We start from the raw sequence: 282,298 nt of genomic DNA, 5'->3' as shown, positions 1-282,298 counted from the left end.
ATTCTTCGTCTAGAACTTTCCCTTTAAATCTTAGCCATCTGAGGAAAGGAAAAAGGGTTGTGGAACAAGTGTGCAGCTTTCTTTCAGCCACCAAGGTTGAGACGATGAGTGGGCAGCACAGTGGTCACCCATAACCATCGTATTAGTCAGCTTGGGCTGCTGTCACAGAACACCACATCCTGGGCCTTAAACAGCACATTTATTTCTCATGGCTTTGGAGGCTGGAAGTCCAACATCAAGGGGCCCGCACGGTTCCTGCTGAAGCCTCTTCCTGGCTTGCAGACGGTCACCATCTTACCATGTCCTCAGATGGTGGTGAGAGACTGCTCTGGTCTCACTTCCTCTTCCCATAAGGGCACCAATCCCATCGTGGGGGCCCTACCTCCATGACTTCATCTAAATCTAATCACCTCCCAAAGGTCCCACCCCCAAATACCATCACACTGGAGCTTGGGGCTTCAACATATGAAATCGGAGGGGACGCATTCAGTCCATAACATCATCCTTGGCTCCCTGATGCTCCTGAATGGAAACAGTGGGGTGGCTCAGTGGGGTGACTATTTAAGAGGTGCAGATAGTCACTGCACATCTCTAGGGGGCACCAGTCACATCATGGTCTGTGGGTAGATCCCTGGAGTCGTGCAGTGCACAACCTGCACAACCATCCACAGTGAACCTGAGTCTGGCATATACTGGTCATTTGGGGCCCTGCATTTGGGGTTCTCCTCCTGCTAGCAGAGCCTCCCTTAACAAACGGGTGACGCATTAGAACATTAAACCAGTGGAGATGCTACTGCCCAGGTGTAGGAGCCCAGGGGCCCTGGAGAAGACAGACCTGCCCACCGACCATGGGCCTGGCACCACTTCACATACTCTTAGGTCCATCATCTGATTTCATTTTCCCTGCTAGCCCCTCAGGTAGGCATTGCTGTCCTCGGTTCACAGAGGGGGAAGACTGGGGCTCTGAGGCAAGACCACAGCGAGAACACTAGAATCCAGGTGTATCTGGCTCCGAGCCGAAGCCCTGCCCTGGGCCCTGCAGCCTCTGTCTGCTGAGAGCCAGGGCTGAAAGAGTACTAGCTCTTCATAAACAAGCGACGGGTGCGTGGGGACTGTACGGGCACTGAGGTCACTCAGCGGGGCCGTCCGACCTCCATGCCACCAGCCTCACACCGTACAGCCCCGGTAAGTCCTGGGGGCGGGCTCTCAGCAAGCTCTTGCCACAGACGGGGACTGAGCTGGGCCTTCTGTGCCCGGTGGCTCATTCAGCTCGTATCGGCCAGGTTCAACCAGAGAAACTGGAGCAGTGAGAGACACAGATTTATCACACGGAGTTGGCTCGTGGGGTCAGGGTGCTGGCTAGGGGAGTGGGAAATCCATCGGGCAGGCTGTCTGAGGGCTGCCTGGACACTCTGGGGTGGGATCTCTGCTTCTTCAGAGAAGCCTCTGCTCTGGTTGAGTGAGCCCCCCCCAGATTATCAGGGATCATCTCCCTCATTTAAAGCCAACTGATGGCGAATTTAATCACATCCACAAAGTACCTCCACAGCAGCACCTAGACTAGGGTGCAATGAACCCCTGAGTTCTAGGGCCTCGCCAAGCGGACCCAGGAAGCTAGGTCCTGATGTCACCTGCAGCTGATGGAGGGTGGAATGGAGACCCGGAGAGGACAAGCGGCTTGGCCAAGGTCAAATGGCTAGTGCGAGGCCACACCGGGGATATGGACCCAGGCCTCCCTGAGGCTAGACATCATCTCAGCTTGACCCCGCCTCCTCCGTGCTGAGCCAGCCATAGGGGCAGCCGTCAGGCGCCCTCATTGAGGCCCACTCCCCCAGGATGTCCCCATACTGTGCAGGGGACAGACAGCTCGCCCAGGTCCTCCACACGAAGGGTGCAACACACAAAGACGGGTGAGACAGATACGCGCTGATCCTCGGGCACTGCCATGTTCTGTGCCAGGCAGACTCTAGACAAACCATACATTCACAGTCAGGATGCATGATAAGGGGGACCCGACTGGCAAAGGGTGAGGGAAGGCTTCCTGGAAAGTGACATTTAAGTCGAGTCCAGGGTGATGAGCGAGAGTTAAACCTGCCGACGGTAGAGGAGAGAGCTGGGCGCTGGCTCTCGCCCTGAGAGAGGAACCTGCTCGTGTAACACTCGAGGCAGCGAGTCTCCAGGATTCCAGGACGTTCCAGGATGAGCACAGCCACCCGAGAGGGTGACGTGGCTGGAACAGGGGCAGTGGTGGGGTTCAGACTCATCTCCTTGGGCATGCACGGGGTTGGGGGGCAGCAGGCAGGGCCTCAATGAATCGATCCATGGGGCCTGTCCTTCCTGGGGTGCGGGGTGCGTTGGGTGAAGCAGGTGCCTCCTGGGGGGCAGGTTAGGGCCTCACAGGGAAGACAGAGGGATGATGGCTCCCAGGCTCATGCACAGAGCACCCGCTGAGATGGGCCTCGTCCGTGCTCCTCCCCTGCCCACCCCGTGTCCACAGCTGGTGTTCCTTGTGACTCCTTGGGGGCGGTGCTGGGTTACTGGAGGATTAAATCCAGGTCTGGAGATCCCCCGGCTTCCTCCATGCCCCACCATCCTTCCCACCCTTGCTGGGGACCCCTATGGTCCAGCAGATGAGGTCTCTGTGGCCACCGCTTGGCTGGACTGGACGGGTGACGCCTTCAGGCCTCCTGTGGAGGAGGAAATGTCACTCTGTGCCCAGTCCTGCGTGAGGAGGATCTTTCCTAAGCATTGCCCCGGGGGGGCACAGCCTCACAGTGCAGCTGCCCTGACCAGAGGGGCAGTTGCCCCTAACACTGGTGCACACACCTAACCAGGCTCCCAGCAGCAAAGGGTACCCTGAGTTGGGGGTCAGCCCCCAGGACAGGGAGAAGGTTCCTAATACTTAACACCCCCCCAGGAAATCATCCTAAAGTCAGCATTTGGCCTGGGAATGGCCTCAGAGACCACTACGCAGAGCAGACCTTGCTGTATGGGCCCATGTGGACCTTTACCCCCCACACACACTGGGCCTTCTGGGACAGACCCGGGGACACCTTGGGGGACTCTAGAAAGGCAGGGGTGGCGTGTTCCCGATCACAGCACGTATGTGCCTGGCACTTAGGAGATGCTTCTTGAATATGTGCTGAATGCAGGACTGAGTCCCCATGACGGCTACTTCAAGGCGCCTTCATTCATTCAGTCATTCTACACATATTTATGGAGCTCATTTTATACATTAAATTTTATGCTAAGCACTGGGGAAACCAACCTAAAAGGAAAGAGAGACAGAGAGCAAAAAGGACAGACAGACAGAGACAGAGAGGAAGAAAAGAAGAAGGAAGCACAAGAGGGAGGGGGGAGGGGGGAGGGAGGGGGAGGGGGGAGGGAGGGCGGGAGGGGGGACGGGGAGGGAGGGAGGGCAGGCCAGTCCCTGCACAGGATGCAGCTCCGTCTGCGTGTGGAGAAACGGTGGAGGCCTCGAGAGCGCGTGGAGACAGCAGGTTATCACAGTGCGTCTGGCTGTATTATTCACCGGACAGCAACTCGGGCCCCCTGTGCCCCAGACTTGGGTGGAGGGGGGTGCCTCAGCTCCGCAGTGGACGTGCAGACAGCAGCAGCGACCGCAGGGATCAGGCGGGTTAGCACAGAGAAAATGCCGGATTGCAGGGAGCAAATGGTGTGGGCACCCGCTGGTGGGGTATGGTGAGAAGGGGCCAGCCAGGCAGAGGGGGTGGGCACATCTCCAGGGGGCCTACGGAGGATGATGGTGGGGATGGGGCTTGACGTGAACGTGGATGTCCACCCACAGGCAGGCCTCTCCGGGCCCTGAGAACAGACGTAAAAGGAGCCATTTCTTTCAGGAGAACCCTGGGCCCCGGCGGAGGCGGCCGTGGGTGGACTTCAGACTGTCCAGGAGGGGCTTCCAGGACAGACGGGCCAGCTGGCTCAGTGCCACGCCCAGCACTGTCCACGTGGGCACCTGGCAGCCCCCACCCGAGGACCCTGAGTCCTGGGCTATGTTGCACAAGCACGGCCTGGGCCTGGGAACCCATGGGGGCCTCGAGGCCGGGCCGGGAGGGGGCAGCGGGGCCGGCGGGCGGAGGATGTTTGCACAGTGAGTCAGAGCAGATGTGGGGCCCGCATCGCACACTCGTCCACGGAGGCAGGAGATGAGGCTTGCCACGGCCGACGCCTCTGCTCCCTCCCACCAAGGGAGGCCTGGGAGGGGGCAGGGAGGGCGGCCACAGACAAGGGCCTGGATGCACTGCTCCTGGACCGGGGCCAGTCTGAATTAGTGAACATTGAAAATGAAGAAAGTTTTGTTTTGTTCTAAGAACCCAAATCTGTTTGAACACTTGGCCGCAGATTAGCGGCCGAGGATTACCGCCAGCCCGGCGTCTTGCTGGGCCTGCCTTGAGGAGCGGATATAAATAACTCGCCTTCAGAACATGGGTTGTTCAGCAGGCGAAGGGACACAATTAAAGGGAGCCGAGAGCCGCCGGCCCAGCCGGGCTCCCTGCAATCTCGGGGTCATCGAGCGGCTCTGCGGTTCGCTGCGAGCGCTGGGCTTGCTCAGCCAGCGGCCGGCAGGCCTGTCGCCCGGCACCCGGGCACACGGCGCGGGCTCCGCCGCAGGGTCCACGACAGTGGATCTGGCGCACCGGGAGCTTCACACACGCCCCGCCAACAGCTCGATCCCACATCTACTGCACTGTTTCAAGAACAGAAAAAAACGCCCAGGAATTCTCCTGTGGCTAATTCATTCCAGAACGCACCAGACTGAATATCGCTACTGTAAATAGATTTCTTCATTGTCCTGGGGCATTTTTTGGCCAAAAGACTAAGGACAAAACCAGGAAAGAGTCAGTAAGTGTCTGGGCTCCCGGCAGGCCCCCAGCAGGATGGAGGAGGGGAGGCGCAGGGAGGCGGGGAGAGTGGAGTGTTCTTGCCGTGGGCGTAATCTGGGTCTAGTTCATCGAAGTGCTCGCTTGGTCGCTCAGCTTGGGGTCCTGGTCTGTGCCTCGTGAGAACCAAGTCAGGGGAGGCACCACTTATATGCCCAGGAGGGGTGGACTGGGCGGGGTTTCATGACTGCAGGTGGGATTGATTTAGAGGTGACAGAGTGACAACACAGAGACATCGATGACATTGAAGAAGAGTTTTACTTAGAGTTTTCAAGAGGAGGGGCCCCGCCACACAGGGCCACATGGAGAACCACCAGGTCAGTCAGGAGCGCAGGAGGGAGGGGGAGCACCGCCCAGGACCTTTATTGTGGTTTCTGAGGGAAGGAAGGGGCGTGGCAGGGGACGAGTCACGGCCGGCTTAGCACTGGCAAGTCTGAATCACTCCAGCGGGCTCTGGGCTACCCGGGCGTCTCTAGCTGTCCGGTACCTGGCCCCGGGTGACTTAGGGAACGTTCCCTGTGTGTGACAGTCGAGAGGGAGGTGGCTGGGGCTGCAGGCTGTGATTTGTTGGTCTGTGTATGGAAGGCATGTTTGCAGGCAAGTTGTTTGCTGTCTCCAGGAACTGGCTCCCCTCCTGGGAGGGACAGTCTCTCCCCAGCCAGCAAATCCCCCAAGATGTCAAAGCATCGTAAGATACAGAAAACAGAAGATGTGATTAATACAGGCAGATGGACACTTCTCTGCTCTGGGGCTCACACAGCTGTCACTGCCTGGTCCTTGGAGTCACCTGCCCTTGGACTCGAGTGGTCCCTCTTCTCCTGGAGTCTCCTCCTTGGATGTTCCTCAGGGCCCGGTCTTGGGTGGCCTCCTGCTTTCACTGCCACCCGCTGAGTGATCTCCCAGGGTCATGCACAGGCTGATGGGTCCACATCTCTCCTGCTCCTACCCCCTCTCCTGAGCTCGCACCTGGAGATCCTCCTGCCCCACCTTTCGCTGACCATGTCAATGCCCCACATCTCTTCTTCCACATTTCTCTCCTGTAGTTTCTGTCTCTGTGAAGAATGAACTCTCCTCTCCATTGCCCAAGCCAGAGCCCAGGGTCATCCTCATCTCTGCTGTCCCCTTGCCCGCCCTCTTGTGTCCACGTCAGACTTGGACTCCAGCAGTGGCTTCTGACCCTGCCTGCCTCCCAGCCCCAGGCTTGACCCCCTCAGGAGTCAGCCTGCACCCAGAGCCATCTTTCTAGAGCCCCTGCCAAACACTCAGGCACTTGCACAACCCTGAGAGCGACCATCTCCTTAAATTTTGCACCCCAGTCACCTTGCTGGCCTCATCCTAGTCCCAGGCCCTGCAAAAACGTGCTGGAGGCTTCCATTGCTGTCAGGATGGGTGTGAGCACGTGTCATACTCTGGCTCGGCTGACCCACCCACCCCCATCCCTCAGCCCTCGCCTCCCCTTCCCTAGCTCAGCAGAACCATGCTTGTTTCCCACAGCTCGTCCTGCTGTCTCTGGCCTCTGGAGCGTTGCAGGGCGCCCCTCTGCTCCCCATGCCCAGCCCCTCCTCTTTTGCGTGGCCAGCTCTGAGCGCTGCTCAGGCCCCGGCCCCCCGACTCCTCCCTGGGCTGAGCCGTCCTCTGTGCAGCCCCGCACCTCCCTCACCACGCTCTCACCATGTTGTAGACGTGTCTGCTTGTCTGTCTCCCATCCGTTCACTCCAGAACCTTAGAGAGTACCTGGTACCCCAAACACCCTTCGTTGGAAGAGAGAGGGAGACTGAAGGCAAGTGCAAGGGCCCCGGGGGCTGGGCCCGTGTTGAGTCTCTTCCAGGAGGGAGACCCTGGTGAGCAGGTTCAGCTCCTCCTCTTGGGCCCCTTGGAACCACAGCGGTTAGAGAGAGCACTTTGTCGGGTCCTCATTTTACAGAGTGGAAAATGGAGGCCTAGAAAGAGGAGGCTGTTTGCGAAGAATTGGCTAATTGGAGGAGGGACCAGGCCTGGGACTCAACCTTAAGCATCCTGGTGTGGTGTGCTCTCCGCCCCACTGCTGGGCCCAGCAAGGTCCCTGGGCAGCAAGGCCGGTGTGGTCTGTGGATGGGGAAAGGATCGGGGTCGGGGCAGAGTCACACCAGGTCCAGCTGAGGACCACCTGCCGGGGGCTTCCTTGTCAGGGAAGGAAGAGAGTAAGAACAGGGCAGTGTATCGCGCACCTGCTGTGTGCATTTGTGCATTTGTTTGACCCACTGCAGCCTCACAGAAGTCCAACCTCGGTGCAGACAGGAAATGGGCTCAGAAGGTGCCATGCCCATCACGCAGCAGCCACACGGGGCCCTGGAGATGGCGCCCCCAGATGTCTTCACGGTGCTGTCTGTGCTGCAGTGGGGAGAGTGGCCTCCAGAGTGTGTGCCCGCCGGCCAGGCTTGGGGTGGCCACAGGTGGAAGCCCAGGAGGGACACACAGTGTTCCTCCAGGGGCCTGCGCCCCAGGCCCTCCCACCCCACCCGGGAGCGGGCTGCTGTCTTGGATCTCTGTGGGGGATGACACTTCCAGCTGCCCTGCCCCCTCGACGTGAGCCCTGCACGCTGAGCAGCTCCCCTCAGCAGGCCCCGCTGGCCAGGTGTCCAAGGCCTTCCGAGGAAGCATGCCCCCCCTTGCAGGACCAGCTACAGCATCTGCAGGGCCCAGCGCAGAATGCAAACACGAGCACTTCGTTCAACAATTATTAACAATTTCAAGACAGCAGCAGCAGAGCGTTAAACCAAGTGCAGGCCCCTCAGCGTGGGAGCCCGCGAGACCGCACAGGACACACCGAGAGCTGCCTGGGCTGCCGCCTCGGCGAAGCCTTGCTTTGTGACAGGCACAGGCAGTCAAGACCGCGACAATCATGCCGCCCGGCCCCGCCTCAGTTTGAATTCTCCCCTTTAACCGCCGTCCGCCCCACACGCGTGGGCGGGAAGGCTGAGAGCAGAGGCCTCGAGTAGAGCAGACTTGGTTCTGCCACTCAACTGGCCAGCGTCTCCCACTCAATCTGGGGCCCATCTGGAAATGGGGCGATAATTGCGTGGGTCCCAGGGTGCTCTGTGCGCTACCCTGGGCACCTTTCCTGGAGGGAAGGAAGAAAGGGCTCAGTTAACTCTGGCGCTTTTCACAGTTACAGTGACCTGAAGGGACGCGGAACTGGAAAAAGCCACGAAGCCTCCGTTCTGTCAGTCTTAGGAGAACAGACACGGGTGTCCCAACCTCTGCACCGCTGACCTTCCGGGCCCACAGTTCTTCGTGGCGGGGCTGTCCCGTACGCTGGAGGATGCCCAGCAGCATCTCTGGCCTCCACCTCTACATGCCAGCAGCACCGCCCCCATCGCGACAACCCAAGTGTCTCTAGACAGGCCGAGTGTGCCCAGGGGGGCAGGACCGCCCCAGCTGAGAGCCCCCATATGGGGCCTCCAGTCCCCTGCCACACGATGTGGCCTCAGCAAGTCCAGCGGCACCTGCTGCGTCAGTTTCTTTCTCGGTGAGACCAGAGGGCCCTGAAAAGCCCCCCGGCCTGGCTGTTTCATCTGTGGAAAGTCTCTTATTGCAAAAGCCCTCCCAGAGGGGCAGCCGGTCACCTCATCGAAGATATGGATTCACCAGCAAAGGGCACGCTGGTTCTTATCACCCAACCCCGGCCGCTCCAGCCCAAGAAGCCTGGCTCGGTAACAGAGAGCAGGGCCGAGAACGTCTCCAGACATCTGGGCTCCTCCTGGCTCTCGAGAGGCACACCCTGAACACCCATACTGGCAGAGGATGCAGACAAGGCCCGGACGTTGGTTCTGCAGCATCCCCACCAGTGTGCACCTGCACTGACCTGCTGCTGCACGCCCCGCGGGGGTCACCGGAGTCAGGTCACCTGCCAGGTGTCCCAAGTGGGACACCCCGTTTCACTTAGATAACGTTGGGGTCTTCTTGGAAGTAGGCTCCAGGACTCTCGTGGTGGAACATTCCAGTGGGACCTCCCTGGCTTCCCTGAGCCTCGGTTTCCTCATATGGAGCATGGGGAGCATGAGGCCAGGGATGTTGGGAATAAATGGGTTCAGTTTATGCATGGCCCCGAGCACACAGAACACAGGGTGTCACGATCACTGTCGCACGCCTGCTGTTACACACTTCCCCTTACACACTTGTTATTGCACACTCACAGTGTCACACTTCCCTTTGCACACTCATTGTCACACACTGGCTGATGCTGCAGTATGGGGCTTGTTGCTTTGTCAGATGTGGCTCATTTCGACCCTGCCGTCATTCATCCCGGCCAGGCTGACTCAGTTTACCTTCTTAGACCCTCAAGCAATCTCCCTGTGCCGCCTCCACTTTCGGCTGTTGGGAGCAGGAGCTTCCCAGGGCCTTCGGAAGGCCCTTTGACTCACGTCAGACAAGGACCCCGAAGCTCACTTCCTCTCCCACTCTTTTGATGATTCATTTAGCAGAGATTTCCTGAGCCCTCAGCAGGCCTGGGGGACCTGGAAGACAGGGTGCAGCCTCAGGGTGCTTACGGCCCACAGGGGAGACAAAGAGACAAAAATCACAAACAATGAGACCCAGTCACTTCTCCAGTGAGGTCTCGGGGGCCTGGGGAGCCACAGCGGGGGCCCTGGCAGTGTCTAGGGGGCAGGGATGAGGGCGCTGAGTCTCAGGGGAGGCCAGATGAGGAGGGGAGCAAGGGCGACCCGGGGAGGGGGATGCAGCCTGGGCAGGTCCTGGGGCCGGTGGGCTTGTGGGCTTTTGAGGAACAAGTGAAGTTTGGGGTTTGGACCGACTGCCCGGGGCCCCCCAGGAGAGGGCTGTGTGGAGCCCTCGAAGCACACCAGAGACTCCCCCTCATTATTCAACCTGCCTCCAAAGGTGATGCCCCCCATTTGATAATCTCGCCCTTCCCAGATGCAAAGAGCCCTGCTCCCAGGAGTGACCTCCAGGAAGAAGACAGATGGGAAGGTCACCAGCTCTCGAGAGCATTCCCACAGGCCGGGAGGAGGCTGGGGACCACAGAACGCTCAGAGGGAGGGAGGGGGCTTTTGCCAGGAGAGGCGGTCCAGGCCAAGGGGACAGCAGGAGGTGGGCCCTGGGCATGGCAGCAGCCTCTGCCCCGGACCCCAGGAGTGCAGAGGGGAGAGGCATGCAGAAAGAGCGATGGAGGTACAGCCTGGTGGGACGTGAACCCTCTTATTCCACAGGCACTGGGATCCCCAGGCAGCTTTTGAGCAGGGAATGGAAAACACTAGAGTCCTGTTTGGGGGAGAATCAGCCAACCGGGGGGGTGGGGCAGTGTCCTTGTCACCCCCCAGCCCCAGGGCTAAACCATCCACATGACCCGACTAAGCAGCGGAGGCTGGGGTGGCTGGCCTTGGCCCCACCAGGAACCAGCCGAGAAGATGAGACCTCTGCTGACACTTAGAGCCGCCAGCACAGGCCAGATGCCGGGCCTGGCTTGTTGGTGAAGAACACACCACCCAGGTCATCCGTCCATCCTTCCTTGGTCACACAGAGGCCCAGCTGCTTATGACCGGGCTCCCTCACCAACATTCCCCCCCCATCTAACTCATCCAGATCCGCCTGGCCAGCCCACAGTGGACCAGACACCCCAGGGAGCCCAGCCAAGACCCAAGTGCCCTGCAGAAGTGGGCCTGCCGAGACCTGGCTCCTGTAAACGCTCACACTTCCAGCCACTGAGGTAGGGGCGGTTTATCAGGGTGATAGACGACTGATCCCGCTTGTTAGTGGGGGGACGGCAGACAGAGAGGAAGCAGAGGGACCCAGCTGCTTCTCGGCATGTTGACTGGCACCATCTAACTCATCCCAGAGGTTGGCTGGAGTCTGGGAGCAGACCCCAGGGGCTGATGACTCGACCTTGGGCCACCGCCAGCAGGCGAGGCTGTGTCATTCCGCCTGTTCTCAGAAGTTGTTCTCAGGACCTGGGCAGCTAGCGGTAACCCACACCCGAACCCAACCCAGCTCCATGGGGGACGGGGGTGGCTCTTCCGCCATCACCACCCGGTCCCGGCCAGTCTGGCTCTCCCCGTGAAGGATCGAGGCTTTGACCCTCACGCCTCTGGGCCTGAGGCACGTGCTTTAGAAACGTTATTACAAGTAATTTTCAATGGGGAAAAAAGTCCACAGAATGAGACACCCTGACTTGCTCCCTGTACTGTGAGTCCCTGGAGGAAGCTGGAAGCCACTGTGAGATGGTGCTGGGGTGAGAGCTTCAGGCAGACGACGTGCTCCGAGTGGGGTGGGATCCGGACTCTAATCTAGACGCCTCGGCCCCAGCCCCTGTTGACCCCACCTCCTGCCACCCTCACTGGCTCCAGGGACCCTGTCCTGGATCGCGTTGGCTCAGCTGGGAGAGCCCGCCGCTCAGCAGGGTCATCTGTAAAACAGAGAGGGGGCTCCAGAACTGCTTTCTTGACCTGATGGTGGAAGTTTGGGACCATCCCCCAAGAAAAATGCCAAGTGCACAATCGCACACAGGCCCCCTGACGCCCAGGCCCTCTGGACCCAACCCTGCTCTCTGGGATCCTAAGTGCTGCTCCCGGCTGTACAGTCGGCTTTGGACCTCCAGGGAGGCACCGAGGGACCGACAGGGTGGTGTGCGGCCTGGTGTCCTGACCTCCTCAGCCCTCACTTCCCGGGGGAGCTCCACATCCCAGGGCAGCCCGTGCAGGAAGCAGGGCCACGGCCCCCGCGTGCGGACATCACAGTATGCGGCCTCTTGTGTTCTCAGGGGCGGCGATGTGCCTACATCTGAACTCTAGCCCAGGTCAGCATCTCCACGGCAGGCGCCTTAGAGCCCCTTCTCCCTCGGGGTGACCAGAGGGTGCCATCACTGGGCTCTTGGATGATGGCGCTCACCCTGCACCAGGCTGGGTGGTGCGCCTCTGCCTCCCCAGGGCTCTGCTCAGCGAGCGCACAGAGAAGGAGGGGACCGCCCATCTGCCCCAGCCCCACTACCTTTCTCCCAGAGATCTGGAAGACAGGCGGGAGACAGAAGGTGCCTCTGGGGCCAAGCCTGGCCACGGTCCAGAAACAGTTTTTGGAGTCCCCAGGGCAGCACTGGGCAATATTCCAGCTGGATGCAGATTCTGTCTACCTTCGCTGCCCCAGATGAGGCCAGCCCATACACAGACCTGCGAGGGAGGAGAGGTCCCAGAGTGGAAACAGGGGTCCGCACGCAGGAGACTCATGACCCTGAAGGAGGGGAGGGAACTGCTGAGCAGATCTTCCAACAGACGCCCAGGATGGAGACACCCACCCTGCCACTCCAGAGCCCAGGTCCCAGTGACTTCACTCTCCCAGTGCCCTTTCCTCTCCTCATCAGTAGGATGCCAAGGAGATCACCCCAGAGGGTAAATGTGGGTTAGAAGATAAAGCCTGGGAAGCATCCAACCAACAGAAGCCATTAGGGGGTATTTGCAAAAAGACCTACAACGTTCTACTCCTTCTGTGTCCCCCTCTGCTGTCTGCTTTAAAACAGCTACTGCAGGGGGCCGGCCCCGAGGCTTAGCAGTTAAGTGCGCGTGCTCCGCCACTGGCGGCCCGGGTTTGGATCACAGGCTCACACTGACGCACCACTTGTCCGGCCATGCTGAGGCGGTATCCCACATATGGCGACCAGAAGGATGTGCAACTGTGACATACAACTATCTACTGGGGCCTTGGGGAGAAAAAGGGAAAAAAAGGAGGAGGATTGGCAATAGATGTTAGCTCAGGGCTGACCTTCCTCACAAAAAAAAAAAACAGCTACTGCACATATTATAATAAGTTGTTTGCCCATCAGTCTCCCCACCAGACACTCAGCTTCTGGAGAATCGGGGCTGTGCATTCCCGTTAGTGTTTCCCCAGTGCCTGATAAGGTCTGACCATGTTCTAGCTACTTTGAGAATATTTCCTGAAGGAATGGATGAGCTGAATGGAAGGGAAGAGGTCCCCTCGAGACAGGGGTAGAGTGCTCGATTTCCATCTGGCTTCCACTCTCACTAACGGCTGGCCGGTGAGCGTTTCCGTGCTTCTGCTGGTCCTATTACATCCTATGTCATGAGTGTCTCAGAAGTCCTTCCTCTGCCCCCAAACTGCCCCCCTGCCTCCACCAAGGTAACCACTGTCATAACTTCAAACACCATGGGTTAAAATAGGCCAGTTTGGAACTCCATATAAATGGAACCACACAACACGTGTTTGTTTTTATCTCTGCCTAAGATTTTCCCTCTACGTTCCATTTGTGAGATCTAACCATGTGGGTCCATGAGCCGTAATTTGTGCATTCAGATTGCTGCAGAGTATTCTCTTGTGGAATACAGCAGTTTATTGACCCATTCTAATGTTGAGGGACATTGCGTCTTTCCGATTTTGAGCTACTACAAAAAGCCTATGATGAACATTCTTGCTCGTGCATTTGGTTGCACCTGTGTACACGTTTCTGTCGGGTATATACCAAGGAGTGAAATTGCTAAGTCACCGGGTTTGTGTATTTTCGACTTTAGTAGATAAGGTCAAAGTTACACCAATCTGCATTCCTGCAGGCAGCGCAAGAGCGTTCTAGTTGCTCCACATTCTCATCAACACGTTTCGTTGCTCATTTTTAATTCTAGCCATTTTGGCAGGTGGGGAGGAGTATGTCATTGTGGTTTTCTAAAAAACAATTGATTGAGTGAAATGCACATCCCATAAAATTAACCATTTTAAAGTGAACAATTCCGGGGCCGGCTCAGTGGCGCAAACGGTTAAGTGTGCGTGATCCGCTGCGGCGACCCGGGGTTGCCAGTTCGGATCCCGGGCGTGCACCGACGCACCACTTGTCAAGCCATGCTGTGGCGGCGTCCCATATAAAGTGGAGGAAGGTGGGCATGGATGTTAGCCCAGGGCCAGTCTTCCTCAGCAAAAAGAGGAGGATTGGCAGATGTTCGCTCAGGGCCAATCTTCCTCACAAAAAAAATAAAATAAAATAAATAAATAAAGCGAACAATTCCATCACATCTAGCACACCTGCAGTGTCGTGCAACCACCACCTCCACCTAGTTCCTAAGCGTCTCCATGGCTCCAAAGTAAAACTCCTTGTCTCTTGAGCAGTTTCTTCCCATCCTCCCTCCCCCCAGCCCCTGGCAACGACCAATCTGTCTTCTGTCTCTATAGACTATCTACTCTAGACCGTTCATATAAACACAATCACACAATGTGTGACCGCTTGTGACTGGCTTCTTTCACTTAACATCATGTTGTCCAGATTCATCCATGTTGTAGCCTGCGTCAGAACTTCATTCCTTTTTAGGGCTGAATAATATTCCATTGTCTGGATAGACCACAGTTCTTTTCATGGTGAGCTTATCTTGTATCTTCCTGATTACTAGCGAGAAGAAGCACCTTTCCAGATGTTTATCAGCCATCTGAATACCCTCTTTTCTGGAGGTCCTGCTCAAGTCTCTTGTCCATTTTTCTATTGACATTTGGGTCTTTCTCGTACAGGTTTGCCAGAGGTTTTATGTATTCTGAATTCGAGTCCCTTGTCAGTTATGTGTGTTGTAAATATCTTCTTCCACTTCATGGTTTGCGTTTAACTTACATACCTATTATTCATTCATTCTTTCTGCTTCAAATCCATTATTCTAGTGCTCAGACACAGAGCTGGCCCTGCGCTATCCGGTCAGCCCAAGACTCCGCCTGCCCCTGGGTTCTATGCAGGGTTTTGGAGAAGAAACTCACCCCCCAACTTCCCTGACCCCCCCGCCTGTTCGAGTGAGGGTCCCCAGGAGGCTTGCTATAGGGCTCATCTGTCTGACTTCCAGCAGCTGCCTGACCACAGACACCCCAAACCCCAAGCCCACCGCCAGGGGAGGGCCCAGAAGATGCCATCAATTCAACGCAGTTCGACAAATCTTTTACCTACGCCTGCTCTGTGCCAGGGCCAGAAGTCAGTCCCAAGCCATGCTTGCAAGTGGCTCAGGGTCTGGTGGTGAGGCGGGCTAGCTCTGGGATGGGGAGGGGGCGAGGGGTGCTGTTGAAGCATGGCAGAGGGGCACACGGACCCTCAGGGCACTCTGCACTCCCCCTGCCCCCGCCAGCATTAGCTGGGAGCATCCAAGGGGAAGGCATCCATGCAGGAGACAGCCAGCACACAGGGAAGGATGTGGGGGTCCCCAGGGCCGCCCCCAAGGGCCTCAGCTTCTACCACCAGCACATGCAGGGCTGTGGGAGGGACGGGGATGCCCTTCAACACCACTTATCCTGGGAACTTCCTGGAGAAGGCAAAAGCCATGAGTGGATGTAGTTGGCTGAATAATGGCCTCAAATATTTCACATCCTAAGTGCTAGAACTTGCAAATGTCGCCTTAGGAGCCCTACAGATAGGATTAAAGATCTTGAGATGAAAGATTAACCTGGATGATCCAGGTGGGCCCAATGTGATCACAAGAGTCCTTATAACAGGGAGGCAGGAGGTCAGAGTCAGAGGAGGGAATGTGATGCCAGAAGCAGAGATTGGAGTGATGTGTTTGAAGATGGAGGAAGGGGCCACAAGCCAAGGATTGTGGAGGCCACTAGAAGCTGGAAAACGCCAGGAAAGGGTTTTCCCCTGGAGCCTCCAGAAGGACCCAGCCCTTCTGGACCATCTTCATTTTGGCTCAGTGGACTGATTTTGGACTTCCTGCCTCCAGGAGTATACGAGAATAAATCTGTGTTGTTTTAAGCCACTCAGTTTGTGGCCATTTGTGATAGCAGACACAGGCGCTCATAGAGTGGAGAAGGGAGACAGGCCAGGAGCTGACGGGCTGCAGGGAAGGTGCTCAGGATGGCTGAGAGCGGAGTTAGACACCCAGGGCATCACCAGGGGCCGTGCCACAAGGTGAGGGCGCCCAGCTGGACGCTGTGAGCAAACAGCAAAAACAACAGTCTCCCTGGGACGTGCAAGGGTTCCCTGACCATGACCCCAAGTGGCGAGGTGTCTAAAATAATTCCCCCCGAGAGGAGACCCTGACCACGCGCACCTCCTCCCAAAGCCTGGGATCTAGACGAGCAGAGGCTGAGAACCAGCAACCAAAGGAATTGCCACCTGGCCGTGTGGGAAACAGTCACAGCAACACACCGGCAGTAACAGCCCCCACCGGGCACGGGGACGAGTTCCCAGCATCGCGCGGGCTCACAGCCACTTTACGCGCAGGTCCTGCTGCTCCATTCCACAGGTGAGTCCCCTGGTCACGTACAGGATGTATTTCTGATCCCAAAGCCATTGCTTTTCACCCCGATGCTTTACTGCCATTCGAACCCCAAGGGGCTCTATTCTTGCAAGTAAAACAAAACTCAGACCACCAACACTCACTAGTTTGGGCAACACGAATTCTGATTTTGCAAACACCTGGGGCCTTTTCTCAAGAAACTGTTTCTGGAGCCGGCCCGGTTGTGCAAGCGGTTAAGTGCACGCGCTCTGCTGCGGCGGCCTGGGGTTCGCCGTTTTGGATCCCGGGTGTGCACCAACGCACCGCTTGGCAGGACATGCTGTGGCGGCGTCCCATATAAAGTGGAGGAAGATGGGCACAGATGTTAGCCCAGGGCCAGTCTTCCTCAGCAAAAAGAGGAGGATTGGCAGATGTTCGCTCAGGGCCGATCTTCCTCACAAAAAAAAAAGGAAAAAAAGGAAAAAGAAACCATTTCCTCCTGGACAGGTCACTCACCAGCACCGGCGCCAAGCAAGGCTTTGGAAAGTCTGAGGGAGCCTCGACACACTCTCCAAACCTCTCCTAACTGTTTACACAGAAGTGAGAAACAAATCCACCCTCATTAATTTGCCTGGTCCTTTAAGGATGGCCAGGAGACGACTTCCAGTAACCGACCCACACCTTGCAAAGCGTCCAACATGCACTCCAAGTCATAAAACCAGCCAATTTATCCAGACTGCTCCAAAATCCAGATTGGCCAATCTCCTAATTAATTCAGGTTAGTGATGGCACATCCATCCACCTCCGTCCACCTCTCCAGCCAGCCTCTCCGTGTGCTCGTCCACGGCAGTGAGAGCAGGCAAGAGGAAACCGGGACCATGAGGAGGGCACTGCCTGGACTCCTCTCAAAGGGGCAGCCTGCACCTGCTGACTGTGTTGATTGCGCCAAGGGAAGAGATGTGGCCGCCTGAGGGCAGGCCCTGCTCGCTCCCAGGTCAGAATGAGGAGTCAGGGAGGAGCCAGGGCGGCACCAGGAGACACCTACCATCCTGGCTCTGCCCTCCGTGTCTGCCTGTCCTTGGCCGAGTCCCCACCCTGCCTCCCAGCCTCACCGTGCTCACCTCCACACCAGTTAGCGGACTGGATTTGCTCAGGGACGGCCAGGTTTGGGGATGTTATCAATCAATAAAATTTTTTTAACAAATCAGAAGGCAACCTAGGGGTTGCCAACTTTTAAAAACCATTTGATACCACCTCTATCTCAGTGCAAGAGGAATCTCAGAATAAAGGACGCTGCTGAACACAGAATAAATGGAGCTGCATGGAAACTGGCACGTGGTCCCTGTTTGGTCTATTTCACCACGGACCTGGGGCACTGTCACCCTGCATTTGGGACACACAGACTGGGTGGCTCTAAGGGCCTGTCAGTTCCGGACACCCTGAGTCACAGGATATCCACCAAAAGGCTGATTTCACTGACAGGTCTCTCCCATCTCCTCGACTCAGGTAAGCTCTTTGAGAACCAAACCATGGCATCCTGTAATAGCGAGTGTCTCTCCTCACTGCTAATGACAGTTTGTTGCACAAATACAAAAATGAGCAGACACCTGGACCGGGTGCTAAGGCCACGACCACACTGGCCGCCATCTTGACTGGAGGTCACCTTGGCTATGGGGAGGGTACAGTTTCTGTAGGCATTCCCTTGGGTTTCCTCTTTTAAGAATAGTCTACTTCTGTTCATTATTTTGCGCTTTTGGAAAATGCCATTTATCACTTTCAAGGAGATCTTTATTTATAGAGAATACGGACCCATGTATTTCACTTTCGTGAGCATTTTTCCACATTTGTCACTCACCTTTAATCTAGAAATGTGGATGTCTTGGCCACTTTTAATTTCTACTTAGTCTGTGACATTTCTGAGTGATATTTTGTTCCTCAGTCATCTTTGCCTTTCTTCATGTATTTTCTTTGAATTAATAATATCCTTCAGATTATTTTTTGTTGACTTTGTTTTGTCTTTTGCCAAAATACTTTATGAGTTTCCTACATACTGATATTTCAAAAGTAAATTTTTCTCTTTCAAAGCATACAATCTTTTGTTAAGCCTTCAAACACTTTATGACACGTGTGTGTGCAAGTCGCAGGCACGGACTCAACTGCGGCCTTAAAGTAAACTTAGGGTGGTGAGCGTGACAAACGTTGGCTGGCAGAGTTCTCCCAACAGGACTCAAGTTCCGGGCACAAGGCCCGAATTCAGGCATCTCCTAAATGACGCCCAACCCCAGCACAGGAACAGGGGCCTGGTTCCAGGCTCGTCTCTCTCGCACACACCCCATGTTCCTCTAGGGTAAACGTTTGAAATATCAACCTGAACTGAATAGAGTCACCTTTGGTTTCTAAATTTGATCTTTGTTTAGGGTACCACAAAAGAAAAATAGCAAAAGATCAAATAATTTTGCAATTGATTGTTACAAACAAGAATTTTGGAGTGTGTGTGTGCACGCATGTGTTTACGTGTATTTATTTACATTTCAAACAGGCTAAACCCACTTCTAGAAGATGCGCCAAATTTCCTTCTAGAAAGGTTAAGCCAGTTTACACGGTGGAGGACCAGACTGCGCAGGCGAGCACTGGGCTCCAGGTCGTGAGATTAGATCCGTCCTGACCCCACTCACGGGCTGGCGAAGGGAGAGGCGTCCTGCCTTGAGGTGGTAATAAAGCTGGATACCCGTGTTGGTCCCTCTGCCCTTCTCATGGACGGAGCTCCGAGGACAGTGGCCGGGACTGTGGCTCCTGCTCCAGCTTCCCTCACAGAGCTGGAGGAAGGTGCCACCTTACCCCGTGACTGTGGAGCTCGTCAAGCTCTTCATAGGGACGGGACGGAGGCTGTGCCTTCACGCCGCAGCCCCAGGCTGACAGCATCGCCCGTGCACAGAGCCCGTGCTCAGGAAACGCTTGATGAACTCATCAGGTTAGAACACGCTCAGCTGCAATGGGCATCTCTTAGGTTTCACACGTGGCAGAAACTTTCCTCCTCCTGTGAGCAAGACACGCCCTGATTTGGCCCTCACATACCTTCTCCAGGCTCCCAGAGCACCTGAGGGTGTCTGGCACCCCGTGAACTAGGGACCCACTTACCCTGTGACCTGGCTTTGCAGCCGCAGGGATGACCCGCATCCCAGGAAGCCCTCCAGCCTTGCCTCCCGCAAGAACTCAGAAGTTCTCGGACATCACTTCTGCTGTGTTTTACTGGTCAGTGTGCCCACAAGGCCAGCCCAGATTCTAGGGGTGGGGACATTAACCCTACCTCTTGACAGGGAGGTGGCACAGATGGACAGGAAGGCAGGAACTGAGGGTGGCCGTCTTCAGATCTAGCTACCCCAGACATTCGTCACAACATCAGCATCAACAATGATGGGCGCCATGTTAGCGTCCAGTCTGGTCCAGGCACTGGGCACATACAGTCCTTACAATTGCTGTTGCAGATACATACTTTTGCTCCCAATTTAAGGATTGGTAAACTGAGATTTCGGGAGATTCGGTGTCTGGCCCGAGGCCTTGTATCTAAGAAGCAGCAGCACCAGCCTTCAAACCCTCTTCCTTCTTGGGCCAAAGCTCTCACTCTTCCTACGGCACCAGGGTGCTCTAGGCAAAGAGGCACGACGGGCCTCCGGGTATTATTTCTGGGATAAGTTCTTCAGGGCATTCAAATTGCCTGAGCTCTCCCATATATCTTAATTTTTTAAATTTTTCTAATTCTGAAATACAACATGCAAAAGAGTACATCAATTGTTATCAAGCAAACATCCACACAGCCCTGCCGGGGTCAAGACACAGACTCCCACCAGCACGCCGCCGCCTGTCTCCCAACCTCGCCGCGCGGCCCTCTCCGCCTCCTGGAGGAACTCCCACCCGGGCTCTCCTGGTAATTGCTTCCTTCTCTTTCTCTTTGGTTTTACTATCTAATTATGCAGACCTAACAATACAGCTGAGTTTTGTCTGTGTTTTAGTGTTATATAAATGGAATCATACCGTAAGTATTCTTTTATGTCTGGGTTTTTTCCCCCTCAGAATTATGTTTGGGGTTTATCCGTGCTGTTTCATGGAGTTCGGTGTATTCCTGGCTGTGGGGGGGCTTGTTTTCTGTTGTCACGGCCTTTTTTTGCTGTATGTGATTTCACTGCACGCACATACCATCCTTTATTTAACCGTTTTTCCCTTGATGGGCGTCTGGGCTCCGGCACAGCTGCTCTGAACCTCTGGTACGTATCTCCCGGCGCACGTGAGCGCGGGCTTCTCGGGCCGCATTTCCAGAGTGGGAAGGCTGGCCCCGGGGGCGGGCGGTGCTTCAGCTCCACTAGATCGTACCGACTCTTTCTCCCATGTCCACTCCGGTCGGCAGAGGTAAGTGTTCTGAAGCTTTGCCTTCTTGCCAACGCCTGATATTGAGAGAGATCTTAATCTTCACACATCTGGTGGCTACGTCATAACATCTCATGCGGTTCTATGTTCTACAGCGTGTTAAAGCCGGTTTCCCAGGGCGCGATTCATGGTAAGTGATGCTCACTGATGACCCCCTCTTGCATCCGGAAGCACGCAGAGTTCCGGGTCTCCTTCTCCATCTTGTTCTGTTTTTATTCCTGTTACTGTTAATAGTCACTGCGATGCTGAGAGATAATAACACCTGTCTTTCTTTTGTGATGAAGTGGCAGAGGCAGGGGGGCAGCTGTGAGTCCACCCCAGGCACATCTAACCTCAACATCCGAGGTGTTGCCCTCTGCCCCTGCCTTCCACAGTCCCGTGAGCTGAGCCGGATGAACGGGGCCCCGCCGTCCACAAACGTGGGCAGGGACGAGAGCCCTGTTCACATACGCCTAGCTGGCACAGGCCCTGAGCCCTCCGCTCTACAGCCAGGTCCTTTGATACGTGGTTCTGATGAAGCAGGAATCAGATATTGCCATTCATTCATTCATTCCTTCGACACACCTTTATCAGGCGCCGACTGCAAATTAAGAATAGCTGACACCTCCTGGAACGCTTACTGCTGTGTACCAGGCGCTGTCGCCAGCATTTCTACGGCATTAACTCATTGAACCCTTATGCAACACCTTGAAGGAGGTACAGTAATATTCCTATTTGACAGGCACAGGCACACACCAGAGCACAGAGAGGTTAAGTAAATTACCCAAGGTCACACAGCCAACAAACAGTGGAGCTGGGATCATACCAGTCAATCTGTCCCTAGAGCCTGCATGCAGATGCTGTTCCTCTCCAAGCATTCAATCATCGTGTGCTCAGGGGGCCCAGAAACGACCCCAGTCCCCACCCTCCTGAAGGACTCACGCTGCCCAGCTCCAAACACACTCTGCCGGGGCCAGCCCGGTGATGCAAGCAGTTAAGTGCGCGCGCTCCGCTGCGGAGGCCCGGGGTTCGCCAGTCCGGATCCTGGGCCCGAACTGACACACCACTTGGCAAGCCATGCTGTGGCGGCGTCCCATATAAAGTGGAGGAAGATGGCACGGATGTTAGCCCAGGGCCAGTCTTCCTCAGCAAAAAGAGGAGGATTGGCATATGTTAGCTCAGGGCCAATCTTCCTCACAAAAAAAAAAAAAAAGGACACACTCTGCAAGCACAGACCACATTACCACGAAAGGATGGATTCAGGAGTCAGCGGAATGAGCTAGAGAGCGCAGAAGTTGAGCCACACAAATATACCCAACTGCTTTGTAAAATGCACTTTAAATTTCAGAATAGTTGTGAATTTACAAAAAGGCAACAAAGACAGTACAGAGAGTTCCCGTAGACCTGATGCCCACTTTGCTCCACTGGCGGGATCTCAGGTCACCACGGTAGGTTTGTCAAAACCAAGAGATGACATCGGGACACAATTAACTAAATTGGTGTTGGTACCCTTAACTAAACTCTCTACTTTGTTCCCAGTTCACCAGTCTTTCCCCAATGTCCTTTTCTGCCCCAGGATCCCATCCAGGCCACCACATTGCATGTGGTCATGTCTCCCTCACTTCCTCTGGGCTGTGACAGCTTCTCAGACTTTCCTTGTTTTTGACGAACTTGGCGATTTTGAGGAGGACTGGTCAGGGATTTTGTAGACTGTCCCTCCATTGAGATTTGTCTTCGGTTTTTCTCATGACTGGGGTGATGCGTTTGAGGGGGAAGACCACCTTCCCATCACATCGTCTCAAGGGTCCATGCTGTCACCGTGGCTCGTCACTGTTGATGTTGACCTTGATCACTGACTGAGGTCGTGTTTGCCTGGCGTCTCCACTGTGGAGTTACTTTCTCCTCTCCCCATGCCGTCCCCTCTGGAAGGAAGTCACCAAGTGCAGCCCACACCCAAGTTTAGACAGGGGAGTCTACGTAAGCTATTTGGAATTCTTCTGTGTGGGAGATTTGTCTCTTCTCTCCACTTATTTATTCAATCATTTATATCCGTATGGAATCATGGATATTTATTTTATAATTGAGATTATACCCCAATGCCACATTTGTTATTTTGTTGCTCAGCTTGTCTCAGCTTTGGCCATTGGGAGCTCTTACGGGTTGCCTCTGCTTCCGTTTGACATGCTTTGTGCTTTGAGCACATCCTTACTTTCTGCCTCTATGAGATGCTCCAGGCTCATCTGGTATATTTCCTGCCCCAGCGCTAGAATCAGCCGTTTCTCCAAGTGGCCCTGGTTCCTTTTGTTGGGGACTGGTGTTAGAGACCAAGATCTGGGCACTGAGTGTGCTCATTGCTGCTGGGGCATCATTGCTGCTCAACCTTCTCTGCTGACACAACTAGGAAATACCTGTTTGTGTACTAATCTGTGTATGCACACGCATCTATAATTGTTTCTGTATCTGTCCATCTCTATCTACACTAGCTGAGGTGAGTCCATGCTGATGTCTCCAGCTTTAACCCAGCACCGTATGGTTCACTCTGGCACCTCCTCCTTGCTTATCTGTACCCTCCCCTCCAACAGTGAGGAAGCTAGACCCCACTATCTGTGTATTTATTTGTTTGTTCACTCCCAGTGTGCATGTACGGCAGTTTCAGAACTGTTAACCCATGCCCCCACGAGAAACAACTTCACCACCTAGGACAGCATTTACATACAGTTCCTTTTCTCTTTAGTCTTACAGTTTCTGGTCAAAATACCATTTTCCACAGTGACTTAGGTCAGTGTCTTTTCCCTCATTCCCTTCAGATATGTTACATCCTACATGTGTAATACAGTTAGCATCTTTTGCCACAGTCTGCACTCCATCCTGGCATCCCTACACCTTTTGGGTGATTTTTTGACAGTCCCTGCAGTAAGGTTCACTCCTCTGCTATCTAGTTGTATGGGTTTAGACAAATGCACAGTGTTGTGTATCCACCACCCCAGGGCCGTGCAGATTAACTCCACCACCCCGAAAACACTGTGCCTCTCCTTTGTGGTCCAGCACGTCCTCTACTCCCAACCCCTGGCAACCACAGATCTATTTTCTATCTATTTCCAGGATGTCACATACATGGAATCCTACCATCTGTAGCCTTCCTGATCTGGCTTCCTTCACTTAGCAAAATGCATTTCAGACTCATCCATGACATTGCATGAGTTACCAGCACATTCCTTTTTATTGCTCAGTCATATCCCATTTTCTGGAGGCACCATATTTGTTTATTGCCCTATTGAAGGACATGTTGGTTGCTTCCAGGTTTTGGTGACCATGAATGAGGCTGCTATAAACATTCACACGCAGGCTTTGTTTTCACGTAGGTAACCCCATAGGAGTGTGATTCTGGATCATATGGTGGGTCCGTGTTTACTTTAGAAGAATCTGCCAAACTGTCTTCCAAAGTGACTATACCACTGTGCATGCCCGCCAGCAACACATGAGAGTTCCTGATGCTCCCCATCCTCACCAGCTTTTGGTGGTGGTGTTTGCTGATCACTCTAAGACGTGTGCAGTGATATCTCATTGCCATTTCAATTTGCATTTCTCCACTCACCAATGATGCAAAGCATCTTCATATGCATATTTACCGTATATCTTCTTTGGTGAAGTGTGTGTCAGATCTTTTGCCCTTTTTTTAAATTGAATTGCTTTCTTATTGTTGAGCTTTAAAGGTTCTTAATATATTCTAGATACAAGTCCTGAATGAGATATAAGATTTGCGAAAATTTTTCCCAGTCTGTGGCTGATCTTTTCTCTCCATGTAGTTAGAGCTTTTTGGGGGTCTTTCACTAATTTTTTTAATTTTCCACATATAGATCCTGCACATGTTTTGTTAGATTTATACTTAAGTAATTCATTGTTTTTGGTGCTATTCATTTGATTTTTGACAACAATGTAAAGACAATTCACTTGAGAAAGTATAGTCTTTTCAACAACTGGTGCTGTAACAACTGGTCATCCCTGTGGGAAAAAAATGAACACCAATGCGTATCTCTCACTAAACGAAACAAAAGGAAAAGTATCTAAAGTTGCACATGAACAAGATCGCCCCTCGGCCTCCCCAGCCAGGGCCCCAGCTGGCACAGTGCAGTGGGATAAAACATGGGAACCACACCCCCGGGTGTGAAGCCTGGCTCCCCCCCTACCAGATGTGCACCTGGGGTGAGTGGGGTTAACGCCTCCCTGCCTCAGTTTCTCCAACTGCAAAATGAGGATGAGACCACAGCCATCCAGCAAGTTGTCACAAGGAGTATGTGAGACGATACACAAAGTGCACTGAGCAGTGTCTGCCACCAGTTGATGCTGCATAAACCCTTACTATTATTATCGAGGTCGCAACAACATTAATACCCTCTGCTGGCTCCTGCACCCCACAGCACGGCCCCTCCAAGAGTCCTCACCTAGGACCTTGGGACTGTGATCTCCAAGGGTCCTTTCATGTTTCCAGGTGGGTTCTGTGCCTGGATCATGAGGTGCCCTGTGGGAGGGCCTGGGGCTTGACTCGCAGCTGCAGCCCGTTGCCTTGGCCCTGACTGAGGCCATATCGGGTTCCGGGCAGAGGTGGGACACGTCCTGTGAGCACGGACTCCAGCAAGCGAGCAGTTCCTGCCTGCAGGCAGCATGACCCCACCGTATCGACCGGGGGGTCAAAGTTCAGAGGGCCTGAGGTTGCCCAGGGTCACCAGGCTCCGAGTTGTGGAGCAAGGACTGGCCCTGAGGTGGTCTGACGCTGTTGCTGGCCCTTGCCCCCTGCACTGCATGCCTCCCAGCATGGGCTTTATTAACTTTCCAACTCTCAGGGCCAGCTCTGCGTGGCAGGACCACACCGGAAGCCACGCCGACGGGGCAGAGGATCCACGCTACGGGGGCTCTTGCAAAACCTGTCTGACCTATAACCTTTTCTTACATGTTCTTGCAAATCATGTGGAGGCCTTTGAAATCACTACCCTCACCCAGGAAAGTAGCACAGGGAAGAAACCAATCTCAGGTAGCGACCTGATTGCATATGGCGGCTGGAGCCTCGCAATGTGACAGCTTGGGAACCATTTGGCTTTGGGGATTAGAAAGAAGAGAAGAATCTACCCTTGACGTACTCCTTGCTTCCACACATAGGCCCCTGTACTGTCTTCTGCAGACATCTGCAAGCTGAGTGGCCTTTCCAGAAAGCTGATTGGCTGGGGTGGGACCTCTTAATCACGGTGCGTGAGGAGCACAGCCCAGCTCCAGCCCACTTCCTGCCTGTTGGAACATTTGCCCCCTGGGGGATTCCTGAGCCCCAGCGTTCTGGTGTAAATCTGTTTCCTTGCAGACACATAGCTCAGGAGACACATAATGTATAGAAACAGCCAGGCCATCTGGGCCGGAGTCTCCGCAGGCACAGGGTTGCCGTAGTTCGAATCTTGGACACCCCCAGATTCTTGGCCACACCCAGCCGTGCTGGCACGCTTTCCCTCCGTGTCACTGTCCAGCCACCGTCTGTGAGAGACCCCCACGCCCCAGTCCAGCCCCAAGGAACCCCGAATGTCTGGCGAGAGTCCACCTCCGCTGTGGGCACACAGCCCAGCAGTAAAGAGCAGGGGGTGGTGGCCCCAGGCAAGGCTGGGTTCAAACTGCTCCGCCCCTCACTTGCCGTGCGACTTGAGGAGGTGGCGATGACCCCCGTGGCTCTCAGTTTGCTCATCTATAAAATGGGGTTGGGAGGACCCAGGGAGGAGCAGTGACGGCAGCGGCTCTCCCCACTCCCACCCCCAGCCATCCTGGACACCCTGGAGCCTCCACCCCAGCCCCTGCCCCTGGCACCTGACGGTGTGAGGTCACCTCCCCTTTCAGGTTGGCGGGCACACCCCAGAGAGCTTGGATTCTGCCAGAATGGCTCCTGAATCCCCCGGCTCCTGCCACGGGCCTGGCCCACAGTAGGAGCCCCAGCAGTCCCCCGGTGGCCGCCATTCCGGTAGTGACTCGTGAGACGGAAGCTCCTTGAGGGAGGAGTGAGTCCAGAGTCAACAGTCAACGAGATGGCCGTCAGGCAAGGTGAAGACTCTGCTGCATTTCTTCGGAAGCAGAGACCCCAACTGAGCCCCTGCCCGCGCCAGACCTCACTCTCCCATCTGAAAAGAGGGGGTCAGATTTCCTCTGCAGTCCCAGCTGGCACTCCCACCTTCCCTCCAGCGCACCGTAAATAGTTTATCAAAAGAGTTCAAAATCTCCTCCCACCCTGACCAGTCTGTGGCTGAGAGAGAAAACTCCTGATCCTTCAACGATTGTCTTCGGTGCCTTCCAACGCATTTCTACACCAGTGTGCCACATTCCCTTGGCATCCCCCTCGTCTATGCATTTTTAACAACTGCTGGTCTAGAAAGCAATGTCCACGTGACGATGACCACCAAGGGACAGGGCAGTTAATAATGGGCAAACAAAGGCCCAGAGAGGGCAAGCAGCCTGCCCAAGGCCACACAGCATGGTCGTGGTGAGTGGGGTGAACGGGAGACCTCAGTCCCCCACTCCCCTCAACACACCTCAGGAACCTTCCTGAGGCCCCAGTTTTCTTGTACCCAGAGCATCCGAGAACCCAGGCCCTGTATGGAAGCCCCTGCAGCCACTGCACACTCTCACCAAGGTTGGACTCATCGCCTGGGGCCACTGACCCCAGGGCTCCTCAGGGAAGCTCGAACCTCACCCTGATCCCCACTCCCCGCCTGGGCCAGCTCCGTGGCCTCGCAGGAGCTGCTGGCCCAGCATGAGAATGAGCTCAAACTCCACGTCTGCTCTCCAGATGCCCCATCCCAGACGGCCCTGCCTTCTCAGGCGATCCTCTGATCCTGCCCCAGAGCACACATTCCTCGGCGTGTCCTCAGGAGACAAAGGTCGCACGTCACGTGTGCTGTCTCTCCGTGCCTCTCGTCCCAGCAGAGCCCGGGACTGCGGAGGACCCAGGGCCAGGATGGCCAGCGAGTGTGACCTTGTGTGCGGCCGGGGTGGCTCCACGGGGCTGATGGGAGGGCGGAGCGAGGTCGGCCTCTGATTTGGCCAGAATGACCTGAGGCTGGAATAGGAGTGAGGCTCACCTGTCACCTTCCGAGGTGGCCCTCCACTCTATAGGGCGTTTGTCCAACTCCAGCGTGTCTGCTGGGGCCGGACGGGACAGGAGGTTTGCTGTGCTCAGTCGGGTGCTCCGCCTGGGTGACACTCCTCACTCACAGACGGCTCCCCAAGGCAGACCGCCATGGTCCACAGCAGCCGGTGCTGCTTCAGCTCTGCACGGACCCGACACAGTAACAGCTGAACTGTTGTCACCCGAATCATCAACCATCACAGCAGGCTGAGGAGGGGCAGAGCAGGAGTCGGCCCTGCCGCAGATGAGAACTGAACCCCAGGGGCCAGGCCACGGTCGATGTAGGCTCAAACCAAGATCTCCACAGGCCCAAAGAGGAGGGAACCCGGCCGAGACCCCGCCCTCCGCCTGCCTCCACCTGCCCTCCCTCCTCTGGGCTGGGCCTGGGCCACCCCCTTCCGTTCTCACACCTCCTCTTGTGTCCTTGAACCCTAAACGTTCATCTCCCACCATCGTCCATCTCTGCATGCCTACCCCGCTCCCCTCCATCCCACAGCGCATCTGCTCACCTGGCCACTGGGAGCGCCCCCCACCGCCCTGCACCTGGCTCTCTGTGCCAGCCCCGCAGGACACAGCTGGCTCTCCGTCTCCCTCAGGATCCACTGCCCGCCCTTCTTCTCTGAGCCCCGCAGCAGGTTAATGCCTCTCCTTTCCACAGCACTCTGTACAGTCACGGGAAAATGAAATGCCCCTCCCTGACCTTCCTCTTCCTCTTCCACACTCCTCTGCCTGGAATGGCTTTCAGCAGGAGAGTATAAGGAGATAGAGACCTCCTCAGACGGGGGCTCATCGGAGTCAAGCTGGGAGAGGCGTCAGTAATAAAAACATCACCATTATCACCAGGAGAATTTGCCATATGCATGTTTATTTGTGAAGACCAAGGGACCTAGAACCTTCTAGAGTTGCATGGGAAATTCCCTGAAGGATCTGACGGTGCCCCTGGATGAGCTGGGATTCTCCGGGGAGTGCCGAGGGGTTGAGGAATCCCGAGTGTTAGGGGAGCAGGTCACACAGACTTTGCCTCTTTGTGTGTCTGTTGAGTCCCGCCAGGCTGGGAGTGGTCCTCTTCGTCATCACAGCCTGGCTCTGAGGGGGGACTCGCTAATATCTGAGACACGGGGGGCAGGGGTGTTCTGCCTCCGCAACCTGCCCCGGGCCCCCTGGGAAGCCGGAGTCCAGGAGGAATGGGACAGAAAGCGCAGAAGGAAACCACAGGCCCCGGCTCTCCTCTGCCCCTGCTCGCCCAGGCCCAGCACAGACGCCCGGTCCACGCTCTGCTGCGCCAGCCGGGCCGCACAGTGCCTGGCAGGCAGTAGACACTAGAGAAGTGTCTATGGCATGCAGGTCTGGTGACGAGAGTCATCGCTGGGCAATGCTCTGCCCACAGGCTCTTCAGGGTGGTTCTTGGGGCAAAGCCCACTGTTATTCCTGCCCCCAAATCAAACAGCAACTGGGGTGCTTCTGAGCAGCAGTTAAGCCGCTTAAGAACCAGGAGGAGGTGCTGTGGGGACCTGTGTCTACAATCCCCTCGCTGTCCAGTCTCCAGTCGCCTCTGAGGCCCAAGCAGGCTGTGTGCCCAGGGCTGAGCTGGGAGCCCAGGACGGCCGGTGGGGGCCGGGTCACTGACCTCAGTCAGTCTGTGTCCATTCTCTCTGCCACCGCAACCCATGGGGCTTGGTGGCATTGTTTGGTCACTCCCAGCCCCTAACCGGTCACTTCCACTGGCTTGAAAGTAAAACCCTGCAGGCTGGCCAGCCGAGGAGAGATGTGTTTGGTCAGGAGCCTCAGTGAAATCAGAACCTCAAATGAGGAGCTCTTAAGCTCAGAGCATCCTTCCGAGCGTTTACCAAGCTTCCGGGGCCAGTCAGCCCTGCCCAGCCCTGCCCTCGGGGAAACCACGCTCCAGGCAAGCTTGGCTCCAGGGACTCGGCGTGGCTGGGCTGGACCCCGAGTTTTCTCATCTGCTAACGGGGCAAACAGCCCCCCAGGGCCCCAAAGACCCCTGGGGGGAGATGGTGTTCGAAAGGCTCGGAGTGACCCCCAGCATGCCGCAGTGGCCAGCGTGGACTGTCTTGGGTCGTTGCAAGCAGATTACGTGGAAGAGTGCTGCTCACATTCGCCTTGACCTCCCCATCGGGCTCCTGACGGACCCTCCCTATCCCCTGTCTGTTCCTTCCCAGCCCAGCTGGTCCCAGGGAGGCAGAAGGAGACCCCGGCTCCTCCGTGCACCCCTCAGGCCCTGTCTGCCGGCCCCCAGTGTCAACAGAGCAGGGCACCGCACGGCCTGCGGAGGACCAGAGCCCGACCGAGGCGGGGCCCCAGCCCCTCCCCCACCCCCTCTATTTAACTTGGCCGTCCAGGTCTCTCCTCTGCTTGCCGTTTCAATCATCTCAGGGCAATTTCCTTTCTCGTCTGAACACTGATTCCTCCCCAGATGGCTTCCTCCCTCCGTCCCCTCTACCAGGGTCTCGGGCCAAACCCCACGGCCGAAGGCAGAGAAGGAACGGCAAAGGGCGGCTGGTGGACAGGAAGGCACTGGCGGCAGCGAGTGCTTAGAAAAGGCAGCCCTCTGCAGAAAAGCCCAGGCCGAGCGAGGCTTCGGGCTGCCGCACCGACCCAGGCTCGGCGGCCACAACTATGCCATGAGCACATTTTTAGACTGTGAGTCAACTGTTAATAGAGCGAGTTTTTAAGCATCCCAGAAGGAAGGCTGATTTATAGCTCTTCTCTGCTGCAGCAGAGTCAGGAGAGAGAGGGGGTCTGCAGAGGCTTGGGTGGGAGGGCAGGGGGCCCCCAGACCAGCCAGTGGGGGGTGGTGGAACCGGTCTGGGCTCCCCGGGCTGAAGAGCAAGCTGGACTGCACTGTCCCGTCAATCAGGACACTAAGTTAGACCCTCCATCAGCTCTGACACTGGCTTGAATCACTGTCACGTCAACTCCTGGTTCCGAGGGAAAATGAAGCAATCCCAGAAATTGCTTTTCAGTGTCCCTAGTCTGTGCCAAGCCTTGCAGACATCGAGGGATGAATAAGACAAACCTCTTGTGCAGAAAAGGCCACATGTGTGAAAGAGGAAGCTCCTGATCTAACCAACGGTGGTTGTGTCCCATCGGAGCCTGCAGAGCAGGGACCCGAGTGGAGAGTGACCCCATCAGCGCAGACTGTGGGGTCTCAGGGATTGCCAGGGCTGCACAGGCAGTTACTCCTGACGTGGTGCTCGCGGGCGCCCGCAGCTGCGGGCGGGGCCGGGAGGCTGATGCAACAGACCCTGGCGGCCGGCTGCTGCAGACGCTCCAGCCCTCGCCAGCCCCGTCCGGGCAGAAGTCAAGGTCCCTTGCCGAGTGGGATGCTGTCCCTCCCCGCAGTGTTCTGCAGGGCAGCTACCAGGACCTCAGGGGTCTCCACTTGGGCTGAAGGGGCGGGGGAGCCAACATCCGGCAGCTCCGCGACCCAGCCTTCTCATTTTCCAGGACGAGGGCGCCTCGGCGCCCTGATCGCTCAGCTTCACCTTCACACCCAGTCTGACAGCCGATTCTGCCACCGCAGTCTGTGTGCCCCAGGGCCGTAACTTCTCGGGGTCGCAGAGTCCTCAGCTCTAACACGAACGTCGTCATTGTCTTCCTCACAGAGGAAGTAAAATGGGGTGGACGTGGAAATGCCAACAGAGGTGGTGATGAAGCACTGTCTACTCCGGGGACAGCAAAAGACAGGCACCCGTCTCGCCCCTCTTCCTTCACGGTCCCACAACAGACATTGCTAATCAATCACAGCTCTCCTTCCTGTCGATTCAGAATCCTGCCTCAGAATCCTTCTCAACACAGCCCTCCGGGCCACCACTTGTAATTGATCAGGATGGTCACTGAAATGAGTTCTCTTTGCCATTGCTCTACGTTATAGACGAAATGGAAGCTCAAAGAGGGGCAGGGGTTTGCCTGAGCTCCCTCGGAGCTGGGAGCAGAGCAGACACAAAGCTACAGCAGTCCAGAGCACCAGGAAGGAGAGGAGGTGGAAGGTAGGGTTCCAGGGGAGGCAGAAGCAGCGAGGTTGGGGGCACCTGAAAGAAGCAGGACCAGACTGGGCAGAGGCGGCCCCCACAGACATGGACGGGGACGCTCCTGGGTGGGCTCTAGTCCATCACCAGACCATGGCCACTGCCCCTGCCCTTTCCCCTCACCACTCACGCCTGGCTCAGCACAGCCCGGAGATGCCCCTCCTGAGGGATCAGAGCTCAGGGCTCTGGGAGGAGGGATGGATGAGCACAGAGAGGGCTGGGCCTGGGGATGCTGAGGGCTTGAAACAGCTAGACCAGCAGCCGGCACTGCCACAGAGTGGAAGCCAGCTTTGATGCAAAGATGTGAATGCTGGTTATGTGGTGTGTCCCCGCCTCCCCCGAGGAGGAGGGGCCTGTGGCGTCAATTACACGGGAACTGCAGCCAGGGGTAGGGCAGACCCTGGGTTCTGTTGAGGATGCCGGCACGCTGGCACAGCCAGCAGGACATCAGCAGCTTGTGGGCCCTGGGTCCCATGCCAGGGGGTCCGAGGTCACGGATGAGTCCCCAGGGATGTGGGGGTGAAGCGTCCCAGAGGCAGCAGCTGCAGGCTGTTTCCCTCGGGTCTGTTTGCACGTCCCCCCCGGATCCTCACTGCTCCTCGACACCGCAGAGCGGGGGCCCTAGCTGACCCTTCTCTGTGAGCCCCACGCCCGTGCGGCGCTGACTCAGAGCGACTCGCTGAAGTTTGCTGAGTGAATGAAAGATACACGCGTGACGCTGAGGGCCAACGAGATGTGGGAAGGGGACGGGTATGGGAAGTTGAGAAGGAGCGAGGTGTCCATCCCAAGCCACCGGGGCGATATTCTGCCCCAAGAGCGGGGTCCCGAAACAAACCAGAGTGAAGAGTCAGTGGCTTACGGTGAAAGTTATTGTCATTAGACACAAAAGCTTTTTTAACGGTGGGAAAAGAATATAAACGTGGCCCAGGCCCTGTAAATGACTATTTCAAACGTCTCATAAGCAGCAGCTGAGGACGAGAATCCCTCGGCCGGAATTCCTGCAGAATCCTTCCTCAGAAGGCCGGTTCAGGGAGGTCCTCGTGAGGCCCCCCAGGGAGGGCCGGAGGGCTCCGACAGTCCAGGGGAAGCCCCCCACGGGCAGGGAAGGCCTTCGGAGGCCCCCAAAAGTGCCGAGGGCAGGTGCCTGCCCACCTCAGCCCCCCAGTATGTGGTTTAAAACAAAACGATTATTTCCACTAAAATAAGGAAAAAGAAAACCATTAAGATATTTATTTTCTCCCAAATGACTACCTCAATACTTTTCACGAGATGTCAAGAATCACGTTATATTTTAAGAATTAGTTTTGGCGTTCCTAGCTAGCTAAGTGCATGCACTATGTATTTCACCCGAACGCGGGGCTGAGGGGTCTGGCTTTCTCCCAAGAACCATGCCCCAAGGACTCTGGAGGCAGATGGTGCTGACGGGGCCCTCAGCTCCTCCAAGGGACCGGTGCCCCCGTTCCCTCCAGGCCGTCCCCACTCCAGCCCCGGGGTGGCCCAGCATGGCACCTGCTGGCCAAACAGAACTCCCCGACAGAAACACTCACCATGTTATAGGGCCCCTCCTACGAGGCTGGCCTGGGACACACGAGGAGGCCACGGATCCTGCCCAGTAACGTCCGAGGGAACCCAAGACATTCTGACGCTCAGCACTGCCCAGTACTCACCCTCTGAGAGGCCAAAACAGCTGTCCAGAGGAGGAGGGACTGATGAAAAGACAGATTCTATTGATCTCTGTGCTCAGAAATGGTTTCATGCCAGCAACAGAATGTGTTTCAGCCAGAAGGGAAACCAAACCGGACGCATCCGGGGGCAGGGAGGGTTTAAGCAGGTGGGTCTAGGGTCAGACCCACCTGGGTCCACACTGTGGCGCCAGCTCAGCCCGCATGTGCGACTCTGGGATTGTGACCTCTGTGCACCCGCGTTTCCATCAGTCAAGTGGAGACCACACCTGTATCATGGGGCGGGAGAGGGTGAAATGCAGTAACACAGGTGTGGGATGCACACACATCCATGCACGCGTCCACACACACAGGAGGCACAGTGCTGGGCACTGAAGTTGTGCACCAGTGAGCCCTTAATGACCAGCTCTCGGGGCGGTGCCACCCCAGCACAGCTTACGGCGTTTGCCAATTTCCACGGTGCCAATGCCCCTACCCTGTTGGATGTCAAGCCCCACCGTGGCATCTCTGACGCAGAGTTGGAAAGAGATGTGCACCATCAGCTCTTGCAGGCCGACACGCCCCAGCTCCAGCAAACCACTGGACACACTGGTCCTGCCACGGGCCACACCACCCAGAGGCCGTGGCCTGATGGAGCCATGGAGGGGCCTTCTGAAGATGCAGCTGAGGTGCTGGCTTGGAGATGACACCTGGAGGATGGGGCCCCCTCCTCCAGGACATGGTATATGCACAAGAGGCTCAATACCTGGATCTAAGAACCAAGGGTGGGAGGAAGGGTGGTCCCTCCCACCAGCACTCCCAGTGACTCCCTGGGGAGCCTGTCTTCCCATCCACGTACTTCAGGCTCTGGGGACTGGAGGTCTAGGCTCCCAGAGAGAAACGCTTTCACCAGAGACACAGTAAGAACCCTTAACGTTCCCCCGTGACAGCCTCCTGGTAACTTCAGGCTCCTCGTGCCCAGGGACCCACAGGTCAAGCAGGAAATGATCCACTAGCAGGGTCACTGGCCAGTTAACTGGGGTCACTGCCCTGCTCATGGGGCGGGGGCCAGGGAGGGACAGTTGCCCGCTCTGTGTACGCCCCTAACCGCGTGTGACAGCAAGCCGACAGACACCGCAGCTGCAGACAAGAAGGTATGACAACCGGGGGCTCTGAGTCCTCAGGGCTGGGGTCTGGATCCCCTCCAGTCAAGCCTGGACCAGTGGAGTTGATAGTCAGGATGAGAGAAATGGAGACCGGTAGTAGAGGAGAGAAATGATGAGCGCAGTTTCATCTTCGAGACGAGCCACAATGGGGCGAGGGTGGAGGTGGGCTGTGTGTCCCCCCAGCCTGTTCCAGGATGTGAAATAGATTGCAATGGGATGCTCCAGGCGATGCCTGGCGGGGGCGTGCCCCTGGGAAATGGGAAGTGGGCAGCTGAAATCCTGGAGGAGTTTTTTCCAGGTGGGCTGTGTACCTTGTGAAGCAAGTATGCCGACTCGAGGGGCGGACGGGAGCGGATGCCGCAGTGCGCCGGCCGCCGCTTCGAGACCAAGGCGCTGGTTCCGCACGAGCAGAACACACCCGGGGTGCTCACTGCCGATGCTCACATCCAACTCTCTCTCCAGAGCTGCTCTGGACCACAGGAGCTCCCTGTGCAAGGTCACCCCCCGACCCCCGGGCCAGATCACGTCTAATGACGGATCACTGGGGACGCGGAGGCTCAGCCCCTTCCCTCAAGGCAGGACGTCTACAAAGGGGGGACATCCCGGCTCCAGAGCTCCCCATGGGGGGCTGCACCACAGCTCAGCCTCTCCCTCTGCCCAAGCCTGGGCCCCTTGCTTTGTTTTAGGCATTGGTCCTGAAATCACTCCCCCAAAACCGTCTGTACTCATTCTCCAGTTCCCAGGCTTTCAGAGACTCCATCATGACAGACCTCAGTAGGTAGAGCCAAACCCAGCACTAAAGGTGCCGTGAGCGGGGGTAAGGGAGGGAGGAGACGCTGCCAAGGAGGCCGCCCCAGGAGGGAGAGGTGGGGGCCAGGAGAGGCCCTGAGCCCCCGCTTGTACCCCTCAGGCACTTGACAAGCCGGGTCTGAGAGCTTTCAGGAACCTTCCTCCAGCACACGGGCGGGGGAAAGCCAGGAGCGTGGTCCCCGGGCAGGGCTGCTGTCGCCTTGAATTCCGCAGAGCCATAACATCTCCTACGGGAGGAGGCTGGTCGACGTGGCATATTTTGATGTATGGCAAGCGTGCTTTTAATTAGTTTTACAAAAAAGTTGTGGGGATTGACTGTTCATTGACTCCCTTTCAAGGGAGTGTTGGAAGAATTAGCTGCACATAAGCCAGCCATGGAAAAAGGCAAGCTGCGTGTCCAAGAGCATATGGAATTCTTGACTGGGATTTTCAATACGACGCGGAGCCAAACTTTATTCCTCTAGGAAAACATCTGAGATTCGACTGAAAACCAGTGAGAAAATAGTTCCATGTACACACTTGAGGCAAGCTTCCTGCTGGAATGAGGCTCGTACGTAGCGAGCCTACCTGGATTTATACAGACTGGAGACGAATTTTCGAAAACACAGTTTAGAGAGAGTGAGAAAGATCTTCTGGGTAGATCTCGGTTGTTTCCAAACTGTGTTTTCTGGAGCCGTAAGGGGTCCCCTGAAGACTCTCGGGGGCTCCCCTGGGGAGGGAGACATGCAGGTCGAGTGGTGGGGGGGCATGCCCACCCCTAGGCCTCGCCTCGAGCATCCCATCTCCGTCTCTTTCACATCCTGGACTTCCACAAATGATTTCACGTGACAGAAGGGCCCTGTGGCTAGGAACGCAAAGGCAAGCTGTCACATAAATGACAGCCGCGCTCTTGCAAGGTCCTGGCTGGAAATAGAGAAGCAAGACCACGGTGCCTCCGCAGCCACACGCCAGTCGGGTGGTACCCAACTGCCCAGTTCCACGTAGGCAGCATGCTGGGACCGCATGGATGGGAAAGGGTTACCATAGCAACCTCCCCCAGTCACCGCCAAGTAATTCCTCCGCAGTGTACAATTGCTCTGTTTATAGGAAGAATGCTGACCATATATTCTGGTTTTCCATGCACAATACTTCACTAGGAAAGAATGCAGAACCCACCAGAAGGAGCACACGTTGCAGTTTTCCCTGTCAACCAACTCTCTTCCCAGTCCTCGGAGAATATGATGGATGGGGCTCTACTGCTCTCCCAGTAACCGGAGGAGGCATAGACTGTTGTGGATCCACTGCCCAGGGGAGGGTCCCCACAGGTCAAACCGTGGGGTCTTCCCACCTGAACATCTCCTTGAGACAGAGGGGCATTCGACGGGGTCAGTCGTGGGTCTGGAGTCTGTAATCAAGCCAAACCACCTCGGCACTCATTCGTCAGAATGAAATTTCAACCTGGACTGAAGTGGGGAGGGTGAGTTTTACTTTCCCTCTGGACGCGGCCACAGGCGTTTCTTTGTGACTTCAGCCGAGCTTCGGTTCTCTGGGGGAAGGCACACACGCTCTCATCTTCTTGCAACATAAAGTTCAAATTTAGGAGGGGAAAGATGAGTTTCAGATGCTAAAAATAACCTTTTGGGACTTTGCAAGGAAAAGAAATGGCCCTGTTGTTGGGCCAGCCTTCGGAGAAACGTTCTCCTCCTTGATTTCCGTCTTCGACGGACACAGCGGTCGTGTCGTTGGTATTCCAAACGTGGCCTGTAATTTCCTGAGAACTGGAAATCCAGATGTGCCCCAGTCTGGACTTTACAACTCAGAAAAGTGAATTTTAGTACAGTACACTTTGGGACTTTTTAAAAGCTTTTTTTTTAAATGGGATGCGTGTTACAGAAAACCGCACAAATCAGCGAACTGTCACCCAATGAATGATCACAAAGTATGTGCCCAGGTGACGACACCCAGGTCAAGAATTCAGATAGGACCGTCTCCCTGGAAGCCCCCTGGCCCCTCCCACCACTGTCCTTCACCCGTCCCCAAAGCGACTGCTACCCTGCCTTCTAAGCTGCCTTAAGAGGACAGAATCGCACAACATGTGAGCCCCGTGTCCAGTTTCTTTCACTCAACGTGCACCAGATTCATCCGCGTGCTGGGAACGGCTCTTGTTCATTCACTCCCCTTGCTGTATAACCACACTGAGGCCTTTTGGAAAAAAGAAAAGAAAATTAGCTTGCTGTTGTTTGAAGGAGAAACCTGCCCGGGGAGGGAGCTTCTGGGGCAGGAGGAGGCAGCCTCCAGGGCGGCCCCTGTGGGTGGGACAATGGTCTCCTTTGCTCTCCCAGCTCCATCCACCATGAATGGTGCCCATGTGTGATTCACACCACTGGTATTTTTAGGCTGCCTCTAGTGAGCCGGTGGAGGAATCTCAGTTATTAAAGGCTGTGCTAATTACACGCACCTCCCTGTGGCCCGTCAAAGGGGAACCCCAGCGTGGAACAATCTTCTCTTTTCACTTCATCCAGTGTCTACATTTCTTTTCATAATATGAGGGAGAGAGCTGTTCTAAGATTCGAAAGATAAGCAGTCGCCTCCTGCCCCACCCCTTCAAACATTCTCCTTTCACCTAGAGCATGGACAGCCCCCACCCGGCCACCATCCTCTGCAGAGAGGGTGAAGCCCCACAGCAGAGGGGCAGGGCCTGGAAGGGCTGGGCTCGTCTGCCCACCCGGGGGCCTAGCCACAAAACCAGTGACAATAATCAGCTGCTTTCCTATAAACAGACGAAGCCAGCAAGATCAGGTAAAGGAAGAACAGAACCCATTTATAAGACACTAAAAAATTCCAAAATAACTAAGCAAATTTAACAAGAAATGCATGGGATCCATATGAAGAAAAGATTACAACTAAGTTATATAAAATAAGACAAAATGGAAAAGAAAGAGGGAATTCCCCACGGATAAGAGGCACGTTAAATATAAAAATGTCATTTCCTCCTAAAATTATCTATTAATTCAACCAAATCCTACTTATTCAAATACCAATAGTGGGGCTGGCCCAGTGTCGTAGTCGTTAAGTTCTCGTGCTCCACTTCTGGCGGCCTGGGGTTCGCAGGTTCGGATCCCGGGCGCAGACCTACACACCACTCATCAAGCCATGCTGTGGCAGCGTCCCACATAAAGTAGAGGAAGATGGGCACGGGTGTTAGTCCAGGGCCAATCTTCCCCAGCAAAAAAAGGAGGATTGGCAACAGGTGTTAGCTCAGGGCTAATCTTCCCCACACACACAAAAAATACCAATAGTATTCTACATGGTGGTGCTGGAAAGAACTTAACAAATGATTTTTCAGTTCAACAAAACAATTAATTCATGAGGATAGACCAGAAAATTCTGCCTCAGTGATGAAGTCGCCTAAGTAGCCCTCTCTGGTAGTAAAGTAGCCACACAGAAAACAGCTCGGTGCTAGAGATTCAGGGCCGTCAGCAGAGCTGAGCAGATCCAGAAATAACCCAGGAAGACCTGTGGGATCTTAGACTATGATAGAGGGGAGGGAGAAGACGGCTCGTCCTATAAATTGTGGCAGGGAAAATGACTAGTCATTCAGAGGAAAACAGCTTAGGGAAGAACCGAATTCCTACCTCCCTCCTTACACCAAAACAAATTCCAGAAGGACTCTCGTCTTAAACATGAAAAATAACACCATAAAAAGGAAAAAAAACCAGGGCCGGGCCAGTGGCATGGTGGTTAAGTTCGCACTCCCTGCTTTGGCAGCCCTCATTCACGGGTTCGGATCCCAGGCGTGGACCTATGCTCTGCTCATCAAGCCATGCAGTGGAGGCGTCCCATGTACAAAATAGAGGAAGATGAGCACAGTTGTAGCTCAGGGCCAATCTTCCTCACTGAAAAAAAAAAAAGAAAAAACCATACATGGATTTATAATACAATCTTGGAGTAGGAAAGACCATTCTAGACAGCACCAGAAAGAGCCGTATCAGAGAATATTGATCCATTTGAATACATAAAATTTGAAGGTTCTGCATAGTACACACACACACACATGCATGTGTACGTGTATCCGTACGACACACTGATGCTGCATACACGCCCCGTGTGTTGTGTATATGTACACATACACTCATATATATGTAAATATCTCACGTATACATTCAAATACAAAGATAACCTGGCAAAAACAAACAAACTCACTACAGGATAGACCAAGGCTCAATTCCTTAATAAGCCAAGAGCTTTTACAAATCAATAAGAAAAATAGGACATGAACATAGAGAAGAAAAGAAAGACAGCCTACAATTACATAAAACGATGCACAACCTGACTCATCTTATTTTCCACCTGTTATATTGGCAGAAATTTAAAAGTTTTCAATACCTGGTGTTGGCGAGGGTTCCAGAGAAGAGGCAATCCAGATGCCATGCTGTGCGCCAACTGGGGTTCTCATTGGCAGGGCAACCTGGCCATATTGCTCAACATTTAAAATGCACCTTCAACCTCTCCATTAGGAATTCCACAGCTGCGAATTTGCTGCTTTTACAGAAGGAGGCCAAGACACACGCAGGGTAGTGTTTCTAGTCCCGTTGCTTGTAAAGACAAAAATGTTGTAATCATTGGAGATGTTGCCCAAACACTTAGGGCACTGACCGTGGGTGCTGTTCTGCGTGCTCCGGGAATGTGGGCAACCGCCCTGTGAAGTAGGCACCCTCATCATCCTCGTGATGCAGACAAGGAAACAGAGGCACAGAGGTTTGGCAATCGCCCGAGGTCACACAGCAGGAAGTGGTGGAGGCTGGCACGCGGCAGAGGCCAGCCCACCAGCCAGTGCCATTCTTATCATGGTGGGCATGGGGGGTTCTGGTTATTTATTGAAATGATTTGTACCATCCTTCCAAAAAGTTTGAGGCTGATTCTGCTTACCTAAGCATTCTGACTAACAGCAAATTGTAGGGTGGACCCAGAAGGGTGAGCAATACTGTAAAACAGGCAGATTTGGTGACTCTGGGCTGTCTCGAGCAGACCGTCACTGCTCTAGAGACCACAGGGAGGTTCCAGGGTCCTAGAAAGGAGCACTGAAGCCCAGGGCGCCTGGGGGCTCTTAGAACCTGAACACGGGGCCTTTCCTCCCACGCAAAGCCACAGCCCCTCTGGACCACCAGAGCCTCCAGCCAAGTTTGCCAGGCAGCCCACAGCCAAGCAAGACCCTTCTCCCCTGCGCGGAACATTGCTCCCCAACGAGGCTTCAGGGCTGCAGGCCGCACTCGGCCATTTCCAGGAAGTTATTTGAAGCAAGTCATAAAGGTTGGGAGTGCTCCCCCTCCTCTGGGTTCCGCTCTGGAGCCCTTCCAGACGCGGGCCCCACACCCTTGGCAGAGGTCCGGGGGATTTTTCCCTCTAGTTGAACCAGGGAATAAATAGGGGATTTGTCCCACAGATGAGGTGGTGGGTCCGTGGGTCCCTGAAGGATGGTGTGGAGGTCACTCTGGGGGCAGGGCCTGGAGACGTTGTGCAGGCCACCAGGGACCAGTTTAAGGGCTCTAGTGGGAGTGGCTTGGCCCCGTGGCAGGGAGCACCGGGGCTCACTCTCCAGACCATTGGTCTCCGCTTCCCTCCATGCCGTGACTCCTGGTCCCAGGAGATGAGTGCTCGATCCCCAGTCAGAAATCTCCTCACAGGAGGGAGACCCACCACTCCACCCCGGTGACCCAAGGTGTGTGTGTTTGGGGGAACGAGGGAGGTGGGGGAGTGGACTGCCCCGCTGGGAAACAAGGAGCAGATTGGAATCCACGGCTCCATTGATAAGAAAGTAATTGTCCAGAACTATATCTCTGGTTCAGCGATGACCACATTATGCATTGACGCTGCTGTCCCTTCAGAAAATCCAAGTCAAGGACAGTGAGAGGCGGTGGGAACACACAGCCTCGAGCCGGGGGCCTAGACGCAGCCATTCGCTCCAGGAGTGACCTCGGCAAGCTCCCTGCCCACTCAGTCCTCAGTTTCCCCAAATGAGGGGTTGCCTGGATGAGGGTTCTTGTAGAACATTCTAGCTGGACCTTTGGGCTCCCCCAGGCCTCCTCGGGCATCTCCATGGGGTGTCGGGGTACACGGGGGATAGAGGACAGCTGGTCAGAGGGGGGCCGTGGAGGGACAGGGAGGAGGCAGATTAAAGGGGAGCAGACCAGCTGGGAGGGGAGGGCCGAGGAGGGGAACGCCCGCCCGTGAAGGGGACTTGGAGAGCGTCCAAGGCCTGGGCTTCAGCAGGCCTGACTCTCATGGCGCTGAGTGAAGAGGGAGGGGAGGCGGCCCGGGCCGCAGCAGGCAAGCAGACGTGCCCCTGGGCGAGGCCCCGCAAGGCCCAGCACGACTGGCCGGAGGAGGACAGAGCGGCCCGGCCCCAGCCTCAGGGCTGAGGCCCAGCCACCGGCCCGGGTCTCCTCTCCTGCAGCCACAGCTGGGCAGCAGCTGTCTGCATCTGCGATGCTCCCGGCTCCCCCAACATCCTTTGCTCAGAACGCTTGCTGCTCCGGTTGGAACTGCCTTCCAAGCGGTCACTGTTTTATTTCCATCAGTGAGGCTCCCATACAGACGACTTTAGCACAACATAGAAAATACCTCTCGCTCCTCAATTCAGTGCGGGAGTCCAGAAGACGAGTTAGCTGTGCAGCCAGAGGGCAAGCTTTCAACAAAACACTCCGCCTCCTGGACCGTGATAAACCAAGGGGATCTGCTCCCCTCCCTCCCTCAAGGGCCTGCTTTGGGGCTGGGAGGTGACATCACCAGGATAAGGAAGTGAGGAGTCCACATGTGGGTCTTTGTTTCAATCCTGTCTGGCGCACGCCTCTGTACACCACCCCACCAGGGGAGCACAGTTGTTACCAGTGTACATGCGGGAACCTGCTTCCCGGCTGGGAGAACTTGGGAAAGCTACTTCCCCTCTCTGGTCCCTGCTTTCCCCTTCTGTGAACAAGGCCAGGATGGAACCAGTCCCCAGATTGCTGAAGCCCCAAAAGCTTAGCCCTCTGCTCAGGCTGTTACGATGGAAGCAGCTGGAAATATGGACCTTTAGATGTATCATCCGCCCCTTCAGCTTACTGATGGGGAAGTGGTGCCCAAAACCTGCATTTCGCTGCTTGGATTGCTAACTGAGGTGAGGTTTCTGGGTGCACCGGGGGCTGCTGGCACGTCAGAGCGGGGCAGGCTGAGCCATAGAGCAAACGCCGTGCTCGTCCTGGCACTCTGCCTCCCAGATCTATTAAAAGAAGACCAGCGACTTTGGGTGTCTGTCTCCAAATGAGAATAAATCAAGTAACCATGTGCCTGCAGCCGCCGCCTGGGCGGGGAGCGTCCTCAGGTCTCCGCCCCCAGCAGCGAGTCCCAGGTTCCCCTACAAGTGGGACACAGACTCCCCGACTCTCTGGTCTCTTAACAAAGTTCACGCCCAAGAACAGCTGCCTCATAAATGCATTTTTCATTAATTTCCTGGAAGATGGAGTTTTCATTTCCATGTTCTTTTGGGAGACCTGGGGAGGGAAGACCCGCACACAGAGCCAGCCCCTCCGCTGTACCTGGCGCCGTGGTTGGTATTTATTCCCACACTGTTGTTTAATCACCTCCAGGCTGTGAGTCTGCCGCCCGAGAGGAAGGGGCAAGCCCGTGGAAATGTCCCCGATGGCTTTCTTGGGGGCAAGAATCCATCCTGGAGCAGCTGGAGGAACTGGGGGCCATCGAAACGCCCGCAGAGGACTGCGAGGACCCTCCGATGGACAGAAATCACCTCACTTCTCTAGAATGTGCTTCGAGCATCTCAAAATGCCCATTCCGGGGAGAGGACCGCTGTCATCCGTGAGGCCCGGGAAGGAAGAATCTCAAAACGTGCAACAAAAACGCTGTTGGGTGGACAGTCACTCGGTCCAGTGCCAAGGGCTCCCATACAACCTCTAATAAATGATAGGCTAGCAGGGGTCATTTTCAGTGTGCGGCCAGGGCGTGGGTGGGATGAAGTCATTCGCTGGGCTGCTGGGACCCCGGACACCAAGGCTGCTGCCCGGCACAGCCTCACGTGAGCCAAGAACGTGGCCGCTGCACAGCCACCACCGCGGCAGCGCACACCGGGAGGGACCACGCGCTGTCCCCACCGCCTGCCACACAGGTTGAGGGCTACCAGCTCTTCCTTTGCTCTGAGACGTTGCCTCCAGCTAAAGCGCAGCTGGGCCAGCCCTGGCAATGCAGGGAGGGACCTGAGTCTCTCTCACTCCAGAGCGCTTTGAAAATATGAAAAGATAATGGACCGTGCAGCGTAGCGGTAAGGCTCATGGACTCCGAGCCAGACTGCCCCCTGCCACTGACCCTGTGACCTGGGGCAGGGCCCATATCCTGTCTGCCTCCGTTTCCTCATCTGTAAAGTGAAATTCATAAGAGCACCCATCTCATGGGAATGACATAGTAAACGAGCTGACATTGGCAGGGTGTTTAAAAGCAAGAGAGGTACGTGGCAAGCTCTTCAGAAGTGCTGGGTAAATTAAGAAAACACATAAGACAGGAGGCCAAATCGAGGAGGAGGCGAGCGCCCTGGCCCTGCAGGAAGCCAGAGGGGCCACTTATTTCACAGAAGAAGAATCGAGGAATCGGAGACCCAGGGGCCTCCAGGGCCTGCCCGGTTGCCCAGCTGGTGGGCACTGTCGGGGCAAGAAGCTGCCTTGGGCCAGACCCCTCTGTGGAAGGGGCAGCAGGGGGGCCCCTGCTCCCCAGCACCAGCCCTCTCTTGGTGAAGAGGAAGAGGGCATGGAACCCCCTCCCCCGGGGTCAGCGTCCGCTCCGCCTGCCCCTCCCAGGCCGCCCTGCATGGGTGTGGAGCTCCACAGACCTCTGCAGAGCTTTACCAACGGCCCAGTGACTTCCTGGCCTGCACGGCCTGGCTTTGGAGCTCAGACGAGGTCCCTGCTCCCATAGGTATGACGCTAAAGCAGCGCATGTACTGGCCCCACCCAGGACAGCCCCGTCCTCGTCCCCAGACCCTCCCAGCTTGGCACGGCCCCGTTCCGTACTGAGAGGCTGAGTCCCAAGTTCAGGGGCTCCCAGTCAGCTCATCGCAGGCTGGTGCCACCGGCACCCACCAGCCAGCTCTGACCCACCTCACCTGCTCTCCTCAGGCCCCAAACACAGTTTGCTTTTGTTGTTTGTTTTGAGGCTTTTTAGGGCATTTTTTTTAAGTGTAAAATATTTCAAACACACTGACAGGTTAGAGCAGCACCGTCCAATAGAATGTTCTGGGATGACGGGAATGTTCTTCATCTACCCTGTCCAATTCGATAGCCACTGGACAGACACATGGGGCTACAGGCACTGGGATGGGACTAACATGCCTGAGGACCTGCATTTTTTACCTAATTTTGTCTTAATTCGTGTACATTTAAACGGCCACATGTGACTGGGGGCTGCCCTACGGGGCAGCACAGGTTTGGAGAAAATTATTCAAATTTAGCAAATCTCAATATTAGTGAAGTTTCTGTGATGTTTTAGTTTCTCCAGAAACAGACTCTGAGACAGAGGTTGGAGAACAAGTCATTCATGTGACGAATGGAGAGGATGCCGCAGGGGGTGGTGCACAGGAAAGGGGAGGCCACCTCCCAGGGGAGCTGAAGACAGGACTCCAACAAGTCCACGTGCACACGTTCACTGCAGCTCTGTTCACAGCAGCCAAGAGGTGGAAACAGCCTAAATGCCCATCGAATGAGGGATGGATGAACAGCACGTGGTCCACCCACACAACGGAGTATTATTCAGCTGTATAAAGGAATGAAGTCCTGACACATGGTACCATGTGGATGAACCTCAAAAACACGATGCTGAGTGGAAGAAGGCAGACACAAAAGGCCACTTATTGCATGATTGCATTTATATGAAATGTCCAGAATAGGCAAATCCGTAGAGACAGAGAGTAAATTAGAGGTTGCCAGGGGCTTCAGAGAGAGGATAATGGAGGAGTGATGGCTAATGGGGACAGGGCCTTATTTGGGGTGACAGAAGTGTTTTGGAACTAGATAGAGGTGAAGATGGTTGCACGACATTGTGAATGTACCAAATGCCACTGAATCGTTCACTTTAAAAGGGTTAACTTTATGTGATGTGAATCTCACTTCAAAAAACAAAATATGTGTGAAGCCAGTTCCCACAGAGGTTGCCTGAGGGGGCACTCTGGGTAAACATCCAGAATTCAACCCCGCCAAGGGGTTGGGAGCTGAGGTATTGATACACCACCACCCCAGTCATGATGGTGAGGTGTCGCCAAGGCACAGGGATGCGGCCACTGGGGGGGTAAGCTGTCTGGAAGAGGACAATGAAAGGGGAGGGTTGGGGGTGTGGGTGGGCACAGACGCTGCTGCTCCCATTCTTTATAACAATAGCAATAATAAACAAAACAGCCCAGACTGGCAACACCCCTCTGTACACCTCCCAGTCCTATCCGCTTCTCTAGAGACCATCTTTCTCTTGAATGCCGTGTCTATCATTCACCTGTGTCGTAAGAGAATAGTGTCCCCAAAGGTGTTCTGATTCCCAGAACCTATGACTATGCGAACTTACATGGCAAAAGGGACTTTGCAGGTGTGACAAAGTTAAGGATCTTGAGATGGGGATGATCCTGGATGATGCGGATGGGCCCCGTGTCACCACAAGGGTCCTCACGAGAGGGAGCAGGAGGCTCAGAGTCAGAGAGAAGATGTGAGGACAGAAGCAGAGGTCAGAGGAGAGAAGACCCTGCTGACCCTGAAGCTGGAGTGAGGGGCCCCGAGCCGAGGAACGTGGGCGCCTCCAGCACAGGGACGGGCACGGAAACGGATTCTCCCCAGAAAGAACCCGCCCTGCTCACACCTCAACTTTAGTCCAGCGAGACTGATTTTGGATTTCTGACCTCCACAGCTGTAAGGTAATAAATGTGTGTTGTTCAGAGCCACTAAATCCATGGTGCTTTGTTATAGCAGCAGTAGGCGTGGTATTTGTGAAATGAGCACTGATTATCCATCTTTCTTCCGCTCGCCTTTCTCTCCCAATTGTGTCTTATATTCATCCATGCTGATATATGTAACCATCATTCATCCATTTTACTGCTGTGTAATAGTCTGCGGCATGGACACGCCGCCATTCATCTGTCCTGTCACCTGTGGATGGGCATTTGAGATGCCTTCATGCTTTGGTGTTGTAAACAACACTGTTATAAACATCCTTTTCCCTCTTTCTTGTTGTGTAGACCAGAGTTTCTCTGGATTCATATGTTCTGGTATTTCTTTATTCAGCAAATACTTCTTGAGCATCTGCATGCTGTGCTAATTACCAGGAATGCGCCTGGGCAGGAGCCGGAGCAGGCTGGGCTCCAACACAGCTGGGCCACTGACCATACCCCCTGGGACACAAGTCAGGCTGCAGGGGGTTCCCTGGTGCCCCTCCACCTGGCCTCCAGTGAGAAGGAAGGCCCCTCTTCTCCATCCCCGCACAGCACCCCCACTGCTCCCTCGAGACATTGTGACTGCCCACCTCTTTCAATGGAGGCTGAGCCCTCCTTCTAGGTGCCCTGGCACAGGGGAGGCACAAACCGACAGATGGCTTGGAACACCCTGTTCTTGGCACCTGTGCCCCTGGCCCAATCCCAAGAGAAGAAGAAGATAGCATTTAGCAGACACGTCAGCACCCATCACACCAGGAGGATTTTTAGACCGGGCACTGGGTGCCGAAATGACGTATGGGACAGGCTTAAGGTGTGAGGTCTCGCAGAAGTTGCTCTGGGCCTCCCCGGTGTGTGCCAGGCGAGGGGCACCCCTCTTTCCATGCCTCATCCACGTAGTCATCATGCTGAGGTTGATAATGTCCCCACTTTACAGGTGAGGAGCTTGAACTCAGAGAGGTGAAGTCACTTGCCCAGGTAAGCCCAAGTGGGGTGGATCTCGTTCTTCTCAACTGGCAGGGCTTTCTCTCCTCTGAAGAACGAACTTCCCCCTCTTCATGGGACTGTCCCCTGTCCTCACGTCTCAGTTTGGTTCATTTTATAGGTGGGAAACCCCCAAGAGGGAAGCCAGTCTTTCTGCAGTCAGGACCCAGGCCAGAGGCTCAGAGTTTCTGATGCACTTAGAATATATGGGACCTAATTTGAAAAGTGAAATCGTTCTTTCATTTCTCCCAAAGAAAATCTCCTGAGCTCTGCCATGTGCAGGGCTCTGTCAGTGAATGGGACGAGGGAGATCAAAGTGGGCCATGCCCATCGGAACGTGAGGAGGGTCTGTTCCCAACTTGCCCCAGTCAGGGCCCCAATGGGAGACAGGAGGTTCACTCAAGTCAAGATAATCAGGGAGGGTTTGTTTACAAAGGGATTATTTGCAGTGGTGTGGGCGAAAGGGAGCCCCCAGGGATAGTGCAGTAACTGGGGACTGTCATCCCAGGCCCCAGGGGAGGAGGGGAGGTAAAGTTTCAAGACCCCACATGGAGAAGCCACCTTGGGAGGACAGCCATCCCCACCCAGAGGCACCGCCAGCCTGAGACGACGTCACAGGGAGGACACGCACCCTGCCTTACTCTCTTCCCTCCTTTCCTCTGACCCCCACCCATTGAAGTCAGAGGGCAAGGGGGGCCTCTGATGTAGTCTACCAGGACCTCCTCCCAGGGCTGAGGGCAGAGCCGAGAAAGGTGAACAGTGGGTATGGAGGGCAAGCAAAAACACCAACAAATGTCGACTGATGCAGCCGCTATGAAAAACAGTTTGGTGTTTCTTCATAAAGCTAAATATAGAGTTTCCATACAACCCAGTAATCCTGCTCCTGGGAATATATCCAAGAGAATTCAAAACAGAGACTCAAACAGATACTTGTACATGTGCATTAATAGCAGCATTATTCACAAGAGCCAAAAGGTGCAAACAACCCAAGTGTCCATTAATGGATAATGGATAAACAAAATGTGGTATATCCGTACAGTGGAATATTATTCAGCCATTAAAAGGAAAAAAGTACTGATTCATGTTACCACATGGATAAACCTTGAAAACATTATGCCAAGTGAAAAAAGCCAGACACAAAACAACAAATATTGTATGATTCCACTTATATGAAATATCAGAATAGGCAAATTCATAGAGACAGAAAGTAGATTAGAGGTTGCCAGGGGCTGGGGGGAGGGGGAAATGGGGAGTTATTGCTTAATGGTTACAGAGTTTCTGTTGGGGTGATGAAAATGTTTTGAAAATAGATAGTGGTGATGGTTGCACAACATCATCAATATAATTAATGCCACTGAACGGTACATTAAAATGGGTGAATTTGGGGGTATGTGAATTATATCTCAATAAAGCTGTTTAAAAAAAACACCCAAAAGGGGCCGGCCCGGTGGCGCAAGCGGTTAAGTGCGCGCGCTCCGCTGCAGCGGCCCGGGGTTCGCTGGTTCGGATCCCGGGCGCGCACCGACGCACTGCTTGGCAAGCCATGCTGTGGCGGCGTCCCATATAAAGTGGAGGAAGATGGGCACAGATGTTAGCCCAGGGCCGTCTTCCTCAGCAAAAAAAGAGAGGAGGATTGGCGGATGTTAGTATAGGGCTGATCTCCTCACAAAAAAAAAAAAAAAAAACACCCAAGACATTCCAGCCCTTCTGCTCCTCAACATCCACCTAGTTGTGCTTCATTTGGTTGAAAAGTTCGCATCCCCAGCCCAGAGGAGGCACGAGGTCCCGTGAGCATCTTCTCGAGTGGTGTCAAGATGATTGCAGGACGTACTCCCAGCGGAAATGCACAACTTTGGCTTCCACCAGCGCTCTGCATGCAGGGTGGAGTGGAAGGGGCGGGGGGAGAGGAGCAATGTGGGCGCAGGGCAGGGCTGCCCAAGCTGGACTCCAGCTTCTTTCTTCCACCTCGGGTTCCGTGTGCCTCTCGACCTCTGCCATAGCCTCAGCTGGTGGAGTGACCCAAGACTTCACTTCAGAGGATCTGGGTCCTTGGTGGCCCTGACTTTATTCTCTTTCCTTATGAGGAATTTCCTATGGAAATGGCACATCCCTGAGTTTGATATATTTCTCCAATCTGTCAGTGTCTTTTAACTGGTAGGTTTATTCCATCTACATTTATTGTGATTATTGGTATCTTGGAAATTACTCTGCCTTCCTTTGTGTTTTCTATTTATCCTGACTCATCCATGCTCCCCATCTGACCCTTTCCTGCCTTTTCATGGATTGAAGTTCTCTTCAATTCCGGTTTTCCCCTCTGCTGTTGTGTCAGCTATCCAATCTATTTCTATTTGTTTGGCACAGGTGTCCTCGTGGTTTTGACATACGTAGCTAAGCTGAAAATTCATTTCCCTCCTTTTCTCTGAAACAATAAGAGGAATCTAAAATACTTTAACTGCTATCGACCTTCCCATCTTCTTTGCTATTCTGGGCTAGTATTTTGGTTCCATTTTTTTAACCCCTCAAATTCGAGTTTGTTTTTTACAGTCATAGTGGATGATGCTGGTGTTGGGCCGAGTGTCTTTACTATTTCCTCCAACAGCAGCACTTCTGGCTGTTTGTGTGTCTGTGTGTGTGTCTGTGTGTGGTGACCCTGGGATAGTGGAGCCCGTTTTGCCTGCAGAGGTCGGGATAACGGACTTGGGCTGAAGCCCCTCTCCAGGCTGTGCCTGAGGGCGCACCCTTTCTCCCCTCCTCACTAACTTCCCGAGAGCACTGGCTCCTTCGGTGTTTGGTAAATGTGTAACTCTAAACACCGCCTTTGCAAACCGTCCCTTCTGGCGTCTCGTTCTCCCTTCTGTCTCCTCCTGAATCACATTCTTGCCGAGTTCTTTTGGTGAGGGTCTGTGGGAATACTCTATCTCAGATTTGTTTCTCTGAGATTGTCTTTACCCATCATTATTTAAATGACACTTAGCTGGGACACGATTGAAGGGGGCACTTGTTGGAGACATTTTCTACTTGTTTTGGCTTTCCGTTGCTCTTTGGGAGTTTGTTGCCGGCACGGTTGTTCTCTGATGGGGACTCGGTCGTTCCTGTCTGGCTGCTTCCTGCACTCTCTCTCTGCATTTAGCGTAGCCCCTGACTGTCGTGTGTCTAGGGGGCTCACTTTAACTACCCAGCTTGCCTTTACTGAGCTTCCTGAATCCGAGGATGCACGTCTTTCATCAATTCTAGACACTTCTCAGCTGTGACCTCTTTCGTTACTGCCCTCTTCCGTCTTCTCCGCTCCCTCCTCCTGTGCTAGCCAGCCCCCAGGACGGTGGTCCCCTCCCACACTGAATCAGGGCTGGCCTGTGTGGCTTCCCAGACTAGGTCACAAAGGTCATGGCAGCGTCCCCCCTTGCTCTGCGGGATCTGTCACTTTGGGGAAGCCAGCCACCATGCCACCCTGCCACTGTGAGGACACCCAGTCAGCCGCATGGAGAGGCCCACGAGGAAAGGAACTGAGGCCCCCGCAAACAGCATGCACCAACTTCCCTGCCACATGAGTGGGTCCTCAGAATAGAGATTAGTGTTGCCTAGGACGGTGGGGGCTGGTGGGGCTGGGGGGAGAGGGAAGTGACCGTGAATGGGGGTTTCCTCTGAGGGGATGAAAATGTTCTAAAACTACGTTGTGGTCATGGTTGCACAACCCTGTGAATACACTAACAACCATTGACTCAGACAACTCAAATGGGTGAATTGTATGGTATGTGACTTAGATCTCAACAAAACTACTCAAGAAACCAGATCCCTCTTTAACGGAGCATGTGAGTCTTTCGGAGATCCAGCTTCCCCCGTGTGTCTGAGACCTAGCAGCCCACGTACTACTGGCCCACAGCCTTGCCCCCGTCTCTAAGTCCAGGTAGCTGGTTTGGGCCCATCCCAAGGAATCCTGAGGGCTCCTTGATCAGGCTCAGCTATGTTTTCAATGCAAGCGTCCCCTCACCCCCACTCTCGGAAATGTCGACCTGCCTTGATTTTCCCCTGCATTCATTTGTGCATTTGAAGGGATGTTGGTTGCAGTTTATCCAGGACTCCTAAGTGTTTGGAGTGGGGAGGGGATTCAAATGTCATGTTGGTGGAAGGGCAGGGGCCTCAGGCTGGCACCCACCCTGGTGATTCCCCTGGAGCCTTGTCAAAGAACCTTCCAGAACAAGGACGTTAGCGCAGACAGAGTGGGTTCCAGTCCCCACTTTGCCTCTCAGCAGCTCTGAGACGGCAGGCGAGCCGATTTCTCTGAGCCTCACAGCCTCCCCATCCTGCACACACAGACTCCCTTGGCCCGAGCATGTGCTCTGGCTCTCTCCCCTCCAGGAAGTTGTTGGAACCTCTGCAGCCACTTGGTTTCTCCCTTCTCTGGGCATCTCGCCATCTTTCAGGCCTTTAACCTTCCGTGCATGTCCCATTGTGTCCTGTGTCAAACATTCCACTTGAGTCTCTTGACTCGTCCACAGATGATCAGCCTCTCTTTTCTGGTCTCCCTTACGGTGCCCGGTTCTGGGACGTATCTGGTCCAATGGCTCCCTGTTCCCCACATGAGGCTGTGAAAAATTTCTTGGAGAGTCACTGCCCAGAAACACACGGCCCCCGTGGAACCCACATGGCCGTCCTCCTGAAGAGGGACGCTGTGTAATTGGCTCCCTGCAGCCACGGGGCCCGGGGCATGGACTGTTTTCATCTCATCGTTACGAGCCTTGCGTCCCCGTGCAGGGCCTGACACACAGGAAGGGCTCAGTTTATATTTTCAGAGTGAATGTGAATGGGGTTTTCTTTCCCTTTGGCTGCTAACAGAGGAGCGGAGTGCAAACCACAGCCCCGTTTCATCAGCTGGGAAGGCCTTTTGGCGCAGACCCTGCATCCATTTCTCCCCACTCCAATTACAGTTTTCTCTGGTCCTGAGTTTCATTTTGTTTTAACTTTTTTTTATTGTGGTAAAATACACATAACATGAAATTTGCCATTTTAACCACTTTAAAGTGTACAATTCAGGGGCGTTCAGTAAATTCACAATGTGGTGCAACCATCACCACAACCAGGTTCCAGAACCTTTGGCCGTGAGTTTTTAGTGTATTCACACTTTGGTATTTCACTCTGTGTATTTCCCGTGAGCTGCCTCAGATCCTCAGGGAATGAGGCAAGATTTCCACTAAGAAAAGACCTGAATTGAAAGGATTAAATTTGGGCTCTTTCAAACCTGTAACCCTCCTGAAAAGGCACGATTGATAAAAGGGTGCACTGTGCGTTTCCAGGCAGCATCAACCCGGTTGTCCAGCTCTTTCTGAATTTTGGTAACAAGGATCTCTTTCCACAGACACCCATGACGCCCAGCTCCCGTGCACTGGGCCCCTCAGTGGCGGCCGACGCTCCCCGGAACTGCCGCAGACCCTAAATCCTCCGTATCCCTGGGTTACACACTAAAGTTTTGTCCCCTTGGCTCTGCGGACAGGCTCTGTGTCATACAAACTGACCAACGCCAAGAGGAGACGGCCAGGAGCCGGCATCCTGGAGCGGTCTGGGGGTCTGCTCCACCCCCACGCCCCACTGCCTGCCCGCCCGCCTGCCGTGGGCCAGGGGCTGGTGGGAGGAGACCCGCATCGAGGCCCCCACCGTAGCCGCCTACAGGGCAGAGCTCTCCCTCCTGCCCCTCCGAAGCGGCTGCCCCTCCTCACTGTTTTTCCCCTTGCAGCATCTTCGCCAAACACTGAGTGGAAACATCTGAGCAACGCTGGCTAGGTCTCGAGGCTGAGACTTGAACATGGTGATTTCGTCCTCGGCTGCAGCTCAGGGTTGCCATCTGGTCAGCGCATCTCGGGCTGCCCTTCTCTGCAGCTTTGCGGTGAGAGGTCTTGGACCAGAGGCCTTGGTTCTGCCTTCTCCTGTAGCACATCTGAACCCAGGCTGGCTCCCTGGAGGAGGAGGCGCAGTGGGAGGGGAGTGAATAGGAGAGGACTGGGAGATGGAGACGGCTCCTGACCCTCCCACCGCTAGAAGCTGTATTTCACCTGTGGCTGGATCATTACAGCCGCACACCTGTCCGGTCAGTAGTGCCCACGAGGCCGCAGGAAGTATAAGGTCAGATGGGAACTCCTCAGCTCCCGGCCCCCAGATGAGGCCTGGGCTCTCTAGAAGGTCCAATGGGCAGGAAACAGCTGGACAGTGTCCATCCCCTCCAGTGCTGGGGGAACCAGGGAAGAAAGGAGGTCACTCTGCAACCACCTGGCCTGGTATGATGCGTGGCAGAGCTGCCACGGGGCGGCCTCAGCTCTGTCGCCCCCCTCACCTCGGCAGCCCCGCCGCCTCCCCTGCGGCCAGGCCGGAAGGAGCAAGCTGGGTCCTGGTTGGTCCCCCTGGCTCTGCGTGTTGGAGGAAGGAACCCTCCAGCATTGAAAAGGCCCCGCGCCCGGGATCCGAGGTGGTATGAAGAGGCATCGCACAGAAGTGCTCTTCCCAAACCACGCACTCGACCCTCATCCAGCCTTTGGCGCTGAAATACAGGGGCGGGGACAAGGAAAGTGACACTGAGGACATCCAGGCTGGACTGTCTACCGGGCGGCCCGCTGGGTCTCCAAACCATCCGTGAGACAGTGTCGTGGAAAACACGAGAGGGTTGGGGGGTTCCCCAGTAAAACCTGTCGGAGACTGAACCAGACGTGGTGTGTGACATCACACCCGCATCCCACACGTCAAAACTCTGAACAACTGAGAGGATGGACTGCGGACTGGACAGTAGATCGTGTGGTCAGGGTGCTAAGTTTCCTAGGGGCCAGAAAGGTGTGCGTACAAAGGAAATTGTCCGTATGGTTTTTTTGTTTTTGTTTTTGTTTTTTTGCTGAGGAAGATTGGCCCTGAGCTAACGTCTGTGCCCATCTCCCTCTATTTCGTATGTGGGACGCCACCACAACATGGCTTGATGAGTGGTGTGTATGCCTGCACCTGGGATCTGAACCCACGAACCCCAGGCCACCAAAGCGGAGTGCACAAACTTAACCACTGTGCCACCGGCCCAGCCCCTGGAAATTGTCCTTATTTTTAAGAGAAGAATGCCAAGTGTTTGGAGGTAAAATGTCACGATGCCTGCAACCTCCTCTCTAATGGTTATTAGGCCAGAAAGGAGAAGGAGGGGAGGAGGACTACAGGGAGGAGGAGGAAGAGGGAGGAGGAGGCGGAGGGAGGAGGGGGAAGAAGGAGGAGGAGGACGGAGGATTACAGGGAGGAGGAGGGGAAGGAGGAGGAGGAGGAAGAGGGTGGAGGTGGGGGAGGGGGAGGAAGGAGGAGGGGGAAGGAGGGGGAAAAAGGAGGAGGAGGGAGGAGGACTGGAGGGAGGACAGGGAAAGAGGAGGAGGAGGGAGAGGGAGGAGGAGTGAGGAGGAGGAGGGGGTGGAGGAGGGAGAGGGAGGAAGAGTGAGGAGGAGGAGGGGAAGGAGGAGTGAGGAGGAGGAGGGGGAGGAGGAGTGAGGAGGAGGAGGAGAGAGAGGGAGGAGGAGGGAGAGGGAGAAGGAGGGAGAGGGAGGAGGAGGGGAAGGAGGAGGAGAAGAGAGGGAGGAGACTGGCACAGCCGTCAGTCAGGATGTCGACAGAAGGCACGGTCAGACTGGGTAGCTGAGGACATTACATGAAGGGACGAGTTACAGTCTGGCCTCGGAGAGGGAGACTCGGGAGGGTACCAGCCCCAGTAGGAGCTGCCGTCCCGTCCTGGGGTCTGGAGAGGGCAGGGCAGGGAGCAGCGGTGGTGACAGGGAACAGGGCCTGAGAGGAGCCGAGGCTGCAGCCAGCGGCGCCCTGCGAGAAGGGAGCCAGGAGAACCCCATGGAACCATTGCTGAGTCTGGCTGGTGGCCACACGGGGGATCGTGGTTCTGTTTTTTTCAGTTTTTGTTTGAAATGTTGAATGTTTGAAAACTTTCATAATAAAAAAAAGTGGGGGTATGGGGCAGGGGAGTAAAGAAGAAGGCCAGAAAGAAGAGGATCGAAGCCAAGCCTGGCCGGAGATGGGCTCTTGGAAAACTGTCTGCAGGCAGGGAAGGGAGCGAAGCTCCTCCCCGGCCCGTTCCCTCAGGAGCTCAGCGGGCCTCGGCCTGGGCAACAAGGGCACAGGCAGTCCCTGCGGGCCCCCAGGAGGCAAAGCAGGCACGTGCCTGGACACCCAAAAATAAATGGGTAAAGCTTGAGTAACAAGGGTCTCTGGAGGAAAAAACAACATTTTGGGCAAAACCAAACTCCATTAAACGTGCTCCCACTTATTTTACGGCTTAGCGCTGTTTTTATTTGGAATTACATGGGCGTGGGAGAGTTTTGGAGCTTGGCCCTCGAAGCGGACCCTGCCAGGTCCTCAGATCAGCAGAACCGGGCAGAGCTCAGGAAATTTCGCAGATCCTCAGATCTGCTCAGATGCGGTCCCCAGAGGTCGAGGGCTAGCCCTGCAGCCGTCACACAAACACACGGAGGACAGGCCAACCCAGGGCCCAGACTGGAGCTGGAGCCTCCCCAGAACCACCACACGGCCCTCCAGGTGGGCCCAGGGCCCTGGAGACCCTGCCACCGCAGGCAGGTCCATGCTCTCCTGGCCCACCACGGGAAGCCAGTGGCTCAGATTTGTGTCTTGGTTGCTTAGCACCAGGAGCTGTGACCTCATCGGCACACAGAGAAGATGCAGCCCCCTGTTCTGGGGAAGCTGGAATGGAAAGAGAGGCGGGGCTGAGGGACAAGCCAGTGGGAGGCACCTTCGAACGTAGGGAGGAAGCAGGAAGGACCCACGTCACCTACCCTACACCAGGGGTGAAATCTGCAGGCAGAGCAGGCTGAGAGCGTCGCCCAGGGATCAGACAGACCAGGCTGGAATCCAACACCTCTTCCGGGCTGTGTGCCCTGGGCAGGTCACCCGGCATGTCCCAGCCCCTGTTTGCTCTCTGTAAAATGGGCTTACTGAAAGCAGCTGCTACAGAGGCCCGTGGGGAGCAGCAGGTGAGAAGGCTACCAGTTGACTGACTTGGTGTGTAATGGCCTGTGGCCGCTGTCACAGAGGCCCAGAAGCTGGTGGCTTAAGACAGCAGATATTCATTCTCTCCCCGCTCCAGAGGCCAGGCGCTTGAGATCAGGGTGTCGCAGGGCCCCGCTCCCTCCGGGGACTCTAGCGGAGGGTCCCTCCTGCCTCTCCCGCTCCTGGTGGCTGCAGTGTCCCTTGGTTTGTGGCCACACCACTCCCATCTCTGCTCTGCCCTCACATGACCCTCTTCTTTGTGTCTCTCTGTGTCCTCTCCTCCTCTTAGAGGGACACCAGTCATTGATGTAGGGCCCACCCCAAATCCAGGAGGATCTCATCTCGAGATCCTTAACTGATTACACCTGCAAAGACAGTATTTCCAAATAAGGTCCCACTCTGAGGTTCTGGATGGACGTGGATTTGGGGGTGGGGGGGCGACCCTAGTCAGTCCACTACACCTGCAGTTACACGTGAGAGTGGCTGTGCCGTCTATGAATTTCATTTCTGGATAGGAAAGGGACTGGTAAAAACATGAGTTAGGAAAAGGGGTCCTGTTGGGTGAGAACCACGTGTGAAAGGAACAGCCCCAAGCTGGTGGCTCAGCTGTCTGTCAGAGGCACTTGGAAAAGAGAGCTTCTCGAGGGCGGCCGAGGGGCAAGGTGGGGCAGGACTTGGGCAGCACCCTGAGGACTGGGTTCCAGCGAGGATCCGCGCGGTGTCCAGCCCAGAGCAGCAAGAGAAGCAGCAGTGGGAGGTGGCAGCACCCAGACGGGGCAGCCCAGGCAGGGCCCAGCCCCGCAGCTCTGGCCGGCTGCAGCCGCCCAGGCAAAAGTTCCCGGGACAGGAAGGGGCTGCCCCAGAGGGCCAGGGCCTTTGTCCTCCACCTGCTGACCTCCTCTCACCGCCTCCTCCTCACCTCCCTAAACCCACAGAGCCTGGGGTGCTCCTCCCAGTCCGAGGGCTTCCGGAAACAACCAACATGCAGTGGGTTTGCTGGGCCCGTGGTGCCGAGGAGGGTAAGGAGACGTCAGAGCCCTCGGCACCCAGCACCCCCAGCTCAGGCGCCCGCCCCGGGATGGGGTTCTCCCACTTGCTGAGGCTGAGAGGTTGTGCTTCTCACCCGAAAGGAGGAGCAGAATTCAGACCCAGCGCTGCCCGGAAGCCGTGTTCTTGATCTTCATCGTGATGGGGGTGGGGGTGCGGAGGGAGCGATGCTGATGGTGGACCCGGGGAACGTCTACCCAAATCAAGAAGGCGAGGGACGTGGGGGACATTTTAGCCCTCCCGGGGGAAAAGAAGGCAGAATCATTTCTCTCTTAGTAGTTCAAACACTAAGAAGACACTTTCAACAAACCAAGTGGGTCAGAGTGCAGGGGGAGTGCTCACCAGGATGGGCGGGGGCACTCGGCCCCGGGAAAGCATCTGTGAGTCTGGTCAGGAGTCACACAGAAGGGCTGAGGGCTGTGATGGATCCGGCTCCGGGACCCCCTGAGGTCCATGAGGACACAGTGAAAGGCAGCGAGAGGCTCATGCCCTTTCAATCGTCCTAAGAAAAAAAAAAATCATTTTAAAAAAATGGGTGGGTGGGAAGCTCTGTAGACAAAGATGTTCCCAGCTGTGTTATTTAGAATGATGAGACATTCACAACACCTAAACGGTCAGCAGTGGACCAGGTAATCTGGGAAAGGTCTGCCCAATATCGCACCCCACAGACATGTAAAATGACGGGGAGGAGAAGCTCACTATGGAATGAAGTTAACGGAGCAACAGGATAAGAGAGGTGTGTCCCCAGTGACCACCACATGTCACACACACAGGAAACGCCACTGAGAAGGGGTCACACAAATGCAAACTTTTAGGGGATAAAAGTACATGCAAGTGAAAAGGGCATGCTGAGAGGCCAGGCTGAACGTGGTGGGGATGCTGCGTACCTGGCCACAGGAGCAGCTCCCTGCCTGAGGAGGGGGCGGGACAGCCACCCTGCCAGAGGCATCACCGTCGCAGTCACTGCACTAAGTCATTCTCCCAGAGAGCCCTGCAGAGGTCAGACTGGGCGCCAGGGAGAGCCACCTGCGTTTAGCAGGAACATAAGTAAATCTGTTGCCGACCAGGAAAGCATAGCGGGCGGGAGGAAGGGTTATGTTCCAGGGGAAGGCCCTGGGCAGGCCCAGCTGGGCCCTGGAGTTGGAGGCCATCTTCCTTCCCGCCCCAACTTCACATTCCCCCCAAGCTGGGCTGTGACTTGGGCAACATTCTACAGACACCTCCCCCAGACCTGGTGCCCATGGGGTACACTGTGTCCAGGGGGGCTCAGCCGTCCTGCCCTGTCCTCTCCCAGCTCTTCACGTGTGGTCCCCAGGCCATCTGTCATCTCATCTGATCCTCCCAACAGGCCGCCAGGAAGGTGTCACCACCCCCCTTTGTAAGGAGAGGATACTGTGGCTCAGAGGACGTTTGTCCCCAAGGCCACACAGTGTGTGTCCAGGGCTCCTTACCCCAAACCAGTGAGAGCAATGGGCAGAAGCCAAGAGCTCGGCTTAGGGGTCAGCTGGACATAGTTTCAAGTCTCGGCTCTGCCTCCGATGTCTCTGGACCTCAGTTTCCCCATGTGTAAAATGGGGATGGCAACACCGGGAGGATTAACTGTGATGACCTGCTTCCCTGGGTTGACCCTGAGCCCGGACAGGGTTGAGTGGTCGCTGTCAGCTCATAACCCTGGAGTCAGGGACCACGGGTGCCTGGGTGGAGACCGCGATCTCAGGCTGCTCTGGGGAGAATGCTCGTCTGCCTGAGGCCTCAGTTTCCACAGCGAGGGCTCTGCACCTGTCCACAGCGAGGGCTCTCACCACCTTTGCACAGGACACGTGGGGCCCCACCAAAGCCCCTTGGTGGTGAGTACACATGGCCCAGATGAGGCCCCAGGTGGCTCCTCCTGTCCTGTGTTCCCAGGCAGCAGGAACGGGCTACCCCCAGAGGCAGGAGGCAAACAGCCTCCCCACGCAGCCTGTGCATGGGCCTCGGCGAGAAGCCCAGGCCGGGCCTGGCCTGCTGACAGCCCCGTTAGCCACTGGAGCAGCAGGAATGGGCAAGCAGCAAGGCCCCGGCCTGAGCTGGGTCCACGGCCCCCGGCGCAGCTCCCCAGGCCCGTTCCCTCCAGGACAGCGGCCCACCCACATCCCCCCGCTCTGCCCATCAGCTCAGGCCAGGATCCCCAGGACAGGCTGTGGCTCTGGGGTTAGAGGCAGCAGCCCCTCGAGGGCCCCTCCTCACTAGCTGGGGCTCCCAGTAGAGCTGTCATGTGGCCGGCCGCCAGCGCCCGCCAGGCCGAGAGCTATGACATCACCCTGGCCCAGGAGGTGGCTAAGTGGAAACAGATGGCCAGGGCCAGGGCCAGGGCCAGGACCCACCTCAGGGGGCACCTCGAGAGCAGCCCACTGCTGGGTGGGTCCAAGGTGACCAGAGGCGCCAGGACAGCTGCCCGTCATGGTCCCCACTCTACTGAGCCATAACGGCTGTCTGCTGTTCCTCCTGGGCTGGGCAACCAGGGTGGGCACCGTGCATGTCCAGTTCACTGCTGTCCCCCAGCCCCCAACATAGTGCGCATCATGTGGCTGCTGCTCAGGAAACACCAACGGGGTGAATGAAAGGCCCCCGGACTGTCCCCGAGCTCTGGGTGGGAATCTCGTGGGGTCACCTTCGTGGTGCTTCTGCTGCCTCCCGCAGGCTCCCGGCGGTCACCAAAGACCATACAGTAGATGATTCCATTCACACGAAATGTCCAGAAGAGGCAAATCCAGAGACGGAACGCAGAAGAGTGGTTGCCAGGGGCTGGGGGAGGGTGGAGCGGCGGAGGCTCTAACATTGATAGTGGTGGTGGTGGCCGCACATATCTGTGACTATACGAAAGCCATTGCATGTACACGTTAAATGGGTGACTTGTATGGTGTGTGAATGTCTCAATAAGGCTGTTTAAAAAACAACCCCACCAAAGGGCCAGCTGCAGATAAGCCAGAGGCCTGGGGCAGCGGCACCTGGGAGCACAGCTCCGAGGGCCACCCACCTGTAGGGATCCAGCAGGTGGTGGGGCCAGGGCTGTCGGTTTGACCCCCTGGTTTTAAATGGGGCCTTCTCTGCTGTCAGAGGAGATTTACAGAGACGGACAGCTTACTATTATTATTGTTATTATCATTGTTACTGCAGAGCTTAATTGCATCTCATCCAGTCTATATAAGAAGCTTAGACTAACGGTATTGTGGGCCCACGAGTAATGGGGGAGCGGGAGCCCAGACGGGCTAGGCGAGCTGTCCAAGGCCCCCCAGCCAGCAGGCAGCAAGGGATCTGATCTGACAGCTTGTGGCCTGCACACTGCACACAGCTGTGGTTACTCGCCATCCTTTATGCTGGCAGAGTACAATTTTCAGATGGTGAAAAGCATGACTGTCAATATAAGATGAATTTGTATCGACAATTTATTGTCTCATTCCCACAGAAACCAATAAGATGGTAAAGCCAGTTCACGGACCAGTCTGAGGACAGCGGTTCTGAGATACATTTGTGGAGTTAGAGGTGAAACAGGGCATGTCCCACAGGCAATGGAACTGTAACCTCGGGGTTACCTTTTCTGCCAGATACAGATCTACAAGTTAACGTAACTTCACCAAGTCCTAATCCTTTATTCACAGTCAACAGCAAAGTCAAACACAGGTACCTTTCATGGGCCTGTTAAACGATGCCCCAGTCTGACTTAGAAACAATAAGTTTTTTTCTTATTTTCATGTTTTAAATAGTTTTTCTTGACATTGATGAAAGAAATTGAAGAAGACACAAATAAATGGAAAGATATTCCATGCTCATGGATTGGAAAAATTAATACTGTTAAAATGTCCATACTACGCAAAGCCATCGGCAGATTCGATGCAATCTCTATCAAAATTCCAATGGCATTTTCCACAGAAATAAAACAAACAATCCTAAAATTTGCATAGAACCACAAAAGACCCCCAATAGCCAAAGCAAACTCCAGGAAGAAGAACAAAGCAGGAGGCACCACACGCCCTGATTTCAGACTATATCACAAAACTATAGTAATCAAAACAGTGTGGTATTGACATAAAAATAGACACACAGATCAATGGTACAGAATAGAAAGCCTAGAAATAAACCCACACATATATGGTCAATTAATTTACGACAGAACGTACAACGGAGAAAAGAAAGTCTCTTCAATAAATGGTTCTGGGAAAACTGGACAGCCACTTGCAAAAGAACGAAACGAGACCCCTATCTTAATCCATACACAAAAATTAACTCAAAATGGGTTAAAGACTTGAATGTAAGACCTGGAACCATAAAACCCCTAGAAGAAAACATAGGCAGTAAGCTCCTTGACATCAGTCTTGGCAATGATTTTTTGGAATTGACACCAAAAGCAAAGGCAACAAAAGCAAAAATAAACCAGTGGGACTACATCAAACTGAAAAGCTTCTGTGCAGCAGAGGAAACCATCAACAAATGAAAAGGCAACCTGCCAAATGCGAGAAGATAACTGTAAACCCTATATCTGATAAGGGGTTAATATCCAAAATATGTAAAGAACTCATACAACTAAATAGCAAAAACAAATACAATTAATAAACAGGCAGAGAAACTGAACAGACATTTTTCCAAAGAAGACATACAGATGGCCAACAGGTACATGAAAAGATGCTCAACATCACTCATCATCAGGGAAATGCAAATCAAAACCACAATGAGACATCTCCTCACACCTGTTAGAGTGGCTATTGTCAAAAAAAAAAAAAAAAAAAAACAAGAAATAACAAGTATTGGTGAGGATGTGGAGAAAAGGGAACACTTATGCACCGTTGGTAGGAATGTAAGTTGGTGCAGCCACTATGGAAAATAGTATGGAGGTTCCTCAAAAAATTAAAAGTAGGGGCCGGCCCGGTGGTGTAGCGGTGAAGTTCACGCACTCCGCTTCGGCGGCCCGGAGTTCACAAGTTCAGATCCCAGGCGAGGACCAACGCACTGCTCGTCAAACTATGCTGTGGGAGGCGTCTCAAATATAAAGTAGAGGAAGATGGGCACGGATGTTAGCCCAAGGCCAATCTTCCTCAGCAAAAAAAGGAGGATTGGCAATGGATGTTAGCTCAGGGCTGGTCTCCCTCACACACACACACACATAAAAATAAAGAGCTACATTTCAAAAAAAATTAAAAGTAGAACTATCATACTATCCAGCAATTCCACTTCTGGGTATTTATCTGAAGGAAACAAAATCACTATCTCAAAAAGACATCTGATCCCTCATGTTCATTGCAGCATTATTTACAATAGCCAAGACTTGGAAGTAACCTAAGAGTCCATCAATGGATGAATGGATAAAGAAAATGTGATCTATATACATACAATGGAACATTATTCAGCCATAAAAAAAGGAGGAAATCTTGCTATTTGTGAAAGCATGGATGGACCTTGGGGGCATTATGCTAAGTGAAATAAGTTGGACAGAGAAAGATAAACACTGTATGATCTCACTTATATGTGGAGTCTCAAAAAAAACAAGCTCATAGATACAGAGAACAGATTGGTGGTTGCCAGAGGTGGGGGGTGGGGAGTGGATGAAATGGGTGAAGTTGATCAAAAAGTACAAACTTAGAAAAAAAATAATTTTTCTTATCAAGGGGAGGGTGTGGATTAAGTCACAAGCCCCAAGTCTGGAAACGCGCCTGTCCCCAGCCTCCAACCACCTTCTACCAAAAGTCTGGAAACCAGAGGCCGCTGGATTCTGTCTACTTTGCTTTCCTCCTGCCTCTGAGCAGCCCGCAGAGAGGCCAAGAGCATTCATTCATCAACAAGCATTTACTGAGCACCTACTGAGTACGGGCACTGCTGAGTGCTCCATCCAACGAGCCTGAGCTGCCGATGGGGAGACAGACCAACAAATGTGGGGTAAATGGCCCAACCTGACCGCACGTGGTGATTCGTGGTATTAAAATGGAGAAGATGAAGAGAGATGACGACGGACGGGAGCTGACAGAGGGCAGTGGAGCTTCTGGACGGACTGGCCCGGAAAGGCCTCTCTGAGGAGGTGAGGCCTTGAATGATGAGGTGGAGCCAGCCTTGAAGCACTTTCCCGGCCTCAGGGAAAGGGCTCGAGGAGGGAGCGAGCTTGGCACGGGGGTGGCATGGCAAGAAGGCTGAAGTGGCCAGAGGCTGGTAAGCGGGAGGGAGAGAGATGGGGCCGGAGAGACGGAGGCCAGCCCACATAAGAGCTCGTGAGCATGGTCAATGCCACAGGAAGCCCCAGAGAACTTTCAGCAGCACAGTGTGATCTGGCAGGAGTTTTTCAAAGCTCTCTGACCGTCGGGGACCCAGAACGGCACCAGGGAGCAGAGAGGAGCTTATTTCTGAGAGCAGGTGAGAGAAGACGCTGGGGCTGGGACGTGGGGTGGGAGGCACGGGGAGAGTATTTTCAAACTCAGCTGGTGAGACTCACTGACGACGGGGATGTGGGAGGTCACGAAAGTGGAATGGAGACCTTCCCTTCACTTGCGTTTCTGGTAACAGGATGGTGTAGGTTAACCAGACCAATCTCTCACCGAGTAAGAAACATGCTGAAAAAAAATTTTTAAGCAAACAGGTACCAAGATAGCAAAGAATCAGGAGCCCACAATTTGAAGGGAGGCCAGGCCCGCAGAGACGTGAGCGGGGCCTGAAAGTGCTTCTGATTGAGAGCTTGTGGCAAAACCAAATGGGCCTTGGGTTTCAACAGCCTCGTGCAAGGCAGAGACCCCAGCCCAGGCCCACTTATCGAGGGGACCCCACAGGAGGCCATCCTCATAGAGCACAGAGACCCCCACTCTCAGGACGCAGCTGAACCAGGAACAGACCCACTTACGGGACCATGGGAGATGCTGCCTCAGTGCAGAGCATGGGGCTGCGGATGTCACTGGAATCTGGGACCACGGACAGCTCTGCAGCAGACCCACATCTGGTGACTCAAAGGAGCCTCGTCAATGAATTTACATCAAAGTGCCCTGGATCTCTGGTGGCCAGGGCCCAGAAGAACCAAATGCCAGCCCTCCCTGCTGAACTTCGTCTTCATCCTAGGCCTCAAAGGGCCTCCACAAATCATTTACTAACGACAACAAGCAGGTTGTCGTTGTACAAGTGCACAAGAGGGCAAAACCCAACGTGTGAGAAACAGGAGAGGAAATAGCAGAAACAGAGCCAGAGACCTCAGATACCAGAAAAATCAGACACACGTGATACAACGACTATGTTTCTATTAAGCTTAAAGAAATAAAAGCCAGACTGAAAAATCTACAATAAACAAGAAAGTATTAACAGTGAATTGATGTGGTAAACCCGAGTACAAAGCTGGAAATAAAAAAATGTAATCATTAAGATTACTTATTGAATTTTTATTTTCTTAGTATATCCAATTCAACTGAAGGAGCATTGGTGAACTGAAGAGTGGGTCAGAGATGTCACAGAGCACGTGGCACAGCGGGGCGAAAAGGTGGGAGATATGAGAAGTTCTGAGACATGGAGAGAAGAGTGAGTCCACCCATATTCCGGAAGGTGAGCAGAGAAACAGGAGGGCACAGCAATATTGGAAGATTCGACGTCTGAGAATTTTACAGCATGGATGGAACTCCCCAAAAAAGCCCAGGGAACGCCAAGCAGGATTAATAAAAAGGAGTCCATGTCTAGACCCATCTTAATGAAACCACAGAAAGAAAGGGAAGTATCTGAAAAGCAGTCAAAGAAAGGGACTGATTATTTTCTAAAGAGTAAGATTGACGGCTGGCTCATCAAACGCAGGAATGAAAACCAGAAGCCTGTGAAATGTCTTCTTCCATGAGCTGAAAGAATATACCCAGCAAAAATGCTTTCCAAGAACAAGGGCAAAATGAAGACATTTTCAGCACAATAAAAACTGAGAGAGCTCAGCATAGCAAACTGTCTCTACAGGAAATCCTACAGGGTGAATTGCAGGCAAATTCTTATGTGATTCCAGATGGAAAGACTGAGTGGAAGAAGAGAAGGTGAGCACAGAAAGTGGGCAGAGAAAGTGGGTGCATCTAAATGAGCGCTGAAGGTGTGAAAATAATAGTCTTGTGTGTTAAAATCCCACCAGGCGGTATTAACACACCCACACACCAGGGCGCAGTAAACAGGAGGCCGAAGGCTCTGTGTGTCTTGCACTGTCTGGTTAACTTTGCATCTTCCTAAGTGTGGTGGGTTGAATACTGTTCTCCAAAATTCATGTCCACCCAGAACCTCAGAGTGTGATCCTATTGGGAAATAGGGTCTTTGCAGATGGAATTAGCTAAGAATCGAGATGAGATCATCCTGGATTAGGGTGGACCCTACATCTGATGACTGGTGTCCCTATAAGAAGAGGAGAGGACACCGAGAGACAGAGGAGAAGCCCATGGGGCAATGGAGACAGAGGTTGGCCTGAGGCAGCTGTGAGACTGAAGTCACCAGAAGCTTAGCGGGGTAGGAGGGAGAGGGGGAGAGGGGGAGAGGCAGAGGGGCGGGAGCTGTGGGGAGGGCCCCCCCAGCGGGGAGCTTGGATGTGGAAAGTGACATCGAGGATTGGAGGCTGGGGGTTGACTACTCAGTGTGGGCTGTGGGGTTCCTGCAGCCCTGAAGAACTAGGACTCTAAATGCCCTCTTCTGGCCCAAATGTCACACAGCCCACCGCTTCCGATCAGGTGGAAATGCCTGTCAGGTTTTGGGAGCAGAATATTCTGGAGGCTGCCTCCAGCTATCGAGGAAGGAGCCCCACTAACGGGGCGGAGGGGGCCGGGCTGGCTCCCTGCCAGGCAGTTGCCACCTGGGCTGGACTGTCGCTCTCAGAGCAAACAGCAGTGATCTAGACTCTGAAAACTCCAGGCTCCCGTCCGGTAACTTCGGGGCGTTGGGCCACTACTTCATTCCTGTGAGCGTCGGTTTCCCCATCCCAAGCCACCGTACCAGGAGGGACGGTGAATGTTCTCCAGCTACGCAGCCCCAGCTGGGGGACCCACTGTCCTGTGTGCCCAGGACTCTCTTGGCTTTAGCACCGAAAGGCTCGGGCATGTCCCCGGAAACTCCTCAGTCCCAGGCAGTGCAAGCTGGGCGTGGGGACGGCCGTGCCTGTGTCCCGGCCACCCCTACGGCACCAGCCGGCGCCCTGAGACAGCCTTTCCCAGGGAGGTCAGCAGGCGGGAGCACGGCTCCAGTTAGCAATAACACGGGGATATCCCCCGGCTCTGCGTGCAGCTGGGCCCCGTTCCCTCGGCTCTCAGCTCCCGATGAGTCAGCCCCTGGGCCTCCCACGGATGAGGCCGGCCAGCAAGCGCTGCAGACGCCACGTCCCCACTTCCCGCCCTCCAGGGCCCCTAGATGGCCTCCCCAGCTCGGGCCCCGCCATCTGCAGCAGCGGCAGGAGCCTGGGGTAGCTCGTGGTTCTGAGAGGCAGGAAAGAGCCAGGCTGGTCCAGGCCCCGCGGCCACGTCTGCTGACCACACTCCTCGCCCATCCCCTCGGGGGTCTAGTGGACCAGTCCCGTGCCCAGGGCTCTTCCTGGGAGTAAAGTCTTCCACAGGCACACTCGTATGAGACGGACAGACCAAGGTGGGCCGCTCAGGCCTGGGCCAGCCTCTCCCTGCGTGCTCTCCTCATACCTGAGGCCCTTCCACGAAACCCTGTGGGCTGCAGCCAGCATGTTTATCCATCACCAGAAGCTCCGACGGTCATGCGGCTGGCCCGCCTCCTTCTCTCCTGTGTCTGGGTGCAGAGGAGAGGGCCTGAGCCTGCTCCTTGCAAGAGGAAGGAGCAGAAGTGGAGTCACGCCGGAGCCCAGAAAAGCAGAGGCCCACAGCACCCTGCCTGGGTATGCGGGGAAGATGAGCCGCCAGCGCATCTGTGCCCAGAGGCAGGTTGCGACATCGCAGCCACATGGCTGGCCTTCAAATGCCTACTTGACTCTGCATCTTGACTGAGACTTTGGCCCCAGGGTCCTCTCAGGAGCCCCCTGCGACCCTGCAGAGAAAGTCTGGGTGGGGGCATGACAGGAGCTGGCCCTGTGGGGGTGTCAGGATCTACACCTGGAGGGGACAGTCCCCCCGGTTGGGGGGAATTGAGGAAGAACCCACAAAATCCACCCCCACACAGAGCCGTCCTTGAAGGTGGGGGTCGTCAGCGGCCGGGAGAGAAGCACACGTGGTCCCCACCAGGCCGAGGAGCCCGTCCCTTCCTCTCATCTGCCCTCCTTTCCTGCACCTGGAGAAGCCAGAGGTACGTAGAAGAGAGGCAGGAGCAGCAGAGGAGGCTGGGAGCAGCCAGCAGAGTCCCCTTCACCATGCATCGTGGGATGGAAAACCCCCACCCCTGACGTGCCTTGTTGGGGGGAGGAGGCTGCTGAAGGGTAAGGCTGGGGAGGGAGGGCAGTTTCGATTTAGATTGGACTAGACTCCTAAATACCCCCGGCAAACCTGCCCATCCTCCTAAAGTGCCCCAAAGCCCACAGGACCTGCCCAAGTTGTCCCCCAGCGGCTGGAAGGGGGATTCCGCAGGGGGTTGGGGGGTGGAAGAAGAGCCATTCCCTGCAGACACCCACTGACAGCCCAGCTCACAAACCGGGTGTCGTTACCCCGATTTTAACTGAAAACTGAGAGCTCCGAAGCCAGAGCCCCACCAGCCTGGGGTGGCCGGGAGGGCCCCAGGATGCATGTTTGGGCTGAATAAGGTGGCGGAGGAGGAGGAGCTGACCGGAGAAGAGGGAGAGAGTCCCGGGCTGACAGAGCAGCCTGAGCCAGGAGGGTCGCAGCCTAATCATTCGTTCATTCATTCATTCATTCTTTCACTCATCAAAAATGTCTGGAGAGTGGGCTCTGGGCCAGAAGGTCCTGGCTGCAGGGACACAGCAAGGAGCAAGTCTGACCTGAAGGGGCCTGTCTCCCAGGGCCGACGGTCCAGAGACGGGGCAGCATCAAGAAGGAAGGAGAAAAGGCCTGAGGGGCGAGTGCTCCCCAGACAATCCAAAGGGTGATGATGGCCGGCTATCCCTCTCCCTTGTCCCCAGCTGGGAGGACACCAGGGTTCATCCCCAGCACAGGACACACTGAAGTGCCAGGTGCTGACGACAGTCATAAAGGCCGGCAATGCATATCTTACCTACAGGTTGGTTGTATCATAATGGAGGCTCTATGAAACAGTTCTATTCAAAAACTATTTTCAAAAATAAAGTGCTTTCTAAACTATGAAAATGTATCTGTGTACCTTAGAGCAAAATAAAATAATGTGTTTATATTTATTATCCTCGGAACACTACCACGCCTTTGCAGTCAGCATCTCAGCTGGGTGGATCTCTAATAGTTGTCGCTGGTGTTTATTTCAATTTGGTCTTATTTTTTATTTTTTTCATGAAATTGCTGGCAAATCGTTCAAATGGATGTTAATTAATTTGAATTTCTTGAGGCCCTCAATGGCCCTTTCTCTGTAGACCACAGTATTTTTGTTTGAGAAAATATACTCTTGCTGGATGCTGAGATATCTGATAAACTCAGAGCAATTTCTGCTCAAGCAAGGACATTCATATCCGAGGTTTGTTTGGAATTTTTTGTTTGCTTATTGTTTTTGTTTAGCCTAAATGTATAAATTTTTCCTCCTGAATATTCTCCCAGGTGCTGTATTCGGGTCTCAATTCAGAGTTTATTCTATTTCTTCAACAAATCTATTTATAAGACAAAATTCACGTAGGTTGTCCCTGCATATGATCCTTTCCAATTCTGTCTCAATTTTGTTCCATTTAGTTTCAGAATATAAATTTATCACATTAAACCTAAAAGCACCATCAAAATGTTCTTCCCACAAGTTGGATTTTCCAAAGCACAATTACACAGCTATCAAATCAGATCTTGCACAGGGGGAGGGGGGGCCCGGAGCATTGCATGTGTTCTGTTTCCTCCCTGCCTTCATCAGGATAAGCGTCAATGTGTTCACCTTTGCAAACTTTGTTCTCAATCATTAGCATTCTGAAAAGAGTCAAAAGCTCAAGGGCTTCGGCGCTCCATTTGTCAAATAGTTTGATTAAAAATCTCCAAATAAATTTAAATAGAATGCCACCAAAATTTAGAGAAAATGATTAACATTTTCAAAAATGTTCAATGTCGTCATGGGTCATTCTTCAACAGCCCAAACGTTTCTGAACTCTGATAACGGGCGGCAACAACAGGGCCGCCGCTGTGCTGCAGGGGTTTTCTTTCATTACGAGTCACCTTTGAAACAAACCTCGAGGTTCAGTTATTCCGTGTGCACATAAAAATATCTGCAGGTCTCGATAACTACACCTCCTACATCCATTGGCTGCGTATCAGGCTGGGTTAAAGACAATTAGGAATTTGTGTGCACCCCAGTCAGTTCCCAATAGTGACGGGTTTCTGAATTTAGGCCAAATATTGTATTTTGAATCACAGTGCTGTGATCCTCCAAAATCTGTCTTCTTCTTGTCACCTCCAAAACAAACAAAATTTCACTATTGAAGGTGTTTTTCCTTTGTCTGTATTTTCACTGAGTTTACAGTAGTATTGATAGTACATCAGAAGTTTCACATCTGATAGAATGAACTTCCAGATGCTTTACCTATGTTCCATCTACTGGATGGAAAACAGCAAAGCGTTTTTGGAATTAATTTCACTGATTTCCTATGAAACTACTGATGACACCAACAGGCATTGCTCAATGGCTCGCAAAGTTCTGACAACACGTGCACAAGAAGGCTTGGAATGAAAGACACGGAAATTAATTTCGCAGCACAGACATTTACTCTGAGCGAATGCCAGGCCCCACAGAGTCCTGTGTAAATGCACCTTCTCGTTGTACCTGCGCCATCGTGGTCTTCAGGCGTCTCAAAGAAACCAGCCCGTGAAACGCCCGGGGCTGTTCCGGCAGGCAGGGCCCCTGGGTCTCAGGCACTCGGTCCTGTCACTGCTGCCCCGTGTTGGATGTCAACGTCAACACCCATGGTATACAAAAGGTTCATCCACTCTCTCGAGAAAAAGAAACAAAAATTCAATGTTTTATTAAGCATGACTTCGTGTTTTCTGCTTGTTGCTGCTGAATGGGTCTATTGCAAAATTTCAAAAGCATTACCAAACAATAAAAAAATAGTTGTGGGTTCGCACCATCCAATAAATGGCAAAACCACAGTAGTAGTAAAGACTGTTCTACATCTACTCCACAGCGGGCCCACTCAGCCTTCATTTTGCACACGCGGTGCACGTTTTCCTAATGTATAATTTCCCGCTGACCCCGCCCACTGGCCGCCTGGTGACTCACACGGGTCAAGACCACAGCACCCGCCTTGCTTCAGCCCTGCTCACTGGGGGTGGCCCTGGAGGACAGCTTCAACCGGGACGTTTGTCATCAACGTTGTGTGGAGGAAGAAGTGGCAGGAGATGAGGGTGTACAAGGACTCCAGGGCAGGGGCAAGCGGCTTGGAAGGGGCAGGGTTGGAAGGTTGGAGACCAGGAGGTCTTGGGAAGAGGTGGGCTCCCAATGTCATTCTGGGCCTCCTCTGCAGGCAATGGTCTCTGGGGGGCACTGGTGTGAACACAGCCAGGAAGAAGGATGTTGGCACAGTGAGGGACAGCCAGCCTCTCTTCTCACACCCGGTGCTTGAACAACAAGTGTATGAACAGGGCAAAACGGTGATGGAGTCAGAGGCTCTGCACAGCCCAGCGACCGTGGGTCCCTCTCAAGGCTGCTCTAGCTTCTGCCACTGCTGAGTGTGCAGCCATCAGCAGCAGAGACCAACTCGGAGCCCTGGATAGGGTGCCGTTCCTCCATGCAACTAACCAGCATCCTTATGACAGGCGAGTAAACGAGAACCCATCAGACCTTCCACCCTGGAGGCAACTTGCCTTCCCACGTTGATCAGTGCTCCGGGCACGGGTTTGCATTCCCCGTGTCCACACGGCCTCTGCCTACTGCACTCACCAAGGGCTCACAGAGGCCCTCGTTTACCAGCACAGGATCTGGCATGATGTTCCTCAAGCCAACAGGTCCCCATTACGATGAAGAAGGTGTGGCAATGGGCCCATGGCCCCAGGACCCACTGGCCCTGTCTTACACCTGTCACCCAGAACCTACCAGCCCGATAAAATATGAAAAGGCTCCTGAATGACTTAGCTAATGCCTCGGCTTGACGGTGACCTCTGTGGAGTCAGGACACTGTCTTCAAGATACAGTGTCTAATAGTCAAAAGGTGGAGACAGCCCAAACGCCCAGCAGCAGATGATGGATAAACAAAAGATGGTCCATCCACACAAAGAAATAAAAAGAAATGAAGTGCTGGTACACGCTGCAACATGGATGCACCTCGAAAACATTCACTCAGTGAAAGAAGCCAGGCACCAAGACCACAAGATGTGCCATCCCTTGTGCATGAAATATCCAGCACAAGCAAATCCACAGAGACAGAGAGCCGACTGGTGGTTGCCAGGAGATGGGAAAAGGGGAATGGGGAGTGACTGCTTAATGGGGACGGGGTGTTCCCCGGGGTGATGAAAGTGTCGGAGAACTAGAGAGAGGTGGTGGCTGCACAAAATCGTGAGTACACTAAATGCCACTGAATTGCTCACTTTAGAAGGGATAATTGTATGTTACGTGAATTTCATCTTGATAAAAAATGCATTAAATAAAAGAGAAAAGGGGCCAGCTCCAGTGGTCTAGTGGTTACATTCGGTGTGCTCCACTTGGGCAGCCCAGGTTCAGTTCCTGGACACAGACCTACACCCCTCGTCTGTCAGTGGCCATGCTGTGGCAGCAGCCCACACACAAAAAGAGGAACACTGGCAGTAGATATTAGCTCAGGGCGAATCTTCCTCAGCAAATAAAAAAAAAAAAAAGAGAGAGAGAGAATAAAAGAGAAAAGGAAAACGTTTGATATATATTTTGAACCACGGTCTTTCAAGGTACAATATACGTTCTGAAACAATGGCCATTATGCAGGTCCATGACCCCAATCATTAAAACATACAGGCCTAGGAACCAAGCACGGTGGCAGGAGTGACCTTTCTCAACACAGCGTCCAGTACCCCCTCACGGAGTCTGTGCTCCCCACCCCGCAACTTCACGCTCGGTAGGCTTAGAGGTCCTTGTCCCCAGGGATGGAACCCTTCCTCCCAGGAACGTAGTAAGGCTCCCACTGGACTGGACACTCCACTGCTGCCTGGTTACCCAGGCTTGTCATGACAGCGGAGCAGCATGCAGAGAAAAGCGGGTCTCCACTCCACCTCTCTGCCCCTCCACGAGGAACTGGGGTGTTGCTGTGCAATGGGGTAGGGAGGCAGGCTCCTGGGCCCCCTCTTGGGTCTTCCACCCCGGGGGAAACCAGTAAATGGATGTAGCAGCCACGGCCTGGTGAGGGCAAAGTGAGCAGGGATGCAGAGCCCTGGAGGATGAAGGCCAAGGTTCCTCCACAGCAAGGCAGCAGGAGCCTCGGCCAGCACAGGGCTGGTGCAGGTGGGGAGCAGGCGGGGGGTCACAGCACTGGAAGGAACAGTGGTGACAGGGCTGCAGCTTATCCCACTTGCTCTCCTGAATTAAGAGGGTTTTTTGGCCGGGGCGTGCTAAGGGCCACCACACTGAAGAATCAGGGACAGGACAGGATGGACTTAACGAGGGACTTAAGGGGATTTGAAGGATGCAAGGGGCGGATTGTAGCAGCCGGGCTGGTGCCCTGTCCACATGCCCTCAACCTGCCCAAGGTCACCTGCAGAGAGTCCCCATAATGACCCCTGCTTCCCACGTTTCTTAGCCCCAGGATTTCTCTGGTATGGGGTTGCTCTGTCCGTGAATGCAGAGGACTGAGAGACCCCAGAAGGACTCTCAAACAATAAGGGATGAGAAGAGCTGACAAGTACCCGGTGTCACCACTGCCCTCAGTGGGGCAACTCAGAGGGTCCCCAGTGGGCTGAGCCCCGGGGGTCCGCTCATTAAGGCACGCTTGGTTGGCCTCCCTCCCCCACTGCCTCCCGGTGACCCCTAAAATCACCTCCAAAGTGAAACACTCGCCTCCACAGCTTTGTCTCGGGTCTGCTTTGGTGGGAAGCCAGTCTCTAACAGACTGAGGACCCTCCCTGCACGCTGTCCTGGACAGGAAGGTGTCAGTTGTGTCTGGAAAGGAGAAGGAACGGCGACAGGCTCCCACTGCTCGTTTCTCAGCATTAGCCACGTGATGAAGTCACGACTCCGCTCACAGTACAGTCGTCTAGTGCGGTGGGAAAAGAGCCTTCAGACTAGACTTTCCCAGGCAAACCCAGAGCCAGCCCGTCACAGGCAGTAGCCCCACTTCTTCTCCACAGCTGACATGTTGCCCTCGGCTCTGTGTCCACCCCGCCCACCCTGGCCAAGCCTCCAGCACCATCCCTCGCCCCGAGGACTGCAGAAATCTTGGGCCTGGTGGTACGTCCTCTGCACATCCTCGACAACTGGTCCTCACCCTGCAGCCAGGGGGCTTAACCAGATGCCACCTGATCACGTCCCCACTCCACACTCTACTCCGAGTGAAAAGCCCTCTGTGGCTTCCTGGGGCTGCAATGCAGCTGGACACTGGGGCTGCTGGGACAGGGTATAAAGATTGAAATGCTGCCTTATCGGTCAGTAACTAGTGACAGTGACCTTCCATACTCCCCGTTCCTTCCCAAACACCAGATCTCTTAGAGACCAAGGCCCCGCCCCAGCCCGGCCCTCCAACCATTCTCATCAACCTGCCCGCAGGCACCAGCCTCCCTGTTGCCCTCGGTGCCTTTGCACCAGTCTTACTCACCTCCTTTGAGCCCTGGCACTGGCCACGCCCCTCCTGCAGGGGAGCACAGGCTGTCGTCTCTGCCTGGGAGGCTGTGGTCCTGGCTCCCCACCTCACTCACTCCTATTCATCGGTCAAAATCTGACTCGAATGCTGCTTCCTCCAGGAAGCCCCCCCGATCCCTGAGATGAGTTCTGGCCCTGTGACGTCTCCCCGTGGTACTGGGCGCCTCCCTCTGGACACCTCTCACTTTGGTAAGTATACTCAGTCCTCGGGGTACTTGGCTAAGTCTCTCCTCTCCTCTGCATGGCTAGCCTCTTTGGGGCAGGAACAGGCTGGGGCTTTTTTTCTTTCTCATCAATATAGTCTCAGCACTGAGCAAGGAACCAGCCCAGAGCAGGAATGCAGTAGCTCTCTGCTAAGTGAACGAACGAATGAACGCGTGAAGTGCCATCCTCACTGGGCTCCGAGGTCCTCGCCTGCTTCCCACCCAGCCACGGCAAGCAGCACACACAAGAGGCCCGGGCTTCGCTGTGACTCTGGACTCTCAGGAATGCTCTGGCAGCACAAAGAATTCTGCTCCAAACCCCAACTGGACTTCTTATCTGCAAGGATTGCACAAAACCCTGGAACTCGCTTTAATCCTAACTGTCCATTTCGAGAGCACGCAAACCGGTACAGCTCAGGGGCCTGGGGGTGAACTCACTGATCCCTAATCTGTAGCAGATGCTGGGCAGGGCGCGAGCAGGCTTCTCTGAAACATATGGACGGTTTGTTAATGCTTGTGTTGAAATTCTTCAGAAGCGTTATCTGGGCTCGCTGGCTGCACAGGCCTCAGCTGGAGGGCTGGAAACAGGCCTCTTCCCTGGCCAGTAGGGGGTTTCAGTTGGGGTCCTTCTCTCTTCTCATGAGCCTGGACCCCAGGGGCCTCTCAGATGTAGCCAGGCAGGGGCACCTGGACAAGCCTTCAAGAAAATCCAAGTCCCAGCTTCTCCAGCACCTTCCATAACACCCATTTTCCTTACTCCGAGGGCTCATACAGAATTTTACACAAGTTAGCAACGATCTGTTCTCCAACTCCATCATTTGGCAAAAATATTCACCCAGCACTTACTGTACTGTGGCAGGAGGGGCAGGGAGGCGAGGAGGGTGAAATTTTGCCACAAAGGAGGGCAGAGCATCTGAGCAGTTAGGTGGGTGTCCCTGGAGCTGGATGTGGCTCCAAATCATGGCTCCCCCGCTGGGTCCCTCCGTGACCCACCGCAAGTCACTTTTTCACTGACTCCCCAGCTCGCTCATCTATAAATAGGAAATAAACACTTTTCCTTCATGGAGTCAACATTTACCATGTGCCTGGTACAAATTAGGCACTCAATGTTTGTAAATGAGTTTGCTCGGTGCCTACTATATACAAGCTCTGGGCTCAATCAGTGATAGCCCTAATGATGATCACTCTCCTGGGGGCCATATTTCTGGCCACAGAAGGATCTTGTTTATAGCTCAGACTATAATGAAGCCCCTCTTCATCCACGGTGAGAATACAGACCCAGGATAACAGCATGCAAATGAGGAAAGAGAGAGGGGAAGAATCAGGGAAGCATACGGAGGGAGCAAACAAAACCCCACCAACAGGCCAAAGAGGCAGCCACAATTTTTGCAGAGCTTCTCAGAGGAAGCAACAAGACACAAATGCTTTGCTGGAAGGTTCCAGTGAGTTCTCAAGGGAGATGAAGTTGAAGAGCCCCGGCCTCCCAGGTGCACACAGGCAGGGCCAGGGCAGCGTGGCACACGCAGAAACACAGTAACAAAACATATTCTTGTTTCTTCTTATGATCTTTGGGTGTCCCTGCTGAGCGGTCACTCTGACCAGGTCCCAGGCTAAATGTTCGTCACCCACTCTCTCGTGGACTCCTCCAACAATCCAACGTGGCAGGCACCATCATCACCCCAATTTTACAAACAGGAGGCTCTGAAGGGTAAGTTGCCCAGGATCCCAGGTGGTGGAGTCGGGATTTGAACGCAGGCCACTGACCCGAGACTGCTCTCCCAGGACCACTCATAGAGAAGAGAGGGATCTAGACCAGAGCAGAGACCTGTCCTCTGCTATGTCGGCCAGTGGAGCCCCAAAATCTTTAGAGAAGGAGCTGGACATTATCCTCAGGTCCCCACTGCTGTCTCCTCTCAATGTTGGATGGAACCACATCTCAGCTGACTTCAGAGTGTCCTCCCCATGTTTGTCATGCTAAAGTGTGTGCTCAGTCATTTGCAGCTGTCACTGTCCCCCAGAAATCCTGAGGGAGAGATCCCTTCCTTCCCAGGGGTATGAGGCATCAGTGTCTGCAAGGAATAGACACCTCCTCACTGTTACAGCCGAGATTCTGGAGCCCCATGTAGGGAAACAGTCATTGCTGGTCAGGAACTGATTCCAGCACCTACCACACACTGGGTTCTTTGCATCACTGCTCATCTTTAACCTTCCCCAAATGCATGAGTGAGGGGGCATTACCCCATCTTACACGGGGGCACAGGCTCCAAGAGGTGACCTGACCTTGGGCAGCAGAGTTTGGATATGAATCCAGATTGGTAGCTTGAAAGCCTGAGGTATTCTCCTCATATTGCCCCCTCAACACCCATCATGGGAGGTTCTCTTCACAGCTTGCTTCCTTTGGGGAGGGCCACACTAGGAAAAAGGGGGTTCCCTGTGTCAGGAGTTCAGTCATCTCTTCACGGCTGGACGGTAAGCTCATCAAAGGCAGGACTCTCTATCACATGTCTTTATTTCTGCATCTACCACAGGAGAAACGGAGTACATGTTCAGTGAAGATTGACATCATCGGAGAACGGGCCTCATGCAGTGTTCCATTGAGACATGCTCCCTCACAGTCGGAATGACAAACAGCTGTCATCTTGGAAGCTTCCTGGGACCCAGAGGCAGTGCCCACCCCACCCCTGGGTGAGGGACTGAGTACGCAAATGGGCAATGGCCAGGCCACATGTGGCACAGATCTCTGACCCACAGTCTGCAGCAACTAGCCCAGAAAACCATCATATTATCTACAATAACCAGCCCGGGAGGGCAGTGGCTGTAAGTCAGACTTGGAGGGAGTCAGACTGCTGTCTCTAGCTTGATCCCAGAAGCCCGGCAGTAATCCCTGGAATAATCGGCCCCAAATGGACTTGATTAATGACTTCCAGCTTCCCTAATTTTTGTCCTTGCTTCCAACTTAGGACCTGCCAGAGAAAATCAAATTGTGCACCCCTACCAATCACATAGGATGCCCCGCTTCTAGTTAGCCCTCCTCCAGCTCCCCCAGGCCCACAGCCTCCAATCAGGGCACATGTGACACCTTCCTTTTTTCCACTATAAAGCTTTCCCGCTCCTCTGCCCACCTCTGCGTCTCTGCCAAAATGAAAGTAACGATACCTGACTCCCTTGCCATAGCAAGCTATGAATAAATAGCTTTTGCTGGGTTGGCCATCATTTATTTTCACCTAGGGCACCACGTTAAGGATTCAGAGGCTCCTTTTGGGCTCAGTGGTCAGTTAGCAATGTCTGCCATGGCCATGGGTCTGTAGGCAGTGGCATTGGTGCTAAGAATCTGCCACTTTTTAAAGCATTTCCTCCTGCTTCCCCCAGAAAGGTGCCTCTGTCCAAATGCCCAGCTCCTGCTTCCCTGGTCCCAGTGGACGTGCAGATTGAAACACAGGAGACGCAGCAGGCGGGGGAGACAGAGACTCTGCTCACCCACACAGTCCAGCCGAGACTCCAGCTCAGCACTCAGCTGAGTTTCCCTCTGTCCCCTCATCCAGCACTAGAATGAAAGGTAAGACATGGAAGTTCCGAAGGCAGACCGTAGATGTCCCCAAACTCTGATCATTTGACCATAAAATCAACACAAAATGGGTGAGATCACAGACGGCTAAAATCCCCCCAAGGAAGCCCACCAGGCCAAAAACCGGAGGCCTGAGGCTGTGGCAGAAACAGCCACTGGACCACCGAAGATCCGACTCCCTTTCCACGGGCGTAGACTCCTCGTTGAGAACACGCTGCCCTGCCAGGGACGTTTCCCAGCCTCCCTTGCGGCTGGGTGGAACCATGTGACTCGTTCTCACCAATGGAAGGTAAGAGGAAGTGCCGGGCAGCACTTCCGGGTCAAGGTGGTCGCAGGCGTGAGGGCCGCCATGCTTTCTCTCTGCACAGGACTCGGGGGAGCCCTGGGGCGGAGCCGCCGGACGGAGGGAGCCGGGGTGTCCGAGGAGCCGCTGGGAGGAGACCGGCGGGGCAGGAGCCGCGCGGGGCCCAGCAGACAGCGGTCTTCTGCCGAGCGGCCCGTGGTTTCGCACCCAGCTGGTGAGCCGGCCTGACCGCCGGCCCCTGGCAGTGGCCGCGCGTCCGAGGAAGGGCTGAGGCCCCGGGCGAGCGAGCAGGCCCCCAGCTGTCTGACGAAAGCGGAGAACGTGGGGAAGCTCCTGCGTGCGGCGCGGGGAGACGGACACCCTGCCCGCCGGCTGTAGCGATCCCGGAGCCCGGTTTGTCAGTGCGCGAAAATATACAGGCAGCAGCGTTCATGCGAACTGGCGGTCCTCACGGAGGAAGCCATCCCCGAGACAGCGCGGCAGATACAGAAGGTTCGCGAAGCGTCGTTCCTTTAGCAGAGCCGTGGGTGTCCCCCGGGTGTCTCCAACGGCGGACGGGAAGACAGAGTTGCTGTGTTCATGGCCACGGGGCGTTTTTATGGCCTTTGAAGGCAGGGCGCTAGAACCTCCAGGAATGCCTAAACTCAGCCCTGCCCATCGTCCCTCCTCCCAGAGGGAGGACACATGTGACGAGAGCAGTGGGGATCCGCGGACACCCGCTTCCATGCCGTCGGACGCAGAGCTCCGGCAAAGCAGGCGAGGGCCCATGACCTGGGCCCAAACCCAGCTCTGGAGGTTTTTCCACGCTCCAGCTAACCCCGTGGTATGGGGACCCAGAGCAGTGACCAGCACCCTCGGGCACAGAGCAGAGAGTGAGATGGTCAGGTGTCCAGAGGATGCAGGGGCTGGCTTCCAGCTCTCCCTGCGTGGAGTTGGGGGGGAGGCCAGAGAGGGTGGTGACCCAGCCGTCAGTTGGGACCTGCGCTCCAGCCAGCTGGGAGAGGGGACATGGAGCCAGAGGGAGGAGGAGAGGGCGCTGAGATCACCCCACCTTAGAGCGCAACAATGTCCTCACCACAGCACGACGTGGCATTACAACCACTGGTGGACACACACCATGAGAAGGCTGAGCTGGATGGAGGTCATCTGTCCATCTTCTTCCAGGCCTGAGGGCTTAGGTGGGGCTGTGTCTGGTAGTCGGATTTGGGGCCATTTTTCCTCCAATGTGAACCTGGTTTTACTGTTTGAATTGTCTACAATGAGCATGCTATCTGTAGAGAAAAAACTACTTATAACGAGTTGGCAGAGTGGAGATCATTGAGGGCCCCTTCTAGAAGGTGGCAGAGGCAGGGTGGCATGGGCACCCAGAGAAGGAAGACCCAACACTGGACGGAACCTGGTCCTGGTGTGTAAGAGGTGCCCTCCGAGGCAGGACAAGGCCACCGCACTGGTCCTCCTGGTGTCCCCAAGAACCCTTACCCAGGCCCAGCCCCTGCCTCCACTCCTGTCCCGGGCCACCCAAGCACATGGCTGCCATGGGCTCTTTCCCAACCACCATGGCCTGGAGAGAGAGCAGAGGCTCTGGATGGGGCATCTGGTGCTGTAGCTACTGGGAAGGGCTTCCTGTGGTGAATAAATCTCAATTCCACCACAAAGTCGCTTCAAGACTGGCACGCCCTTCCCTCCCTGGGCCCCTCTCTCCCTCTGTCCAACAAGGAAACAGAGCAGAGGGCTCTCTGTGGTCCCACCCGGCCCCAGGAATCTATGACTTCATGAGCCCATGCTTATTATCCCTGGATAAACTTTCCAGCCCACAGGACCATGAACTGAGGAGTTAATTCCAGAACCGAGGAGCTGTGTGGAGACGCCAGGCTCACACCCACCATGCCAGCCCAGCTTTGGCGCAGAGCTGAAATCAGCCCGGCATCACACGGAGAAACCATTCTCAGCTCAGGTCCCCGTGAAAGCAGGCAACAAGCGAGTGTGGCTCCCAAGCACTAGTGTGCTGGCCCCTGCTGTCATCCGTAAAGGCCAGATTGCAGTGGCCTAAGAAAGTAAATTTACTTCCTGTTCTTATAACATCCAGTGATCACGGGGGCGGGTGGCCTAGTATTCCAGGCTGGGTAGTTGTCCAGGGATCTGGGCTGACAGAGCCTCTGCCATCCTCCACCTGTGGTTTCCCAAAGTCCCCCGGGTGTCAATGTCCACATCAACATCCAGTTAGGGAAGGGAAGAAGGGAGAGCGTGGGGGATGCATGGGAGCGTTTATGGACCAGGGATCAAGGTGGCCTGTGTACATAGGTCTGCCCACATTCTGTTGGCCTGACCTCGGCCACTTGGCTCTGCCCAGGTGCACCGGGGGTGTTGGGAAATGTCATCGCTGATCCAGCAGACAGTCCCCAGCAGCATCCCAATGGGCCATAACTTTCACGGGGCAATTATGGTCGTGGTGACACCACAGACTGGTGGTGAGGATTAAGTGAGGATAACGCTCGTAAGGCCACGGTGGCCCCTGGGGGACGTTCTGTACTTATTATCCCATGTACCAGACAGAAAAAAGGCTATGATGTAGGTATATTTTATTTTAAAGAACTATAAAAATGAAATCAGCGTTCCCATGTCCGCCGCCCAGATTAAGAAATAAAATTTTACCAATCATTTTGAAACCACCGTGTGTCCCCAGGCACATTTCCCCCATCTTCCCAGAGATAAGCAGCACTCTCAGTTCTGCGCCCCGGGCCCCCTTTTCCTGTGGTTTTGTCCCCCCATGTTCCCCCCTAAGAACTCATCGTTCCGTGTTGCCTGGTCTCCAACCTCACGTGGAAGGCACGTGCTCCTGTTTTCTCCAGGTGGTTAGTCTCCTCTGCACATTGGACGTTCACTTGTGTTTTGGCACAGCTAAAGATCACTGATTTTGTTTGCTGTGGTTTGTCTGTGTATAGACACCATAGTTCACTTATCTGTTTCCCTATTGAGGGACAGTGGGTTGCTCCTCGGTCTTGGCTGTCTCGAGCAGCATGCTATGAACAGGTTTGTACACATCTCTGGGGCACGTGTGCACACTTCCCGAGGAGCAGAGCCGCCAGGTGACAGCAGGTGGGCACATTCGGCTTTAACAGACAAGGCCAAACGGTGTCCTGTGGGCCGCATCGCTGCCCACTTCCCCCAGTGGGCAGGCGACACCCAGAGCCACAGGCGACATGGCCCCATTATCCTGCCTGTGGGTACATGGCCCCCACCTCTAGAGCCTTGGGGTGCCGTCCTCCCTCCCGACAGTCATCACCATCCTGTGAGGAACGCGGGGCCGAGGCCCTGTCCCCGTCTGACAGGTCAAGAAGCTGAGCAGCTTTGTGTGACCCCTCAGCAGGGCAGAAGTGGGACGTTTGCCCTTAACCGCCACTGACAAGGCCCTGCTCTGAAGGGAAGTGCACATCCCTGGCCTCTATCTTGGTGACCCCAAGGTCAAGCCCTCAGGCGTGGGGCCTGCTCAGTCCTTGTCACGCACTGCATTGGGGGATGAGAGCCGCTTTCTCCTTGAGCCCAGGCACAGGCCAAGCCAGGCCGGCACAAGCCCACGAGGCCCCCAGGAGGGAGGCAGGAAGTTCCGAGGGCTGCACCTGGCTCATCGGTTTGTAAAATGACCTTGATTGAAGTTTCTGGGTGCGAGTCTCCACCTCAATAATGCAGAGAACGAGACTCCCTGCAGAAGCCAAGGTGACCACAGGCCGTGTGGGCCCTTCTGCTCTGCACCAGTCCCCCTCCCCGGCCTGGGCTGGCCTCCCTCCCAGAGCCACCTGCCTGTGCTCCTTGTCCTCCTTCCCTGTGGCATGTCTTCCTGTTCTCCTCCTTCTCATGCACCTGGGGCAGGAACGGTGAGGCCAATGTCTGGGGGCAGCACCAAGCCCACCGCCCATTTACTGTGTAGCCCTTGCCAGCTCTCCCTCCCTCTGAGCCTCAGTTTCCCTCTCATGAGAGGGCGAGGAAAGGTGGGCTCTCAGGGTCTGTTCGGCTCTAGAATCATGCAGAGCATCGCTGGGCCTCAGAACACACGTGCAAGCCCACGAGCACAGGGCCCTGGGCCTCAGGGGACATGTGAGGCCACTGTCTTAAGGAGCTAGTGTTACATTGAGAAGATATTCCCAAGATCCTTATTTTACTTTAGTCCCATCTATTTGACCAAGGGTCAAAAACACAACCTTCTACGAGATGAATTGGTGAAAGCGACAATAAACAAGAGACATTTAGCACACGTTGAGCATGAACTTTCAAACATGGGTCGTCCCAGACACAGCTGCGTGGGTTGGAAAGAGGTGGATCGTCAGGGCCCCAGTGGGACACAGATGGCAAAGCCCCGGGGCTCAAATGCAGAGACTTCAAGGAAGGCGTGCCTGCAGAGGGAAGCCCTCGCCATCCCCAGACGTGACGGAGCCAAGAGCGGGAGCCTAGTGACCAGACCTGGACCTCGGCATCAGGGAAGAGGGGCCTCCTGACGGGAGTGGTAACCCTCCGGGCAGCCAGGCAGGGAGGCAGGGAGCGGGAGAAGTGAGTGCCCTCCCTTCCTCCGTTTGATCTCCTGCCAGCACCTCCCATGGGCCAAACCCAATGGGTGGTCCCTAGAGTTCAGCTTTCCAGCCAGGGAGCAGGACAGGGAGGGGAGGAGGATGCATCTGAGGGCCAGAAGGAGAAGAGCCAGATCCAAGGGTGAGGGCCTCATTGTGGAGGGCAAGTTTAGGAGGGTCCCCAATTATCCCACCTCCTAGAACACATACCCTTGGGTAAGCCCCTCCCCTGAGTGTGGGTGGGACCTGAGTTGCTTTTAACCAATGGAACGTGGGAAAGGTGAGGGCATGTTCCTTCTGTGGTCAGAGTACGTAAGAGTATAATGTCTCTCTTGCTGAAGCCTCTCTCTCTGGCTGGCTTTGCTAAAGCAAGCAGCCATGTTGAAGAGGCCAACGTGGCAATGAATGGAAGGCGGCCTGTGGCTACCAACCAGCTAGGAACTGCAAATGGCCTCCAGCCAACAGCCTGCAAGAAATGGGGGCCTTCAGTCCCACAACCACAAGGAATTGAGTTCTTCCAACAACCACATGGGCTTGGAAGTGACTCCCCCAGTTGGGCCTCCAGAGAAGACCCCAGACTCAGTTGACACCTTGATGAAGACCCTGAAGTTGAGGACCCAGCTAAGCCGTGCCCAGACCTACAGTGAGATAACAAATGTGTGTTGTTCTAAGCCACTAAGAGTGCAGTACTGTTGTTAAGCACCTCCAGCTAAGTAATCTGTAATTTGGTACCTGGAAGTGACGGCTGTCATAACAAATACCTAGAAATGTGGGAGTGGCTTTGGAACTGGGCAGTGGGCAGAGGCTGGAAGAATGTTGAGGAGAATGGTAGAGAAAGCCTAAATTGCCTTGACCAGAGGGTCAGTAGAAATCTGGACTTTAGGATCACTGCCAGTGAGGACTGAGAAGGAAGGAAGGAAAATCTTATTGGAAACTGGAGGCAGGGGATCCTTGTCATGGGGGAGCAGAAAGTCTAGCAAAAGTGTCGCCTGCATTATGTGGGAGTAGAACTCGTCGATGACAAGCTTAGTCACTTAACCAAAGGGATTTGCAAGCAAAGTGTTGAAAGGCTGTTTGGTTTCTTCTTGCTGCTTATAATAAAATGCAAAAGGAAAGAGAGAAATTGAGTGAATAACTTAAACAAAAAGGTGCCAGAACTTGATGATTTTGAAAGTTCTAAGCCTCTGTAAATGGCAAACTGCACTAAATTAAGAAATGGCTTCTGTGCATACTCAAAAAAGTGCAGTCTAGAGAAAAAGCTGAGAATGTGATTGTACAACCTTTTGCTAAGATTCAGATAATCAAAGGATCAGATTATAAGTCACACCAATGACCCTGTGAAGAGATGAAAGGTCACAGAGCCTCTTAATCAAACCACATGACCTCTAGGGAGCTTACAGGCATCGTCCCTTGGTCATCTCAGCAAGAGCCCAGGGAGAGAAGAGCTTGTTCTGAAAGGATCTGTGAGTGGCTTTTTCTAATGGAGTAAGCCCAAAGATCATTTATACAAGATCACAAACTTTTGGGAAAAAAATTATTTCAGCAAAAACACTGTCAGCTTAGTTCACTAATAAGGACAGAGAGAGCAGAAAGTACAAGGAGGCTGTGAGGTTCCCAAAATCCTGCTGGCAGAGGCAGACTGATAAAACCGCTCGGCTGCAAATATGTGCTACTTTTCGTGAAAAAGAAAAGGTGCCTGACTCAGTGGGCAGCACCGAGAGTCCAGAGGGCGAGGCCGAGGGGAGCCAGGGGGAATTATTCCCGTGACTTGCAACCTGATCAAGGAATCCCACCATTCGCCAGCTGGATTTCAGAATTGCTATGGACCAGTGACTCAGTTGTGCCCCCAGGTCCCCTATTTTGAACAGGACGTCTATAGCTGTCATCCCATGCCTGTCCCACAGCTGTAGGTCGGCTGTTTGGGAGGGGCAGGTGGATAACTTGTCTCTTTAGTTTTACAGGTTGACATGTGGAGGGAACTGCACCCAAGGAGCATTGTCTACACCTACACTTGGTTGAGGGGAGAGCTCCTGGACTCTGGGCAGAAGCTGTCGTGGGATGAGTCTTTTGGGAATCTTGGAAGGAGGGCCAGATTTTACCTGCGGGAGGGACATGAATCCCCGGAGTGAGAGAGCAGAACCTGACGGACAGGTTCTCAAGTGGCTTCTTGATCCAGGCCTCCTGGAATCCATGCTCTTGTGCAGTTCCTTCCCCTTGAGTGGGGGCGTGGCCTGAGCAAAGGGTGGAATGTCACCTTCATGAGTACATTACAGAATACCCGTAACACCTTTGTAACACAGCAACTCTCCCTTGCTGGCTTCGATGAAAAAAGCTGCCATGTTAGAGGGCCCCATGTGACTGAGGGTGGCCTGAGGGCAGCCTCCCTCACAACCAGAGGGAAACTGCGGGCAGCTGGGTGACAGCCAGCAAGGAACTGAAGTCCTCACATGACAACCCACAGGCCTGGGTTCTCCCAACAACCATATGTACTTGCATCCTTCCCCAGCCGAGCCTTCAGATGAGAGCCCAGCCCTGCCAACCCCTGATGGTAGCTTTGCAGAGGCCCCAGCCATGCCCAGACTTGTCCCACACCAACTGTGAGACGACAAACGTTGTTATCTCAAGCTGCTCAGTGTGCAGTAATGATACACAGCCTCAGGTAACACACTCCTCATGAGGTGCTCACACACTGCTAGCAACGTCGGACAAGGATTTACTATGCAGAGGCATTTTAAATAAAATAATTCCTGCAACTCGAATGATCATGCTACAACGTACAAAGTACTATTCAAATATTGGAGACCACGATGGCTCCCAAGACCTTAACAGGAGAGAGGGTCAAACCCCAAAACAAAATCAGCCCCCAGATTTGTAAGACGTCTGTGACTTGGGAACTTACCTCGGTTCAGGTGGGATAATGTCACCCCTTTCTTTTTCTAAGTTTCCAGATCATCGGAAGATTCTCGAGCTCAGTTCTCTGCTGGCTCCACTCAAGGGCATCATTATTATATTTGCTCCGCCAAGGCCACCGACCGTGCTGCATTGGCATGGCTAAGCATATGCGTATTTTGACCCTGTCTTAGTTTGCTCAGGCTGCCGTAATAAAATGGCATTAAACAAGTTTATTCCCCACAGTTCTGGAGGCTGGACGTCCGAGATCAGTTCAGTTCCTGATGAGAGCTCTCCTTCTGGCTTGTAGGTGATCACCTTCTTGCTGTGTGCTCACAGGGCTGGGAGAGACAGAAAGCACATCTCTCCATGGGCCCTAACCCTACAGGATCAGGGCCCTACCCTCATGACCTCATTTAACCTTAGTTACCTCCATAAAGGCCCTGCCTCCAGATACAGTCACATTGGGGGTTGGGGCCTCAGTGTATGAATTTGGAGGGGGGGACACAAGGACATTCAGTCCATAACAGACCCCCATGGCCATCCACAAAGAGGGTTAGAGGTCTCTCCCTCAACCGTAGACAAGGTTTCCTCTAACCATAAAGAGTGTTTTCCCAAGATGTTTTCCATCAAACACCAGTGCGCACACAAGAGTAACAGGTGTTTTGAGAAAAAAGGAAATAGGTTTGGGGTGATGGGCTTAAACCGAGTGGGACGGCCTCTCCGAGTCTTTACCAGGTGTGAACATGTGGCCCGGAGAGGGACACCAGCTCCCAGCCAGGGGTGGTCCTCCTTGGATGGGCAGATGAGTGATGGTGCCTCCAGCCCAGACAGCACATGGCCATTCACCCTTCTGAGTCCAGGCACCGAATCGGGTCAGCCATCCCCAAGGTGAGTCAGAGCCCAGCGAGGGGATCCACCTACTCCAGCAAACAGACGAGCCCGGAGGGAGCCCTGTCCAGGGCAGCATCGTCCCCCACCCATTCACTGACCCTATGAAGCCAGCGCCTGCCTCAGTCACAGCTCACTGCTCCTTATAAACCTCGTGAGGCCACTTCTCCTGCCAACCATGAGCAAACTCGAGCAAGCAGCTCCTCCTCCCTTTAGACGTCTGAGAGGGCGTCCGAGGTCCTGTCAGCGACACCCGGCTCCCTGCTCAGACTCACCACTCCAGGGGCCAGCGGGCACAGGGGCAGAGCCAAGGAAGGACCCTTGATCCCACCGGGGTCAAACAGGACCCGGCCCTCCAGGGTGGCTCTGCTTATCCATCTGCCTCTCATCAGTATCTCCTGCAATCCCCTGCCTCTGGGTGCTGAGAGGAGTATCGAAGCCTCTGAGTCCTGATGGGGTGTGGGACCCACAGAACGCACATGATCAAAGCCCCCCAGGTCCTCAGGGGGTGGGGGACCCACAGAAGGCACATGAGGACGACCACGCTTGCCTCACTCGGCACTCCTCTGGGGAATAATCAGAGCCTGGCACATAGTTGATGCTCAAAATAGATACAGCAAAGCCATGTCCAGACACAGCTACAGTGGCCAACCACAGACGCCACCCCTGCCCGCACGGAGCTGCCAGCCTACGGGGAATTTGGATCTAAGGAACAAGCAAGTCCAGGACGCTGCGTCCCGACCCTCCACGTCCACCGCCCGGGTCTGTGTCAGCACCTTCCCCCACTCACCCCGGTGTCAGTATCTGTCAGTGGGAGAGCGGAGCATGCCTTCCAGAGCGGGACTGAGCCCTGATGTCTGGGAACCTGGGCTGGGCACAGATCCCCCATCGGGGGGTCACCTCCTTCGGGCCAGGCTCGGCTGCAGAGAGCTGCGGCGCCTGAGGCCGTGCCCTTTCTGGCACCCACAGAAAGGTCCAGCCATTGCAACACGACCCCATCGCGCTGACAGGTGGTGCTGGCTCCAGGGCGCCCCCAGGGCTGGGGAAGGCCTTACCAGCGGTGCCTGCAATACCTTTCCGGCCCAGGCCTGCTCCTTCTGCCCTGCACGGTGTGGCTCCCTTGTGCACGTCTGGCACCCCACACCCCGCATCTGCTGCCAGCACACCCAGCCTGGGATGGTTGTCGGAGAAGGCAGGCCCTAGGTGGGATCCAGGAGCAAAACACCCAGGGACCCCATCTCTGCTGGTCAGCAAGGCACAAACAGCCCTGCAGGGTGTCCGTCCAGTGGTTGCAACTTCACCAGAAGAACTGAGAGGGAGTGAGGCTGGAGGGGACCAAATGGCAGCTGTGAGGACCGAGGTTGGTTACTGCGAAGCCCACTGATGCTCTAGAGAAAGACAGGGGACACCTGAGGGCCAGGAGCAGGCAGTCGGAACCCAGTGTGAAAGCCAGGGGGCCTGCAGGGAGGTGGGGGGTGGAGAGGGCCCGGGACCAAGCCATGGTCCTGGATGGTCAGAGTGGCGGCACTCCATGGACAGCCACACATCCGACAAGGCCGGCCTGCTGTTCCACGTGGGTGGAGCATCTGAAGATGATCACTCCCCAGCTCCCCCGAGCCTTCTGAGCCGGCGGGTGCAGCCCACCCGCCCCACTGGACGCTGGGCCTATAACCAGGGTTAAGTTACATCATAGCCTGGTTAGGGACGAGAGGACAGGACCCCAGGGAGTGGAGAGACCTGTGAGTACGTGTGGGTCTCGAGTTTGGGGTGCTGGAGCAAGGGCCCGGGTCATAGGATCACGTGGGGAGGAGGCTGACTCGACAGACGTGGGGTTTGTGCAGACGAGCCCCGTGGGAGAAACTCTGAGGACCCTGGGCCAGAGCAGGGCCCTCTGCAGGGGAGAACCGCATGGCTTTGGAACGGCGGCTCCCGCCTGCTCTGGCCCTGGCGGCGATGAGGGCCTGACCGTGGGACCCGGGACACTCCAAGTGGCAGGGCCACGCGCCCTGGAGCAACCCTCCGTCACGTGAGCGGTGCTTCCCGGACCCGTTGTGCACAGGGCTGCCTGAGTGGGAGCCCAGCCCCCTCGTGCCCCCACTGTGCGCCCTCGGCTTGCTCCTCAGCTGTCTGGGGGTCCCACGCGACCAGCTGAGGAGGAGGAAACCCCGAGCTGGGTGCCGGGCGGGTCGGCTCCGTGTGTGGGCACAGGTGGGAAATGGACGGCAGGTCACTACCGCCTCCACCTGGCATGGCCTTGGCGACAGCGTGGAAGCCCTGTGCCTCCCAGCCCCAGCCCAAACCCGCCACACGCCTCCACCCGGGAGCCCCCAGGAGGAGCAGGTCCCACTCACTCCTGCAGCTCCTTCTCCTGACCCTTCAGGGGGGAAGCCAGAGCTCCGGAGACCCGCGTCCTGGGGGACCTGCCTGGCTTCTCAAATACTGAACACAAGACGTTTTCCATTCCCCTAGAAAGGAGGATCAAAAACTGCACGTGAAGCATTTTTCATGCACATCGCTCCTCTTGTAAAACCTGAATGCGGCCACTTTTGTCCATCTGGTTTCTGTATTTCCTAAATAAAACTTCACCAAGACCTAAAACTCTTTCCCGTTCTGAAGTGTGCTCAAGAGCGTATTTCCAAGGTGGTGAGTCAGACCACACTGGGGGAGGGAGAGAGGGGAGGAGGCGGGGGAGAGAGAGACAGACACAGAGAGAGAGAGAGAGAGAGAGAAAGAGAGAGAGAAAGACAGAGAAAGGGAGAGAGACAGAGAGATAGAGGGAAAGACAGAGAGACAGAGACAGAGGGAGAGAAGAAGGAGAGAGACAGAGAGAAACAGAGAAAGACAGACAGAGAAGGAGCGAGACAGAGACAGAGCGGGGGAGAGACAGAGCGGGGGTGGGGGAGAGGGAGAGAGGGAGCGGGAACATGACCACGTGTTCAAGTCCGAGATCAGACAACAGCCACACTCCAGTCTGATGTCACCAGAGCGTCCCTCCCCGACTCCTGGCTCAGGGCTCGGCAGAGTTTTGCCCAGAGCGGGCACTCCTGCTCTTCGAGGCCCAGCCCGAGGAGTCGCTAGCCTGCCCTCCCGGCCCACTCCGGCTGGCCACAGCTGAGTCAGTCTCAGTGGCGGAGAAGTGGGGGCGTCCAGGCCTCGGCTCTTCCCGGACTTGCTGATGGCAGGGCTGCTGGGCGCAGGCTCTCCCGGGGCTGACACCCGAGAAGCAGGCGCGGGAGGTCGTGGGACGCGACAGGAAGACATCCCTGTGCACATCCGCCTCCACACCCCCCTCCTTCCAGGGGCTCTGGCCCCACTCGGCACCCACAGGTTCCTGCGGCCTGGCACCAAGCTCCCCACCCAGAGCTGAGACGTCCCACCGGGGCCCCGCCAGCACGCTCTAGAACCTCCCGAGAGACGGCACTGCTGCGGCTGTGGCAGGGGCTCTTCCCACAGACTGAGCATATACTCAGCACCCATTTCATAGGCAGGGAAACTGAGACTTGGAGGGGAAAGCCACTTTCAAGGCTACACAGCTGAGACGCAGCCAGGCTGGGACCCAGACCCTCGCCTGTCCACCACCAAAGCCTGTATAATAACCCACACTCTCGTCTACACCCATCTCGCCCCCCAGCAGCTCTCCGGTGCAACCTGCTTATCACACAGACAGGCAAACCGAGGTCTGGAGAGGAAGCAACCAGTCAGCCAGGGGTGCAGGTGGAGGTCCCGCCCGGCTCTCAGCACAGGGTGCGTTCACCACTCTGTGCTAAAGATGCTCTGGGGCTCAAGGGGTTTCCGAGGACCCGCACCCTGGAATGTGTGGGGGCTGCAGGGGCCGGTGACCCTGGCTGCACCCCCAAACCCAGGCTCCCGGCAAACCCACACACAGCCCGGGCTTTGGGGCTCAGTGGTGAGCGGAGTCGGGGTGCAGCTTGTGTGCGGGGCTGGGAAGAGGGGACAAGGAGGGCTCCCAGCTGAGCCCCAGCCCCACGCAAGGGGAGAGTCAGGAGCAATGCCCCGGCCAGGGCTGCCTCCCCTCCCGCAGCCCAGCCTCCCCTGGAAGCGGCCCAGAAAAGGAGGAGGAAAAAGTTCATTTCCTGAACAAGCGTGAGAAAGGAGAGCCCACAGGCGGCGTCCACGTGGCAGCTCCGAGCGCCTCGTGGCCAGCAGCCTCGCCCCCCGCGGGCTCTCCGGGCCGTGTGTGTGTGTGTGTGTGTGTGTGTGTGTGTCTGTGTGTGATGAGGGGGACTGGCAGCACCCACTCCTCACTGCTGGCCCCTCATGCCCCTTCCCTTGGTGCCCTTCTCAAACTCGGCCCCTCCTCGGCCCTGCGGAATCTGCTCCTGCTTCTCCCAGGACAGCTGGGAAAGGGCCCTGAGCAGCTGGTCGGGGTGGGGGACGTGCAGGTCTGTCCCACCAGCAGGAGCAGGCTCGCCCAGCTGCCCCCTCCCCGGGCCAGGCTCTCCCTTGGGGCCATCATCCATGCCTCCATGTGCTAGCCTGCACAGGGACACAACAGACATCTCTGCTTCGGTCCCGTGAAGGCAGTGAATAAGCCAGCACACACGTCCCCAGAGTGAGGGAGGAGACAGGAGAGCAGGGTCAGGGTGGGGACAGACTGAAGGGACCGTCGGAGGGGGCTCTGCCCAGAAGTGACACCAGAGTGAGGATGTGACCGCTGAGAAATGCCAGAGGTCTGGGGAAGTGCTCCATGCAGAGGCCCTGCAAATGCAAAGCCCGAGGCAGGAGGTGCTCCCTGAGGCAGGAATGTGCTCCCTGAGGTAGGAGGTGCTCCCAGAGGCGGGAGGTGCTCCCAGAGGCGGGGCTCACAGGAGGCCCATGTGGGAGGGAGTGAGGAGGCCCAGCCCAGGCCTGGGGCAGGAAGGGTCACTGCCTTCAGCCCTCCCCTTGTCCTGATGGGGCAAAGATCCCTGACGTCTGGGAGGAAAGCGTGTGGGATGTGCAGTTACACATGCCATCCTGGCTAAACACGCATTGAGCGCCAGCTGTGTGCCTGGCTCTGTGGGGGTGGGGCTCTTCTTCAGCAGCTCAGGGTCTCAGTGAGGGACAGGTGCACCAGCCCACTGCCACCCTGGGGCGGTCACGGTGGGGCAAGGAGCCAGGGGTCACCAAGCTCAGGCCTCGCCCTCGTGAAGTGTCTTGGAGGCAGACTCTGGGTGCTCCCTCGGGCGGCTAGGCCCTCCCCCTGGGAGAGCCACTGTGCGGACCTAGGAAGGCAGACGGTCACCCGCCAACAGAGAGCCAGTGGAAGCGCCCGCCGAGCAGACCCTGTGAGCCTGCGTCCTCTTTCAGCCTCCCCGCTCCCTCCCCCCCTACAGTCACCGCTGCTCGCACACCTCAAACGTGAGGCGCTCTGGGGAGACCGTGATGATGGAGCCCCCAGGAGGCGGCTCTCGGAAGATTCTGAGGCGTTTGCCTGGCACGTCCTCCTCCATCCTGCAGTGTCTGAACGCCTCCTGCGAGGGCCTCACGGTTGGGAGGCTGCGCGGGGGGAGCTGTGGAAGCAGAGTGTTGGGCGGAGGCGGTGGGGGTCCGGGGGCGGCAGTCACGCAGCTCGGCCTCACCCTGAGGGCAGCAGGGCAGCGCCAATGGGGCTCTCAGGGCCCGCTACCCTGCTGTCTCCCGAGAAGAAACAAGGTCCTTGCGGGCCCCACTCCTGCCTCTCCGCCCATCTCTCTGCTCCCCGACTCCTCGTGGATCCCCCAAAAGAGATACAAGAGTCAAACAGCTGCATTACGGGGGGCTGACTCGGGCCCCCAGGCACTGACCACACGTGACCTCCGACAACCCAAAGCAGAAGGGATGGTCCCCCCCATGGGCGTCAACCTCCCATCATGCAGCCCCGGGGGCTCCGTTGGGCTCAGCGGGTCAGGCAGCCGCAAAGCTGAGCACCAGCACCACAGGCCCCTGGGAACAGGGTGTGGAGAGGCAGGACACAAAGCCCACCCTGACACAATGGGGGCATCACGGCAGGCTTCCCGGAGCAGGTGTGATACTCGGGGCTCGGAGAGGAGGAGTGGAAGGGAAAGGAGAGCCGAGCAGCTTCCCTCGTTCCTGCAGAGGTGCCAGATTCCCCTACACAGTGTAGGCCTTTCCTTCCAGCGCATTCGCTCCTGCCCGCTCCAGGGGCTTCTCTGTCCAGGCGGGCAGCCCGGGGGCCGGGCCGGGTGAGGGAGCCCAGAGCCCCTGCCGGCCGCCCCTCCTGCTCCAGGGCCCCCTGAGGGTCAGGCGAGCGGACTGCCTGAGAGCAGTTGCTCAGCTCCAAACACAAGCGTAATCGGCGTTAAATGGGACATTACAGTGGAGGAGGTTCCATCCCAAAGGGCCTTTGGGCAAAACATCCCTGCAGCTTGGTGAGCTCCTAGGAGCCAGTGTGGGGATGAGGAGGGAGAAACTCGGGACCAGTGTCCGCCCGGAGTGACTGGCCCGAGGGCAAGTGGGGAAGACGGGACTGAGCGCTGGCCTAGGCTGGGGACCACTGCCAAGGGCAAGCTGCAGCCCCCTCCTCCTGGGGCCCCCTGAACCTTGGGGGTCCGGTTCCCTCCTGCCTGGGGTGGGCCTTGCTCATCCCCTCACCCCCCACCACGAGAGAAGCGCGAGTCCTGGGTCTCACCCTCCTGTGCCACTGGGCGTGGGACTTGACCTGGGGCCTCACCTGGGACAGAGTGGACATGCTACCTCCCACCCCAGACACAGGGAGGATGAAACAGGAGGACACGGGAGCCCAGGGCAACCCAGGGCCTGGTATGTACACAGTAGGTGCTCAATTAATGTTGAACCGGAGCCAGCAGTGAGCCCTGGCCACGGCACCCATCAGATGCTGTTCGCACCCTCAAAGGAGGAAGACCGGGGAAGCCCCAACTCAGACCACCAGCCGTTTCCTGGGACGGGGGTGGGGGGGGGGGCGTCTCAGGCTCTGATTCTAGCTGGGACCCCTGAGGAGCCCAAGGTCCTCCCCAGGCCCGACAGCAGGGTGACCCCAAGGGTCCCTCAGCAGTGAGACGTGGCAGCCCTAACGCCCCGCTGGAGAGGGGCCCCGTCCAGATCCCTGGTGTGGACGCTAGGATGTGGGAGGTCGGAGCCTGGTGCGGGGCGGGTGTGAATGAACGGTCTGTGAAGTGAGAGATTCGCAGAAACGCCCCGGCTGGCAGATGACCCCCACTCTGCCAGCTGGGAACTGCTGCTCAGGGGTCTGGGCACACAACCCCAAAGGGCCAGGCCGGACGCTCCATCTCCAGGAGCCTCAAGTCTGGCCACAAGCCTCCAGACGGTTCCTTTAAATCCGAGGCCCAGGACGCCAGCTGAAGAAGGTGCCCCAGACCCCAGCCCAGAGCCCCCACTGGCCCCCTGGGTGCGGCCTCCTCTGCCCTCCAGTCTCAGCAACTTCAGGGCCACAGGGGCCTGCCCCATTCCATGGCGGGTGGAGAGCTCTGTGACCAGGACCTGGGGCCAGTCAGGCCCGCAGCCCCATGCTCACCCAGCCCAGCCACGCCGTGGGCTCTAAGCCGCCATGGAGGAGCGGGGCGGAGGGCCAAGACCCCCCAGGCATCCGAGCCTCGCTGTCCCACAGGCCCCGTGCCCAGGAGGCCCGTGCTCTGGTTGATGCTCTGTGGCTGCCCTCTTGAAATTCTTAGTAATTTTTGAATGAGGAGTCTGTACCAGGTCCCACAAATTCTGCAGCGGGTCCAGCTCCCGGCTCTCACATTGGCTGGGTTAGGATCAGCCTTGGCCGCCCGTCTGTGAAATGGGTTTATGCCCAGTTCGCAGGGTGGTCTCGGGAGGAACAGGAGCCAGAGTGAGCTCTGAAGCCCTGGGTGGATGTGAGGGAGTTCGGGGGTGGTGCACAGGGGAGGGGGGCAGGCGCAGAGGGGCACAGGGGAAGGCAGGGTGGGGGGCCAGGGCCTGCTCCAGGCCACGGGCCGAAAAGATGGAGCCCGGCTAGGTCGGTAGTCTCTCTTTCGAGGGGGCGTCCCCCTCCTCCCTCCTCGCCCGGTCCCCCACCCTCACCGAGGAGCTGGGAGGACTCGGCGTGAAGCCCGTGGAGAAGAAGAGGCTGCACGTTTTCTGAGCTGTTTTAAATATTGTTTTGGCAACGCTGCGGCTCCTGCGGGGCCTGAGTCGTCCTGACACGAAATAAGCCTGACCCCAGGCTCCAGCGTCCCTCCTCCCCCGGCCGGCCCGGCCCCCAGCTGCCGCACACGCTGGGCGGGAGAGGCCAGCCCACGTTCGTTAGGTGGCTCTGTTTAGAGTACAATACTCCCCTCGATGCCTCATCTCCACAGTTGCTAAGCGGCAGCACGGCATCGGTGCGGAGGGTTCCACACCCTCTGCAGACTTCCTGGGCCAGAAGGGGCCCCGGTCCACTGGCATACACCCCTCATGCTGCGAGGGGAGACACTGAGGCCCTTGCCTGGACCTCAGAGCAAGTGGCCGAGCTTGGACAGGTCCCAGGCGTTGTCTCTAACAGGTGGGTTGTGGGATGTCGGAGGGTGCTGGCCTGGGAGCACAGCACAGGTGGCCACCCCGTGGGGCTCTCCAAGCCTCACCTTCCCCATCTGTAAATGAGGGAATAGGATGTTCTAAACATTAAGGACCTCATGGTACCTAAAGTACCTGGCCCAGCACCTGATTCATGGAGACCAACAAAAACTGGCAGCACATTCAGGAAAAGAGGTAGTGCCCGTGAAGGGCTTAAACGGATGAGTAGGAGTTCACCAGGCTGACCGGGCGGAGACAGGGATCCAGGCTGCCTAGTGTGCAGCAGAAAGGAGATCAGCAGACCCCACACTGGCCAGAAGCAGGCCCATCTCCCCTCCCTTCATCCCAACTTCTCTCACTGTGTTGGGGGCTTCAGGGACATCTCCTGTTGGGGAGGTAAAATTTTTCCTCTACCCTGTTAGGGTCAGTATTGGAGGCCTGCAAATTAACAAGAGACAGATTAGTGAGAGAAAAGACAGCTTTTTATTCATGTACATGTGTACTTAGCAGTTCACAGAGAAATGTGACTCAAAGGGGCAGTTAGAACTTGGGGCTTATCTCCCATCTTAGGGGGATATATTAGGGGAAGGGGAGAGAGAGAAGGGCACTTACAGGAAAACAAGTGACATTTTGGAAAGAGGAATGGGCCCTTAGGAGAAGCGGTGGGGGCTGTGATAGTTTTGCACTGTGTCTGTTCAGGTGTGGTTTGGAGCCTTCTTGTCATCGTGGTGACAGTCACTCTTCCCTGGTTGCTCCGAGCAAGAGATTTATGATTCTTTTGAGTTCTTTTGGAGAGGCTCTGCTTTCAGGCAGATAGAGATTTCAGGAACTCAAACGCCTTCTGGTCAAAATGATTTTTATGCCACAGTGCTGTGTTCTGAACCCCTGCGCTGCCCTCTCTGGTCCCTCCGCCACCTTGCAGGTGGGCATCTCCACGAAGTGCCTGAGGGAATGGGGGCTCACAAAGGTTCAGGGCCCCCCACATCCCTTTTGAAGGCCACCCTTGGCAGCACTTGCCGCTGGCAGGGCCGGGCTCGGCTAAGGTGGACCCCTGTGCCCTGGGAGCAAGGCTGCTCGGGGCTGAGACAGCAGCAGTCTCAGTGGGGGCCTCCCGGGGGGCTGAACCGCCATGGGGCAGCTGCCTGGGACAGCTGCCTGGGGCACGGTCCCCCCGCTGCAAGGGTGAGAAATAACCAGACCCCTGGAGTTTGTGGGTGTCCAGCCACCACAGAGTAACTCCAGGTGCTGGTACTGGGTTCTCCTTTCCCAGGCCCCTCTCACGGGGACCTCTGGGCTCTCGGTTGGGTCCCTGTACACAGGTGGCTGTGGCAGAGTGGAGGTCCTTCTGTGGGGCCAGGGGTGAGGAGAAGATCAAGGGCAGCAGGAGACCCCAGAGTCAACTCCACTTCCCGCCCCCCAGCTCTGGCCCCTGCAGGCCCCGGGTCTTCGTTGCCTCAGGGTGGCCGGCACCAGGTGGCCTCACCTGCCAGCTCCGGACCTGGAATGGGCACGTGAGCGAGGCCAGCAGGCCTGGTGGGGCTGAAGCCAGGGACACAAGTCAGGGGTGGGCGTGGAGCCAAGTTGTCACAGCCCGGGCATGGGGCAGGCCAGCTGCGTGAGCCGAATGGAGCAGAGTGGCGGAAGAAGCAGAGGCCGGGCACAGGGGGCTCGAGAGAAGCAGCGGCTCTGGCTTTCCAGCGCCACCCCGAGAGGTTGGCTGGACCCCCTTCCTGCCCAGGAAGCCCCACCACGGCCTGCCAGGGCCCCGGACACTGCTGCCCTCCACACGGGCTGGCCCTGCTGGGTGTCAGGTCCTTGCAAGCACGAGACGTCGCTGGGAACCCCACGATGTCTTGGGTCCCATGCACCCAGCTGTGTGATGTCCCCCTGCCTGCCCCTGAGGGGCACAGAGCTTCACCATCCGCCCTCAGCCTCCCCCCAAGTTGCCCCACAAGCACTAGAATTTCCAACACAGAACGGGAGCTCTGCCTGCAGTGGGATCTCCGGGGGCCGAGGCCGCCAGCCTAGAACTACCGGCCGCCTGGGCCCCAAACTGGCTGGGCCACGACCAAGAGGAGAGTCCACGCACTGGCGTTCACTCCGTATCGGCCACGGGAGCGGACGTCGGTTTTCTTTTTTTTCACCCGGCCCGCTGGGCTGCCAGCTCCTGTGTCCAGGGCGGGGCCCCCACCCCCATCCCTACTCCCCTAAAACACGGCACCTGCTCAGGCGCCCACTGGACACCGACGCTGGCCGAGCCTGGGGACACGGAAGGAGGGAGGCCCGCTGGGAGCCCCACAGAGACCACAGCCTGATGGCGGAAGTGGACGCTGTGCTGCAGCTCCAGGGGGACACAGGGGACAGGGGCGTGCGGAGGGGGGCCTGCGACCCAGCTGGTGTCTCTGCGGTCCCGGCCGAGCACCAAAGGATGAGGAAGAGGGAGCCAGGTGGAGAGAGGGCAGGGAAGCTCGAGGGAGAACCTCTGGAGCCCGGAGAGAGGAGGTCCAGCCTGACCCCCAGCTTAGAACAGCTTCAGGCTTGGACTCGGGCTTTCCCTGCGGGTTTTCGGCAGAGGGGTGAGAGGTCAGACTGGCGACCTCTCCGTGGGTGGAGGACAGGTGACAGAGGGGACTCTGGCAGGAGCGGGGAGACAGGACTGCCGGTCCGGCAGGGGCAGCGATGGTGGCCTCACATGGAGGCGGCCGTGGGGACGGGGAGGAACGGGCAAGACAGAGGCAGCTGTCCCCAGACCCGGCTTCCGCAGGAGCCCAGAGGCTCTGGGGCAGAGACCGCCCCGCACCTGCGCCTTCCCAGGTGGAGGCCGGGCGCCCGACGAGCCTCGACTGTGACCCTCTGCTCTCTTTGTAAGACCTTTTTATTCTTTTTTCATGAACAGAAGCGCTGAGTAACCGGGAGGAAAGCCGTTGCTATGGAGATGTTTGGGACAGACTGGAGACCAGCGACCTGCAGAAATACAGAACCTTCTGGGGCGCGGGGCGGGGCCGGGGCAGCACACCCATGGACCAACGCCAGACGGCCCAGGACGCCCAGCGGCCACCCAGTCTCAGCCACCAGCATCTCCCATCTCATCGTCCTGCCAGGCTGGCTGTTTTGTGGGCGGGGTTTTTATTGTCGAGTTGTTTTAGAGTTTTATTTTTTCCCTTGCTCCAACAAAATTGATGCCCTGCTCTTCAGACTGTCGTCTGTCTTCAGGCAGAAAAACGCACCAGGGGAGCCCTGTTGCTGTCTGGCTTGTAGGAAAGAGGCAGAAAACGCATTGGAAACCCAAGAGCTCGAAAACCCTGTGACCTCAGGAGGTCGAGCCGCCGGGATGTTCTGGGCATGGCTGAAGCCCTCTCCTGCGCCCCCAGCCCTGCCCTGTTTCAGAGGTGCCACCCCCACCCTCACTTCCCCGTATCCAGGCTCTGGCGCTCCGCCAGCCCAGCAGCACGGTACCCTGGCATCGTGACAACGGGCCTGTCTGGTTCCCGGGTTTCGCCCTGGCCACAGCCACTGACCGCAGCCTGTAACTGGGGAGGGAGTGCCCCTCTTTGCCTCCGTCAGCTCCTCCTACAGCTAGCTCGGCCCAGCACAGCCCTCCGACGGCAGAGGCCCAGAGCACAGACGTGGCACACAGCCGGCCCTGAGCAAGCTGCTGTGGGAACGGCCCCCACGGCGCCAGCTCGGCTCTTAGCCAGGCGCTGCGCTGAAACCTTTATGCCGCTTCCCAGCAGCCAGAGGAGGTGGTTCCATTGTTGTCCCCACTGTACAGACCAGAAAACTGAGGCCCAGGGAGCTCCATGATGAGCCTGAGGCCACACAGCCAGGGTTGGAATGCACTTCCCTCTCGCCAGACACCACACAGTGCACGCTCCATCCAAGGCACAAATGGCCCACGCAGGCCCTCCAGGGTCCCATTGGCCTGTAGCCCTGGGCTGAAGGCCAGCTGGGAGGTCTGTGGGCCTGGTCCAACTCAAACACCACTGAACCCGTGCTGTGTATCCGATGCTGGGCTGTCGAGGAGAGGGGCCAGGCGTGTGGGAAAAGGCACACAGGACGGTGCTACGAGAGCCATCTTGGAGAAGGGCCACTGCTGGGACCCGGCTGAGCAGGAGCGGGCCACCTGGGGGCCAGGTGAGCAACAGAAAGAACACCATGCAAGTGGCAGTGTGTGGCTTCCGAGGGGGCTCATGAAAGGCCCTGCGGCTCCCCTGGCCTGTGGCATCGCTCGTGCTGGGGAGCCGGCCGCCGTGTTGGGAGGGCACTCAAGCAGCCCCGTGGCAGGAAGCAGCCAGCCCGCGTGAGGGCGAGCCTCCTTGAAGTGGCTCCTCCAGCCCTGGTCAAACCTTCAGATGACACAGCCCCTGCCGGCACCCAGCTGCAGCCTCCTGAGAGACCGAGAGCCAGGACTGCCCACTGAGCTGCTCCTGCTGTGACCCACAGGAGCTGCGAGATGATTGATGATCATCGTTGTCTAAAGCGTTGTCTGGGGTGGTCTGTTACATGGACCCTCCACGGCCCTCCTTGCCCTAAAGAAGGAGGATGAAAGATCTTGACCCAGGACCAGCCCTGTGTGTGCCACTCAGCACCCGTCACTGGGTGTTTTCTCCCACTCAGCCCCCCGTGGGCACAGGGCGGGTCCCCCACCCTCCCAGTGTGGGGCTCAGCAGAGGCTCCTGGGCCCCACAGCCTCGGACAGAATGACGTAAACAAAGGGTGATGCGACCTGTCCTTGGACCTCGAGAGAGCATCAGAGCAGCCCGGTCAGGAGACGATTCCAGCCGCGGGAGGACGGGGAAGGGGCGCCCTGACCACCGGGCCCCAGCCTCCCTCCGCCCTGCCCTCACCCACATCCTCCGAGACCACAGCCTCCCCGACCCCGACACAGCGAGCGTGGGCGGGCTGTCACCTAAAGGCCATCTTACCAGCGGCCCCGTGAAGGACGAGTCTGACAGATTCCCTAACGAGCAGGGACATGATTTCTCAGAGGTAAGGGAGCTGTTCCATCCCCCAGGGAGCTCCAGAGCCGTCTCGTCCCACCGAGGCTTGAGTCTCCCTCGGGTAATCCGTCTCTGGCCCCGGCAGGGTGATGTCGGGTTTTCAGGGACACCCTGAACTGAGACGTTTGTTTGGTGATGGTGCCTTCTGGAAGGAGGGGCAGAGACCCTGACCCACCTCACTGTGCCCTCTTCAGGGACACAAGTCACGACACGACTCTGAACGCTCGGTGCCCTCTCCCCTTCAGATGACCAAAAGGTCCACCAAGGTCCTATCGAGCTTTAAGATGCACAAGGATCTGCTGCCCGGCCCAGCGACAGCCCCTCTGAAGATGCGTCCAGGAGCAATGCTTGCAAGTGTCGGCCAGGGGCGTCCACGGCAGCGCGGGCGGTGAGCCCCCAACTGAAACAACCTCAATTCCCACAGCGAGGGGGCCGGGAGCGCCCAGCGACACACTGGGAAGAGCGGGCAGCCCCAACGCGATGCGGCAGACAGAGGGCCCGGCACTCGGTGGGGAGGGAGGGCAGGTGGGGGAGGGTAGGTCGTGTGTCCAAACTGAGTCACGGGTGGTGCCAGTGCTGGAAAGTTCTGGAAGGGAGAGCGCCAAACGGCAGAAGGGCCCAAGGAGCGAGGAAAGCTCATCCTTCACTGAACTCGCCTCCAGAATGTTCTTTCTCCTGCATACACGCACCCATCGGTGCAGACAGCAAGAACAAAACCCACCCGGCTGAGAATCAGGGCTCTGCTCATAACCGGCTGCAGACCTGCCACCACCATCTCCCCTTCTCGGGGCCTCAGAGTCCCCATTTGTCACCCAGATGGCCTCTAGGGACAGGAACCCCAGGAGCCAGGTGTTCCAGCTCCTGCGACAGAGCTCCCGGCCTGCCCGGAGGCCCAGGTCACCCACCTAGGCCCACAGCGCACCCAGGGGCAGGACCGCGAGGGCGAGGCCTCCAGCCCTGAGGGCTGCAGGGCGGGGCAGGGAGGGGACATGGACGGTGCCCAGGCAGACCTCATGGGATCCTCCTGGTGCCCCATGAGACGCACACAGAGCGCCTCACGCCAAAAATGAGGCCGACTGGGGAGGCCGCTGCAGAGAACCAGGGCTGGCTTCCTGGAGGAGGCCACACCTGAGCCGGTCTGAACACCGCCTGAGTCAGGAGGAGGGTTTATTTCTCTAGCTGGGGTTCTCAACCAGAAGAGATTTGTCCCCAGGGGACATTTGGCAATGGCTGGAGTTGTGGTTGTCACAACCAGGGTAGGGGCCAGATGCTCTGGATGCCCCACACCTCATAGGACAGCCCCGCTGCAGAGACAGCCAGACAGACGCCAGCAGCACAGAGACAGAGAAGCCTGCTCTGGGCTGAGAAGGGACGAGGGTGCTTCCAGAACCCTCAGGACCCCTCCCACAGGTGAGAAAGTGGCCGTCCCCCGGAGCACCAGGCAGCCTGGAGGCAGCCTTTAGGGACCCATTGCAGAGGGCCCGACCCCCGAGCCCGGGGCTGGGACTCTACACATAGGCAGTGGGGAGCCACAGAAGGTGTTTGAGGAGGAACCCTGGCCACGATGTCGAGCAGCTTCTTAGCTTTGGACTAGAGGAAGCCAAGGCTGGGGTCCCCGGCTGACTCAGCACCGCTTGACTCTCCCAAAATAAGTTCTCAAAACCGGGCACTGGTCGCTGTGGGAGGGTCCTAACTTCAGAGACCTGATGCCTTCTCCTGAGCCGCGGTGGCCCCCTCTCCACCCCTCTGCGCCCCAGGGCCCACCTGCAGTCGCACCAGCCCTGGGGCATCCTGCTGGCTCGGGAGCACCGGTGGGAACGTAACCTACTCCTTCTGCTTCTCCCAGCCAGGCCACAGGGCCACAGCGTCCCCTCCCCTCCACGTGGCTCTGCCCCAGGTCCAGGCCCCACCCCACCCTTTGGCTCCAGTGGTGGGGACAGCACCGTCTGTTCCGCACCGGGCCCCACACTAGCCCTCGAGACTCCCTACATCAACCCCCATCTTTGCACAAGGTAATCTCACTAAACTCGCTTCGAATCACCCTAGTGGCATGAGTGTCCGTTTCCTGCCAGGACACCGCTCTCTCCAGGTCCCTGAGGTCCGTTACTCAGAAGGTGACAGGCCAGTCACCGCCAGAAAGGATGAACTCGCTGGCTGCCGGCTCTGCAACCTCTAGGCCTCAGTTTCCCCAATCTGCAAGGCGAGAGCTTGGCCTGAGGGGACTTTGAAAGACTCACCCTGCGACATCCCTCCTGGCCTTGGAGAGACAGCAAGGAAGGCGGCCCCGGCCGGGGGTCCTGGCCACCTGGAGCAGCACCAGGAGTGAACTTTCCACAGCCGGCCACCCCTGCCCAGGCATCTACGGCCCTGGAGCCTCTCCCGAGCATCTCCCGGCCCCGGCCCCGGCCCTGAGGAAGCCTTTACATCCAGCAGCTCAGAGATTCCTCAGCAACCCGATGAGGAGGGCGTTGGTCGCGTGGTACAAATGGGGAAACTGAGGCTCGGGGAGAGACCCTCATTGCCCGAGGTCAGAGAGCTGATGAGGGCGTGGCTGGGCTCCCCTGGTCCAGGCCCAGCGCCCTCATCTGCCTGTCCTGCTGCCATGTGACAAACAAGGCCACTCCCCCTGGGAGCCGCCTAGGACCTCTGTAGGGGGAGAAACAGACCCGGCCCTGAACCCGCCGTCAGTCAGCAGTACGCAGTGGAGACTACAGCAGGCAGGAGCCACCACGGATGCTAAAACTGAGGGGCAAAGCTTTAAGAAGAAACAGGATATGTGCATGGTCTCCCCCTCCCCCTACAAAAAACTCACCGGTGTGAGTCGCCTGGCGTTTCCCAGGACACAGGTAAAGCGCTGACGGCTGGGCAGGGATGGAGGGCCGTCTGGAGGAGGCTCGGACCAGCACGGCCTGCGGGCCTCAGAGGAGGAGAAGTCCCAGCACACGGCCTGGGCATTCTGAGTCCGGGGCCCTGTCGGTCTGGTCCTCTGTGGGAGCTCCCGGCTTCTATGCGCCAGGCACGGAGCCAGGGGCTTCATCCATCACCCCCCTTAGAGGCCAGTGTTGCTAAGATCCCATTTCACAGAAGGGGAAACTGAGGCTCAGAGCGACGGGCAACCTGCCCGAGCCATGCAGGTTGTGGGTGGCAGAGCGGGGAGTCACACCCAGCACCCTCTCTAGGCCTGCACTCCTGGGCCCCACTCTCCCCTCAGTCAACACAGCCAACGATGATGGCCCTGCTCCTGGCTCTCCGGACAGACAAGACTTCTGATCACAAGAATGTACAAAACATAAAGGTCGTGCGGTCCACATGCCCAATGCACCAGAATCCAAAGGAGAAAGAAACTCAGGCAGGCAGGGGTGGCTCAGGAGGGCTTCCTGGAGGAGGGGTGGTCACCGAGCTTCTCCTGTTGAAGCCCCAGGGCCATGCTGCCAAGTCCTCTTGGGGACAGTCCACTTGGGTGTTTCCCAGGCTGCATCCACACCCAGCCAGGCACCCGCCACCCCGGTTGGAGACCAGCTGCCTGAAGTCGGCCTGTCCGCTGTCCCCTCCCACCTGTGCTACAGAGAGGAAAAGGGAGGTGAAGTCCCGAGCTCAGCCGCAGCCCGCTGTTCGTCCAGGGGACACTGAGCCACGATCCTCACTGCAGACCCACCGCCCCGCAGCATAGTCCCTCCATCAGCACACGTCCTCGGGCTCCTGGGAGGCCGGCATTTCCCGCGGTGGGGACGAGGCCTCTAAGGGGCCCCAGGGAGGGTTCTGACTAAGCGGTTCATGGCCAGGGTCCCCCAGCAGAGGACTGGCCCGGGGCACCACACAAGGCAGAGAGGTGCCTCTCCGCCAGGGCTCCGGGGGGTAGCTTCTGGGCGGCTGCTCCCGAATTCAGCATCAGCAGACACCCAAGGATCTGCCACTTTCTCCCCCTGCACCCGTTTCCTGCAGCTTCCAGGGGGACGATGGACCTCCTGCATTGCATCTTCCCCTGCAAGAGTTAACGAAGGAGTCAAGTTTCTCCCCTTACAGCCAGACCCTGGCATCCCTTGCCCCATCTCACCCCAAAGTGAGACGCAGACAGAAAGCGAACCAAAGGCTCAGAGCCTCGTGCAAGCGCCTGCCCACCCGGCTCCAGAACCCGCCCGTCTGACCCCTGCCCGGGGCCCCTTCCCCGCCCCAGGTCATGGAAAGTCCTGCGAAGAGAATCAGCCCCGAGGGGAGCGCAGCCCACGGCCAAGGCCCCCGCAGGCGCTGGGAGGGGCCGAGAGCTCCCCGCTCAGGAGAGAGCCAGCAGCTACTCCCACGGAAAAAATGTCTTCAGACCCCCCAGAGGCCAGGAGGCCCCCGCCCGTGACTCAAAGCTCCGCTGCTGCAGCGGCTGCTGATCCGCGTCCCAGACAGGCGGCCCCGTCTGCGCCCGGCTCTGCCCCCCGCCCATCGGGCCCGGTCACGGCGACGCCCACTCCACCGCCAGACCCCACGGCCCCTCGCAGGCCCTGGCGCCCGGCCCCACACCCTGGCCACGCCTGACCGCGTGGGCCTTCCTGCAGGTCACGCGTCCTTGGGACCGCAGCTTACACCCGGAAGTGGAAGGAGAGCTGGGATGGCTTCTAGGTGGGCCCCGAGAGCCCGCAGCGGGCTTGTGACCCCAGGGGTGAGCTTCGGGCCCCGGCCCTGCTGGGGGCAGGGTCTTGCGTTCAGGCCTGGCACCTGTCAGCTGCCAAGGGACGCTGGCCGAGGCGACTCTGAGTCCCTTCGGGCAGATACTTGCTCCTCCGCTGTGTCGCTGGGCTTCTCTGCTGGGTGTTACTTCAAGAAACATTTCCGAGACGAAACGTGGAGGTGACACTAAGCTAGGCCACCTGTGCAGACCTCTCTGGCTGTGACATCCTCTGAGATGGCAGGGCTTGTGACCGCGGTGGCTTTACGGGTGGCAGGCGAGGCCCATCCTGCCCTGGTGGCCCCCTGGCACTAGGGGCAGGCGGGGTCTGAGGTGGGTCCACAGGTGAGCCTGTGGTGACCTTGGCCTGGAGGCCTGGACTCCCTCGGGGTGGGGAGGCCCCGGAATCTTGGGGACAGGGAATTGGCATCCTTTTCTGTGCAGCGAGCACCACACCAGCTCCTATTATGCTCCAGGACCCTCACCTCAAGGCCGCCTCTGAGGACCCTGCCCTCTTGACCCCATGTCAAGCAGGGTCCTGACCCAGGGGCCAGAACCATCCCAGGGCGGGAGGGACAGAGGTGGACTGCCATCTTCACTCCTGTTCCAGGGCCCATGTGGTCAGGAGCTGGGGACACCTGGAGGGTCACAGACACCCAGGCCCAGGCTACAGAGCAGACTGTGGAAAGTGCTAGAGCTGGGGCATGCTGAAAGTGGAGACCCCCAAGGGCTGAGCTCCCCCCAGCAGTCCCAGGGGAACCTCCCAGGCCTGGGCCCTTCCTCCCGATGGCCGAGGAGTGGAGGGGAGAGCAGAAGAGGCCGAGGAAAGCCAGGCTTCTATCCCTGGAGCAGTGGGCTCCCAGGGGGCCAGCAGAGCCCAGGGGACGCTCCTCCTCCTCCCTGCCGCGGAGGGGCAGCGGCCGCTGGGTCAGGCTGGGAAGACCTCACAACCCAGGACGTGCAAAGCCGGGGACCCCGCTACCCCCCTTCTGTCTTTTTCCTTCTGGAACAGACCCTATGGCTCACCAGCCGTCCTGGCCCGAGGGCCCGGAGCCGGCTGGGCCCTATTTCGTGGTGTGTGTGTCACACACCATCGCGAGCCTCATTGTTTCCCACTGACGTCACCAGCGTGGTTTGAATCTGAAGTGACTGAGAAACCCTCAGAGGCATAATTGCAGTTGTCTTTGCAAAGTGAAATCAGATGCTCTTTCCAAACCTCCCCCACCCTGCCTCCTCGCTCCCTCGCTCTCTCTTTTTCATTATGTTCCTTGGACCACGTCCAGACGTTTCCTGCAACAGCAGCCCTCCAGAAACTTACAGAAAGAGAGCGCGAACGCGCAGCTTCCTGCCTGCCGGGGTGGAAGCGCGACGTGGCAGGGCGGGGGCGGCGGCCACGTCTGCAGGCCGGGCAGGCGGCAGGCTCCCGTCAGGCCCGGTCTGGACAGCGGAAGGACACGGCCACAGGGCGCTGGGGACAGCCCCCTCCCTGGACGTCGGGGCCCTGGCCCAAGCTCTGGGCCGAGCGGAGGCCGTGGCCCGGGAGAGAGCAGGGCAGAGCGTCAAGGCCAGGCTTTGGGCTCGGACTGACCTGGGTGCGTCTCCCAGCCCTGCTGCTCACACACGTGGCCAGGCGGAAGCCACGTCTCCACGCGGAGCCCCTGCTGCCACGGAGACAGAGACGGCGTCGGGGCTCTGACTAAAGTCAGCCTTTGGCCGGTGCTGGCGGCAGGGAGGGCCTCACCCAGACCAGGTCACCTGGAGGCAGGTGTGGAGCTGACCGGGGGGGCGGTTTCCAGAGGGCTCATGGGAGAAGGGGCATCTGAGCCTCGAAGGAGCCCCGGGTTCCCCAGGCACAGACAGAGAAGGGAGTTCTAGGCAGGGAAGCACTGGGAGCAAAGGCCTGGACAGACCCACCACTGGGGTCCGAGGCACACCGGGAGGGCTGGCGTGTGAGGGCCCCTGGAGGGGCTGCAAGGTGGGGCCAGGCCTCCCCAGCTCCCCAGGACACCACCAAAGCCTTGTGAGGGCAATGCGGAACTTGAGCCAGAGAAGATCCAGATGCCGCCCCACCCAGCCCCCAGCCCCTTGGGGGAAGACACAAAGTCTTATAGGCAGTGTCCCCTCCACCCTGTCTGCCTCCCTGGGCCCGGAAAGTTCAGAACTGACTTGGGGGGTGTGGCCTGGGTGGAGCAGGCAGGCTAGCCCATGCCCCCACCTCAGTCAGCAGGGTCCCCCAGGGAGGCTCCCCCCACCCAGAATGGTTTGGTTCTCCCCGGGGACTCTCGGGTGCCAGGGGGACACGCCAGGGGATGGTGACAGGTGGGGCGAGGTGTCACAGGCCAGGAGAGGACTCAGCACGATGTCAAAGGATCAGAAAACGTGCTGCGGAGCCTCCTGGAGACAGGCCCGCCTGCCGCGGCTGCCACAGAGACGGGCTTGACAGCTGACACCTTCCCCCTCACCTGCCTTCAGGACCAGGACACTGCGGTTCAGGGCCCCCAAGATCGCCCTCAGGGTCAATGATTCGCTAGAAGTCTCACAGAGCTCCGCCAAGCTGCTATACTCACGGTACGGTGTATCACAGCGAAGAACAGAGATAAAAACCCACAAAGGGAAGAGGCGTGGGGCAGGTCCGGGAGAGACCAGGCGCAAGTTTCCAGTGGCCCTCTCCCAGGGGAGGCCTGTGGCCGGTGCGCAGTTCTCCCAGAACCACGTGTGACAACACTCGATGGGGGTCGCCAACCAGGGAGGCCCACCTGAGCTTTGGTGTCCTGGTGCTCATTGTGTGTCGGTCACGTAGACACAGGTGACCACCCGTGTGGCCCCTGCAGGGGTGCAGCTGACACCGGGTGGCCCAAGGCTTCCCCGTAAATCCTATCATCAGCAGAGACCCCCTGGCGTGGCCCAAGGCCCCAGGTAGATAGACACTGTCATCAGGCAGGAGTCCCAAGTGCTGGGAGATTCCCTCCCGGGAGCTGGGCCAGGGCCAGACCTTTCTCAGACGTGCAGGGTGTGGGTACCCCAGGTCTGCTGAGTTAACCCTTTGCTGCCGTGACCGCATCCCACCCGGCTCCGTGTTGGGAGGCAGCGGCCTGCATGAGCCCAGGCCACAGAGGGAGGAGCAGAAAAGCGTCAGGCAGAGTTACAGCCCCAGCCCAACACACGGCAGGCCCAGAGGGAGCCAGAGGGCGCTGCCCTTACCTCCACCTCACAGGTGATGGGATGGAGACCGGACGGCGGGCATGGAGCCAGCCTGTGTCGGGGCCCAAATCCACAACTGGGTCTCACGCTGCAGCCCACGCTCCTTCCACGCACGCGCTCCGCCTCCTCAGCAGCAGAGCGAGCCGGGCCCACGCCTCGAGGGACTCTGAAACTGGCCCAGGAGTGTCAGCTATGGTGCCCCTGCCTCCCCGTCACGATCGGATTTCTCTCCTCAACTTCAGGTGGAGTTGGGACCTTGACACGAGCGCCCTTCACGGTGGCCAGGCTGCTGGGCCCTGCTCAAACCCTCCCTGGACCCCCGAGAAGGAGGACGTGGGACCATCCAGTCAGGAATGTGCAGCAAGCAACTGCAAGGGGAGGGCAATGCTTAACCCGACAGGACGTAGCCCCGAAGCTGGGATTCCAGACAACAGAGGAGGGAGGTTTTGGGGGAGCCTTCTTGCTGCCTACCCATCACCTGGAGCCACAGGGTGTCGATTCCAGAACAACCCCTGCAGTTAACCGGAGGGAAAGCGGGCACCTCCAGAGAGCTGAAGGGCTGTGCCCCTGGTCACTCCTAGCTGTCATGGTCCTCGGCCACCCCCACCCCGGTCACCTCTCCACAGATGCCCTGAGGTGGGTTTAATCATTGATTCTTTCTAGAACATTTTAGGAGACTCATGTCTAAATGTTTTTACAAACACGGCAGCTTTCCAGGCTGGTCCCTGGGGGTGGCCATCTGCTCAGGCGGCACCCCAACAGCAGCGGGAGAGATGTCAGGTAGACCTAAGGCAGACGACACCTTGGTAGCCGGGCAATCACACCTGGGTGCAGACAAGTTTTGAGAATCCCCACCTGTGCCGCCTCCCTGTAACATGAAGGTTCTGGAAGGTTCACAGGCACGTAGACAATGGCCTTGTACGAGAGCAGGTGGACCAGTTAATGTGGACCGATGGCCTAGCCAATACTCAATATTCACAGCTGCTTATTGGTACCTGGGCCTCTAGACCTCAGGGTTTGTAACTAGAAGTTGGGCAACATCAGCACTGGCCCAGAAATAAGAGGATTTAAACCAGAGGGTCCTTCAGGGACACCTGGTAGGGAGGTCACTGAAGGTCTTGATTTCTTCGGGCCATCCTTGATCTTCATGAGCCTTATCTGGGGAACCAGGAATGAAATTAGAAGATTATTTCCCCCTATTTTGTACCCAAAGAACTCCTATTCACACTCCAGCACCCAGCTCAAATGCCACCTCCTCTGAGAAGCCTTCCAGCCCCCTCCCCCACTGGCTGCTCCCTCCTCTGTGCTCCCCCAGCACCTTGAATGTGGCCTCCTCCTGACACAGACCAGCTCACACTTGCTGCCTGCATGCATGCCTGTAAGAATGTTCTAGACTTTCACTGTCCAGTACGCCAGTCACTAGCCACATGTAGCTTTTGAGAGCTTGAAACATGGCTTGTACAAATTGAGATGTGCCATCAGTGTAAAATATATACCAAATCCCAGACTTAGGACCAAAAAATGAATGAAAAATAGCTCATTAATAATTTTTATATTGCTTGCATGAAATAATAATAGTTTGATATATTGGGTTAAGTAAAATATATTATTAAAGTTCAAGTGGTTCTTAATGTGGCCACTAGAAAACTTTTAATCACATATACAGCCCACATTACATTTCTATCAGACAGACTGTGCTAACCCGAGCCAGCACAGGGCTGCCTATGTGGGTTTCCAGGCAGTGTTGAATGAATGAATGAATGAATGAATGAGCGGGTGGGTGCTCCGGGCCAAACACCATCACCTTTGCCCCGGAAACTCCGACTTGTCGCAGCATGATCATCCTGTCCAAATACTGACAACCTGTGAAGTTTACTGAACCACACCTCCCTCCTCTGGTGTCTACGCCCAACCCACGTGTCACGTGATCAGGCCCCCTGGGCGCCTGGCCCTGAGCTGGGGTCTCTGGGCTCCCCAAGGAGAAGCCAGGGAGCTTCAGAGAAGGAGGAGCTACAGAGGTTCGAAAGCAGGCCTTTGACCAAGCCTGAAGCTAAAGCAGGCAGTCTGCGGGCATAGAGGGGAGGCCTGTGCTGGCCTTCTCAGGACGAGTAAGAGTCTGCCAGGCCAAGGAGGAGGAGGGAAGGAGGGGGTAGCAGGAGGCAGTGGCACGGGCACAGAGCGAGCTGACCCTCCTGAGCGGGACGGAACGTTCATGAAGGGTTGGTAAGAGCAGCGACTCTTGGAGGGGGACTGAGGGGAGGCGGCCAGAAATGTCAGCTGTCTGGCCGATGCTCAGCATCGTGGATGCTCCCACGCTGCCCGGGGGCCCCACTGCATATCTCTCCCCTTCTCTCACCTCCGTGCTCTTCTTTGAACCCCCGGTGCCTCTGAGCCCTCACACCTGCTGTTCCCCTGCTGGGATGTTCTTCCCTGGACCTTCGCGTGGCTGGCTCCTCACTGAGGCCCACCTGACCGTGCTGTCCCGGCGGGCGCCCGTCTCCCCACCTGCCCACACCTTGCTCGGCTGGGACCAATGGCCCTGGCCCCAGGATGCAGGTGCTGGACGCCCTGCGCAGGCTCCAGGCATGCCCCGAACCACTTCTCCTCCACATCTCACTCTGAACTGGGAAGGCGCCCTGCTGAGGCTTCCTGCAGGCTCTGGGGACAGACTGGGGGTGTCACAGTGGGGTCGAAGGTGGTCAAAATTCATAATTTTGCTCCCCCAGGACTAGCTGGGGGCAGATGACCCAGCACCCCCACTTCCCCACAGCTGATCTCCTGCATTCTGCACCCCCTCCTCCGCCCGCAGCAGCAGGTGGACCCTCCCCAGCCCACTCCCCACCACCGGGCGTGAGACGATCGGCCCAGGAGGGAGCTGGACACAGGGGCTCTGCAGCAACGAGGCTGCTCACAGGGTCTTGCTGCCTGCACGCCTGGCTCTGAAAGCTCCCCCTCTTTTTTCCACCCTGTGTTTCCACAGCAGGATGTGGGAAAGACAAGCATTTGAGGAAAAGGAGGACCCCTCAGCCAAGATGAAATCAGAGATGCTAGTATGGAGCCCCTCACTGCTTCCACCGTGCATCAGGGTCCGTTCGGGCCCAGGCCTGGGGACAGAGTGGAGGGACCGCACCCGCCCATCACGCAAGCAGCATGCTGTGTGCTGGGCACCGGGAGAGGGAGGGCTGGAGACGGTTGCCAGGGAGACGGCAGGGCTTAGCCAATCAGCAGGGGCCACCGGGCTCAGAGGTGGGGTGTGCTGAGCGGGGCAACGCTGCCCTCTGGTGGTGGAAGATGGTGCTGACAGCCTGGAGCCAACTGCCCTCTCGCCAGGTGGAGGCACCTGGTGAGGTTTCCCCCTTATTCTAGGACATTAAAAACACCAGGTAGGCATGGGCTTCCCTGGGGGAGAAGCCTGAGTACCTGCAGTCGTAGCGAGTGTCACACCCATCCTGTACTCCGGGTTGCACAAAGGTAGGCTTTATTGAACCTGTTCAATCAATAAGTTATTTTGGTTTTATAAACCCTAACGTTGCAAAATTGAGGAACTTTCAGCTGGAATAATTAGAGAGTGCCACCTAGTGCCGGTCCAGAGAACTGCAACCCAGCTTTACAAGCTGTCGTAACCCTTGCAACAGAGAGCCAGGGCCTCTGACTGCAGGGGGCACTGAGGGGTAGGAGAGGGAGTCCAGGGACTGGTGAACTTCTAGAGCCCTAAGAGGGGCTGACGTGACCAACAGAAAGAAACCACCAGAGCCAGAGGGATGACCAAGTGCAGTCAGCTAGCTCTGGCCCTTTTAGCCTGCTGCTCTCTCGCACCCCCACGTTCCAACTGACCCGTTAAGGGGTGCGGTCCACAGCGACAGCTCTGTCAGGCTGGCAGGTGCACAGCCTCCATTCTCCTAACACTGCGGCAGAACCAACCAGGCCGGGCATCTGTCTGCTGTGCCCAGACAAGGCCTCAGAATCCTTCTCAACCCGGTGCTCCGGGCAGCCCTGCTCTTGACTGTTCGAGATGAACAGCCCAGAACAGCCCCTCGAGCCAATCCCATCTGCTCCTAACTCACCTGTTGTTTTCTTGTAAATTGCTTTTTTCTCATTGAAGTATCACTTACTTGTTTTGCCTGACGTTCACCGGCCTTGTACTTACTGGCAAATTCCTGGCCCTTTCCTGTCACCTTGTCCCCACCCAGGGCCCTCTGCGACCTCACGACCCTCCCGCAACCCTGGTATCCTGGTCCTCCACCCCCTGGATGGTCTCCACTCTGCTCATCCCGGGACCCCCGCCGTGAGCCCCACCTTCTACTCCCACATCTGGCTGTGATGTTCTGCTCCAGGACTGGAAAGGACACGCCCCCGGGGAGTCTTCGTCACAGCGTTTGGTGCTAGATGGACTTGCATTTGTCACGGGTGCTGTGCAGACCGCATTGCCATCCCCGGCCTCACTCCTACCAGATGCCAGAGAAAGGACCTGCGTGGAAAAGGCCACTGAGGCTGCCCAGCCGGGCCCTGGAGGGTCTACAGTTTCGTCCAGCAGAGCCGCCCTGGTTGACGCTGCTTGATGCCGGGCGGACTAACGCCTGTGAGTGCTCAGCTCAACTCAGCTCGGCGCCGTGAAATGGGATGGGCCCATTTCACAGACGCAGAAGTGGAGGCTCATCCACGAGTGAGGGGGGAGCTGACGTGTGTGACTCCGGGCCCCACACCTGTGTCCACCCGGGTGGTGAGAAGAGGCCCAAGCCTGGGTCCCTGGGCTGTACCACCAGCAGGGCCCTGGGGCTCCTGGTGCCCCAGCCACTAGCTGAGACATTGCCCCAGAAGCTCTGCAGAGCCCGTTTCTTCCTGTTCCATACGAGATGCTCCTCTCTCCTCCTACACACACCGCTATCCAACCCAGGAGAAAAGAGGGCCCTTGGAACACCCCGCCTCTACTAGGAAAGCGCCACCCTTCAGACACCGTTCCTGGGGCCTCAACCCAGGTCTCACTGACCTAAAACTTGGGGGTGTTTTATGGGAGAGCTGGAGCCTGACCCACAGAGAGGTAGCACACGGGGTGGCCTGGGTAGCCAGCAGAGGCTCCTGGGCCCCCTGCCATCCTGGTGTGTTGATGACACCGGGCCCGGGAGCCAGGCCACAGGTCTGCCAGGGGCGCCCCAGCTGTGGGAGGGGTTGTCCGCCCAGCAGCCTTCCTGCCCGACCTGTCCCCAAAGCACCGGGCTGCTCCTGTCTGGCTGAGCCTGGGAACTTTCAGCTCAACTACGAAATGCAAACTCGCCAGAGCCGTTCTGATTGGGTTGTGCCCATCCCCAGTCGGCTTTCACTCGGAGAAACTGAGGCTCGGGCACAAGCAACAGTGACCCTAGTTAGTGACCCCAACCTCAGAGGGCAGGAGGGAGGGAGGGGGAGAGAGGCGGGTGGTGGGAAGAGACAGTCAGCCCAGCAGGTCCCCTCCCCAGACCCCAGCTCTACCCCCGCTCGTCTGAAGATGGGACACTGATAGAGGCTTGGTCCCGAATCTCCCCGGAAAAGCTACGTCTCGACTTAACAGCTGCTGCCCTAAGTCTCTCACCAGGGTCTTCGTGAAACACGACGGTTCCAGGGGTCAACGCTTGCGCCACAGCCATGACATTTTTTATGTGTACACGCTGCTTGAATTTTGTAAACAAGCTTTTTTATTTCAGAAGAGTTTTAGATTTACAAAGAGTTCAAAGGTAGCACAGAGAGCTCCCAGGGCCCCCACTCCCATTCTCCCGGCAGCTGACACCTCACAGTGGTGGGTCGCTGTGTCTTCAGAGTGAACCAACACTGATGTGGTCTTACTCAGGTCGACGCTGTGTTTGGCTTTCCTTTGTTTTACGCCATATGTCCTTCTCCATCCCGGGACCCCACAAGACAGGGCGTGGTCCCGTCTCCTTGGCTCCTCTGGCCTGTGACAGTCTCTCAGACTTCCCTTGTTTTTGATGACCCAGAGGACTGGGCGGGGACTTCGTAGACAGTCCCTCCACCGGGATTTGTCTGACATGTGTCTCGAGACTGGGGCGGTGGGCTGGGGAGGAAGACCCCAGAGGTGAGTGCCCTTCCTCTCCCACGGTGGCAGGGGGCAGCGGTCACCAGGACTTACCTGGGTTGGTGTTGACCTTGAGCACCGGCCGAGGTCGTGTCTGCCAGGTTTCCCCCCTGCGCGGTCACTGCTATTCTCCCTCCCTACACTGTCCTCTTCTAAGGAAGTCACTGTGCAGCACTCAGGAGCGGAATGAAGCTTCTCCTCCTTGAGGGCGGCCAAGCGTCTGCACGAACAGTTTGGAATTCCTCTGTACCATTTATTTGTTTACTCAGTTGTTTATTTATGTGCCTGTGGACTCGCAGACCTCTCGTTTATCCTTTGAGTAATAATCCAGGACGACTTTATTTATTCTGCTCGAGCGACAGCGGCTGCAGCCCCAGCCGCTGGGAGCTGTGTGGTTGCCACCGTGTCCCCCACACACGCCTCACTGTGTTTCTGTCGTTGCTCCCGCACTTCTTCACCTTCTGGCACGACACGATGCCCCAGGCTCATGGCGGGCGTTGCCTGCCCCCAGCCCTGGAATCAGCCATCTCCCCGAGGAGCCCTGGTCCTCTCACTGGAGCGTGGTCTTAGAGACCAAGATCCGGGCGCCGGTGTGCCCGTCACCTCTGGGAGCTATTCGTTGCTTCGAGTCTCCCTCAACTGACAGAGCAAGGAAGTTCAGGCGTGTATCCCAATCTGTGTTGTCACAGATTGTGTCCGTAGATATTTCTGTATGTTGCCATCTGTGTGAAGTTACACCTGAGTTCGTACGGATGTCTCCAATTCTAACCCATCACCCTATGGATCATTCTAGCATCTCCCCCCCACACCCCGTCACTCCCCCCTCCGACAGTGACCAGCCTGGCTCCCACCGTGCTCAACTGCTCAGCAGTGTTGGGGCTGTGCCCCTGGGGCCTGGCAAGCAGCTTTATCAGCTGGAGTACAGCCTCACACACATCCTTTCACCCGTGTTTTTACAAACCCCACTCACTTCCAAAGCTGCCAGGTCAGCAGCTCTTCCCTCTGCTGCCTTCAGTGAGGCTGTTTCCTACATTCGTGATCCGGGGGACAGTTCTGTCACAGTCCCATTCCACCCTGGGATTCTCCGACTTCCTGAGGAATCTCTTAAACTGGCAGACAGTAAGGCTCCCTGCTGGTGCTGTGAGTCCTGTGGGTTTTGACAAGGGCATTGTGCCCTGTACCCACCATCACGATACCTACAGCACAGTTTGCATTCCACCTACCCGACCTTCCCCAGTGGACCCCGGCAACCACGGATCTGTCCACCATCTCATGGTTTTGCCTTTCCCAGGATGTTGTATGCATGGAATCATACAGCATGCAGCCTTGCTCCTTTCTCAGGCTTTTCTCGCTTAGCAATATGCATTTATGATTCATCCATGTCTTTTTTGTGGCTTGACAGCTCATTTCTTCTCATTCCTAGGAGTATCCCGCTGTCTGGATGGACCTCAGGGTGTGTATCCATCACCTAGCGAAGAACATCTTGGTTGCTTTCAGTTTTTGGCGATCATGAATAAGACTGCTATAAACGTTCATGCGCAGGTTTTGGGGTGGACCTATGTTTTCAAATCTGGGTGAAGACCTAGGGGTGCCATGGCTGGATAGTGTCCAGCTTTGTAAGAAACTGCCTGCCAAAGTGGCCGTAGCCCCCGCCCTCTCTGAGCAGAGATGGACGTGCTGGAGGATGCCTCTTTCCTTTCCGAGCTCTCAGGTGGCCTTGGGGATCTGAGGAGTTTGGGCCCACCGCCCGGCCCCTGCCCCGCTACCCCGAGGGCTCAGCAGCAGAAGGGGAGCCCCGTCTCTGCTGGGGCTGCTGGGCCCCAGCCCCCCGCCCCCCGCTCCCCTTGGCAGCCTGGGTTCCCTCTGTCCCTGGGCTCACACTTGCCCCTCCGGCTGGCGCCACACCGACCCCAGGCTGCTGTGAGGCCACCGCCTCTCCCTGTCCCAACAGCTGGGAGACCCTCAGAGGCAGCCGCCGGGCCCAGCTCACGTCCAGAGCACTGCCCAGAGCCAGGGACCTGGTTCCTCCGGTCTAGCTGACCCCGAACAACTACCTCCTCTCCCAGCCTCAGTTTCTCCCCTGAGCAGTGAGCCCGACCATCTCTGGCAAAATTATCTACTCTCTATTCTGGCCTTCACAGCACAAGCTCACGACAATTCTCACCCGTCCACAGATGGGAGGCCGAGGCCAGGGAGGGAAATGATTTGCACACCAACCTGCAGCTGGGGTTGGACCGCAGACTGGGCTGCCTGCCCCTCGTGCCTCCCTGGACGGCCCGGGCCAGGTATGCCCAGCTGCTGGTGCGAGAATGGCGGGAGGACGGTGGCCTCGCCCCGGTGGCTGCCCCGGAGACCTGTGGCTCCGTAGCCAGAGCAGGCTTCTCGAGGCTGCGACCTGGGTCCTGCTGCATCAGCAGCCCCCTGGAGGGCAAGGCAGCCAGGGAAGGCGCTGTGAAGTGCCTCGACTCCGGCCCCGCCCCATACCTGTCTCTGGGCTGTGGGCCTGGACTCGCCTGTAAGCTCTTGACCGACCTGGCCTTGTGGACACTGGAGCCACCCGGGCCCCAAGGGGGAAGCAGATGTTTTCAGCTGCCCTGTGTGCCGAGCATTTGGGTCACAGACCACAGCAGCCCTGCCAGGTCAGGCCACCGGGTGTCAAGACGGGGCCTGAGGCTCAGGGTCAGGGAGAGCTGTGCCCCGGGACCACGGTGGACAGCAAGGGTAGGGGGTCCCGGTGCCCTCCTTCCCGCCTTCCTGCCCTAGTTGGGTAGAGAGCCCCTCAGGATGGGGCCTGGGCCTGACAAGTGTTGTCCAGTGAATGAATGATTGAATGAATGAATGAAGTCCCCTCTCCATGACTCCCAAACACACCCAGCTTGGCCGCCACGGTGGCTCCAACCTCCCTTTGGGGATTTTCACCTTCAAGGGCACAATGGTGCCAACCTTCAGGGTACCCCTCCCCAACGCCCCCTCCGGGGCCCCAGGCCCTAGAACCCCGGGCCCACAGCCCCGGCCTTCTCCAGAGATGGACCCCCAGCCGAATCCCCTTGCCCAGCGTTGGAGCCTCTTCACGCCAAAATAAAACAGGAAGCGGAGACTTCAGAGCTTTCTCTGGGTGACAAGGTCTGGTACACCTTCGTCACAACGGCCCTGGGACACAGGGACTTCTGTTCTCATTGTGGGGATGGGGAAACTGAGGCCTGGAGAGGGCAGGACTGGCTTCACCTCCCGCCCCAGGCTGAGCACACAGTAGGGCTGCGCATCCCACCCCCGGGGTGTCTTTATAAAGCCCGGTGCTAGCTCCACCCCAGACCTTCTGATTCAGTGGCGCCTGAGCTGCAGGGTTCCCTAAGGCTCCCACTGATTCTACGCACTGCAGATGGGAAGGGACCAGAAGGACTCTGGGTGGGCTTTGCCCCAGTGCCTCCAGCAGAGGGCAGTGCCGCCTCACACTCAGGCACCGTGGTGCTGGGTCTTCTATGGGGGTCCGTCATAACCAGGGGTTTGGCGGCTGGGCTGGTCCTGCCTCTGCAACCCATCCCCTGCCTCAGGACTCCTCCCAAGGGGTCTGCAGCCACCTCCAGCCTCCTCTGGGTTCTCTCCAGGCATCTATGCAGAAGGGACCTGAGGCTGGAAGGTGGATGGAAATGCTACATTATATGGCCAGTCCACTCTGAGCCCTCGACGTCACCAGCGGCCAGGACGCCCCCTAGGGAGCGGAGGGATGGGAAAGTTCACAGGCAGCAGGCCGGCTGCTCCCCTCGAGTCCCACGCTCACCCATCGGGACTGGGCTGGGCCCCCCACCATGCTGGCAGGGCACTAGGGCGGTGGCTTCTCCCCCGTCCTGGTTGGGGTCGGTCCTCACGCCACTGGGGAGTCCCCGAGTTTGGGGACAGATGGACCCTTTTGGGCATTAGGGGCTGGGGACTGAAGGACTGAATCTTTCCACGCCCCCCTTCCCTGACTCCCTCCATGCTCCAGCCCATCACTGCCTGAGGTCCCCAGGACCCCCCTGACCACCTCCGCTGGGTTCCAGTCACTCCGAGCGCTGCTACCCTCGGGCCCAGTGATGGCACCCGCTCCCCTGTCCTCTGTGTCCTCTGCTGGAGGCCAGGGACCCTCTCCAGGATGCCCCCCACTTCCCATGCATGTTCTTTCTCCCATCACGCTGCCTGCTTGCTGATGGCAGGCCAGCCCTTTCCTGTTCCTGGGCCCCCAGCACCCAGCACAGGGCCGGGTATACAATGGGTGCTCAGCACTGTCCCACGCAAAAGCTCCTGCCCCACCCTCACTTCTCAGGTTGTGGACCCAAGGCCTGCTGGCTCGGCCTGTCACTACCTGATCCCACCAGTGATAAGCTTATCAAGCCCAGCATCTCTGGTCCAGGGGGACTGCCAGTGGGCAGGTGTTGCCATGGCAACCAGAGGCAGCACGGAGGCCCAAGGCCAGGCTGCCATACAAGGCCTGTGGGCAGCCTGGGGTCTCAGCTTGACTGGCGGAAGCTTGGCGGCACCAGGTGGTGCTCCCACCCCTACGGGGGGTCGCCAGAGGCCCCACTCACCGCAGGAAGTCAGGTGTGGGACTCACCCACCTCTCGGGCCCTCTCGCCCACTGGCTCCTCTGGTCCCCCTCCCCCGGGGTAAGGGCTGCAAGGTGGGCTCCTCCAGCTGTGCTCCCTGGAGCCTGCATCCTGCAGAGTGTTCGGAGGATCCTGGGCTTGGAGAGGAGCGGCCCCCACGGGAGTTAGCTCAGTCACCGCCCTGCTCCGGCCCAGGCTATCCCAACCTTCTCCGAGAGCAGCTCAGGGCTGGCCTGGGCCCCACTGCGTGGCTCCTTGGGGAGATAAGGATCTGCCCTCCAGCACCACTCCCTGGGAACCCGAGGAACCTTCCTCTTCGAGGTCCCCCCCGAGACCACGGCACCCCTCCCTTGCCCTGCAGTCATCAGAGCCTGCTCTCCCCAGGGCACAGTGAGTTCCCGCTGGAGGCCCCACCTCTGTGCCCTTGCAGCCCGCCAGGGATCTGCCTGCAGGGTCCACTCGTTCCCTCCACAGGGGCCGTGCCCAGGGCTGAGGCTGGGCCTGCAGGGGAGAGGGACCATCAGGGAACCAGTGGGCCCAGGCAGTGCACGCAGCAGCAGGTTTGGGAATGTGGAAGGTAGGACGACACCCCTCACCGGGGAGGCAACCCCAGTTCCCCAGGCCTCCAGGGCTGACCCCCTCTCCAGCCCAAGGAAGGGGCCCACGGCTGGTATGTGCCAGCTTTGATGACAGGAAACCAGTGGGCTGGTCCCAGGAAGGCCCAGAGGCCAGTGGGGGGGGCCGTGCTGCGGGAGGAGCAGGCCGGCGCCTCGGACAGCTCCCTTCGCGTCCACTCCCTTCCAGGAAGTCCAGGCGCAGTTCTGGCAGGCGAACCCGGGCCCTGACCCGGGGAGGGCACATGGGGGACCAGGCTCCCCGAGTCAGCAGCAGGCTTGGCAGCGGGTCTTTCAAATGGAGGGCAAATGGGTCCTGTGCTTCCTGAGTCCGGCGGGCGCCCATGCTCAGCTGTGGTCAGGGGCCCAGGGAGCGGCCGGGTTTCAGGGTGCAGCCACCCCTCTACACACCCTGGGACGGGGAGAATGTGGGTGTGCTGACCCGACTCAGTCCTGCCTCCGGCTTCCCCGAGGCCCCACAGAAGCCCACCCATCCCCATTGCTCCCCCAGTCCCTCGTCCTGGGGCTGACACACACCCAGGACCACGAGTGTGCGCATGTGTGATAGCACGTGAGACTGTGTGTAAATGCCGTGAGCACACGCAGAGGGTGTGACATGAGGGGAGCCCCACTTTTCGGGCTGCTGGCCTTTCTGTTGTAAGGTTTAACCCCCTTCCAGTTGGGAGCCGCCTTCGCCCTCGGCACCAACCTGTCCGGTGCCACAGGGAAAGCCTCCGGCCCTCAAGGCCCCACTCCAGGATCCAGGGTGCCCAGGGCCTCCCCAGGACAGTGCTCACTGGACAGAGGTGCCCAGAGGTTCAGGCACCATCAGCAGCTGAGCCCAGCACAGCACAGCCCAGCCCCAGACGGGGCGTCATTACCTCGCTGTTAGCGGGGCAGTTAGATGACATCATTCATCCTGTGGCACTGCGTGGGAACCTCCTGCCCATTTGGGCCAGTGTGGACACAGGGGCTGGGCTCAGACAGCCTGGAGCAGGGCAGGTGGCCACATGCGACCACCTGCAAGTGCCTGCACGCCTGGTGCCCGTGGATGCTGCAGGCAGCCCTCTCGGGGAGGCCTCCGACGGGCCCAGGCCCCAGAGGGGTCTCCCGGGAGAGCTGTGGAGCACAGCAGACAGGGAAAGAGGAGCAGCCAGGGGTGGCCCAGGAGCCCAAATCTGGGGTCTCGCTGCCCTGGACCGGCCACCACTGCTGGTCAGGTGGCAGCTGAGGCGCCACCTGGACTGGGCCCAGGTCAGGCCGAGGCCAACAGGCTGTCCCACTCCAGGGCAGCCGGAAGCCCCCAGAAGCCCCCTGGCGTGGCCGACCTCCAGACCCAAACAGGAAACCCCCCAGAACAAATGAGAACTGAACAGCGATGTATTTTTAAACGCTCATATTTTGCTTGTTTCTCCTCTGTTTTTCTCTTTCCCACAATGCTGACACCACCGTCCGACCACCCCGGCACCTGCAGCCGCGGCGTTTCGAGAACCGTCACACACGGAAGGCATTTCACAGTCAAACGGAGTCGCCGGAAGGCCGGCTGGCAACGGGGACAGAGCAGAGCGCGGCTTTAACAAGGGCTCGAAAGGGGAAGAAGACCCTCGGAGGTCCAGGCCCACCTCCCGCCCCGCAGGGAAGGGTCCCCGAGCCGCGGCTCCGCACCCAGCCCGCAAGCGCCACCGGCCCCTTCCCTGCGCTGCCTTCACGCCCCACGTCGCACTGAGAAAGCTTCCGCCCGGACTCTAGAAGCAGAAACAAAACAAGCCCCCACCCTCCCCGCCGTATCATCCAAGTATACACGAGGGATAAAATTACATTTGTACAAAAATAGATTTTTTTTTTTTACCTTTCCCGATGCTTTAGACATTTTCTTATCTTTACTCTCTGTGTGTCTTTGTCATCCTCTCTGAATGTGAGCTACGCGTCCCAGCTAAGGCATTGCTAAGGATTGCGGACTGCTAAAGCTGTTTGCTCCAAAGCATCTTAAAATAGATGCATCTCCTTGCCTGGAGATATTCATTCGAACCCGGATTTCACCAAAGGAGGGGTCCTTATGTACTTGCTTACGTGAAGCAAATTTACAGAACAGGAAAAAAAAAGTCTTGATTAAAAATAAACACAGAACGTTGGTAACCGCTACGCATGTGCTGTCAACGGCGTGCGGGTCCACGCACAGTTCCTCTCTGTACAGCACAGACATGTTACACCACACACCTGCGTGGGCAGGGACCAGGCCATGCGCCTAATTCCGTGATGGGGACAACATCAGCTGGTTACCCACTGGCTCACGGCCGGCCGGCCCTCCTGGGGCCCCCCACGGAGGAGGGGGCTCCGCGTGGTCTCCAGGACCTGCCGACAGCCTGGATCCTCTGGGAACGAAGGGACTTGGAAAACCAAGGGTGTGGGGCCATCTTCCCCCCGACACTGCGTGCTTCCAGGTGACAAGGGCCAGCCGGCTGACATGGGGACCGTCTTGGTGAAGGTCCCGGACTGGCCAGCTTCCAAGGAGATCCCTGTCGGGGGGCGCGCCTGAGCCTGGCTTTGCTGACTCCTTCCGCCGGGGATGTGCTCGTCTTCGCTCCCTGGCCCGGGAGCCCCATCTGGATGTCAAAGCAGGGAGGTGACACCGAGCAACTCGTCGGAGGTGCCGGCAGGCCCGGTGCCCAGGAAGCGTCCGGCCGGGCCGAGGCAGGGAGGGTGGCTAACAAGCTGATGTTAGTGCTATCTTTAGAAAATTAAAGATTGTCCCACCAAAATAATAATAATAATAATAATAATTACAAAAAATCACCTTAGTTGAACCAGATTGGAACTACTACTGAAGGTCTGGTTAAATAAAACTCACCCTCTCTACTGAGTGATGTGCCATCCCCCACACGTTGTCACCGCCTCAAACAGCACTGTTCACATGACAATGATGACAGCGGACTGACAGGAGAGGAAAGGACAGCCCGAGGCCTGAGACGCTGGGTGGCTGCACGAGCCCACGGGCTGGGGGGATGGTTCTGGCTTTGGGAGGTGGTGGCCTGGGGGCCTCAGTGCTTTCCGGACAGCCAGCCAGGACCGGTGACAGCGAAGTTCCCAAGACGAAGCTGACCCCAGCAGATGGCCCCGTCCCGGGTCTTCTCCACGGGAGCCACCTGTCCCAGAGGGGGCCAGGGAAGCAAGGAGGGGCTGGGCTCGGACTGCGGGGTGCGTCTGGCTGCAGAAGGCACCAGGGGTGTTGCGTGGGGGGCTGTCTAACGTCCCCACAACCGGGGGGGGGGACCCCGAGAGGAGTGCCCGCATCACTCAGCCTGTCACGACCATGTCCCAGAGGCCACCAAGGCTTTCAGGGAGAGTCTGGGAGGAGGGACAGCTGGGCAGGCCCTGAAGGGGGCCGAGGGCGTGCCCACATGGCAGGGGACGCCTCTCCTCAGCCACTGCGTTGGGGGCGGGGCAGCCGGAGGAGGAAGGTGTTTGCGGAGTCTTTTACAGCCTCGGCCCAAGTGCCTCGCGCTCGCTGGGGCCGGCCAGGGACGCTGGAAGGCAAAGAATGGACACTTTCTTTCCTCCATGGAGGACTGGAGGCCCGCCTCTCCCTGCCCAGCCCAGGGGCGCCCCTGCACCGTCTGGGGAAACAGACCTTGGGGAAGGCAGCTTCTGGGCTGCTGGGGGCTGGCAGGAGGGGAACCGGTGTTACAGAGCATCCATCAGGGGCTGAGAAGACAGGACCCCTACCCGCATCCTCCCATCCCTGCCATCCCTGCTCAGGCCCCACTACTGACAAACGTTGCATTCATGGGATGTGAGGCGTGAACATGGAAAGGACTCAGACCACAGGGAGAGCATTACAGTGCAAGAGGGGCCGGTTCAACCGGAGTGCCCGCCCAGGAGGCAGCGCCCGCCTGGGGTGGTTGAAATGCCGCACAGGCACGGGCTGGGCTGCACGGCGAGCCTCCCACCAGAGCCGGTGTCAGATGGAGCCCCACCTGAGGCTGCGTCACCCAGACAGGACGACAACGGGCTGGCTGCTCCCAAGGGGCGTCTAGCCCCGGGCCCAAGGATGCTGGCACTCAACGGTCCCCAACTCCAATTCTTCTAGCAGCCAGCAAAGGAGGCCCCTCTACCAGGAGAGCTCCAGGATGCGCCCCACCGGCCCCCTCCCCGCCTGGCTTGTGGGCCACAAGTCCCTCTGGTCTCCATGCCTCTCCTGGGCCTCCTGCCTCCCTCCCAATGTGCAGGGCTGCTTGAAGACCCTCTGGGGAAATCGACCCTCTTCCCCCCCCCATCCCTGGGGGCCTCCCGGGTGGTGACTTCTACCCATGAGAGGTCAGCAGAGCCCATGTCTGGCACAGAAAGGCTGGAGACCAGGCTAGCCTGCCAGGAACCAGGGGCTAGCCTTGGCCCTCCTCACAGACTAAAAGGGAAGATGTGGGGTCAAGGAGAGGGGGTCACTGCCTTCTGGTTACCCTGGGTTGGACGGGACCACGTAGGGGAAGAAAGTGAAACCTGGAAGATGCAAAGAGACAACGGAGGTGGGGGGGTGGGGGGGTGACCCAGTTCCTGCACAGAGGCGAGCTCCTGTTCTGATTGGCTTGGGGACGAAATCACAAGTCATCTTTGGAAAAGGGACTGCTCACCCCTCACTCTGAGGGCAGGAAGCCTGCTCGCCCCAGAGCCCCTCTCGTCTTCCAGGGGGCACAAGGGGTCTTCTGCAATGAAACACCAGCCCCCCGACCCGTCCCCTCCTCCTGATCCTGGGGGTGGGGGGGGCGAGCTGGCCGGGCACCAGCACTGACAGGAGGGAAGAGGGGGCACTCCCAACAGAGGGGGACCACCTGGGAGATTCCAAAACCAGCAACAATGTGACCAAAACAAAGCCGCCCTCTCCGACTGCTGCCGCTCCCGGGGCGGGGGTCTCGGTGAGCCGCCCCGAGCTCCCCCAGAGAGAGCCTGACGGGCCCGGCCAGGGCTCACACCAGTCCTGGCCACTCTGGCTGCCGCCCGGGAAAGCCACTGCCCAGGTCCAAAGACAAGTAGTATTAAAAATAACAAGGGTGGCAACATATCTCTTAGGCTTAGCAGTGACAGGCTGCGCCCCGGAGTCCACACAGGCCAGGCAGAGAAGGGGCGGGGACGGGACTCGGCTGACAAGAGCAGCTGGCGGCCAGGCGGGGCGGCCGGACCGGTGGGCAGGAAGGACGGGCCCGCGGGCCTAAGTCATTTGGTGTGGGGCTTCCAGCATCTCCATGAGGAAGGTGTCGATGGGCGTGTCCCCGATGAGCTTGAAGAAGAAGAGATGTTCCAGGCACTTGAGGCCGATGGAGCGCAGGGCTGGCAGGCGGAGCAGCAGCTTGGCGAACCTGCAGGAGAGCGGGGCGTGAGGCGGGGCAGGCCAGCCCCCCTCCTCTGCCCAGGGGCCTGGCTGCCTCCTGGGGACCGGACGAGCCTCGCTGCCCGACTCCCCTGCAGCTGCAGCAGCACGAGACCTCCTGGGCTGAGCCGTAGAGCAGGAAGCAGGGCCTCTCAGCCAGTGGAAACAGAGCACGCCCGGGCCTGGAGGCAGGAGAGTGCACGATGGGCACAAAAGCCCCGCAAGAACACCATGGAGTGGAGATCTGGGATGAAGGGCCAGCGGCCAGGCTGGGGCAGGCTGAATAGGGCTTTGCGGGGAAGTTAAAATACGTGTGCTTTCTCCAAGAACAATAGGGAGCTACAGCAGGATTTTAAGCAGGGGAGAGAGCTGTGAGAATGGATGTGAGTCTCAGCGATGCCTCTGGCTGCAGTGGGGAGGCCAAAGGTGGAGCCACTCCTGAGCTGGGGCGCCAGTCTGTGCTCAAGCAGCCCCTTCTCGTAAAGTGCAGCATCCGTGCGCCCCGTGCCAGCACCCACTCCCCAGGACCAGCTCTGCTGGAGCTGGGCCGGAGGCACGCGATGCCCAGAGAGGGTGGATGGGAGGGAAGCGTTGCTTCTCGGGCCCTGCCCGCCCCCTGGGGAGTTCCCAGGAAAGACACTGGATGGCAGGGGTGGGGGGGGGGGGACACGTCTGGGGGCTCTTGGAAAAGGAATGCTAGGCTCAGCCGCTCTGCTGCCAAGGACAGTGCCGTGTGGGGACTGAGCCAGATGTCCCTCCAAGGCATCTACATCTGCCCCGCCCCCTGCATGCTGCCAGGTCTCTCCACACGGACCCTCAGGGGCTGCAGGGCCCGTCAATTATTAACTCTGTCTGTGTTTTGGGGGAGAGAGCCCTGTGGTTGGCTGCCGCAGAACCCGCGTTTCCAGTGCAGAAACGCAGCCTGGAGGCTGGAGTGCGGCCAGAGAACGAGCCGTTTTCTGCTGAGCTGGCGAGATGGGCTGAGGCATGGAGCCAGGAAAAACACGCGGCCCTCCCGCCCCTCCGTCCTCCCCTCCGTCCTCCTCCAGGTCCTCCGGGATGGTTCACTTTAAACCAAACCAGATGAGGGCTGAGCAGGGGCAGGACGATTAACCCTGTGGGTGCCAGGGGCAGGCGGGCGGGGTAGAGGGGGGCCTGCTGTCTTCGGGGGGCCCGCACACCCTGAAACCCGGAGATGCCCTTTTGGAAAGATGGCCGGAATCAGGACAATGGACTTGGAATGTCACGAGGCCACTATTGTCCCCTTCTCCTGGACGCCTACTGTGCGCCTGGCACCACGGACCCAGAGATGAGCCTGTCCCAGCCTTCCGGGGCCCACAGTCAGGTGGCAAGAGAGGCAAGCTTTGCACCCAACCACGGCCATCACTCTGCACATGCTCATAAAGCACCTACTATGTGCTGGCACCTGTCCCTCCTGAGGTGAGCATGCCAACCCTGCCCCCAGTGGTTCCCTTTAGTGGGGAGGAAGGCACACCCTCAGGTACACACTCCACAAAGACAAGCCCCTACTGGGTGCCGGTGGCTGGCCCATCTTTTTGGGGGTGCTACAGGAGAGTGTGCAAGTGTGCACATGCTGGGGCCCGGAGAGCACCCTGTCCCCACTCAAGACCAGCCTGGAGCTTCCCAGGCTGCCCTCCACGGAGGAGGGGTGCCGCCCCTAATTCACGGAGTTGCTGGAAGGGCTGGCACGGTCTTGCCCGGGCAGGGGTGAGGATCCAGAGTCCCTGGAGGACGGTGGCCGCGGGCGGGGGCTCACCTTCCCGGCTGCTCGGGGTACTTGTGTTTGCAGTAAGCCTCCAGGGACGCGTAGACCTTCTCGCGCAGCGCCTCCACCTCGGCCGGGTTCGACAGCCCCTTGGAGTCTGTGAGGGGGAAGGGGCCGCAGGTCAGAGCCCCTCGCCTGGGAGGCTGCCCCGGGAATGGGCACTTAGGCTGGCTCCCCACGGCCCCTGCTCAGACGAGGCCGGCAGTGTGCTGCTGGACGGCAGGCTCTACCCCCTCGAGGCCACCATGAGCTTGAGGCCTGGCCCTGCCGTTCGCTGGTCACGTCACCTTGGGCCAGTCCCTGGACCTGCCGACACCCAGCCTCCCCATCTGTGAAGGGCGACGGGCCTGCCCTCACCCTGTCCTGGTCACCACAGTGCCGGGAGGGCCAGCTGACCCCTGCGGCCTTTACTACACTGGGGTCTGAGCCCCTTTAGACGCAACTCTGAACTCTCTTCCCAGAAATGGGCAGGCCCATGCCGTGGGGGAGGCCAGGAGCCTGGGGCAGAAGCCCAGTCTGGACGGGGCTCTGCCTATGGACAGAGATACCTGGAACCAGGGTGGTCGAAACCTCCAGGGCCCAGGGGTGGGGTGTGAGGAGCAAGGGTCATTCCCAGGGTCACTGTGGTGAACGTCCCGGGGCTTTCTGAGCCAACAAGAGCCCACTGTGCTGGGCACAGCTTTGCCAAGCCTCGTCTCCTGCGGGTTCCCAGGACCCACCAAGCCCGCATCGAACAAACCCTTCTCTCCACAGCAGCCGCCACTTGGCGTCCCGCTTTGGGCTCACACAGTCCTGGGTGTGGCTCCAGCCAAGCGTGGCCCATCCCGGTGGCACAGAGGACACAGGCTGGAGCCCACACCTGCCCCCTTGCTGCTGGTCCAGAGCGGCTGCAGAGCACGGGGCTCTGCCATGGGACAGGCCTGCTGTCGGGTCACCTCTGAGCCCCAGGCCAGGGGGTCTCACGCCGGCTCTGCCCTGGCAGTCTGACATCCCAGCGGGGACACCATGGCCTGGCGTGAACGCCACGGGTAGCCTAGGGTCCCAGGCACCTTAGGAACGTGTCAACTCCTCTGTAGCTGGACTCCCTAGGCCCTGGGGCCGTCCTGGCTCCAGCCGTCACCCCTCTGTCCCAGAGGACCCGCGCCCAGGCCTCGGCTCGGCAACCAGTGCCGGCAGCCAAACCACGCACAACTTGAACGAGAATTCCACCGGGCAGGGCCAAGACGCAGGGCTCAGCCTCCCATGCTGGCGGGATCCTGGGCTCGAAGCACAAACCTGGGTGACAAACGCCCCCAGAGACGGGCTCTCCCCATGAGAGGACGCCCATCTCACCCCAGCCCAGTCCTCAGCACCGGAGCGTCTCCAAGGCCAGTGGGTCAGGCCTGCTACCCTGGGGCCGGCCCACCTCCACCTCTCCCTGGAGCCCACAGCAGCCCTGAACCTGCCCCTGGGGTCCCCCTCACCCCACAGACAGTGAGGTGAGTTTTCAAACACAGGCACCCCACAGCTCCCTGCCCCCCAGAACCCTCCAGGGCTGCCCGCAGCCCCAGGATCAGGCCCAGCCCTCACCCCCTCCCACTACACCTGGCCTTCTAAACTTACTTCCTCCAGGAAGCGTCCTGCACGACTGCTAAGCTCCAGAGGGTGGGCCTGGCCCAGCTGCACCCTGGGGGCCCCCCAAGCCGGGCACAGGGCCCAGCACACAAGCACTGCATTAGCATTGGTCACTTCAGAGGCTCTGATAGAGGGCAAACAGAGGCCAGAGAAGTGCGGTGCCGTGGCAGGGGCCTGCCTGCACCCCGGCCTCGCCCTCAGGGTGGAGCACCGAGAAGGCCCCTCCCGACACAGCACCTGAGGTCCAGGACTGGCTGCTCACACAGGGACCCCAGGTAGGTCCAGCCCATCACTGACACCAGCCTGGACTGTCTGGGCTCCAGAACTGAGGCACTGGGAACTCATGAAGGGTCTGTCCCTTCTGGAGCCCAGGATCCCGGTGCAAAGTGGAGCCAAGCTTTGGAGGACAGACCCAGAAGGCTGGGCCAGAGGCCTCACCAGACCACTAAGGACGAACGTGCTCACTGAGCCCTGTGGAATGCAGAGGCCACCCCGTGTAACCCCCTCAAGGGCCACAAGAAGAAAGCAGCACGGCTACTCCACCCTCGTAAAGAGGAGACACCGCGGCCAGAGCAGGGAGGCCAGAAGCAGTGGAGCTGGGGGGAGACATGGTGTCTTTAGCCACCCTGGAGGGCTGCTGCCCGAGCGTGGATGGCAGAGCGCGCGGCGGGAGGGCCGTACCGGGGTTGAAGAGGACGATGGCGCGCAGGCAGCCCAGCTCCGTCTTGTCCATCTGCATGTCTCGCATCTTGGACACGAGCTCTGTCAGCACCCTGCAGAGGAAGTAGGCAGATGCCAATGCCCGAGTCAGACCGTGCCCCTTGCCAGGGCCCCCCCAGAAACACCCGAAGGACTCGGGGAGCCCAGTGCGGCCCTGGAATCAGCTGAGAAAGACAAGGCCACACCAGGGCACTGCACAGGCCTGTCCGGTCCCGCCCCTGGTCGGGCTCCTCTCCTTCCCTCCCTCGACAGGGTCTGCGCATGACATTTCATTCTGGGAACCTAGAGACTAAGGGGGGACCTCGTGACAGCTGAGCCAGGGAGAGCCGGGGGCTTGGACGTCAGGGGCAGAGTCCACTGCCACACGTCCCGCTCAGCTGCAGAAGGGGCAGCGCAGCCCAAAGCAGGGCCCTGGGGCATCACGTTGGTGACCGCTGCCTCCAGTCCATGGGAAAGCCACCTTCCCAGGCTGAGGCCCTCCTAGATCCTTCCAAGCTGCTGGAGAGTGAGAGTGGCTACACTTCACTTCTTATCACCAGCTATTGATTTCCACCGGGGATAGCCTTGTCGGAGAGTGGGGCACCCTCCCTGGAACCCTTTGGGGGGCTCTGATCCAACCTTAGCTACCCCAGCACCGGAGGGTGGCAGCATCCTAGACCCCTGGCCTATCTATAGCACCCCCCACAGCCTGGGCTCCTCAACCTCATCAGCCACCTGCCGACCCCCAAAACGTGACAGTCACTTCCAGGAAGTGGAGAGTGGTGGTGAGGCCAGGCTGCAGGGGAGCAAAGGGAGGTGGCCCGGGTGGGGCCTGGATGGTCACCCTGAGGAGCCCAGGCTTTTCCCTGTGGGCCCAGGGGAGTCCTGTGGGTCCACAGGCTGGGGGCGGACGTGCTCGCAGCCCAGGAAAAGATCCAAGGGAGCCTGGAGTGGGAGAGAACGGGCGCTCAGATGTCCCGGGGCCTCAGAGTCTGCTTGTAGACGGGGCACAGAGCTGCAGAGAGGTGGGCAGAGCGCGCGGAAAAGCCCCATCCTCTCGTTTCGTTCACACAAAGGACAAGGAGAAGCTGGGCCTCCCAACGGCTGCTCCGGGACCCCAGAGAACATAACCTGATGCCTCCATCACTGTCACCCCTCCGGCAGCTGGGACCACGGAACTGTCAGCTGGTGTGTAGCTGGGTCTGCATCACTAAACCAAAGCAGAGCCCAGAGGGGTGAACTCCCTCAAGGAGGCTTCTGTGGGCTATAAACGTGGCACCCACAGTCCCTGTGCTGGCGCCCCTGTAGTGCAGCTGGTAAAGGCCCTGAGAAGGCCTGCAGCTAGGACACAACCGTGACTGTTTAAACCAGTGCTCTGTTTACACACAGCCAGAACCCCTTTCTGCACCTGGCACATCCCAGGGAGCCCAGGGGCCTGCTCCTCTCTTCTACACAGGGCAGCACGGGTCCTGCATTTACTCCCCCAGTGGGGGACGGTGGGGGGGCCTCTGCTCACTTTCAACTTCAGGGCTCCCACACTCGGGGGCTCGCCTGGGACCCCTCTACCGCCTCCTCCCCTGGGCCTGATCCTTCCCACTCACTGCCGTGCGCAGGCCCCCACCCGAGGAACCCTGCCATGTCCCCCTAGCCTTTCCACTCCAGCTGGCAAAAGCTGACGCCCGCACCTGGTGTGGGCCCCCTGGGCTCGGAGACAAGGGCGGCCAGAGACAGGGATGGGTGGCTCCTGTGCCCCTCACCAGGTGGGGCGTAAATGGGCCGCATTTCTGGAGAGCAGTGTGAATGGAGACAGACAGGCCGCGGGCCCACCTCCGCCCAGCACGGCCCTGGGGCGTGAGCTGAGGAGCAGCAGAGGCTCAGGGAGGCGTGCCTCCGGGCTCCATGGGGGAGGGGGCAGGAGCAGTGGCTCAGACACAGCTGAGTGCCCGGGGTCAGTGTACAGGGCGCACGCAGGCTGCCATGCGTCACACCACAGCTCGTGTCCTACGTAACAGACGCTACAAAACCCTGTCTACCGTGTAATCGACTGCTTCCGGAGAAAGGGCGCTGTCCCTCCTGGGTGCGGGATTTACAAAGTGCTGGAGGAAATGCACCAAGAGCTAACTGGCCGTCGGGTACCCCAGACGTGCATGTCGAGGACTTCAATCTTCTCCTCGCACTTTTCTCCATTCCCCACGTTTATAACCTTCGCAAACAGAATGAACGCCAAGCAGCACGTGACCGTGGGCTGAGGGCCCCCACCTGTCAAAGATGGCGCCCACCCCTGCGCTGTGGGCGCTGTTCCGGTGGACATGCAGCCCGGTGGTGAGCAGGATCCCGTCCTTCACGGCTATGGACCGGTGGGAGAAGGAGGCGATGAGCAGCTCGTTCCAGCCTGGGGGGAGGGCACACGGTCACTCAGCTGTCTCCAGCCCCGCTGGCCCGCCCTCCCTCAAACCCCTATTCGGCCCTCCGAAGGCAGCATCGCTATCACGGACCCATCCCTTTGAGAACCCAGGCCAGGGTTCCCCAAGTAGGGTCTGTGCAACTTGAACCCCATGAGCGTTCTACATAAAAGAGGTTCCCGAGCAGCTACGTCTGGAATGCCTCTTTCCTCTACAGTGCACATGGGCCCAGTAGAGGCCCTGAGAAGGCCTGCACGGAGCACCTCCTTCGGCTCTGCTTAACCCGGGCAGCCCAAGCTCAGGGGCCAGGGGCATCTCTTTCTGCAAGTGTAGGATGCCTGCACCACGGAGCACATGGGGGGAGCACCTACAATTCCCTCTGGGACGGGCACGAAACAGCTTGTACCACGGAGTACATGTGGGAGCTCCTGTGGACTCTCTCTGGGATGGCCACAGAAAGCTCGTGCCACAGAGCACCTGGGGGAGCTTCTGTGGACTCTCTCTGGGATGGCCACGAAACAGCTAATGCCACAGAGCGCTTGGGGGAACTCCCAGGAAGTCCCTCTGGGATGGCCACAGAAAGCTCGTGCCACGGAGCATGTGGGGGAACTCCTGTGGATTCTCTCTGGGCTGGTCACGAAACAGCTAATGCCATGGAGCACTTCAGGGACCTCCCGGGGATTCTCTCCGGGGTGGCCACAGGATAGCTGCTGCCAGTCCGGTCCCAATAACAAACTCAGAGATCAATGTCTACTATGAGGAATACCACAAAATAGGAAATTATTGAATTGAAACAGGCCAACTCAACACTCTTTATATGAGGACCCAGCATAGAGAAACCAAAGAGGGCATCAAAGGGTTAAGAAAACATACAGAAGGAGAACTTGAAATAAAACAATTTCTGTGCTGAAACGTTCTAATGACTCCTGTAAGACGGGTAACATGCAGCCATCTTCAGTAAGAACAATAACAGCAAAGTTCAAAGCCACCATTCCCGAGTGCTCAGAAGGTTCCAAGCTCCGTGGCGGACGGTATCATGTGGATTATCCCATTAAATCCTGACTACAATCCTACAAAGCAAGTATTAGCCCCATTTCATACAGGGAGAAACTGAGTCAGGATGAGAACCCAGGCCCCGGTCCTTCTTACACTGAAGGTCGTCATCTCTCCCAATGGCTCTGGGTGTTGGGTTTTATGCCCTAGTTAGAGTGAAACTCTTCTGGGAAGGGACAGGCTCTCCTCCCCTCCCACCAGGCCAGCATGGAGGGACATCCTGCCAGCCAAGCGCAGGGGCCCAGGAGGCTGAGGACGAGAGCTCTGCAAGGGGCAGAGCCGGCCCTGAGCGTGCTGCCCTCCCCGCCTGGACCTGTCCCTGCTGCTCTGAATCGCTCTGCCTCTCCCTTCCGTCCCCACCGAGGCCGACCCAGCCTCCTCCCAGCTCTGCCCCAGCCCACCTCTCCTGGGGTCCGGCAGGCACAGGCTGGGCCGGCCTCTGACACTCCTGCAGCACCCAGCACAGGCCTGGCACACGGCTAGCATCAGGAGGCGGCTGAGCAGGGTGCAGCCTTGGCCGGCGCACACGGCAAGCCCAGGACGCATGGATGGACAGGCCGGCGGAGCAGAAGTGGCAGGTGGGGGTGCTCCCTGCTGGCACCTTCTGAAGGCCGGGCACACCTCAGCTCGCCCACCCCACTGTCCCTCCTGCAGGAACTTGCACTAAAGACCCTAGTCTCACAGCAGAAACCGGCTTCCCCTCGGTGTGTCTGTCACACCCACTTTCCAGATGAGGAAGTGGCTTGGGGGGTGGCCTACCACGTCAGGACTCGGGCCTGACCCCAGACCCCAAAGCCGACGCTCTCACCCACCATTCCGGCCGCCTCTGGCACACCCCATCCGGGCACAGGGCGTGTGCTGAGCATGAGCAAGCGTGTTCTGTGCACCGGCTCTGTGCACGGCAAGCCCTGCTCAGTACAGGGGCCAAGGCCATGATGGGGGAGAAGGCAGCAGAACCCACAAACCCTCGAAGGCAGCCCCTGCGGGACACGTTCAGCCCTGCCTCTCCAGAAGACCCCCCGACAGCCCTTCACATGTCTGAAGACCACTTAGAGAGACCTCAAACCAAATACCTCCTTCTGAGAGAGGGGAGGGAAAACGGGGCCAGAGTTGGCAGTGCTGGGGGAGAAGCCCAGGCCCTATACACCCCGTGCTCTGTCCCCGACGGCCCCATGCGGCAGGAGAAGCATCCTGGGATCTGTCCCACTGTCGGGGCTCCAAGGCCCCCGCCCCCTCTGCTTGCGCTGCATCACCCAGTGCCCACCAGGACCGCCACTCACCTGCCCGCAGCAGGATGACCTGGTCGTCCAGGGGCAGCTCAGAGAAGTGCGGAATCCGCTTGGCCCACTCCACCAGCGTGAAGAGTTGCTTGTCTGCCGCCTGGCAGATGTTGGTGACGGGGTCGTTGGGCTGGTGGAGGGAGGGGGCCAAAGTGAGCACCATTGCAAGAACAGAGCCCAGGACCAGGCCCCGCTCACAGGTTTTACCCGGCGTGGGCTGAGTAACAGCCCCGAAGACGTCCACGTCCTAATCCCTAGAACCGGTGGATGCGCCACTTTACATGGCAAAGGGGACTGTCAGACGTGCCGAGTTAAGGATCTTGAGATGGGGATGATCCTGGGTGATGCGGGTGGGCCCCGTGTCACCACAAGGGTCCTCACGAGAGGGAGCAGGAGGCTCAGAGTCAGAGAAAAGATGTGAGGACGGAAGCAGAGGTCAGAGGACAGAAGACCCTGCTGACCCTGAAGCTGGAGGGAGGGACCATGAGCCGAGGAACGTGGGCGCCTCCAGCACCGGGACAGGCACGGAAACGGATTCTCCCCAGAAAGAACCCGCCCTGCTCACACCTCGACCTCAGCCAGCGAGACTGACTTCGGGCTTCCAACCCCCAGAGCTGTAAAGTACTAAAATCTGTGTTGTTTTCAGCACTCAGTCTGTGGTCGTTTGTTACAGCAGCCACAGGAGGATCATCTGATTGTAACACCCATTTCATCCTCACTGCAGTGGGAGGTAGGTGCCGGGTGACCCCGGTCTCAGACGAGGAGCCCAAGGGGCTGGGTGTTGGAGCTGGGGTGGGACTCTTAACAGTCACGGTGGCCCTCCCGTGTGGTTTCTTCCTACCAGACACGGAGGTGGCACACAGACAGACAGGGTGGCATTAGAGGCCCTTCCGGAAAGTTCTATCCAGAAGGGAACTCTCCAATCACTCTCACAGATGAGGAAACCCAGGTGGGCCTCAGTGGCAGCAGCAGCACAGGAGGCCCCTCCCTGGATCCTGGCGGGGGGGCTTGGATCTCAGACCCCCTGGGTCCTGAGCGAGGGGGAGCCCATACACTGGACGCGGAAATCCCTCATTCTAGAAACCACAATGGCCGGGCCTCCGCACAGGAGGAAAGGCCTCCTTTGAAGAGCCTCCCCTGACAGAAACCATCTGACTGAAGTGATACGCAGTCTAAACACTCCCGGCCCCACGTGAAGGGCCTGCTAAGGGCTCGTGTGGGAGGCCCGGGACGAACTGGCACTGAGGCCACCGGGCTGGATGGGGCTGGGCATGCGGGGGGGAACCTGGGGCCGCAGGGAGAGGCCTCAGCCAGGATGAGCAGCGGGACAATGGGCCAGAGACAACACCAAGCATGAAAGTGAGCACAAAGTCCTGATTCCAGCCATGGAGATCCCGCGCGCCCCATGGGGCTTGGCCGCAGTGCCCCACAGAGGGCCTGGGACGATGCAAGCTCCCACCCAGGAGCACTAGCGGTCCCCAGAGCGAGGCAGGTCCCCGCCACCTGAGGGCAGGGCACGCGGGCGGGCGGCACTCACCGAGCTGGGGTTCAGCCCCACGTTCGCCTCCACGTACGTCTCGGTCTTGGGCTCCACAGCCAGCTCGGCCTCCAGAATCTTCTCCACCGGCATGTCCTCGTGGGCGCTGCTCGTGGACTCCACCTCGCTCTCACTCCGATCCTTGCCCCGCTGCCGCTCCTCCTGCACGGCTGCAACGTGGGGGGCCAGCCGATCAGCCCACGGGGCCAAGTAGTGCCAGCTCCGAGCCAGTGCGGCCACAACACCAGCGTCCCCGGCAGGGCCGGTGTGGGACACACCGCTCAGAGCCAGCCAGACCACGGCGCCGCCTCTGCCCCGAGCCTGGCCTCTCGGCTGTGCGCTCTGAGAACACAGAGCACGCCTGCCTCTCGCTACTTCATTCAGCTAACGTTCACACCGGGACCCTCCCGGGGACAGGCACAGGCCAGGGCAGATGGGGCCTGGCTCTCCTGAAGCCGACGGTTCAGCAGAGTTCCCAACACGGAGTGCAAAGGGCTTTGATGGGCTACGGACTCAGGTAAAGCCAGGAAGACTTCCCGGAACAAGTGGCCATGAAACTGAAGGAGCAGGAAAAACAGCAATAAGGGTTCAGGCAAAGGAGACGGCATATGCAAAGGCCCAGAGCCAGAGCAGAGAGATTCCTGATGAGGAACGGTCTCTCACACCAGCTGGAGAGCCAGTGCACAGGGGACAGGTGTGTAGCAGGGCCGAGTTCCTGGACAGGGAGGGTCTGACACCGCCCAGGAAAAGGACAGGATAGGATGCACATCTCTGACAGTCCCCTCCAGCTGCGGGAAGGAGAGGGGCCCCAGGGAGACCACAAGCTGGAGACCAAACCTGGGTGTCAGCCGGGATGGCTGGGGCCAGCCAAGGGGTTGGGGGAGGTGAGAGGGTGAGCAGCACCGAGGGCAGGGACTGAGCAGACGGCGTACTCAGGCGGCGGCCTGGTGTCTGGGAGCCCAGGAAAAGAGGCAATGGGAAGAGGCAGAGAAGAAGGGACACGTCAACACTGTCCCCAGGAAGACCCCCGTGGGAAGAATGCCAAGGAGGCCAGGGTACGCTGCTGGGCATTTACAGACCTCCCACTTGGGAGCCCATGCAGCTCCAGCCGCACTTCCCAAGAGGGGGCCATGCCCTCCCTGAGGTCACCCAGCAGGCCTGGGACGACACTGAACCACAGCCAGGCTGGAGACCCCGCCAGAACCCCACAATCTCCTGAGATGGGCCCTGGGGGCCCCTGCAGCCTCCTGGCCTGACCCCCACATCCACCCCCCTCCTCTCTGGTGGGCACCAAGGACCCTGGACCAGGGAACGGGAGTCAGCAGTGGGCAGAAGCCACTGCCTGAGGCCTGGTAGGGCTGCAGGGCCACCCACACGGCACCATTACAGCCTGACCAGGTGAGGGTATGCGGCCCGTGCCCCCAGGGACACCCCAGACACCAGTGCACAGCAGGGAGCAGCACCGGGATGAGCGGGTCCTCCTCTAAGCCCACCAGAGCCTACCCTCCTGTGGGCCTGCTCTTCTGAGCCAGAGACGACGTCCAGACACCCCCATAGACTCCCAGGGTGCCCATGGCCCCCTCAGGGACAGCTTCTCAGCCCCCACCCTAGACAAGGCCCTCGGCTTCTCGGGGCCCCTGGAGACCCCAACACAGAGCGGGAGCTTGAATAAGACAACTTCAGAGTACTGCATTGAACCCTCTGTCACACACCCGCCCCTGCTGAGGGGAAGGGCCTGGAAACAGCCCCTCACTGCGGAGCCCAGGGCCCGAAGACCCCAGGGAGGATGCAGGGATGGGCATAGCTGGCCTGCCTCCTAGAGCTGCCCCCCAATCCACAAGGCTCCTAGTAAGAGATGAGAGATTATCCTGAGCGGGGAGAGCCCCCCCAAGGGCCAGGCCTGGGTCCCCCACAGCACCCCAGGGTACAGGAGGCTCCCTCCCTGTTGGAAATCCCAGGGCTTTGAGAACTGGGCAGGCGCCAGCAGCTGCTGGTCCTCGGGAGATGGAACGGGAGACGGCAGTGAGCCACCGTGCAGCCCAACTCCCAGACGCAGAATGGACCTCCTGGGCCCAGAGTCACAGCTGGGCCAGCGTGAAGGTGTGCGCCCTCGCGCCCTCTGCAGACCCCCACCATCTGCATGGTGGGCCTTGCCGAAGGGAGGGGATAAGCCCCCGGCCCACCCTGCTTGGGCCCAGGCCTTGTGGCGGCCACTCCCCCCACCACCCTGGGGATCGTCCTGCTCCCCTGGCTGTACCCGGAGCCGCAGCACCCAGAGGTCCTGGTAAACAGCCCATTCCTGGGGACTCGAGGGTAGGACATTAGGATAAATGACGATGATGTTTGCAGAAAGCCAACGCAGCCTAGGTCACACTCACTGCACAGGGGGCGCTCAGGTCAGCTGACCCAACAACTGCAGGCACTCTGGCCCACTGCCTGGCCTCCGGCCAGCCCTGGAGGTGGGGGCTCGGCAAAGGGTCCTCAGGCCCTCCCAAGGACACCCAGCATGCCGGCCGGATGCTGGTGCCTCCTCCCTCCACCCTGCCCTAATCCCATCTGGATTTCCCTCTCCGTGTTTCTGACCCGCTCCAGATCGCACCCCCAAAGCCAGTTCCAGGCTCTCCCCACCGAGCCTCAGCTTGGCACCCCTGCCCTCGCTCTCCTGTGGGACCTTGCTCCCGGTGCCCCTCCTCTTCCCTGGCCCAATGCCCTGGGGCAGTGCCTTGCAGAGGGCGGGAGGGCTCAGCCCTCAGGGGCTCCCCAAGTGCTCTTGCCCTCTGGGCCTTGGTCGGGGCTCATCCTCCCCTCAGAACACAGCTCCCTGTTCTTGCAGACACCAGCTGTCACGAGACCGCTCAGCACCCCACCAGACCCCCACCCCGCCCTGGCTCCGAGGGCCCGAGCTCAAGCTCGGGGCTGCCTGACCCAGGCCCTCTCGCCCTGGGCTCCCTGGCTTCCGATGGGTTAGGCAAACTCGGGAACCAGCAGGAAGAAGGAGGACAGGAGGAGGGAGGACAGGGCCCATGGCCCTGGCACCTGCCCTGCCCAGCCACGGCTCTCAGTGGCCACTTCCTCCCAAGGCCACAGCTCCCAGCGAGCTGCCCTCTCTCAGGGCTCTGCAAGCCCACCCTCCCTCAATCCTCCAGGCCTGGGGTGGGAGGCCTCCCGCAGTGGCTGGCCCGGGGAGTCCCCCAGGCCTGCCTGGTTCCCGTAACGCTGCCCACAGCTCAGTAACAGCCCGGCACCAACACCTCTCCACGGCCCCGCGCCACCGCTTCTCGCCATGCCCCCACCGATGACTGTTCAGAGATGCCGGGACTGATCTCTGGCCCCCTGGGGGTCGTGGGGCTCCCTGAGGGCAGGCCCTGCATCCCTCCTGCTTCCACAAACAGCTGTTCAGAGTTGCCCCCGGACCAGGGGCTGCGCTCCCCACGACAGGACCAACTCCAGTGAGGGACTTTCCTTCCACGTGGCGACTCAGGGACAGGAGACAGCCCACGCCCGGATCACACCAGCTGGGCCAGGAGCAGGCAGGGGCCTGGAGTCGGCGTCTTTGCAAGCCTGGCTCTTCTGGAAAATCTGACAGCAGATGAGGGCTGAGTGCGGAGCTCCAGCTGGCCAGCGGGTGGCAAGGGGCCGGCAGGGTCACAGCAGGCCGCCCCGCTCCGGGCCCTCCCCCGGCATCTTCCACGACCCTGCAGGTGGCAGGTGCTGGGCTGAGGCAGGGATCCTCCTCATGTCACCTCTCTGTCACAGTGAACAGGGTCACAGGCCAGCAGAGCCACCCCGGCAGGACGCAGCCACAAAGGCTGATCTAGGCCAGCATCCGGGGTGATGGGGACCCAAGTGGGCCCGTGTCCCTGAGACCCTGAGGACGGGGGTCCCAGGGTCTGGCCTCTGGGCAGAATCCTAAACCCTCAGAGGGAGGACACAGCTGAGAGGCACGTGGCCTAGCTCAACCGCCTTATTTTACCGGGTGGGGAAACTGAGTCCCAGAGAGCCAAAGGGGTGTGGCTGAGCTCTCAGGACAGTGGGCAGCTTAAAGCTACAGGCTCTGGAGTCAGAGGGACCCAGGTCCCCAGACCCTGCTCTGCCCCTAATGGCTGTGTGGCCTCAGGCAAATTCCTCGCCTCTCTGTGCCTGCTGCCTGGGCCGTAGAGAGTGACAGCGCAGCCTTCGGGGCGGACCCATGAGAAGGTGCTCTCGGGGCGGATCCACCGGGAGTACCCTCGGGACGCTCACAGCTGTCACAGCACCTCCCACTCCCCAGGACGTGGCCCAGTGACGGGCATTTCCTCCACTCCGAGGACAGTCCCAGGGCACAGGGGGGAGGATGGGGCGGCCCGAGTGTGGGCAGGCCCAGGGTGCGGGAGGGGGCGGGCAGCAGGTGGCGGTTCCTCGGGACCTGCCTCCGCCGCGGGGGCACGAGAATTAATTAGCGAGCGCTTTGTGAAGCACTTTGAAGCCATGAAGGGCCCGCAGCTCTGAGCAGCATCGTTGTAAATACTACGGTTTTATTTACAGACGCGGAGGAGCAGGCGGAGCCCAGGCGCTGATGCTCTGCCAGCTCCCTCACCTCCTAGATGGAGTCATGTCGGACTTACGTTCCGCCGGCGCCGGGAAGCCTTAGGCGGGAGGCGTCTGTGAAGACAGGGCCTCATTATCCTCCAGCCCGGAGCAGGCAGGCGGAGGAGGCTGGGCCGAGCCCTGCGCTGGGGACACCCGGAAAGACCCGAGAGGCACAGACTGACCCCTCCCCAGCAGCCACACACACACCCGGGAGGGGAGCTCAACGCCCAACATAACTGGGGTCCCCAACCTCCTCTCATAGGAAACACACTGACACAAGGGCGAGCAGTCCCCCGGCCAGAGTGGGACACCCCCAACCTGCCGCCATGCCCACTGCTACCCTCCTGGCTCTGGGGACCCGGCAGGAAGCCAGGCGCTAGGAAGGGGGCGTCCGGGGCTGGCAGCTCCCCGGCCCTGCTGCCTCCTCTGCTTTGGGCACGGCCAGCTGGCAGGCCCTTCCTCGTCCCCTGTCCAGCCCCCACGGCAGGCAGGACTGGATTTCACCAAAGCGCTCTGGCCCAGCCGCCTCTTCTTAAGTCCGGGACAACAGACCGGGAGACGGGGCGTCCTGCAGAGGTCACACGGTGAATTAGGGGCTCTCCAGCTCAGAGGACACGTCCCTTCTTCCCTCAGGGGACTCAACCCAGGACAAGGAGCCTGCATATGAGAATGCTCACATACACTCGCACGGGCACGCACACACATGCACATATGCACACGCACGCACACTCGCACACACGCACACACACATGCACACACCGCAGTCACTACTCCCAGCTCCACCACCAGCCAGGCATGGTGCTGCCCCCTGCACGTTCCTCCCCACAAGCTAGCAGGGGGATCCCTGCCGACGCCCTCACTGTGCAGAGGAGGAAACTGAGGCTCAGAAAGGCGATGCTGACAGGACGGCACATGAACCCAGTGGGGGCTCTTTCTCTACAGCAGAAACGTGTGGGGCCATGCACGCCCGTGCATGCACAGAGACACGTACACATGTGCACACACACGTGTACATGCATAAACATGTGCGCATACACATGTACACACACGCACACCAGACCCTGCCGTTTCCACACCCGTCCTTCAGAGTCAGGAGATGGGGTGCAGGAAGCCTAGGGAGGCAGAAGGAGCAAGAAAGGCCCTCCTGAAAGGCCCTCCTAGAGGAGGAGGAGGGAAGCAGAGAGGTGGGGGCAGCAGGCTGCCCCCTCCACCCTGGGCCAGGTCACCCCAGGTCACCCCAGGTGGGGCCAGGTCTCCCCCATCAGACTGGGAAGCCCGGAGTGTGGGGCCTGCCTCCCCTGTCAGACTGTGAGCGCCGGCAGGGACCCCAAGCCCTGCCAATGCGTGCCCCAGCAGACAGGCCCAGGCTCAGCCTGGTGGAGGCCAGCCCACGTGCATTTCCCACCTGGGCCTCGGCTCCCACCTCCCCCAGAATGCTGCGGAACGAGTCCCCCCCCCCCCCTTGGCTGCTTGTGTGCGAGGGCCCCTCACCGTTGCCCAACAGCAGATGCCATCAGCCTGCATCCCTCATTAGTGGCGGAGGTGGGGTCCCTGTCAGCCCCGAGCCAGAGAAGCTCCCCCTGGGCTCTCGCTGTGGTCAGCCAGCCGGGTGCCCCGAGCTGCACCCTCTCGGCACCACACTGAACAATGCCGCCGGGTACAGGCCTCTGCGTCCTCACCTGTAACAGGTGTCATCACGAGCCTCGCCGAGGGGTCGGGCGGCATCAAGGCCAGTCAGCACAGCTGCCCGCTGCAGGGCTGGCACTCAGGAGGGCGCAGGCCAGCCCTGGGAGCCAACAGCTCTCATCCTATATGCTCCAGCCACAGCTGGATTGGCACACGCGGCCCCCTCCCCAGGCTGCCACGCTGCCCTGACTCATACAGCCACCCACCGCTGCCAGGGAGCCTTCCTTGCAGTGGTTTGCCCCAGGACAGCGGAGAGAACAGGAGCTCTGTCTCAGGACAGTTCCCGGGAGACTGGGGGCAGCGCCCAGCTGCAGGTTGTCTGGGGCGGGGCGGGGAGCCTCTCGACTCCTCTGGGCCGCTTGACCTGGGAGACCGCGGAGTGCCCTGCAGGGCCAGCAAGGAGGCCGCACTGGGGCCGCTGGTCACTCCTCCCAGGAGTGAGGCTCTGGACTGGGCCCATGGGTGCCGGGACACACGACAGACCGCTCCCTCGCTAGGAGCTGCACGTCCAGGGGAGCGTGGGTAAGAGAAGCTGCCACCCACAAGAGGACAGAGCTCCCTGCAGGAGGCCCCGCCCCGCCTTCCTGCCGTCCTCAAGGCTCTCAGGGCTGCACAAACCCGCACACGGCCGGCCAGCTAGGCCCAGCTGCAGGTTGCTGTGTCTGGGGCACGAGAGAGCGCTGTGGGAGGGTTTCACTGCATGCTCGTGATTCATAAATCCAGTAAGAGGCAAAGGGGAGGCGGGGCCTGACGGGACCAGGCATTCATCTAACGGCCCATAAATCAGGTCTCGAGGGCCTTGCGGCACCTCAGGAACGCGCCCAAAGCACCAGATTTACCCATCAGACGCGAGAGCAGGGACAAGAGAGATGCACCGCCATGTGGCTCCAGACCAGGCAAATGGCTACAGCCCCAGCCCTGCCTGCATTGGCCCTGAGACCCCCCAAGTGCCCCAGCTCTCTGCACCCCGTTTCTCCACGTGGGAGGTATGGGGACAGCATCGTGGCACCACGGGGGAGAGAGAGAGTGCGTGGAGATGGGGGCGAAGGCCCCACGAGGCCCCACACACAGGAGGCGCTCCTAACAGCTGCTGCAACGAGACCCGGTCACTGCCGGGCACCAGGGGAGAGGTCAGACCAGGTGACTCCAGGTCTTCCTGGCCCTGAGACTCTGCAGCTCCCCTGGGATGGGACAGGAGTGCCACCCCCTCTCCCCAAGGCCTTGGAGGATAGGCAGCTGGAGTCTGATGATGCCCAGGCTCACAGGTGGACAGGCTGAGGGGAACTCAGGAAGGGGTCAGTGTTTACTGGACAGTCCTAGGGATCCGGGGAGGGTCACTCCCTGGGCCTCGGAATGGCATCCACGCCCTGCACTGTGCCACATCTGCTGATGTTCTCGGTCTCTGCACAGCTGTTCCCTCCAGCGGGGCACATGCTCTGCCTGACACCTTTCCACTCTTCAGGCATCGGCCTAGACGCCTCCCGCCCACCCGAGCCTTGCCCGTTGCCCACGGCTGGGTCAGGTGCCTCCTCTGGGCTCCCACAGTGCCCCGCGCTTCCCCTAAGTCATCAGTGACCACGCCGGGGGCCCTGCCTGGTTATTGACGGTCACTTTCAATGGACAGATGCCCCCAGCTCACTGCTGTACCTGGCGTGGTGCTTGGCACCAGGAGCGGAGAGCTCAGCAAGTGAATGGTCGGTCTCATGGGCTAAAGCCAAGCTCACCATGTGGTGCTGTCCTCCAGGACCCCTGAACCTCATGCGGGGGCCCCACCTCCCACCAGCACACTGGCGCCTGGCCCTCTGGCCCACCTCCACGCCTGGGAACACACCAATCCGCTGCCCACCACACGTGTCCCCTGCCCAAGTTTCCATCCTTCAGGAACAACCCTGTGCCCAACACCTCCAGCAAGCCCTCCCTGACTACACAGGGCGTCCAAGGAACCGGGGCTAGGCACACGCCTCCCCTGGCCGGATACATGCTTCCTCTGCCCTCTCATTGGCCTAAAGGAATAGAGTCTGCACTGGGAGCCAGAGGCCCTGGTTCCAGCCCAGCATGTGACCCTGGGCAAGCCCTGGACCCTCTGGACCTCAGTTTCTCCACCTGCACAAGGCAAGGTGGGCCAAGCATTATACGACGCCCTGCACAGCCCAGGCCAGGCCCCGCAGCTCAGCGCCGAGCCCACGGGGCCCCTCTCTGTGGTCCACGGACCCGCTGCCCCTCGCCAGGAGTGGTGCCAGCTGCAGGAGATAGCAGCTGCCGCGGTGCCCCGCCTTCATCACTGCGCCCCACACTCGCCCTCACAACCTCGAGGAGAAAATCCTGCAGGACCACGAGGCACAGCTGGGGTTTCGGTTTCTCAACAAGAACAACTGGGGTTGTTCAGGGTGGGGTCCATCTGCCGTTCAAGCGTGGGTGCAGACCACGGCCCAGAGAGTCCACTCAGGACGCAGGAGTCGTCAGACCTGCACAGGCCACGGACGCATAGGGGCTGGGAGAGGTCTCACTGCAAGCTGGGGCCACGGGCTCGGGAGCTTGACAATTTCAATGGCCTGAGGAGAGTGACCTTCCATGCTACCCACCCCCGCAACCCACCCCCGACAAATGTTGTCGATAAGATCCAAGGCCAAGAGTCCCACGGCTCGAGTCCCGCTGCTCCGAGGCCCTGGGTGCTGCTGGGCACCCCCACCAGCTTTGCAGGAGGAAGCGGGGCGCAGGACAACCCTGGCGTCGGGCTGGCTCAGGGACACCCTGACAGTCTCTGGAGTTCCCTGCTCCCTCCATCCCCCAATCAGGGCTGTCCCCACAAGGGACCCCTCGACCGTCCCCGTACTGGACAGCCGGAACACGGCCGCAGGACACACGGACCTGCCGTCCTGGGCTCCAACCACTCCACTCCACGCCCCCACCTCCCACGCCCAGCCGCGGGCCTCCCTGTGCTTCTGCCTTTGCCCGTCTCCCAGAGCCCACGTGCAGGGCCCGGGCCTGCTACGACCTCGGAGAGGGTTTGATCGACGCCTGTCCCTCACAGGGCTGGAAGCTGCCAGTGGGCAGGACCCAGGCTACCCCTTCTGTATCCCAGAGCCTGGCATACAGCAGGCGCTCAGTAACGATCTGGTGAGTGAGATCAACACCCGGCTGGGAGGTCTGGTACCATCATCGCCCACGGGGATGCCCCGCCCACAGTGCAGCAGTGGTCTCTGGAGGGAGTGAGCACCCTATCACCAGAGGTATGCAAAGGAGCCGGCCGCGCCAGAGGGCTGCAAAGCCGCCAAGTCCAGGGCTCCACGCCGTGCTCAGGGGCCACGGGGCGCAGGAGGCCCCGTGGAGGAGAGGGCTGACCCTGGCCCACCCAGCAACGCGGCCTACCTTCCCGCTTCATGCCCATGGCCAGGCACTTCTGGTAGCGGCAGTACTGGCAGCGGTTCCGCTGCCGCTTGTCGATCAGGCAGTCCTTGTTGTCTCGGCAGGTGTAGGTCAGGTCCTTGCGCACCGTCCGCTTGAAGAAGCCCTTGCAGCCCTCGCAGCTGTACACCCCGTAGTGCTTGCCTGCAGGGGGGTGGGCGGGCCGTGAGCCCCAGAGTGTCCACTGTGGAGCGGGCGTCCTCTCCGATGGCCCCCTCGTCTGCAGACCCCCCGGCCTTCCAGCTCCATCCGCCGGGCGAGGGAGCGGCCCCACCGAGGACCAGGCGCTGGTGAGGCCGTCCCCTCTGTGTCTGAGGCAGCGGCCCCAGAAGAGGGTGCCGTCGGGGTTCAGAGGCAGGATGCGAGGGGCACTTCGCCCAGGGCACAGACCAGAGAGGGGCACAGCCCCCTCTGTCATCGTCACCACCAACAGCTGCCCTCCCTCCAAAAGCCTCCGGACCACCCTGCGCACGGTGGCATCCCCCACTTACTGCCTCCCTGATTGAAACCACTAGAAGGCCCATGTGAAAGGGGAGCTCCCAGCGCCCCCTTGGTGGCCTGGCCAGGCCCCCGCCCCCACCCGTGGGTCCTGCCATCCCCTGCGCCCGCGGCAGCCTACCTGAGGAGCGGTCCCCGCAGATGGCACAGATGTGCTTGGTGAAGGATGCCATGTTCCCTGAGGGGTGGGCCGGGACCTTGAGGACACCGTTGAGGCCCAGTGGGGGTTTGATGTCCTCGCTGCTGCTGACGGGGTTCATGGGTGAGTTGAGCTGGGGAGGGGACACCGGGGGTCAGCCCTGGCAGGCTGGTGCCATGCACTGGGGGTCATGTGCCAGAGTCCCCCCAACACCCCCAACAACCCTGTGGCACACCCCCACTTTACAGAGAGAAACTGAGGTTCAGAGAGGAGCCCTGCCCACCCCAGGCCACACAGCCCAGAGAGGCAGAGCCCAGGCCGGCTGAGCGCCGGCTGGACGCCTGCCCGGGGGTGCTCCGCTGGGCTGGCAGAGGCTGCCCTGCCCTCAGGGCTCCACCCTCCCACGGCCGACCCCAGACCCGGGAAGGAGGCCCCCACAAGGCCCCTGCTCATGCTCCCTGCCCCTCACCCACCTAAACAAGAACCACCTCCCATTACTGGGCGCTCCCTTGGCAGGACAGCGTGAGCTCCAGGACCCTCTCGCTGAGGCAGGCACTTTGGGGGACCCCCAACCCACAGACGAGCACTGAGCCCTGGTCACAGCGAGGACGGAGCAGAGCTGGGATCCACTCCACCAGGCCACACTGCCCGGGCCTCTGCGGGCGGGGCGGGGTCTCTAATCTCAGGACCCAGGGAGAGAGGGACAGAGACACCCCTCGGGCGTCTGCTGCAGGGACACCGTCCCCTCTCCACAGAGCCCTCCGCCCCACCCTCAGCCGCCTGACGCCTTGCCAGGAGGAAGCGTGGGAAACTCACCGGTCACCCTGGCAACAGCTGCCGCGGCTGCGATGACACAGCAGTTTTGGTTCCGCTGCGTCCACCCCAGCCCTCCCGCCAGCGCCCAGGGCCCAGAGGTGCTTCCCGCCGCATCCTGCGAGCCCGCCGTCTCTGCAGGCGCCAGGACCCTGGCCGGGCAGCGCCATGCAGCCCCGCACCCCCACTTCTGCAAACCCCTGACAGGCGGAAACTGGGTGGCGTGCACGCCTCTGGGGACGGGCAGCAGCTGCTGCGCTGCCCCCTGGTAGCCCCGGCCCCTCCTGCGGGCGGGAACCGCACCTCCTTCCTCCCCCACGGCCCCCAACTCCCACCCCCCTTTCTCATGGGACGGCAGGACCTTGTGGCTCAAAGGACACAACGCAGAACCCCCCCCAAAGCCTCGCTTCACGCCGGCCTCAGCGCCGGCGGTGACTCTCCCAGCCCAGCGGGCTCTAGGACCCCTCCCTCCACCCAGGTGGCCATGCGGCTCTGAAGATGCTTAACCCCCAGGGGACTCAGGGGGGTGCAGAGAGGCCAGGAGGCCGGCTCTGACCACCCGGGCTGCCAGGACACAGGAGCCGAGGGGGGCGCGAGGGCATCCGGGGACCCCACTGCAGAACAGGGCAGCCCTCTGTCATTCGAGAATGCCCCCTGCGCCGTCTGCAGCGCTCAGGAGCCTTCCCAGCTGAGAGAGGAGCTAAGAAGGGACACCAACCAAGAGAAGGCGCCCGCTGTGTGCTCGGTGCCACCGTGCCGGGCTATGCACACGCGCTGGCCTCTCCCTGCGAGGAACACCCCGCGGGGACGTGCTCTCCCATTTCCCAGATGTGGACGTGGAGGCTCAGAGAGGTCAGGGGCCTGGCCGAGGGCACACAGCTGCCCAGTGGCAGAGCAGAGGTTTGAGCTTAGCCCTCTCAAGAGTCAGCAGGTGGTGACACCGAGGTGATCCCCGTACGCTGGAGAAGGGGAAACCGAGGACCCGAGAGGACGGGCTTGCCCTGAGCCACTCGGAGCTCCCACCCATCGCACTGTTCACTAAGTGCCCAGCCAGCCGGGAGCACACAGCCCAGCCCTGCCCTGCAGGGCTCGCTGGCCGGGCCTGAGGTGCCAGGAGGAGGGAGAAGGGGCTTGTCCCCGGGCCTCCGGATCCTGCCTCCTCCATCTGCTGTGTGACTTAGGGGAAATTATCACATCTCTCTGAGCCTGAGGTTCCTCGTATGGAATAACGTGAGTGCATCCATGTGAGGCTGACGTCGGGGTTGCCGAGCTGATCCCCAGCAGTGCTGACAGGCAGCGAACAACCCGGCTCACGTGGCACAAGCGGCGGCTGCATGAGCACTCGGCCTCCAGGAGGAGACCACCAGCTGGGCCTGGACGATGGCGGGCAGGCGGGCGTCCCAGGCAGAGGGGCTGCCAGAGCAACATTCGGTCCCGAGGGGCCCAACTGCGGGAGCCACTGAGGACCCGTGAGCAGGAGGCGCGGCGTGGAGGCCGGGTGGGACGCCTCTCTGGGCTCCAGCCGTCCCCGTGCTGCGGGAACCCAGCCACGAGTCCCGAGGCTGGACCCTCCTGGCGGCACAGAGGAGAGGAACTCGGGCCTCCCCTCTTTCTGCGGCTGCCCAAACCACACTGGGTGGGTAGGGCCGCCTGCCCTGTCTCCTAGGCCCCGTGTGCAGGCCCTTGGGACTGGCGCCTGCCCTCGGTAAACTGAGGCAGGACCACAGCAGCAGGGAAGGAGCTGCAGGGGGAGCGGTCAGTCAGGGTCAGTGCCGGGGCGAGCTGGCTCCCAGGCCGTGTGCCGGGGGCACCCTGCCATCCCGGGCTCCAGGTCCCCATGGGCACAGCGGTCGGCCCAGAGGCCCTGGGAGCCCGAGGAGCCCCCGCACGTGTGGGAAGACGAAGGCGGTGCTGCAGCCGCACCCTCACTACAGGCCCGGGCGCCCGCTTTGCTTCTCCGCCTCGACTGGTGGGCGTCCCCACGTGGCCACCGGGGCAGGCTGTGCGGAGGCCAGGGGCCATTCTTCTGCTTCCCAGCTCCAAGCAGGCAGGCCTCGGGCCAGGCTCACAGCTCCCTGAACAGAGCGCAGGGCGGCCCCTGGGGGCCTCGTCCTGCCACGTAGGGCCCCTCCGCAGACCTCACCTACGGGGTCTGCTCCCCTCTTGCTCCACTCTGCTCCCAGGAGCCCGAGGACTCCGTGGCGTGGCCAGGGAGGGGCCCGCCCATTTCCCCTTTCACATCCTTGGCATCTATTTCGGTTCCCCCCCGAGCCTACGAGACTCACTAAAATAACCTCCCGCCTCCACAGCGCCCCCCTGGGGCCCGGCCGTCTCTCCCACTCCTCCTTCCCCCACCCACCACGCCCTTCCTTCCCGTGCCCACGCAGGGGAGGCCCACCACCCACAGTCAGAACTCGGGTGGGAGGCTCCAGACCCGGCGCCCACCAAGAGCCGCCCTTGGCCTCGCTGGCCTCATCTGCCCACCAAGGCAGGCGACACACCCTGTGAAGTCCACTCAGCCTCATGCAGACGACCCATCGCAGAGGCCGCACGACCGTGGTGCCCACAACAAGGAGCAGGCAGGGCCGGCTGCCCCGCAGGCCTGGACACGCCCTGCCCCAGGGAGGCTGTGCGGGGCTGGCGAGGCCTGGACACTGAGGTGCCCACGAGTGCCAAGCACTGTGAGCGGCTCTGGGACACGGTGGGAAATGCTCCCTGGTTCCTGCGCTGGTGGAGCCCCCAGACCAGGGGAGACATGCGGGGCAGCTCAGGCCGGCACCTGTGGCCTGGCCTGGCTCTGCCCAGACCCCCGGCGCCCATTTCCCCGAGAGGCGGGGTGAGGTGGACTCAGGGACATCGACGGCCCTCCCCGGCTGTGGACTTGAGCACGCGGCGCTCGGCAGAGTGCCAGGCCCTCCTCGACAACAGCAGAAGTCAGAGAACCTCGCTGGTTGCGGCAGCTATGACTTCGTGGTTGTGGTTTTGGGGCAGGAGTGGGGGCATGCCCCCCCTGAACTCCACCCACACTCCCATGAACATGGGGAACTCCGGGCGTCCAGGAGAAACTGCTTCAGCCAGAAGCTGCACTCAGCTCCCAGGGCAGGAGCGATGGGGGTCAGGGGCCAGGGGACTGAGGCTACCCCGGAAGAGCGGCTGGAGGCTGAGCATGGGGCTCAGACCAAGGCAAAACTAACTGCTGTCCAACTGACCGATGGACGGATGGACGGCTGACGAGCAGGACAGTATGAACGTCTGGGGCACACCAGGTTTGCTCCCCACACTCACCCCCCTCCCAGGCCCGACTCCTGCACTGATCGCCTCATCAGCCTCACGGGGCCTGGGGCCCCTCACTCACAAGCAACCTGGATTCAGCACGCCCCCACTACGTGCCAGGAACCTCGCTGTGTGCAGAGAGCAACAGAGAGCAACAGAGAACAACAGAGAACAGGACGGACGTGGCCCCAAAGACCTCCCTCCTCTGCACCGCCCACCCCTCCCCTAGACGGCTAACAGTGCCAAGGGGCACCAGGCTCCCCAGAGGTTTGGGGGCATCACCACCACCCTGGCTGGGCACCTAGGGCCCAGGCCTGGCACAGCCCCCACTGCAGACCCTCACACCCAGGCTCCTACTGTGCACAAGCCCTCGGGGCGTCCAGGGCAGGCAGTAGGCCTGGAACCAGCAAGGAGCCTCATGGGGCTCTGAGCGCCAGTGGGACCTGCCTCTATCCCGGTCCCCTGTGGGATGGGCGCAGGCCAGTCTTCATCTGCCATGTCAGTGTGTGACATGCTGCAACCAGCAAGAACAGGGGTGGGGTGGCTATGCTAAAAATAACACGGCCAGGCCCAGGAAGGCGGCCCAACCTCCCTCACGCCAGCACCTGGGGCATTCTGCCTGCTTCTAGAAGGCGACATGAGGGGGTCCCGGGAGCTCTGCACTGATGCCTGAGGCCCTAGCTCTTCTGCATCCATCCCCCGGCTGCAAAGGGGCTGACAAGGTCACCCTGGAAAAGCCAGCAAGATTCTCCACCAAAGCCACCTCCAGACAGGCCCAGCCAGATGGGCAGTGGGCTGCCTACAGACCCCAATGGCACTCCAGCCCTCCTGGGCCGGGAGCAGAGTGGGCTGCCCTGGAGGTGGCATAGCTCCGTGGGCAGCAGAGGGCTTGGTAGTCCAGAGGACACAGCTGACACTATTACTGGTGGCTCTGGGCAGGGGAGCTGGAGGGCTGTCCTGAGGCCTCATAGAGACGGTACACCAGAACACGCCTCCACCTCCCTGGGGAGGAACAGCTGAGCCCGGTCTTGGACACTCAGAGCGAGAGGGAGCCCTGCCTATTCCAGGAAGGACAGCTTGAGACCCCGAGAGAGGGCGGACCCACAGGGATTCAGACAGGTCTCCCCGCCCACCAGCAAGAAGTCCACCAGGACCACCCAGAGCCGGGAGAGAGACACCCAGCTGGGCCCTGAGGCCCCTTCACAACCCAGGGTCCTGGGAACTCAGAACAACTCTGCAGGGCTCAGACAAGAGGCGCCTCCAGGTCCCACGGCAAGAACTGGACTGAGCCAGGCCCGGCCAGGCACCTGAGCCAGACACGACCCCAGAAGCCAGACTGTTCTAGAGAAGTGTCTGAGCAAACACATGACATGGACAAGACCACCAAGCCCGGCAGACGAAGCCGAGGCCCCCGTGGACCCGAGGCCTGGCATCCCCGAGGAGGGGCGCGTCTGCACCGAGCCTGGACACATCTCGCCTGTGAGGTCCAGGCCCAGGGGCACTGAAACTGCCCGGCGTGGGTGTGAGCAGAGGCCAGCAGGGAAGGGCCGGCCAGAGAAGGGCCAGCTGTGAGGACAAGGGGCTCCAGGGTGGAGGGTTTAAACTCGAGGAAGGTGGAGTCCCCACCCCACAGAGCTCCGAATCCCGGGAGGGTAGGGGACCTGCCTGGCTGACAACCTCTGAGGGTCACAGGCTCAGGAGTCAGCAGACCTGGGCACACACTCAGGCTCAGGCTGCCTCTGTGGCTCTGCTTCCCAGAGACTGAGAGGAAACGACAGCACCTGCCTTCCAGGGGCCACAGGATGGAGCAGGTGTTCTGCAGGTGAGGTCCAGGCCCCACCCCTGGCCCCGCCCACAGGATGGAGCAGGTGTCCTGCAAGTGAGGCCCAGGCCCCACCCCTGGCCCCGCCCACAGGATGGAGCAGGTGTCCTGCAGGTGAGGCCCAGGCCCCGCCCCTGGCCCCGCCCACAGGATGGAGCAGGTGTCTTGCAGGTGAGGCCCAGGCCCCGCCCCTGGCCTCGCCCACAGGATGGAGCAGGTGTCCTGCAGGTGAGGCCCAGGCCCCGCCCCTGGCCTCGCCCACAGGATGGAGCAGGTGTCCTGCAGGTGAGGCCCAGGCCCCGCCCCTCTGGCCCAGCCCACAGGATGGAGCAGGTGTCCTGCAGGTGAGGCCAAGGCCCCGCCCCTCTGGCCCTGCCCGCCACTTACCTGGGGGCTGCCAGTGCCAAAGCCCAGGGTGGGTGTGGTAGGCACCGACATGGAGTGGGGGCCCATGGGGGAGCTGATGACGGAGAAGGGTGGGCCCATGCCATTGATGGGTGAGCTCAGCGAGCTGATGGGCGAGTGCAGCTGTCCTGGGGAGCCGAGAGAGGAGCCCATGCCGGGCCCCAGAGAGGGGTGCAGCGAGGGGGCGGCCATGGAGCCACGCCCCGTGGGGGAGTTGAGGGACGAGGAGTTCACCTGGGTGGAGAAGTCTGCAAGACAAGAACCACAGGAAGGCGGTCAGGAATCCACAATGACTGGCCCGCTGCCCCTCTGGCCACAGAGAGCACGAGGCCCCGAGATGCCCCAGGCACCCCCGGTGATCCTAACGGCTCACTGACACAAATTCAACGCCACCCCCTCCAGGGCAGCATCCCACCCGGCCCGGCTCTAGGGCTCAGGCCGGGCCCCAGGCAGGTGCAGGACGGGCAGGCTGACAGCTGCCGTCAGCATGCGCTAAGATGCCTATCTGGTCAGGGAGGCCAGATGGCTGCCGCTTGGACACTCAACACTCCAGGCCTGTCCACCTGGAATGCCTGGTCGCCAGGAGTTGCCAGACCCTCTGCCCATCTACTCAGGGGGTCTAGGTGAAGGTCTGGGAATACTAATAAAAATAATGAAGGCTGAAATTTGCAGAGCACCCACTCTGCAGCAGAGGCAAGTCCACATCCTCGGTGTAGACTGATGCGTGGAGTTAGGAGGTTCACAGCTGGGGAACCGAGGCCCTGCGTTCCTACCGCTGCCCATGGCAGGGCGGGACCAGCACCAGGAGGCTGACCCACTGCAAAGTCTGCGGACTTAACCACCAGGCAACACTGACTGGGCCTGCTCAGGTACCCCAGCAGCGGTGGTACCCCCAGGCCTCCCTGACTGGTGGGGCCCCAGAGAGGTGCACACTCCTGTGTGTGTGCCCAGGCCTGGCAGCTTGCAGCCCGGGGGCAGGGAGCTTCCAGGTGGGCCTCATGGAGGGGGCCTGGGTGTGCGCCAGGCACGGCGACAGGCAGCCCGCAGAGAGTCAGGGAAGAGGCTGGGACCTCCCACACATCAGACTTTCATCTCCGGGATTTCAAAGCACCAATGGCTAATTAGGCCTCCCCATCCCCGCCGAGGGCTTGGCAAGCAGAAGCATCCCCAGGAGGGAGGCTCTCAGGTGGTGAATCCACTGCCCCCGGGCCTGAGCAGACCATCAGGAACTGGAGGAGCCCAAACAAGGCAGCACAAGCCAGGAGCCGCAGGCGACAGCGAGTCCTGCCTCTGCCTGGGCAAGGCACCTCTCTGGGCCTTGGTCTTCCCATCTGCAAAATGGTCTCCCGCCCCAGCCTGCAGCGATCACACGTACTTTTGAAAAGTCGACTGGGACCATGGGCGGGATGGAGTGGCCTCCGTCCACGCACACCCTGGGTCGGGGGACCCACGCCGGCTGCCCCACTCAACGGCCCCAGGACGACTTCGCCCCCTGACCCTCGGAAGGCCCGTGTCCTGAGCGTTCCCTGAGTGCCAGGCCTGGAGCAGGAAGAAGCCCTGTACAGACTGAGTCGGGGGACATGCACCGTCGCGCTCCAGACACCACGACCGACCCGCATTCGGAACTCAGGACTTGGGGCAGACCTGACTCCGGCCAAGGCCTGAGCTCTTATCCAGGGCCTTAGGGACTTGTCCACAGAGGTGCTGGGCAGCAACCAGCCCTTACGGTGGGGTGGTCCCAGCAGGAACACGGGGTGCTCTGCCACGCCTGCCGGACCCCCCTTCTGTGCGCATTTATCCGTTTCCATCCCGGGAGGAGGGCCGCAGGAGGGGGCCCTGGAATTCCACGTTCAAGCCAGGGTGTGGGGGGGCCTGCCTGCCCCTGCACCTTCTGACTCCACCAGCAAACGAGCCTCATCTGATTCTTCTGAAACCCTAGCCATTCGCAACATTGGAAATAAACCGTTTCACTGAACTTGAAAACAAAAGCTTAAGGAATTCCAGAACCGGATGCAGCGGCGCCTGCTGGCAAAGACCAGCACTGCAAATCAGCCCTATTGGTCACGCAACTCCCTGAACCCAGGCGTGGATGCCCAACTCCATGCGCCCAGACGTCTCCGCTAGAAGATGGCGAGAGAAGGCAGACAGAAAAGGAGGTTCAAGAGTAGCAGACAAGATCCGGCTGCATATCCTTGATCCACTGAATTCCTGCAACCCTGTCCACCCACCTGTGACAGACAAGGAAACTGAGGCACAGGGAAGGGGCCAGAGTTGCCTAAAGGCACAGGCCCAGAAATCTGCAGCTGCCCCTCGGCCACTGTAATTTCCAGCAGGCCACGACCGGGACACCTGGACCCGCCCCTGGACGAGGAACCCTGAGGCAGCTTCATCCCCGTCCAAGCACGTCTCCTCATCTGTGACAGGCGGAGAGACACGGCCACTCTGCAGGCCGAGGCTGAGGCGAACAGGGCGGGCCCCGCCCCTGTCATGCAGTCCAGAGAAGCACCCCGCTGACTTCGAGGTGTAAGAGAAAGAAAAGGACTTTGCAAAATGCACTCTGCAGACATCTCCACCGAGACCACAGACCAAGAGGAGCCAGGGAACCGCTGGGGCATCTGGGAGCAGGCTGGGCCGGGCGGGGTCCATCCCAGGAGCATCCCACCCCAGAAGCGCATCCAGCAGCCTGAAGGCCTGGCTGCCCAGCCTCTGGGAACGAAAGGAGGATTTCCCGGCCAAGAGGGAGAAGTCACTCCCGGATCCTCACAGCTCCCCACCTCCACCCCCTGTCCCTCTGCATCCTGGGGGGACTGGAGGGCTCTGAATTAGAGGAGGGGACTGGGGGGGCGGGGGTGGGGGCTGCTCTCCTTAAGGGGCTGCGTGCAGCCAGCAGTGCCAGGCGGGCCCAGAGCCTCTCGGAGGGGCCTCTGCTGCTGGCCGGCCACACCTGACAGGGAGTGTTCCCGCGGGGGGCGGGGGGACTTCCCCCTCACACAGCTGCAGAGGCTGCTGCGGGTCCACGCTGGCCGCTGGCCCTGCGCTGGGCCTGAGCTGCTGGGCTGTTTATTTGTTTGCTGCTCTGGCAGGAAGGGGAGGGAGCGGCGGGAGAAAGCTTCGGCCGGAAGGAAGGAGAGAGGGAGGAGGCCTGTTTAACTGCCAGCTGCCAGGCTGCACCCCAAAGCTCCCCCAGCCCCCCAAGGCACCACCCACACCCCTCCCAAGTCTGAGGACCGTGAGGAGGGGGAACCAATAAGATGGAGGGGAAAACCGGGCAGGAGAGGAAAGACGGGGTGCAAGGAGGAACTCCGGGAGAAAGGGGGAAATGGGGGGAAAGGGCACCCAGCCTGTGGGTGCAGCCCATCCCCCAAATGTGAACGTGGGGGCCTGGCTCCTCAGGCATACCCCCTCTCCTCTGCACCCCAGGGACAAGTGTCTGCAGTTGCTCCCAACAGATGACCGTGAGCCCCTGGGGGCCCCTGAGTCTGGAGGGGGCGGCCACCCCACCAATGCCTGCCTCGGCAAGACCCCAGCTGCCCCAGGCCCCCACTCCGGGCGCTTCCTGTTTACACGGAACATCCACAGCAGACACTTTCCCGGAGCCTGGGTGACAATGGCTGGGTGTGTTTTCTGGAGTCTTCTGGAGAGAGGCACTTTCTGGCCAGGAAGGGAATGTTAGAAAGAAAAGGCAGAAAATGCCTAAACATCCTCCGCTGGCCAAGAGAGGCCGCCAGCCCGCCCTCCACGTGCGTGCAGGCTCTGCCTTTTCCGGGCCATTTATCTGTTCCCACCCACCGATAAGCAGTGGCTGCGATAAGGTTGTTCTTAAAAAGTCATCCTTGGGACTTGCAGGGCCTTGTCACCCGCCGGTCACCACACGCTTATCTGATGCTCAGCTCAGTGGGCTGGCGGGGGCCGCGGCTGCAGGACGCCTGGCTCAGACCCCAGACCCAACCCTGGGAGGCAGCTGACACCCAGAGGGTGCAGAGGGGCCTCTGCGGAGGGGCAAAAGCCAACTGCCGAATCTGGGACCCTCAGAACCTGGGCCTTACCGGGCCCCAAACCCCAGCACCCCACACCTTACCCCCACCACGTGCCCTCTGGCACCATCGGCAATAGATGGGACTCTGAGGAAGGAGGCCAGGGCCTGGGAACTCACAGAGACCTCCAGAAAGAGGCCCCCGTCCAGGCAGAGGGGATGCCCTGGCAGCCCCAACATATGCAAATGCACCTCGCGGGGCTGCCAGGTTCAGTCCAGGAAGGCTGCATGGAAGAGGTGGTGGGCAGCTCTCTCCATTGGCACAAAAGGCGTTTCAGAACACAAAACTGAGTCTCAGATGCAAATGCCTGCAGGCCAGAAACAGAAGTCCATGAGCAGACATGGAATGCCCCGGAATGCTCAGCACCCAGAGCAGGCACGGAGGAGCTCCCTGGGCCCCAGAGTGTGAGAATGAAAAGTTACATTTAGCGAAGTTGAAATAAAAAATGTCCTCATGGTGACTGACAACAGCACAGGCTGCTTCTTGAGAACAGAGTTCCCCATCGCGGTTGTATGCAAGTAGGAACTTCAACCACCACCCAGGAACGGCCGAGCAAGTGGCCCCTGAGGTCCCTTTGAGAGAGGGAAGGGACGTCCCCACCGACCCAAATTCCTGAGCTGCTCGGGCTCCCCCTGGAATGCCCACCCTCCTGTCCCCCTGGTCCCCATGCAGGAAGCGGGGGAACCCCCACCAACTCCCTTCCGGCCTCTGCCTGGCAGGCAGGGGAGGCGGGGAGGCGGCCGGAAATGCCAGCCCGCTGTGGCAGGGCGGGGGCGAGCCCGGGACTCCAGCCCCTCCCAGGCCACCAGGGAAACCCCAGCTCCTGCAAAGGGGAGCTCAGGGTTCCTCCAACGCCCTTCTGAGCGTGCAGGACCAACCAGGGCAGGGTCCCAGCAGGCCGCAAGTTGGGGCAAAGGCCCAGGCCACGTGTCCTGTTGAACAGGAGAGGACACGGGGGCCCAGCCAAGCAGAGCAGAAGGACAGGCGGTCCAAACGGACCAAGGGTGGGGTCCCATGGGGCTGGAGAGGGCCAGGGGCTTCAAGGAGGGGCACGAAGGACGGCATGGAAGCGTCAACAGAGGTGTCCAGAAGGGGAGAGGGCACAGAGGGGCAGGAAGGACCCCGCAGTGAGCCACACCCGACAAGAACGGGTCCATAGCCCCCACCCCTGCACCTCTGCCTGGGGACCCCCCGGAACCGAAACCCCGAGGCGGGGAGCCGGCGGTCCCTCAGGAGCTTCCCGGGACGCCCACCTCCAGCCCCCACCTTCCGGAAGGACTGCTTCCCCTGCCACCCGGGGGAGGAGAAGTGGCAGCCCCGTGGGGACTGCGGTGGGGACCACGGCGCGTCGGGGTTTGGGGGAAGCTGAGGGCGGCTGGAGCAGACAGAGGGGGAGGCAGAGCATCCAGGCCCCACAGGGCAACGGGCTTCAGGAACGGGGACAGGTGGCAGACATGCCTCCTACCCACCCTTGGGGCCACGGGGCCCACCTCTCCCTGGCCTCAGTTTCCCCTTCTACAAAATGGGTATGCCAACAGCAGTGGCTGCTGTGCTGGCCCACAGGAATGGGCCCCATGAGCCCTCCCAGGGTGGGTTCCCAGCACATGCTGGGCGCCTGCTTCCAACCTCCCAGCACAGGGTGGGCCGGGACTCGGGGCCAATCCCCTCCAGCCCTGGGGAGCACAGCTGACCCACTGCCTCTAGCTGAGTGTCAGTTTACGGCTCAGGTGGCTCAGGCTGAAATTTCAGCTCCTCTGGGGTCACCCTGCCCTTTCCCCAACCAATGGCCCCAGCCCCAAATCTCAGCCCCTGCTGAGGACAAAGGTCAGCTCGGCCCTCACGAGTGGTCAGGAGAAACTCCAGCCTGCCTCCAGCTCCCCTCCAAGAGCCTAGGGCCTCAAAGCAGGGTCAGATGGGGAGCACACCAGGAAGGCAGCCTCAGGGACCCCCAGGGAGAGCTCCCCACTGGCCAGAAAGGACCTAGTCCCCTCTCTCTGCCAGGCCCAGCAAGTCCATCGGTCAGCAGAGGCCAGAACTCAGGACTGAGGAGCCCAGAGTGGCCCAGACCAGCCCAGACTCCCAAGGAGGGAGGGGCACCGGGAACAGTGAACCACGACACACATCTTCTTCACCCCCACCCCACACCCGTCCACAGGCGCCCACGGGAAGTGGCTCTAAGAGGTTCCAGGCCCCGGACACTCAACAGGGACTTCACTCCCACAGGCCCCACAGAAACCACTGGCTGGCCTCTCTGAAGTACTGCTTCCTAGCACTGCCTTCCTCAGCCCTCTGTGACACAGACGGGGATGCCCAAGGGCCTGGAGGGAAGTGGTGAGGGGACGGCAGGTAGGGTGGGCACCGAAGGCCCAGGGACAGGCAGGATGCTCTGTTGAGTGAGGGACAGACACCACAAACCCGCCAGCCCCAAGGCTGCGAGGGGCCCAGAGTGACCAGGGCTGCAGACCCAGCAGGCAGAAGCTCCGCCCAGGGTTCGGGCACATCCCTGAGAGCTTCAGGTGTCCAGGGCTCAGAGTGACCCCAGGTGGGCGGGGCTAGGGCAGGGCCCTGGACTCCAGTCTGGCCACTGCCTCTGCCTCTGTGAGCTCAGGCCCCCTAGGCTCCATGAACAGGAGACCTCACGGACTCAGGAATGCCAAACCCACCTCTACAGTTGCCACCCCCACCCAAACTGGGGAAAGCAGGGTCTCGGCTCCCTGTCCCCTCCCCAAGGAGCGGGCCACGCAGCTGGGCTCTCCCTTCGTGAACTCACCTCCTGGCGCTCTGCCCAACAAGCCTGGGAGGGACTCAATGTACCCTATCCACTCCCCTTGGACCCACCTTGGCCCCCAATATGGGATCAGGGGCTGGCTCTGAGCGGGAGCCTGGGAAACGCAGGGAAGCGTGGGGGCGTGACGTGAAGGCGAGGGCCTGGGGGTGCTGCCCGAGGCCTCTGGTCCCTGACGTGGAAGGGCAGATAGCTTGCAGGCACGACTGGCCAGGTGGCTGGACCCCCAGGGGAAACAGATACAAAGGCAGGGGCAGGATCTCCAACCCAGATCTGCAGGATCTCCAACCACGGCCCTCCTCGGCCTCCCAGGGCATGAGGACAAGGAACCACGACCCAAACACCTCGACCTCCGGGTCCCAGCTGGGAGACACACCAACCTAAAGCCCTTCAGTCCTGACCAACAAACTCCCCAGGGCAGAGGGCAATACAATGCCCCTCATGGAGACCCCACCAAGGCCCAAAGGGTCTAACCAGGGAAACCACTCTCCATAATAAAGCTCAGGGTAAGGCATCTGTACTAGCACCTAGTGAGCACTCGATGACAAACACGTCTGCACCATCACCATCATCACCATCACCACCACCATCATCGTCATCACAATCATCATCAGCATCACCATCGTCATCTTCTTCACCGCCACCACCATCATGATTATCACCATGACCATCATCATCACTCACCATCATCTTCTTCGCTGCCACCATCATCATCACCATCATCGTCATCACAACCATCATCAGCATCACCATCACCATCATCACCACCACCACCACCACCACCATCGCCATCATCACCACCACCACCATTGTCATCACAACCAGCATCAGCATCACCATCATGGCCATCACCATCACCATCCTCATCACCATCACCATGATTATCACCATCACCATATTACCATCATCATCACCATCATCATCCTCCTCCTCCTCACCACCTGGGCAACCCCCTGACCTGCCCCACAGCACAGACGAAAGGCTGAAGCCCAGAGAGGCTGATGGTGACACTAGATGGGTTTTGCCACAAGTAGCAAAAGGAAGGTGTTTTGGGGCTCTGCTGGTCATACTGAGTAGGCCAGGGCTGGTGAGGGGCAGGAGGAAGAACGGGAAGTAGTGCCCAAGCTGGCAGCCGCCCCAGCCCAGCCCACTCACACACTCCGGGGGTGCTGCAGCTGGAGCCCAGCACTGTGGGGAAGTGGGGAGCACAGCCATGAGGACAGGGGTGGCCAGGAAGGGCTCCCTGTGCCCAGCCAGCCCTTCACTGGGCCTGGAAGGTGTTCAAGAAAGAGCTGAGGAGTGACGGCACCAATGCACCAGGGCACTAGGGCCCAGGTCTTTGCAGGAGGCTGTCCCCATGCCCACCTTCCAGAAGCCCACTCTCCACGGACGCCGTGGCCACAGCCCTCACACCAGGCACAGCTACACAGTCAACCAGATGCATCTGCGCCACCTTCCCCTCGACTCTGACAGCAGTCGCTGTCATCACCCACCAGGCCAGGGCACTCCGACAGAAGGGGGAGGCACCCTCTGGGGGCACCTTGAGTGCTGAGCTGAGCACTTAACTTAAGCTGAGCAGCACTGTTCAAACCACCAGGGTACAGATGAGGAAACTGAGTCTGGAGCTGCATCCACTTCCCAGCTCTTTACAGCTTATTGAAACATGTAGGGGGCGGGGGACACACCCTGGCCAGGCACCTGGGAGGTGGGGGCCAGACTCCCGCCACAGCCCTGTCTCTCTGGCCCAGCCTCCTGGCTGTCAGGGCCCCTCCTCCCCAGGCCACGCTGTGTGCACTTGGGTGCTACAAGAAGACCTAGCAGCCTGCTCACGGCTTCAGGATAACCAGGGCCTGCTGCACAGACCCTTCCCTCCTGGCTCCGTCCTGCACACCCCAAACGCTGGCTCAGGACACGCCAACTCCCCACCTTTCCCTTCCCTCTTCTCCTTGACCCCAGGGCCTCCGAAACCTCGGGCCAGGGCCAGTTTTTCAGGAGAAGCGAGGTGACTACAGGCAGAGCCGCCCCTGATGAGAACCAACAGGCAGACCTGTCCTTAGAAGCCTGGGGAGGTGGCAGGGGTGTCAGGGCTGGTGATGACTAGGCAGTGGCCATGGAACTCAGAGACCCAGCCTGGAGTGCTCAGCCCAGGGCCAGGTTCCCACACCCTGTGCTGTTTCTCCATCCACCCAACAAGCAGAAACCTCACCAGATGCAGGCCACATGGCTATCACCTGGGCCCCCAAATCTGAGGCTGGAGCTCCAAGGCACCTGATTTTACCAAGAGCACCCCACAGCCCTCCACCCCAGAGAAGGCTGGAGGGCAACAAGGCTTCAGACGGCCCAGTGATCAGGGACCTGCCCATCCCAGGGACCCAGAGGGGAGGACAGCCCGGCCCAGCCGGCACACAGTACGGAGTCAGGAGAGCGCAGTGGCAGGCGGTGCCCAGCTCAGGCCCATCCAGCCACGCCGCCTCTCAGTTGGTCCCCAGAAAGGCACCCCCACCAGAGGGGCTGCTGGGTGGAGGCGGGAGCAGGGCCACCTGCCCAAAAAGATGCCAAGGGGCCCTGGAGAGTCCCCAGAGCTGGTTTCCAGCCCCGTGGCCAGAGGCCCTCAGCAGGTCGGCCAGCACCCCTTGCATGGCCACCCCCTCCCAGGCACAGCAGGTGCACGGCCCGGATCTGCTGCCGGACAGACGGGCCACGCCTCCTGCTCAGCAGCCTAGCACGTGCTGCCCAGTGGAGAGGCCAGGGAGGGGAGCAGTCGACCCCCCAGGCCTGCTGGAATCCCTAGGCAAGGAGGCACAGGCACAGAAAGGGGTGACAAAAGGGAGCAGCCACAGAGGAGCTGGGAGGCAGGCGTGGTTAACCTGCCTGTGACGCTGTCACCCTCTGGCCTCTGCAGAATGGAGACTCCCGTACCCCGGGCCCACCACGCGCGGTGGGTGGTAAAGCCTCGCTGAAGACAAGGAGAGTCCCTAATGCACAAATGAGTCCGGGCAGCAGCATCTAGGACGCATCCGCCCCGCGCTAGCCATGATTACAGGGGCCCTCAGAACCTCCGACTCGGAGCTGCTCCTCTGTCCACCCTGCAGATGAAGAAAGGGGTCTGGAGGGAGAGGGGCTTCCCAGGCCAGAGCTAGAGCTGCCTGGCCAGGACCAGGGCCCGACTTTCTGCCCCTCGTGCTCCCAACACACTCTACCCTCACAGAGACACCCCCACGGCCAGCGGGATGGCCAGGCACAAGGTTCCAGGCAGGGACCTGGGGTGCCTGGCAGTGACGCCCGCCGTGGGGATGGATGGAAGCTGCAGCAGGCTCACCTGTCTGAGGCCAGGCGGGGGCCCTGGGCACCACGGCCTCCCCTCCAGGTGGTCCCCCTGAACTGCCCCCAGCACCTCCGTGGTGCCTGCCCAGACGGAGGGCAGGGGGAATTCCTGGTGAAAGCCCGCCTGCTCCACGGCCGCTTGGGGGGCAAAGGGGCCCCGAGCCTGCGGGCTGGCAAGGCAGTTTCTCTTCAACAGGAAAAGAATGATTCTTGTTTCATTTTGAGCCTGGCTGTTCTTGCCGGCTCAGGGGCCCGCCGCCCGCTGCTCTCTCGTGGAACGCCTGTGCCTTCCACCCCCCACCCCGGCTGTTTTTCTCTCTAGATTTCATTTGCATCCCCCCGCCCCGGCTTCTGGAACACAATCGCAGATGCTCAGGTCGAAGCTCACCTGCACCCCAGCCACCCACGGTGGAGCGTCGGGGGCTCCATGCCAGGCAGCCGGCAAGTCAGAGCATTCGGGGATGGTCAGGGAGAGGGGACACTTCGGGCACAGCTCCTCTGGGTGCGGCATGGGCTGGCCTGTCCTGGGGACGGCCCCAAGTCCTCCCACTGCCCGCTGAGCATCGTCATTTCGGGGACATGGGCCCGGATGCTCAGAGCCTCCACAGTGTGGTCGCCCAGGGCCACGTGGTGGGTGGGGCACAGGCTAAGCCGGGAGTCCCTGGAGGGCAGAGCATCCGCCCAGCTCCCAAGAGGTTCACGGAGAGCTTTCCAAGACCCCCAGTGCCATGAGCCGTGAGCCCTGGCCCACACGGCGTCCTCCCCTTGGCAGAGGCTCACCCACGCCACACTGACTCAGCCGGCAGCCCCAGGTGGGTAACCGCCGTGTGCGGGGGCCCAGCCGGCGGGGGCCTCTGCAGACCAGAGACAGGGCCTCGCCCGTGAGACAGACCGAGAACGGGACATCCGCCCACTGGAGCGGGGCTTCCCCATCCCAGCCACAGCGAGGGCGCCTCCCCTCAGCAGGGCGGGGGCCTCCAGCAGGGCTCACCTGGACCAGCACAGACCCGATCTCCCCTCCCCAACCACTCACCCCTACTGCACCCAGAGCAGCCTCTTCAAAGTTCAGCACAGCCCCCTGACCCCCACCCCACGGACAGCCCTGCCGGCTCTTCACTGGCCAGGGGAGACTCCCCTTGCAGGGCAGCCCCTGGACCCACACAGGCTGAGCCTCTGAAACCCCCCACTGCCGTGTCCCGCCGTACCGGCTCAGTTTGGGGCCCACAATGCTGATGGGACTGATTCCCAAGCTGAGACCTGATACCCCACCCAGCCACCCTTCGGGGACCTACTGTGTGCCAGGCTCTGCCCTCCCCCTCCCACTCTGGGTCCCCAGTGGACACAGGGACAGGGGAAGGGGCTCCACTCTGCACGGGGGACACAGAGGCCCAGCAGACCAGGAGGCAGCTGCATGAGCACAGCCCCAGGGCCAGCTGACTCCTGAACCTCCACTCCCATCCTCACGAAGCATCAAACCATGTCCCCAAGTCTCTGACCTAAGGCCTCACTCCTGACACACCTGGGCGGCGGCCAGGAGGCCATGGAGGGGGACAACCCTCACCGCCCAACCAGCACTTCTCAGGGGCTGCCGTGATGGCAGAGGGGACAAGCCGGCTGACCCTGCAGACATGAGGGTGACGGGACAGGCTGTGTCCATGTCCTGCGGCCCCTGCCCCAAGAACCTGAGATGGGGCTGCAGCAAGTACCCACATGGTGCCCAGCCTGAGCACCCAGTCCACAGGGCCTCCAGGCAGACGGGGGGATGGACAGACCAACAGAGAGCCCAGGAGAGCCTCTCTCCTTGGCCTGGATGACCACGACCTCCATCTGCGCAGCACTGCCCACCAGGAGTGCCCCACCAGCCCCTCTGTACAGATGAGAACCTCAACTGGCCAACCTCAGATCTGGCCCCAGTCAGCTCAGCACACCCTCCCCAAGGCCGTCCCTCAGTCACCGCCAGAACCTCCTATGGCTCTTCACTACATCCCCCAAACTCCAAAGCCCCTGGCCCACCCCAGAGACCCGAGCCAGGCCCCCCGGCTCCCCAGCACTCCTGCCTTCTTTGCTCTGGCCGCCTGGGGCCGGGGTCTCTGCCCTTGTAGTCCCTGCCCCAGTGCCCCTTTCTGGCCCTCTCAGCCTCACCAATGTCTACTTCTCCAGGTTCCACGAGCAACCCCCTAGGTGGGCAAGGCCAGGGTCAAGGTTGGGGAGGCAATCTGGGGAAAGTATGTTCCCAATGCTCGCTCCTGTCCTTGGGAATATCTGCAAATACACTCCATGAACTACGAACAACGTGCATTTCTGAATGCCCAGGGGGGTGGGGAGAGGGGGCAGGATTGGGGGCCGTCCACCGCAGGACCAGTCAGGTGACCGACAAGTGCTCCCAGTGGCAGGGCCACGTCCAGGGGTCCCGGTGACCAGACCCCTGCCCTGGGGGACTGGAGCTCAGTGAGGCCCAGCTACCAGGGCGGGGGCAGCACAGACGCCTGGGGGAACAAGCAGGGCAGGCCACAGCCTCCAGCCCTCCGCCCTCCAGAGAGAGTGGGGATCCTTCCAAGGCTTCAAACCCAACCCAATTCCCAAAGCCCACAGCATTATGAACAGGTAGTTCGTGGAGGGGCAGCCCCCGCTGAGTGGGGACAGGGGCTGGGTCCCTCCAGAGCACAGCCAGCCTGCCGGACGCCTGGGTGACCCTCAGCACTTGGCCCTGCCGGCACTCAGCTGTCACCTGGACCACCAGAGAAAGGACAGAGCAGTACAACCTCACTCCAGAGGTCTCAAGGGGAACCCCTCACATATCCAGACCCAGAAGACCGCAGACCCAGACACAGAAGACCCCGGGAAGGAGCAGGGAGCCTGATGGCCTCAGAACAGCTACCGTCCTCTCCAGAGGCTGAACCGCTTCCCGCGTGTGCCGCCCAGAGACACCCTTGCTCAGAGCCCATAGACTCCACTTCACACATAGCGCTGACAGGCCACCCTGGAGGATTCCCCAGAGAACAGATAACCATAAAGAGCTAAAGGTGGCAGCAAGAGATGATAGGCAGGGGGCAATGCGAGAAGAGTAGAAATCAAACAAACACCTGGCAGCCGGGAGCACATTCTACGCAGAGAAATCAGAGCCCCTGCCCGTGTCTCCTGCATGTGGCCTGAACAGTGTTACCCAGTTACCCGCAGAGAAGATAGTCAGCGAGCCGTGCACAACACTGAGAATGCCTGGCCCAGCCACCAAGTGCCCACGGCAACCACGCACCACACACACAGACACACACACACACACACACACACACACACCAAACACGGTGCTAACGCGTCCCCACCCTCCGTGTAAGACCACAGAGCAGGGCATAACGGCCCGGGACCTTTTCTGTAGAAAAGTAATTTGATATGATTTTAAAGGTTCTGTCAGATCAAGAGACGAGGTGACCTGGAAAATTCTCTTCCTGCCCCCATGTTACAGATAAAAAAACCAAAGCTGAGAGCTGAAGAGGCCTGTCTGTGGTCACGTGTGGTGGGGACCAAGGACATGCGTGCAGCTCCTGCACTCGAGGAAGAGGGGCCAGAGGGACATGAACCCAAACCCCACCGACACCTCTACACAGGAAGACTGAAGCCCGATCCAAACCACGTGCCGGAGGGTTCATGGCTGCAGGAGGACGGGGCCTTCAAGAAACCTTGGGCTCACAGACTCAGGTCTGGAGCGAGCCTTTGCGGTCACTCACCCAGGACAGTCAAGCAAGGATGGGGGAAGCTGAGCCCAGAGATGCCCAGCATGGGCTTCAGGCCACCAGCAGGACAGGGCCGGCCCCAGGTGGAGCGTTCAGGGCGGGCACACCCTGTGTCCCTGAATTCCTGACAGAGCAGGATGCAGCAAAGGACATGGCAAGGGCAGGTGGCCCCCAGTCAAGACAGCACGGTGCCCAGTGGCAGGTTCTCTTATTTCAGGTTCCAGCTCCCGAACTAAGTGGTTCCCAGAGACTGCCCAACGTAGCCTCGCCTGGCATCCACCACTGTCCACACGGCGCACGGGAGGCCAGGCCACAGCCCCAACACAGACATGCCGGCGAGGAGCCCTAGGCGTTAAGGGCTAAATGTTCACAAATTGCATAAGGACTTTAAAAGGCCTGGAAGAGACATGGGGTCTGAGCTCTCACCCCGGCCGGCCAGGTCTGGTTTGAGTCCCTCCCCTGAGCCACTGTGTGACCCTGGGAAAGCCACTTCACATCTCTGAGCTTCAGTTTCCCCTGGAACCTGGGCACAAGACACTGAGTCCTCCTCGGGACATCTGCAAAGGTAAGTGAGTGACCCCCACAGACCTCGGCACAGCGTGAGGGCACTCAGACGTCCCTATGACCAACCCGAAGGGAAAGAGGACATGAGCCGGGACAAGTGCTCAGGAGCCGGCACAACAAGGCTAGACGGGACCCACTGGGACTCCTGCCCCTCATCTCCTCACCCAGAGGCGCAACCAGCCACCCACAGGCCTCCTCTCCACACACACCCACACTCAGCCACCAGGAGCTGGAGCCGAGACCCAGGGGCATCAGTCTGGGGACATTTGTTTGTCCCAGGACGGCTCCAGGCAGCCCACGCCTCCTGCAGCCCCCTTGCAGGGTGTCTGCGGCTCTGAGCACGGATGTTCCCAATCCTAAACCCAGGAGGGTGGGCCAGGTCCACTGCACCCCTCCAGCTAGACAAGTCCCCACTGTCCCCAGCCTCAGTTTCCTCATCTGTAAAAGGGCAGTGAGCCAAACCTTGAGAGCCCTCCACAGAGTCTCGAGGCAAGGAGAGAGAGAATGGCCACTCTCCACACCCCACCCCAGAACCCACTGGCCCAGACACCCAGGGCAGGCCAGAGCCCAGGGGTCCTGGCCTCAGGCTGTGGGGTCTGGCAGACCTGGGACCCCTGCGACAGCCGTGCCCATGTGACCTCAGACAAGTCACCTCTGTCTGCTCATCTGTGGGAAGGAGCTGACAGACAGCCTGGGAGAGCGGTGGCAAGAATCAGGACACGAACAAGACGCCCTCAGCACGACCAGCACCACGCGTGTGTTCAGCAGTCGTGGCCGGGCATTAGAAAGGCACGCTCCGGGGAGATGCCAGGGCCCAGCACCTGGCCTGGGCTCTCCTCAGCTGGGCCCCCAGGCAGACTTGCCATGAGCTCCACACCCCGTAGGCAAGACCCCAGCACCCTCCCAGACCATGCTGCCCCCAGTGGCCACCAATCCCGGCTCTCACCTGCCAGCCACCTGTGGTCCCCTGCCCGCCAGGCCAGGCCACCTCCTGAAAGAGAGGCCAGGAGGTGCAGCCTCATGGCGAGTGCGGAAGAGAGGTCCCACCACGGGGGCGGCCCCATCAGCCCCCGGCCCGCCGGCTCGGGGTCCCACAGCCTCCGGGGATGCAGCGTGGCAGCTCAGTGAGGGGAGCTGGGAGGGGAAGGAGGCCCAGGAGGACCTAGTGTCCGCGAGGCAGCCGGCAGCTCGTCAGGAGCGAGTGGAGCTCGCGCTGGCCCAGCGGCCGAGTTCCCCTTTCCCAGGGCCCGCCCGGCCCACCACCCTCACCCAGACACCTGTGACCACAGGCGGCTCGCATTGGCCGAAGCCAAGAGCTTCTTGGAAGAGGACAAGGACCCTGGCCTCGTTCCTCAATCTGAGCCTGCAGATGGTGCAGCAGATGGGGCCAGTGCCCGGCTAGGGACTGGGGTAGAGGGAAATGGCAAACGGACAGTGGGCAGACCTGAGTTCAGATCTGCTCCACCGCTGACCAGCTGCCTGGCTGCAGGCTAGTGAGGTGACCAGGCGGAGCCTGTTTCCCCGTCTGTGTGCTGGTGTGGAGACAGGGCGACGGGGCCCGCTCCCCATACTGTGCCGGCCAGCGCGCCCAGGAGTGCTCCAGCACCCAGACGCACTGTGCTTGTCCTGGCCTGGCCTGGGGTGCGCTGTGGCCGTGGGGGAAGCCCAGGCGGCTGTCATGGGGGCCACATGCCCCCGTCCAGCCTCAGGTCCCCACCACACTGTCCCCCTGCTCCCTAGCAGGAGGCATTCTGTGCACTCAGCCCTGGAGCGCCAAGGGCCTGGGAAAAGGGTCCTGCAGGAGGAGGGTCAGCGAAGGTAGAGGCCCCGAGGCTGGAGTCCAGGACAGAACAGGGGTCGCCAGGCCTAGCAGTGCAGAATTCGGAGTGGGGCAGAAGCTTGAGTGCCGGGAGGCATGGGGGAGCGACAGGGAGCCCAGGGCAGGGAGCAGGGTCTGAGCAGGACTGGATGGGCCGCAGACGGGGCGCTGCCTCGGAGGGTGTCTGCAGGAAGCACAGGGGAAGGAAGCCCTCACGGCTCCCAGCCGCCCTCCTGCCACACAACGGGGTCATTCTTCCGGGGCACAAAATGCCTTTTGTGGCCCATCAACCAACGGCCCAGCCCAGGGCTGGCAGTGGGAGTGGGGGCACGGGGGCCACAGCACACAGCCTTCAGTCCCCCGGTCCCTGCCAGGCCAGTGGGGGGTTCTGAGTCCTCCACTCCCAGGAGGTCTGAGGCCCAATGCACTCTGTCCACAGTGGGCTGCCCTGCCCAGGCTGCAGGGGCCGAGGCTGCCCGCACACCGCCTGCTGCCCATCGCCAACGCTGAGGATGGGCGGCTGAGATGTGGCCCAGGGCTGGAGGGGCAGGACTCTCCCGCGGCAGCCCCCACACATGCCCACGCTGTCTGAGAAGACTTCTGCACTCGGTGGCAGCTGTCGGTCACACTGGAGGCCCCAAGGCCATGGACCAAAGCCGGCACTGCCCTCACTCGAGCACAAACCCCGCTGCCCACTACAGCCTTGGCACCGTGGGACACAGGCCAGGCCGGGCCAGCCTTGTTTCTCCTGCAGGACTCTTACAGGGAGGGCCAGTGACCTCACACCCAGGCTGAGGGCCCAGCAGGAACCCTGCCCCGGTCTCTTCTCCAGCCCCCTGCCCCGCCCCAGGCCACTCAGCACACCCTACCCCCGTCCGCCCGTCTGCTCGCACTGCATCCTCCATCGGAAACCCAACTTTCCGTGGGACCTGGGCAGGTCCCTTCCCTCCAGGGACCTCCTGCCCTGCCCGCAAAGGTCCACGCTCACGGGAACCCACTAATTCCCAATTCCCCAGCCTCTCCCGACAACGGGCTGTCCACGTGCCCATAGCCTGTCACATCCTGACCCCGTCCCCAGTCACCGGGGCCCCACGTCATGGCTCGCTGCCCTCTGTACCCCAGACCCAGCCACACAGAGCAGGCACCCCAGGAATGCCTGCCCAGTTTGGGTGGGAGGACGCTGGGGGCAGGCCCCAGGGGTGACACTGCGGGGTGCAGGGCCCAGGACTCCCGGCTCTGGGAGCTGTGGGAGATGCTCAACGTTTCCTGTGATTCCATTTGGTTCGAGTCTGGACCACGTGCACATGTTATCGTGTTTTTATAATAATGACACAGACCGCCGCCGCAGAGGCCTAAGCTTAGCAGGACACTGGCCAGACAGTCCCGAGGCCGCCCCTCCCCCGTGTGCGCCCGGATCCCTCAAGCACTCCTCTTCGCACCTTCCAGTTCCCTGCTCGTCTGGTTCACTGGCTCGTCGGGACCACCCCACGGATAAGCTCACCCCATGGACAGCGGCATGACGAGGTCCCACCTGGAGCGAGGATCACAGTCCAGCCTACTTCACCCTCGCCCAGCTCATTGAAGGCTTTATTCTCAAGAGGCAAGCCGTGCCAACTCAGCTGTCGCTGGTGGTCAACCGTGACCCCCAGATCCTCCTCAGCTGCCTGAGGGCCTGGCCAGTCAGCCGAAAGCCTGTGCTCGCAGGGCGGGCTGGGAGGTTCCTGTGAGGTCCTCTTGGCCTCACCCCACTGAATCAACTCATTTGTGCCCAACGAGCCTCATCACCTGAGAGCTAACTCTTGCCTTCTTTAGCAACCAGGTAGGAAAAGGTGCTCAGCACCACCCACGGCTCACCCTCAGCCCCACACGTGGCAGGCAGGGTCCGGGACTGGGGGCCCACCTCTCAGAGCCAACACAGATTTACTCAGAAGGAGCCCAGCTGACCAGGCGCACGGCCTGTACCACTGGCTGGGTGGCCTCAAAGGTGGTGCAGTCTGGGCGCACATCCCTGCCATGGGCCCCTGTGTGCAGACAGCTGGGGAGGCCTCCTGCAGACCTGGGTGCTCAGATGCGCCAGCCCCCGCCAGCCCCGCCTCCGTGTGTGCACACTAGTCACATCTGTGCGGGTCACGCAGCCCGAGAGCCCAGGCAGCATCAGGCCAGCCCCAGGCACGGCCAGGCGCCTCCTGGTCCCCGCAGGGTCTCCCCAACCAGGCCCTGCCCTGGGCAAAGGCGCTCCAACATTTAGCAAGCGGCGAGAATGCGCGGGGCGCTGAGAAGAAGCGCAAGCACAGTGTCGGCCGCCTCTGGGTGGGCAGAAAAGTGGGGGTGGGGGGCTGCCCAGTGGGGGGGTGGGACTGGCTGGGACCGGCTCAGGCGCGTCTCTCCCAATCAGCATTTAGCGGCATCATCAGTAGCGTGAGGTTAGCCGTGGTGTGAGTGTTGACAGCACGGAAACTGGAAAACACCGCGGATCAGAGCCCCCACCCTAACCGCTGGGCTGCTCTCTCTGCACCTCAGCTTCCCCCACATGGAACTGGATGGGGTTGGGGCTCCCCCAGCACCCCAGGAATCCCACAGACCTGCTGTTTCTTCCAAGCACAGGGGCCTTTCTCGTCCGGTCCCCTGCCTCTGGTCCACCTCGCCAGTCCAGACACAACCAAGATGGCGACCCGGGGGTCACCCCTGCGGACGGGTCTGGGGGTCAGCCTTGTGCCGCCCTCTCAAGCCTGCAGCCTGGCCCCTCTCTCCCACCAGCTGCCCCAGACCTGCCCCAGCTCCTGGCCCCCAGGAGGCCCCAGCCCACCGCAGGCCCACTGCCCGCCCCAGGCCTCGCCCTCCCAGTCAAGGCGCTGGAGGCCGGAGCCTGAGCCCGGGCAAAAGCAAACACCCCAACCTCAGCTTCCTTCCTCCCCGCACGCGGCTGGCGGCGAGGGAACGGGAGGCTCCAGGCCCGCCGGCGGTTACCTGCGGCCCCAGCGCTGCCCTGCGGCTCAGCCTGCTGCCCCCTCCCTCTCGCTCACATCCTGGGGGGGACTGGGGGTCGGGGGGGGGGTCGGCACAGAGACCAAGGGCCACCATGAGGCCAGTAGCCTCTCCCGCACTCCGGGGTCTGGGTGCAGAGGGCGAAGAGGGGAGGAGGGGCCACGGGGGACCCTCTGACAGCCTGACGGTGGGCACGCATGGCCGTCTCTGTCACCGCCTCAAGAGACCTACTGTGCGCCAGGCCCCAGACAGAGGCACTGCCTCCTTTCTAGTCATCCGACAAGCAAAGGACTCCAGGGAGGTCAGGGGCTAATTCTAGGCAAAGCCGCCCCTCCAAGCCCTGACCAGGGCAGTGAAGATGGGCAGAGCCAGAGGCCTCCCACCCCAAAAATGTCAGCTTGCAAAAGTCCCGAATTCACACAGGGGTCTCTGTCAATCACTCCCACCAAGACTAGCCCCGCCTTCCTCTCCCAGAGGGACCCTGTGGCCACCTTGGAGGAGGGCAATCTGCCCCATGCAGGCCTCGGTGTCCAGCCCAGCCCAGCCTCCCAGCCCTCCCCATCCCCAGTTAGTGTGGCCATCAGCCCCTCTCAGCCCCAGCCCTGGCCCTCAGAGCAGGCACGGTCATTCCCTCTGGCTCTTCCTGCCAGGGACACCTCCTCCAGGAAGCCCTTCCTGCCCCCGCCAGACAGAGTAGGAAGGTGCAGACAGGGTCCCAGCCTCGAAAGACCCCCTCAGAGCACTCAGCCCAGCCCTGTAGGCGCGGTCTGAGCCCACTGCCCGAGACTGCAGGTCATCCCTGGACCCCAGCCCCCAGCCCAGGCTGGTCACCACTCCCAGCCACGCTGTCTCTTCAAAGCTCGCAGCCTGTGACCTGCTCCAGCTGCCCCCACCTCCCCCAGGACCTCCGTGACCAGCCCAGCGCACACGGCTGTCGTTCCTCACGGTGGTGCCCACACTGGCCCTCCCAAGGGCAGGAGCCTTCCCATTTCCAGATGCAGCACTGAGACTCAGACCTGCACACAGTGCCCCGTGCACGGTGCCCGGCTCAGAGGTCTGACAAGCGGCTGACTCCTTGCCCTGCACCACTCTGCCCAGTGGGGGCACACAAAGCTCCCGGCCCCCTCCACGCCCCCGCAGTGGGGTGCACACACCCCACTCCCTCTCGACTCTCCCCCGCAGTGGGGCCACACACACTCCCATCCCCTGCTGGGGCTTGCTGTCTCTGCCGCCAAGTGGGCAGGGACGTGCTGACCCTCGGTAAGAGGTGGGGCTGCTGTCTTCCTCACAACTCCTCAGCTCCAACCCCCTGACCCCAGGACTGGTGGCCCTGAAGCCCCATGGAGGCCCTTCCTCTGGCCTCTGACCCCCGCCAAAACCTGGGTGCAAGGGGTCTGTGGAAGGTGCTCGGCGAGACTCGGCGGCCCGTGTTATCCGCAGCCGGACAGGAACAGGACAGCAGGGCCAGCAGCCGTGGGGCACAGGCACAGGAGGGCCAGGGTCTGGCCTGCAGGCGCTGAGCCAGCGCGGAGGGCGGCCCCTTCAGACTGGCCGCACCACCTCGTCTGCTCCCTGGACATCCAGGGACACTGAGCCACCCAACCCCGGGGTCTGGACTCTGTGTCCATCTGCCTGCCCACCTTCATCTCCTCCCCTTCCAGGGGGTGTTCTATCCCCTTCAAAGACGGGAGCTGGAGCAACATCTGCTCCTTCTAGAGCACTGACCCAGGGAGGCGCCCGGTCCACAGCCTGGGCCTCCGGCAGGAGAGCCTGGTGGGAGGCCGGGTCTCGGAGACCCCAACCCCTGATCTGGTCCAGTCCCTGTTCTCTGGGAGGCAGAGGGCAGGCGCCCCCCTCCCTAACCGCTCCCCCCGTTCCCCCGTGCCAGGGCAGGTCCCCACGCCAGGCCAGCGGCGTGCCTCAGCACGTCAACCCGCAGCCGGGCCCTGCTGCCCCCACTCCCAGCACCGGCGTGACTCACAAGGCCGGCACGTCGCCTTCGGCCCCCACCAGGCGGCCGCCCTGAACACACACACCTGTCCAGACTTGATGCCTGCGGACAGCAGGGCGGGCCTGGGATCCAGGTGTCCCCAACGCTGTGGGCCAGCCAGGCACTGCGCCGCAGAGGGTCTCCCAGGAAGAGCCCAGGAAATGCAGCCCCTGCAGGGCTGGGGACCCGATCCCAAAGGCCCAAGGGCCCAGGGAGCTCAGATAGGGCCCGCCCCCTCGAGTCACCTAGCCCAGACGCCAGCAGGCTGACGAACCAGGGAGGGCGCTGGACCCTCCAAAGGCCTGGGGCCACTGCTCCTCCCCATGTGAGGCTGGGCTTCACCCAGGGAGGCCAGGTAGGCCAACGGGCCCCAGTCCCCTACACAGCACAGGCCTCTGCGTCTCGGTCTCCAGTGGGGCCACGCAGGAAAGCCCACCGCGAGGAAGGGCTCGGCCAGGGCCTTGCTTCTGCTCAAGGCAGAGGTCTCAGCTATCAATCAGGAGTGTCTTGTCACCTCCTGGGAACAAAGTGGGGCGAGAAGGGGTGACAAGCAGGAAGGCGAGGCCCTGCCAGCAGTTGGGGGAGCACGGGAAACACTTCTGTGTCAGAGTGGGCCTCACACAGAAGGACCACTGGGCAGCAATGTCCACCACCCTGACTCACCACCCCGGGGCAGGGCCCTCCTCAGACACCCCGGGCCCCCCCGACCACGGCCAGAGAGCAAGGGAGGCCCCGTGCCAGGATCTCCCCAGGAGCCACGGTGCTGGGCACCCAGCTCAGGGCAGCCTGCACTCCCTGCACCCCGGCGCACGACTCCTCGTTCCCTCAGCAGCAAGAGGCAGACCTGAGCCCACCCTCGGGGAGCCCTCAGGAAGTGGGGAGATACCCAGAGGGCAGGGGCCTCACCTGGTGCAGGTGAACGGACGCAGGGTCTGAAGGAGAAATAAAGGCAGAGGGACCAGCAAGAGCACAGCAAGGACAAGCAGGAAGGAGAGGAAACAGCATGAGGTCCAGACCTGCTGCACAGAGGAGGGTGCGGGGCAGAGCCAGGGAGCCGGGAGGGGCCCGAGTCTGGCCCGGATCCCAGGAGCTGTGTCAGCAGGAGAGCGATCCCACTCAGCGGTAACCGGGTTTGCTGACTGACTGGAGGAGGGATGGCAGCACAAGCCCCACCCCCACCCCCACCGGAGGGAGGCAGAGGGGCTCACGGCCCCACACGAGGAGAGAAGCAGGCCTCTCTTCCGGGCACAGGATGGAGCAGGACAATCCAACTCGAGGAAACAAAACAAAGTCCCAGCCAAGGGTGGCCTGGCTCCCACCCTGCGCTCAGCTGGAGGGGCTCAGGCAGGCAGGTGGACGGGGGCCAGGAGGGCCGCCTGAGGGCAGGACCTCCACTGGACTCCCGGAGGCAGATGGACGCACGGTCAGGCCGGGGCGCCTCCGGGATCCAGAGCCCGCGGTGTGCAGGGAAGCGCTCCCGCGGCACACCCAGCTCTGGGGCGGAGCAGCTGGCGGGGCGGGCACGAGGGCCCCCAGGCTCCCACCCCCTGGCTGGTGAACCATGGCCCCCAGCCAGCTAGCGAGGCGGAGAGAGCTGCCACCTCACACCTGGCCCCAGGCACTGCCATGGTCTGGCTGGGCATCGACGGCCCCCCCAGGACAGCTCGATGGGGACAGGGACCAGGGCCTGTTCTCTGGGCGCCCCGGAGCCCGGCTCCGAGCAAATAAACCAGCAAGCATCCTCATCTGCCTCCAAGCCACAGACCCCCACGGGCGCAGGCCACCTCTTCTCCCCTCTCCCCCTTCCGGAGACAGGGCTGTGCGGCCCCTCGGGAGGCAAGGGTTACACCAACTGGGGGCTAGGAACCCACACACAGGCGAGGGGCCAGGGTCCCGGTGCGGGGCCCTCAACACAGCCATCACACACCTACACCCGCCGGCGGCCCGGCTCCAACACAGCCACAGCCGACGGAAAACACAGTTTTCTCCCCATGTTGACAGCTCCCGGCCCCGAACAGGCCCCTGAAACGCCCAGGGTGGCCTGGCACCCTCAGCACCCTGGAGCCCAGGGCCTCACCTGGACTCTACCCGCCCCCTCCGGACCTTCCCAGAACTCAGCGGCGGCTGCTGCCTTCCTGCAGAGCGCTCTTAACCCCAAACATGGGCAGCGTAAAGCCCGCTCGCCACCCACGGCACCGCCATCGGCCACGGCAGCCACCATTTGGGAGGCCAGCGTAGAGGCAGGACCACGGGGCGTCAACCCCTCGGGTGGCCTGACACCTCCCGGCCCTGCCCAGCCCCAGGCTGGCCCTGCCACCCGGCATTCTCTCAGCCCCACAGGGGCCTCACTCGCACCCATCCCCTCCCCACCACCCCCTCCCCAGACCTGAGGGGGCAGGACAGCCTCCTGGGGACATGAGTGGGGCTGGGCAGCAGGAGGCTGTGACGGATTCAAAGACACACACACAGAGGATTAACAAAAGGGGAGAAATCAGACTCCAGGATACAGATTTTAAGTCTCTGGAGGAACAGGGTGCTCCTCACTCCCCTCAAAATCCAACACAGGGTGGGGATGGCGTCTCGGCCCGGGCCCACCAGGCACTCAACGCCTGGGCCTTCGTCCCACCATTGACGAGATCGGAGTCGGGCTTCCCACGGGTGTAACAAGAGTGTGAAGCACCGAGGCAGAACCTGGACACCCCTGGGAAAACCGCCACCTCCGACCATGCTCCCCGCGTGGCAGCCGCTCCCAGGCTACGACCCTGGAGAACGGAGCGTGGGAGAGCAGCCACGGGCGTCAGTCCGGCTGGCCCCAGGCCAGTGACAAACAACTATGAATTAACAGGGCCCATTCACACGGTGAACCTGACACAGAGCAGAGACCTGCCTCCTAGGATGAAAGGAAGACATGGACGCATCTCCAGCACTGCTCACACTGCCCGGGAGCTCCCGAGAAGGGAGGGCGGGGCTCCCCTGGCCCACAGCTCAGAAGCAGCAAGTCTGAGGCTCCGACGCCCACCGGGTCCCAGAGGCTCAGCCAGATTGGCCACGGTCCCTGTTTCCCAGCGCCAGCCCTTCACTAGGCTCACCGGTAGGCCAGGGGCCGCAGGGCCAGCAGGAGGACCCACACGGCTCAGGTCAGGAACAGTGGCAGGGAGCCTGCCGAGGACGGAGGGAGGGTGTGAGGCCACAGACGCACAGACCATGCTCGGCCCGGAGCCCATCCAGCTGGCCAGCTGGGAAGTAAATGTGTCCTGCGCTGGCCCACGCTAGCCCTCCACGGGCCCAGAGACCCCAGGGCCTTTGTCCCCTCGCTGCAGCTCCCCACCTCCCTTGGACCCCACAGCCCACACAGGCCCCGCCAGCTCCCTAGCGCCCAGACCCATCGCTGGTCTCAGGTGCCGGAAGCCAGACAGGTGCCTCCCCAAGCCCTGCATCTACGAGTGGGAAAAAGGCGCCTGCCCGACGCCCCTACGTCCACCTGTCAGTGCCACGTGAGGAGGACGCTCGGCGTGCTCTGATCATCCTCAACGCCTGGGACCCTGCGCTGGGCACTTTAGAACACAGACCTCTTCCAGCTCTTCCAAAAACCCTACAAGCACCACTGTCTTTTTACAGAAGGGAAACTGAGGCTCAAAGACACAAAGTTCAACCTGCCCAAGGCCACACAGCTGGCTGGTCAGTGGCAGACAAGACCGGGACCCAGGGCTGCCTGGGCCCGAGGTGCAGGGCGAGGGTGGGGGAGGCCAGAGGAGCGGGGTAACCTCAGGGGCACTGGAGGGAACCTCTGCCCCAACAAGGGGACGGAGACCACTTAGGGGTCTCCACGCAGATGGACGGACATCAGCACATACACACTTACACCCCACACACACCCTGCTGGGGCCCAGAAGCCCCTAGAATCTCCCAACCCCGGGCCATGCCCACAGGGTGGTGGGTGCTGCTTGAGGCGCGGGAGGGTGGTGACCAGAGCAGGACCCCGGGTCCTGGAGCCAAAGTCTCCGAGAACGCTCCGGTTCTCTCCTCCTCTGGCCTGGAAAAGGCCTGGCCAGTCTCAGCAAGAGGCCAACTTCTTCCTCCCCAAAAACTGGGGAAGGGGGAATCCCAACTTTGACAGAAACCAAAAATCGGCATTCCATCTTTGTCCATAAAATAATAAATACCGAGATACGCTATTATCCAGACATCCGCACGTGGAGGAAGGCCGGGCCACAGCAAAGGCCCGCAGCACTAACCCTGGGCGGGGGGCACGCCATGGCCGGTTTTTACTTCCTCTGTTTGGTGTTAATAACAGAGTTGTAGGGTGGTTGGTTTTGGAGTTCTTTCTTTCTTTGGGGGGAGCTGTTTTACAGAATCTCAGCATCATCCCTGATCAGCCACTTGCACAAACTCTCCCACCAAAAGCACCCTCCTAGCCAAACACAGGTTTGATATTCTCCAAACCCATTGCCGCAGACTCCTCCACCCTCCCCCAGTGTGAGCTGGAAGGAGCCCCAGGAGGGCCGGGAGCTCCTCGCCCAGCCCCGCGCCCACCGTCCGGCCCGTGTCCTCGGCTGTAAGGTGAGCTGGCTGACCCAGCATGGCTCGGCCCAGACTAACGCCAGCCCGTCAGAACGGTCCCTGGGCTGACCCCGGGATGAACCGGGGTTACTCTGGGCCGGGGCCTGCCTGGAAGCCTTCGCCAGCCACCTAGGACCAACCTCTTGTGGCATCCCAACCCCAGAGCTCCAGACAGGGCCGAGGCCCACCAGGGGACCCCTCAGCCTCCCTCCAAGAAGCTTGCCCATCTCCCTGACCCTGACCGGGCAGCCAAGTGCCCAGCACCACTGCAATGCTGGAGGCAGGAAGGTCTCCTGGGGTGCCAAGCCAACCACAGCCACAGTAGCACCTCCTGTGCTCCTCCTCACCCGCCCTGGGGGCTCCCACCCCTCCCCACACTGCCCTATGCTCTCTGGGCCTGTCCACTCTCCACCCCCAGCCTTGGGAACTGGATCATTTCCAGGAACCAGCTCTCTCGCCTGTAGTTGCGGACATGCTGTTCCCTGGGCTTGAAACTCCCCCTATCTGTCTCCTGGCTCACTCCAACCCAGGCTCAGTTCAAACAACACCCCCTCCAGGAAGCCCTCCTGATCCTCCTAGCCAGGGCAGAGGCCTCTTCTACTATGTACCCCCAGAGCACTCACCATGCCGCAGGGTGGCCCCAGCCCACTTGTCTGCGCCTGCCAAGGTCTGGGGGCTCCTGAAGGTAGGAACTATAACTGGTTCACTGAGCACCCCTGGGGCCTGGCACACAGCAGGTGCCAAATAAAGACTTACTAAATGGATGGATGGGGTGGGGGTGGGAGAGCTAGCAATGGGTGAACACAGGCTACAGGATTCACCACAGTCCTTAAGAACCAGCTGAGCAAGCACCAAGTTTCAAACAGACCCTAAGGCACTGACAAGCTGTCCAACTCCAAGTAGATTAAGCAACCTCTCTGAGCCTTTATTTCTTCTTCTGCAAAGAGATGTCACATACGAAGGAAGTGGTCAGGAGGCAATGGAAGTGGACGAGTGACCCTGAAGCTGCCCTTTCTCACCCGTCCCCACAGATGGTGAACAGAGGTGGTGAGGCACAGGTGGCCCAGAGCTAGCAGACCTGAGTTCGAGTCCTGGCTGCTGCACGACTCATGCCTGGGTGGGGCCCCGGGCATCTGACTCAACCCCGCTGGGTCTAAGAGTCCTTGTCCCCACAAAGGGATGGTGCCCTCGGCTTCAGCCCCCCTCACACATCACACAGAGCACTCACTAGGGGACACCTGTGTCCCACCGCCCCCATGCTAGGAACAGGCAGATGAGCAAGGCCGGGCCTGCCCAGGGACACCCCGTCCAGAGTCAGACGACAGCCTTTCCCGGAGCCGAGAGAGCCCAGTCAGTCAGTGATGCAGCACGAGGAGGAGGGGCACTCTGTCCTGGTGCAGACATCAATCAAGGAAGGCTTCCTGTAGGAGGCACTACTCACCTCCCTCCAGCTACAGCACAGTAGACTCCTACATCCTCCAAACCAACCCCTCGGCTCTCTGTCCACAAGCTGGGAGATAGAAAAGACCTACACACATGCCCACCCCAGGGCAGCCACCACAGCCGCAGCCCCAGGGAAGGCGGCAGACAGATGCAGGGACCCCTGGCACCAGGAGGCACCGGGTCCAAGGCCAGCCCCACCTCCCCCGGCCAGGGACCACAGTCAGTGGCGTCACATCTCGGGGCCGCAGTGTTCTCATCTGGAAAATGGGCTCACAAACCCGCCAGACAGGGCTGTTCTAGGATGACTGGGTGAGCTGAGCATGTGCCCGGCGCCCAGCAGGCCTGGGCTGCTATGGCGGGGAGGCACCGGCCACGACTCCAGCACATGGCAGGTGCCTGACAACCGAGAGCCCCTTCGGAGGTCACTGCTCTTCCCGTGACTGTCATCCCAGCCCGAGTGACAGTGCTCGCTGCCACCGGCTGGAACCCACATGGTCCTCCCACCCCGGCCACTGAAACTCCCACCTTACCGAGCGCCTCTCCCAACACCCGCCTCCACATGGGCCCCTGGCTGGGCGGCAGCCTCGCTGTGTGGCCCAGACCCAGCCCCTCACCCTCTCTTGGCGCCTGCTTCCTCATCTATAAGAGACTTGCCCCCAGGCCCCTCCCCTGCTGACAGGCGACGGGCAGACGCCAAAGTAGGGGTGAGGCCTGACCACAGTTCCTAGAAGCCAGGCCCCACCCGGCAGGGGACCTGATAGGGGTCTGCAGCAGTGCGAGGGTGATCCTGAGCCCCTCTCCTCCTCCCCTTCACCCAGAGGGCCTGATTCCAGAAGCATCCTCAACCAGCTCCCTGCCCAGGCCAGCAGAGTCCCCTCAGGGATCAGAGAGCCTGGGCTACTCGCCTGAGGTCGCACAGCTCAGAATTGCAGAACCGGACGCCCCCAGCAGGTCACTTGGCCTCTCTGAGCTCTGGTTTCCTCCTCTCAACACTGAGAATGAGAATGCCCACCCCAGGAGGTTAAGGGGAGGGCCCCCCGACCCCTCCAAAGTCAACTGCCTGGAGCACGTGGACAATCGATGAATGTGCAGCCCCCGTGGCCACTGTCTGCCCCCCTGCAGTGCAGGCCCACGAGCCAGGCCTCACGCCAGCCAAAGGGAGAGGGGCGCCACCCAGTGCTGCCCAGGGCTCCCCTCTTCCCACCATCTCCTCGAGAGGGGGCAGCCCAGTACGCCAGGACAGTCCCTCAGAGGGCACAGGGAGCTGGGACCCTTGGCTGCCGCCCTCTGCCACCTGCTCGCTGTGTGCCCACCGGGCTGGCAAGCCATCCTCGGCCTGCCTCTGCTCCCCGACCCTCCTTCCTGCCCCAAGGCCCAGGTTCAAATCCCGCCTTCCACTCCAAAGCCACCTGACCTCTGTAAAAGGGGCAGGTCACAAAGACAACGTGGGCCCAGAGTAATGTCACCCTGCTCTAGTGTGTCACGACTCTGCCAGCACCTCGGGCAGCAAGGGGAGGGGAGGAAATGGGGAGCCCGACACCCCAAGAGGGAGGCGCAGGCTGGGCCTGGCACCCAGGCCCCTGACACCCAGTCCTGTGACAGGCTGGCAGGATGTTGGGAAACCCAGGAGCACTTATTTCAACACCGCCCGCCGCGTCAGCGACTGGTTTCGACACGCAGCAGCGCCCAGGCAAGGGCCACTGCCAACTTGTCCGCCGCCCGGCGGTCACGCGGGGAGAGGCCGGTCGGGGCACAGGGCTCACGGCCCCACGGCCCCCCGGCACCCCCAACCCCCCGACCTGGGCAACGGCCCTCGTCCTCAGGGCACGCAGAGATAAGGGTGGGGCCACCTTGAAGGTGCAAAGGCCACGCCCAGCCTGCTTCCCACTCCCCAGGCCAGGCCGCAGGCCCCGGGAATGGCGGGGACCAGGCCAGAAATGGGCCACCGTGCGCGGCCGTGAACCGGGTTGAGGCTTCCCTGCGGACCTGCGGGGCGAAGCTCGGGGGGAGACGGTGTTCTGGAAAGAGAAAGCGCCCGCGGAGGCCGGGCCTCCTCCCCAGCCCCGGGAGGCCCAGCAAGTGGAGTGGCAGCGGAAGGGGTCCGCCGGGCTCGCCCACAGCCCCGAGCGCCCAGGGCGCCCTGCCCGCCCAGGCCCGGGGGGCCCCTTCGCGGGTCGTCTCCCTGTCCCCACGGCGGCCAGCCAGGCGGAGCAAGCGCGCCCCCACCTCCCAGGCCAGCCGAGCCCGGCCCACTTGCGGCCTGCACGCCTTTGCTGACTTGTAAGCAGAAACAAGAGTGGGCCGGGGACGGCAGGTGCCACTCAAGGGCACCTCGTGCTCCAGGGACATGAGCCCTCACGGCAAGCCCACCCCAGAGAGGAGGAAACCAAGGCCCAGTGAGGGCCAGGGACTCACCCAAGGCCACCCCTGGGGGAGCAGGGCAGCAAGAACCCCACCCCAGCCCCACAGCTGGCTGCCCGCACCGGGCCAGCAGGAGGCAGGAGCTTTCATTGGGGTAGGGGCCCGATGGGGGCGGTGGGCCAACTTTGGAGGTAAATGCCCAGCCCACATGCCCTCTGCCATGTGTCCCTGGGACGACATGCCCAGGGCCCCAGCACCCGCTGACTCCAGAGCCTGCCCAGGGCCCCACACCAGCCGACACCCGCACACTCTCTCTTCAGCTCTGGGGGCTAAGTCTCCCAGCACAGCTGCCCGCTGTTCAGGCCAGACGCGGCCTCACCCCAGGCCCTCAGGAGACATCCCAAAGGAGTGAGCAGAGGGGACTCTGCCCTGGCCGCTGGCTGCCACCTCCCTCAATGACTGCGGCAACCCCTCAGCCGGCCGCCCAGCCGGGCAGCCTCCCCTCTCAGCAGCACCCTCTCCTAGAACGTGCGGCCCAGCGGCATCCACGCTCCCTCTGGCCCTGCCCCTCTGTGGGTTGAGCCTGATGGGCATCCGGCCCCCCAGGTCCTGCCACTGCCGGTTCCCCACCCTGCAGACTCGCCGGGGTCTCCACCACACCATGGGCTCCAAGGGGCCACAATGGTGTCTGGATGCCCCACCCCTGGTGTCCAGCACAATGCCCAGCCGACTCTCGGGGACAGGCTGGGGGTGACAAAGAAGCACGATTAGAGCTGTCATGCCACCGTTGGCTCTCTGAAATCCCGAAAGGCTCTGTATAGCCAGGCCACATCAAAAGATATGGAATTTCAAATGAGGGGTGACCATGAGCCCCTCACCTCACACCAGATACTGCTGTAGATCTGGGGACACACAGAGAACCCACTGGGGGGACAGAGAGTGAACCAGCACAGAAATAAGGAAGGTAATCACAGGTTCCCGGGCGGGGAGGCCCAGTCTGGGCCCAGTGGCCAGGAAAGGGCTTGTGGAGAGCCGGGGAATGAGAGCAGCCAGGCAGGCAGTCTCCTGCAGGGCGAGAGCGGCCCTGCCAGGTCCAGACTCAGGTCTGAGACAACAAAACCCGGTTCCCCCAGGGCCCACTGTGGACCGATGTCACCCAACGCACCCCTCTGGGGCCCTCAAAGATACCTCCGATGGGGACAGATGGTTCTCCTTCCAGTCCCCATATTGGGAGACCAAGGGCCAGATCCCGGCTGCGTCCTGGGGAGTCAGGCAATGGGGCTTCCCCTCCCCCCATGCCCACCCGCCCTGGAGCCCTGCCCCCAGCACCCTACGAGGTCTTGAGACCCAGCAAGACTCCAAAACCTCAGAGGGTCTTGCTTGGCACACTGAGGGGCTGTGAACACCCAGCCCATCCATTCGGCAGACTAGAGTCAGAGATCCGGTGTGAGTTCACGTGTCTGAGCGTCTGTGCACGCGCATGCATACGTGTGTGACTGCATAAACAACGTGTGTAAGGTTTCAGGTTAAAATGGGCCTTGAACCGGGAGGAGGGGGTGTCTCCACTCAGCCCTGGCCCCCACGCCTCCGAACCACGAGGCTGCAGGAGACAGCAGGGCAGCTTTCGGACGGGACGGGAAGGGGGATGTGCCCAGGGTCACTCAGCTGGAGAGCGCCCTAGCCGCCCCAGGCTGGACCTCGAACCCAGGCCCGTGACTCCAAAATCCAGGTAGCCCCGGGTGGGGCCAGGGGTGGGGGGGCTCTCTGGGATGGGGCCCAAAAAGGCCCTCAGAGGTGTGGCAGTCATTGTCCCTCACACTAACACATGCACACACACGTGTGCACCACCCACAGAGCGACACACCTGACTGCTCACTCAAAGCAAGACAGACAGCTCTCCAGAACCTTCTGCTGCCTGTGCCTTCTCACTCCACAGGCTGCATCTCACCGCACTGACATGCAGGGGCTGCCGGGCCCCGGGAGGGAAACCCCAGGCCCTCGGGAGCGCCCGCACCAGCGCCCAGGGAGAGCAGCTGCCATTCTTCCCAGAAGGGGCCACGCCCGTCAAGCCCTGACCAGCCTCTGCTGAGCCCGTGGGGGCACCGGGGAGCCAGAGCTGGGAGCGGGCAGGGCCGAGTACGCAGGCGTGTCCTCCTCCACCGGGAGGGGGCCTCTCAGGGACGGGCTCGCAGAGCCGAGGCCCAGGGAGAGATTTCGCTTTAAAGCCACCACTTCACGCTGTTCATCATATGCAGGTGACAATGGGGGGAATGAGCACCTCGGTAACTCTGGAGTGAGAAGAAAGAGATTAAACAGGGGCTGCTGTTCCCCAGGCTGAGGGCCTGGGGCCTCCTCAAGCCCAGGACCCCTTGGCTCAAGCTGGGAAGCACCCCACCCTCACCCCTCAGATGGTGGAAAGAGTCCCGATGGGGCAGAGGAGACGCCAGGCCCACACCCCCCGCAGCCAGGCTCCCGGGCACCACGGACGCCAGGCGCCGTTTCTGGGCAGCCGGGGCCTGGAGCAGAGCCACACATGCTGGCACCTCCAAGGAGGGCCGAGCTGGCTTCATAATGAAGCCAGCGGTGTTTGTTTAATAACAAATCACCCGGAGCAGGCGGGGAGCGCCTTATCGGCGAGGATCTCCAGCAGGGCTGATACCATCAACTGAAGTCAAGGAGCTCTGGGAACTATTAGCTTAATGAGCAGTTCCTGCAGGGTCAGCAGAACTGCTGGCTGAGCCGGGGCCCGGGAACCAGTGTGGCTGCCACAGCTGGGCTGAGCGGGTCCTCGGGTGGGGCCTGGTGAGGGAAAGGACCCCGGAGGTGCAAACGAGGTGCCGCAGGACAGCACGGGAGTCGCCCCTCGCAGCTCTCCACGTCCCTGCGCCCCTTGGGGGGTGCATGTGCTCCCACGTGCCCACTGCAGAGCTGGGGCAAGTCGAGGCCTGGGAGGCGACACTCAAGGCAAACCCAACAGCCAGGGCACACTCACAGGCCCACCACACCCTCCTGTCCCCGGCACCCCTAACAGCCTGGCAAAGGAGCTAAGAGCCACCTGGGTTCACATCCCCAGACAGCTGGTTCCTTGACTGCTCTGTGCCACACACCTTGCCTCCAAGGAGCACAGCCTCCCCAGCCACAGAGGAGCTGGCATTTAGGGGGCAGAGGGCAGTCCCTGGTCCCAGGGCACTGCATGGCCTTGGGCAACGGATCCACCTCTCTGGGCCTCAGGTCCCCACGCAGCCTGTGGACAATCCCTCTGGGCCCTTCAGACCCTGACACCATATTTCCAGGTGCAGCTTCTGGCAGCAGGAAGACCAGGCAGCTGGAGACGGATTCCCCAGCCCCACCTGGCTCCTCCTGAGGAGGCCGCCCAAGCCTGTTGGTGGCAGATGCTTCTCCCCGCCCTCCCACGGCCAGGCCCTGCCGCGATGCCCCAGGCCGGCCTCGTCCAGCCCGTGGGGGCTCAGGGCAGGGGGCAGCTGTGGCTGATGCTGGGGAGGGGCCTGCTTCCACTTCCCCGGGGAGCCTGCCACAGCCGTGCGGCTCGGCCCCGACACCGAGGTAACGCGTTCCAGATGTGTGGCCGGCGGAAGACAGGAGCAGCCCGGCACCCTGCTGAGGAAGCTGGAGACGCCTGAGATAACGTGGAATTCCGGAGCCTGTGCCAAGGCCTGTGGACCCGGGAGGGGGCGGCGAGCAGCGCAGGGGAGAGGAGAGACCACTGCCCGTCCCCATGTGTATGCCGGAGACCACCCAGGCGGGACCAATGCTGGAGACACCCCGAGGACCACAGTCCCTCCCCTGGCCAATTCCTCACTGGGGCCCTGGCATCTCGGAGCCTCAGTCCCCCGCCTATGACCAGGCACAGCACCTCTTCCAAGGATGCTGCTGAAGCACTCGGGGCCTGGCCTGAGAGATGCTGACCAGGTGCCAACCCCACCCTGCAGAAAGGAAGAGGTGGAAGCAAGAGCCAGACAAGATCCCACAGTCCTAAGGCTCCACCCAAGACAGAGCAACTCTCCTAGAGGTCGCTCACCTGACCCCTGACCCCCGACCCTCCACCCCACGGGCCACCCACCAGCTCACGCAGAGGGCCCAGCTTCATCATTGCCGGGCATTTGTGTGTGCCTCCCTCGCCAGCTGAGCCCCTCAGCGTGGTACCTCTCCCGAGAGGGGCCTGACCCGGGCGGGATGAATAACAGGGTGGGGGGTCTTGTGAATGGAGGGGTGGATTTGCGGGGTTCTTCCTGCGTGACATGTCTTCCCTTCCATCCGTGGAGTGTGCCAACTGCCCCTCTGTGAGTCTGCTGGCCCCTCAGAACTACCCTGGCCAGGGTTTGCAGCCACCAAGGGCACACATAAAACCGGTCCTACTGTCCCATCCCAGGCCCACTGAGGGACAGCTGGGGCCCAGTACACACAAACACACACATACACACACACACACACACACACACACACACACACACACACACACACACGGCACAAGCCACTGGGCCCCTGGCACCCTGCCTCATCCAGCCAGCACGGCTAAGGCTGGAGAGAAGAGCAGGTGGGCCTGACCACACACAGCACCAGGGCCCAGCGTCCACACCGAGGCTGCACAAACCCACAGACGAGCCAGGATCAGTCGGGGCTCACGCTGGAACACAGGCCTTCCTCTCTTGGAAGCAGGCGCACCTGCCCAATTCCACCCGCGGTGGCAGGGTCGCCCCATGCTCCGAGCACACAGGGAGGGGACCTAGGACCCTAATGCCTCCTTGGCTCACCCACCCAGGCACCACTGAGCCCCAGGGGAAACAGCAGACAGGGCAGAGGGGTTTTGGCCGGACGCTGGCAGGCTATTGAGGTGTGTCCCGAGTCTCCATCTCTCCATCTTTAAAACGGGGGCTCTCGGGAGGACCCTGCAAGATGGCGCACGTCGGGTGCTCTCCGATGCCTGGCGAGCAGTCAGCCCAACCAGCAGCTACCTCTGCCCCAGGAGCTGTCAGCGCGCCCCGCCTCCTCCCTCCCAGCATCCGACCACGGCTGCAGTCCCAGCCGAAACTCCCCAGCCTTTACCAAGGGAAACGCCCCCCAGACACTGCAGGACTGCCCCTGCATGCAGAGTCACCCGGGACAGAGAACAACTCTCTCCAGCCTCAGACTCTTTGTCTGTGACAGGGAGGATGGGCGAGAGGGGGGGAGGGATCAGACACCCTCATCTGTAATGTTCAAAAAGCAAGGACCACAGCCAGGGCCACGAGGCCAGCCCCAGCCTTGGACACTTGGAGCCCACACTCCTGGCTCCTTTCCCACAATTCGCCAAAGTCAGGGGCCCAGTTGAGTCCCAGACGGTCCTAACGTCACCACAGGCAGGGCCGGGCAAAGCACGGCCCTACAGACGGTCTCCCGAAACTCCTAGAGTGCCCCACGCTGCCACCTCTCTGCCCCTGCCTGGCAAAGCCCCGCCTGGGTGGGGGGAGGGGAAGGGCCAGGCCCAGGGGCTGCTCCCCCTCTACCCACCCCTCCAGCAGGAAGCTGCCCAGAGGGCCTGCAGGGCGCCAAGGCCAGGGGAGCAGGGCAGTGCCCCAGCCAGAAGCCTGACCTGACCTGCCTGGGCCTCAGTTTCCACAGCCATAAACTGCCCCTCAGGCTGCTGGGACATGTGAAGGGACCACGCCCGTGACAGGTGGGCACCCAGAGGAGCTGCTGTCATTACTGTTGGCAAAGACGCCAACCCCAGGCTCTGACCGGAGCCTCTCGGCAGGCCCGCTGGCCCGTCCACCATGGGGCAGGTGTTGCGTGATACACAGGAGCTCCCGGTGCCCACAGGGCGGACGCTCATCCGACCTTCTGCCCCACCTGGACGCACACGCTCCCGCCCCACGGCCACTGCACCATGTTCTTGAATGCCTGGACTTCAAACCAGACGCTGTGAACCTCAGAAACTCAGCTCAGTGGGACTTAATTCAGTTTGAGATTTAGGGAAAAGAGATCAGTCGTGTCACCCCATCCCTGCAGTGAAGAGTCTAGAAAGTCAGGCTGGAGCAGGGGCAGGGGGAGGTCTGGGCAAGGCCCGTTCCCAGCGACCACACTCGCTGCACAAAGCGCCCTTTCTTAACTTGTTCTTTTTTCCAGCTGTAAAGTTCTCAGGTGAGGCTTTTCCCCAAAAACCGCTAAAGCAAGCAGAGCTGACGAGCCCCCTGCCCCACCGACCAGGGGAAAGCAGGTGCTGCCCCAGGCGAGGAGGCCCAGCGCGCCCCGGGACCCCGCGCTCGCACCGTCAGAAGGGGCAGTGTAGGGCCTTCCTCCACGGGCTCCCGAGGATAGGGGGCAGGGCTCAAGCAGACACACGGACAGCCGCCGCTATCGTGGCAGCCAAGCATGAACATGCTCTTAGTACCTGCACGGCACAGGACGCGGGGCTCCCGGCAGTGTCCTCACCACAGCCACAGTACACGACCCTCGGTCCACGTGCACCATCAGGGCCCTTCCTGGAAACGGTGCCAGAGGCACAGAAACTGGACAGCGGCAAACAGCCCCACGGAGACAGGCGCCCCTGCAGGGGCGAGGGGCAAAGAGCAGGCCGAGAGGCACCCAGCAGAGCGGCCCGCGGGGTCCACCCCAGGCCCATTAGGTTGGCGCTTAGATGGGAAACCAGCGAGGTGTGAAATTAGTTGATCCTCTCAATGGACGCCTTCCACCTCTCCCCTCCTGGCAGGGGAGGGGATGGGCACACAGGAGCCTGTGTCTCCTCGGCCCACCACTCGGCTCCCCAGGGGAGGGGGCGCCTCCGAAGGAGCCCCGCCACCTCCACGCTGTGCAGGGACAGAGAGCGATGAGGCCCCGCTGCCCCCCGCCTGCAGCCATCATGCAGGTTACATCCATCACCAGTCATGATGACCCCCAGGAGGGTCCCCGTCCGCAGGCAGAGCACTGCAGGAGACCAGCACCCGGTGCCCCAGGAGGGCGAAGGGACCGCCTCAATGGCTTCCAGGCTTCTGTCAGGGGTAGGGGGTGGGAGGCAGGGGCACCAGCTTCGCGGCCAGCCGCATCCTCCTCTAATGAAGGACAGAAAGGATTCGCCCAGACTGGGGCTCACAGCGGGGGGAGGGGCGCCATGGCTGTGACAGGGGACGCTCCCGGCCGGGAGGAAGGTGGTGTGGGGACGAGGCTGGGCGCAGACCGCCCAAGGAGAAGCCCCTTCCTCGCTCCGAGCCCCGCCAGCCTGGCTCAGCCCCCAGCCTGGGCGTTCACCCAGGCCAGGAGCCAGCCAAGGCCACGTGAGGGACACACGGAAAGTGGTGGTGGGCTCGGCTCCAACACTGATCCTGAGCCTCACTCCTGCAGGGCCTCCCGTCTCTCCACCTTGAAGGAAATGACCGCACGTGCCTCCGTGTCCACCCAGCACCGGCTCAGCGTAGAGGCTCGGGAAGCCACCAAGAGGAGAGAAGGCAGCCCAGCTCCTGAGGCGGCTCTGCTACCGAGGAATACCATCGTTTATTCACTCAGTGCACCCTGCAGAGGCCCGCCAGCACTGTGCTGCGTGCTGGGTGCACGGCGGGGACAAGGCCAGCTCAGCTCCTGCCCTCTCAAAGCTCACAGTCTAGTGGGGTTCGGGGAGACCTTGGACAAGCCACCAAAAACAGGAAGCTTGTGGCATGAGGGAGAAACACAAGGGGGGCTGTGGGAGTGTCTGACGGGGGCCCCCACTCAGGCAAAGGGTCCAGGAGATGCCCCCACCCGAGGAAGAGACGTCTGGCCAGAGACATGCGAGATGAGCAAGAGCCCCCCCAGGGGGACAGTCCAGGCAGGGAGGACGGCCGGGGCTGAGGCTCGAGGTGGGCAGGGGCCAAGGCACACAGTGTGGGTCCACCCGGGCGAGCGAGGGGACAGAGTCAGCCCAGGGGTGACGGGGACCCTGAGGGCACAAGCACGGAGTGCCATGAGCAGCACAGACAAGCACCACTCGCCCTCCAGGGCCGCGTTCCCTCCCGACCCACACGGCCAGTGGGACAGAGGCCAAGAGAGGCAGTGCAGCCAGAGCTGGGGCTCCTCCCGCCAGCCCCGGCCCTGTCCCCACGGGAGCCGAGACTGCAGCCCGGCAAGGCTGTGCGAACACCCTGGCTCCCCAGGGCGCTCACTGCAGGGGACCGACAGACTGCTGTCCCCAGTCCACAGACTGGCAGGGGAATCCCCTACCCAGGTCAGACCTGGAAAAGGCCCAAGGCACTCAGGCTTGAGCTCTTGTTCCGGAATCTTCCGCCTCTGCTTGGTCACTTGGGCAGGTGGTGGGCAGCCCTGGGAGCCACAGGCCTGCTCCCAGACAGGGACCCACGAGAGTGCCTCCGATTTAATCAGTGCCATCAGGCGCTTGCTCGGCAATTAGGAGACAAATTACAGTATGATAAAGCTCACGACCAGTGAATGCCGGGCACTCGGTCCCTGACGCCTCAGGAGCGTTCGAGGCCTTCCGTCTCCGGAGCCACACCACCTCAGCGCCTGCAGCCGCATGTGTCACCCGCACCTTCCTGCCACGGCTGCCCCGGCCCCAGGCAGCCCCTCTGCACCAGGATGGACTCAACCGGAGAGAGAGCAGGGAGGCGGCGTGGGAGACGCAGAGAGCAACATGACAGCCGAGCAGTCCTCAAATGGGCCTCTGCACATAGTAGGCCCTCAGCCCACACTGGACCACAGGACCAGGCGGTGGCCGGAGGAGGCGGGGCCAGCATGGGGGCAGCCGCCCTGCCCCAAGGGAGATCTCAGTTTCCCTGAGGAAACTGTGAAATGAGAACGGTCAACAAGCTCTCTCAGTTCCCTTTTGGCTCTGAGACCAGGTGCCTGACCCAGAGAACGTTCCAGAATCAATTAGCTGATGAACAAATTAGCAAAATGGTCAGTGCATTACTGTGATGAGGCAGATGGCAGGACAAGTGGGAAAGTCAAGTCTGACTCCAAAAGGCCCGCTCATCAGACAAAACCCGAGCAGAGCCGGGGAGACGAGGCACTTGCCACATCGGGGCTCAACGAGACCTGAGCCAGGTACCTCGGAAACACTGCCAGGCCTCCTGGGTCCCCGACCAGGGGCTCTGCCAGCCACCGGGACTGGGATCTGGTACTAGCCCGGGAGCCCTCCCCACAGCCTTCCTGCCACACACGGGCAGCACTTTGGGGGCCTGCCTTCCTGACAGCTCAGCCCCAGGCGTCCACCCCCCAGCCCAGGCGGAGGCTCCAGGCCTTGGCCCTGCCTGGGGGCAGCCCTCACTCACAGGGACCCCAGGACTTGGATGGGGCTATTCCCCCCAGGAGATTCCGGCCAGAACTCCTCCCTCAGTGGTCCTGGATCCCCACTTAGCCCCACACAGGGCAGGCCCCGTGGCCAGAGCAGCTCCTGCTCGAGGCCTGAGACGGCTCCTCCGTTTCTCAAGAACTTTCAACAGATCTGAGGGCGGTGAGCCACAGGCGTGCAGCACCCACGCTGTCTCCACCACCCGACCTTCGGAAACGGAAACAGACTCAGGGCAGCCACACAGCCAGGTATGGCGGAGGGCGGATTCGAACCTGGGACTTCCGACTCCCGCGGCCTGCAAGGCCACCAGGCAAACCCAGGCTTCCTTGTCATTGCACGATCCCATGACCAGCAGGGGTGGGAGCGGGGAAGGAACAGCTGCTTCCTGCCCACTCTGCCCCCGCCCCTGACCACAAGCGAGTCTGCAGCCTGTCACCGGCTCGGGCGGCAGCCAGACGCCAACCCAGCACCTAAGGCCCAGTGGAGGCCGCAGAGGGCAGCTCTGAGCGGAGCCTAGGGACCCTGAACCGCCCCAGGCAGGACAGAGTGAAGGAGAGGCCTTCAGGAAGGGCCTGGGGGTCCCTCCACCTCCACCTCCTTGGCGGTAGAGGCCACAAGGAGACCAGCCCGGACCATCCGACTAAGGCTGCACTCACTGCTCATTATACCATGCTCCATGCCTGACCTGGTTCTGGGCCCCCTCTCCAGCCATGGGACCCTGGGCAGCTCCAGAACCTTCCGCCTGTCCCTTGGGGTGACCAGGAGCCTCAGCTGCGTGAGCCCCTTCCCTTCACAGGCCAGGCCCACCCAGAGCTCCCTGCAGGCTGCCCTGCCCAGCTGGACAAACGGCCTGAGCCAGCCCATGAAGGAAACGGACAGGAGGCAGCCTGGGGCTGGAGCCAGGGCACAGGGCTGTCACAGGACCTCCCAACCCCGGCCAGCCACCCACCCCCACCAGCGCAGGGCCCAACCACGGCTGTTCCAGCCCCCAGGGCCACGTGGACCCTGCCATCTCCGGGATTCGGGCCACAAATGATTACTAGGTTTTTTATTGTGTATTCAGCTGAGTAAGGGAGGGGTCTTCCTTTACCAAACTTCAGGAAAAGGCAATCTAGGCCCCCTAATGGGAGAAGGGAGGTTAGCCACCTCCCCCAGGGCCCTGTCCTCCCCGCCCCCAGCACCCCCAGACAGACAAAGCCGCTTCCGCGTCCTGGGAGAGCGGGAGCCCAGAGGAGAATGAGGAGGAAGATCTATGGAATCCATTGTCCACAGGGCCTGGGGGGCTGAGGAGGGCCCAGGCAGGGCAGCGAGAGCCAGGTGGGCAGGAGCACCAGAGAGTGAAGACGGATGAGGAGAAGGTGAAGAGAGATGGGAAAAGTGCCCAGGGAGGGGGGCTGGGGCCCGGCACACCCACAGCGATTAATTAGCTCATGATTGCCAGATAATTATCACAAGGCCACTCCAAAACATTAGAGCCCACGGCAGCCCCATCAAAGCCGCCAGAGCCGTGCACCCCGGTGTCAGGCTCTGCACGGCCTCAGGCGTCCACTGCTAGGCCTGTTTCCCCAGTTGTACAGTGAGGTCAGTGGCTTTCAAATCCGGCACTGAGGCCCCCTCAGGTGGAGCAGGGGACCCCCAGCCCCCGGACCAGAGGAACGCCTCGCCTTCCTCATTTTTACTTGCATGTGGCCCAAGAAGGGCCCCCAAAGCCGTTTCTGTACCCAGCACTCTGTTGGCCTCCACCCACCCCACTCTCTGGCTGCAGCCCTGCATCTCCTCCTGGGCCTCACCCCGAACTTCTCCTGTACCCAGGAGGCACTCAACAAATGCTCCCTGAACTGAACGGGCCCCTCTGCCACGGCAAGGAGCAGGGGACACGAAGCTTAGTGAAAATGCCCCTCACGTGGGCGTGTGAGCCCCTCGGCTGATCCCAGCCTGGCCCACAAGGCTCCCCCTGTACCTCGTCCCCTATCCTTCACTGGGACCCCATCCCTCCCCCTGAGCCCACGGCAGCAAATCGCGGGGACCCCGCCCTCTGCCAACGTGCACAGCACACCTTCACACACAGGCCAGGCTCAGACTCGCCAACGTTCCCAAGGCCACAGCCACCACCGCGTGGAGACCCCAGCCCTGGCCCAGGCCTGCCCCGGGCACGGCTTGTCTCCGGCAGGACTGAGTGGCCCTGCCCGATCTGACGGCCAGGGCCAGGGGAGGGGAGGGAGAGCCTGGCAGCAGCGCCACTCTGCTGGAACGGCACCCCAACAGAAGCGTGGAAAGCCGGGTTCCTGGATTCCCGGAGCAGTCTCTAGAACTGAACCTTGGTTCTCGCACACAACGCTTCCACGGCTCCCACAGGGTCAAGTTCAGACCCTGTCCAGGACCTCTGAGACCTGCCCAGCCTCAGCCCTTGACCTCTCCACCAAAACCCAGAACTCCTCTCTCACCTCTGAGTCTCTGCATATGCTGTTCCCACACCCGTTCCCTCGTCCGGACCTGCATGCCGTCACCTCCTCCAAGAAGCCTTCCCTCAAGCTCCACCCCAGCCAAGGCTGACGGAAACCCTTTCGCTCTGGACTGCAGCTGCCCATGTCCTGCCCCTCAGCCCAGCCACACCCTGCGCCGTCACCTACCGTCTGCCTGAAAGGGGCCACTGACAGCCTGACTGGCCTCCTGCCCAGCTCATGGCGAGGACACCCACCCCGGGCTGGGCAGACCCAGGCTGTTTCAGCTCCGACCTGGGAGCGGATCTCACGCTCAGCTCCTCCTGGGCCAGGACCTGGCCGGGGCAGTGCGCCCAGCAGCAGGGGCACACGGCCTCCAGAGGGGAGCGCTCTGAAAGAGACGGCCCCCAGGTGGCAGGCAGCCGGGTCTGTCCGTGAAAACGCCTGTGGGTATCACACCTTACTCCGGCCTGCCCAGAGCATCCCAGGCTCCGCAGCCCACCCACGACCCACCTCCCCGTGTTCCCGGGGCACCGCACACGACGGCAGCGTCCCCGGCCCTCCTGAGCGGCCCAGGCCAGTCGGTCCTTTCTGTCTCCTCCTTGGCGGTCACTTGTCCCTGCTGACCTCAGGTCTCCTACAAGCTGCCCGCACGCTCTCGTCCTGTGATGAGACAGGTCGAAGGTTGCCAGGGCAGACCCAACAAACTTGTGAAGAAACCAGGATTTACACACAGTTTTCTAAGAACATAGGCCCTGACGTGAGGGGAGCCCTTTCTGCTTACTTCTGGCACATTTGTGTTCCGGAAGGTTCCGGCTAACAGAAATCCGACTTCAGGTTGGATAGGGCATTCCCTATCTAAAATCTGCTCAGGACGGTGTCCCCTACAGCGATCCCCTGGCCTCGCAGGGCCTCACGCCCAGAGCCACAGCTGGGTGGGGGCTCACCAGGGCCTCAGGGGCTCTCACCCACCCCCGTCGACACAGCCATCCCCGGCCTGCAATCCACCCTCCGTGCTCACTGTGAACAATCCTTGTAGACAGACGGTCCTCTTACAACCCCCAGCCCCGCTGGGGCAGATGAGGAAACTGAGGTGCGGGAAGTAACTGACAGCCCACAGTTACAGGAGGGGGCCGAGGCGGGCCCCAGCTCTGGGCAAGGCCCCCTCTTCCCAGGAACCCACGAGGAGCAGGCAGGAGGTGGCAGCCCCTCCTGCGGCAGTGAACTCCGGCCAGGTTTCTCCGGAGTGAGAGAGCCCTCCACCCACGCAGGAACCAAACCTGTCCGACCGCCCCGGACGGCTCGGCACCTGGGCGACTATCTGCTCCATCGCATTTCTCAACCCGGCACCGCGCGCAAGCAATTACAACAGGCTGCGAGACACAGATAAGGAGATGGGGATGGGGGTGGATTTTTGTTTTGTTTTGTTCCTGCCCGTGCTGCGCCTCCACTGCTCCCCAGCCCTGCTAGGGGCCCGAGGCTTCCTGGGGATGCCCCGCAGGGCCTGGGCACAGGGCTCTGGGTGCCAGCGGGGCTGGGGCATTGGGAGGGAAGCAGGTGCCAACGCCCCAGGGAGACACCCTCCATCACAGGGTGGAGCCTGAGCAGGCGCCCCAGGCAGGGGGAGGCTAAGGTGCGAGGCAGCCCCTGAGAAAGCTGCCCTTTCCCGACGACAAGGGCACACGTGCCACCAGCCAAGCTGTCACTTTCCCCTCCAGCAGGACGGTGATGAGAAAGCGCACCTTCCTGTCTGAGGCCCAAGGGCGTCTGGTCCAAGAGCCACTGAGCAGCACCACCAGGTGCCCAGCACACGGCGCGCTGGGAAAACAGGCCTTCACTTGGGGTGGGGGAAACGCCCCTGCGCGAGGCCCTAACTCTCCCCGGGCTCCCCCGTGTGAAGGGCCAGTGGCCAGGCTGCCCTCATCTGCAGAGTTGCGGGCAAGCACACAGTAGGAGCACAGTGGGGACCGACACCTCCCTCAGCCTGGCCGTCAGTCAGGGATGTTTTTCTTACGCCCGGCAGCCTGAGCCCAGCCCAAGGCCAGGCCCAGGGACCCCCAGCCCCATGGCCACGTCCTGGGTGTGACCCGGGTGTGAGCAGGACAATTCTCCACCTTACAAAAGCCCAACAAGGCAGGACCTTATTCTCCTCATTCCACTGATGAGGAAATCAAGGCTCAGAGTGGTTAAGTAGCTTGCCCACGGCCCCCAGCCTCCCCAGTGGGGGTCACCCCCAAAAGCCTGAGAGAGTTCCCCAACCTCCTTGGGACTGGCCTGCCCAGCCCCACAGGGTTGGGGGCTGGCAAGTTGGGCCAAGGTGGGCAGCTTCCTGAGAAGGCCTCCACCCTGTCCCAGCCCACCAGGGGTGGCAGAGGGGGAACAGAGGCCAACAGGGTTCATGCTTTCTTGGTCACCAGTCACCATGGGAAGGACGCCTGGCCTCGGACAGCAAGGGCTCTGGGTGGGCCTCATTTTGGCTCCCTGTGGGGGCATGGCCATGCCTCTCTACAGGAGGTCTCGAGGCCCCGTAGCCATCCCAGAGGGCAAGTGGCTGCCCCCCAAGCCTGGCCATGGTCAAGCTCCCCGCCCAGGGTTTGTCTGACACCTGGGAGCAGGCCAGCCTCCTGAAAGCCTCTGCTCCGCTGGGACCAGGGTGCTACGAAGCTTTCCAAAAAATTCAGACTCCAGGGCAGGGCAGAGCCCAGGGCCCTGGAAGGAATTCCCTGCACAGCTGCAGCCTGCACAGTGGGCTGGGTCCCTACCTGCCTCTGCAGTGTTGCAAGGACCCGCCGCCCTTCCAGGCTGGGGAACAGCATGAGGGCAGAGGCCGGGTGCCTCCCCCACCCTGAGTGTGGGGCGGGGGTCCAGGCTTCCCCAGCCTCTGGGCACTCGGGCCTGGCCACTGCGGGCGCTTTGAAAACCTCTGCAGACAACCGCTATCCTATCTTCTTCCTGCGCTCTGCTGCCCCCCTAACTCTGGGCCCGTGCCTCTCCCTCCCCACCCCACCTGGGGGCACAAGCAAGAGATTAACTAAGACCGACGAGTGCGATTCCCAGGGCTGGCTGAGCCATGAGCTCTGTTCACCCCGCCGGCTCTCCAGAGAGCAGACGGGGAAACTGAGGCCGGGGGAAGGGGTGTTGCCCGAGGCCTCCCTGACCCACGGTGAGGGTCGGGCTGGCTTCACTGGGTTCTCTGCCCCCTCCAAGTCAGACTACCCGCCTGGCCCCGCCGGGAGCTCACACCCCGGCCCACGGTGCACTGCTCACACGGACCCTGGGAACCTACAGCACAGACGCCGGGACCTGGGCCTGCACTTCCCACGGGTGAGGACAGACCACAGAGAAGAAGCAAACACACAAGCTCAACAGGGGAGGTCCGCCCCCAGCGAGCCCCCTGCCATCACGCCCCAGGGTGGTGCCCAAGCGCTGGGCATGCAGAGCAGAGGGCACAGAGGAGGGCTCGGCATGTCTGGCTCCCGCCTGCCGGGATGGGGTGGCCCGGCCCCAGCCCTGCCCTGAACCCCAAAGGCCGACCTGGGCAGAGGAGAGAGGGACGCACACCCTTCCTGGAATCATGGGTCCTGGGCACTTCTACAACGGAGACCCCACTCACGCAGTCTCCTGAGAGCAGGGGAGCCCGTCTCGGGGGATCCCCTAAGCCTGAACACCCCAGAACTCCAGCACAGGCTCCCCAACTCCCAGCCGAGACTTCCCAGTGGCCTCTCGGCCTCTGGAGAGCCCGTGGGCGCCGCAGGGGAGGTCAGAGTGCACAGGTGTGTGGGACAGGAGCCACAGACCGGGACTCGGATAATCACCGCCCCAGGAACGCGGAGGCGTGGGACACGGGAGAGAGGCCTGACCCAGATCTGAGACTTCCAGCAACAAGAACTAGCTGTGGGAAGGACCCCCCGGGAACACCCGGCCTGGATGATCTGAGCCAGTGGGTCTCAACCTGTCTGCACATTAGAATCACCCAGGGGGCCAGGCACTGCCCCCCAGGGTACCGATCTAATTGGTCTGGAGTGTGACCCGGGCACCAGGAGTTTTGAAAGCTCCCATGATGATCCTGATGGGCGGCCAGGGTGAGAACCACTGACCAGGTCAAGGCCAGGCCACAGCTAACTCGGGTGGATTCATTCAGCCCAGCACTGAACAAATCTGCAGGCCTTCTCACGCCAGACTGCTCAAGGAGGGAGGGTGCAGAACAACTAGGGGCAGCCTTCAGCTGGAAATTCTGCAGAAGTGATGATGGAAACAGACACAGCCTCATCAGCCAGCTCTCGGTGGAGGAGCTCACCGTGACTAGCTGCAGCAGCTGCAGCCAGGATGGCAACAGCAGAGCACGCACCTCTGCCTGCCCCGGGTCTTCCCCGGGAGACATCAGCAATCCACCACATCACCCTCTCCCACTCCCAGCAGTGAGGCCCCAGAACTGCTCACTGCTGAGCCCCACGCAGCCACAATTGGTCCATCGGAACAGGCGTGCTGGCTGGAGCAGGCCTCTGCTTTCCCAGGCATGGACCAAACGAGTATTTAATGGAGGCAAGAGCAGCTATGGTCTGAGTCCCTGCCCTTTCTCCAGGCGGCTGGTGGCATCTGCCCTCTGAAGCAGCGTCGCTCACTCACCCCAACCCCACTCCCACCAGCACCTTCGGGACACTTGCCCCCAACTGCAGACGAAGCTCTCCGCACGCGCTCTCAGCTCGGCTTGTGGACATGTCTGGAGCTGTCCCTGAGTCTTGCCAATATCACAGCAAGAGGTCAGGAACCTCACACGGCTCGGCTTACCAAACAGGTGCCCCCCGCCCTGTAAAGGAACCACGTTCCAAAGGCACGAGGAGGCTTCAGCGCGAAGGACCCTCCTTTCCCAAGGCCTGGCATCAGCAGGCAGAGGGCACCACAGGCTTCCCGCCCCAGGGAGGGTGGGGAAAGGGCAGACTACCTGCTGCCCTGGAGAAGGAGAGGTGTGTCCAGGCCACCACCTTCAGGAGGACCAGCAGGTCCAGCTAGACGCACTGGGGACACACAGGTTCCAAGAAGCTGACAGCGAATCATTTTGTGAAGTCAGTACTCTTTTGAAAGCAAGTGAAGGTTTGCTTAAAGCAAGGAATGCCTGTGGCTAGACCACGTGAAGGGAGACCGGCCTGACGTGCATAGGCGTGTGGCGTGCATGCACGAGCGTGTGCACACACGCATGCACACGCACACATAGGCAGCCCGGGCCACCTGGGTGCCCTCTCTCCACCTCTCTCCACGCTGGCCCCAGGCCTCCCACAACCACCGGCCGTCAGAAATTCCACCTTCTGGGGATATTTACGAACACAACTCCAGCAGCCTTTTCAATCCGTTTAAGAAAATAAACACGTCTCCTCCCAGCTGACCCAGCTCAGCCGGCGTCTGCTCTTGTTTCGCCAGGCCCCAGAGCCCGCAGCTCTGGGCCTAGCCCTCCGAGCCACCCTGGCAGCCCCATCCTCCTCCTTCCAGTGCCAGGGAGGACCCTGCACCGCAAGTCGGCAGACACCATGAGGGCCTGGGCTGCTCACCCTCCCAGCCCACACAGCCAGGGGCCTGGTCCGGATGGCAGGGCTGGAACCACTGTGCTCCACAGCCAAAGCACAGAACCAACCAGGCATAAACGCCCTCCTGCCCCTCTAAGTGGGCACCACTGCCCACGCCAGGAAGTGAGGCCGCGACCCCGAGGAGAGAAAGCACAGGGGGAAGAACCAGACTGAGGACCCGCTGCCTCGTGCCAAGGGAAGGTAACAGAGAGAGCAGACATGTCCCAACGTGCTTCAGGAGACTCAGCTCCCACCTCCCCCCAGGGAGAAGCCAGCTGGGCCCCTGATGTCCCCAAAGGAAACACAGCATCCTTGCTCTCCCAGCAGACTGTGCCAGACCACGCGCGGGACCCTCTCCGCACCCCTGGCACAACAAGCCTGCGGACGTTGAGAACTGACCCCGGAGCCACTCCCCCGTGCTGGCCCTGTACACGGCCCCTCAGTCAATCCAGGCACCTGCAGCCATGACTCTGTTTCCTTGGGGAAACTGAGGCCCGAGTCAAGCCAGTGTGCCGGGAGCTGCAGGACGTGGCCAGGACGCGCTGCCCCCAGCACCCGTCAGTGGCTGGGGATCAGCTCCCGCCTCGCCAAAGGAAAACAAGGGAGGCCCAACGGGGAGGGTGGCTGGAGGCTGGGTGGTCCAGACACTTCGCCTCGCACGGTCTGCTGCTTGGCAAGTGGCCACCTCTGCCCGCTGCCAGGCAGGGGCGAGGCGGGGAGGAGCAGGGCAGCATGGCCAAGCCCTGGGCCACCCATCTAGGGCCCTGGAGGGGGGCCCCCCGCATGCTCCTAGTGCCTGAGAAGCACCCAGGGCCCTGGTGCAGCCTTCAGACCCCTGACGGCCCCGGCAAGCTGGCAGCAGGCCTGGCTGGGCGCCATCACAACCCTGTCCCGACCCAGCACCCCACCCAGGGTTTCCCATGCCCCCATCTAGAGCAGCACTGTTCCTCCCAGCCCGGGCTCCCCCACGGCCTGGGGGGCCTGATATCAGCCTGTCTGCCCCTCATCTTGCCAGGTGCCCGTCACACACCTCCTGGGCAGCCCCAAAGCCCACTGTGGCTCTCGGACAGGGCCCTCTCTCCCTCAGCCCTGGAGCCCAGAACACGCTCCCCTGGCTGCACCTGAGCCCTGCCCGCCCCTCCCCCATGGCTCCTGGGCCCTCGCTGCCCCCCGGCTGCTGGCGTGACCTCACTCCCTCCGGTGGGGCTATCAGGGCTCCAACCCTCCAGGCATCAGGCCATGCAGACACGGCGGGTCTCCTGACCAGCAGGAAGCCAGACCCTCCCCATCCCAACACACGCACACAGAGACCAGACTCTCCCACCCGACCCTACACACACCCCAGAATGACCAGAATGACCCCACCCAACAGCCGCCAGCCACACACACGCCCCACGCCCAGCCAGAGCTGCAGCCTCTGCGAGGCCTCCACCAACCTCCCCCAGCCCCGCTCACCCACTCTGACAAACCCTACTGTGCACCAGCCATCTCTCACCCTGACGGGTAAACGCATTCACGGCAGCAGATTGGTTATTACATCTCAGCCTTAATTAAAGAGGGCCGCAGAACGACATCTGAAACAGCAATGTCATTTTCTAATTGACACAGCTCCATTATCAGGAAAAATACTCAAACAGGCCTGAAAGGGAGCCGGTGCCCCTCCTCCGCCCTCCCGGAGCAGGGACGGCGCAGCGTCAATTTTTAATCGGCTGATGAAATATTCACAGGCCAGAGAGGGGATCGCGTGTCCCAAGGTGCAGGACTGCCCTCTGCGGCCGCTCCCCAAGCGGGAGGGCACCGAGGTTCAGGTGATGAAATCGGGGTGTCTGGAGGAGCGGAGCCCACGGGGCATGGGCTGCACGCCCGCCCGCCCCCACAGCCAGCGCCCTGCTCAGCCCCGGGGCCATGGCTCCTCCTTCCCTGCATCCCCGCTCTGGGCGCGCCACGAACCTCGCTGCTGGTCGGGGGTCTCCGGTGGGTGACTCCCCAGAGGCGGACGCTGTGGCCCAAGGTCCCTGGCAACGTCGCCCCAGGCCTCCTGGTCCCAGTCTCGCCACGTCTGGACCTCCAACGCCAGTCTGACACCCTCCAGGGGACCAGCCCCGTGTCCGGCACTGTAGTTTCCTCAGCAAAATAGCTGAGCACCCGCCCCCCGCACCTGGTCCGCCTCTGAGCAGAAATGAGAACGTCCCAACAAGCAGCCCCCAGTGCGGCAGGAACCTCCCGCCTCGAGGAGCGGGAAGGGCACGTGGAGCAAGGCCACCGCGGCAGCCTGGGCCGGGCGCCAGAGCAGGGCTCCCCACTCGGCAGGTGCCCTTGATTTCCTGTGCAGGGACGCACGGTGAGTGAGCCCGGAGGACACGGCTGCAGGCACGATTCTTCCTGTGCCATCGGCTGGTGCCCACTGTGCCCTCAGGAAGAAGACACTGGACAGAAACTGCAGGCAGCATGAGCCCCGGGGGCAGTCCCCAGGGAGCTCCAGCCACCGAGCCGCCGTCAATGCCGTTCTGCACCACCAGCCGTGAGACGAGGACAGACATCTTCTTCTACAGAGGACACGAGGCTCAAAGGGGCGAAGGGGTCCCAGAGCACCAGCTGGTAGGTGGGGGCCAGGGCGCGGGCTCAGTGTCTCTGAGGCCAACGCTGCGTTCAGCACTCACTCTGCAGCGCCAGCCCCCAAGGGCGCTGAGCCCGGCCCCTCCCTCCCCCGCCCTCCCGCCCCCCAAAGCCCAGGGCAGCTCCCGCGCAGCCTGCCATGCGAGCCTGACACTGACCAGCTGCCCAGCCGGCCCGGACAGGTCATTTAATCAAAGCGCGCAGTCAGCAGCGTCTCCCGATGCCGCTGGGCAGATGCGCCCGCCTGGCCATCTGGTGGGCCTGCTCTTCCTGACCTGGGCCTGCGCGTGCTCTGGGCAGGGGCGTGGGTCAGGGGTCCAGGGCATGGGGAAGGGGCCCAGCAGTGGAGGGACCTCCAGGCAGCAGGAGCCGGCCAGCCGGGAGGGGAGGAGAGTGTTCAAGTCAGAACGAGAGGGTGTCGTGTGATGTCCACACAGCTTCCCCCACCCCTGCCCGCCCACCCGCATCCTGAGGAGCCTTCCTGAGTGGGCAACACCCACGGTCTCGGCCCTGGGGGATCGTGCGCACAGAGCTGCGATTCTGGGGTCTATGTGGCGAAATACACACTCTAGGGCGCAGGCAGCCCTGGGTGGGACTGAGGACCCCAAACGTTGTGAGACAAGACGGCAGGCCCAGCGTGGGGCCTCCTGATGTCGCTGGCCCTGCCCCCCGGCCCATGCTCACATGCTGGTCCCAGTCCATGAATGTTCCCTGCACATGAGGAGCTTTGGGGGCCAAGCGATTCCTGCCCCCGCCCACCCCTCTGGTCACCACCGCCAAGGGCAGCGGCTTTGCAGCAAGAGGCACGACCACGCTCAGCCCCACAGAATCTCAGACATCAAACCTCCCTCGTGCGTCACCTACATCTCACCCAGGCAGTGGCACCACCCCCCGCGGCCCCGGGGCCAGGTCCCAGCCCACCAGCAGAGGCCCACCGACACACAGCCCACCCGAGCGGGCTACTTTTCCCTCACCAGCTCTCAAAGGCCGGGCTCCTCTTCCAGAGCCCCCCACAGGCCCATCCCTGTACATTCCCACCTGCTCCACCTGGGGATGCCTTCCCTCCGCACCCGCCAAATCCCGCCAAGCCTCCACCAGGCCGAGGCGCCACCCCTCCCCCACCCCGCCCAGAGCTGCCCTACGCGGGCTCACCAACACGCAGACGACTAAGCACAGAGCACGGGCGGCTGGGGAGGAGGGCTCCCGTGTCCCAGTGTGGGGAGGCTCCCGGCCCTGCTGGGGCAGTGTGCTGGGGTCTGCAGGCCCCGCCAGACCCCTTTCCTGGGACGGCCCCACGAGGGCCCTGGTGAGGCAGGGGCGGTGCTCAGGGACCACCCCCGCTGTGAGTCCAGGGGCAGCGCAGGTCCCTGCCCCAGCGGCAGGGCACGGCCAAGCATCACCCACCTTCTCGGTGAGGGCCCTCCCTTCACTGCTCGTGCCAGAACTGGGTCTCGATACACCCGCCCTCCCCGAAGCTCCCACTCACACCGGGCGGGGCAGGGGCCCGGGGAGAGGCCCTGCTGAGCTCTGGGGGCCCACTCGGGGCCGCTGCTCGGGGCCACACTCGGAATTCCGCCCTCGCTCGGGGACTGGGACCCCACCGGGCACTGGTTAACCCCAACCCCGCTGTCCAGCAGCCCCGGGAGGTGTCCTGGTGGACACTCAATGCCTGACAGCAGATGGCAGGAGCCCGACGAAGCCCCAGGACCCCAGGACCCGGTGCGGACGCGGCCCTCCCCTTCAGGAAGGAGGGCGACTCCCTGAAGAGGGGTCCCGCGCCGCTGAACTCGGATCAATGTCCCCCGAGACCAGCTCAACTGTGCGCGGGCCCCTGGCAGGACCTTCCTACGCCCGCCCAGAGCTGGCTGCCGCGTACCCGTCCCGCCATTGTCACCGTGCCCGCCACACCAGCAAAGGCCTCTCTGACCCCACTGCTCCCTGTGCTCACCCTCAAGCCCCGGGGCATGCTGACAAAATGCTGCACCTAGAACATTCCGTGCTCTGACCACAGACCCCAGAGTCTCAAGCCCCTCCCCATGCCCAGGCATCAGGCCTCCCGCTCTCCCGCCCGATCTCCACGCGGCCTGTCCCCCTCGCCATCCCACCCGCCCACCCAAACGCCGGACTCCGCCCCCAAGCCCCCACAAACAGCACCACCACCCGAGCCCCAGCCTGTCGATCGCACCGTACCTGCAGCCCAGTCCCACCCGCTGGCCTCGTCCCCGCGCCACCACCCCTGGCTCCAGGTCCATCCCCTCCGGGGCCAGAGTCTCCCAAACTCCACGACCAGAGCCCTAGGGGCAAGGGCTTCTCATCACTGTGGGGACAGTTCCGGTACCCCGCTGTACCCCACCACTCTGCCTCCACGAGCCCCAACGCCGGCCCGCCCCTCACCATCGGGGCCGACACCCGCCTCGGCACAGACCCTTGGGGCCGAGCTCCCTGCCTCCTCAGGGCCTTTGCACGTACTGCTCCCTCAGCCCGGAACGTTCTCCCTCCACGTCTCTGCCTGGCTGACCCTCCTCATCCCACAGTCTCACCTCAGACGTCACCCCACATACCCAGGACTTGACCATCGTCACCGCGGGCCCCAGGCCATCCGAGCCCAGCCCCTGCACTGGTCCGGAGGCGGGCTCGGAAGGCTCCTCCAGGGACCTCCTCCTCAGCAGACGCCGACACTCCCAAGGGGCCCCCAGCGCTCTGGCCCCTTCCGTCGGGCGAGCGCGTGGGTCTGCCCCTCGCGTCTGGCCTCCTGGGCCGACGGTGGCACCAGGCTCCGCTCGCTCAGGGGCATGGAGACAAAGGCAGGCTGACCACCGCGAGCTCACAATTAATCTTGGTCCACACCACACAGGGTGGGCTGTCCTTCTACCCGCGATTTACATTTTTATTAAATCGCACAGGAAAATTAGAAACATTATTACTTCCCTCCATCTTTAACCCTTTCTCTGCCCGGCTCTGCACACAGCCGCCCATGCCGTCCATCCAAGGGTGACATCCAGGCTCCCACCCCACATCTGCCTGCCTGTCACCTCCACAGCGACCACAAGCTGTGGGGGTCCTCCCCACAGCATCCTCCTCACAGGAGTCCTCCCCACAGCATCCTCCTCACAGGAGTCCTCCCCACAGCCGAGGTCATCCCCACAGCATCCTCCTCACAGGAGACCTCCCCCAGCTGGGGTCCTCCCCACAGCACCCTCCACACAGGAGTCCTCCCCACAGCCCAGAGTCCTCCCCACAGCACTCTCCACACAGGAGTCCTCCCCACAGCTGGGGTCCTCCCCACAGCACCCTCCACACAGGAGTCCTCCCCACAGCCGAGGTCATCCCCACAGCACTCTCCACACAGGAGTCCTCCCCACAGCTGGGGTCCTCCCCACAGCACTCTCCACACAGGAGTCCTCCCCACAGCACCCTCCTCACAGGAGTCCTCCCCACAGCCGGGGTCATCCCCACAGCATCCTCCACATGGGAGTCCTCCCCACAGCCCAGGGTCCTCCCCACAGCACCCTCCACACAGGAGTCCTCCCCACAGCTGGGGTCCTCCCCACAGCACTCTCCACACAGGAGTCCTCCCCACAGCACCCTCCTCACAGGAGTCCTCCCCACAGCCGGGGTCATCCCCACAGCATCCTCATGGGAGTCCTCCCCACAGCCCAGGGTTCTCCCCACAGCATCCTCCACACAAGAGTCCTCCCCACAGCACCCTCCTCACAGGAGTCCTCCCCACAGCATCCTCCACACAGGAGTCCTCCCCACAGCTGTGGTCCTCCCCACAGCATCCTCCACACAGGAGTCCTCCCCACAGCCAGGGTCATCCCCACAGCATCCTCCACATGGGAGTCCTCCCCACAGCTGGGGTCCTCCCCACAGCACCCTCCACACAGCAGTCCTCCCCACAGCACCCTCCTCACAGGAGTCCTCCCCACAGCATCCTCCACACAGGAGTCCTCCCCACAGCTGTGGTCCTCCCCACAGCATCCTCCACACAGGAGTCCTCCCCACAGCCAGGGTCATCCCCACAGCATCCTCCACACAGGAGTCCTCCCCACAGCCAGGGTCATCCCCACAGCATCCTCCACATGGGAGTCCTCCCCACAGCTGGGGTCCTCCCCACAGCACCCTCCACACAGGAGTCCTCCTCATAGCCGGGGTCCTCCCCACAGCATCCTCCACATGGGATTCCTCCCCACAGCCCAGGGTCCTCCCCACAGCATCCTCCACAGGAGTCCTCCCCACAGCACCCTCCACACAGGGGTCAACCCCACAGCATCCTCCACACAGGAGTCCTCCCCACAGCCAGGGTCATCCCCACAGCATCCTCCTCACAGGAGTCCTCCTCACAGCCCCGGAGTCCTACAGCCGGAGTCCTCCCCACAGCACGGGGCCGTCCCCCCGAGGCCCGGGTCTGACCCAGCGTGTGCAGCCAGGAGGCAGCCTCCCCACTCCTCCCCCAGTGGCCTTGAGTCAGGCACAGGGCCTCCCCTCCGGCCTCAGCTTCCCTTCTATCCAACGGGAAGTTGAGGAGCTGGTGGGGTCTCGGCCAGGCCCCAGCTGTCACTCCTCCGCCCCGACACTGTCGGGACTCGGCCCCCCAAGCACCCGAGGCCCCGAGAGCTCCCGCTCCCCAGAGCCCAGTGACGCTGCACGGACGACCGCCCCCCAGGCAGCACTTCCCGCCCCCAGCCCCACAGGGGCCCCGTCAGCTCCACAGGGTTACACGCGGGAGGAGGCGGGGGGCGGGGGCGGCAGCAGACCCCGGAATGGGGGCTCAGCTGCTGGGGGAGCCCACGCCAGCACCCCGCCACATTCCTCCTCCTACTGTGCTAAAGACCGGGGGCGCCGGGATACGGGGCAGGTCGGCCGTCCCGGGGCACCACAGTCCCGCAGCGCGCCCCAGTCAGGGACGGACACTCGCAGGATGTGCAGAGCCCTCGGGAGGAAACTAGGAGGCCGAGGCCACAGCGGCCAGGGGGGTCTGTGGGGTGACTCCCAAGCGAGACGGGAAGCAACAGTGTAGCGGCCAAGGGGCAATACAGGAAGGGCATTCCGGGGAGAGAACGGCACGTGCAAAGGCCGCGAGCAGAAGGGCTGGGAACATTCTAGCAACAGGAAGCAGATCAGAACAGCTGGTCCCCTCGAGCAGGGACAAGCACCAGGTCCGGGGTCGGGACTTCACCCCGAGGACCATGGCAACGCAGGCGGGATCTAAGAGAGGACGGCATGACCGGGACAAGCGTTTCAGAACGAGTGAGCGTACAAGGAGGCTCGCATGGTCCCCGACGGCACGTGGCTCTGGGCTGTCACCCACACCCCACGTGCCACCCCCAAAAGCTTCTGCTCCTACTCCCAACACCAGAGTAGAAGAGGAACCAGGCCGTGGGCATGGGAGAAGCCCTCCCAAGTGGGGGCATCGAGGAGGGCTTCCCGTAGGAGGGGGCATCTGGGCACAGCATACAAAGGGTGTGCAGCAGCACTGCCACCGTCCCACTGTGCGGTGCCCGCCCACGCTTATCTGTGCCAGGAGCTGACCCAGATTTAGTCATGAATGAACCGGCCGAGAGTGGAGACTCTAATTACTGTTCCCTTTGCCTCGTCATGCATTATGCATCAACAGTGGGGGGGAGCACGCAGCGCCGTGAATTTCAGCCTCAATCGCTCCCGCGCCTCCTCCCCCCACCAGGAAGAGCCCTTCTTAGCTCCATATTTCACAAATACCTTAAGGGACCAAACAGGGAGCTAACGGTGGCAGAGCTGGTGGCACCGTGGGGGGGGGGCAGTCAGGCTGCTATCAGACACTGAATTAAAGCCCACAGGAGGGGCCAGGCCAGGAACGCAGGGTCAGAGCAACAGAAACATGTCCCCGTGAGACCTGAGCCAGTGGCTGTGGTCTCGGCTTGCCGGAGGCCACCAAGGCCGGGACTAAAGCTTCTCAACCCAACTGCCTTCCCCCGCTGGCGGCCTCCCTGCCGGCCCGGGCGGGGCCTGAAGGGCCATGAGCCTACAGGTGCCCCCACCGCTGACAGCCCAGGGGACACGGGAACCCCATCACCGGATGTGAGCCGAACTGCCAACCTCCACCCAGCAACCGCACCCAGGGCGCCGGCACAGCCTCTGGCTGTGCGCACGTCAGCTCCAGATGCCCCGGGGAAGCAGCTGTCCCCACCTGACAGGTGAGGAGGCGGAGGCCCTCACCCATGGCCCCGCCACTACGGGGCGCTCACGGCGGCCCCTGGGGAGCATCCACTTCCATCTCCACCACCGTCCGCCAGCCACGGTCCCGGCAGAGGGGCCACCACGCACACTGGACTGGGGCAGAGGGCTGGAGGGCCCACCCACTCCAGCAGCTCAAGTAACAGACCCCGTGGACCCCAACTCTCTGCCGGCACCTCAGCCTGGGCCCGCCTGGCCACACGGCCCAGAGCCCACCCTGGGCAGTTGTCACTGTCCCCCTGTTCCCCCCAACTCCACATCCACTATCCGGCTATGAGGCCCAGCACTGACACTGACGAGGGCTCCGAGCCCGTCCCCTCACCACCACCAGGGTGATGGGACAGCCAGCAGGCACTGCGGCCGTGGGGTGGAGGGGACCGAACCCAGGAAAGCTGCCTGGAGGAGGCGTGGTATCTGCAGACACCTGACAGAGCAGGAAGCGGGCCGGTGAATGGACGGTGTGGGCAGGACCCAGAGGAGGAAGCAGGCCTGGCCCCTGAGGACCAAGGGGTGTCCAGTGTGGTGGCAGGAGGGACGTGGGGCAGGCAAAGGGAGAGTAGGGCCAGGCAGCAGTGAGGACTTCATCCTGCAGGCACTGGGGAGCCACAGAGAGTGGTACACAGAGGAGAGTGCAGCTGACAGCAAGGGGGGCGCCCAGGAACGTGGGCACCAGGAGCCCAAAGCCCCTGCTCCAGCCCCATCCCGACCTCCTGCTGGGAACGCAGAGGCAGGAACCTCGGGCTCCACCTCCCACCCTCCCCAGAGAAATCTGGGCCCTGTGGCAGCCCAGGGTTGGGGTTTTTGTCAAGAAACCTCCAGTTTCCCCCAGCCCGCGGCTGCTGAGGCAGGAGCACAGGGCGACCAAATCGCTGCCCCTTCCAGCAGCTCGGGCAGGAAGCCGAGTCCGCTGCCCTCAAGCCAGACCCGAGCCGAGTAAGCCAGCTCCTGCCCCTTCCCGCCCCAGCGCCCCCTCCCCAGGACCATGAGCCACAACATCCTCACTTGTCAGCGCTGGAAGGGACCCACCGGGGCTGGGGAAACTGAGGCCCAGGCAGGGCAGGGTGGACTTGTCCATGCTTGGCCTCATCCTCTCCTCCAGGGCATGGAGCAGATGGGGGTTGGCGGGGATGGGGCCGTGCAGAGGACAGGGAGGCCCGGCTCAGGCCTGGGGAGAGCTTCAAGGAGGAGGCAGCACTGGTATCAGGCGGCTGGGACTGCAGAAGAGCGGGGGCGGGGCAGGCACACAGAGGGAACAGCCTGAGCAAAGGCTCAGAGTCAGGAACGCACAGGGCACCTCTCGGCTCTGCTTGGCCGGTGCCCCCCCACCAGAGAGACCGCCAGGTCTCGGAGGAGGCCTGGCAACGGGCCTGTGAGCGTTGCAGGCCGGAGGGCAGAAGGGCAGGAGGGTGCGGGGACGTCACATCTGCTGACCAAGCCCCTGCCCCCACGCGACTTCAGGGAGGAAACGCTCTTTCCCACAGTTACGAAAGATCCTCTTTGCTGGAAGGAAGAAGGCGAACCCAGAATCACACCATTCCGCGGCTGGGTGACGCACTGGCTGGGGTTGGGGGGCTGGTCCCACAGCCCGGGGCTCCATGACAAGGCCCACCCACCAGGAACCACCTACCTGGACACACGTCCCTGCCCAGGACACTAAGCAGTGACAGGCCGGTGGGGATTGGACAGGGGACTTAATCCCCCAAGTCCATGTCAAAGCCGCACCTGGCAATGGGTCTCACTCCCTGGCCCTGGGAGATTCCTGGGCCCCAGGAAGGGTCTGGAACCAGCTGCCCCTGAAGCCGCCCCTCCCAGGGAAATGCTTCCTCTCAAGGGAGCAGAACTCTCCCATCCTCCCCACAGTGCCCAGCCCAACACTGAGTGCTTCCCACATTCTAGGGCACAGGGCACAGGGCACAGGCCCCCCGGCACCAGAGCAAGAAACTGCTCTCCCCACCCTGCAGATGAGGATACTGAGGTCCAGAAAGGCCCCTAGCTACCACTCTTCCCTGCTCCCAGGCAAGGACTGAAGGTCTGGCCCTACTTAAGTTCACCGTCACGGCCACTCTAGATACAAGTGTCATCACCCCAATTCACAGATGACGAAGTCCAGGCTCAGAGAGGGAGACACTGTCCTAGGTCGCACAGCTGCAAAGGGCTGAGTGAGGACATGAACCAGGCCCATGAGTCCAGCCACCACAGCACTTCAGGGCCACCCAACCCACACACGGCTTCCCGGGCTCCAAGGAAGAGCCCCTCTTCCCAGCACTGACGAGGCATCCCCAACAGCCAGGTGCCCTCTGCCCACGCCAGCTCCCAAGGACAGGGAAGGGCAGGTGGAAATCCTATCAGCCCTGGGGCCTCTCCAAGGAGGAGGTGCCCCCCACTCACCTTGGCCGCAGGATTCGGTTTCCTGGCCTCTAATCAACGGATCACCAACAATCCTGGCAGCCACACGTGCACACACCGCCGGGCACCTCCACGACCGAGCCACCCATATCACTCATGCCGGGAGGACGGCAGCTGCCCGCTGCGCTCCGGCTGAGCAGCCAGCACAGGGAGGGCCAGCAGGGAGGCGGGCGGGTGCCTCCTCAGCACTCTCCATCATCCCCTGGGCAGAACCCCCAGGCCCACCAGGCAAGCCTGGGCTCTGCTGGGGCTGCCCACGTCGGCCTGGCAAGCCCACCCAGCACCTCCAGGGTGGCAGAGGCTCCCGGGGCCCAGTAGGGCTCAGCAGGACGGAGTCCAGGATTAACTGGCTACTTGGCATCTGCTATTGCTGCCAAGAGATGGAGAGACAGGCACGACACGGGCACCTCTGAGCCCGGCATCCTCACCGAGCTTGTGTCCTTCATCCATCCTCAGTCACCGCGGCTATGCTTCCTGACCCAGAGCCCTGAGCCGCCCGTGCCAGCAGCACACGGGGTCTCATGCAGACCCGCTCGTCCCAGCCCTGACTGTGCGGCGCCCGGCACGTGCCAGGCACTGTGAGTACTGGCGGGATGGACCTTTCAGGGTGGAAAACGTCTGTATCCCGTGTCCCCCTCTGGGAGAGAGCTCCCCGGTGTCAGGGCCGCACGGGCCTTCCGTTCTGACCCCACGGCCCCACCACGTGCTCAGGCCCACAGCAGGCCCTGGATAAACCCTGTCCCCTGAGCTGTAACGGCTCTGCCCGTTCCACCCAGCCTCTTCTCACCAAAGGCCTGGAACGGGCAACACGACGCGGTGTCTCGAGCTCAAGCCCTGGGGCCTGGCCACCTGGCAGACCCGGGCAGTGGCACCCCAGCTCTCTGTGCCTCAGTTTCCTTATCTGTAAAATGCAGGGAAAGGGCATGGGATTGGCCGCCCTGTACCCACAAGCTGTGTGGCCTTGAGGATCTGCTCAGCCTCTCTGAGCCCAGCCCTCACCTGTAAATGGACTGCAGTGGGCTAGGCACAGGCCAGTACCTGGGCACTTGGTGGACTGCCGCCCACCGGTCCTCTACCTGAGCCCCCGACTCCAATCAGGCCTGGGAGCCAGCAGGCCTAGCACTTTCTCTGGCCTGAACTGCTTTCTCGAAGTTCAGGACCCCCCTCCACCAAAGGCCTGCACGAGGCCTAGCTGTGCTCACACAGGCTGGCTGTGAGCCCCTGGGGAGACATGCCACCATCCTGGGGTCTCCATGTCCCCCCAGCCAGCAGCACTCATCACGGAAAGACCCCAGCTGGCCAGATGCTCCAACGACCCCCGCCCCAGGGCTAGGCTTCGCTGACTGCACAGCACAGCTGGTCCCTCCGTGGGTCGGGCCAGGGCCTGAGGTGGACACAGTCTGAACAAGGCTGAGCCCGGCCCTGCCCTCAACACACCCCGTCCAGCGAGATCCGAGGCAAGAACACCTCGTGTTTATTTACCCGACCGCCCACGGCCCACCCCACCCAGTACAAACACCCACAGCGGTCACCCTTTCTCCTGTCGTGGCTACCCCAAACTGCAACCTCCTGCCAAGAACCAGGGGAGGGGCGTGAGGAAACTGAGTCACGCTCCAAGGCACACCCACTGCCACCACCCACTCCCCACGCTGGCCCCAGAGGATGAGAGGGGCCACCCTGCAGAACTATCTGGGGATGGGGTGAGCTCCCTGTCACCAGGTATGTGCAAGCCAAGCCACTGAGCCCCCCTGGGGTGACACACACACTTGCCTTCTTCAAGGCCCCGGGCCTGGGCCAGGAACACGGGTGGAGTCTGGGAGGGCAGGACCTATCTAACAGGAGTTGCTAAAAAGAGCCAACAGGGAAGTAAAAATAGGAAATAAAAATAAAGTTGCTACAACCAGCCTGGTGTTTGTGTAGGAAACAAGGCATCTCCCCGCCGGGGCGGGGGCGGGGGGGGGGCGGGCTCAGCTCTGGCCCCTCCCAGGTGAGGAATGTCCCCCCCACCTCTGACCTCCAGGTGCCACCAGGACTTCCACCACGTGCCCTGAGGAATCTGGAGAACCCGGTTCAAATCCTAGCCCCGCCACTAACCAGCCGCGGGACCCCAGGCAAGGAGCTGAGCCCTGCTCCCCATCAGTGATGAGATGCAGACCCACCTCCAGGGGTGGCCCGCACACTCAAGGCAGCCACACACCTCCCTCTGCCAGGTTCCCCTCTGGGACCCTCCCCAACCGCACGCTCGCTCTACCCCAAGGAGGGCAGCCAGGAGTAAGAACACCAGACTGGAGTGAGAGACGAGCCAGCTCTCGGCTCACCCCCGCTCGCCGTGCGGCTCTCAGACCTCAATTTCCTCATCTAACAATTAGAGGAAGCCTTCCTTCCTATGCTTTCCTGTTGAGCCTTCCCAGGGTTGGCACTAGGTTCATTCGCACTAAAGTGTGCATGACTGACCCTGGCTTCAAGTTTGGCTCATTCTCTCCAGGTAAGGTACAGAAGGATCGGGTCCTAGAGCTGAGACACCCCAGCCAGAGGGCAAGGGAGGGTCGTGTATCCCATCGCCTCCCCATCCTTGGCGGTGTCAGGATTCTCCACTCGGGGCTTCATGTGGGAAAGATCAACAGGCCGGATCAACACTCGCTCATCCATTGGTTGAGTCTGCCTCAGGCACCCACTCAAAGGGAAGGAGTGCTCAAGACGACTGGTGATGGCTGCCATGGCCGGGCCTGGGACAGTGGGATGCATGCCACGTACAAGCCCCACTGACGGACCAGGTACTACTCCAGATGTTCCTCATCACTCCCAGGAGCCCCTTCAGCCCCACCACTGGGTCTGATGTCCATCAGCCCCTCGCCACTCCCCAGGAACTGGGGTGCGCTCTGGGGGACTGGCCAGGGAGGCCTGGGGGTGACACCATTGGTCTGACCCAGCACCAGCTAGCCCCAAACCACCCTCCCCACGACAGCCCAAGGTCTTTCTAGAACATACATCTGCTCTCAGCCCTCTCCACTCCCATACAGCCCACCTGCCCTGCCGGCCCCCACTGCCCTTCTCAGCACGGCCTGCCTCTGACCTGCCTGGGCCTCCCCGCACAGACACAACGGGCTGTGCCAGCCCCTGGACCTGCCTGTGCTGTCCCCTCAGCCTGGATTCACACCCCTCAAGGACCCAGCTGAAGGAGGGAGCCAGCTGGCTGGGGCAGTGGGCCCATCTCCAATCTGGACTCGCCTGTGCTGGCGGGGGGCACCCACCAAACACACACACACACACACACACACACACACACACACACACGCGCGCTCACGCAGGTTCACTCTGGCTCCGGACCCCAGTCACAGGAGCGACCCTGCCCCGTCCCCCTGCCCCACGTGGTTCTGGCTCCGAGTCCCCAGGGGGGTGTGGGGAGGACGGGGCCCTGAGGGAGGGGGCGGTACAGGGCGGGGAGCAGCGGGCAACACGCCCACTGCCAGGTCCTGGCCTTTCTTCCCAGTGCTCTCAGGTCCCAGACCCTCTGAGCTGGCCCGACAGCATGAGCAGGGGGTGCCCGTGGGCGTGAGCAGAGGGCCAGAGCGCAGACTGTGGGCCCCTGGCCTCCAGGTCATGGAGCCCAGGCCCGAGGTCAGGGGTGCCAGCAGCCCACCCTGTGCAGCCACGTGGGCTGGTGCCCCAGATCCCGGCTCGGAGCCCCACGTCCTGGCAGGCATGGGCCCCCAAGCACCAAGCGCAGAGTCCAGACAGCCAGGAGGATAACAGTGGTGATGACAGGCACCTCGTTGCTCTCAGACACGGGGGCAGAGGGGGGCGGGGCAGAGGGTCGGGGCGGGGGGGGGCCGGGGTAGGCCATCTCCAAAGCCCCGGAGGGACCTCCTCCCTCTGGGGTCCCCTGAGACCCCCAGGTCCCCACCAGGCCTGCTCCCTCCCCCGAGGCCATGATCTGCCTGCCCCCGCCCCTCACCCACGGGGCTGGGCAGAGCGCAGGGCCGGAGTAACGGCAGGGGGATCGGGGGGCCCGGGCGGCCCCCTCCGACAATGAGCTGCACAGCTTATCAGCCACGTCCAGTGCAGCGTGGGCTCCAGGAACCGTCCCTCCCCCCTCCATCAGCTGGCTAGAGAGCATCCCCACTGCCCGACGCAGGAGACAAGAAGCGTCCACAAGCAGATAAGTCTCGGCCCTGGGCTGCGGGCAGGGAGGCCACCACACCAGACCGCCCGCCGCGGCCAGGCACACACACAGGGCACACGCCTCCCCCCAGAACCGCAGCTGGCGACAACACCGTGAGACAGGACCTCGCCCGGTGACCCCAGGACCAGCCTGGGTCAGAGGGACCAGGGCACCACCTGGGCTAGGGGCCGGTCAACCTGGACCCAGCGCTGCCTGCGGTCCTGCGGCCAGGAGGATTCAGATGGCGCCCTGACCCGAGGAGGGCCTCTGAATACCACAGCATTTCCTCTTTATAAACCCTGTCCCACGCCAGCCACAGGAGCCAGAAAAAAGTGGGCAGGGAGCAAATGCCCGGTGGTGGCCTGTCCCAGGCCAGGGGGCCATGTCCACACACCCACCTGCCCTTTCCCAGCCTGAGGTGGGGGGCCCGGAGAGGCCCCTAGACCCCCAGGCCTGCTGTGCACTCTGCCTGCAGCGGCTCTGGTCCCCTCGGGCCCCGGGCTCATGACTGCAGACGCGGAACCTGAGATGGACCTGAACCAGGCCGGGGCAGCCCACTCCGACCGCCAGCTGCCTGGGTCCAGGCCTGGCCAGGCGAGTGCCAGGTGAGGAGCATGCAATGGGGGCCCCAGTCTCCAGCCCGGTGACCTCGGACATGCCACATCCCCTCCGTGTCCCCCAGCTGCAGCACGGGGAAATAGCCTCTCTCGACGGCTGCCAAACACACTCTTTCAACAGCTCATCAAAGAGCAGAGACCCCGGGCTGGGGGCAGAGGGCACAGTGGGAACGAACCACAGGAGCCTGGCCAGAGCCGCTGAAAGTCCCAGCGCCCATCCACACCCCAGGGTAGAGACGAGCCCCACCCCCCCTCCTCTGGGGGCCACCCTGCTGGGCCCTGACACAGGCAGTCATCTGGGGCTGAGGGTCCCTCCCCTCTGCGTCTGGGCACTGAGTCTGAGGGAAACCCTGGTTCTCTCCAGCAGCTGCACCCACATCAAGCAGAGCCGGGGTGGGGGGCTCACCCCGTGCGCAGGAACACACACCATGGCAGCCTCGGCCCCAGGCTCCCTCCCCAGCTCCCGGGGCCCCCAGCTGCGAGCGCCAGCCCCGGGAATCCTCGAGGGCAGGGTGCTGGCCCACAGTCCCGGACTCCTCCTGCTCCACTCCCAGGAGTCAGCACTAGGCCAGACACCCAGCAGGACTTCCCGCCTTTGGCAGTCTGAACAGACCCCCAGAAGGAGGGTGATTCAAATAACGATAACGACTTTAGAAGTCATCTTCACGAGGGGTGGGCTCACCCCCACAACATTTCTAAAACGGAGGGGACGGGGGAGAGGTCTGCAGAGAGCACTAATTCATTCAACAAACACTTTGCGAGGCTGGAGCAGCACCTGGCGCTATGGGCTCAGCAGCAAACAAGACCCATGAGCCAATGCCATCGACGAGCGGGGTGCTCTGAGGTCACAGGGCCCCATGGGAACGAAAGCCGCACCTGACGAGTGACGGCTGCCCAGGGACCCGGCTGGGAGCAGCGCCCGCCGGCCCTGTACTTCCCACCTCCAATTCGGTCCAACGTCCTTCCTTCCATTTTACAAACGAGGAAACGGACATAAAGAGAGAGGAAGTAACGTGCTCCACGTCACAAAGCCCACGTGGCAGAGCCAGAACGGAACAGGCAGGGGCCTGAGCGTGCCACCCCTTGGCCCAGCGCTGGAGGGGTCGGCCTCTTGGGGGTGAGGCTCCCTGGGGTCCCAGCCTCGGGGGAAGGTGGCCCCAAGGGCCCAGAGGGCTGGCGCCAAGCTGTGCCCAGGGAGACAGAAGAGGGAGGAGGGAAAGCCCTGGCTCCCCTCCCGCTGTCCTCGCCCCTCCAGCTGGGCCCAGGGAGGCGGTGGCCAGCACAGCCCCGCCCCAGGCCATGGCCCGCCTCTCCACGGTCTGAGCCCAGAGTGGCCGGGCACCCAACACCTAAGGCCCCCACCTCCCAACCCTCCTCCCAACCTTGATCCCGGGCAGAAAGTCCAGGAGCAGGGGTGAGGCGGGGCGGCTCCGCCACCTCCCGTGGACTCTGGCCCCAATCAGAGCTGTTTTCCTCAATTGAGACAAGGAGAGGAGAGGGTGAGGAGCCACCAGACAACCCAGTGACCTCACGGGAGGCTCCTGGGCAAATGACGCCTAGAGCTGCCCACGGAGAGAGGGGCAGGGGTCCCGGGGACGGATCAAGGGATGTGGGGACAGACGGGCAGGTGGGGAAGAGACCTCCAGCGGCTTCACCCAGAGAGGGACCCAACAATGGCCACTCACCCCAGGAGCCAGAGCTCTGAGCTGGTGGAACAACACGTGGGGGGCCGGCGTGGGTCATGCTTCAGACCAGGACATTCCAAGGCCCGGGAAGAAGAGGGGACATCAGGCCAGGAGGGGACCGGCTCAGAGGGGCTGAGCAGCAGGCAGGCCCACTCCAAGCCTCACCTCCTCACAGGGTTAATTATTCCCAGACCAGGTGACCACACCCCCCATGCTCACATGGTTCACCAGCACAGACCTGTAACCCAGCCAGCAAGGGGCAAGCCAGAGGAGCCTGACCATGCAGTCAGACCCTTCTGAAATCCTCCAGGGAGGACCCCTACCCACGCCCACATGGGCATTCCCTCTCCATACCCTTGGCTGGGGCCATTCTCTCTGCCTTGATTCCCTTCCCACATCCTGCCCAACAAACTCCTATTCATCCCTTAAAACCCAACTACAACATCACCTCCTCTGTGAAGCCTCCCTGACTTCCCCAGGCAGCTTACAGGTGACACAACTGAAGCCCAGACAGGCGAATTTCCCAGCCCAGGGCCACAAAGCCCCTAACTCAGAGCTGGCACTCACTCATCACACAAGGTAGCCTCTCTCACCACAAGTTTTAAACACGAGAAAGCCAGGGAGAAGAGTGAGTGGTGCTCAATGTGGCAGGGGAAGCTACAGGGCCACATGACACTAAGCAGAGGCCTGGCCTCTACACTGAGGCCAGTGGGGAGCCATGGAGCCTCCCCTCCAGGCAGGGGAGGTCAGAGCCCAAGGAGAGAAGCAGCCAGCCTGGCCTTGGGTGGTGGTCCACAGGCCCCCAGTGCCCCCTGCTGTGCCCAGCCCCCATTTGTGAGGTCCACTATTTCCCCATGACACACTGCTCACCCCCAAAGTGTCCACCACAACACTCCCAGTTCAAACCAGAGCCAGAGCCCGCTGGAGTGACCATACACACTCCCAGCCAACTCAGAGCCCATGGCTTCCTGGCCCCCAGGGACCTGCCCCCCTCAACCTCAGGAGGGCACACAGCCCATTCCTAAGGACCTGGTCCCCAGCTGTGCCACCTTGATCACACGGCCACCAGCTCATGGGAACAATGCCAAGGGGCAAGGAAGGAAGGGCAGAGGCCCTTGGCAGCCAGAGGGCCCCAGGGAAACTGAGGCCAGGAGAGGAGAAGGGACCTGCCCAGGCACACAGCAAGCAGATCAGAGAGCAGACCTGGGCCGCCCGCCCAGCCCTGGGCTGCACCCCTGCCTGGGAGTTGCTGCCTTGCCCTGTGGAGGCAGGAGTGGGTAACCAGCCCCCTGCCCAAGCAGGGCAGGACCGGGGGCTGAGGGGACCCCCCGGAGCTCCACCGCACAAACCTCTCCCAGAGGGAGCAGCGACAGCTCTGCTGAGGGCACCCCAGGCCACTCTGGATGAAGCCGGATCACAGGGGGTGAGTGGAAGAAAGGACTGTCTCAAGGAAGGACCCCCACCTCGGCTCGGACTCCCAAGCTGGCCTTCTGGGCCCTCACCAGCCAGGGCACCTCGGGCACATCATTCGACCTCCCGAGCCTGAAGCCCACATCCTGAAAACATGGACGAGACAGACCCCACCTCGCAGGCCTGTCCACGTGGAGAGCTGAGCACGAGGACAGCTCAGCACAGGGCCACCACCTCAACCACCACTGACCAGTGCTGCCCAATGCCCAGCCGTGCCTCTGACGGGCTAACGGCCAGTAAGGCAGGTGCTCTGGACACGAGGCCTGGGTCTATGGACAATGGGGACTGGACTGGCCTGCCAGCCCCTTGCCGGGGCACTGGGCGCATCCTCCACGGCATGGGTATGGAGCTGCCACTGACGGCCAGCCGTGGGGCCTTCTCCATCCTACTCCTTCATCAAGCGAGCATCTCTTGGACACCTGCAGTGGATGCTGCAGGACTGCGCACGCTCCCGACCAATGCTGCCCTCGGGAAGCCCCGGAAACAAGAGACGGCGGAGTGGGTGGCTGGCACGTCGCGAGCCGCACTGGCCAAGCACCTGCTCTACCAGGACAGCCTCGAAGTCCAGCCCGTGCACCGCATCAGCTAATCCTCACGTGTCCCCACGAGGCAGTGGGGTTACCCCACGGTACACACGAGGATGCAGGAAGGCAAAGGGCCAGAGGATCTGACAGCGGGCGTGAAACCAGGCAGCCCGGCACCAAGTCCAAAACTGTGCGCACCGCCCTCCACTCCACACCACACACAAACGACCAAGGACGGCCAGGCTGGCTCCGGCTGGGGAAGGAAGCGGACTTCCAGAGGACTTGGCTTTAGAGCTGACCCTGCAGACAGGCGGAGACAGACGGGAGAGGGGACAAGGAGTTCCAGGCAGAGGCACAGGCCAGCCAGGCCCGAGGGGCGCCTGCTCCAGAGGGCTGTGGCCAAGGCAGCCGTCCATCGTGAGCAAAGCAACTCCGGCCACCTGGGCTGTCACCGCCTGACCTCTGCCCGGGGCCAGGGCCGACACTTAAGCTAAATTGGTCAATTATAGGATACTTAGATCCCTCCCGGGGGCTTCCCAGCCTCCCTCGGTTCTGGGCAGCAGCACCAGGAAGCCTGTTGAATCAGTAACCTCATTACGGCCCAGCGGCCACACCCAGGGCTAGCTTTGAACTCCGCGGGGTTTATCCATGGCCGCTGGAGGATTTACACACGGCCTGGCCCGGGCCCAACTCACTCTCCTCTCCCCTCCCCTCTGCTCCCCTCCCCTCTCCTCAGTGCTGGAGGCTCCAGACTCAGGACAGCCAGCAGCAGCCTCTGCTGAGACCCATCACCAACAGCCCGTGCCCCAGACACAGCCAGGGAAACTGAGGCACAGCTGGATACCACTGTTGCTCAGACAGGCCCACAGAGGCGCAGGGAGGCCAGGGCCAGACCGAGGGCTCCCCTGTGCACCCCCAGCCCCAACTGACAGAGCTCCAGGCCACCTGTCTCAGGAACTCGGAGCCAAGGGCCAATCTCAGGAGAGAGGACCCCGAGGTCACGCCTCACACCGAGGCCCTCAGGGGCTCCAGCCCCACGAGGGCCCCCAGTGTCCCATGCCACAGCCCCAAGGCCAGGCCCCACCATGGCCCTCAGGTCCCTGCCCTGACCCCAGGAGGCCCCGCTGCCCTGCCCCCCACGGAGAGCCTGTCCCCCTACTTCTTCCGGTGCTCTGGGCCTGGCACGCCCTTCCCAGGCCTGGGCTTGGGCCCTCTTGACTGCCAGATGTTCCATCACTGTTCCCAGAGACACCAGGCCCCCCTCACTGAAGCCACTAACACCCCAGGCCCTGGGGCATCTCAGTTAATGTTAGGGGGTGCCTGGGGGGGGGCGCATGGGGTGGAGAGCATCTCTCCAAGGACAGGCTGGGGGCCCAGAAGGGAGAAGGCGACAGGAGGAGAGCCAGGCTGGGGGGGGGCGGAGGGTGTCCTCTCCCACCCCACACTCAGGGAAGGTGGAGATGCCCAGCCCAGACCAGTGGGCCTGTCTGACCCCCACGAGGCCACTCAGAGTCCCAGCCTCCAGCTCCCGCTGCTGTGCTGCATGGCCCGGCCAGGGCGGGGGAACGGCCCACTCACACGGGCACCTGCCGTGTCAGGCTCCAAGCCCACCTGGGACCCCTCCTCTTTCCAGCCCCGCTCTTCACAGAGCTGGAGGACAAATTGCAACCATGAGTATCACCACACACGCCCCCAGCCCCCATGGCCCCTGGACGCACACACACCTGAGCCAGCACCCCAGACCCTCACTGGGGCTCTGGCTCCCTCCAACCTCCTCTCCCACATTACCACCTCTCCCAGCTCCTGCCACAGGGCCTCCAGGCCAGGCCTCTGGGCCTTTGTCTGGCTGTCCCTGCCACTCGGAGTGCCCCTCCCCCACCACCTGTTGCAACCCTGCCTCTCCTTCAGAGCCCACACCAGAACCGGCCCCAACGGGAGGCCCCTGCCACCCCTCCACTCCTCACACCCACCTCCGTGGGGCGACAGGACCAGGACGGCACCCGACAGCTGCGCCCCAGGTGCCGTGTGGACTGAACCCAGCCAGCGGGCCTGAGTCCTTCTGAGAGAGAGCTCAAGACTCTTCCAGGATCAGCTGGGGAGGCTGGGCGTGTGCACGTGTGATTGTGTGCATGTGTGTACGTGCGTGTGTGTGTCCCTCTGTGTGCATGTGTGTTCATGTGGGCTTCCATTCACAGGTATGTGCATGCTTGTGTTGGGGGTGGAGAGCACAGAGATCACCAAGGCCCCGCCCTGCCCTGGGGACCCAATGTGGCCATCCTTGCCCAGTCCGCCCCCAGGTCCCTCAGGAATATGCTCCCAGACAGCTCCGCCCTGGCAGGGTGAGGAGGTGGGTGCCAGGCCAGGCCATGAGGGTCCTCAGGCTGTGCCCCTGGCTGCTGAACCCACCCATGGCTTTCCAGCCCATCGACAGCCCCTACCCTGCCCATTCCCCGCCAAGGACAACCCTGGATGAAGACCAGGGGTCTCCACCCCCTACAGGGCCTTCCAGGGTTAAAGGGGACAGAACAGACATAGAGAAGCTTCATCTTCCGCCACGTCCCACAGAGCAAACTCACTCACCCAGGGGCCCAAGACCCATAACGGGGCTCCCAGGGAGCCAGGACAGGGCACAGATCCAGGCCCCAGCAGGCAGGCAGCTTCTGAAGATGCTACCTGAGGACCAGGAGGCCTGGGGGGCAGTGACACCACCCCGGGTGGTGCCCAGGGTCCCCAGACTGGGAAATCAACTTACTGAGACAAAGCAGACAGACCCGCCCACAGGTGCAGCCCTGGTGCAAAGGCCGTGACGGGCCCCACGGGAGGGTTTGCCTTCCCCATCCACTCAGTGGGCCCGTCTCCGTGAAGCCTCAATGAAGTCCCGAAAATCAAGTCCTAGGTACACAGCAGGTGCCCAATGGATGGAGCCATAAGGACCCTCTCAGGGGCAGCACAGGGCCCCAGACAAGTTGGGAGGATTTTAAAAATGCTTCAGGTAGGGACCACGGAGACCATCTGGATCCTGAGACGAAGAAATCAGGCCCTGAGCCGCTGCCTCGCTCACCAGCTCCACTCACTGGGGGACGCGGGGATGGAGGGACAGGAGGACACACAGACACGGGGACACACAACAAACAGCGCCGGGCGGAGCGGCAGGCAGGGCCTGGCTGCAGGGGTGAGTACGATGTAGCCAGAGAGAGCGAGTGTGAGTGAGTGTGCACACGCCCAGGCCCTGCACGTGCGTGTGCACGTCCTCACTCTACCCTGCATCGGCCTGGGCCAATTTTACTTAGCTGTTTCTGCTCCATTTCACGCTCATTCAGCTGCTGAGCCAGACAATCGCTTTGTAACTCTAGGGTGCAATTTCCCTGTCTGTGAGGCGCTGGGGCACAACCACTCAGAACATCTCGCACCAGGCTCGGGTGGGTGTGCAAGTGAGTCCCTCACCCCACACGGCTCCCAGGGGCCTCGGGGAGAGTCCGCACAGGGGAGACCCAGCAGGGGCGAGGGCGCCCAGACCAGGGGCCACATGAGTGTCCGCTCAACCTCGGAGGACGGGGCCAGGCCCGCCCTCTCATCCCACATCTGCTCCACACCAGGATAGCACCAGCCATCATCCCTGCTTCGTGTCCTGCTTGGTCCAACACTCAAGACCTGGGCCTGGCTCTGACCCAGGCAGGAGGCACAGGCAGGACCTGGCCACAGGCCTCGCCTTCGAGGAGGGACCGCCAGGTAGACACGCCCCTAGGACAAAATGGGCTGCCTTCCCCAGCGCCCTAGAAGAGCCAGCGCAGGCGTCTATTCTACAGATGGACAGCTGAGGCTCAGACAGGCCCACGGGCAGGCCACCCACACAGGCAGCAAAGACAGAGGACCGGACCCCCAGTGGCCTGACCACCAGCCCAGCAACAGGACACACCCCCCCCAGAAGGTGCAGCTCCTGGAGTCCCCCCAACCCAGTGATGGCCAGGTCATTCCAGAGAGAGCAGGAGAGGGGAGCAAGTGACAAAGGGGCCTTAATAGCAGGGGAAGGAGGAGAGGAAGAGAGAGTGAAGGATGGAGCTGCACCTTGTAAAATGTAAATATTGCAAGCAGGGGAGGTGAGGGGAGGGGAGGGACCAGCCCTCTCCCCCACTCCTCCATAGCATCCATGAAATTGACCCGCTTAACCTGCATCGGAACAAAGGTCTTGAAGGTGATCCCCAAATGGACACCACTCCACCAGCCACCCAGGCTCTGAGTCCAGACACACACGGTCTTGAGAGACTGGACCCCTGCCCATCCCTGGCCCTGCCAATGGTCAGTTCCCATGGAAAGAGACCAGTTAATGGAACACCTCAAGGCCCTGGCCACCGAAGCCGGGTACAAACAACAAACTTGGACAAACCTAGAGCCAGCGGAGAAAACAAGGAGGGGCAGGTCTTGGCTTGCAGAGCCTCAGCCTGATGACAGTGCCCCAGCCTGAGCCCCCTCAGTGGCCCCTGCTCTGTGTCCTACGGAGAGCAGCAGAGCCAGCCCAAGAGCCCTCTCCTCCTAGAGGACGGGCCTTACTCGCCACTCGAGGCCACGGCTCTGAAACGTGCCAACTGTGGGCAGAGCCCACGCAACCCAAGAAAGTGCAACTCCGCAGGCAGCTTCCACTGGCTCTGGACAGGCGTCTCACCCCACCCTACCCACCACGCCACCGTCTGTGCAGCTGAAGTCTGTCCCACCTCGACTCACCAAGAGACCCCTCTTCTGGTGCCAAAGCCCCGAGCATGTGCGCCCAGCCCCGCCCAGGGAGGGGCCACACCGCCGAGCACCCACTCTGTGCCCTCAGAGTAATGCCACAACTACCGCCCCAGACCACCTTTCCCAAGAGAGGAAAGGAAGACGACCAACTGAAACCCCCGCCCAGAGCCACAGAGGGGGCAGGGCAGGGCCCAGGGAGGACAGGCAGAGGGCCTCCTGGAGGTGGCGCAGCTCCCCGCCAGCCCTGAAGGGCAGGGGCAGCGGGAAGAGCTGGCAGAGCTGGGAACAGGCCCCCAGCAGCTGCCCTTGTGTGAGCAGGGCTGCTCCCTCAACTCTGCCCAACCCTAGCTCAGAGCCGCCCAGCCCTCCCTCCACGGCCCTTCCTGGGGCCCCGGCTCGTCCCACCCACGTCTGGGCAGAGGGGGTCAGGGCTGCACGCTGGGCCCAGGCACAGGCAGCCAGACCCAGGCAAGGATACAGGCCAGCAAGGCCACGGTCAGGCCACATCTGAGGGCTGTTTTTCTCACCCTGACACTTTCCCAGTCAACAAACAAGAGCCCCCTCTGGAGTTTACCAAAACAACCGCCTCAACAGCCGGCAGTGCCCAGACGGAGACACCACCGCCTCGGCAGGCCAGACTCCAAGCCTGGACTCCCGGCCCAGCCTCCTGAGAGTCATGTGACCCTGTTATTTCGGGAGGCCCCGGAATGTGCTCTATTTTGGGTCCTGAGGGCTCTGATGTTACCAGAAGCCCCTCACCAGGGCTCCAGGTTCGCTCAGGTCACAGAGGGTCCCCCAAAGAGTGGCCAGTGGGCCTATCGCTCTGCTATTGGCCACCCCAACCCTCCCCGTGGAAACGGGCCACTAGCAGCCGAGGGGTCTGGTGAGGTCTGAGACCTTTGGACTTCCTCTGCAGGCTCAGCCTTCCACCCCCACCGTCCCGGCTGATGCCAGTACAGCCTCCCCCTCCGGGCACGGGGGCACTGGCCAGCCCTGGGCCGTGGGGGCAGGAAGCAACGGCTGCCTTGGGTGAGGTACTCAGCCCCCACAGCTGTACTGCGGGCTCGTTCCTGCCCTCACCGGGTGGCTCACTGGACAGCAGACCCCGGGTAAGGGAGGGTGAGTGCCCAGCCCACCAAGCCCCACGGCGGTGGGCGCTGGGAGAAGGAAGCCCTCTCTGCCCGAGGCCTCAAAAGTGGCTGCACAGCTGAAAGGGGCAGCAACGCCTTCCCAGCAAGTCCAGGTCTGGCCTGGCCGCCAGCCAGGCCCTGGACAAGCCGGGCCTTCTGACACTCACCCCCATGAGGGATTAGGCTGTGTTGACAAAAGGGCTTAGGCAAGTAGCCGCTTAAATGGACCTTCAACTCCACCGGACTTCAGAGCTGGTCACAAGCTTAGAAAAAAATAAAATGTAATCAGAGCCCAGGACTCTGTGCTCAGGCCTCGGGCGTGGGCTGCCTGGGAGGTCACCGGCCGGGTCAGGGAGAGCTGCTGCTCATGTGAAGAGAAGTCCTGGAGCCTCCTTGTGCCAGGGAGGTGGGGGGGGGGGGGCACCCATCCAGGTTCCTGGGGCAGTGGCTAGAAGGCATGAGATCTCCTCTTCATGGGGACTCTGGCTCAGCCACCCTGCAGCCTGGGCCATACATGTGCCAACTCCCAGGACCGTCCCAAGATGTCAGGGACAGGGACCTGTCCTCTCCCAGCACCCAGCCTGGGCTCTGCCACATGGAGGGGGGGCCAAAGACAGAGCTGAGCATTCCTGTTCCAGAAGGGATCTGGGAGAGTCGAGCTCTGTGTGTGAGCATGAGACTGTGCTAAGCTTTAACGGGGGAAAAGAAGACGCTGGCAGCCCACACAGGGGCCCTGCCAGCCCCACACTAAGCCGGGCAGGTAAGTCCCAACCAACCAGCTTTCTTTTTTGCTCCACACACACCGGCACCACCGGCCGGGGGGTCTGAGCCCCAAATCCACCACTCTGGAGCCTGGAGCCTCAGCCTCCCCCAGCCAGTTTTCTTATCTGCAAAATGGACATGCGTGCCCACCCCTGGGGGTGTGGGAGGCCCCGGAGCTCCCTCGAGGAGGGCGCCCAGCCCGGCGCCCACCAAGGTCTCCGTCCTACAGAAGTCAGGAAGGGAGTCTTACATTTGACAAACTTGAAACTGTACCCCAGTCGCCCTGCAGCACACCCGTCTGTGAGTGGGCCCTGGGGGGCTGCGACCCTCGCCCTGACATGGTGGGGGGACCAGCTCCATGCAGGCTCCCCTCCACCTCCAAAACTCTCCAAGGTCCCTGCAGCCATATTGTGTTCTGACCCTCAACCGGGGGCCAAACTGTACCCCAGGCTGCAGGGGCACAGACAGGCAGGAGGGGCGACAGACCGCAGGGTTTCATTCATAATCAGCTGTTTTAATTTCCATTCAGCACAAATCCTTCACCCAGCCTGACAGCCTGGCTGCCGTCCCCACCACCAAATTAATATCCTTCCTGGAGCTCATTTATAAAGTCTCCCCACCCACCTCCCCTGCCTCGAACTGGCTCCCAAACCCTAGGGAGGGCAGCGGCTGGGGGCGCCTGGCCATGCCCCGTCCTCCTCCTAGGTGCGTCTGGCCGGGAGTTGGAGGGCAGTCTGGGGCAGGGAGGCCACTGGGCAGGGGACAGGAAAACTGATCCTCCGTGCGTCAGGGGTGTCTTCCCCCAAGTGTCGGGCCAGCCCCGGAGAACACCCCGGGCGTGCCAGAGTGAGGGGCCCCATTTCTGGGACGGGGCCTTCCCGGGTTTTATGTTCCCAGTCACCTGGCCCCTTGGTGACCCTGCCCACCGGCGCCTGGACAGCTCGGGGGAGGAGGGGTCCCGTGGGTTCCAGGCCGGCGGCCTGCTGGGCTCGGCAGCCCGGGCGGCGGCGCAGAGGCCGTCCCGATGCCAGGGCGGCCGGAGGCTGGGAGCGCACAAGTTGCTCCGCCCGCCCCGGCCCGGTCCCTGCGCCGCGCTGCTGGAGCCGGGTGCCGGGGCCGCGGGGCGGGGGGCGCGGGCGCTGCCAGGCCGGGGGCGAACTAAACTGCGCCGGGGTGGGGGGGCAGGAACCCCGCGGTCCCGGCCGCCCCTCCGGCCCCGCCGCGCTGCCCACTCCCGCTCCGGGGGCCGCCCTCGCCCCCTCCCCGCCCTGCCGGCCGGGGGAAAAGTTGCGCGGCCCCCGGCCCCGGGCCCCGCGCCCCAACTCCGCGCAGGCCGGCGGGGGACGCGGGGCCGAGCGGGCCGGCGCCCCCGCGCGCGCCGGGAACGCGCCCCCCGCCCCGCCGCCGCCGCCGCCGCCCCCCGCGCCGCGCGGCCCGAGACTCACCGAGCGGCAGGAAATGTTTGGTGTCCATGTCTGCGGCGCCCTGGCCGGCGGCGGGACACGGGCGAGCGCGGCGGCCCCCGGCGCGGCCGGCCGGGCCCGGGCGGCGGGAGCCGGCGGCGGCGGCGGCGGCGGCGGCGCGCGGAGGCCGCGGCGCGGCGAGTTGTTGCAAAAGTCGCCCAACAATGTAAACTACTTGTGCTGCGCGCCGCCGCCGCGCGCCCGCGCCCGCGCCCCCGCCGCGCGCGCCCGCGCCCCGCTCCGACCGCTGCGGCGCCGGCGGGGGGGCGGCGGGGGGCCCGCGACGGGCGCGGACTCGGCGCAGCGCCGCCGCCCCGCCCGGCCCGCGCGCCCGCCCCGCCCCGCCCCCGCCCGGAGCGCGCCCCCCGTCGCCCCCCGCCCCGCCCCGCCCCGCCCGCGCCCGCGCGCCCGGGCCCGAGTTGCGAGCGGGCGAGCGCCGTGCAAACTTGCAAGTTTGCCTCCGCCAGGGGTTCCCGGGAGCCGCGCGGGGGCGGCGGGGGAGGAGAGCGCGGGCGGGCGGGGCGCGAGCAGAATTCCCTCCCCGGCTGCCAAAAAAAAAAGCACCACCGCCCGGCGGAGGAGGAGCGGAGCGGGGCTGGAGGGCCCGACGCGGCCGGGCCATTGTCTGGGCGGCCACACAAAGCGGGCGGCCGCGCTGCGCGCCCACCCCGGCCCGGGCCCTGCGCACCGCCCGCCCCGGCCGACCCGGGGGGAAACTGAGTCCCGGAAGGGCCGTGAGCCCTGACGCGGGAGCACGAGCTCCGCTCCTCTGTTCGGGGAGTTTTATTTTCGGGACCCTCCCCCAGAGTGCCCCCCACTTTGACACCTAAGGGAAAGCAAGGCCGAAGGGCACCCCGGTCACGCCCCAGGGTCGGACCCACAGGCCAGCGGGAAGGGAGAGGGGCTCAGCTTCCGCTGCACGTGGGCCCCACTTTTGGGACCCTCTTTAAGGCACCAGGCTGGGAAGAGCTGCGGCGAGTTGGGCACTGACTTGGTGGCCGGTGGCTATTTTTATGCCTTGGGTGTAAATTCATGATTTGTTTGTTTGAAAGCGAAAGGAAGCACGCCTGCCTGCGACCGCTTGGGCGGCTGGAGGTGGGTTTGGGTGTGAGGTATCTGCACGGCCGAGCCTCCTGCAGCAGGCGCCCCGGCCCCTGCGCCAGGCTGGCCCGGCGCAGCGCGTCTCCCTTCTCACCGCCTGCCCGCCACGAGGCTGCTGCCCTGCTAGACCCATCTTACCCCGGGAGCCCCGGGCTTCTCTGGGAGGCAGAGGGGCTTACCAGAGCCCCATGGGCTGCACGTGGTGGCCCGGCGCCGGGGTGGGGGGCGTGGGGCCGGCGCTGGTGGAGAGGGAGATGATGGATGACTGAGTGTGGTGGCCATCCCCGCTGCCCAGGGACAGCCACAGCCCTTCAAGTGAGGCAGTCCTGCCTGGTGCACCACTGCCACCTGTGTGAGCTCGAGTCAGCCTCACCACCCTCAGGGCTTCATGTTCCCCTCTGTGAAATGGGAGTAACAGGACCCTCCTCCCACCGGACAGCTGGGAGCTGGATCCCATGAGGGCCACTGTGACCTGCCTACAGGGAGGTCCTCCTTCCACTTGGGGCAGGAGCTTCCTGGGGGGCTGTGGGGACAAGCAATGGTTGGGGAGCCTCCTGCAGGACAACCACAGGCCATAGGGCGGGCGTGTCCTGTCCCTCTGGTTTCTGCTTGATCCAGGCTCCCCTGCCCGGCTCTAGAAAGCCTCCTCTCTGCTGGGTTCTGGGCCCGGTGCCGCCTGCCCCCTCACGCACACACTGCCCAGCCCCACCCTCCCTCCAGCCTGTTTAACTGCGGCCCCCATCCACTGTCTTCACAACAGACCCTCTCCCCCACTTCCCGCGGCACAGCGAGTGCCACGTCTAAGCTGATTTCCTCCCGCCAGGGCTGGGGGCGGGCATAACACGGGGAAAGGACTGAGAAGGAGCAGACGTGTGGGGCGCGTGCCCTGTGCCAGCCCTGGGGCCTTTGGCCATGGTGCACAATAAGAGGCCCGTTTGGGCCCCGTCCTCCTGGCCTGCATCAGACATTACCTCTGCCGCTAGAGAAGAAGACGCCAGAAGCCCTCTCCATGTGGGGGCCTATTGGGCACAAGTGACCAGAAGTGCCCAGGACCATGGCACTCACGCCTTTGCTTGTCACGCCAACAACTGGTGGGCAGTGGGCATTGCTAGCCCACCTGACTGGAGAGGACAGCGAGGCTGGGAGAGGAGACATGATGGCACATGTCACAGCAGTGAGGATGAAACCAGCATTTAAACCCAGTGCCTGTCCTTGGAACCTCTGGGCCACCAAGGGTGTGAGCCTGCGCAGGCCCCATGGGCCCTGGTGACCACTGGTGCAGCACTGCCTTCCTCCCATGTCCTGTATGGACGGCCCATCCACAATCTGCAGCGCTGGCTCTCAGGACAGAGAGGATGATGGGTGGAGGGTGGTGGGAGAGAGAAAAGTGAATGATCCGTCTTCCAATGCCGTGGGTCATTCATTCATTCAACAAACATCTGCTGAGCCCTTACCAAGGGCCGGACCCCGTGCTCGGGCTGGGTCCTCGGGCGGCGGTGTGGTCCTGGATGGACAGGCATGGGCTGGATCCTGGTTCTGCCTCTCTCTCCCTGGGCCTCAGTTTCCTCATCTGTGAAGTGGGGATGGCCACACCCTCCTCACTGAGTCACTGAGATGACTAAATGAGATAACACAGGGAGAGTCTGGCACCCAGTAGGAGGAGGAGCTTGGTAAGTGATAGTTACCACTGCTACGAGATGGTGAATTAGGCCCTCTGGGAGCCCCAGCCCAGAGGGGAGATAAGACACACTCACAAGGAACTATCACAGGGGTGGGCAGACAGGAGGTGTTACGGACAGTGATGGGAGGGTGAAGCCATGCCAGCCAGGGGACCCAGGCATGGCTGGTTCTTGAGTTGGGTTTTGAAGGAGAGAAGTTTGCATCAGGTAGAGGCAGAGTGAGGGTGCCCCAGGCAGAAAGACCGGCCCGAGCGGTGGCCCGGAGGTGGGAGGTGCCCGGCACGGCACGGGGAAGGAACTGCAGGCAGCCTGCTTGGCGGGCAGGTCGGAACACGCCAGGCACTTGTGGGAAAGCTGGTCCTGGAGGCCTCGAAGGCTGGGCTCGGGCATCTGCAGTCACCTCTGACAGTGGGCAGCCTGGCACCCTGGGCTCCCGGCACCTCCCCCAGCCCCGCCCTTGCCACGGAAAACTCGAGACTCTGGAACTGTTGGTGCCCGGTGACGGGAAGGCACACACAGGCAAATGTCCACATAGGGTCCCCACCCCTTGGAAGGCACAGGAGCTCTGAGTTGCCGAGGGTGTGAGGGGCCCTCTGTTCCTAAGAGACCTAAGAAGGCGTCCCCCAGCCTCGGCCTCTCTCCACGTGGGCAGGGAAGGGAGCACAGTGTCCAGGCTCAAATGCAGCCTCATTGCCTCTCAGTCTTTGCTTTTCTCATCGGGGGAGGTGGCAGGGCACAGGGTGCCCAGGAGCTGGCGCTCCGAGTTGGGGGGGAGCCGGCGGCTGGAGGGAGGCCGCCGCAGACACAGGCCTCGATGGAAAATGCGCATGCTGGTTGTTATTTCTGTTTCTCACTCTCCCCTCCAGCTGGGGCTCTTCCGTGCAAACGATCCCACAGGACACCACCCGGGCCGGTGGCTGCCCCGTCTGGAGTGGCCAGGGCCAGGCTAACCGTGGAAAAAACCTCCCCCAGCCTTCCTGCCATGTGCTTCTGCAGCCAAAAGTATTTTTATAGTAATATCCATCTATTTACAACCTGGGATCTGAGAGGGTTTTGTTTTTTGTTTGGGGCTTTTTTTTAATTTCCCTGAAGGATGCTTTTTAAGGTACTTTGGCTTGTTCCACGCGCCTGTCTCTGCTCAGTCTTGTAAACAGTCTCAGAATTGCTTGGTGAATAACATTTTGTGTGTGTGTGTGGGGAAGATTAGCCCTGAGCTAACCTCTGTTGCCAATCCTCCTCTTTTTGCTAAGGAAGACTGGCTCTGGGCTAACATCCGTGCCCATCTTCCTCTACTTTATGAGTGGGACACTGCCACAGGATGGCCAGACAAGCGGTGCATAGGTCCACACCCAGGATCCGAACCCGTGAACCCCGGGCCACCAAAGCGGAGCACATGAACTTAACCACTACGCCACCGGGCGGGCCCCAGTGAATAACATTTTTAAAGGCCAGTGTCTGCCGGGCTGGGGTCCCTGAGGCTGGCGTCTGGGTGGACAAGTCCTAGGGACACCAAGGGGCACCTTGGCTGCTTCTGGTTCCTTCCCCCAAAGGAGGGTCTGTGTGATCCTGAGCTGGTGACCAGCGGGCCCTCACAGGGGCCCTTGGCCCCCAACGAGCAGGGCAGGGGCTCAGGCACCACAAGCCTGTCCTCACAGACAGGTGGCCTGCCTCTGTCCCCCAGAGGGCCCTTTCTCACCACCTCTGTGGCTCCTTTGGGGGTGACAGATGACTCAAGCTGGGAGGTGAGGATGAAGCCCAGAGAGGCAGGGGCTTGCCCGAGATCACACAGTGAGGCCACAGCCCCCCCCGAGTCGTGCCATGCCTCTCCATCAGTCTGGGGGACGCGGGGAAGCTCCTTGTCCACACTAGGCCTCTAGTCTGTTCTTAGTGGAGAGAAAGGGAAAGGAGAGGAGGGAAGGGAGAGACAACTCCTGGCCCCAAAGGACGTCTGGCCCTGCACACCCAGACCAGCGCGGGCAAGAGAAAGGTACCGCGTGAATCAGGTGAAGGCAGGTGGCTACCTCCATCATGAGGTGGGAGCCTGGTCCCAAACCTCCAGGGAGCCGAATGGTGGTTTGCGCCACCAGTTCGTGTGAGACAGACCCAAGGGGTTAGGGGTTCCCTCCAGGGGCCTCCAAAAAGACGCTCCCCCAAATCGCAAGCCCACCTGCAAGAAGTCAAAGATGCCTGGAGGGAGCAGGGCAGCCCAGGAGGCTAGAGCGTGCAAGGTGGCTCAGAGGGTTCCCAGTCCGCAGAGGAGGACACGGGGATTTCCTGGGGGCCTCTTGGTGCCGGGTCTGCCACGCACTGCCGGGCACCATCTCCTCTACCTCCACCCGAGCCGTGCACACCAGGATTCGTGTTTCCCCATTTTACAGATGGAGACGCTGGAGCTGTGGTGACACTGGCTCCAGGTCGTGCCGTGGCTCCGGCGCCGAGGTCACCAGACTCACGCAGAGGTTGATGGTCAGACGCCCCCAGGGAAGCCTCCAGACAACCACCCGCCTTGAACTTCTGCCTTCAGGGAACTGCTGCTCCTCCCTGCTTCTCACGGTGTGCGGGTGGGTCAGCTGGGTAAGACCAGGGTCCAGAGAGAAGGGCCAGGCAGCAGACTTGGAAAACTGGGTGCTGGGGTAGGTACCAGGAAAGGGAGGGCTGGCTCAGCCACCAGCTCTCATGTGGCCCTCTCTGAAGCTCAGTCTCTCCTCCAATAGAATGAGAGAAAAGAGCCTGCTACTCGTGGGGCCTTTTTGGCACAAAATGAGAACATATTAACAGGGGAGTCGACGTTAATGAATCACAGGAGCTGAGGAGAAGGGCTAAGGCCGAGGATCCTAGCCTGGGGTGCCGGTCCCAACCTCGGCCTGGCTCTGAAGATGGCACGCCCCTCTGTGGGTCCTCTCCACCATGCCCTTCTCCAGACGCCACCCCTCAAGCAAGAAGATAATGTGTTTTATCGGGGGCATTTATTATCGACAATTGCTCCATAAATCTCCCTCCATACACATACATATACATAAGAGGCGGATAAATACGCGGGGCAGAGCCGACGAGCCCCATCTCACTGATGGAGTCAACTTGCCCCCATAAAGATAACGGGAAATGATTCATAATATTTATTTGACAGACATGATATGAACCGTAATAGCCTGTTGGGATTAAAAATATCTGTACGTCTCTGTCACCCACCAGTGTGGTTTAAATATTATATATGTGGCCACTGCGGCGATGGGGAGACGGGAGCCGTTATTGATAGCAGCCATAAAGAAGAGTCGTTCTGCGTTGAAGAATGGGAAAAGTAACTGAGGAGTCTGCCTGGTGCTCCTTGGTGCTTGCATCAAAAGAAACTGTACTTAAAAATGCGGCTCCCCCACCCCCAGACTGCCAGCAAGGGGAGTGGGTGGCAGAGTTCTGCAGCCTCAGGCAGTCGCGTCCGAGAAGGGCCTGGCCTGGCTCCAGGCTGCAGCACAGGGTCTCATGAAGCTGCCATCCCCACAGAGGAGGCCCCACCCCCTCTGGCTGGAGACCCCCACCCACCCATCACCCTCCCACTGATCAGCCAGTTCCCAGCCTCCCTCCACCCAGCATAGAGCAGAAGCCCCTGCCCGCCACCCCGCCCATCCGGTCACTCCCAGCCTAAAAACCCTTTCACACTCCCCATTACCCTTGGGATAAAGTCCAGTCTCCAAAGAAAACCCGCCAGGGCCGCCCTCCCTCCCTCCCCTGAGTCATCTCCCTCCTGAGGCACCCAGCCCTTCCCACAAGCCACTCCTCCCAGGCCAGCCCCAGCCGGACTGCTGTTCTGGACCAGGGTCCACACCTGGCCACTCCACATTCCACTTGAAGGCCCAGCCCCAATGTGGCCCCTCTTGGCAGTTTGCTGACCCTCGGCACACACCCCAAGCCTGGCTGGGGCTTCTCTGTGCCCCCCGGCACCCTGCACCCTCTGTCCCTCCATGTCATGCATCTGTTTCCTTGATATTCCCACGGGCCTGGGAGGTCGCCCAGGCCGGGGACCGGGGATCACTGCTTTCCCTTCCCCGCTGACCCCAGCACATCACGGAGGGTGGGAGGGAAGGATGTTGTCTTCAGGAGCCTGGCTCCTGATGCCATGGCAAGGGCCCCTCCCCAAGCCCTGGGGTGGGCTCTCAGGATCCCTATGGATTTGCAGGCCTCGTCTACTTGGAAAAATATCCTTTCCCTCCCCGGGCCTCAGTTTACGCATCAGTGCAATGAGTCTTTGGCCTCGGGGGTCGAGGCCCCTTGAAGACCCTGGGCATTTACCCATGAGGAAGCCTTTCAGAGTTTGCTTGGAAATTGCCCAAAAACTTGGCACTGAGAAAATCTCTGGGAGGGTTTAAACCCCCTCCACTATCACCCCACCTGACCCCCCCTACCTGGTCCCTGCAGACCAGCCCCCAGAGCTCCCTTCAGGGGAGCCCCGCCTCCAGGCTGGTGAACTACCAGCTCACAGTGACAAGTGGCCTTTGTTTCTCCCGCAAACAAGGGTCCCTGCTGCCCAAGGAACCACGGCAGAGCTAAGATACCCCCTGGAGGGGAGCAGCTGTCCTGGAAATGAGGTCACCCGGGGAAGGAGCCCAGACCCACCTGCAGCCGGCCAGGGCCTGGGGTCTTTGGCTCTGGCCTCAGTGCCCCTCCTCCCTGGACTGGGGACATTACCCTCACAGGCAGGACAGACGGACAGATCGCAAAGGTGAGCACAGACATCGCTGATGAGGGGACATAGCATGTGTTTCCTAAGCCACAGCTGGGGACCTTCACTTCGCCCTTTTGGGGAGACTCCGTTCCTCCTGGGGCCCCCGCCGCCCACATTCCCAGCCTCCTGCTTCGTGGGTGCTGCTGGTCATGTGTGGGGCTCCCGCTGGGCACCTCAGCTGAGAAATACCCAGGACTGGGGTTCCTACTGTCGGCGTGGCGACCCACCGGGGCCTCCCTCGGGCAGCGGACCCCGCACTTCAGGCTCCTTCTCACCCCCAAAGCCTGCCGAGGCCTTGGCTGCAGTGGGCGCTCACAGAGAAGGCTGGCAGCTCTCACATGGCCTGGCTCTGGCACCTGTGTCTTCACCTCCTCCCTGGGATGTGAGCATCGGGTCCCCACCGGCCCAGGCGTGATAGAGACACAGGAAAGGGGAACACAGACCCAGGAGGTCACAAGTCCCACACACAGCCTGGACAGCTACCCGGGACCAGTGGGCTTCGAGTGGGCTTAGCGACAGGCCCTTTCCTCAAATGGCCCTGGTGTGGAAGAGCAGGTGTGAGACAGAGGAGGGCCCACGCCCTGCTTGAGGCCAGCTGGGGACCCCGGAGCCTGCCCACTGGCCCCCTGCCCTGAGGGCCCGGCCCCATCCCGCAGGGTCACAGACCCCTGAGTCAGGTGGGAACCCTAGCGGAGGGGGCATGGCTGGACTGATGCTGTGGCCTCAGGTGTGGATGGAATGAGAGACTGTCTCAACGCCGCCTCCAGGCCTGCCCCACGCCAGCGCTGAATAGATGGCACAGGGAACAGGCTCGTCAGGCCCGGCCAGGGCGCTCAGTCAGGGCGCACCTCAAGCCCGCCGCCCACCGAGGCGCTCAGCCGAGAGTCCAGCGTTTTGTGAAAGGAGAACTTGCCCAGGCCAGGCCCCAGCGTTGCCTGGTGCAAGCTGTGTGGCCGGAAATGTCCGGATGGTCCTGGTGTTTACGTGCGGGTCCTGATATTCACATGCTGGTCCTGATATTCCGGGGCACCGGGGCCTCTTGGTGGGTTCAGGCCCACTGTGGCTGAGTCGTCCCCAGATGGGCACATGGGCAGGTGGCTGGGCCCTGGGGGCCAAGCCAGGGTAAGAGTTCTTCCCCCAGAGCTGTGCCCTGCTGTCTCGGCCCCTGGGTCTCAGCTTTTCAGAAGCGCTACATTTGGGAAGGCAGGAGGGCCTCCCAGCGGGCCCTAGGGGCACTCAGAGCTGGCTGGGGAGGGCACAGGGACACTGGCCGAGAGCTGAGGCAGCTGCACACTGTGTCACCACTGGGCAGGGAGGCTGAGCCGGGAGCACCAGGGGGGCCAGCTGTCCCCACACAACGTGGCCCACACTAGTGATCGGCCATCCTGAGGAGCTGGCTGGCCAGGCTGGCCCCCTGAGCTGGCACATGACAGCCCAGCCACTGGTCCTGTCAGCTTACCTGGTTCAGAGAGACATTAGCCAATGGGAATGCTGTTTCTGACAGCCTGACCGATGTCGCTTCTTGGGGTCAGACTCAGTGAGGTGACCCCATCCAGTCAGCCTACCTGCTGGATGGCCATGGGGCAGGCCCGTCCTCTCTGCCAACCTCAGTTTCCTCCTCTGTGAAATAAGCCCGTCCCCCACCTGCCCCACTGGTGTGTGATTCCAGAACTCTCTCCTGGGGATGCCCTGGTCATCGGCAGCTCCCCGGTACCCCGAGCAGAGCAAGAACCGTGCCCGGATCTGAGCCAGTTGCTCCCCATCCAGCGATGGGTCCTGAGGAAACGGAAACTCAGAGGAAGATTCAGTGAGGAAGGTATTCAGTGAATGCGGCTGACAGCTGGCAAGTGGGAAACAGCCTCGACGGCCATTGATGAGGATCTGCTAAATAGTGATGGAGCAGTCTCCGATCAAATAGGCACGTGTGCTAAAAATAATATACTGCCAAGTGGAAAAAAGAAGCCATTTAAAATTATACACAGAAGGATTCCAATTATAAATGCAGGCACAAGAATCTGGAAAGAACCCCGCCGTTTGTTAATGGTGGTGAGTCCCAGCAATGGAGCCGGGGGGGCGTTCCACATCCTCCCTTGTAATTTTCTTCTCTTTCTATAATAAGCCTTTATTACTTTTATAATCAGAAAGAGGAGGGTTAACAAAGGCCTGTCTGAAGTGCATCTGAAACCCGACCCTGGTGCCTGTAGCCAACCCCAGCTCAGGTCCTGTCCTGTCTCAGAAGATCCCAGTCCGCCCCCACCCCCATGTCCCCCATGCGACCGCCTCATGGTCCCTGGAAGCAGTGGTGTGTCTCTGGAACCTTCTCTTCTCTTCTCTAAGCACCCCTGCTCCTCCCGCCCTCCTCATCTTGGGGGGCTCCCAGCCCGCACCATCCAGCACCTTCCTCTGGGTAGGCTCTGCACCATCAGTGTCTTTCCGGAAACATCCCGTGTCTACTTTGCAGCAGTAAGAATACGCTCACCCCTCCCTCAGTCCGCTGTGAGGATATTTATCTGATCTGCCCACCTTGTCACGGGGCCAGGCGAGATTAATAATACACTTAATTTCACAAGCACAGAAGGTTGCGTCTAAATGGCCAAAATATTTGGACCGTAGCACGACAAGTGAGATCACATCACTGGTTTGAAAGGCTGACGCAGAAGCCGTCTGGCTTTTGTTCCCGGCTCTCTGTTGCCAACACAGCTGAATGGCTGGGCTCGTCCCAGAGGTTCTGAGCTGCAGGGCGGTACCCTGGACCCCAGCACCCCTCACACGGCTCCCTCCCTCAGCAGTGCCTTCCGTGAGCCATTGGTGGTGGGTCGACGGCCGGGGGGGGGGGGAACTCTGCAGGGCCCCCCTCTTCCCTCCATCTCCAGGTGACACACTGGTGTGACACATGCCCCATGGGCCAGGTCCCACCAGTGCCAGCCTGTGGCCACGGTGGACCAGACACTCACAGACCAGAGAGAGGACAGGACGCAAGACCAAGGGGGAAAAGGAGATGAGGGATCAGAGACACCAGAAGGGGTTCCGGGGCCGTCTGACCCGGTGTCCGGGCACAGGGCTCCAGAGGGGCCTGGAGGTCGGGCCAGGTCTGGCCGGGGGACGTGGGAGGGCAAAGCCTCCTGGCGGGAGGTCAGATCACAGCTGGGTGGGCGGGGTGGGGGCACCTGCAGGGAGTGGGGGTGACGGGTGCTCAGGATCCTCAGTGGGGAGCAGTGGGTCTGCCCTCGAAGGTCAAGGTCAGAGTGGGCCAGGCTTGGAAGGGCCCTGACCGCTCAGCTGAGGTGCTGTTGAAAGGGCGGCAGGAGCCCTGGGCAGGTCTGGGCCCAGAGGGACCTGCCCTCGGGGACAGTAAGGCAGGAGCTGCCTTCCCTGAGCACTTGCCCCCGTGTTTCATTCTCACGCAGAGATAAAGGCGATTGTCAGCTCCGTTGTGCAGAGGGGAACTGGGCTTCGAGAGGCCCGGTGACTTCTGGACACTGTGGCTCCCGTAGGGCACCGCCCAGGAAGCCGTCCAGGCTGGGCTGCAGCTGGAGCCTGGTTCCCAGAGGGCACAGCCGGTCCCACCTGGCCGGGGAGGAGGCTGGCGGACTGCTGCCACTCCCACCAACTCCACCCCACCTCAGCTCAGCACTGGGCCCACCCTGCCCTGTGCCCAAGAAGAGCCTGTGGCCTCAGCCTGCCCAGACCACCTTCCAGAGGACGCATGAGCAGAGCTGTCCCAGGGAAGACCCACGATGCCCCCAGACCACCCTAACCCTCTGGAGGTCTTCTCCACCCCACCCCGCTTTACACATGGGACTCTGAGACCCAGAAGAAGGGAGGGGCTTGCCCAGGGCCACCCCATCTGCAGGGCCTCCCAGGCCTTCCAACCCTCAGAAGCTTCCAGCAGACTCTGGAGTGGAGTGAGCCTCGGCTCCTCCCTTTGACCCCCCTTCCCAGCGAGCTGCAGAGGATTAGTGCCTCTCGGCCGTGCTGCCTGCCCTCCGTGAATGCCTGAGCTCTTCATCACGCCTGCCGCCCCAGGAGCGCCTTTGTCTGGGAGCCACTTGACTGCGGGAGCCGAGCAGAGAGCTAACAGGATTTCTCGGCCCCGTCGCTCCTGCGATTACCCCCTTCGGCGACTGGAGAGGAATCAGTGTCGGCTTGGCTCTGCCCAGACCACCAGTCCTCGCTGCTCCCACGGCACCTGCGGTCTACAGTCGGGCGCAGAGCTAAGCCAGCTCTCAGGCCTCTCTGACCGGGACCAGCAGGCAAAGGCGCCTGGACAGACGGCCAGCTCTCCTGTGCGTCAGGCAGCCCTCTGCCCCATTGTTGGGGGGCCCGTGGGGTGGGGGTGCAGAGAGAGCTGAGCAGTCCATGGTTGAATCCCCGCTCTGCCCACTCACGTGTCCATGGGACCCTGGAGAGCACCTGGGCTGCCCTGACCCTGTGTCCTCCCCCTTAGAGCCAGTGCCCCAGGAAGCTCCTGGAGGGCTGTTGCAGGCATCAGAGATGCAGAGTTAGAGGGTCAGGTACACAGTAGGTGTGCCACACCTGCCAAGTGTCATCGCTGTCACTGGACCTACGATGCCTACGAAGGATGCTACCTCTAGCCCAGCCTCACGTCCCCTTAAAGTGACCGGTCTCAGGGACACGGGGTCTGCTGGGCCCGCAATGGAAGGTGCCCACCAGCCCTGGAACTGCCCCCAGGGGTGTTCTGGGGGCTTTCTCCGGGGCTGCCAGGAAGTCCTGGGCAGCATCCGTGTCGGTATCTCCAACAAGGCTGCAGCCGGCCTCGACTAGCCCAGGGTAACACCCTGCAGGGCCGTTTCAGCTTCTTCCTCCTAACACGGAACCCAAAGGGGAGACCCCTGTGTGTCAGTTACCCACATTCTCCGGGGCACTCCAGAGCAGGCTGGAGGGATTTGCAGCTTGGCCTGTAGGGCCTGGCAGACCTGGGCTCCACCCGGCTCTACCACCTTCTGGCTGTGTGTCCTGGAGCAAGTCACTTCTCTGAGCCTCAGTTTCCTCACCTGTAAAATGGGCACCAGTGACAGCACACCCCATCTTAGGGCGCTTCTAGGGCCAAAGAGCCTGGCACAGTGGGCATGCAGAGCAAGCACTCAATATATTTTGCTTTAAAAAAATAAAACGACTGTGGGAAGAAGAAAAGGGAATTCCCAGAGACTGCCCAAATTATCCGTGTGGCTGAGGAAGGAGGCCGGCTCTTCCCCCATCAGCAGTGCGCCCACACGTCTGAGCCCACCTGCTAGCTGGCCTTGTCTTTGCTGGGGTCCTTTCAGGAGGGGGTGCCCCTCTGAAGCAGAGTGTCCAGCCCTGCCCTGGGGCAGCACATCCAGCTAGAACAACAGGACACAAGACCACTTCCACACCAGCCTCAAGCTAATTTTGTGGACAGTCACTAAGAGCAGGCCCAGTCCATTGGGGAAGTCCCAGCTTTCGGCAGCAGAGAGACCGGTGTTGGATTCTCCACTCCCCCGTAGATTAGCCCTGTGACCCTGAGCCTGGACGACACTCCCAGTGCCTCCGCACCTCCTCTCCCCACATGACATGGGGCAGCAGGGAGAAGACGAGAGCGCTGTGAGCTGTACTGTGGTCATGATTTTCAGCTTCAGGTAGTGACCCCCAGTGACCCACAGCCTGGACGAGACTCCCAGTGCTTTCACACTTCCTCTCCCCACGTGAGATGGGGCGGCAGCAAGGAGAAGACGAGAGCCCTGTGAGCTGTGCTGTGTTCATATCTTCAGCTTCAGGTAGTGACCCACAGTGACCCACAGCCTGGACGAGGAGGTGGACAGAGATTTCTATGTTCGCAGAAGGAGGGACTCACAGCCACCACGAGGACCCAGACACTGACCTTACGTGTGAAGAAACTGAGGTCCAGAGAGATGAATGGACGCTGGCACGAGACGCTCTGACCAGTGGCCTGGAGCGCTGACACAAGGGGAGTGACAGGGCAGGTGGTCATGCCGGCAACAGCAGAGGTGGACAGGTGGCGTCAGGCAGAAGCCTGGACGGACAGTGTCTGGGAGGAGGAGGGTGGTGAGGTCTGAGACGGAGGGTGGGTGGAGCCCACGTCAGACTCCAGGTGATCCCCTGCCCCTTCCATGGCGGGCCAAGCAGTTCACGGCCTCCTGGCCCAATTTCTGCCCTAGTGCCTGGAAGTGGAATCACGGGTGTGACTCCTGGATCCAGCTGCCCTCTCCAAATACAGGGAATAAAGTTGCATCTAAAAACGACGCCATGTGTCAAAATTTACGGGATGCAGCTAAAGCGGTGCTTAGAGGGAAACTTATAGCTGTAAATGCTTATATTAGAAAAGAAGAAAGATCTAAAATCAATGACCTAAGCTTTCACCTTAAGATGATAAAACAGAAGAGCAAACTAAATCCAAAGTAAGCAGAAGGAAGGAAATAAAGATAAGAGCAGAAGTCGATGAAATGGAAACATTGCCACAAGGCAATGAACAAAGCCAAAAACTGGGTCTTTGAAAATATCAACAAAATCGACAACTCCCTAGCCAGAATGCCTGATCAGAGAAGACTCTGAACTTCACCGCAGTGGGGACACAATTGTTCTCTGAAGGGGTGGGATTCCGTTAGAAGCTCATTCCAAGATAAATGAGATGTGCCCCCTGCCGTGGCCAAAAATTGGGGGCCTCTGAGGAGAAGAGATTCAGAAAGGCACCCCTTACCCCTAAGTGTAAACTCCTCCTATTCTAATAGGGCAGCCCCATGTAGGGGCAGGGGGCACGGGCTTGGGAGTCAAGCAGACCCGGCTTCAAATTCTGGCCCCAGCATTGTGACTTTGGTCCAGTCCCCAAATTCTCACCTGTAAAATGGTAGGGAAGGAAGCCCCCCCACCCCAGGCCAGTTCTGAGGCCCCGTGAGCACAGAGCTGACCACCGTCGGTGCTCAGGGGCCTTGGCAGCTCTTCCCCTCCGGCCTGGGCACGGAAGGCAGCATGCGGGCTGCCCCTGCTCACAGTCCTGCTCCCTCCCAACCATCCACTCCCCTTTTCCCCTCAGGGCAGCCTCACACAGCAGACTAGGCCCCCCTCCAGCCTGGCAGGAGGAAGTGCCAGGCTGTGGTCAGCATGGGGACTCCTGGGAGCTGCCTGGGTGGGCCCCTCCGGAGTATCTTGTCCTCCAGGGCTGCCCTGCTCCTGAGCGGGCGTGCTTGGGGCCACTGCTGGTGCCCCATGGGGGTCCTGGGATAGCTCTGGGCTCACGTTGCTCTGGGCTCTTTCCTGAGGCCCACACACGGCTTCCTTCTGTGACTTCTTACAGCTCTGTGAGCACCAGCTTCCGAACACACCCGCCTTCCCATGCTGAGACCTCAGAGGGCTGAATTGCTCCTTGTCTAAAGTGGGCCCCACTGCAGGGCCAGGCCGGGTGGGGCTTCGGTCTGTGATGCCACCTGCAGACGCAAGTTCATCAGGGACATAGCTGAGGACCAGAACCACCCAGACCCGTTGTTCCAGGGGTTGCTGCGCTGTACACTGCCCCCACGTTTGGTAGCTCGCAGCAGCCGTTTTATTATATGTCACTATTGCGGGGGTCAGGAATCCCACGGGGGTCCGACGGGTGCCTCCTGCTCCACGTGGCACAGGCTGGGTTCACCTGGTGGTACCCAGCTGGCAGCCTGGCTGGTCTGGAGAGTCTAAGATGGCTTCACTCACAACTCTGGTACCTCACCCTGTGACTAGAAGGCTGGACTCAGCTGAGCCTGCCCCCCACACCCCCTCCGCCTGGCCTCTCCAGCACGGTGTTTCCGGGGTAGTCGGACTTCTCGTGTCACAGCTTAGGGCTCCCAGAATGTGGGGGTGGGGAAGCTGCAAGGCATCATCTGGCTTAGACTTGGAAGTCGCGTGGCATCATTTCTACTGTGTTCTGCTGGCTGCAGAGCCAGCCCAGATTCAAGGGGAGAGGAATTAGACTCCACCTCTCAGTGGCGGAGGGATCACTTTGGAAGGGCTCTCTGGGAAAGCTGTTTCCTTGGTTGGCTGTACGTTGAGCCCATGAGAAAGGTGTTTTATCATCTCCATCCACAGCACCATCATTATCACCATCGTCCTCATCACCATCATTCTCATCACCATCCTCATCACCATCATCATCGCCATCATCCTCATCACCATCATCATCACCAGCATCACCACCATCATTCTTGTCACCATCAGCATTACCAGCGTCACCACCATCATCTTCTTTACCATTGTTACCATCATCATCATCTTCCTTACCATCATCATTACCATCGTTACCATCATCACCGTCACTACCATCTTCTTTACCACCATCATCTTCTTCCTCTTTACCATCATCATCATCTTCCTCTTTACCATCATCACCATCCACCTGTGCTTGTGTCTCTCTGAGGCGGGGATGTTAGAATCCCTGTGGAACAGATGCAGAAATCGAGGCACAGAGTGACTTGCCCATGCTGACCCTGAAAGAAGGAAGTCCACAGGAAATACACACTTATGGAGCACCTAAAGTCGTAGAAGAAAAAAATGGCAGGTCACCAAGATGCAAGCAGGTCTGCACCATACCCTCCCCACGTGCCCTCCCTGGTCTTCCCAGAGCTCTTGCTGAGGTTGGCCCAGGAATCCTCACCATAAGCTTGTGATGGAGGCTTTATCATCCCCAAACTACGGTCGGGGAGAGTGGGCACAGAGAGGGGTGTGGCCGGAGGCCCAGGCTCTGTTTCTACTGTTCCCTCTGTCCTGCCGCAGCTGTCTGAGCCCGGGAAACCAGCGGAAGGCGGTGTGCAGAGCAGACGTTGGCGGTTCGGTCTGCACTAATCAAGTTAATTGGGTAATTGCCGCTTCATGGTGGTTGGTGTTGACACAACCTTGAACTTGGCTCTTTACAGAGGCTTTCCTCTGATGCTCTCCGGGAGGCTCCTCTTGCTGGCGAATAGAGCCTCCTGCTCTACCAGGCCAGGGCACCGGGGTCTCCTTTCCCAGGCGGGGAGAACATGGTGAAAGAGAAAGGCTAAGTGACTGTCCAAGGTCGTGAAGCGACCGTGGAAGAGGTGACGAGAGGCCCCGCGTCTGCCCACGCCTCCGGCTCTGGCCACTAAATCACCCCAAAGAGACGTGTGTGATTTCATTTCTATTCCATCCGCAGGAGGGGAAAGTCAATGTTTGCTAAATGGAAAGGGAGAAGATCGGCGGGAGGAACGTGTGTTTTCAGCTTTTGACGGGGCGTTGTCGACGACGACAAGTGAAGAGTCGAGCAGCAGCCCGTCTGGCCGAGGGGCTCGGCTGTGACGCGGGGCACGACCTCGGTGGGTGGGTGCTGGGCACAGTGGGGGACAGTGAGAAGGGGCACCCACTGGGGCCAACAGACACCCCCTTCCGCCAAGCCAGGGGTGGCCGGCAGCCTCTGAATGAGCTCCAGCTGGCCGCCCCTGAACGGGCCGAGAGGGGCCTGCTGGGAGAGCAGGGCAAGGACTCCCCTGTAAGTGGAAGGGCATCAGAGCAAGGGTGGGTCTTCCCGCGGAGCCCACGCCCCGCTCAGGCCACGAGGCTCCGCAGAGGAGGACAAGGAGTATGGGGCAGGGACACGGCAGTGACCAGGGCTGAGGCTGGCCCTGCCCCCAGGGTTTCTGGTTTGGTAATTACAGTGATGGGTGATGAGCGTTAGGCTGGGGCGGGGGAGTGGGGGTACCCTGGCTGGGGGCCTAGTCTAGCCAGGGTGCTCAGAGGAGGCCTTCCAAGGAAGGGACGTGCACAAGTCTCTGCGGAAGCGTGTTTTCAGCTGCAGAAGCCGCACGAGTGAAGGCGAGAGCCAGGAGGGGGCTCGCGAGGCCGGGGAATGGACCAGGTTCCTGGGGTCTGGCTCTGGGGAGAGGGGGTGGAGGAGGGAGGTGAGCCGTGGGCTAGGGCGCCAGTGCCCAGGCCTGCCTCTGCCCTCTCTAAGCCAGGGACCCTCCACTGGGGCTCGGGACAGGCATCCCCATCAGGGCGGACCCAGGCTTTGCGGGGCAGGCAGCACACACAATTTGCAGGCCTCTTTGAGATAAAGGGTACAAAATCGCGATTACAAAGTTGGGTCCAGGGCCTCAGAGGAAGCCCCTGCAGGTGAGGGATGCGACGTTCAAGCTTCGTTAGCTTCCTGGCAGGTCCCCTATCCATCTATATATCTTCATTTTCCCCACTATTTCGCTTAAAAACCTTCTTCCTTTACAATCCGTTTCGTCACCCTCTCGGCCGTAACCACGGGGCCTTATCTGATCCTAACTAGCCTCGGGACGCTCCTCCATCCCTGCTGTCCAAACCTGATTCCTTAATTTTGGTTGGGCTCTTGGTGACCTGTCATTTTCTTCTTCCACAATGTTGGGAGCTCGGTAAGTATCCATTTGCTGGGGACTTCCAGCTCTGCCGGTGTCTCCACCGGCTCCCCAGCCAGACGCCAGCTCAGGAGGATTCGGGACCCTGAGCGGTGACTTCCCGCCCGTGGCCGGACCTTGGCCTCCCCTCGCAGAGCAACAGGATTTACAAGGAGAGCCCATGGATGGTGTAAGGTGACCGAGCCTAGAGGGGAGTCCTCCCCAGGTCACACAGAGACAGGCCAGGCCGGCTGTGACCAGGGGCCCTGGAGCCTCTGCGGGGTCGTTCCCCACGGATGATGCAGTGGAAAGGCATTTGGAAACTGTAGAGTGCAGTGCACTTGTGCATGTAAAATGTTCTCATCACATTATGCCGCCTGCCGGAGATGTGCCTTCTGTTGGTCCTAGGTGGCATGAATTTTTAAGTTGTTTCCTTTTTAAACAAACAAACAAAAAAAGTAATTCATTTGAGAATGTCCGGAAAATGTAGAAAGATAAAGAATAAGAGACAAAATAAAAATACCAATAATCCCAGCATGAAGAAATAACCATTATTAGTTGTTGGTTTTTTTCCCTAGTCTTTTTTCTGTGAATATATATTTATTTTTTAACTTGGAGATCATACTATATTTACCATTTTGTGCCCTATTTTTTCAATTAAAATTATACCATGCACATTTTCCTGTCTCATTAAACAGTCCCTGTCATTTCTGATGGCTACGTTGGGGTCCAGCAAACAGATGCAGAGGAATTGACTCCACTATTCCTTGGCACTAAGTCCTTCTGGCAAGTGCCTTCTCCACGCATCTTGGTGCCTCTCGGGTTATTCCCAACTCCCCAGCTGTGGGACGAGGGTCAGAGGTGTGCTCTCTGCCCAGCTTGACTCCCGCTGCCGGAAGGCCGTTGGTCCAACCGTGCCCATGCAGCCTGGTGAGCCCAGGAAGGGACCGGCCACCCACTTTTCCTGTATTCTTGACTTTTTTGGTGTCTTCCTGGGGTTTTCGTTTACATTTCTTTTATGACCAGGGGATGTGAACATTTTTCATGTCCTTACCATCCACAATCCTGATCAGAACTCGCTTCCCCAGCAGAGAGAGGGAATTTACGAGAAGAGCTGGGGCAATCTGTCAGCAGTCCTTTGCCCAGTTTCCCCTTCAGATACACATCAGTTGGGGTTCCCAACGTTGGTGCTCTCAAGCAGAGTAATTTGAAGGCTGCTTGTAAAAGGGAGAATTTGCAAAAGGTGTGGGAGACTGCAAGGCGCAGGGCTCTGGAAACAGGGACTGTCACCACTCTAGGCTTGCCGGGGCAAGGGGGAGGGGTGGTGACCTGAACCCAGAGACAGAGAGGGCTGGGGCAGGGGGCGCCTGGCAGGGCTGACCTCCCAGAGAGATCTCAGCGCCCTGACCATCCCGTACTGCTCCCCTCCGAAGCTGGAGGGCAGCGAGCTCTTGATTCCATCCGTAAGGGCCAGCCTCTGAGGACACGGCCACATGGGGATCAGGGGAGAGGGGTCCCCGGGGCAAGTGAGGATCTGCAGCACCAGCAGCGTTTTCCTTATTGATTCGCGAGCGCTCTTTGTTATCAAGGCATTGCCCTCCCTTGAGTGCCGAGCTTCAGGGGTACAACCTGCTTTTGTCTTCATCGTCTGGCGTGAGCCGTTGCACACGGATGGGACGTGTCCGGGGGTGTTTTCACCATCGGTGCTCAGGTGTTCCAGTCTTCCTGCCTGCTCAAGTGACGGTGTCAGGCAGCTTTAAAAATATTGCCTCAGGCACAGAGAGGCTCCCAAGGCTGGGAGCAGCATGAGTAACCACAGGGAATTATCATCAATTTATTTGCAGGGACTAAAAACAGCAATATCAAAGGACTGAAGAGGCTGCACTCACCAACTCCAGACGGATTTTGGTTTTAAATGTGAACTTCATGAGTTCGTGATTGTGGTGGGCAGCCTCCATGATGGCCCCAACGACCCCACCTCCCGGTGTCCTCGCCCCTGTGCGGTCCCCTCCCGCGCTGAGTGGAGCTGACCTGTGGAACCGAGAGGACATTGTGGAAATGATGAGGTGTGACTTCTGAGGCCAGGTCAGAAGACACTGAGCTTCCGACCTGCTCTCTCCACGCGTGCTGGCTCTGGGGGAAGCCGGTTGCCATGTCCTGAGGACACTCAAGCAGCCCCGTGGAGAGGTCCACACAGGGAGGAAATGAGGCCTCCCGCCAGCAGCCTGCACCGACTTGCCAGAGACGTGTGCAAGCCCCTTGGAAGTGGACCTTCCACTCCTACGTCAGCCCCGCCATCATCTTGACTGCATCCTCTTGAGAGACGCCAGGCCAGACTGCCCAGCCAAGCTGTTCCCACATTCTGACCCTCAGAGACTGTGGGAGATCATACCTGGTTATTGTTGTCTTAAGCTGCTATGTGTTGGAGGGTAATTTCTTACACGGCCATAGATACCCACTACAGCGCTTGACTGCAAACCTACGGCACAGTTTGAAATCAAGCATTGGAGTCCAAATTGTGGGTCTCCAGGTGAACCTGTTACAAGTGCCCATCAACACAGGGGCTGCTTGGGCAGATCCCTGGGAAGCGAGTTCCAGGCTTCTGGTTGGGAGTTCAGAGCTCTCTGTGGCGGGGCCGTCCCTCTCTGAGCCCCAGACTCCCCATCTATAAAATGAAGGAGCTGGCCTGAGACGGGCCGTCCCAGCCCTGACCTCCTGAGATTCTGAGGTCACCATGGACGGATCCCATCCCACCCCCTCCCCTCCGTGAGCTGAGCTAGGGCTACACTTGTGGCCTGACCCCAAAAGCAGCAGCACAGGACCTGGTCTGGTATTCGTGAAGCCAGAGAGGAGGGTCTTGCCCCCAGCTGACCGCACCTCCATCGTAAGGCTTTTTTTTTAAGTTTTAAAATTGAGATATAATTCACAAACCATAGAACTTACCCTGTTAAAAGTGTACACTCAGTGGGTTTAAGTATATTCACAGAGTTGTACAATCATCACCACTATCTCATTCCATAAAATGTCCATCACTCTGAAAGGAAACCCCAGACCCTTAGCATCACTCCCATTCCCCCTCCCCAGCCCCTGGCCACCACTGATCTGCTTTCTGTCTCTGTGGATTTGCCTTTTATGGACATTTCGTATAAATGGAACCAGAGAGTGTGTGGCCTTTTGTGTCTGGCTTCTTTCACTCAGCATCATGTTTTCGAGGTTCATCCACATTGGAGCATGTCAGTGCTTCATTCCTTTTTATGGCTGAGTAATATTTTGTGTTATGGATATGCCATGTGTTCTTATCCATGCATCCACTGAGGGACGTTTGGGCTGTTCCTGTCTTTTGGCTGCTGTGGATACAGCTACCCCCAGCCCCCAGGAAGGAGAAATCAGCCAGAGAAGCTGACAAACAATCCTCTTGTTACAGGAACCCTCAATCCCGACATTTGCATTTTAAGCTTAATTTGTGAATTGACCCCCGGGAGAGAGACTGTGCCCTTTGGATTTTCAAAAGCACTTTCTGTACCTGAGCAAAGGTGGGACCGGCCTGGAGACCTGAGCCCCCAGCTCCAAGCCCCATCTTCTTGATGCTTGAAGGGGTGAGCAGGTCCTCCGCCAGCCCGGGCCTCAGTCTCCCCATGAGGGACGGGGTCAGCTCCAAGAGGCCAGGGGTCAGGAGGGCCCCTTGCCAGGATGAAGCTACTCCTGACGTCTCAACCCTGACCACAGCGCCCTAGAGGCCCAGGGCCCGGTCTCCACATCTGTAAAGTGGGGGTGCCGACGCCCACGTGCTGGGACTGTTGGAGAAGCCAAGGAGACCAGTGGGCGGTGTTTATACAGAGGAATGAACAGAGGGGCCAGTGAGGACAAGGGGCCAGTGAGGAAGCAGTCGTGGCGGGAGCATGCTACCAAGTGAATGAAGGGAAGAACAAAGGCTCATTTGGGGATGCTACATGTCGGCCGTCTCTTGTCCTTCCAGCCAGAGTGGGAGTTGGGTTGGGGTCCCCTCTGCCACTCCCACACCAGAGCTGGAGCCCCTGGGCCCTCACGTATCCTCGTGGAGTGATGGGAGAGGCAGGAACAGGGAGCAGACGCAGCTTAGAATTAGCGTTGAGGTGGAGAGCCCAGCCCCTGGGAGGCCCAGACCGGGTCCCCTGGGAAACCCCAGGACACAGAGCAGAGTAGCCCCAGGCAGGGAGTGGGCACCCTGCCTTCAGCCCTTGGGTGTGACCCTCCTCCCTGCAGCCCTGTCCTGGCGAGCAGGCAGGAGGACAGGCGCTGCCCCCCCAGAGCTCGGGCCATCCGTCTTGGTCTGACCCTATTAAAATCCATGATAAAGGAAGAGAAGGGTGGCCAGAGGGTGAAGGAGGAGAAAAATGATGCTGTAAAGAAAGGCCTTTGTTTGCTCCTCCCCCAGGACCTCGTGCTGGGAAGATAAAAGGGGGCTGGGGCTTTGTTCCTGGACTGGGGAGGCCGAGCTCGGTGGGGGGACTCTGTGGGAAGAAGAGACACCATTGGGATGCACCACAGCTGTCTCGGGCCCTGCCCCTCCTCCGCTGCCTCTGCACCCTCCACCACCACAGCTGCCTCGGCACCCAGACGCCCTCAGCCCTCCCACAACGCGGGTCGTCCAGCCCCCACCAGGCCGGCCTGTGGACTTGGGGCAGAGATGGGGCAGGAAATCATCCTGCTGGTCTTGCAAAGGTGGAGCTTTGGAACTTTCCTGCCCCGGGAGCTGGTCCCCAGCTCCTGCTGGGGCCCTGAGAGGCCACAGATGATGGTCACCCAGGCTCTGCCCCAGACGGGACCCTGGGCAGCTGACCCAGAGGTGTGAATTGCCACGTGGGCAGCGCAGGCCTTCATCCTGGTGCTGAGAAAGGGGCAAAGCCACCCAGGAGCAGATGGTCCCCCCATCCACGTGATGCCAGCACTCCCTCCACCAGGAGATAGAGCCACACGCCTGCTGAGAAGTCAAACCCCACGATTCCGATTCCCTAGGGGGCCGCCGAGCGTGAGCCAGGCGGGACCCAGGCCTCCTATGAACGTGATCACTTTGACTCCTGAAATCGCCTGTTACGGGTTGAATTCTGTCCTCCCCAACAAAGGTGTGTTGAAGTCCTCACCCCCCAGGGCCTCAGAATGTGGCCAGATTTGGAAACAGGGTCCCTGCAGATGCAATTAGTTAAGGGGAGTAGGGTGGGCCCCAATCCAATACGACTGGTGTCCTCCTGAGGAGATGGCACGTGAGGACGGAGACCCACGGGAGGAGGGCCAAGAAGGCGGAGGAGAGGTTGGAGGGCTACAGCTGGGAGCCGAGGAACAGCGGCAGCGCCAGTAGCTGGAGGCGGCAAGAAGGACCCCCCGACAGGTCTCCCCAGGAACGCGGCCCCGCAAAGCTTGGTTTCACAATCCCGGCCTCCAGAACCGTGAGGCACACGTTCCTGCTGTCTTCCCCCGCCCAGTCTGTGGAAGTTCGTGCCGCAGCCCGAGGACGCTTGGACAGCGCTCCCCGAGCAGGAATCCGCGCGCGCTGGGGCTGGGGGCCGCCGTCCGCAGCCAGGCCTGTCACCTCCAGAGCCCTGCCCAGCCCCGCGCGTCTCAGCCCAGAGCCAGAGGGGCCCGAGGCCATGTCCTGTGGACAGAAGCCAGGGGACACTCGGCGCTGGGGCCGCCGCTTCTCCTGGAGGAGGACACGGGACCCCTTCTCACAACAACGCCTGAGAAGGCTTTTGTGCAGCAGGGCGGTGACCAGGGCTCTCGGGTTTGGGGAAATGACCCCCCTGACCCAGTCGTGCGTTGTCAGGTGAAGCTGGCCGCTCGCCTGTATTTCCGTCAGAAGCCCCGATGCTGGGGGGAGTGGCCCCCGTCCCTTCTCGGAGGCACTGGAGATTTGCCGTCCCATGGTCCGAGGCCGAGAGTTTGAACGCACTGTCTCCACACACCCGGGCCTCCCAGGCCCCTCACTGGGAGGGCCAGCTGGTCAGGGGCGAGGGCTGGAGCATGTGCGTCACAGCTTGAGCCGGACCCGGGCCTGTGTGCCGCCCTCTGGTTGTCTCCTGTGGAAGCTACAAGGTGTCAGCCATAACTCAGCCTGGTCAGCAAGCTGTGCCCAGCCCTCCTGCCCCGGGGCACGTGGTCCCACAGATCTGAGACTGAGGCCTGTGACGACGGAGAGGCCACAGTGCCACCCCACACTCGCATGAGCTTCTCCACCTAGAGCCTGGGGCTCCCGTCCCGTGACTCCTCTCGTACTCATGCTGTGCCCTCCCGGGGATGGGCGGTCCACGGTGCGGGCCCCCCCAACAGAGCTCACATTCGGGGGAGGCATGTGGGTGTCATACCCCATGTGTTAGGGGCAGCAAGAGTTCAGAGCGGGGGCCCCGACCGGCCTGAGGAACCAGGGAAGACTTCTTAGAGGAGGTGCCGAGCCTGAAGGATGAGCAGGGTTGGTCAGGCAAGCAGAGGAGGGTGTCCCAGGCACAGGGAACAGCCTGTGCAAAGGCCTGGAGAGGACCCGGCCCATCAGGAGCAGCAAGTGGTTCTGTCAGGCTGGTGGGTAGAGTTGGGGGTGGACACAGGACACGGCAGTGTCCCACAGAGATTGATCGGTCACATGGCGCAATCTGGGTTTTATCTGAGGGTACTGGGGAGCTGCAGAAGGCTTTGGAGGAGGGGAGGAGGGTCATTGTCTCTGAAAGGTGCTCTGGCTGCCAGGTGGGGATGTAGGGGGTAGATGTGCAGGTGGGGAGCCCAGCGAGATGCAGTCATGAGGACACCCAGGACCAGGCAGGGGTGTGGGCATGGTGAGAAGTGGAACAGAACAGTGAAAACACCTTGCACCTCTGGCTGTGTCTGCCTGGCTTGTTTTCTGGAAGGACTCTGCCCCTCACCAAGGACCAGCCTCCCCTATCCCTACCCCAGCAGCAGGCTGCTCCTGGCTGGCACCTTGTGGGGATTTGGGAGTCCTGTTTACATGTTCCGGCTGGTCTGCCTGGGGTTGCGTGAGTTCATGTCTTCACAGTCCCTGGGACCGAGGCCCATGGGGTGTCCCCAAAAGCAGTCACAGCAGGGTAGGTGGAGTCGCCCAGAGGTTTAGCATGGTCCTCATGCTGGTACACGCTGTATCTGGTACACGCTGGGTCAGTGTTGGGGAGAAAGGGTGCAGGAAGGGGAGAGGATTTTGTTTCACTGAGGGGGGAAACGCAGGCAGACGCCTTATGACGAGTGTGATGCTTAATTTTATCTGTCAACTTGGCTGGGCCACGGGGTGCTCAGATATTGGTCAAACATTATTCTGGGTGTTTCTGCAAGGGTGTTTTAGGTGAGATTAACATTTTAATCTGTGGACTGAGTAAAGCAGATTGCCCTCCCCAGTGTGGGTGGGCCTCACCTAATCAATTGAGGGCCTGAATGGAACGAAAAGCCAACCCTCCCTGAGTAAGAGGGAATTCTCCAGGGACTGCCTTCATCTTTATCTACACCATCAGCTCTCCTGGGTCTCTGCCTGCCAGCCCAGCTACAGATTTGGACTTGCCAGCCTGCATCATCACATGAGCCAATTTCTCATATTAAGTGTCTTTCTCTGTACACATCCTCCTGGTTCTGTCTCTGACTAACACCAGGAGGCTCCTCCCAGGCTGGCCAGGGCAGAAGTGGTTCTGCAAACCTGAGGGGCAGCCTGCGCCATCTTCCCATAGCCTACAGACGTTGGCCTCTGGAAGCAAAGGAAGCAGGTGGGGGGTCTCAGCAGGCAGGGGCAGGGCCCATGCAACGTTGACGAGACTCCAGCTCCTTCCTGGGATAACAGACAGGCCTCTTTGATCCCAATGGGTCTGGGGTCACTCTGCAAACCAGCTGAGTTTCTGCCATCATCACAAAGACCCGCCGAGGGGGACTGTACCCTAAATCAGCAGGAGTGGAAGCCACATAGGAGAGGACAAGGGGGTGGGACCTATGCTTTGATAGTGTTTGGAAAGAGGCAGTGTGTTGGAGACAGACCCAGTAGAGGTGATGTTCGGTACCATGTTGGGAAGGGCGCCATATTGGAAAGGGCGCCGTGCTGAGGTCCCTGCTGGCAGTTCTTGGAGAGAGGGATTGCCCCATGTCTGATTTCCAGGCTGGGGTCAAGAGACCGCCAAGCTGGTCTTATTCCTCCTCCCAGGGAGGGCCCAGGACGGAGGTGCTTCCCCCTACTTTCCTCGCTGCACACACCTAGACTCCCATCACGGATGCCTTTCCCAGGAATAATCATCTCTAAGGTGCATTGGTTCAGACAGCGAGTGTGAGTGTCTCTCTGGGCTTGTCACGCCCAGCGCTCAGCCTGGCACATGCAGGCCCGTGGTCAGCACGTGGGAAGCCAGGCTCGGTGACTCCACCTGGGTGCAACCAGCCTGATCTGTGGTGGCCTGGAGTTCCACGTAGATGCCCCGGGACTGCGGAGGCTGGTGACAGGGCAAGTCCCCATCTCCTGACCCCATCCGGCAGGGCAGCTGTGCTCTCAAGATTTGCCTGAATATTCACACCCGCAGTTTAAGCCACTGACTCGGGCACACTGAGGCTCAGGGTGCCGACACATCCTTCTCCAGGTGACAGCCACCGCGTGAGGGACAGAAGCCAGGCCTCCTCCCAGGCCGCCCACCTCCACCCCTGGGTCAGGTCCGCAGGGATCAGATGTCTGTGAAAACTATCCTCCGAGGATCATGCGGAAGCTCGTTCCCACCCAGGCTAGGGTTCCAGAGGTTGCCCTGAGCTGTTACGAAGGCCGCGTATCAAATCAACTCCGTTCCGCTCACCGCCTCTGGGAGGTCGGGGGTGTTTGTCAAGCTTCACTCGGCTCATTTTGCTGTGGTCCTGTTCCCTCAGGGCGGCGGAGACAAGGGGGAGGAGACAAGGGGAAGAGACCGCGGCAGCCCCTGCCTTCAGCGAGTGGAAGAGACCGCGGCAGCCCCTGCCTTCAGCGAGTTTTCCCTCTGGGGAGACGCGGCCCTGTGCCGCCCCTCACGTCCAGGATGATTTCATCGCAGCTGAGCCGGGGCGGCGAAGGGGAAGCCACCGAGGCAGCCAGAGTGCCAGTGCAGGGCCGCCCACCACAGCCCTCCCGCCCCGTCCCCTGAGGGTTCTCCCAGCCTGGGGGCATGCAGCTGCACGTCACGGGCCTGGTGACGTCGGCCAGCAGGGGAGCCCTGGGTGTGGGGCAGCGTCCACGTGGCACTGGCTGTGTGACTGTCTGGGCACCCCCATTCCCAACGAGGGTCCTGGGGGAGGGGCTCATCCCGTCCCTCCGGCCAGAGCCGGCCGCCAGCCCCGAGGAGCTCGCTGGTCAGAGCAAACCTGACACGGAAACCAGGGGTGCCTCGCTGGACCCCGTGCCCCAGACTGCCTCTGTCATCCCGCCGTGAGGGCCCCGGCGGCCAGAAGCAGCCACTGAGGCCGCCCCCACACGGCAGCCCAGAAGGCCCGACAGTGGCTTGCCAGAAAATCGGAAAATCGCGGTTCCCGTGTTCCCCGCCGGCTGCTCATTTCCTCGCAGGCGGGAGTGAAGGCTGCGGAACCTTGTTGAGATGGAGATTTCCCCTTCTCCCTATGCTTATTGTCATTGGTGTTTTTCTCCCCAGAATCGGGGACTTGGACGTGAAGGCGGCTCATGGCCGCCGTCGGTGTGAGTTTCCATGCATGTGAATAAACACATTTGCTTCCAGTTTGGATTTGGGGGTGCGGTGTGGGGCAAGAGCCGTCTGAGCCCGCAGATTCTGCAGGGAGGGGGAGGCAGAAGTGCGGGGACGGAAACAGCCCCTGGTGGTGGGCTGAGGCGGGCTCCTCCCACCAGCCCCCCATGGCTGTGCTAGATTTGGGGTCCCCGTGGCCTCTGCTTCTTCCCGTGACATGGAGGCCCCCGGGACCTGGCCCCCTCTCACCACGGCTGTCTCCCCGCCCCCTGCCTTTGCACCACTGCGCCCCCCTCCTCTTGGCTCCGGGTCTATAGGAGCCCCCATTCATCCTTCCAAACGCAGCTCCCGCGTCACCCCCTCCTCTGCCTCTCACCCAGGTCTCCAGGACGGACCCTGACACATACATTTGCAATTATGTATTTCCATCTGGCTGTGGATAAATGATGGAGGAATCTCAGTGTTATCACAACATTCTCACCTCAATATGAACTAACGGATCTGACTTCACCTCAGACATAAATGAAGATACACATCTACTCACACACAGGCAGCCCGCTAACTGAGCGCCTACGGAGTACTCTGGGCACGTGGGCCCGGCGCAGAGCAGGGCCACAGCTGGGGATGAGCACAGCCCGGGAGTCCTACAGCCTCCGGTCACTCCCAGCCCTACCCTTGTCTGGCTGTGTGACCTCCCTGGGCCCGGCTCAGAGCAGGTGCTTCTCGAGAGGGACATGCGGCAGAGGTGACAACAAGGAGCCCCCGTCCTCCCTAAAGGGACAAGACTGTCTCGTTGGAGTGTGGCAGAAGGTGGGTCAGACCGCGGTCTGGATCTTGGGGGACAAGCTGGACCAGCCCACGATGCAGAGACAAGGGCCGGCAGGGCGGCATGGAGGGCTTCCCAGAGGAGCCTGGGGGTAGGTGGTGACCACGTTGGAGGGGAGCTGCAGACTGCTGAAGGAGAGGATCTGGCTCCAGAGGGGACCGAGAGAGAACACAGGGCAGGGTGGGGGAAGACGAGCCCCAGATCTGAGACACGTTCGTTCACTCATTCACTCATTTGTTCATTCAGCCAATATTCATTAGGTGCCTACGGTGGCCGGGCCCAGAGTCGGGCGCTGGGGACCACAGCGAACCACACAGACGGCACCGACTCGAGGGAGAGACCAGGATCCAGGCGGCCCTGAGCACAGATGCTGGAGTGCAGGGTGGGGTTGGGGCGGGCGGGGTCCCAGGCAGGCAGGGTGGTCAGGGAGGGCCCCAGGCCGAGGCTGGACTTCTCAGGGACCTCATCGGAAGGCCTAGGTCCAGCCCCTGGCCTCAGGCTTGGGCAGCTGGACCCAGCCCTGCTCACCCTTGCCCCCCATTGCCCTTCACATCTGAATCTGAGGATGTGGGTGATTTTCCTCGTGGGGTGGAGCTGCATCTCCAAGAGCTCACACTGAGCAGGGGAGGGGCAGCACCGAGCAGAACACCCTAGACCTGCTCCAACTTCTGGGCGCCCCCCAGGGCCCGGCTTCCTGCGCGCCACACTCCAGACCTCGGAAGGTAAGGATGGCAGCATTAGATGATTTAATTCTCCCTCAACTATGTCTTAAGCAATCTTGAATTCCAGGAGCGGTTCACAGCGGGAGTGGGGAGGGCATGTCAGTACAACTGTTGGATTCCGAGTGGGCGGGAGGAGGAAACCCATGGATTGAGGTGTGGACGCCTGGGTCCCGAGATGCCCTGTGACATCCAGGACATCCCCTCCACCCAACACTAGTGTGTCCTTCACGAAACAAGCGTTACTCATGGCGTGACCCCACTGAGTCCTCCCCGAACCCAGATAGGCGGGAGCGGGGACGGGACTCCCAGGGGGTCCGCTGCCTCTCCTCCAGGGAGCACCGTGGAGGCACTGGGGCTGCAGCCTCCACCTGGCTCACGCCACACAGGCTCTTCAACTCCTGGTCACTGATTCTCTCCCAGGCCTCCAAGGCGGGCTGGGGAAACTGAGGCACGGGGAGGTGAAGCAACTTTGCCAAAGCCCCCCAGCTCGGATTTAAACCCAGGCCCGTCTGATTCTGGAAGCGGGGCTCTGAAAGGCTCCTCACTGGGTTTGCTGCTGCTGCTGCCTCTCCTGGGGAAGGACGGGAGCAAGAGAGGCAGACCCTGGAGGGGTGGGGGAGGGGTGGTAGTGGCCTCTGGTCTCTCGGTGGGGGAGGGTGCCCATCCCGCCCCCACCACCTCATGGAGCTGGCTGGTAGGCCCTTCCGGGACAGGCTCCCAGCCTCTCCTCAGACTGAGTGCCCTCGTGCATCAGGTACAAATTTAGGGCCGTGAGCCAGAGGGCAGACAGGTTGGTGCCGTCTCTGGCAGGGCCTCGGTTTACCCCTCAGCGAAGGGCCATGGTGGGTGGAGGGGGCCGCTGTGGGCTGCCAGCTCTCCTTGGGGGGCTGGGGATGTGGCCCCTGGGCACCCCTGATTCTGTTTGCGTCTGTGCCCACCCTGCGCTGGTGGCTGGGGCAGAGGGAGCCTCCCTGGGTCTCTGGGCCCTTCCAGAGCCCATCTGAGGCCGGCATCCCCATCAGCAGGTTGAGACCCAGCAGGACCCCCGTGGAGCCAGGACCCTGAGCTCAGCCCCAGCGTCTTCGTGGAGCACAGGGACGGCCAGGCCGCTGGAGCCGAGCGGGCGGGAGTTACAGCAGTAACCCGCAGTCACTGCAAGGCTGCACAGGGGTCTACGTGGGCACGCGAGTGTACACACCCCTGCACACGCGGGGGGGGGGGGCAGACACACTCACATGCCCAGGCACCCTCAAACACTCACGCACAAGTGTGTAGATGTACACATAGTGGAACACGAGGCTACTCCCAGGGAAATCAATATGCTCACACACGTCCACGCACCCACACACAAGCCCACACAAGTGGTGTGAACCGCCACAGGTTGGTGCACCAACCCACCCGTGATGGTTAATTTTATGTGTCAACTTGACTGGGCCTCGGGGTGTCCAGATAGTTGGTTAAACGTGATTCTGGGTGTGTCTCTGAGGGCGCTTCTGGATGAGATGAGCATTTGAAGGTGGGCTAAGTAGAGCCCTCCTCGATGTGGGTGGGCCTCGTCCCGTCAGTTGAGGGCCTGAATAGAACAAAAAGGCTGAGAAAGGGAGAATTCCCTCTCTGCCTGACTCCCGGGCCAGGACATCGGTCGCCTCCTGCCCTCGGACTGGGATTACACCACCAGCTCTGTGTGTCTCCGGCCTTCAGGCTCAAACAGGAACTCACACCATGGGCTCTCCTGGTCTCCAGCTCGAAGATGGAAGACCCTGGGACTTCTCAGCCTCTGTGATCGTGTGAGACAATTCCTTATAATAAATCTCCCCCCTCTCTGTCTTCACACACACACACACACACACACACACACACACACACACACCCCATTGGTCTGTTTCTCTGGAGAACCCTGACCAATCACCACCCAACACATGAGCTCTGTGCATGCAACTGTGACGTTGATGTGGGCTCCGTGCATGCAGGGCTCTGGGTGCATCTCCACGTACAGGCTTGATGGTCTCCATGAATCCTCGGCTCTGTCATCGTCATCGTCTCCAGATGAGAGGGCCGAGGCTCGGATCCGGCTGGTAGTGGATCCGGTGACAGATCTGGGGCTCCCTGTCTAGCTCAGGGTCACGCCTCAAACTCCCTGGAGCCTGTGGTTCACGTACAGATACTCAGACGCACATGCGGACCGCACCCATGACACAGGCTGAGGAGGTATGCTCACACAGGCCCCAGGTGCCCCCGACACACTCGGGTACACAAGCACGCACGCACCCACAGGCCTGTGTGCACCCCACACACACTCGCTGCAGGGCGCACCCACAGACTCACACACAGACCCATGCACACTCACATCTGCAGGGCACACCCACAGACTCACACACAGACCCATGCACACATATCGGAGCGGAATCGCATTCCACCCCCTCCCTCCCCACACAATGACGGCCAACCCCTGCCGGGAACTGGGTGGAAGACGGAGGCCCGCCCCACCCCCTCCCTGTCCCCAAAGCAATGACATCGTTCTCCACTGCTGCCGTCAGCAGCCCGGCTGATGGATCACCCTGTGCGATGACTCAGCGGCCATCAGCCAGTCTATGAAATGGCGTTAATTCTGCCAGGGTCGCCCCTGGCGCTTCCATCAGAAGGCAAATGCCTGCAGCCCCCTTGGCAGCCTTCAGGCAGCCGTCGCTGGGAGCTGGGAGGGACAGTGTCTGGACAGCCCCTCGGGCCTCCGGCCCAGGACCCTAGGCAGCCCCCTGGGTGACCATGCTCCCCCAAATCCCAGCTTCTCCCATGGTGGGCAAAGGAGCCCCCAGAGCAGCTCTACCCCAAAAGAGCCCAGAGAGGGTCAGGAGAGCCCTAGAGCCTGAGTCATGCTGGATCATCAGGCCAGGCCCCCGGAGAATAACACGGGAACCATAGTCTCCAACCCAAATATGAGCCCCCAACATTATCCCATGTCTTGTCAGGCAGAGAGAATCCTTATTGTTCTATGAATGAACCATCGTCATATAAATGACAACAATACTCACAGCATCGGCCTGTGTCACCAGACTCCTCGGGCAGGAGAGATGCCCTCAAGAGCAGACATCTGGGCCCAACTCCCTGGCACCAGCCCTGCCTCGGCCACTTAGCAGCTGTGTGGTCTTGGCTAGGTGACTTCACCTCTCTTTGCCTCAGTTTCCACATTTGTACAGTGGGGCCAATAACTGGGCCCTCGTAGGGTCCACTGGAGGATTCTGTGAGTCAACGTTATAAAGACCCGGCACCCGTGCCTGGTCGGGCTGACAGCTCCATGTGGCTCCTCACATAACTGGAACCGCTCTAATGCTGTAGCCTCGTGCCGGCCCTGGGGGCTTGTCGTCTGCACTCCATTCTCTGGGTGAGAAGCCTGAGACCCAGGAACGACTTGCCCAGCGACCTGCCATCACCGAGGACCCAGGTGAGGCCATCGCCAAAGCCCCAGTGGTTAATACTCACATTCCAGGATCTGAATTCTCCCCGGGCTGGAAAACGCAGCCCCAGGGCTGCAATGGAAACTCCAGAATGTTGGGATTTCATTGGTTCCTGGGCCAAAATTTCTCAAATTAAAGCCATTCCGAACAAATACGTTTGCCCTCAGAAAGGTGATTATTAGCAGGATTTTGCTCTCGGAACAGGACTTGGCCATTGTCAGCCTGTGCACCCGGGAGCCTGAGGGGCCCACCCCACCTCACCAGAGCTGGGTCACCCCGCTGTCCTGTCCTGTCCCATCCTGGGGTGCAGAGAAGCCATCTGAGTCCACCTCCCTGCCGGAAGGCCAGCATCCAGAGGCTGCCCGTGTTCCCCGCCCGCTGGCCCCTGGAATATGACACCCTTCGTCCCACGGCTACTCTGGTGAGCGGCGGCCGAGAGGTTATGGGAACGTGGCTGCTCACTTGGGGGCTCAGGCCCCAGCACGGTTGCTCTGCCCTGGAGTCTGGCTGAGGCCAGTTTGCTCTCCTGGGTTTGCTTGTGCGGCACTGGGCAGACCCCCAAAACCCTGACCTGCCCTGACCCGCCATCTCTGCCGAGAGCCTGGTGACTCCGAGTCCTCTGCAGGGGAAGCCCTCTTTGTCTCCCCTGCCCTGCAGAGGAGAGGGGGCGGCTGTGGCTTCCTCTGGGGCGGGGGAGGGCTCGGCTTCATTAATCCCCAGCGGCTAAGGCCCTCGCAACCCCACCCGGCCTCGATCCCAGGTGTGTGACTGTCACCAAGATAAAAGAGACGTAATTAAGTTCCAATCAGTGCAGTGATTTGTTATCATAATGTAATATTCCCCTCCAGCCCCTGGGCCCACAGATCCGTCTCCGTCAGGCCTGCCTGGGTGGGGACCTCGCAGGCATGGGCGCCAGGCCTTCCTGCCACCCGGGGCCCAGCTGCTGGAGGGGCAACGGGAGATGGCGTCCACCCCGCCTGCCCTCTCTCAGCCACACACGTCCCTCCCCCAACTGCAAGCTGCCCAAGGTGATAATGAAGTCATTTTTCTAAGGAATGTGCACCTGGAAGACAGCCCGGGCCGCAGGCCGGCTAATAGAGCTGGGGAGGCAGGCCCAGGGGAGGGCGGGGGCAGAGGGCGGAGGGAAAGGTGGGGTTGAGGCCAGCGGGCAGCATGGTCGGTGGGTGTGCTGTGAGCTGTCGCAGGGGGTGATTCATGTGGGAGCTCCCCCAAGCCGAGCCACAGCCTCTGCCTCTGCCCTGGCTGGATGCAGCCGCTGTGTCAGAGAGGAGAAAACCAGGGGCACACAGGCACCCTCCCAGCCGAGCCCACCCGACCTCCAGTGGGAGGGGTGGGGCGGCCGGTGACGAGAGCTCCAACTATGGCCCCCCGGACACAGGCGACAGGAGCTTTACCCCTCGTCTCTCTCCTCTGGAAAGCACCCTGGCGTCTGTGCGCCACCAGACTCTGAAATGCACCAACCTTGGGCACCTGGAACCTCTCAGAAGATCTGGATGTTTCCCTCCCTCTCCTCTTTGTATATAGTCACTGTTCCCACACATTTGTTCAGTCCCATCGTGGCTAAGAGCCTGGCTCGGGGTCAGGTGGACCCAGGTTCCCACCCGGAGGCCACGGCTCACCAGGTGCCTCCTGGTGCCTCGGTTTCCCCATCTGAGAAATGAGCGTCATAAGAGGGCCCGGGCTGCAGGTTGTCATGAGGATAGAGGCCCTGGGTGTGGCTCCCGGTGCAGAGGAAATGCTCGGGGCTGTTATGATCATGAGTGGAAGGGAGGCTCAAAAGGAATAATCCAGAAGGTGGCCAACTCCTGGAGGCCGGGGGTCGGGAGGCGGCCTCCAGGCAGTTTGTTTACATCTTTCTGCTTTTCTGTGGCTTCCACGTTTGCTAAAACGGGTCTGTTGACTTTCAGCGGGGGAAGCACGGGCTGTGTGTGGCCAGGAGCCTGGCGGGCAGAGGCGACGTGCGGGCAGCCACAGCGGGCTGGCGGGTGGGCCCAACCTGGGAGGTGGCCGGGCGGCGGCTCCGAACACAGAGTGCGTCTGTGGGTAGGTCTGCATCCTGGCCCTGCAGCCAGCTGGCTGCCGTCCCCGCAAACCCACGATCCGCGGAGGGCGCCGTCCCCACGTCACAGGGCAAGTGATCATCATAAAGGGCCTATTCTGCACCTCGTGCTTTCTGTTCCTCCCACAGGATTCCCCCAACACCCCGGAGGCAGGTGCATGACTGTGCATTTCACAGGGAAAGGAAATGAGGCCCAGAGAGGCCAAGTAACTACCCAAAGTCACACAGCACCAAGGGGCAGGGCCAGGATTCAGACTTGAGTGGGCGCTTAGAGCCAGTCGCTCAACCTCCGGAACCTGGGGTCACATAGACACCCAGCGGGGAGCCTGTCTGGGCCACGGCAGAGTGCCCAGCAGGTCCTTCAATGAGACAGCTGTTTAGGGACGGTGGTGGATGCTGGGGCCCAAGTGGGGCTGATGAGACCGGAGGACCAAGGGCTCAGAGAGACCACTCAGACAGAGGGGGGCTGCAGCATAAACAGGCGGGCCTGGAGCAGGGCAGAGTGGCGGGAGGGAGGGCTCACCCAGAGGGACCGGCGAGGACCAGCCAGGCCCCACCGGGCAAGCAGCAGTGTGGCCTCCCAGAGGGAGTAAAATGTGAGAATCCCTCCCCAGGGACAAGCCTTGAGAAATACTAGGGGAGCAGGACCCTACAGCTGTGACTGTTATGGTGGGGACGCCCCACCCCAGGCTGGTGGGGCCTGGGGACCCTTGGGTGGCCTGGACGTTCTCTTAGGGAAGACCTTTCCCGTGGGGGGGCAGGAGCAGCATCCAGCCAGCCACATGGACCAGACCATCCAGGCTGTGCTCTCGAGGGGGTGTTCCCCAGAGCCCTGCAGCTGCTTGTGAAAAATGCAGGTTTCCAGGCCCCACCCCAGATCCCATGGCACATGCCACTGGAGACGGGCCCCGGAACCCAGGATTGCTGAGACCCCAGGGGTTTGAGCACCTCTGCCTGGTGCATTGGCTGGGCTGCCCCCACTATGATGTCTGTGCAGGGCTGGGCCTCGAATAATGGCCTGGAGCCTTTTGGGTGAGCACCGAGCTCCTCGGGGCCGGCCAGCTCTGAGGGTCTGTGAGTGAACCAGGCCAGGCAGGGGGAGAAGCAAGCAGAGGATGTGTCTGAGCTGCCCCCTCCAGGGGCCCTGTTGGTACCCACAGGCTGGCGGGGCTGGCAAATCTGGGTCTCAGTTACCGAGTTTTCAATAATAACTTGCAGCTGGGATGGCCAGGCCGGCCTCCGGTGCCAACTGCCATCAGCTGGTCTGTCTGTGCGGGGAGGGCTGGGAGCCGGGCTCAGCGGGAGAAGGAGCCCTGAGTCGTTAGTCCTGTCTGCCACGGTGCAGGAGAGGGTCCGGGCAGCGCGGGTCTGGGTCTGCTGCATCCTTCCCAAGGGTGAGAGTCCGTCACGAGTGGCCCTCCACCCCGCCGATGTGCGGCCAGGGCGTGGCGTGCAGGTCGGCTCTCCCCTCCCCTCGGATGCCGCCTCCCCTGTCTCCCTTTCAGGGCATCCTTAGCACTTTCTGAGGCTTCTGTGACGCGTCCTACCACACATCCGCCAGCTGCCTGTCCATCTGTCCCTCCATCCACCTGTCCGTCTATCCATCTAGCTCTAGCCTGTGGGGGCCAAGGCACTGGAGGGAACGCGGTGGCCTTCCAGACATGGCCTGCCTCCAGGCAGCACACACACCAGGGCGTCAGGTCTCTACCTGTACGGACCACCCTGGAGTGGCGAGTGTCCGGGATGACCAGTTGGGCTCACCTTGGCTCTTTGAGGGCCTGTGGGCCCCGTGAAGAGTCTGGGAGACGGGCCTGGAGGAGGCATGAGCTGGGTGGGGGCTGCACTTCCTGGTGGATGGGACAACAGGTGGCAACAGGGAGGGGGGAACATGCCATCCAGGATGGGGAGACAGGGGACCGGAGTGGACACCCGGGGTGGACGCAGGACATTGTGTGTGCAGAAGGGGGTCCTGAGGACGGGGTCTTGGTAGCGACCACTGACTGCTGGCCCCCTGGAGGGTCAAACCTGGGTTAAACCGGCTCCCTCCTATCACCTCTGTGTGGCTGTGGAACCTCCCAGCCTCAGTTTCTGCATCTGTGACATGGAGATGCTGGTCCTCTCTTCGCTGAGGCCACGTGCGTACAAAGTGCTGGGCACAGAGCTGGACACGCGCACTGGGCGTGAAGGTGGAAGCCCTGCGCTCCCAGCACGGGCTGTTCTGCAGCGAGAGGCCGAGGCTCGGCAGCCTGGGCTCCCGCCAGCTCCTCCCAGGAGGCGTCCAGCCAGCTCCCGGGTGCGTAAGAGAACATGTCAGGGAAAGTGCCCAAACCCTTGTGAGAGGGAAATAATGTGATCTGGAGAGGAAAGAAGCGGCTGGTGCCAAGATGGTTATAGCAACGCTATTCATGCCACGAGGAGCTGGAGCCCTCCCAGGTGCCCAACAATGGGGAGCGGGGAAGCCAGCGGTCCGGAAGGCAGCTGTGCGGACCCTGGGGGCACACGGCGCTTGGCAGAGCCTGCAGCGGAGGCAGGGAGTGGGCAGGACCCGGCGGTGGGCACGCCGGCTACCAGGGAAGGGGTGAGGCAGAGGAAGCCTGCAGTGGGGATAGTGGCTCAGGGGTCTCCAGGGCCCCAGGACCCCAGCTCTGTACGGAGCCCCGTCTGGCTGCATCCACAGAGCCGAGAAGGGCTTCGGAGTCACGTTTGGGGCCTTGAAGCCAGCCCGTCGTTCCCACTGGTGCTGACTGCGCAGCCAGGCGCAGGCCAGCACCTCCACCTCCCTCACCTCCTGACCGTTCTGTTAAATCAGAGGACGGGGGCCTGGCCCTCACCTGGCTGGTGGGCATTCAGGAAGGGGCAGCTGCTGCTTCGTTGGGCAGCGAGGTTGTCGGTAGAGGGGGCTCCTTGTGGACCCCAGAGATGCCGACTGCCTGGCACCCTCCTGAGCAAGGCATCCTGCTCCTCTGGAAATGGGGGCCCCCGCACCTTTCCCCCCAAGCTACTCCCTCCAACGCGAGCTGATCTCCTGAGCATGTTGGGCAAGGGTTGCCCACAGACCTTCAGCACGCTCATGCAGGCTGGTGCCCGGGGAGCAGAGTGGTGGGCGGGGGGAGGGAGGAACCCAAGACTCCCCACCCCCAGCTCAGGCCACAGCCACCAGGCGCCCCTCCAGGAGGGGCACAGTGATGGGGGAGCCTGGCGGGTAACGAGGAGACACGTGCAGTGGCGAGGCTGCCGCCCCGCAGGCCAGGGCAGGGAGCGATGTTGTTTTCCATCCGGCCCTCCCTGGCTCACCTGGGGCTGCAGGGGGGTGGCTCAGCCTTGAGGAGCAGCCGTCATGGGGAGAGGGAATTTGGGCGGGGCAGGGAAACCTGCAGGGAGCCAGCCTCTGCACAATGCAGCCTTGAGCGTCAGGAGGCACTCAGGAGCACCCAGCGAGGCCAGGCCCGGTGCCCCTGCCCCACGGAGCCCGGGTACCTCGAGGGAAGCAAGAGGCTGTCCACACTTGGAGAGCAACTTAACCAAGACTCCGCCCTCCCCGGGGACAGATTGCTGCCCCAGGATCCCTCAAGGTGCATCATGGCCACATTCCTCCAGGACCTGAGCTTTGTAAGGCCTTTCCGGGTCATCGTTTTACTTGGTTCATGGTCATCAACACCTTTTTACAAATCTCACAAATAAGGAAGCTGAGTCTGGGGGTTCGCCCCGTGGTGCAAGTGGTTAAGTGTGCGAGCTCCGCTGCGGCGGCCCGGGTTTGGATCCTGGGCGCACACTGACGCACCGCTTGTCAGGCCATGCTGTGGCGGCGTCCCATGTACAGTGGAGGAAGACGGGCACGGATGTTAGCTCAGGGCCAGTCTTCCTGAGCAAAAAGAGGAGGATTGGCATGGATGTTAGCTCAGGGCTGGTCTTTCTCACAAAAAAAAGGAAGCTGTGTCTGGGCTAGTTCCAGCAGAGAACAGAGACAGAACCAGAATTCGAACCCAGGTGTCCAGTGGGCCCTTGTTCTTTTCCTACTGAACCACGTTGCCACCGCCCATGGCTCCTGGATTACAAAGTCCTTGAGGGCCTGATCCCACTGTGTCCCTGTGCCCAGCGCTCTGCCCGGCACCTACCACGGGCGTATCACCCCACCCGCCCCTGCTCTCCGCGTCCCCAGCCCCTGGGGCCACATCGGCTCTTCCCTTCCTCCTCTGGCCTGGACGGCTCTGGGCTCGGGCTCTGCTGGACCTGGGCGGCTCCTCTGGAACCCGAGAGAAGAGCTGAGCACGTACAACCATTTTCTCGGATGAATTATAATTTTCCTTCATTTCCCCTTCAAAACACACTAATTAAACGGACATTGTTGAGACAGCCAATTGAAATTCAAAAAAGCATCCTTTCTCTAAAGAACGCGTCCATTTCTTTAGAGGCAATTGTGTGCAATGTGTAAGCTGCTCACGGACGCACACACATGCACACACACGTGCACACACACGCACATGCCGGGTGCAGACGCCAAGCCTCACCTGAATGGTACGCTGTCGTGTCCGGTGCTGGGACCGCTTGGGTGAGTTTTTTCTTTTTCCTAATGTTTGTTTCGGTAACCAGGGCACGGATAACCTTGGAATGTTCTTTTCTCCTGCAGCTGCCTGGCGCCCGTGCCGGAGGGTCCGGGTGCAGGCTGAGCAGCCACCGCCATTCCTGGGGTCCCTTCCCCTGGCTGGCCGCTCCCAGCGAGAGCGTCGTCTCCTCCACGCCCCCATCTTCCCTCACCTGAGCCCACACAGAGGCTTCTGGACCCAGCCTGGGGAAGGGGGGCCTTGACCAGCCTGGCCAGACCCTGACCCCAGTCTCCAGGGAGACAGGCCAATGGCCCCATGACTGATGGAGAAATCTCAGCCTTCCAGAACCTGGGGGCCTGTGCCTCCAGGTAACAGGGATTCACCTGGGGGCACCACCCCCATTTTAAATGTAACTCCTTGGTCTGTTTTAATCAAAGTGTAACAGACACACAGGAAAGTGCCCACAAATGAGTGACTTGTCACGAAGCACGCTCTGCCTGTCCACCACCCAGGCAAGAACCGGAACTTCTCCAGCCCCAGAAACTGCCGAGAAGCCCCCAGCATCTCTCCCACTCCCCACTCCCAGGCCACTGTCCCGACTCCTAATGCCTTGCGTCACTCTCGCCTGTTTTAACTTTAGACGATGGGCTCACGTCTCAGTTTGGTCTGGCTGCTGTCTCTAGCTCCTGTCCGGGACCTGCCGCGCTGCGTAGAGGTGTAGACGGCCCGTCCTGGGACCACACGTGGATTTGTTTCTCCATGCCACTGCACGAGGATGCTTGGGTCCTATCCAGCTTGGGGCCATCCTGGGCAAGGCTGCGGTGGCCCCTCCAGTGCCTGCGGGTGCCTGGACCTCATCTCCTTCGGGCACGTGCCTGAAGTCACCAGGTGTTGGTGTGTGAATCCCACAACCACCGTGAACAGAAACCTCAGACGTGTCCTTTATCCCCCGTCTCATCAATGAAGGGCACACAGCTTCTCATGTTGGTCTCTCCCCATCCCTTCCTCCCCTGCGCCTTGAGTCCTGTCCCCTCTCTCCTGGACATTCTGCACCTCCCGGCCTGTGGCCTTGCCCCTGCGATCCAGTCTCCTGGCTGACATCAGAGCTATGCTTTCTAGAAGACAAAGTTGGCCCTGTCGCTGGACCAGCCCCTCTCACTGCCTGTTCACCCATCTCTCCTGCACTCGGTGCAGGGCTGGGCGTGGAGCAGGTGCCCCGCAAACACCTAGGATGGCATGATAGTCCAGCACTGCTGGAACACTCCCTGGCATAGCCCAGCCTGTAAAGTGCAGCGGGGACACCGTGCATCACGAGGATGCAGCCGCTGCCCCGGCCCCGGGATCGGCCTCACTGCCTGCCCCGACACCCGCTCTCGCCCCAGGAGCCATGCCCTGCTTGGGGACGTGGTGCATGATGAGGCCACTGCCCCGCAGTGTCCCAGAGCACGTGTGGACATATTAGGTGCAAAGCCATGTCCCCCACCAGGCCGTGCACCCTGGGAGCAGCAGGGAGAGAAAGTCGTGCTTAGCATGCATTTGGGGAAGGCCTGGATTTGCAGGGCCCCCCACAACGTGCAGCATCCCCGAGTCCCCACAGGGCTTGGCTGCCCTGTACTGGGGCCTGGCCACTGTCCTGCCCAGAGCTAGCCCGCGGCTCCCTCTGGCCGGCGGTCTTGGCCGAGAACACTTTCAGTGTTTCCACAGATTCTCCAGCAGGGAAGGTGAAGGTCCCAGACAGGGAGCCTCGACCCGGGAATCCACAGGCAGGCCAGGACTCCAAGACTGGTGACTCGGGCTTTGAGGAGACCCAGATGACCATCCCTCAGTCTCTCCCTGCCACTCCCCTGTACCCTATCCCTGAAGAAGGGCGCTCTGCCTGCCACCGGCCTGCCCCGAAGGCCCAGGGCACCCTCACGCCTGTGGTGGCCAGGACGATTCACCACCTCCATGGGGAAGGGGGTCTATGGGGGTCCTGGAAGACGCTGCCTCAGGGAGCCCTCATCTTTCCCTCTCTGGACCCCTCGGTGCCGGAGGAACAGCCCTAGACGACATCCCCGGGGAAGAGGGGCTCAGATCCCTACCCCTCCGCCTCTCCACAAGACTGTGGGTGCAGGCCCGAGGTCCCGCAACAGTGTGAGTACCAGGGGGACGGGTAATACTTCTCGGACAGCGTCTCGTGTCCCTGCCATCTCAGCCCAGAACTGCTGCCGTCCCCGGTCACGGAAGCCGAGGTGCTCGGTGGTTAGGCTGACACCCTCCAGTCACGGGCTAATAATCCGCAACGGTGCAGCGTGGTCTCGGGTCTCCTGGCTCCATCACTCACCTGTTTCTGGATCTTGGGGGGAAGGAATATTCTAGATCGTGTCTGTTCCTGGGGAGAGAGGAAGTGGGTGCATTGCGGTGTGGGGACCACAAGGAGCTGATGGGGACTAGAGACCCCGAGGACAAACTGCACGTGGTCACAGCCCCTGGGGCCTGGCCAGCTGCTGATTCCTCGGGCCGGGAAGCCCAGAGGACCCCAGGGAGATCCCCCCAGGAGCCCACGCTTACTCCCGGGGGGTGAGGGCCCGAGCCACCCTCCCAACAAGCCTCGATGATAAACTGATTCAGTAAACATTGAGTGAGCGCCTGCTGTGTACTGGGCATAGGACCTGTCACCAGTAGCGGAAATGCATGGAACATGCGCTGAGATGCGGGAAGCAAATGGGGCTGGGTGAGCACAGGATGGAAGGCTTCCTGGAGGAGGCGACATAGCCAAGCCAAGGTGAAGCAGGGCCGGGGAGGGGCATCCCTGCAGAGGAAGAGGGAGTGTGAAGGCCGGGAGGCTGGAGCGGGCCTGGGTGCTGGGGCTGGAGACTGAGTGTGTGTGAGCGTGTGAGAGAGTGTGCATGAGTGAAAGTGTGTGCTGGGTGAGTGTATGAATGCATGTGTGTGTGCTTGTGGATATGAGTGTGTGAGGGTGTTGTGAGTGTACATGTGAGTGTGCATGTGACGTATGTGTGAGTGTGTGAATACGAGCGAGTGTGTGTTTGAAGGAGTGTATGAGTGTGAACATGAATGTGAGTGTGAATATGTGTGTCTGAGATAGTTGGGAGTGTGTGAAGCGGAGTGTGTGTGTGTACGAATACGAGTGGGTGTGAGCGTGTAAGGGTGTTATGAGTGTGTGTTGTGAATGTGTGAGTGTGCGTGTGGGAGAGCTCTGGTGTGCCCGGGGCAGGTCAGCAGGGCCTGTGGGATAAGGTCCTGGGGAGCCACAGAGTGTGGCAGGGTCGGACTGACGACCAGGCAGGTCCCTCCGGCTGCGGGGTGGAGGCTGGGCGGGAGGCAGGAGGAGGCGGGGCCCCCGATGGAGGCTGCTACAGGGATGCAGGACGAAGAGGGGTGGTCCTGGCCAGGACTGACACACTGGGGCCCCTTTGAGAGGTTGTAGGGTCTTGATGTCTGGCCATAGAACCTACAAATCCAGAGACAGGACAGGGCGGGTGGCTGCAGGCCCCCTGACCCAAGAGTCCCCTCAGACCAGGGCCTGAGCCCAGCGTCCTGCGAGCTGGAAAGCTCCCTCACTCGTTCAAGGCTGTTCACACGCAGGTCTGCCCCTGATTCCCGGAGGGCCCCAGGAGCTGGGGGCACTGTCCTCTGAAAGGCAGAGTGGCCCTTTGTGCTGTGGTTCAGAGTGCAGGCTTTGAGGCCAGACGGCCTGGGTGTGACTCCCAGTCTGCCACCTGCAAGCTGGGTGACCTCGGGCGAGCGACGTGCCCTCGCTGAGCCTTGGCTTCCTCACTGGTAGCACTGGATGGTAATAACAGTACCGCCCTGGGTTAGGCAGCTTTTGCTGGGCAACGCACCACCCCAAAACTTACAACAACCAGTGGAGGTCTTGCCTGTGGGTCTGTGGGTTGCAGTGGCTCTGCTGGGCCGGGCCGGGCTGGACTGGCCCCAGGCTGCAGGCTGGGTTCGGGTCTGGTCCTGCAATTCCTCACCCGCCCTGAACAAGGGGCTCCCTGGGGCACGCTCCTGTCGTGGCAAATGCACGAGCATAAGAGAGCAGCCAGGCCACGGGAGCGTGGCCCCACTTCCACCAGCAGCCCGTTAGCCCACAGCCCGGCCCAACACAGGTGGGGCAGGGAAGCTCCTCCCCCTCCAGCGGGAGGCCAGGGAAGTGCTCTAGTCCTACTAGAGGCTATGAGGAATGGGTAGCCTACCCAGGGCCCCCCCTTTGTCACGGGACATGGGGGTAATAGAGTGGGTATGTGCAGTGCCCAGCGCTGTTAGCGGCACGTGAGCTCTGCGCTTGGCAGAGGAGCAGACCCTGCCCTGCCCTCCTGGAAGGACTCAGCCGGCTCTTCTAAGTGCCTGTGAGGCTGGGGGGTCTGATGTCCTCTGAGGTTCCCACCACAGCGCCCTGGGCAGGGCCCCTCTGAGACTCCACCATCCCTGGCAGGAGTGTCCTGGACTCCGGCCGCCTCTGCACCCACCAGCAGCCAGCAGGACCAGCACTGTTACAGTTCTGCTGTCTGGGGTCTGTCTGGCCCCAGCCCCATCTGCCTTCTCCTCCAGGGGTGTGGCCTTGAGCACAAGCCAGCCTCAGGGAGGAGGGTGCTCCTGCCTCACCACCCCTGGGGGCTGCCCAACCACCTCGGTCACCACTGCTCTCCCCACAAATGCTCTTGGCCTGCCATGAATCCTAGCCCACCCAGGGGCCCTGGGGAGACAGCCCAGGAAGCCGCCACAGAGAGAGAGCTGCAGAAATGCTGCATTGACCCATCAACCTGTCTGCCCAGCGAACAGGGAGGCAGGCCGGGTCCAGAGTCTCACAGGAGGAGGGGGGCCGGGGTCCCCGTCGGAGGCTCTGCAGGGGTTGGGACAAACCCCAATAAGTCTGAATCAGCCTCACCTTGATGCAGAAGACTCCCCTCCTGCCTCCCTACCGGAGCTTATGCGGCTTCCCTTACATGCCTCCTGAGACGGGTGCCTCACTCCCGCTGAGGCAGCCGGTTAGAAAGCTCCTCCTTATTTGACCTGACCTGTGCCCCGGGGTCCCACCTCTGCCCCCACAGGGCAGATCGTCAGCGTGGGTTGAGACCCCGCTGAATGCAGGGCTGTGCTGGGCAGCACGCCCTGCGGCACGGACGCCATCTCCCCACCCTGGGACGCTCAGAGTAGCTTGGACACTGCAGGGCCACCGGGCTGGGAAGTCAGAGCCCTGCCTGCTGTCTGCCAGGACTGCGCCTCCCCCTCGTCCCCCTTCCTCTCCGGGGCCCCTAGACAACAGCAACAGGAACAAACTCATTCAGAGGCCTGAACACCAACAGCTCTTCACACCCATCTCATCCCCGAGATGAGCAGAGATGCCCCACCGCCTGCCTGGTGGGGTATCTGGGATGCTCCCACTGTGGGGAGCGAGGAGGGGGGAGGGAGAGCAGGGGAGGGAGGAGAGGGAGGGGAGAGAAGGGGAGGGAGGGCGAGCTGCCACCTCGCTTTGTTGTCCGTCTCAGCACCACTTAGCCCAACTGTTAAAAAGATGCCGAGGCAATTAGGCTCAGGGGAAGCCATAAATCTCAATGAGCGTCAGCCCGAGTTCTCTCCCCTCCTTGAAACAACAGATAGGATTTCACTGGTTGCGGCCCAGACTCCCGGAGGGCTTTCTGATAAAAAGCCACTTCTTCAAAACATCAAACCCGAGTTCCTCTCGCCTTTCAAGCCACCAAAGGGTCAGGTTTCCCTGGAGGGGACAGAGCCCTGCAGGGGAGGTGGGGAGGCGGCTGGATGTCCAGGGTGGGCCAGCCCGCCAGTCCACTGGGCAGTGCTCAGGGCTGAGAGGTCAATGCCGAGGCTGTGGGTTCAGAGACCCTGTTGTGGCCTCCTTGAATGTGACACAACACCTCCGAGAGATGGCCATCTAATCTCGGCTTGGTTACCACTGGTGGCGGGGCGCTCACCTCCTATCAGAGCCAGCTGGTCCGTACAGGGATGGCCCTTCTGAAAGGAAGTGCTTCCGAGGCTACTGCAGATCTCCTGCGCACTGCCCCACAGGCCTGGCTCTGTCCAGGGACGCGCAGAGCCGTCTGCTCCCGACTCCCCACGGTGAGACAGGGAGCCGGCGTGGTGACCCCTGGAAGCTAGGACCCACTGAGAGACGGGGTGGGGACCCCAGCGTGGGGTGGGCAGGGGAGGGAAATGCTCTCATTGTGCTTCTGTGGCTTCATTCTAGGCAGGCTTTATTCCTAGGTGTTGAAAGGGTCAGAGGAAGGTCTTGGAGGGCAGGCCGCCCTGCCTGGCCTGGCCGTCTCGCTCGTCCCAGGCGGGGTGCTCTCTTTAGCTGGGGAGCCCCACCCTCTCTCGGTCCTGTCTGTGGGTCCACCACGCTGACAACAGCCCCAGTTGTCTTGTGGCCCCGCCTCCCAGCCCCCCACGGCCCCTGGAGGTGGTTCCTGTCATCTGCCTCACGGTGGGGGAGGAGACGGGGCTCCCGGGCCTCCCAGGACGGCGTGGAGCCCTGAATGGAACCCCAGCCGTCTGCTCCGGGGCCTGAGCCCTCGGCCGCTGGGCCACGTCCCAGGCCCTGGGGTCAGGGCGGGGCCCAAAGGAGCGCCCAGCTGTCCACCTCCGTCCATTCCGCTCCTGCTCCAGGAGCCTGTACTTGCTATTGAGCAATAATTAGGCACCTCCTGGGTGCCCGGCCCTGGGTCCTTCCTCCCAGGAGTCACCTCACCGACCCCTCACGATAACCCTGGTGGGGGCCACTCTACGCTGTCCCCATTCTACAGAGGGGAGACTGAGGTTACCAGAGGCACTGCACGGCCCCCTCCTTGGGGAGGCCTCCCCCGACTGCCCCCCAAGCTGGAAGTGGGGCTGCACCTCTGGACTCGGGGCTCCCCTCTGGCAGGGAAGGAGGGGGACGTGGCTCAGATTCAGCAGGTCATGAGGGCCTGGTGGTCTTGCCTTTTTCCCTCTGCCAGATAGGGAGGTCCTTGAGGGCTGACATTGAGCAGGATGGGGTTCTCGCTTCCCCTCGAACCCTCAGGTGCCCTCTCTCCACCTCAGAAGAACTCTCCATGAAATGGGGGTCACCGTGAAGATCCAGTGAGGAACGAGGGGAGATCTCACGGGAAGTCCTGACTTCCTGGGGTCCAGGGCCTGGGGTCCGTTATCCTCTCTGCATCCCGGGCCGCGCCCAGCACCCAGAGCCCTCCACAGCGGCTCCTGACCGCGCAAACAGGCCGCCCCTCGGCCTTGCATCTGCCGACGTGTCTGCCCCTGAGCTTGCTCTGCGTGGGTTTGTCTTATTTTCAAGGGGAGCAAATTTGCTCCTGGTGAGAGCGAAACCAGGTCCACGGGGCCAGCGGCCACTCCAACCCGAGGGCTCTGCAGAAAGCAGCCAGAGGCAAAGGTGGCCCTTGCAGGCTAGAGTACCCAGTCCTCCTGCTCCCCTGGGGAGGGACCTCATCTTCCTCCACGTCTGGGGTCCGTCTTGCCCCTTCAAGGGGTCTCGGGATGTTGTCATAAAAGTAACAAGTGTGGGCCTGAAGCAAGCTAGGCTGCTCTCTGGGCTGGAAGCCTCCCGGCCCCGGGCCTTGCATCCATCATCCCTCCCCCATCAACAACACCTGCCTCAGGCACAGTCAGCGGAAATGGAGGCTCAGAGAGGCTCAGCCATCTGCATGCGCAGGGTCACACAGCGAGTACACAGCCGAGGCAGGATTTGAGCCCAGCTCTGCCTGGGCCCTGAGCCTGGATTTGTGGCTCCACGTGGGGAAAGCCTTCCTTTAAGTGGAGGGAGCCTTGGGGGCCCTGCCTTTGCAGATGGGGAGACTGATGCCTCAGAGGGGACTTGCCCAAGGTCACACAGTGAGCCAGGGCAGATTGGGCTGGGGGAGGCTGCAGTGAGCGTTGATGGTCCTGGCCCCCGAGGACTCTGGTTCTCAACAGGTGGCTTTGATGCTGTGTGGCAGGGCCTTGGCCGGCCAAGCTCAGAGTGCACATGTTGGGGGGCTCAATCCAGACTGGGGGCACCAGGGAGGGCTGCCTGGAAGAAGTCGCATCCAAGCTGAGACAGCAAGGACAGGAGGTGCGGTCCAGATGGGGCGGAGGAGGGGGCGAGGGAACCCCGGGCACAGGTGGAGAGGGAGTCTGTCCGAGGGGCCGTGGGCAGCTGGCGTGGCCAGAGCACACAGTGGTAAAGGAGCGCGCAGGGCGAGGAGTATGGACTCTGTCCTAAGGGCAGCAGGCGTCCCTCTGCGCCAGGCCTGGGACTGTGCTCTCTAGAGGTCACAGTGCCCCCCCGCAGCCCTCAGTGACTGTGGCCCAAAAAGAGGGAGTGAGCAAACGACGGGAGGCTGGGGCTGGGGGATCCGACGAGTGAATGAATGAAATCCGGGGGGAGGGCGGGCAGCACTCCAGACCCCCAGGGGAGCAGGGCACCGGCGAGCTCCAGCCACCATGCCAGGCGTCTGGAGACCGTGCCGACCTGTCTGCAGCCGCGGGCGCAGAGCCTTCCAGGCTCCGGCAGGCGCGGCCAGCCGAGCCACAGTGATTCTCAGTGAGTCAGGGCCGGGACATGCTGGCTCGCAGACAAGGCTGGACCATACCGAGGCCAAGGGGTCCTGGGGGCCTGCAGCCCAGGGTGGGGGGCACCGGTGCCAAGGGCCGTCTCCTCCCTCCTTGCCTGCCGTCTCCCCTTCCACCCGACTCAAACCAAGCAGTGGAAAGCACTTCCCCAGGCTCCTCGGCTCTGCGGAGGTGGGTGGGACTCATGCAAGGTCCATCTGGTGGGCAACGTGTTGGAAGGGAAGTGGGGTGGTCACAGGCAAGGGCAGCGGGGCCCTGGAGCCCGAATCCAGCCCGAGGCCTGGAAGCTGGGAGCAGGCACGGCAGTTTCAAGGGGCAGGGGAACATGGGACAGGGGGCCTCCCTCCCACTGCTGTCCCTCTCCTGCCCCGTGAGAGTGGTCCCGTCCAGAGGGGCCTCCTTGGACATCCACCCTCCTCCTTCTCCAGTGGCATCTGAAGTGACCCGCTGAGATGTGTGGAGATAACCTGCTGACCAATCCAGAACCATCTAAAGCACCCCCTGCTCCAGGAAGCCTTCCCGTGCTCATCTGGGGGCCCAGCTTGGGGCGCCACCACTGCCTGACTCTGGCCGTGTCTCTCACCCCCTCTCCTCTGCTCTGATCTCTGCGGCCATCCTCGTCCCTCAAAGGCACCAAGCCTTTGCAGTGCTGCCCCCACTTCCCCCAGCAGGGCCACCCCCTGCTGGTGTCTGGGGCCTCGGCTCAGGCGCGGACTCGGCGGCCAGGCCTCCCCTCCCCGCCCTTGCTCTCTGGTCCGTCTCCATCTGCCCACTTGCTTGTCGCCTGTCTCCCTACCACATGGACCCCTCATGGGAACAGGCTCCCTCTCTGCTTCCTTCTCCTCCTGTCACACTGCCATACTCCCTAGTGGTGTGTTGGGCATCCCCCCTACACATGCATGTGCACACATGCTCACACAAACACATGTGCACACACGTCCTTGAGTCCTGGTCTCAGAGTCTGCTCTGGGCACGATTCCTTTCCCGGCCTGGCAGCTGCATTACGAATTCCCACTTCACTTAGAAGGAGACAGGCTCAGAGATGTTGGTAGCCTGCCTAGGGCCACACAGCTAGTAAATGGCAAAGCTGGGTTCAGACCAGGCCTGCTCCTTAACCATGAGGCTCCACAGCCCAGGTCACAGGCCAGCTCGGCTCCCCTGGTTGCTGGGCCCTGGCTGGAGCTTCTGGAGTGGAGAAGGAAAACACTTGGCAGACCTCCCCAGCCCCCTTGCCTGTCAGCACAACATAAAAGCTAATCTAGAAGTAAATAAATTCACTAAAAGGAGCAGAACCTTTAAAAAAGAAAGTTGAGATGCCCAAAGGGGACTGCTTAATTTCTACCCCATTTCACAAGTGAGCAGTGAATCTGTTTTAGGACTGAGCTCCCGGCCTCCGGGCTAAGACCACCTTCAGAGGAGGAGCCCTCATGAGCTTCCCGCCCCTCCTGCCCCTCCAGACCCCAGACTGATGCAAACCGGGCCAGGTCGGTCACCTGTGGACCCCGTGGGCCGAGGTTGAGCTGCTGGGCCCAGGCATCACATAGGGTCACTGAGCCCTGGGTTCTGAAGTGGACAGTGGGGGAGACCCCACAGGCCTAGGGACCCGTGCATTCGGAAACCTGAAGGAGCTGCTGTGCCCGGGTGTGTTCCTGAGCTGAGCCTTCTGACAGCCGCGGGGCCACCGGCCTCCACCTCCCTCTCAGCCCCGTGGCACCCTGGCCCAGAACTAGCCTCTCGACACAAGCAGCTTTGTCCTGTGGCCGCCTGGCGAGTAGAGAGTAGAGCAAGAGGCCGGCTGAGGCCGTGGCCTTTCCCCTCCGTGGCTGGGCCCAGGACCTAGAGGCCCGAGGCGGCGCCGCGGTTAACTTTCAACGAGCAGCACCACAGCGCTCCGTGTTGACCACTAGTTGCATGAAATTGAAATTCGTGGTGTGTAAACATTGCAGGAAGCAGCGTGAGCTTTGAAGATGGTGTTTCCACAAGTTTATTAACAGTCCTGATGGGCTGCCCCACGCCCCTGGCCCCTCTCAGTTCCCGTATGCCCCACAGGCCCTGCCACCCTCGCCCTCCCGCCGCCTGCTGAAGGAGGCACCACCGTCCCGCTGTCCAGACGAGATGCAGGCTGGGGAGTGTACCTGGTGCCCAAGGCCTCACGGCCAGGCCGTGGCAGGGGGCAGGGAGGCCGACAGGGACTGTCTGATGGGGACACTGGTGCTTTCGGCAGCAACACGCCTCTTCCTTATTTACTGCAACCCGGGACTGGAGACATCAATCCCCTTAGATAGGCGTGACGCGCCGGGAGCTAGGGTCATGCTTAGCTGACCTTGGCTGACCTTGGCCCTGGCTCCTGGGACCATGACTGTGAGGCGCTGCTGACAGCGGCTCCTGCACCCAGCTCAGGGCCGTGTCAGGCCCCGCACCCTCAGTCCTGACTCGTCCTGGGAGGTGGTTTCTCTGTCCAGGTGGGGAAGCTGAGACCTGCTCATATTCATACGGCCGGACAGCAGCAAAGCCAGAATTTAGACCTGGACCCGGGGCCAAAGCCTTTGCTCTCAGCCCTAATTTACACCCCCTCTCCATGGATTTCAGAGACTGCTCCTGCTTCAGGCCCCTGGTCACCTACGACATGCAGGAGGACTGCTGGTAGGGCCCAGCTGATGAACACGCAATCCTGTTCTTCCAGAAGGATCCAAAGTCTCCTCTTCCCCTCCACTCCGTGACCCCAGCCTCGCCTGTGGACGCCACGGTGAGCCAACCGATGTGGACGGTAGCCAGCGTTGGTCCAGTGGCCCTGACACGTGTGAGAGACAGCGGGACCGGGGGAGCCTGAGACATAGCCAGCCCCGTTAAAAGGAATGACCCCCGGGGTGGGGGCCTTCTGTGAAGACAGACCACGACAGTTCATGGAGGAAAGAGGCAAGGGCTTGAGAGAGCAGCCCCAGGCTGAGTCACACACCTGCTGACTCTTCTCCAGGTCTTCTGCCCGGGTGGTCAGCTCTGGGTTCTCCACTTCCTGAAGGCTGCCCCTCTTCTGACATTCCAGAAGGTTCCACTGACAAAGATCATGGATGATTCTCTAAGTACTAATGGGCAGGTACCCCAGGGAACCCCCAGCCTCCAGGTTCCAACACCTGAGGAATTACAAACCCATTCTCCAAGCTTCAGGTCAGACTCTGGGGGGCGGTGTGTGTCGTGTGGTTAGGGAGTTCCCGCTCCATTGCACTACTCTGGAAAGGAGAATTCTCACCCCTAGCCACCCACCCCCTCCTCACTAGATCTCAGAAATTGCACCCCAGGGAGAGAGCTCCACCTTCCACGGTGAGGAGGACCCTGTGGTCTGGTGAGCATTACCCTCAACAGTAGCTGGAGACTCAGTCCCTGCGGAGCTTCATTTAAGGCCAGAGGGCGTTTGTCAACAGACAGGCCAGCTGTCTCCACCCCCAGAGCTGGCTCAAGAGGTAGGTTTTTAGGACTCCCTGTGAAAGTCTGCAATTTCTGATTTGAACTGAAATTGTGGATGAAAAGGATCCATCCATCCATCTACCTTACCACCCAACTACCCATCTCCCCACCCACTCACCCAACCATGTACCCATCCATCCATCTATTCATCTATCCACTCATCCATCCATCCACCCACCCTTCCATCCACTCATCTATCTGCCTATCCATCCCTCTACCCATCTACCTGTCCATCCACCCTCCCACCCACCCCCTCACCCATCCATCCACCCTACTGCCCACTCATCCATCCATTTATCCATCCATTCATCCACCTATCCAACAGTCTATCCATCTATCCAGTTGCCTGTTCAGAATTCACTCGGCACCTATCACTAACTGTCCGCTAGCCTCGGAGGGTACAGGTGCACCAACATGATGCCTGCCCTGGAGGACAGACACAGACACAAAAACAAATGATTATAAAACACAGGCATTCCCTGTGGATGGAACTTCATCAACAGGACTGTGTGGCGGGGTTGTGCAGCACGCTGTCCCTGTACCATCTCAGAGGGGCTTCCTGCTGAGCCCAGCCTGGTGCTGCCTCTCCCCTTACTTTGGCATGTTCTAGAGGTAATGCCCTTCTCCCTTGTCTGAATGTCAAGGCACAGCTCAAAGGAAACACCTCCTGTGCGTTCCTGCGGAAGATGTACCACACTGCATCCAATGGCCTGACCTGTCTGTACCCATCTAGACTGGGGGTTCCCTGGAGGGGCAGAGACAGGGGTCTGTTCACGGCTGCATCCTGCACAGAGCCAATGCAAGAGCTGACGTTTCTGAGAAGTGTTTGTGGAAGGAAGGATGGAAGGAAGGAAGGAAGGAAGGAAGGAAGGAAGGAGGGAGGGAGGGAGGGAGAGGGGAGGGAAGGAAGGAAGGAGGGAGGGAAGGAGGGAGGGAGGGAGGAGGAAGTGGCCAGAGCCTCCTTTCATGACCCACCCTCCAGAGTCCTCAGGCTGCTTGTCCTTCCAGGCCTGGGCTGCTGCCTTCCCTCCCTTCTGGGGACCTGGTACCTTCGTGAGACCTGGTACCTGCCTTGAGGACCCATCTCCTAAGCCTTGGAAAAGATACACCCATGCTGTCCCAGCCCCAGGCCCAGCAGGTCCCCATGTCCTCCCTGGTTGGGACTGGGTGACCTCTTCCAGGGGAGGAGGCTTGCCAGGCTCGGCCCCAGGAATCCTAGGAGGCTTTGGAAAGCCACTGGCCCAACCCTGCCCAACCAGCTCCCCTCCCCAGAGGTTCCCACCCCACCAGGTTTCTTTGAGGGACTGGCCCATTTCTGGAGCCCACTGGAGACCCTGGGAGACAGAGCTCCGAGATGATCACCCTTCGGTGACGGTCACTTAGAAAGCCTGTCTGTCGGAGAACTCTAAGGCCAAGACCAAGGGCCATGGCCTTGACCATCAGCCTTGGGCACGAGAGACCACGTTTCCCAGCACACACGCCGCTTAACGTTTAACTTCCAGAGAGCTTTTCCAACCGCTAATGACACGGCATTAGCTTTGCACAAGTAAGTTCAGAGGAACCGACCTGGAATCCTTCCACGTGGCATCGGCGAGCAGCCTCATCCCCTCTGGCCACGAGGGTCCCATCTTGCCCAATCCAGGGGCTGGGGGTGAAGCGTCATCCTGGGTCACCAGCCCTCGGGAGCTGGGGATAAGGGTGCGGTGGGGGCGGTCTCAGGAGCACAGATCCCCTTCCAACCTTCCCCTCCACAGTTGTTTCTAGACCCTGCTCAAAGGGCGCCTCCCCCAGGAAGCCCCCCACTCTCCCTCCCCCACCAGAATCAGCACTGGGGTCTGGATGATAAACCAGTATCCCTCTTTCTTAGCCGGGTACCCCTTAAAGCAGACCTGGAGGTCAGGATGGAGGTGCAGGCAGCACTTCCAGAGCAGAGACGGGCGCGGGGAAGAGGGACCGGGGGAAGTGGGAAGACAAGAAAGCTGCCTCTGTGAGCAGGTTTCTGCTGCAGCCAATGGGGGCTCAGTCCCCCAGCGGCCTTTACAGGACTGGGGAGCACACCCCAGAACTGTCCACTCCCAGGGAGCACCTAGCCACCAACACCTGGTTGAGGGTCGTTCACAGAGTGTTAATTCCCTTCACCTCCAGCAAGGCTCTCCCGCAACCAAACAAGTGTAGAATGCCAGTGAGGGTCAGGGGACAGTCCCCAGCCACCGTGCACCGTGGTCCCACACAGGCCGGGCACTGTGCAGGAGAGCCCACGCTGCCCTCGGCTCCCGGGTTAGCCCCGCTAATTCAGGAGAGCTCTGCTAGGAAGGGTGGCCAGCCCCACTTTAGAGATTAGCAGCCCGGGGCCCAGACTGGTCATGTGGCCTTGCCAGGGGGCCCAGCCAGCGGGTGGCGGAGCTGGATCCTCTCCGACCACTGGCCGCACCTGTGCTCTGAGCCTGTGTGCCACGCTCCTGAAGCTCCAGCCGCACAAGCTCGGCGGTGCGCAGGCCTCAGAGCTCAGGGTCGGGAAGAAACATAGGGCGGTCGCCGTCTCCTGAGCTGTGTCCAAGGAGGCTACCCCGGGGGGCAGGAGACCTGGTACGGCCGGCTCAGCCTCTGCTGCTGTGGGACCTCGGCCAACATGGAAACCCTCCCTCCTCCCGTCTGTAAATGGAGGGAGGGGGCTGAGGCTGACGAATGCAATCACAGACCGACATGGAAACTCTGAGAACATTCCTGAGGACGGCCAGGCTGACCAGGTTCTCTAGAGACTCTTAATAAGGTAGAAAGTTCAGTCCTTTTCCTCATGGAAAACTCCACTAGTGACCCGATGGAAGACACACTCCAAACAATTGGCAGTGAAACTTCCAGCCCAGAACTGGCCACAGACCCGGGCTCCACTCTCTCTCCCCACCAGGGGACCCTTCCCACCGGCTTCTGGGCTGGGCCTGATGGAGCCCTGGAAAGAAAACACCCCTCAGCCACTCTCTTTGTTTGCCCAGGGGGACCAAGTGTGCAGAGTGAAAACAAACCCTTTCCTCCGTCTCCCGGCTCACGGCCTGGGTCCACGGCCACTGGGAGTCATTTCTGGAGCAATGCCCACCTCCCAGTCTCCAAAACCCTCAACGTCGCCCGGCCCTGGGGTTCTAAAAGCCCCCGGAAATCAGTCGGCGAGCAGCAGAGGGAAGCATGGGCATGCAGAAGCCCGGGTGCAGAGATGAAGACCCTGACCTCAAATTCAGAGTCGTGATCTGTTGGGCTCCTTGGGCGGGAGCATTTCATGCGGGAACCTTGACACCAGCCCATCAAGCTGTTCTGAGCACCTCCAGTATCAACCAGAGCAGAGAATCCACAGAGGGGAAGACGCCACTGTGCTGTAGGCGCTCGTGGTCCAGGAGAGCGGGCAGCGCAGGGGCAGACCCCTCCCGACTCCAACAGGGGTCTCTGCGATTACCCTCTGACCTCGTGCAGGAAGCACGCCCTGCGTGCCGAATGGGGTCAGGCTGGAGAAGACACAATGGGCTGCCCTGTTCCCTTCCAGGGTGCCCAGTTAGAGGGGACAGAGGAGAGCCATTGTCAACCCATCACCAGCCAAGGGCCCCAACACATCTTCCCCAGCCTGCGACTCTACCTTCAGCCACAGAACAGCGTTCCGGGCCTACCTCACTGCCGGCACAGTGCCTGGCACTGGAAATCCAAAAGATGATGAGACATTGCCCCTGCCCAGGGTGTGTGTGCGTGTGTGTCAGGGGACGGTACCCAGGTGCCACTGTCGTACACAGAAAGGACACCTAAACATCCTGAAAAATCAGGGAGAACTGCCTGGAGGAGGCAGTGCCTACACCAGAACCAAACTCACCCAGAAGAGAAGTGTTTCAGGCAGAGGAAACAGCATGTGCAAGACGTGAGGAAGACAGGAGCTGAGGGGCTTGGGGAAATGAGAGAAGCAGGTGGCTGGAGCCTGGAGCTGGGTGCGTGGAAGGTGGGATTCAGGAGAGGAGTTTGAAAAGGAGGATGAGGACCAGGCAAAGGGGCTCAGAATTCCTCCTGTGCCACGAGCCCTGCCTGGGCCGTCCACCTGCCTCTCCACGCCCCAACCCTGCCGTTCCCAGGCTCAGGGAAGGGTCGGCCCTGACCACAGCCTCTGCCTCCTGCCCCCCACACAGGACCCAGCCCCACTGAGCTGGTGTCAGTTGCCCAAGCTCCCCCATCTGTCTCGTGTGCCTGCCACAGAGCCTGCCTTCCCCGAGCTGAAACGCTTACGCCCACACCTGCCAAGTAGCCGCTCCTCACCCTGCAGGTGGCAACTCACCTGTCACTTTGTCCAGGAGTCCAGGAGACGCTTCCTGGTCCCATCCTGGGACAGGTGGCCCCACTCTGTGTCCTCGCAGTTCTTGTAATGTCCCCACCCCCGACACTCCCACCTACTCACTTCCCCTTCCACCAAACTGTGGGCTCCACAGAGTAAGAACCTCCTCTGTTTGTTCTCCCTCTGTGCCCGGGCAGCAGAGAGCCTGGCACACAGTAGGTGTTCAGTAAGTAAGTGTTGAAAGAAGCATGCACAAATGGCCAACGGATAGAAGTTTCAAGGAGGCAGATTTTAACCCAACCCAAGTTTTCTGCCTTCATTGGTGGTGAGTTCCCCATCATGGAAGGCATCCAAGCAGAGTCTGGGTGGCGTTTTGCAGGTGATGGAAGAAGCGATCCAGGCCTCACCCGCAGGCGTGGGCTCAGGCCCGGGGGAGAGTCTCCACCCAAGGAGGCTCTGTGCAGTGGGGAGCAGCCCCAGGAAAGCGGGGTGGCTGTCCCTCTGCAACAAGGGGACCACAACCGGAGCTCAGAAGCGTCCTCCTGTGGACGGAGACGGGAGTTCCTGTAGCCTCTGTGCTGGGGACCGTGAGCCGCGCTCCCACTCCGTCCCTTTCTCAATCTGCCATTTCTGGGAAATGCCCCCAGCCCTGCCAGCCTCCGTCTCCAGCCAAGAGGTGGTCCAGGGCTGAGCCCATCCCAGCTCCGGGGACAGAAGGGTCTCAT

General features: G+C 60.4%; 1 protein-coding gene across 5 annotated transcripts; it reads right to left on the bottom strand.

The window, feature by feature from the left end:
• Nucleotides 1-120,522: 120,522 nt before the first annotated feature.
• On the bottom strand, nt 120,523-226,208 carry RXRA (retinoid X receptor alpha). 5 transcript variants are annotated; one of them, XM_058524439.1, is made up of 10 exons: nt 226,106-226,208; nt 151,464-151,729; nt 145,151-145,301; nt 144,496-144,675; nt 134,872-135,041; nt 133,335-133,464; nt 130,859-130,991; nt 128,582-128,673; nt 126,278-126,383; nt 120,523-124,489 (listed from the first exon to the last, which is right to left on the bottom strand). In XM_058524439.1, exons 1-10 carry the CDS (start codon nt 226,131-226,133, stop codon nt 124,342-124,344), a joined length of 1,404 nt encoding a protein of 467 aa, XP_058380422.1. In that variant the 5' UTR covers nt 226,134-226,208; the 3' UTR covers nt 120,523-124,341. The 5 variants fall into 5 exon arrangements, with proteins under 5 accessions (XP_058380422.1, XP_058380420.1, XP_058380423.1 ...); XM_058524437.1 differs by lacking the exon at nt 226,106-226,208 and adding an exon at nt 179,244-179,297; XM_058524440.1 differs by lacking the exon at nt 226,106-226,208 and adding an exon at nt 170,318-170,339.
• Nucleotides 226,209-282,298: the final 56,090 nt, after the last annotated feature.

The sequence above is a fragment of the Diceros bicornis genome, chromosome 28, assembly GCF_020826845.1.
Source record: "Diceros bicornis minor isolate mBicDic1 chromosome 28, mDicBic1.mat.cur, whole genome shotgun sequence".
NCBI lineage: Eukaryota > Metazoa > Chordata > Mammalia > Perissodactyla > Rhinocerotidae > Diceros > Diceros bicornis.
This window is presented reverse-complemented; position numbering and strand designations above follow the sequence as displayed.

Bases quoted from the DNA above. Each gene is read 5' to 3' on its own strand.
- RXRA (XM_058524437.1), bottom strand. From the start codon at position 179,274: ATGTGGAGGCGGGTGTTGGGAGAGGCGCTCG. The intron at 151,730-179,243 runs GTAAGGTGGGAG...CTTGTCTTGCAG, and splicing joins GGTGTTGGGAGAGGCGCTCG to ACTTCTCCACCCAGGTGAAC. The intron at 145,302-151,463 runs GTAAGTGGCGGG...TCCCCTCCCCAG, and splicing joins TTGGCACTGGCAGCCCCCAG to CTCAACTCACCCATGAACCC.